The sequence below is a fragment of the Geotrypetes seraphini genome, chromosome 3 (assembly GCF_902459505.1).
Source record: "Geotrypetes seraphini chromosome 3, aGeoSer1.1, whole genome shotgun sequence".
In the NCBI taxonomy this organism is placed as follows: domain Eukaryota; kingdom Metazoa; phylum Chordata; class Amphibia; order Gymnophiona; family Dermophiidae; genus Geotrypetes; species Geotrypetes seraphini.
In genome coordinates, this window is record NC_047086.1 from 296,337,570 (window position 1) to 296,625,927 (window position 288,358).

A 288,358-nucleotide genomic window follows, 5' to 3' on the forward strand; every position below is an offset into this window, starting at 1 on the left:
GGTCCTCCCTGACTCTGACCCCCGACTACCCCAGCACTAAGCTGATTGTGGTATATTCAGGAAATGTTGTCTAAAGTTAGATGCTGGTGTAACCATGGGTTACAAAATAAATATGTTATAGTTGACCCAGGGCAGGAGAGACCCGACAGAGGTTTTTTTTTCCTCTAATATTTTAAAGTTAAAAGTTTTTGTTGTTGTTGTTGTCCAGCAAAGATAATGCTGTGTTTGCATGACTGATTGTTGGAATTCTAGACTGCTGATGTCTGCAATAGGTCTGATGACCTCATGTAGAAGTCAGTAGTGCTGGGGAGAATTCTAAAACTGCCCGGGAGAGCAGTTGGGTGGTTATCTGTCTGGAAGACAGGTTGGTCTGGGTTGCCTGAGAATAGAAAAATATTTTTTTAAAAAAATTTATAGTGGATTTTTGGCTAATGTTAATTAAGTTCAAGTCTGGCCTATTTTTGTGACAAGGGCTGTGTTTGGTTATTTCATACAGTGATTTTCTGTCACTTTTGTGTTGAGGTGCAGAGCTCTTGTATTTAAATGGAATGTAATAACAGTTAAATTAATTTTGTCCTGGTTAACATTAAGAAAACAGGATAGAAAGTATCTTTTTGACGTTGTAAGAAGTAGTGCTGAGGAAACATTTATTGACGAGTTCTGGTTATTTATAAAAACCGGTTGTGAACTGGAATGAATTCTGTCACTAAAATATTTTGGTTTAGATAACCATTTGATTTATAACCTTGGAGATAAGCCTATAGATTAAGATACATTGTGGGTGGGAAAAAGTTTAGGGAAATTTTAATTATCCATTTTTTTCTCTGGGTAGCTAGTCAAAAGTAAAGAAACAAATATAAATTTCAGGGTGTCATAGGGTTTTGCTTCCTTTGTTTTTGTTTTTAGTTAGGGAGTAGGTATTCCATTTTATTGAAGCTGAATCTCCTGAAAAGAAGAAGCGCTGGTACCCAATGTCTCTGCAGAAAAAAGTACACCTGGACCCTGTGAGGAAAAAAATTATTTCAAAGAACTAAATTCTTTGAGAAAGATTTTATATGGAAACTTGTCCTAAAGTTATATAGATATATACATTTTGTTAGATTTGTAAAAATAAACTAACAAAAACTTTTAGAACCAGTATTTGTTTAAAAGATTTCATTTATTGTTCACCCATTATCTTTTAATTAGGGTAGATTTTATATTTTATGCTAACTTTTCCCTCTTTTTAGAAACATTCTCACTTTGACTTATAAGGTAATCTGACTACTAAAGGTAAAGAGAGTGAGAATTGATAATCAAAGATGGAGGGGTTACACTGGGATACAGGGCATTAAGTGTGATTTCTATAAAGGTAAGGGCTGTGAAAGCAGGAGTGATATACCCTGACAGCCGTCTGAAGATCCAAAGAAAGAAAAAAAAGTCACTGGTAATTAAATAGATTGACTGGTTCTGATGGTATTATTGCACACCTAAGTGATGGCATTTAACCACATAAATGCAAGCATTCTATAAAACCACTCCTAAATATTGAGCATGCTCCTGACTCACCTATGGCCCTCCCCGGCCACACCCCTTTGGAGTTGCTCACTATAAAAATTAGGGGCACTCTTTATAGAACAGGGTGTAAATCAGTTATGTGTGTACCTGCTAATTTGCACCAATTATTGATAGTTATGGCAATTAAGCCAATTAGTTTATGCATATTACTGGCCCTATTCTATAACTATGCACCCAATTCTGAGCCTATCTTTGGCACCAATTATAGCATTATAACTCTGAATTCAAGAAAGCCTGGGATAGGCACGTGGATCTCTTAGAGAGGAAGAGATAATGGTTACTGTGGATGGACAGACTGGATGGGCCATTTGGCCTATATCTGCCATCATGTTTCTATGTAACTCTAATGATATTTATTGTCTTGTTTATGCTCATTTGATTTCCAGATTACAAATTATTCAAAAGTCTGCTGCTAAGATGATTTAGGGATAAAAAAGATTGGACCATGTTACATTTACCTTGATAAGGTTTCATTGGTTGCCAGTCAAGGCTCAAGTTAATTTTAAGTTGTCATGATGGAGTCGTAAGATGTTTTCAGGAATTTGCCAAGAATATCTAATTTTTGTATGTTCACTTCCTCAGTCTCCATTGACTTCACAAGCTAATGATTCTTGTTTGGTGCATTTTCAATTTTTCACTAGGGCTAAGCATAAAAATCTATGATTACATCATTTCCATATCAGACAGTTACAGCTTGGTGTTCTTTGTCAATCGAGTTGAGAACGATTTCATCTTATCTATTTTGTAAGTCTTTGAAAACTTACTTGTTTGAAACATTTTTCCACTAAATTTCTTTTTTACATATATTGTAATTATATGCTATCCACTTTGAACCTGGTCAGAGAGAGCTGGCAGAGTAAAAGCATCATTGTCATGACCATTACCAAGTAATAACAAACTGAATGCAAAAACTAATGGGTAACCAATGCTCATATCTGACATGATCAAATGCAGTGGCAGTTGAGAGACAGAAATGTGGGTCTAGGGGCATGAGAAAGAAACAGTGAGGAAGAGATGATGGACCAGGATTTTGATGTTCTTCATCACTGGCCAGACAGAGGGGAAACAGTGGTTTATGAGCCAGGATGGGAGTGGAGGGAGAGATACCAGATCACAGTTGGGGAAGGGGGCACCAATACAGGGGGGAGGCATGGGAAAGGAACTGTCAGCAAAAGTCAGCCCTGATCCCTCCAAATGTAAGTCTAGCAGCTTTGGTGCTTATTTCCCACTCTACACTCTAGATCAGGGGTGTCAAAGTCCCTCCTCGAGGGCCGGAATCCAGTCGGGTTTTCTGGATTTCCCCAATGAATATGCATTGAAAGCAGTGCATGCAAATAGATCTCATGCAGATTCATTGGGGAAATCCTGAAAACCCGACTGGATTCTGGCCCTCGAGGACCGACTTTGACACCTGTGCTCTAGATGTATTGATAGTAGGAAGAATAAAACTAGGCCTTGTGCCCTTGCAATAGTGGTATAATGGCTAGGGAGCTGGAGCCAAAGACAAGGCTACTCCCACTGTGCTTTGTTTTCATACCAACACACTTTCCCTCCAAAGGGTGTCTCCTCCCACCACTATCAATTACAGGTGGGAGGTCTAAGGTTCCAGAAGCTATGAACGTCAAAAGATCACATATCAAATAGAGTCACTAGAGGCCTCTGCTGAGCTGTTTTCAGCAAGCACAGCCTGAGTGCCCTCTACACATTGTGGAAAGAGATCAGTATTTGAAATAGGTTTTGCTGTCAAATATATTTTAAGAAAGTAAATGTGACCCGCTAAGCAAAAAGGTACTAAAAGTTGGATTACAACTAGAAGAGATAAAGGCTATAAAAATTTGGAGGGACATAAGAACTGTCGGGTCAGACTGGAGGTCCATCGTGCCTGGCAGTCCGCTCACGCGGCGGCCCCTCAGGTCCAGGACCTGATAGTGCTCCTACCCTAAAACTCACGCTTTTCCCTTATGTCCTGTAGAGTAACCTTCTATCTATACCCTGCAATCCCCTTCGCTTCCAGGAAGTCATCCAGTCCCTTTTTGAAACCCAGTATTGTACTCTGTCCTATTACCTCCTTTGGAAGTGTGTTCCAGGTGTCCACCACCCTCTGAGTGAAGAAAAACTTCCTTGCATTCGTTTTGAATCTGTCCCCTCTCAGTTTTTCTGAATGACCTCTTGTTTTTGTTGTCCCCGCTAGTCTGAAGAATCTGTCCCTCTCCACTCTCTCTATGCCTTTCATGATTTTATACGTCTGTATCATGTCTCCTCTCAGTCTCCGCTTTTCCAGGGTAAAGAGCCCCAGTTTGTCTAACCTTTCGGCATATGAAAGGTTCTCCATTCCTTTTATCATCCTAGTTTCTCTCCTCTGGACCCTCTCAAGTATCGCCATGTCTTTCTTAAGGTACGGTGACCAGTATTGGACACAGTATTCCAGATTTGGTCGCACCATTGCTCGATACAATGGCAGGATAACCTCCTTCGTTCTGGTAGTGATACCTTTTCTGATAATGCCCAGCATTCTGTTCGCTTTCTTTGAGGCCGCTGGCTTCATTGTTGTATCCACCAATACCCCTAGGTCTTTTTCTAGGGTGCCTTTCCCCATCACCCTTCCTCCCATCGTATAGCTGTACATGGGGTTCCCTTTCCCCATGTGCAAGACCTTACATTTCTCCACATTGAAGCTCATCTGCCATCTTTTTGCCAACTCACACAGTTTGTTCAGGTCGCTCTGCAGTTCTTTGCATTCCTCAACAGTTTTGACCCTGTTGGAGAGTTTTGTATCATCCGCGAACTTGATAACTTCGCACTTCGTGCCCGTTTCCAGATCGTTAATGAATATATTGAACAGCAGCGGCCCCAGCAACTTTCATTTTTGAAAGTTTTCTATACTTACAGGGTCAGTAGATTGGGACTATGCAATTTTTTCATAACTTTGATGTTTTCCATGTTCTACAGCCTAAAAACTGCAGGTACCTAAATGGGTTCTATGAATTTGGGGATTAATTACTTTTTTATTGATAAATGTTTCTTGTTTTTGTAGAAGATGTAATTAGTCTCTACCTGAGGCTGAAATTTTGCAGTATTATGCAGTGGATATCCCTCTATCTTCTGGTATTAATAAGTTGCTTACCCCACTTTTGGTACCTTTTCACTCAGTGGCTCACAAATGATGAATGTGTTACTTTAGGCACAAAATTTGCCTTTCCAATAACTGCTGTGAAGATGTCTGAAAAAAATGACAGATGATGCTCCCAAAGCCACATTATAATAGCAACTATATCCAATGCCTTGCATTTATTAAAAAATTGGTATTATTGCCTAAGAAATATGCACAGTGATTCATGTGGAGAAAGGAAAAAGGGATTTGGACTTGTATACTGTCTTTTTGTAATTTTTATAACCACACTCAATGTGGTTTGCATACAGGTACTTCAAGCATTTTCCCTATCTGTCCTGGTGGGCTCACAATCTATCTAATGTACCTGAGGTAGTGGAGGATTAAAGGGCAAATTCTATAAGAAGTGCCCAAAAGTTAGGGCCGAATTAGGCACTGTTCACGATTCAAGTAAAATTGGGCACTGTTTAATGAATCACGCTGAGCGGCACCTATTTTGGAGGTGCCCAATAAATAGGCCAGCTCTAGGCACAACTAAAAGCTAGGCGCCTATCTGAGCGCTTACGCACACTTAAGAGCAGAGATTCTGCAACAAGGCGCCTAACATGGAGCCACACCCACACCTAATATGCGTGGAGGGGCATAATAAAAAAAAAAGTCTAACTCCCCTTTTGGCCTAAGGCCTTAAACATTGAAAGCAGAAGCAGGGAAAATGTCCATAGCCAAAAAAAACGTCCAAAAGGAGGTTTGTTTTGATAATGGCCTGCCTCTACATTCAGCTGTTTAAACACCCAGACCACCACTACGTCTACACTTATCCCCCCACGATGTCTACACTTATACCCCATAATGAACCAAAAAAACGCCTAAGCCTCAAACGTCCAACACAAGGGCTTTTAGTTGAAGGAGGAGCCAGTCCTTCGCCTAAAAGCTGGATTCTGTAACTGCTGTCTGTCAAAAACAACACCAGTTACAGAATCCCCCCCAACTTAAAACGATCCAGGCAGGAGGGAGCCCAAACCCTCCTGGCCCATGGCACCCCATACCCCTGACTATGTTCAGGGCAAGAGGTAGCCCAAGTCCTCTTGCCCCGGCGGCACCCCGAACCCTCGACAGCATCGGGGCAAGAGGGAGCCCAAGCCCTCTTGCCCCGCTGACTCCCCGACTTCCCGACAGCATCGGGGCAAGAGGGAGCCCAAGCCCTCTTGCCCCGCGGCACCTGTGGTACCCCCCGATTACGATCAAGCCAGAAGGGAGCCCAAGCCCTCATGGCCTCTCACCCTCCACCCCTCTACACGATCGGACAGGAGGGAGCCCAACCACTCCTGCCCAGGCGGACCCCCTACCCCCCACCCCCCACTACAATATGGGCAGGAGACATCCCAGGCCCTCCTGCCCTCGCCACAACCCCCCCAACGACCGCCCCCCGAACCCTCGATCGCCCTCCCCCCACTGACCCGTGACTCCCCGCCAACCCCACAACCCCCCCACCCCCAATCCCAACCCCCATATCTGTAAAATGTTGGCTGGACAGACGGGTGCCAAACCCGCCCGTCCGGCAGGCCAGCCGGCTGCAGAATGGGGCCGGATTGGCCCAGGCATCTGAAACTCTGCCCACAGGTGGGGCCTAAGGCACCTGGACCAACCAGAATAGGCCCAGGAGTCTTAGGCCCCTCCTGTGGGCAGGGCCTTAGGCACATGTGCCGGGTTGGATATTCAATCCCTGTGCCAGAAACGACCCAGCATTGAACATTTGGGTCAGATTCAGCCCATTGTGGCTAATACCCTTACGTTTCCTGACCCTGTGGGTTGAACATTGATGAGGTGGTGACCTTTGTGGACAAGATGATGACTATAGAATTTGTGTGACTAAAAACAAGCTTGTAATGCTTTTGTTTCAACTATATACATTATAAGAGAGTTATGTGGTTATATTTTCAGCATGATATAGCATAATAGAGGAACTGTCAACAAGATGTAGTGAAGGCCTTTCTAATTATTCACTGCCTGAAGAAGGCTTTAGCTTTATCTGAACAGATAAATTTAAGGTATCATGCATCCAAGTTATGGGCGATTCAAGTATACTATTGTAATCTATCTTTAGCATAATTTCTACTTCATAGTGGAGAAAGAAGCAATAATCTATTATGACAGACCCCTATCCCAGTGAAGAAATCATTGATTTTTAATGTCCTTGTATTCTATACAAGCAATTTAGATCATGAAAAAAGTAAGGAATATTCCTTTTGAAATTATTTACGTAATTTTTGCACACTGATGTGAAAATATCATAGCTCTTAGTATTTTCATAAATAGATTTATGTTAGTATATCCTAGATGGATAATTTATGTAGAAGAACAACTAATGCATATAACACATATGTGCATGCATAAGTATCTGCTTTACATAAGTACTTATGTACATAAGATGAGCTTTACTAGGTCAGACCAAAGGTCTATCAAGCCCAGTAGCCCATTCTCACGGTGGCCAATCCAGGTCACTAGTACCTGGCCAAAACCAAAAGAGTAGTACAATTCCATGCTACCGATCCATGGCATGTAGTGGCTAGCCCCATGTCTTTCTCAATAACAGACTATGGACTTTTCCTCCAGGAAGTTGCCCAAACCCTTCTTAAAACCAGCTATGCTATCCACTCTTATCATAACCTCTGACAATGTCTCACCACCATCTAAAACTGAACATGCCTAAAACGGAGCTACTCATCTTCCCACCTAAACCCTCCTCCCCGCTTCCCCCGTTCTCTATCTCTGTGGACAACACTCTAATCCTCCCTGTTTTGTCTGCTCACAATCTCGGCGTCATTTTTGACTCTTCTTGCTCCTTCACCATCCAGATACAACATATCGCTAAAACCTGCTGCTTCTTCCTCTACAACAGGGATCTCAAAGTCCCTCCTTGAGGGCCGCAATCCAGTCGGGTTTTCAGGATTTCCCCAATGAATATGCATGAGATCTATGTGCATGCACTGCTTTCAATGCATATTCATTGGGGAAATCCTGAAAACCCGACTGGATTGCGGCCCTCAAGGAGGGACTTTGGGACCCTTGCTCTACAATATCCCACCCAAAATACGACTCTTCCTTTCTAAGCTCACTCCCAAAACCCTCGTACACGCCCTCAATACTTCACACTTGACTACTGCAACTTGCTATTATCAGGCCTTCCACTTATATATCTCATTCCCCTTCAATCCATCCAAATTTCAGCTGCATGACTCATATTCTATGAGAGTTGCTATACTCACGCTACCCTTCTCCTTAAGTCACTTCACTGGCTTTCCATCCGTTTCCAAAAACAATTCAAACGCCTCTTACTGACCTATAATGTAATGTAATTTATTTCTTATATACCGCTACATCCGTTAGGTTCTAAGCGGTTTGAAGAAAATATACATTAAGATTATAAATGAGAAGCAAGAAGGTACTTAAAAAATTCCCTTACTGTCCCGAAGGCTCACAATCTAACTAAAGTACCTGGAAATTAATAAAGAAAAGAAAATAAAGATGGTTGAAAAAAGAAAAATTCTATAAATGCACTCACTCGGCTGCCCCTCACTATCTCTCTTCACTTATCTCCCCCTATGTTGCCCCCCCCCCCCACCGGAGCTCTGCTCAGCTGATAAGTCCCTCATGTCTGTGCCTTTCTCTTCCTCCGCCAACTCCAGACTCCATCCCTTCTACCTTTGTTGCGCCATATGCTTGGAACAAGCTGCCCGAATCCCTATGGTGGGGTTCAGCTCTGGCAGTGATCAAGGCCCAGTTAAAAGCCCACCTCTTTGAGACTGCCTTCAACTCCTAACTCCTCTCACCTTGGATTCTGCATCTTTAACCCTATATGTCTTGTCTGTCTCTCCAAGTTAGATTGTAAGCTCTTCCGAGCAGGGACCATCTATTAAATGTCAAAATGTGCAGTGTTGTGTACGCCTTTCAGTGCTATATAAGTGATAAATAGTAGTAGTAATAGTACAATGCAGCCACAAATCAACAAAATAATAAAAAAAATCATTCACAGTCATGAGAAACCTGAGGCAGAAAATTCTTCGATAGAAAACAATTCCAACTCTTGGTACAATCCCTAATCCTAGGTCTAATAGACTACTGCAGCATATTATATCTCCCATGCACAGCAACCATGATAAAACAACTACAAACAATACAAAACACAGCCCTAAGACTGGTCTACTCACTGAAGAAATTCACCACATCACAGAGACATACCACAACTCACATTGGCTCTCAATACAAGCGAGAATACACTTCAAATTTTACTGGCTACTATTTAAAGCAATAAACGGAGATAGACCAGCGTATTGGAACAATTGACTAGTTCAATCCAGCTCAAGCAGACATAGGAGAACCCACACACCATTCACACACCCTCCAACCAAAAACGTCAAAAGAAAAAAACTGTACAACAACCTCCTAGCCACTCGAGCTGCAAAACTCGACTCACAACTCTACAACCTATTGACCACGACCATAGACTACAAAACCTTCAAAAAAGAAATAAAAATCCTTCTATTATAAAACACATAAAACCAAACTAACACAATCAGAAATGTCCCAAGCATCACCTGCAACTACATATGAACTTCCAATATCATGACAACTCAGATGTAATCCTTAACAACTCATTGAAATGTAGAAACTACTCCCTAAATACTTCTAATCTCCAGACAATCCATTTGTAATCCGCCTTGAACCGCAAGGTAATGGCGGAATAGAAATCCCTAACGTAATGTAAATTAAAGTAGTAGTAGTTAAAGCTCATAGCTGAATCTATTAAAGTGGTTAGGGTAATTACGGTAGGCTATAAATCAGTGCCTAAATTTAAGTACCTCTAAAAGAATCAGGACCCTAAGGGGCTCATGATCGAAACAGAAATACATCTAAAAACTGACCTAAATCGGCATTTGGACGATCAGTAACACAAGTCGTCCAAGTGCCTATAATCGAAGCGGGTTTTAGATGTATTTAAAAATGACCTAGGCCTTCACAGTGCTGCTGAACGACCAGAGCTAAAAGGGGCGTTTCAGGAGGAGTGTCAAGGGCAGGATTTGGGCGGGATGTGGGCCGTCCTAGACTTAGTCTTACTGCATGTATAACCGAAAGTTTACAACACTGCCTAGACGGAACGTGGACGTTGTGACTTAGGCCATCTAAAACCAGGTCTAAGTCTACAGAAGGTATCCAAAGTGACCAGATAAGCATTGCAGACACAAAGTACAGACCCCCACACACTGCCCCAGTGATCACTGACCCCCCCACCCCCATAAAAATCGTAATAACAACTTTACATATCTGTCTCCAGAACATCAACACCTGGCAGCCTGGCATAGGAAAGCCTAGTATAGCTGCACAGAGGTGGCTTAAGTGGTCTTGGGGGTAGGTTAATGAACCGTGGAGAGGAGGACCCAGGCCCATAAGCCTCACTAATCACTGCATTCATGGTGAAACATGTGCACTCCCCCCAAAAAAATCTAACCTTTTTGTACTGCCATGTAAGTGGCTACTGCAGCCATAAGGGCTATTGGGGTGGTAGATAGATAGGTCTAGTAGGTTCTGGGGGTGTTTTGAGGGGTTTACCATGACCTATAAGGGAGCTGTAGTGAGATGCTTATGTGGCACCCTTTTTGCAAAGATCACAGCAGTGCCCTGTAAGGTACCCTACTACTCTGGTGCCATGTCTGGGTGTCCAGTCTATCACTTTTCTGGCCCCTCCTGCACCCAAAAGGCCTTTTTCTAGGCGTTTGTGACGTGGATGAATTTTTGGACGAAAATGGGGTGTAAAGATGGATGACTTCGCGGTCTGGATGATCAGATGGCTGGACGTACAGTTGGACGATTTTCAAAAAAAAAAAAATGTTGGACATATTTTTCAAAAATGGACCTTTTCAAGTGTTCGACTTTGGGCGACTTGCTACTTAAGCCCAAAATGGACTTAGACATTTCTTTTGATTATGCCCCATCACATGTATAAATATGGCTGTTGCTCTCATCTCTATATTATTTTTTAAGAATTCAGCACTGAAAAAGAGGCACAATGGGCATTGTATAGCCACATGTAACTCAGACTGTCATTAAAACTGACTTATTTTTCATCTTGGAATTTTTGCATTTTTAGGCAACAAACTTGGGAATTCATATCTGTGTCAATTACATTTTATCCTGTATCATACAAGAAATAAATATTAAAACTAAACAATACAGCAAGACTGAACATTGCTGACATTCAGCCCTTTGTTACATGACAGAGCTTGTTATGCTATTTTAAGTCATAGTCATACATTACAAATTACTGACATTACATTAAAATAATTGATATTAAAACTAACATTCACCTAAGTTATTTTATGACATTTCACATTTTGCATAAAGAATGCAAACATTTTAAAGAGAGAAAACAAGACCGTGATGCATGCCAGCTGATTTGTTGATATGCCATTTCCTGCCATCCCTAAAATCTGATACATGCAGTAATGAGTATTCCATTTTACGTTTTTGGAGAATGGTAACATAAATGATCGTCTCAGTGCTTCATTACAGCAGCAGGGCATTTATCATTGTCTAAATGGCATGTTAAGTCATTGTTTAGAAGTTCCCGTGATGGCACAGAGAATGGGTTCAATGAGTCAATTAAGTCAGTATCCTGCTCATAGTCGCTCTATCAGCGCTGTAATAACCTCTGCTAATGCGACCTGTAAAATGTGTCGCCATTATCTACGCAACACTAAGAACAGGCACACCACTGAAGTAGGTCTGATGAGGTAGGAATAAATTATTCTTTGTATCAATATTTGAAATGATATCATACACCTCATACCAGATGAGAGTTCTTCATAGAAAAATCTTTGAAACTTAGCCATCCTGAACCATAAATAATTAGTATATTTCTACTTATTACATTTCACTTATTTGATAAAATGAGAAAAGAAGTCATTTAGGAAAACAAATTATTATCTTCTCTTTAGATAGCATGAATGGCCCTAGAGACCAGGGTAATGTGCTGTATACAGTTTTATTATTAAAGCATTTGAAGAATGAGAAGTTACAGTGATCAGACAATAACCATCTGGCTCAGTATTTCAACTAAAGAGGCCCTCTGTCTTAGACGGAGGGGAAGATGGCAGAGCCTCCCCATATAGCTAACGGGGGAGGGAGTATAATAGTTATAGACTGAGGGGCAGGGGAGGGGATGAGGAAGCAAAGAGAGGAGGAAGGGGTGCTGAAAGTAAAGAAAGGGTAGGGGGGAGACATGTAGATGGAGTGAGATGGACTAGTAGTTGAATAGTAGGCAAGACAGAAAGGATGATTGGTAGAAGGGTGTTCAGGGCATGATGAGCAGGGAGAGGCAGATTAAGCCTTGCTGGTGTTGGTGAGAAGGAGTTTTGTTTTGTTTTATGAGGGGGTGGAGGGTAGAGGGTGGAAGGTGGTTGCGGGCAAGGTAGTTTATATGGTGGAAGTACCTGTAACTTGGTATTGGGGAAGTTCATGGTGTCCATTGGGTACAGTCTGGGAACAAAGGAGCACAGCTTTGGAATTTGCCGGATATCTGTGAGAAGTGCCCAGATGGTGATCCTATCAGTACAGCTTGAAGGTTAGTGAAACTGGAGCACGAGGCTGCTGGGCTGTCCTTTCTTTATTAGCATTGGCCTGCTGGGATGGGACACAGTAGTTCATTATTTAGCCAATTTTATGCTCTGTGGGCTGGCAGGGAGTACCCAGTATGTGGATTTGGTGGAGGCATCACACTGTGTAGCTATTACTACCACTGTACTATTAATTATTTCTAGAGGGCTACCAGATGTACGTAGCACTGTACAGAGTCATGAAGGAGACAGTCCCTGCTCGAAAGAGCTTATAATCTAAACAGACAAGACAAGCAGGATGCCAGCGTGGGCTAGGACATGAGGGATCTCTGTCTCCTGTCCCAGCCAAACTCGCAGCAGCCAATCAGCCAGTGGCCTCAAATGGAGCAGGAGGGCAGGAAGATCGCTCCTGATCTGTGCTACCAGAGCCCCGAAAGGTACATGGGGGTGGTAGGATGGAGGTGTGGTGGTCAATTTTGGCATGCACAGGAGGCAAAAGGGATTCCTACTGCTCCGCCCACCACAAGGCCACCGAGGAGTCATGGGTGCATGGGGGTATTTTTTTTTATTCGGTTGGGACGGGAGATGGGGAATCCCCATCAAGACATCGGGAGGGAGGGAGGTGGTATAGGGCAGTGAGGGGGGGGGACAGGGTGCAGAGCTTGGCAGGGGATGAGAGAGGGTGGGTGCAGAGTCCGGAAAGGCAGGGAGGGAGTGTTGGAGGGGGCACTGGGTACTACAGAACCTGTCAGGGGAGGGCACTTGAATATTAAGCCCCCATCTTATATTCAAATCAACCATTTTTCCTTCTTTTTGGGAGGAAAAATGGGGGTCTCAACTTATATTCGGATTGATTTATATTTGAGTATATACGGTATATTGGGCTCAGCAAAGGAGTCACATTGGGGATTCAATTTGGATCTGGCAGCTCTGAGAATCTGAATTCATTGGCTTAGCATCCGAGGCATGTTGAGAGAGCAGTTCTCTTCCCCTCAGTTGGTAGTGGTGCACTTGAGGGGTAATAATCCAACTGATAAGAATGATTAAAAGGGCTTTTTTGATACAGCATGTTATTTCCCATTTACTTAGTTTGTTTGGTCTGCCATTATTCCTCAGTTAGTATGGAAGGGTGCCCAGAAAGTCAAGGCAGTAGAGCACTTTAAAAAACGGGTGAATGCTGAGGTAGCTCGTTCATCAAAGCACTGAGTGGGATGGTTCTATCCCATGACTTGCTCACAAGAGACTGTCCTGAACTGTTTCATCTGGATTGGGGGCATTTGTTTGACATTGGATTAGTTTCTTGAATGATCTCTAGGACTTATTAGAGGCTTACTATGGAGGCAGACAGGTTGCAGCTGGCAATGTGGGGTAGCAGTGACTAGCAATGTGGGGTAGCTGGGCAATGTGGGGTAGCAGTCACCACTTTTGGCAGGGTAAAAGTGTATAAGATTGGGAAGGTTTATGGTTTATTTGAGATATGTGCGTTCAGTGAGGCCTATTTAAGAAGTTGATTATTTGCATCACCGCCATGAGAAGGCAAATGACCCAGAGCCACCTCAGGTTGTGCATTGAAAATTGTTGGTAGATAAATTGTTTGGACTGACTGCATGGGCTGGGGGAGGAGTTAATTAATATTAATGTTAAAAATTAGCTGCATTAAAATTCATGATATGATAAAGCTGCAATTAATGTCTGCCAAATTAATTAATAATGTTTTTTAAGTTTGTGTTTCAGAGGTGTTTTGTTAGAGTGATTTAAGAGATTGGAGATTTGCAAGTGACAATGTTAAAAGGCCTTCATTTTTATAGGGAAGATAACATTGTCAGAGTCTTCCCATATAGCTTGTGGGGGAGGGGTTATAACAATTATAGGCTGAAGGGCAGGGGAGGGGATGGTGAAGGAGAGGAGGACAGGAGTGAAGGTAAAGAAAGGGTGGTAGAAAGGAATACGTGGAGTGAGAGTCGCTGGTTGTAGAATGGTAGTCAGAAAAGGAAGGATGATTGGTAGAAGGGTGTTGGGGTGAGCAGGAAGAGACAGATTATGAGTCGGTGGTGTTGCCAGGGAAGAGTTTTATTTGGGGAGGGGGTGAGGTTGGAGGGTGATTGCAGGTGAGATAGTTTTTGTCCCGCTCTGCCCTCTCCAGTTTTGGGGTTGGATGCTATAGAACTGGAGGTGTATTTTGTGGGGTGATTTGGGATGGATTTATGGAGTGTGGGATAGCAGGGTCATGGCTGCAGCTTCAGGGTAGGGGAAAAGTATATAAAATTGGGAGGATTTATGGGTTATTCTGTGATATGTGGGCTCACGAATACTTATTTACAGTAAATGGTGGCTCATGTATGTCACTGCCATGAAAAGGAGCACAACTCAGCACCACCGCAGATTGTGAGAGAGGAATTGGTTGATAAATTGTTTGGGCAATTAACGGAGAAGTTTGTTACCGATTGGCTGCAAGAATTGGGGGCCGGAGTTAATTAATGTTGATGCTGAGAATTAGCTATGTTAAAATTTATAATGTATTAAAGCTGTGACCAATGTCTGCCAATTCAATTAATGGTGTTTTTGAAGTTTGTGTTTCAGAAGTGTTTTGTTAAAGCGATTGGTGATGTGTGAGTGCCAATATTAGATTTGTTGCAGTCGTAGTATGAAAAGAACCAAGAGCAATTTCTTAGTTAATGGGCAGCTTAGGAGATCCTTCTACTAAAGTATATTTTGAGCATAATGTACTATAACACAGGATTTTAATGGTCCCATCATTTGTTATTGCAGGTCATGCATTTACATTTGAATTAACCTGTTCCCAGATAAAATAGAAGCATTTCCCAGCTGCTGGTAAACATTTTGGCAACACTAAGAACTGCCTTCAAAGACTACAATTGATTCAGAATACCGCTGCGAAGTTGATCTATGTGACTCCTTTGCTTTTCTCTCTCCATTGGCTCCCAGTTTATTTTAGAATTCAGTTTAAGTGTTTATGTATTGTTTTTAAGATTTTACATGGTATCTTTGCTCCTCTTGTTCTTCTGCTATGGAATGTTTATAGATTTTCATATGCGAGAGGCATTAATCGATTTAAACTTTGTCTTCCTTCTAGGAAAGGAATTCAAGGAGTTAAGAATTTTAGCAGCTTTCTGGCGTTTAAATTTCCCCAACTATGGAATAAATTTCCCCCTAATTTTGAGGTGTCCCAGTTCCTTCCAACTCTTCCATAAACTTCTAAAAACTTTTTTATTCACTAAACATTTTGAAAACTAAGTCTTGTATTTCAGTTTTTTTTCTTTTTTAAATTTAGTGTTAACCATGTTGAGCTTCCTTTGGTTGAAGACCCGGTATATAAGTTTAAATTTTAGTTTAGTTTAATTTAGTTCTTTTGAAGACTGACCCATAAGTTATCTTTTTAGGTATCGTTCAGGATCTCCGGGCATGAATCTAGAGCCAGATAGAGAATGATGAGGGAGAGAAAGATCACAAACAGCACAGGGCAAAGAGGTACAGGCAGGCAATTATTGTTTCTTTTTATAGGTAATGAAAAACACTTTTTTCTTAAAAAACCAAACTTAATTTTAAGCATTCTGGGTATGGGTCAACAGCCAGATAGAGAACACTGAAGGAGAAAAAGAACCTAAACAAGACAGGGCACACCTTTTAGGAGGAAGGAGGGGCAGACTGAATGCCGGTAGGCACCTAGCAGCAAATTAATTTTTTTAAAATTGTTTTTAATGGTGCTTTCAATTATCAGCACTGATTTTGCCAATTAAAAATTTTAATGTAGGCACCAATCTGGTCACCTAACTGTAGGCGGCTTTTATAGAATCAGTGCCTATGTGCTCTAGGCCCACCAAACCTTTGGGCTAGATTCACAAAGCAAAACGATCGTGTAACGATTGGTTTGTGACCCCTTAGCGACCCTGGCCCAATTCACTTACCTGTCTTCCGACCATCCTCCGATCCACGTATGCAAATGAGGGCAAGGCCTTGCAAATGTAGGCAGGGACGCAATTCACTAAAATTTTTTCCTATCCGACTGTGCTCGCAAAAAGTGACTGCTCAGGACCAGTTGCTGAAGCCCTTTGCAATTGCCCTGCCTTCTGCAGCCCTGCTCTCTGCCCTGTCAGCCCCGATCTCTTGCTGCCCCGAATTCCTCCTGCAGCCCCGAACGTACCTACCTGCCTGCCCCGAACCCACCTGCCTTCCAGCCCTGAACCCGAACACGCCTGCCTGCCTGCCCCAACTCTCCCACCCTTCCCTGCACTGCAAGCCCGTGGTTTTAACCTGCGGGCTTAAGCGGGTTAAAACCACAGGCTCCCAAAAGTTCCTTGTTTGCCAAAATGACCTTGAGGTCCAGCAATAGTATTGTTGTAGTCTTTCTTGTGGCTCTGGATGCGCTAAGAAGAAGAAGAAGAAAATAAAAAACACAACTCCGACGGCATGGAGGTCCCGCACATACACGGGGATCACTAAAGCGCAATCCGTGCCTGCAGATGGGGGCGTTCCTCTGACCGCCCTCATCTGCATGTTAAAGTTTACTGAATTAGTCGGACCTGCCCAAATCAGGCCCGACCTAGCATGTTAGTGAATCCTGTGCCTAACTTTCAATTATATGCAATTAAAATAAATTAACAAGTGTCGATTGCCAGTTATCAGTGCTGATTAACCCCCTCTTTTACTAAGGTGCGCTAACTGATTAGCACGCTAATCAAATTAGCGCACGCTAAATGCTAACACATCCATAGACTAACATGCACGCGTTAGCGTTTAGCGTGTGCTAAATTGATTAACGCGCGCTAATTGATTAGCGCACCTTAGAAAAAGAGGGCCTAAGTCTATTATGTAATTAAGTTATGTGCATACATCAGCTAAGTGCGCTGAGGTAAGTGCATAACTTTAGGCACCATATATAGAATTGGGGGGGGGGGTTTACTGTGGAAATTACCCACCTTTGCTAAAACACAGTGAATGAATGGCAGGTCTAAATATATGGTATCTATGTTTTAGGTCATCTTAATTTAGGAAATTTCGGCTGAAAATATAAGCACCTAAGTAAAGTGCTGAGTGTGTGCATGTGTATATAAACTGACTCCTATACTTCCCGGCTATTGGCAATGAGATACACTGATTATGCATTTGTAAAGAAGTTAGTCTATACATCTGAGATATTAGCTAATAAATTAGGGTGATATGTTTCTCAGTATTCTATGAAAAATAATAAAACTTGATAACATGGTATCACAGTTATCATAGTCAAAAAAAATTCCGGAAAAAGGGGCACAACATTAAATTTATAGGAGCAACACCCCTTTTAACTAGAGCAAATATCCCTTCTGCAAAATGAGAACAAATAAGCCACTAGCCAAGATCACCAGGCACGTGAAAATACATTTTTCATCCAGTGATGCTGCTTGTTTAATCATGATCCAAGTCAGTTGAATCATGAACAGTCCATGATCTCTAACCACAGATCAAAGGGATATTTTGTGTTTAAATTATGAGTATCTCTTATATAAATGCTGACAACTGAGTTCCATGAAAATATTTATTCCAATGTGTTTAAATGTTACTGGATGCTTTCAAGTCACCACTGTTACGAAATATTCTAAATTGGATGCACTGCATATATTAGACCTAAATGACTCATTTGTTAGTTGTCTTGATAATGATGTGGTCTAGTTTCCATATTCCTTACCCATTCCACATGCCACAGTCACTAAATAACTAAATAAAAAAAAACCAATGACTATGATTACTGAAATGTTACATTTTGAGGTGCTGATACTTACATGGGTAATATATTGTAATAGTTTAGTTTTGTGCATATCATAACAGTAATAATCCCCACTCCTAATTCAGGGCATGCAGAGTAAGATCTCCATTATCCCCTCTACTCTTCAACGTCTATATATCATCACTAGGCATGCAGCTGGCCCAGCGAGGTATAAAAGTATTCAGTTACGCGGATGACTTTACAATCATTATCCCGTTTACTACGTCTCCCTCCGAAATCACCCCCACAGCAACAGAAGCACTAAACCTGATGGAACAATGGACCACAGAATTCAAACTCAAGCTCAATTCAGATAAAACTAAATTCTTTATAGCCTCGCCACACCCACATAACACGACAGAATCACTACGCATTAACAAACTCAATCACCCTATTCAACCAACAACGAAGGTTTTAGGGGTAATACTGGACCAAGGTCTAACTATGAAAGACCATGTAGCCTCCCTAGTCAGAAAAGGATTTTTTACCCTCTGGAAACTTAGGTCCATTAGAGCATACTTCGACACCTCAGCATTCAGAATTCTGGTACAATCCCTAATACTAAGCCACCTTGATTATTGCAACATTACCCATCTGGCAATCTCTCGGAAGCAAATGCAGAGACTACAACTTATACAAAATGCAGCAGTCAGGTTGATCTTCGGGTTGAAGAAGTCCGATCACATAACCCCTTCCTACCGACTCCTGCACTGGCTGCCAATGGAGGCTTGCACGAAGTTCAAGCTAGGATGTCTCTGCTTTAAGGTATTATCAGGTCTAGCCCCTAAATATATAATAGACCTCTTCTCATTCCCAACTAACAGACATGAGAGAAGCACACACCTGAAATTTGTTTCCCCACCGGCTAGAGGATGCAGATATAAGAGACATCATCAACAACTTTTATCGTACCAAGCAGCCTTATGGGGCAAAGACCTAGGAAAACTAATCACACACTCAAACAACTATAGCGAATTTAGGAGACACCTAAAAACATACCTGTTCTTGAATTACATAGGTAACGAAAAAGGACAATAGCCCCCTTCGTAATTCCACCCATATCAGATCTTGCAAACTGTTAACCTCTAATCTCTAAACTATGAATGTCCCAATCAATTAATGAAACTTTTCTAACTCATTGTAAATAGCACGGAACTTCCCGGTCCGGCAGTATATAAACTGTTGTTATTATTAATGTTGTTAATATCAGATGGTCACTGTTATACTCTGTAATTCACCGACTGTACAGTTTCACCTCACTGTAAACCGCCTAGAAGTCGCAAGATTGTTGGCGGTATATAAGAATAAAGTTATTATTATTATTATTATTTTCTCTGATTCACTGCTAGCATTTGTTATAGTACATGTATAAGATAATTTTTTAATTTATCTCTTACTGTGTAGAGTATCATTACATAAGAACATAAGAACTGCCATCTCCGGATCAGACCTTCGGTCCATCAAGTCCAGCGATACGCCCACCTGGCGTAATTTTAGTCACCCATATCCCTCTATGCCTCTCGTAAGGAGATGTGCATCTAGTTTGCTTTTAAATCCTAGAACGGTGGATTCCGCAATAATCTCCTCTGGGAGAGCATTCCAGGTGTCCACCACTCGTTGCATGAAGCAGAACTTCCTAATATTTGTCCTGGACTTTCCCCCCCTTAGCTTCAGTCCATGTCCTCTTGTCCGTGTCACACTGGACATTGTAAATAATTTTTTTTCCTGCTCTATTTTGTCGATTCCTTTCAGTATTTTGAAAGTCTCGATCATATCCCCTCGCAGTCTCCCTTTCTCAAGGGAGAACAATCCCAGTCTCTTAAGTCGTTCCTCGTATTCCAAGTTCAAGATATCTTTTATTTGCTTCGTTGCTCATCTCTGCACCCTCTCCAGCATTTTTATATCCTTCTTTAGGTTGGGAGACCAATGTTGGACACAGTATTCCAAGTGTGGTCTGACCATTGCTCTATAAAGCGGCATTATAACTTTCTCCGATCTACTCGTGATTCCTTTCTTCATCATGCCTAACATTCTATTTGCTTTCTTTGCTGCTGCCGCGCATTGTGCCGATGGTTTCAGGGTCCTATCTATCAGTACACCCAGGTCCTTTTCTTGTTCGCTCTTACCCAGAGTTGCATCTGACATTCTATACTCGTGTTCCTTGTTCTTTCTGCCTAAATGCATTACTTTGCACTTTTCCACATTAAACTTCATCTGCCATTTCTCCGCCCATTTCTCTAACTGACACAAGCCACTCTGGAGTTCCTTGCTATCCTTCTGCGATCTGATTGCCCGGCATAGCTTTGTTTTGTCTGTAAACTTGATGATCTCACTGGATGTTCCTTCTTCTAGGTCATTGATGAAAATATTAAATAAGATGGGCCCAAGTACCGAGCCCTGGGGCACACCGCTAGTCACTTTCTCCCAGTCTGAGAACTTTCCATTTATGCCCACTCTCTGCTTTCTGTTCTCTAGCCATTTGCCTATCCATCTCCCTCTATTCCATGGCTTTGTAGTTTCCTGAGAAGTCTTTCATGTGGAACCTTATCGAACGTTTCTGGAAGTCCAAGTTTATTATGTCCACTATCAATTTGTTTGTTCATGGTCTCAAAAAATTGAAGTAAATTCATCAAACATGATTTCCCTTTCCGGAAGCCATGTTGACTGGCTCTCATCAGGTCGTGTGTATCCAAGTGCCGCCTATGCTATCTTTAATCAGTGCTTCAACCATCTTTACAGGGACAGACGTAAGACTCACAGGTCTGTAGTTGATGGTTCTCCTCTTGATCCTTTTTTGAAAATTGGCATGACGTTCGCTATCTTCCAATCATCCAGTATCAGTCCAGTTCTAATTGACAGATTGGCAAGTTTTTGCAATAGCTCTCCGATTTCAACCTTCAGTTCTTTTAAGACTCTCGGGTGAATTCCATCAGGTCCAGGGGATTTGTTGCTTTTAAGATTGTCGATCCGGTAGTATACCTGGTCCAAGTCCACTTCTACTGTGGTGAGGCTGTCCTCTATTACTCCTTTGAACACTTTCACTGCTTCTGGCATTGCTGCGGTGTCCTCCTTTGTAAAGACAGACGCAAAGAAGGAATTTATTCTGTCTGCAATTTGTTTGTCTTCCTTGATGTACTCTTTCTTCCCTGGTCATCCAGCGGTCCCACTGCCTCTTTTGCAGGTTTTTTTCCTTTTACGTATCTAAAGAAGGGCTTGAAATTTTTGGTCTCTTATGTTATTTTCTCCTCATAGTCCTTTTTGGCATCCCTCACCGCCTTGTGACATTTCTTCTAATCATCTTTGTGTTTGTTCCAAGCTTCTGTTGTTTTCGTGCGTTTCCATTTTTTAAAGGAGTCCTTCTTTTCTTTTATGGCTTCCTTCACCTCTCTAGTAAGCCATGCTGGTTCTCCTTTGCCTTTAGTTTTCCTTTCTTTGGAAATCCGTGGAATGTAGAGATTTTGTGCTTCCGTGATAGTATTTTTCAGTAGGGACCATGCCTAATCTACCGTTTTAACTTTGTCCATCTTTTTCTTGAACCGTTGTTTCACCATGGCTCTCATGCTATCGTATCTTCCCCTTTTAAAGTTTAAGGTCATGGTTAAGATTTTGGTACGTTTCCCTTTCCCGATGTCAAGTTTAAAGTTGATCATGTTGTGATCGCTCGTCCCCAGCGGGACCGTGACTTCTACTTCTTTTGTCGGTCCTGTAATGTCATTTAGGACCAAGTCCAAGGTGGCGTTTCCTCTCGTCGGCTCTCCCACCATTTGTTCCAGGAAGCAGTCCCCTAGCGCTTCCAGGAACTTGGCCTCCTTGCCACAATTCGAGGTTTCAAGTTTCAAGTTTCAAGTTTATCCCCGGGAAATTGAAGTCTCCCATGATTATTACATTACCTGTCTTACATTCTTTTTCAATTTCCTCTATCATTTCTGAGTCTGTCTCCTCCGTCTGTCTTGGGGGTCGATAGTAAAGGCCAATTTTTGTGTCTGCACCATTGTGTCTAGGAATCTTGATCCAGAGGGACTCCAGCTTCTCTGTCCTTTCAGTCGTAGCCTCTCTAACAGTTTCTACTCCATCCTGAACATATAGGGCAATACCTCCACCTTTTTGCCCTACTCTATCTCTTCTGTATAGTTTGTATCCCTGTAGTACAGTGTCCCATTTGTTTTCATCATTCCAACATGTTTCTGTTATGCCAATGATTTCCAGTTCATTGTGTCTTGCTATTGTCTCTAATTCTCCAATTTTGTTTCTCAGACTTCTAGCATTCGTATACATACATTTGAGTTCCCTTTGTGTTACCTTCTTGGACTTTCTAAGCTTAGCAGTCTCTACTGTTTCTTTCACGGTATCCTTTTCTGCTCCTGTTCCTTATTTGCTTTGTGGTCGTCCCCTCTCGTGTCTGAGTAGTTGTCCGTAGTTTCTTCTTCGGGGCATCCTGTCACCCAGGCCATTGACTGGTGGTCGACTGTTGGCTTTCCCTTGTCCTTTAGTTTAAAGCCTTCTCAATGGCCCTCTTCATGTTGCCTGCCAATACTCTTGCTCCTTCCTTGTTAAGGTGTAGTCTGTCCTTTCAGTAGTACTTGCTTTTTCCCCAGAACGCTGTCCAGTTGCACATGAAGTCAAAGCCTTCCTCTTCGCACCATCGTCTCATCCAGGCGTTGATCGCTTGCAATTCCCCTTGTCTCTTTCCATCCTCTCTTGGTACCAAGAGAATCTCAGAGAAAGCCACCTTCACCTCCCTGATCTTCAGTTTTCTTCCGAATGAGTGGAGCTGGCCCTTCATCTCTTCCCTGTCATACTTCCGTCCGCTCACATCGTTGGTTCCCACGTGGATAAGCACAGCAGTGTCCTCTCCCCCTGTGCTGTCTATGATCCTGGAGATCCTGTTGGCCACATTCTTCACTCTTGCTCCAGGCAGGCAGGTGACAATTCTATCCTCTCTCCCTCCTGCGGTGTGGCTGTCCACGTGACGTATAGTGGAGTCTCCTATGATGATCCCCATCTTCTTTATTTGGAGGTTCCTTGGGGGTCGTAAATCCACGGTCCATGGTGTAGGGCCAATCTTCTTCCTCCTGCGATACACTTGAAGTTGTTTTCAGCTCTTTGTGTGGGGGGACGTCTTCATGCATTCTCTCTCTTTCTCCTGATGTGTGGTCATCCCCTATCTCAGCTTCAGTCACTTCTGAATTTGTAGGGGTGTCTTCTCTCCTCTCGCCCAAGCCATCTTCCTGGGTTGCTCGAGTGCAGTTCTCCAGGCCTGGGATCTCCACATGTTGCTGGTGAGCTTCCTCGATGAATCTTTCAAGCTCCTTGACCTCTTCGTTTGCACTGAACTCCACTAGAATCTTCTCCTGTTCGCAGATTCTATCTTCAAAAGTGAGGAGTTCTTTTAGTTCCATCACTGTCTCCTTTAGTAGCCGGAATTGTCATTTCAAGCTATCCAGCTCCATGCACCGACTGTAAATGTATGTTTGAATCCCTGAAGGGAAGTAGTCATACATATTGCAGCCGGTACAGAAGACTAGAAAGCTCATCTTCTGACTTCCTTGGGCTTCCATTTCTTGCTTCCCTTCTGAGTTGTCTGAGTGATTTGTTGTGAACCTTCTGTTTCTTTCGACTGGATGATTTCTGACTTCCTGTCTGCTGTCTTCCTGTTTGTTGTGAGTCTTCTGGTGTTGCTTTGTTGGTACCTGTGAGTGCTTGTTTCCCCTCTAGGTGTTTAGTATGTGAGAATGTGTGCCCTGCTGTGTAGCTAGCTAAAACTAAGACTTGTAGCTTGTTGTTCTAAGTCACTCTGCTGGGTGACCGAATTTCCCGGCTCTTTCTTAAGGCTCCTTCGCAAAAGCGAGCTTGTGTGTGTGTGTTCTTCTGTGCTTGCTGCTTGCTACTTCCCTATTAGCTGCTTGCTACTTCCTTATTAGTAGTTTGACCAGTGTTGACTAATGTTGTCGTGTTCTGTGTTGGTTAGTGCTGGTGTCCGCTGTGTCCTCCTTCTACTCTCCTTTAGTGGCGCGTGGTTGTGTGCTCTCTGTACCCTCTGTGTATGCCTGGTTGTGTGTTGTACCTGCTTTGTCCTCTGCGCCTGCTGTGGTCCCCTTCTTACACTCCTTTAAACTTTTGAACTGAAAAAAAAGTGGCTCGTCCCTTCTCAAGGCCCTTCGCAAAGGCACTCTCGCTAAGGCGAGCGTCTTTGATGCTCGCCTTCGACGCATGCCGAACAGCTGAGCACCATTGGCCCCTCCACTTTTAAGGGGGAGCTTTAATGTCTGATGTCAGAGGTGGGCGGAGCTAACTTTCACCAATTCCCCTAGTCTCCTGCCTCTTCTCTTCCCTATTCTCCCCTTCTCAAGCTCTGAATTGCCTTCCTTTCCTTTTGCTTTCTAATTTCTCCCTCTATGCTGCTCTCTCCTGCTTGCCTTGCCAAGCTTCAATATGCTCCGGTCGTTGGACCCTCCCATTTTAAGGGGGAGCTTCGATGTCTGATGTCAGGGGTGGGCGAAGCTAACTCTCACTGATTCCCCTAGTCTCCTGCCTTTTCTCTTTCCTTCTCTCCCCTTCTCAAGCTCTGAATTGCCTCCCTTTCCTTTTGCCTTCTAATTTCTCCCTCTGTGCTGCTCTCTCCTGTTTGCCTTGCCAAGAGGGACCTTCATCTATATTTTACAGAATTCATCCAGTCACTCAGTTTTATTTAATTTTCTATACTGTTACCATTCTCCCAGAGGATCTCAAAATGGTTTACATGAATTTATTCAGGTACTCAAGCATTTTTTCCTGTTTGTCCTGGTGGGCTCACAATCAATCCTGGGGTAATGGGGGTGGATTAAATGACTTTCCCAGGGTTACAAGGAGCAGCGTGAGTTTGAACCCACAACCTGAGGCTGTAGCTTTAACCACTGAATCACACTCTCCCCTTTTAATGTTAGATTTTCCAAAATACTGAATCATAGATGAGAAACAACGACTCAGAATAAACATAAAGATTGCCAAATTCTGGGGCACAGTAGATCCCAATATTCTCAATTTTGGCAATTTGTGAACCAGCCCAGACTATAATAGTTTGGTGATAGTTCATCATGCAGTCCTTCAGTAAGCAACAGTGCATCACTGAGCCATATTATCACATGACCCTTCACCATATATTTAAATTATATGTGTGAAAAAATTTGTGGCAAATGGGAGGGAACAGACCAGCACACATTAGCGCCTGTTTTTTTGTACCAAAGTATAAGCCTCACTAAAATGTCTTGCACCAAAAATTATGCCATAAATACAAGGGGGTCATGTAAAAATGCATGCCTTCTAGTCACCATGCTCAGATTTATTCATGTAACTTCCAGGGTAATTTTTGAGGGCTTTTGTGTTAAAAAAAAAAATGGGTTACACATGAAATTTTTAAAATAAAATTACCCCCTTGCCCCTAAATTCTGTATATGGTGCCTATATTTGTGCATAGAGCCGATGTACATTCACAATTTGAATTGTCTAATTAGCCTAATTGATGCTGAAAATTGGCATAATTGATGCAAATTGGGACTAAATAAAAGATACGCACACAACACAGAATGCTCGATTCTATAAAATGTAGGTGCCGGTTGCAATGTGCAAATTTGAAAAGGGGGCATAGCCAAGGATGGATCGGAGGCATTCCTAAAAGTTATGCGCATTGTTATAGAATATGCGCACAACATAGGCAAAGGCATTTAGGCTATTCTTCTGTGTCTAAATTTTAGTGAGGTTCATATTTAGGCACAAAAGAACTGACACTTCTGGTTTCCATTGGGCATACACACAAAGAAGCTGAAATTGCTAGCACATTTCTTTCCTCCCCCTCCCCCTCCCCTCCCCCCATTTGTCACACGTTTTCCACACATATCATTTGAACACATGTTTAACCTGCATGTGACATTAATGATTGTGTAGTATTATAATCTAAATCTTCAGGAACCTGCAAGCTAGAGACATGAAAGTTACTTGAGGGTGAGTGTACACACCTTATTTTGGAATTGGCACCAACCATCTGTCACCATAGTATCCTTTGACCCCCACCACTATGTATGTGACTAGGAGGCCAAGTAGCAGGATTGCTGTAGGGCAGGTTGTCATGTGTTGTCACAGACACACCAATGCAGGGAAGCCTGCAACTCAAACTGCCTATGGGAAGGGCCTTAGGCGCCTGGGCCAATCAGGGCCACTGTTAGCACATCATCTGGCAATAAATTCCAGAGCTTAACTATTCATTGAGTGAAAAAATATTTCTTCATATTTGTTTTGAAAGTATTCCCATGTAACTTCATGCTAGTGTCCCTAGTCTTTGTACTTTTTGAAACAGTAAAAAATCAATTCACAATTATCTGTTCTACATCACCCATGAGGAAGATATCTGAGGGACCCAAGAGACTTGGCAGGTACTGCTGGGATGCCTAAGACTGCTCTGATGGACAGAGGCCCCAACACCATCTTAAAAGGCTTCTTTTACCCCGTGGTTCCAGGAGACATCTGAGGGACCCATGATAATTGGCAGGCACTACTGAGATCCCTAAGGCTGCTCTTACATCAGAAGAAGGCGCCAGCACCATCTTAACAGACATACTTTACGAGTGCATGGCCATGATCATGTGCCTGAAGGGGAATAACTAAAGGGGCAGAACCAGCCCCTTCAGAGATGATGAGAAGTGTGGAACATGGCATTCTGCTTTACCTGAATGGGAAAATGCAAAGGTGTAAGGAAGAGTCCTGGGACTGTTATGGATTTGCATTTTTTTTTTACCAACTAGACCATTCGGATCTTCTTCTATAGTGAGTATCCCTTCTTCTCCAGAGGTTTCCCTTTCATCAGAGGGGGGGGGGGAGAAGCATCTCCACCCCCATAAACTGTGATATCAAATATGTTGTAGAACATAGCCACAGAGATGAGTGGCCTTGTAGATAGACTATTACCAGTACCATTTGTATACCCAGTAGCTTTATCTCAAGAGAAAATAGACTCCTCAGCTAGGAAGATGCCAGGAAAAATTAATTTTCTTTATGCTGAGTATTCTAATATTTCCTAAAATACATTTATGAAGCAATAGTAAGGATAGATAAAAAATTTACAGGAAAATTTGTCTCAGATTAATAAATTCTTAGAGAAAGTTGTGGAAACACTTACAGAACATGATAATAATAGATTACTTAAACTTGAAAAAGACTTGGAGGTGGTAACTAATTATTATGCCAGAATGCTGTTTTGGCAACATTAAAATACAGTTTAATGATCCACCTCCAGATTGAGAACCTGGAGAATGCAAATAGAGTGTGCAATTCATGTTTGCTTAATTTTCCAATGACTCATTATTTTTCTCCTTTAGATATGTTTAAATTGTATACTAAAGACATTCTGTAAATTAATATTGATCACGATGATCTTAAATCTGTCTGTTATTTACCTAAGAGAATAAAGCAAATCACTCAAGAAGGAGAGCTTGATGTTATAAGCTCTCCAGGCAGTTTAGATCTGTCAACATATTTAAGAAACTTCTCAAGAGAATACATCTAAGATATCCCTTCTATTGATAGTTCTTGGTTCTGTTGGAAAAGAAATTTAGCTTTGAAGATTTAATTCTCAAAGAGAAGTATTCTTTTCTTTGGTCAAACAGTAATGATCAACCCCGATGTATCTAGGTCAACTCAATTTCATAAGAAAGCCTTCCTGCAACTTGTGGCTGCAGATGGCACTTTTGTTTTGAAGTTTCCCTGTAAATGCCTAGTCACATATGAAGATCTTTCTTATTTGCTTTTGCAGCTTACTCATCTTGAGAATTTTGGCCCGGATTCTATAAATGGTACCATTGTTGGCGGCCGCCTTAAAATAGCCCTCCGATCATGTAAATCACACGACGGTGCCATTTATAGAATCATGCCTTCAGGAAAGGTAGGCACTGGAAATGTAGGCCAGGGTTTTCAAGGCCTACATTTCCAGGTGTCTACTTTTGATGTGAATCACACTTCTGGAAGCACTTTATGGCTAGGGTTACCAGATTTTCGGGAATGAAAATCTGGGCCTATGGTCCCCCCCTCCCCCCTCCACTCCCCCCCCCCACTCAACCTGGTTGCTTGTCGGGAAGGCATCTGTGCATGCGCTGGCGTGATGCAATGACATTGCATGCAAATGCGTGATAGCACCGTGTTGCATGCGCAGATGCCGTCCCAAAGTCACTACTAGCTGGAAAGCTTTTCAAAACCCAAAGTGCCATGTTTTGAAAAGCCGTCCGAACTTCCGAAATCCGGACATCTGGTAACCCTATTTATGGCACCTAACACTACTTCTGGCATCATCCATGCCTACAGTGGCGCTAGGCATCATAAATCACCTCCGTAGGCAAGATTCCAGCACTACTGTTTTTAGTTGCCGGTAGGCGTCTTGAAATTCGTTTTTAAAAGTTCTTGGTGTTTTGCACTTAACTTAGGCGCTACTAGGGCACCTACTGACAGTTAAGACACCGTTTTTAGAATATGGGCCTCTTTGTCTAATAAGGAAATTAAGATAACTTAGGTTGTTATAAAGATAAATCAGGGTATTATTCTTAGTAGGTTACTTATTCCATTTTCTGTTATGTTGTCCATCAGGTTTCCCCTAAAAGATGACTAGACACTTATGAATGATGTCTTATATTTCTTGGTTAGGATATTACTTATGTCTATTGTTGTTATTATGATGCTCAGAAATATTTTGAAAATTTTAATTAAAAATAACACAACATTTTAATTTAGGCCTACAGGTTGGCAATTATAACCAGCCATATTGTGACTGAATATCGCCAATATCTGAAAAATTCCCTCCTACCATCCTTCATCCCCCCACAGTCATATACCAAACCTGACTCCATATCATACAGATATTATCTGACTGATTAGCCCAATACAATTTGTATCTCAGTTTATTTTCGAGTCAACCTTTTCCCCTCCTTTGTGGGGAGATAAAAGGTTACCTCAGTTTATATTCGAATCGGGTTATATTTGAGTGTATACGGTAACTAGCTACAGAAGCTCCCCAACCCATGCCAATGTGTATTTCTAAGGGATAAGACATTCTAACAGATAAAGTGTACAATAACTAATTCTGTGTAATGTAGCAATTAGGGAATTCTTCCTTTCAAACAAACCTCTAATCTTCACTCACACATACGCACACACACGCGCGCGCGCACACACACACACACACACACACACACCACACACAGACAAACACACCACACACAAACACCACACACCACACCACACACACACATTCATGCACACACATTGGGGGAGAGTGTGGTGCAGTGGTTAAAGCTACAGCCTCAGTAACCTGAGGTTGCGGTTTCAAACCCATGCTGCTCCCTGTGATGCTGGGCAAGTCACTTAATCCACCCTTTGACCCAGGTACATTAGACAAAATAGAGTTATTCCACACTGTTCATTTCAATATGAATGTCTGCTCATACCAGCAGCTCTTCCTCTGATATCACTTCCTGGACCCATCCCTAGGAAGTGACATCAGAGGAAGAGCTGATACTAGCACGAGCAGCAGGTTGGGATTGCTGTTGGTGCCTGGAACATTAAAGAGGTATGGGGAAAGAGGAATGCTGCAGAAGGGGGCAAGGAAGGAGTGGATGGGATGGGGGCAGGGAAGAAAGCAGGGGAGGTAAGCCACCACCCCAGGCACTTCTCAATATGCCAATGCACATAAACATAGATGCATACACAAAGGAATGGGAAATAATTTGATAAGCAGTGTTCTACGAGGGCCCGCTGAAATCTTTATGATTTTCACTTCCTGTACGGTTGTGGCACGACGGCGTATTGATACAAACGGCATTTCAAGTGGTTTACCTTATTGTTCATAAACCCGAAGATCTTCAAGACTCCTGACGCAGGCCTTAGGGCCGAAACATGTACATGTCGGGCCGAGTTACATTGGATGAATAAAAGATCAATCAGATGAGTTGAAAGACACTTTTATTTGTGCACCTTTCTGATTGGACAATTCCACCCATTTTTTTGCTACTTTGTATTTTGTGGTTTTGTTTCCCCTGTTATCTGCGCATAAATAAAACCCTAACACAGCTTGATAAAAGTAGGCCTATGTTTTTATTGTATTCATAAATATTGCGCCTGAATTAGTTAGTTTTGTGTGCACATTGTGATGTTTTATGTGTTTTCTTGGTCACTTGTCCATTATTTTTTTCTTCCAGGGAATCTTTCTTGTGAAGAAATGGCAGGCATGATGATATATGTCCTCTCTAGGCAAGTACAAGGGGCTGCTGAAAAGTTCTCAGCCCAACCAAGAAGAGAATGATGTGGAATCACGAAACTTACAAGTTATTTCACATTTTTCATATCAAGAAAAGTGTGGAATAACTTGTAAGTTTCATGCCTCCACATCATTTTCTTCTTGGTTGGGCTGAAAACATTTCAGCAGCCCCTCATATCTGCTGTCTAACCCAACCAACAATTATTTTATCTTGTAGTATAAATTTTGTCACTATCACTCTCTCAACCATACTACTACTACTATTAATTATTTCTATAGTGCTACCAGACATACGCAGTGCTGTATATAGTCACAAATAAGACGGTCCCTTCTCGAAAGAGCTTACAATCTAAACAGACAAACATGATGTAAGAACATAAGAAGTTGCCTCCCCTGAGACAGAACAGAGGTTCATCTTGCCCAGCGGTCCGCTCCCGAGGCAGCCCATCAGGCCTATTGCCTGAACAGTGGTCTCTGACTAATTTTATAAATTACCTCTAATCCTATCCCTATAACCTACCTCTACTCCTATCTGTACCCCTCAATCCCTTTGTCCTCCAGGTACCTGTCCAGACCGTCTTTGAAGCCCTGTAGCGTGCTTCTGCTTATCACATCCTCCTGTAGCGCATTCCATGTATCCACCACCCTCTGGGTGAAAAAGAACTTCCTGGCGTTTGTTCTAAACCTTTCCCCTTTCAATTTCTCTGAGTGCCCCCTTGTACTTGTGGTTCCCCATAATTTGAAAAATTTGTCCCTGTCCACTTTTTCTATGCCCTTCATGATCTTGAAGGTTTCTATCATGTCTCCTCTAAGTCGCCGCTTTTCCAGGGAGAAAAGCCCTAGCTTTTTCAGTCTGTCAGTATATGAGAGGTCTCCCATACCCTTTATTAGCTTAGTTGCTCTTCTCTGGACTCTCTCAAGTACCGCCAAGTCCTTCTTGAGGTACGGCGACCAGTACTGGACACAGTACTCCAGGTGCGGGCGCACCATTGCACGATACAGTGGCAGGATGACTTCCTTTGTCCTGGTCGTGATACCTTTCTTAATGATAATCAACATTTTGTTCGCTTTCCTTAAGGCTGTGGCGTACTGCGCCGACGCCTTCAATGTTGTGTCTACCATCACTCCCAGGTCTCTTTCAAGGTTGCTCACCCCTAGCGGTGATCACCCCATCGTGTAAGTGAACATCGGGTTCATGGATAAAGTTAAGGGAAACGGTTAATCTGCTGGCTAGGTTGGTGGGCAGCAATTCAGGCTTAAGATAAATAGTTAAGTAATTTCTCACCAGCACAACTACTCTTTTCTAAAATTTTGTCTTGCTTGCTTTTGTTAGTAAAAGCTGACAATTCTGGACTTTATAACATTATTTCTCTTGCATAACTCAAATTGCGCTGCAGTATAGAATTGGAAATTCTTTTTTTTTATTTTTAATTTGCTTTTAAATTAGAATTATGTCACTCTTAAAATGAATGACAGCTGCTTTCCTCTGTGAGGTATAATAATAGAACTTTCAGCTGTCACTTTTTCAGGGGCTTAAAACCCTGCTCAGTTTCTTTCTCACTTTTCTCAAATTACAGTTTTCTTTAATAAAAAATAGATAGATATGAGTGGGTGCTGATAAGTCTTTGGCTTTTCTTATTTTACCTATTTTTAGACAAAAAATACTTTCATCACATCAAAGTTTTTTTGTTTCATATGTGTCTAACCTAAATTTCATTTTCATAATTGGTGCCTAATTAGTTTTGGGTTTTTTTTTTGGGGGGGGGAGGGGTTTGCAGATCTGAAGTGAAAGGGCACAAAACAATGGAGATTTCACTTCAAAAGAGTGCTGAGTGGTGATGAAGGGAGCTCAGCCAAACAAATTTAAAATGAGTAAAATATGGAGTGTTATAGTGATGAAGCCCAGGGGAAAGTACAGGGTTTCTGTGAAGAAGTTTGTGTTGGCTTTGTGCTGCTCAGTGGGGTTTTGATTAAGTTTTCAGTGCAGCACAGGCCTTGGAAGAAGAAGTCTACAGCATGGCAGGCTTGTGCTGCCATGAAATGGAGCAATTTCTTTTGAAATAGCCTGTCTTATAGACTTATAGAAGCTTAAAAATCAGTTCTCTATAGGGGGAATCATTGAACTGCTGACAAGTCCTTGGCTTTGTAAAGAAAACAAGTAAACAAATTTAAAAAAATGTATTTACACTACATATTCGCCTCTGAGTATCCACGTTTTCTGGAGTTGGTCTCCCAGAAAGTTCTTCATCTTCTGTACTCCAATGTCCTATTCTAAACACAGCAACCCAGATCTTGCTTGTGGAGTGGGAAAGGGATAAGGGGATTGTGAGTTACATTAGGGAATAAGTTTCAAGTTTTTATTAATATTTGATGAATCGCTTATTCAATTTGCTAAGCGATGTACAACTTTGAAAAAACATAATTGTGGGAACAGACAAAATAGCATCAAACTTACAAATTTTAAACAGACATGAGTCGTGGAGGGTAGGGGGAGAAGTTACAATTCTTTGCTAGAGAGAATAAACAAAAGGGAAAAAGACGAGAGGGAGGGTAAAAAGTTAAAGACCTAAAGCATCTGGTCGTAGGTCTAAAGTTCAAATGTTGAAAACGTCTTTAAAAAGATAAGTTTTTAAAGATTTTTTTAAATGAGGTAAGATCTTTTTCTTCTCTAATATACTGTGGTAGTGAGTTCCACAGTTGAGGGGCCATTACCGAAAACATATCGTGTCTTCTAGTGCCTACAATTTTCAGTGAAGGGATGGCTAGGAGGTTTTGAGATGTTGATCGAAGAGACCGGGAGGTATTATGAGGGATGAGCATTCTAGTTATAAGTGCTCTTCCTACTCCACAATCGAGATCTGAATTCACCAGGAATCAGGAATAGTTCTAGCACAGCTACTGCTCCTTTCCCAACCCTCATTGATAGGGAGCTTTGCCTCCAAACATTCTCCTGCCTTTTTCTGGGCTCTGTCTCAAGTGTTCCCATGTGCGTGCTTCCACCTCTGGGGCTTCAAACTAGCTAGCCCTAAATACATGGCTGACATGCTCCTGGATCTCTCTTCCATTCCAGCTCTTCTCAGGTACTATAAAATATATTTTTCTACTTTCAATACTACTAATAAACATTTATAAAGCACTCCTGGATGTACATTGTGCTCTACCTATTACTGAATATGCAGGTACTTTCTCTGTCCCTACTGAGCACACAACTTAAGTATTTTGTACCTGGGGTAATGGAAGGTTAGGTGATCATGACACGGTACTGACCTATCTGGCCTCCAAACTTCCGCCCTATGTCCCGAATCAGCCGCTTCACTCACAAGAAGAAAGCCAATTACACACACTCTCAGGAAATGCCCTCCACCTTGAAACCACCTGGAAAAGATCTTACACTACCTACTGCACCTCTGAAACAAACTACCTACCCACATAAGATCATTAGAAGGTCGACTGAACTTCAGGAAGGCAATAAAAACTCACCCTCTATAAGAGTGCACCAACCCAAATTTCTAACCATGCCATGTTTTGTCATACTATCACAATTTCTCTCACACTGTCATATCTTCCACACTATATTTGCCATACTATGTCTACCATGCTACGATTAAATCATTTTGAATATCAGGTCTGTTGAGCACCAATAATGGGCTCAGACAGCCCCTCTTTACTCCCAGTCTCCTGTGAAGGAAAACACTAGTGCTGGCTTTTCAGACCCTTTATATTTCTCTCCAAAATGTGAAGGTGACTCTTCCTGTCTCTTGACTGGATGAAGTCATCCCTTATTACAACACACTATACAGAGAGCAGAGATTCCAGAATGTTCCTCATTTGTGATATAGAGAGCACACAATGAGGTCCTGCTACATACGAGGGGCTGCTGAACAGTTCTCAGCCCAACCAAGAAGAGAATGAGAACTTTTCAGTGCCCCCTCATATTGGCTAAATACGGTAGAATAAGCAAAGCAATTATCAAGGGTGCACTAAGGTGAGAATTTATGCCAGATTCAATTAAGTAGAACCTGTACAGACTGCCAGATCCAACTCTGGCTACCTTGTTGGACAGACTGTAGGTCGATATCTGCTGACATTTACTAAGTTACTATGTAACACTGGTATTTAAAATGACTATGGAACTGTGTTTCAGGGTAGTGTTTGAGTGTTGTATTTCAGCCTCAAATTATTTTCTTGCTGGCAGATCATGCCATTGATATGCAATAATTACTGTATAATGTGCATACAACCTAAACAGCCTAATTAATAGTGTATGTAGGTGGTAATTAGTTTTTAGTTCACAGCAATATACTGTATATCCCGGGATGTGAATTTACAAATTATGGATATTGTTCAAAGATGAGAAATACAAAATTTACCCTCTTCTCCACCCCTTTTTTTTTTACAAAGCGGCAGTAGTAACTGCCGTGCAACAAACACTCCAACACCCATTAAATCCCTATGGGCGTTGGAGCGATTACCACAGTAGCAGCCACTATTGCTGCTTTGTAAAAAGGGTGGGAGGGGGGGATATTGAGGGAAAGGATTCCAGCAAAGAGTAAATCCCATGATTGTGATATTCATTAAAGGCTCTATTCAGATTAAATATATATATATTTCGCACATATAAAACTGGATTTGTTGATGCATAATGAGAGAAAATATCTTCCTGAATAAGGCTCAGTGTTCTTTTGTGCATATGAATAAATGACTTTATTAAAGAATTACTACCTGTTAGTCAAATGCTGAAAACCACAATGGGGCAACATAGTAAAACAAAAACGGAAAAAAAAGTGTTCAGTAGCCAATGCCACATATTAAAAACCTATGACTTCAGTCAAAATAAAAATTAATGTCAGTTGCTGGATTTATCCATATTACTTAAATAATTTTTATCTATTAGAATTTTAACAATTGCATTATTGTACTTTTAAGTCTTATTCTGATGGAAAACATATGTTTTTATTATAACCCGCTGAGATTTGCACGATAAAGTGGGATATAAAGTTGATAGATAATTAAAATGAAGAAATACTTATATTAAAGAGAAATAAAGTATATTTTTAATTTAAGCCCTCATTATTGGGAAGGACAAAAGCAGAAGAAATAAAGTTAAAAAATGAAAGAGAAACAAAGGCCCCAATTTTATAAATGGCACCTATTGAGTTAGACACCTAACTTAATTTTTTTTAAATTGGTTAATTGGCACTGAAAGTGCCATTAAAAAAGACAATTAAAAAATAATTTTCCAATAGGTGCCTGACTCAGTAGGCATGATATAGGTGTCTACACTAAAGCACCTAGCAGTGTCTACCCAAAAGTAGGCTTGGTTAGGGGACGGAGTATGGGCATGGCATTTTAGGTCAAGAAAACCCTAGCCTAATATACTAGCACCTAAGTTGTAGACGCTGACTGACACCTAACTTGAGTTAGGCACTGCTTGGTACAATTCTATACCTGGCAATTAACTCTGGATGGCATGCAATAGGTGTCATTTCCCATAAGCGCCATTTATAGAATCAGGCCTAAAATATCTCTTCCAGAACCATTACTTAGACCTGCCAAGTTTTAAGCTTTATTAAAAATTTGATACGCTTATAAAATTACTAAGCGAGTTCCAAAATAAAAAATGGGGGAGAAAAAAACCATATAAAAACAGACATCGGCTTTTACTTACTTGATGCTTAGGGAAAGAGGGGTAGAACTACATATTATTATAGGAAAGAGGAAAAAGCAGGGTTAAAACAATAGGGCATGGGGTTAAAAGCTGCCAGATTAAAGTCTGAGTTGTGAGTTGCCATACAGTGATTTGTGTGGCATGAAGATTGAGAGTCATATCTAAGTATATTAGTTCTTGAAGGCATCTCTGAAAAGAAAACTCTTCAGAGAGCTTTTGAATCTTTCGAATGTTTCTTTGATATGGGCTGGTAAATGATTCCATATTTGGGGGGGGGGGGGGGCAGTAACCGAGAAGATATCTGTAAGTCTTGTATTCCTCAAACTTACTGTTGCTCATAGAACATTATCAACAGTTTCAGACTAAATAAATGTCTCCAAATGCATCTGATCAAGAAAAGCATATAGAAAATTGTTTAAGGAAATTAATCAATTACAGGAAAACTAAAAAAATAAATAAATAAAAAGACAGCCACTAAGGCCAACATTTCAACTAAAGATACATGTTCCTTCATTCTTGGATGGTCCTAGCTACATTTGGAAACCATATATTCATAAAATGAAACAACACCCTTCTTAAAATAAACTTTGAAGGCAGCAGATATATCAAGATCAGTATAAATTGTTACCAGGAAAGTGACCCAGGTTTCTATTATATCCTGAGTAATTTTAAGAAATTTAGCCCAATTGAAAAAAAAATGCTTATAGAGCATCCATACCTCCTCCTGTTCATTTTGCTGAATTATCACAGTAAAAAGGTAATCCCGATAAGCAACAATAGTCAAATCTGAAATGGGCAACAGCAAGACCTCCTTAAGGAATTTCCTAAACAAAACCTCTGACGTCAAAGTCTGCAAGTGGGGAAATTCCATAATCACAAATTTCTAGATCTAGATTGATTTTCAGGAGCCCCAACTTCTTATGGATAGATGATTTATCTTGTATAGAAGAAAATCTTGTCCCCTGTATGAGGGGCCACTGAAAAATACTCAGCCCAACTAACAAAGTGGGGACAGTCTCCATTGAGGGCTATACAGTACACTTGGTCCAGCAATTTTCGTTCCATATTTTTCAACAGAATGAAAAAGTAGAAAATCAGTGGACTAAGTATAAAGCCCTTGATGGAGACTGCCCCAACATTATTGGTTGACCTTTCAGATGATTTAAATGTCCATCTCCAGAAATAAATCTAGAATCAATTTATCTGAGATGTGCTTAGAAAGGTTCATTAGTTGATTAGCCATTGACTACACTACAGTATCTGTTTAGATTGAACACCCACTATCCAAATATCAACTAAGAACGTATCTTGTTTATGTTCAAGTGCTGGAGACAAAACCAATCTAATAACATCAACTGGAGCTGGAACTTTAATCAATGTAATCAGGCTAGAATTAGCTATATTTGGTGTGCTGAAAGTAAGAGATCCGATCTTCGGAGCATGAATTCCTATACCCTGTAGGGGTGTTTCCTTATTTGCACCTGAAGATTAGGCCTCTCTGACATCATCAAGCCTGAGCCATTGTCTGCAAGAAATCATTCCAGCCTGAACCTAGCAAGAAGAGAAAGAAGAAAACATCTTTGCTGTTTCTGCCTGATGCATTCTGGGTATGTACCAGAATTGTATTCTAGTCAAGGACATCCATCTATGCCTTCATGCTTAGACTGTGTGAATCTTGGGGGAGTTATACTCCAATGCTGAGCTTATCTATCGAAAGGTGCCTGTGTCTCCTAGCCTGTATGAGACTTTATACAGAAAGGCTATTCATCTAAGTTCTGTTTCTGGATTGGTCCGAGGAAGTCATCTGACGAGATCCAAGTGAAAAGGTGCTAATTATAATTTAGTCTGTGTTTTGGATGTGGGTGAACTCGCATCTCATCACAGGTATTCTCCACGCACCTCTTTTATAATAATTAAGACCTGAACAGTTACCTCGTGTGACTCTCTGTCTGAGAGAGTGAATCAGACTTTAAACAGATCTGAATTCCATCACATCAAGGAAACCTTTGCTGCCAACCTAAATTATAGCTGCACCAGTAGCTGATGAACTCTTGTTCCTGTAACAGAAGGATTTCTATATCTGCTAAGCTGAGAAGAGACATCTTCCATTTCACCTGATTTTGTGCCAAGGCCTAATTGGATGGTGAGATAAGGAACTTATTATCTTTCAGCTGGGGTTAGATAAGTGCATCCGATTGTGATATAGGATAAGGCTTGTAAAGCTACTTTTGGTGATAACTGTAATAGATTGCTGCTAATCAGGAATTGTTATTATAAGGAATTATTTAGTGTGTGTAAGAATTAGTTTTACTTAGTTATCTAGCAAGTGTGTTGTGATAATTATGTACTGAGTTTCATATATGTAATCGGATATTTTGTGAACAATATTTAGATATTGCTTGCTGGCTTGTTTTTCTATTTTCATAATAAAAGTATTTCTCATTAGCCTTGGTCTGGTCGTGTAAATAGGCAAGAAAGCTGAACCTGGATGAGATATTATGGTCTTCCCTAGAAACTAATAGGCACGTATTTATTTATGTAACGGATTAGTGGACCGTAAATCTTTCTACAACCCAATGAGGTTAACAGAAGGTTTGGGATTGAATAGGTTGTCCCCTGGATCTTAAAGACACTTCCACAGCAATTGAAACACCCAATTCACCAAGGAAAATCACTGGAGTGCCATTTGCAGTAATTATGTGTTTTTCCATTGGCTCAGTAACAACTAACTGGAAGAGAGAGCTCTTAACCTAAGATTTATATTTCACCATTGAAAAATGGAATAGAAAATAATACCTGCTAGCTGAAGAAAATTTCTAACTTCCATTGTGCTCCATTGTAATCTGAAGTGGTGTGCCAAAAGATAAGTGTGTGTCCATGCCTATTAGCCATGAAGCACACTCTTCTTTAAGCAATTCCTTGTAGATGATGTCACAATGGGGCTACCTTAGGCAAGGCATACTAAGGGTCAGGCACCTGGATGTTGTAAATTCAAGCAGTTGTAGCAGTGTTGGATCACCTCTTCTCCTCCCCAAGGAATTGTATTATTTCATGGAAAGAGGGAGTATTGGGTTTCAAGGTCTAAATATCTTCACTGTTTTGGGGCCAAGATATCTTTATTTCTTACTTCAAGGAAAGAGGACAAAGAATGAGAGAGAAACACTAACAAATAACTGTCAGCACCAACCAATAATCCGCATACCTGGGTATGATCATAAACTCAGATTTAAATTTTCACCAGTATATTTCTTATAATTGTTAAAAAGTTTCTACAAGTGGCAACATTCTTGTTCCATCTATAATTTTCTGGAGCCCAAATCCCTGTATGTTCTGATATATTCTTTGGTTATCTCTAAGATTAAATATTGCAATGTGCTGTTCAAAGGTTTACAAAAAAAGAACTTAAATGCCTTCAACTTATGCAAAATATTGCAGTAAAGCCTATCATTGATGGATGGAAATTCAACCACGTCACCCCACTTCTGCAAACAACATATTGGCTACCGGTTGAGTCTCGCATCACCTATAAAATTTGACCTTGGTTTATAAAATCTATCATTCTTTTTCTTTCCCATTACTTAATTCCATACTCAAATTCACATATACTTTGCTCCTTACAACAGGTTCTCCTTGTAGTCCCCTCTTTCCATCAACTCTCCCTGAATACCTTTAAAGACACAACTGATTCTGTAGAATATCCCATACTACCAGATGAATATTGTCCGTGACCTGGCTGCCCAAAATTATCCAGGGGTATTCAGTGCCTGTGCCCAGTCATGGCCCAGCACTAAATATCACTGGATAATTTAACCAGCAATGATCAGCATGTAAAAACACGTTGACCGCCACCAGCTGAATACTGGGGGGAACCTAAATTTAGTCATGGTTCCTGGGCATAAGCTCTATTCTATAAACCGCACCTAACTTTAAGCATGGCTTAGAGCAGGGGTGTCGAAGTCGGTCCTCGAGGGCCGCAATCCAGTCGGGTTTTCAAGATTTCCCCAATGAATATGCATGAGATCTATGTGCATGCACTGCTTTCAATGCATATTCATTGGGGAAATTCTGAAAACCCGACTGGATTGCGGCCCTCGAGGACCGACTTCGACACCTGTGGCTTAGAGAATAGCACTTTGTTGGCGCCAAGTTTTTGGGGACCATATATAGGATTTAACCCTATGTGCATATCTCTGATGCTGCATAGTTTACTGGTGGACTTTCACATGGGCAGAGTCATACTTACAATATATGCATAACATAGAAATCTATAGGTTATGAGCACATTTCCTGAATCTTGTTGCAAGCATTTACACCAGATCTATGGCTAGCATAAATGTTCACATCTAAACACATAAGCACATACAGTATATACCCAGTTAGCTCGTATCTAGTCACCTACTTTCCATTATAGAACAGGCTCCAGATAAACATCCTTCAGGCACCTGTTATAGAATTGACCACCCAGTCTGAACCAGTGATGCTCAATATTGGAGCTTTTCTTCTCTTTCTTAAATAATTATGATAGAACTTTCATTGAATCTTTTAGCAAATAGAGCTTATTATAAAAAAAACTGTGATGCTTTGTTGAAATAATATACTCTAGATATAGCATCACAAGAAGGGACTCTGTTCTGTCAGAAACTCATGTACTTGGTTTGTGTCCTTTAAAAGGTATCATAGCTTAGAAAATTCCATCAGCAGCAATTCAGAATGGCTTGGCATGTCTAAGGTAGCAGATAAAACCTGTAGTTATCCCTTAGATGTACTGCAGATGGTCATGGCAACTTGATGACATTCCATTAAAGTAAATGGACACAATTGCAGGTTGCCATAGATTGTCGGTAGTTCTACTTTTTATAGACACAAATCTGTTTTTCAGTCAGTTTTCTAACTTGGGGGTCTGATTTACTAAAGCCTATTCCCCATTCTTTGTCTTTCGGAGAAAAGCTTAGCAAAATCAGACTGATAGATAGATCTGTTTATCAGGTTCATTCATTATTAAAACTAGCTAGGGGTGTGCATAACCAAGAAATTTCCAGTTCATTTGGGGATTTTTCTAAAAATGTCCTTGATTTTTGGATGTTTTTATTTGTTTCACATGCTTGCTTTAATAACTGTTTTGGTATACATGCTTTAAAATGATTTTGACATATGAAATTCAATTTTGAACACTGTAATTCCTATGAGTACACATGTACAATCAAGTTTGCAGGCAATAAAAGTTTTAAGATGCTCAGAGAAGGAAATGCGCTGAGAAGCAAATTCTCTGAGACTAATTATTGAATCAGTGAATAATGTTTGTACATGAAAACATGGTCTACAGCTGTTTCTGTAACTGGTCCTCAGTTGTTAGACCGATTAGAGTAGAAAGCCCTTTCTTGAAGCCCTTCTTGAGGCCCTTCGCAAAGGCGCTCTCGCTAAGTTAGGGAATGCTCTTCCAGGCTCTTTGAGGTTATGTAGAAATGTGATATCATTTAGGCCCCCTTTTGTCAAGCCACATTAGGGTTTTTATTGCCAGCTGCTGCGGTAAAAGCTCCAACACTCATAGAATTCCTATGAGCATTGGCGCTCTTACCGCAGTAGACGGCGATAAAAAAACCCTAACGCGGCTTGATAAAAGGGGATCTTAAAAAGTTGTTGAAAACGCTTATTTGTCAAAGCATTTTATTAGAATGAACATTTTGGGTAAGAATCCTCCTCTGAATTTTAGATCTGTCCTGGCAGCTCATATACTGGCAGTTATTAGTTTGTAATGCTTTTTTTCAGACTTGTTTATATAAAATGTGTATGTTTGTTGTAATTTGTTTAGGATTAAGTGGAATAAAAATTTATAAAATAAATAAATGCACATCCCATTGCTAACTGCAAAGATACATTGAGCCTTTTAAACACACAAAACATAGCGCTCCTTTTACGAAGGCGCATTAGCGGTTTAACGTATGTAATAGCGTGCACTAAACCACCGACCATGCTAGCCGCTACTGACTCCTCTTCAGCAGGCAGTAGTTTTCCGAATAGCACGGGGTTAGCGCGTGATGAAAAGTCGCACGCGTTAAAGCCACTAATGCGGCTTCATAAAAGGAGCCCATAATTTCAAAAATAAAATTGTGCCTGAATATAGAAAGCTCCTAATTTTAAAGAGGATTTAGAAGAGAGTTGAGTTACCTTTAATTTACTAGCAGGTCAATATTCCAAAGTATTTAACCAGAATGAAGAATATGCTATCCTACTGAAATTTCATTTAGATGTACCCATGTATGCCTATTATTGGCATAAGTGGGCATGCCTGTATGTAGGTGCATTGATGCTGATTTACACTAGCAGTCTATAATGGAATCTTGGCACCAAGATTATTTAGTAGAACTGGCTTAGGCAGCGCTCAGTATCCTAACATTTAGGCCTAAAGTTAAGTGTCAATATCAGAGCCTAACAGCACCTAATTCACAAAGAGGTACCTAACTGGAAAACACACCCATGATCCGCTTTCATCTAAACCAGGGGTGTCCAACCTGCAGCCTGAGGGCCGCATGCGGCCCAGTGAAGTATTTTGTGCGGCCCTGGTCGAGGGCGATGCAGTGTTTTCCTCTGCTGCCCTTGGGTGTATACCACCTTACCAGCTTCTTCCTCTGTCTTGCTGCAGTGTTTGCGCGTTTGTATGGCCCCAGAAATATTTTTTTCGGCCAATGCGGCCCAGGGAAGCCAAAAGGTTGGACACCCCTGATCTAAATAAGCTAAGTCTGAGTTTATTGTGGGAGTTGGCTGGGGCAGAGCCTGGGAGGAAGGGAAGGTACAGATTGTGATGGGGGTGGGAAGGAAGGGTGCTGGGTGCAGAGTCTGACAGGGGAGGAAGCGAAGGAAGGAAGGGGACTGGGTGCAATGCCTGACAGGAAAGGGAGGGAAGGGTGCTGGGTGCAGTACCTGGCAGAAAGGGAGCTGGGTGCAGTTCCTGACAGGTGAGGGAGGGAAGGAAGGAAGGGGGCTAGATGCAATACCTGACAGGGGAGGGAGGGGTTCTGGGTACAGTGCCTGGCATGAAGGGAGCTGGGTGCAGAGCTTGACAGGGCAGGGCACTTGAATATTAAGCCACCCAACCAGTGGCGTACCTAGGGTATGTGGCACCCGGGGCCCATCATTTTTTGACACCCCCCCCCCCCTCATGTAAAATTTTTTTTTTTTTTTTTTTTTTTTGCAATAACCATGAAATGGAATAAATGGTCAGAATAGAAACAGGCAGTGAAAATTTTCTTTTTTTTTTTTCCAAAGTATTTTTATTGAGAATGGCAAAAGGTCCAGACAAGCAACCATGGTCTGTACAGAAACTTATACATTATCAAAAAGAACACAGAATGAGAGTAACAGCAACAACAAGCATGAACAAGCCTCTCCCAAGAGAAAATTGCCAATGAGAGGCATAGCAATACACAACAAAAGGCCAAAACTTGGGGCAAGCAAACAAATCCCACCCCAGAACCCACAAGAATAATAAGCCGGACTAGACCCTCAGCCATATTTTATAATGAAAAAAACCCCCACAAGCAACAACACCCAGACCGCTCACCAGACACACCAATCCGCACAACAAGCACCCAAGAAACACCCAGCCACCACCCAGACAAAACTACCAGACACACCTACCCCACCAAGCCCAGACCCAACCCCCCCTCCCCAGAGAGTGCAAGCGCAAAGTGGACCGTGAAAAGGGCAGCTGCAGAAGTGGAAAGCCCCAGATAAGTAGGTTAGCTAAAGAAAGCCCACAGATAGAAGAAATCAGGATAACAGAAGTTCCAACAAATGCTCCCACAGAAAATTTTCTTTTATTGAACCTCATTTATGTAACCATTATTCCAAACATAACATAACATAAATTATGTCTGAATTGTCATGACATCAGAAGTACATATGGAGTAGTTGCAGGTGATGCTTGGGACAGTTCTGATTATGTTAGTTTGGTTTTATGTGTTTTTTTAATAGAAGGGTTTTTATTTCTTTTTTTAAGGTTTTGTAGTTTGTGGTCGAGGTCAATAGGTTGTAGAGTTGGGGGTCAAGTGTTGCAGCTCGAATGGCTAGGAGGTTGTCGAACAGTTTTTTTCTTTTGACGTTTTTGGTTGGAGGGTGTGTGAATGGTGCGTGAGTTCTCCTATGTCTGTTTGAAGTGGATTGAATTATTTAGCTGAAGAAATTAGTTACCCCCCCCCCATTCCACACACATTAATTCTCTTCCATTTTTGTTCCCATTATAAAAAAACACTGATAAGTTCCCAGGAAAAAAATACATTAAAATAAGAAGTGAAAACAAAGGCCCCTACAGATGAGAACATAACATAAGAATAGCCTAACTGGGTCACACCAATGGTCCATCATGCCCAGTAGCCCATTCTCATGGTAGCCAATAGTGCTGCCCGATTCAGAGAAAAATATTTCATTCGATCCGATTCACCCTGTTGAATCGATTTTTCGATTAGATTCACTGTTAATGACACCGCTTTTTAAGTTTAAACAAAGTATAACAATAAATTTCACAACAACAATAAATTTCACAAAGTACTTAAAAAAAAAAAAATCACATTTTTCCATTAAAGCAGTTCTGGAGACATTTGCTTGAACAGTCTTTTTTCCCAGTCCATAAGCAAGCAATATGAAAAAGATTTCCTTAATTATCTACTCAAACATTTTTGCTATTTACTTTCATTGTACCTATACTATTATTCAGTAGAAAAAATGGACTTAACTGTGCAGGAAATGAATCTCCTCATACACCCACCATATAGTGCAAAAATGTGCAAAGGTCTGTTTTTTTCTTTCGATCACTACATAGCCTAATGCCACACAAGCAGCGCTGTTACAAACATATTCTGAAGGTCAATGCTAAGGTTGACAAAGTTTCCTTCCTTGGACCAGAAGGAGATACTGACAAACCACTGGAAGAGATTCTAAAACAACTACCCAGAAATAACACCCAAAGACCCACTCAGTGTGTGAACCAGTTGAGTGGAGTGGACTAACTGGGGGTGGAAATGGGCCCAGAGTTTGCTCAGCAGAATTTCCCAGACTACCTCTTCCTCTCAACACACTGACATGCTACCACCACCACCAACACTAGGAACACCTCACCGAGTATGCCAGCAATGCTTATAAACTTTATAAAACACATTATTATATTTTCTTATAAAGCATATATTTTAACTGAACTCAGCCTTGCCATTCACAAAAATAGAAAAGTTCCCATTTCAAGCTGTCTCATGTACACTTTTCAAATCTAACATATTGTAATCACAAAACAGAAAATAAAATTATTTTTTCTACCTTTTGTTCTCTGATCAATATTCAAATCTTGTTGGTCCCAGGCTCTTGTTGTCTTGCTTGCCAGGGTCTCCTTTCTCCGTGCTAACCATCCGTCTGCCATCTCTGTTCTCCCCTTCCGTTTCCCTTCCCTCTCCCGGAGATCTGGCATCTTTCCTTTTTTTTTGTCTCCATCCACAGATTCACCTTTTCTCAACTCCCCACCACCCCAGGATCCACCATCTCTCCCTTTCTGTTCCCAACTATCCTCCTATCCAGTATCTCTATCCCCCCTCCACACCATCCCCTGTTTCCAAGTTCTCTCCCTTTCTGTTCCTTCCCTCCCTAAATCCCATTATGCACCATCTCTCTCCCACTCCTCTGTTTTTAGACCCATTATTTCTAACCCCCAAAGTCTGGCATATGCATGTATCTTTGAACCCCCCCTTCCCTCTCTCCCTCTGTGTACTTTTACACCAGGACCCCCCTCCCCCGAAGGTCTGTCCCCCCTCCGAAGGGCTACACCCCACCCCTGAAGACCTGCACCCCCCGAAGGACTTTACCTCCCACCCGAAGGTCTGTCCCCCTCTGAAGGCCTAAACCCCACCCCTGAAGGACTGCACCCCCCCCCGAAGGCCTGCACTCCCTTGAAGGTCTGCACCCCCCCGAAGGCCTGTCCCCCCCTTGAAGGCCTGTCCCACCACCTTGTAGGCCTGTCCCCCCTTTAAGGCCTGCCTGCCTGCCTTTCCCCCCCTTGAAGGCCTGTCTCCCCCTTGAAGGCCTGCACCCCCCTTGAAGGCCTGCACTCCCCCTTGAAGGCCTGCACCACCCCTTGAAGGCCTGTCCCCCCCCCTTGTAGGCCTGTCCCCCCCCCCTTGTAGGCCTGTCCCCCCCCCTTGTAGGCCTGTCCCCCCCTTGAAGGCCTGCCTGCCTTTCCCCCCTTGAAGGCCTGCCCCCCCCTTGAAGGCCTGCCCCCCCCCTTGAAGGCCTGCACCCCCCCTTGAAGGCCTGTCCCCCCCCTTGTAGGCCTGTCCCCCCCCTTGTAGGCCTGTCCCCCCCCCCTTGTAGGCCTGTCCCCCCCCTTGAAGGCCTGCCTGCCTTTCCCCCCTTGAAGGCCTGCACCCCCTTGAAGGTCTGCACCCCCCCAAAGGCCTACACCCCCCCCGAAGGTCTGCACCCCCCTGAAGGCCTGCCTGCCCCCCTTGAAGGCCTGCACCCCTTGAATGTCTGCACCCCCCCCCGAAGGCCTGTCCCCCCTTGAAGGCCTGCCTGCCTGCCTGTCACCCCCTCCCCCTTGAAAGCCTGCTTGCCTGCCCGCCCGCCCCACCCTGAAGGCCTGATGCCCCGACCCACCCCGAAGGACCGCTCGCCCCCCTGGCCTCCCCGCACCACCTATGAACAGCCGCAGCAGGATCGCGAAGTCAGCGTCGGGTACCAGCCCTAAGGGGGTGTTCCCGGCCTTGCCGTTCAGTCCCCCGCCACCCCCGAAGGACCGCTCGCCCCCCTGGCCTCCCCGCACCACCTATGAACAGCCGCAGCAGGATCGCGAAGTCAGCGTCAGCGATCCCTGCTGCTTCCTGCGCCACGGTCCCGCCCCTCCTCTGACGTCAGAGGAGGGGCGGGATCGCGTCGTAGGAAGCAGCGCAGGGATGCTGACGCTGACTTCGCGATCCTGCTGCGGCTGTTCATAGGTGGTGCGGGGAGGCCAGGGGGGCGAGCGGTCCTTCGGGGGTGGCGGGGGACTGAACGGCAAGGCCGGGAACACCCCCTTAGGGCTGGTACCTGGGGCGGCCCGCCCCCCCCCCCCCCCCCCCCCCCCTAGGTACGCCACTGCACCCAACTTATGTTTGAGTCAACCATTTTTCCTCCTTTTGTAGGATAAGGGGGTTCTCGACTTATATTAGGATTGACTTATATTTCAGTATAAATGGTATATAAAGTTTAGTTGTGTGAATGTGAACTAATGAGGCCCACTTGAGATTGTCAAAGTTTGCAGTTGCAAGCCCTCTGCTAAACCCAGAGGAAATTATTACCTCCCAGTCCCAGGAACTGCAAACACAGGTTAATAACTGGGAGAGCCATTTTAACAAGACTTCTCAACTAATCTGGCATATGTGGTGGGGCATTTTCGATATGACATCTGAGTTTGGACATTTTGGGAAATATATACAAAAATCCAATAAAGAAAATGACCATTTCTTTTTTTTTTTTTAAGTTCAATGAGTTTTTATTAAGGTTTTACAACAAAACAGAAAATAATACAGATGTGTAACATCAAAACATTGCATTAAGACGTATATTGAATCATAGCAGATCCGTAATGTAATGCCCCAAACCAGGGGAACAATAATACAAAGGATTAGTATTTCCAGGAAGAGGGAAAAAGAAAAAGGGAGGAAAGAACAGATCAGGATATCTTGTACTTAAACACTGATGTAAAGTCTGTACACAATCAAATGATAAACATGTACCAACATAATAATCAATAACATTAAGATAATGAGGCATAGAGGAATTATGATTTCTATTATAATGTCAAATATAGTCAAAGGGCATAATAATGTAAGAGTGTCATGAATAATAAGGGTTAATCTGGAGAATGACCATTTCAAAACAGCAAAATAGGAGTAACATAATTTTATATTTTTGAATTGATTTCAATAAATTCTCCTTATCCCCAAGCAATATATCTCACTCTTCATCTTTCATTTCTCAAATCATACTCAAAATAAATTACTTAACACATAAAAATATCATGTGAGAAATTATTTAGTACTCAGAAAATGGCTGCTATATAATTTCACCAATGAAAACAAAAACAAAAACTGTGGATACAGATGTTCTGGAGAGAATTTATTAAACACTGACATATAAAACCCTGAAAATTCAATTAAAAAAGTACAATGATAAAAAATACTGTGATAAAAATCCAACCGGACCCTACACGGTCCGTGTTTCGGCAAACACGCCTTCCTCAGGGGTCCGAAACACGGACCGTGTAGGATTTTTATCACAGTATTTTTTATCATTGTACTTTTTTAATTGAATTTTCAGGGTTTTATATGTCAGTGTTTAATAAATTCTCTCCAGAACATCTGTATCCACAGTTTTTGTTTTCATAGGTGGATTGTTTTCACTGTGGATCATTGGGTCTCCCCATTTTTCTTTGTTGTGCTATATAATTTCACACATAATATTTTTTATGTGTTAAACAAGTAATTTATTTTTGAGTATGATTTAGGAAATGAAAGATGAAGAGTGACATAAACCCCCTCTTTTACAAATGCACAGTGCGGGTTTAGCGCCAGCAGCATGGTAACTGCTCTGATGCTCATAGGAATTATATGAACGTTGGAGCAGTTACTGCCGCTGTCGGCGCTAAAACCTGCACTATGCATTCATAAAAGAGGGGAAAAGTGCCTATATTTATACCAGGTAAGTGGTATAAATCTTGGTACCAAGATGTCATTGTAGAATTGGCGCACAGCACACTGCATCAAGTGACCTAACTGGAGGCGCCAACATATAAAATTAGCCCCATAATATTTACCTTATTGAAGAGATTCTGAAACATAAAATTTTCAGAAAGAATCATATTTGTTGGAAATGAATTCACATAGACTGTTTAAAAAACATTAAAAATATAGATTCTCTTTTACTAAGCCTTGATAAAAGTTTCTACCGTAGCTCGGGGTGCTAAATGCTCCGACACTCATAGGAATTCTATGAGCATTGGAGCATTTAGTTCTCCAGGCCGTGGTAGAAACCTCTATCGAAGCTTAGTAAAACTAGGTGGGGGGGGGGGGCAGGATAGTGAAATTACAAACATATATCTGAGGATACTGCTGTTAAACCAACAATGCCTGAATGTAACTCATCTGGAGCTACTACTGAAAAAAAATATGAATTAAATCCAAATTAGATAAAGCACTGAGTGACAGCTAAGTCTAAGTAATGTAGCTGGGGCACACGTGCACTAAGCTTATTACAGACAAGAAGTGCAATACTCAGAGATTAACAAAGGCTGTCTATAAAATATATTAATAACTAAGGTTTCAGGTCCAGCAGGGTTTTCATGTCTATATTTGCTTATGGTGCAATAAAGCTTTATTAAACATGATCATCCTAGCACGTTTCCAAGGAGACAGGCTTTTCAAAATGACAAGTAATCAACAAGAGACTATACCACACAGTATTTACGAATGGTCTAGGCACAACTGACTTCAGAAAACAGAGTTTAACTTTCTTCATAATGAAGGTGTTTAAAAACCAAGGAATCTAACTATAAGACCAGCTGAATACATGGAAAAATATGAACTAGAATATACAGTACTATAGGAAAATAGTAACTATATAGCTTTTCTTAATTCAAAACTAATGAATTCTGCAATTATAGTATGTTGAGCAGAGAAAAATGCATGGAGGCCTCTAGTAAAGTGTGATAATTAGGGGCATTTTCAAAACATAAAAAACTTCCCAACAAAACCTGTCTAAACTGTCACTTGGATGTTTTTCTCAGCAAAACATTGAAGCGCCAATTTTTGAAACAAATATTTAAGATGTCTTGTGGGACAGGTTTAGACTTGGACGTCTTGCAGCGATAATCCTTTCGCAAAATGTCCTGGACAGAACTTAAAGGGGTGAAAACACTGCTTGCTACCATACCTGGGTACTATAGTTAACCGTGATAAAGTTCATTTAATTTAAGTTTAATTTAAATTTTGTAAATAACGGGGTGTCCTCAGTGTGTAAGACAGCTTGGCTTGTCCATTCACTGCTAATCCTTACTATGTGGATTTTTCTCCCTGCCTCAGCGTGGTTCTAGGTTCCTGAAGAAGGGATTTTCTGTCTCTGAAAACCTGGCCTGGTTGAACCCACTGAAAGTATCTACCGTTGGCAACTCAGGATGTCTTCTGACTCTTGTTTCCTGTGGGATTATGGACGATTGAATTTACCATCAAGCTAAGTTCTGTTATCATTTTTTAGCGGGCTGGGGAGTTCTTGCAGCGGGTTCTCCCGCTTGCTGTAACACTTGTGTGTGGTAGAAAGTTTCACATTATTTTGTGTTATTGCACTTTAATTTGAGTTAAGCATACGTGAGGTGTCCAGTGATGGTGTGCGGGCAGGGGTTATATTACCCTTGTCTCTCTGGTAAGCGCTGGAGGTTTCCTCCTATCGCTGTCTTTATACACTGAGGACACCCCGTTATTTACAAAATTTAAATTAAATGAGCTTTATCACGGTTAACTATAGTACCCAGGTATGGTAGCAAGCGATGTTTTCACCCCTTTAAGAACTCATTGTGACCATTACTGCTTATTGGATTTTCTTTCAAGTAGCGCAGCAGTTTTGGGGGGATTTTTGCATTGTCTGGACAGAACTTAGACATTCTGACCTAGACTTATTTTAGAAGCGTCTAAGTGCCAAAAAGGTACCCAGACTTTCCAGATGACCACTGCATGCATGAAGGTATGCCCCCCCAACACTCCCTCATTGGTCACTGACCCCCTCCCTCCACTCAAATACCTGAATGAAACAGTACATTCTTGTGTCTAGAACAGCAGAACCTGGTATTGGAAAGGCTAATAGAATTCCACACAGGTGTCTTAAGTAGTCAGGTGGGTGGGACAGTGAACCATAGAGAGGAGGAGCCATACCCATAAGCCACTCTAGCTACAACATTTATGGTGGAAAGTATGAACCCGCCAAAAGTCTACTATACTGGCATATAGGTGCCATCTGTAGCCATAAGGGCTACTGGAGTGGTAGACAGGTGGGTATAGTAGATTTGGGGGAGTTTTGGAGGGCTCTGCGTAAATTATAAGGGATATATAGTGAGATGTATATCTGGAACCATTTATATGAAGTTTACAGCAGTGCCCTCTAAAGTGCCCCACTTCTCTGTTGGGATGTCTACGCTTCATTGATTATCCCCCCTCTTCTACAAAGCTGCGTGGTAACGGCCCCAAAGCCCATAGAAATTTAAAGGGCTTCGGGGCTGTTACACGCGGCATCCACTAGCGTGGCTTTGTAGAAGAGGGAGTATGTGTATTATATTTGGACTGGACCTGAAATTTTGTTACAACCTTTTTTGGAATGGATTAATTAACAAGATAAACATCTCAAATTTACTATCATCAGATCACTTTTAGATTGCTTTTATGAATGTCTTAATACGAAAAAAAAGCTCTTATTTTAGAAACAACAGTCTACAGGAAACCTGTAGACATTAACAACTATCTGAGGTATAATAGTTGTCACCCTACTCATTTGAAGCAATCCTTTCCTATAAGCTAGCTTCTTAGGATTAGAAGATTGTGCTCAACTACCAAGGAGTACAAGACTCAAGCATGGATCATATATGACCACTTTATAAAACGAGGATACCCCCACAGGGTTCTTCAACAAGCCTTAGAGCATTTTATGTCAATAGAGAACTTTTACTTCAAACTAACAGCATTTCAAGTGAAGACAAAACGGTTTGGGGCTCATAATCGAAACAGAAAACCTGCCTAAGTTGGCACTTGGACGAACATTTCCCAAATACGTCCAAGTGCCGATAATAAAACCGGGTTTTGGACGTATTTCTAAATGACCTAGGCCTACATAGTGCCGCTGAACGACCAAAGGTAAATGGGGCATTTCGGGAGGAGTATCGAGGGCGAGAGTTGAACGGAACATGGGCCGGCTTAGACTTAGTCGTACAGCATGTATAACCAAAAGTTCTACAGCCCACGATCGACGGAACTTGGATGTTGTGACTTAGACCATGTAAAACATGGTCTAAGTCACAAAAAACTACCTAAAGTCACCTGATAAGCACTGCAAACACATAAAACAGACCCCCACACACTACCCCAGTGATCACCAACCCCCCCACCCCCATAAAAATATTAGTCACACCTTTAAAATTCAGCCTCCAGACCATCATCACCTGGCCGCCTGGCATAGGAAAGCCTAGTCGTCCAGCACAGAGACGGCTTAAGTCGTCTTGGAGAGTGGGTTAGGGACCCATAGAGAGGAGGACCCATGCCCATAAGCCCTTGTAATCACTGCATTGATACTTAAACATGTGCACCCCCAAAACCCTTTTATACTGGCATATAAGTGGCTCCTGCAGCCATAAGGGCTATTAGGGTGGTAGATAAGTGGGTCTAGGGGATTCTGGAGGTGGTTTGGTCACCGTGACCTATAAGGAAGCTGTAGTGAGGAGAAAACATGGCACCCTTTTTGTAAAGTTCACAGCAGTGCCCTGTAAGGTACCCCACTATTTAGGTGGCATGTCTGGGTGTTCAGTCCATCACTTTGCAGACCCCTCCCACATCCAACAGGGCTTTTTCTAGGTGTTTTGGACTTGGACAAAAAGTTGGACGAAAATGTGGTATAAAGATGGATGCTTTAGCGACTTGGACGATCAGATCGGCAGGACGTATAGTTAGACGATTTTCAAAACAAAAAAACTTTGGACATATTTTGGACGTATTTTTCGAAAATTTTTCGAAAAGGCTGTTTTTTTATTTTGGACGACTTTTCACTTAGATGAAAACGGACTTAGACGTTCCTTTCAATTATGCCCCTCCACGTGTATTAACTTTCACTGATCGATCTGCTGATATAGCCACAAGAATCAGATGGCATTAGCATATTTTACAATTGCATGAGACATTCTGGTTTTTCATCTACTCCTCGTACCTCAAGAAAGACATGGCGATACTTGAGAAGGTCCAGAGAAGAGCTACGAAAATGATAAATGGTATGGAGGACTGTTCATACGCTGACAGGCTGGACAAGCTGGGGCTCTGCTCCCTGGAAAAGAGGAGGCTTAGGAGGGACATGATTGAAACTTTCAAGATCATGAAGGGCATGGAGAAGGTAGACAAGGATAGATTCTTCAAACTACGGGGAACCACAGGCACAAGAGGGCACTCAGAGAAACTGGAAGGGGAGAAGTTTAGAACAAATGCCAGGAGGTTCTTCTTCACACAGAGGGTTGTGGACACATGGAACGCGCTCCCGGAGGAAGTGGTCGGGCAGAGTACGCTACGGGGATTCAAAGAGGGATTGGATGGATTCCTGAAGGATAGGGGGATTGAGGGATACAGATAAGGGTATATAAGAGTATGGAAAGAGTATAGATGAAAACAAGGGGGCTATAGGGCTAAATCAAGATAACATGACAGGTCATGGACCTGATGGGCCGCCGCGGGTGCGGACTGCTGGGCGCGATGGACCTCTGGTCTGACCCAGTGGAGTCAAATTCTTATGTTCTTATGTTAAATTAGATGGGAGAACATAGGTCATGTGGACATTGTGACATTTGTTTGACCACTATTTCCTGTACATCTTGGACCCATCCTCGTACTCACAAAATCTATTCATTCAAAGCTGTCGCCAATTGTAAATCTACTTGGGTGACATATGTTATTGTATGTCCCTGTGACTTGATCTACATTGGGTGTACTCAGCAAACTATACACACCAGCCTCATAGAGTATAAGAGTAGAATTAATACACAATCTTTATCATCTCCAATGGTTCCTCACTGTTTGGATCATAACCATACATTTTCTGATTTAAAGTGGTTTATCATTAAAAAATACCTGACAATTTTAGCAGTCATAAGCCAACACAATTACAACTCTGGGAACAGTATTGTATCTTTGATCTCCAGACTGTTTATCCCCAGAGTTTAAATTATTATATTGAATGGAACAATGTCATTTAAACCATTCTGCCTTTCTTTGACGTTGACGTCCTTTTCTCTGTCAGTGACATTATCACATTGAGTTACGTCTTGCAGTTAAACCTTTGCAGGCGTTCTCACTCTTTAGAGTCATTTCTAAATCTGCCTATATTCACATTATTTGCAAAATTATTTTAAGGTGCTTCTGAAAATATATGAGTCAGAAAAGGCCTTGCAGTAAACAAGACTTTTTCTGATATTGTATGTTTAGGGAAAAGCACCCTCAATAAAACCATTGTGTTCTGATAAGGCATTTGTCATGTATTAAAACCTTTATTGTGTAATAAATGTTTCAGAATATATGGCTAACATTTACTTAATCTGTTACAGCATGGGTACTTCTGTTTACTAAGGCTTTCCTCAGTTATATATCTATAGGAAAAACACTTCGAGTTACTGCCGCTAGAGGTTGCAGTAGCCATTTTGAGGAACTCCAGCATGGGCAGGAACTCCTGGCTAGAAGAGCTGCTAAACCTCCTAAGTGAAGACAAAACGGCACGCGTATTAAATTTTTTAAATCCAAAGACACAATTTCTCTAAACCAGTGTTTCCCAAACCAGTCCTGGAGGACCACCAGCCAGTTGTGCTTTTGGGATAACCCTAATGAATATGCATGAGAGAGATTTGCATATAATGGAGGTGATAGGCATGCAAATCTGCTCCATGCATATTCATTAGGGCTATCCTGAAAGCCTGATTGGCTGGTGGTCCTCCAGGACAGGGTTGGGAACCACTGCTCTAAACAATGCCTTTGTTGGTGGCTGCCTTAAAAGTGGCTGCTTATCGTGTTTGAAACACGTTATAGCGCCTTTTAGAGAATCACATCTCTGGCAAAGGTAGGCACCGGAAATGTAGGCCAGGGTTTTCCAAGGTCTACATTTATGGTGCCTTTGATGTGAATTGCACCTCCAGAGGCCTAATGCCACTTTTGGCCTAAGCAAGACCTACAGTGGCGGTAGGCACCTTGAAATTTCTTTTAAGTGCCAACTTCATTAGTGTAAGTGGTTGGGATTCTTTTTTATTTATTTATTAAGTTTCAAATTTTCCAAGCATAAAATCTTGTACAGATAGTGAGTTAATAAATAAAAATAATAATGGGAATCACAACTTATACGAGATATTAAAAACAAGAAATAATCTATATAACTATTTAAGTACAAGTTAATACAAATTAATCTCACTCAAGTCCTCAAAATTGGATCCAAGAATTATTGAGTAATATTTAAACTAAGATTATGTTAATAAAGAAAAGATAATTGTCCTTTGCTAGATGAGGAGCAAACATATCTAAATCTGAGTTGGTGTTCCTTCATTTTCCAGTCGCTTTTGAGATAAAAATTCTGTCAGCTGACTCGGATCAAAAGATACATATTTTAATAATTGATACCTAACAATACATTTGCATGGATAACGGAGGAAAAAAACTCCTCCAATCTGTATCACCCCAGGTTTCAGCAACAGAAACTGGCATCGTTTTTTTTGTTTGTTTGTTTCCTTCGAAACATCTGGAAAAATTTGAATATGGAGACCAAGAATGTCCTTCATTCTATTTTTAAAAAAATAACTTCAATATCCAATCTTTATCCGGAGATAATGCCACTGTAATTAAGAGAGTAGCTGGTTTAGCTCCCTCATGATCAGAAGTTTCTAACATTGCGTCTCGAGATATCTACAGGAGTCTTTCGTTGGTCTTCTTGTAGGAGTGGTTGAGATTCTTATTAGATTGTCCATGTTTGGTTTAGTGATGTGATTGTGGCATGGTGTTCAGTGTCTGGGTAGTCCAAACAGTGTTGGGAATACCCATTGCATGTGGTCGGCACAGTTTATCATAGGGTTACTCCATGATGGAATTGTGTGTTCTGAGGGATTATCTGATCTACTGTTGGGAGGAGCGGAGTAGGCTTTAGTTCAACTGGTGCTGATCAGTAGGCAGAGAATTGTTATGAGATACCAGCTCATTTTGGTTAGTTTACTGTAGAAGATAGTTTGGGTGGATGTTGTAGATGTATTTGAGTGAACTCACATTCAGAGAGTAGTGCCCTATAGCTGGAAAGTTTGGTGAGGTGCTGTAATTATATCTGAGTTGACTCAAGCTCAGAGGTTGATTCACTTTAGCCTGTAGGTGTGGTTTATTGCTATAACTGTGTCTGAATGGGCACCGTGAGTGACAACAGCATGGGGGGAGGGGGATGTTCTGATGTCCTCCCAGCTTCCTGGTGCTGTGGAGGCTGGTTTTCACAGGCATATGTTTGACATCAATGTCAGGGGCAGAGTGATTCTCCCATGCCAGTTCGACTCTCTCTGCACCTCTGATGCATTTTGAGCTGCTGCAGTGGTGTGGGGGCTTCAATGGGCGGTGGATGTGAAAGTATTGTAGCTCTTGTTCTTAGTTTGGATTTCAGTTGCTTTTGTGAACTGTGCAAATAAGCTTACTAAGAAGTACACCTTTGGCTTATGCCTTAGGCAAGAAGCAGGAGTTTTGGGGGGGCGGAGTGACTCTCCCATGCCAGCCCAATTCATTCCCTTCCTCTGCTGATACTGGATCCCATTGGGGTAGCTCCATTGTCACCAGGAGCTGCCCCACTGGGTTTGGTGTCTTCGGGCTCCCATTAATGGAGGCATATAGCAGGAGCATCAAGGGAACATAGTGACTCTCCCACTTCTGCCCCACTCACTCCCCTCCTCTATCAATACTGGATTCAGGTGAACAGTTCCTTGTGACAATGGCAAGAGAGGGGAGATATGATAGAGATATTTAAATACCTACATGGCATAAATGTGTATAAGTCGAGTCTCTTTCAATTGAAAGGAAGCTCTGTAATGAGAGGGCTTAGGATGAAGGTGAGAGCTGATAGGCTCCAGAGTAATCTAAGGAAATCTAAGGCAAGGATGGTAGATGCACGAAACAGTCTCCTGGTAGAGGTAGTAGACACAGATACTGTGTCTCATTTCAAGAAAATCTGGGATAGGTATGTGGGATCTCTCAGAGAGAGAAAGAGATAATGGTTCCTGCGGATGGGTGGGCCATTTGGTCTTTATCTGCCATCATGTTTCTATGTGTGGCAATGGAGCAACAAAATCCAGTTGAAAGGTTGCAAGCATTAATTCCAAGGAGGCTAGACTATTGCAATGCACTTCTGCAAGTATTGCCAGTGTATTATTATCAACAATCTGCAAAAAGTGCAAACTTCAGCTGCAAGAATAGTCATAGACTGCAATATTCAGCAGCAACTGGCTCCAGTTTGGGCTGCCTTAGCTTCTGCTGTTTTAGATTTTAAGCGTTGCAGCCTGCTAGGATGGATTATCAGAAGCAGTTTTCATTCCAGTATTCTCCAACTGGAGTTCTGTTCTCCTCCCAGGGTTGTCAAAAACTTAAGCAGAATGTGCAATCCAGCTTCGTAATCGAAAGGAACTGGTGGAAAAACAAACAAACAGCCCTTTACCAGAGTATGGTGATCTCAAATGTAGATAATGAGGGTCTTTTACTAAAGATTTGTGCATGTTATCTGCAACAGGGCCCATAAGAATAAAATGTATTTATTGTGATTCATTAGCCATCTTTATGAAGAGATTCACCCAAGGAAGTGTTCAGCAGGTGCGGTTTAACATAAAACTTACAATTTTTTTAAACAGTAAAATGACCAAATATTAACAGAAATACAATAAATAAGGTAACCTTGGAAATGGCAAACTGAAACCTAATAATAGGACTAACATGATACAGTATCGGAAATACACTTACCCCTCAATATTCGTGGGGGTTAGGGGCAGAGCCAGCCCGCAAATATTAAAAAGCCACAAATAACTTTTAGTGCCAGCTCTGACCCATCCACGCCTCCCTCCTGCATCCCAGACCTTCCCCAGACCTTACCTGGTGGTCTAGCAGCGACATGGGGCAAGATCAATCTTCCTACGCTTCTGCCCCGTGCAGAGCTATCATCAAAATGGCTGCCGTGAGTTCCCGTTGTAGTCTCGAGACTTAATCTAAGGTGCCTTTCAGAAAGTAGGTATGACTAAGGGGTAGATCATGGGTCTGTTTTGCATGTAGGTGCCTGTTTTGGACTTAGGCACCAATGGTGCCTAACTTAGGCACAAGCATTTAGGCCAAGAAAGCTCTGCCCACTGAATTTTTAAGCACCATATTTAGAATCAGGCCCAGTATTTGTAGCAAGCTATGTCAAGTGCAAAATGAGTGTACCCTATGTATTAAAAGGGTCCTGTGGCAGATAATACGCACTTTAATATTTAGTAAAAGACCCCCAATGATTCTAACAATGACAAATGAAAGCAATGCCTAAATGTTGGCGAATAATTCAGGAATATGAACAATTAAAATAATGATAAATGAAACTGTAAATCTAAGACATGCCATAGATCATCACTGGACTCAATATCACTAGTCTTATGTGAACATTAAGACAAAACGTGATTGCAGAAAAATGTGTGCCATATAATAATAATAATAAAAAGCAGCAATATTCAGGCACTGCTTTCATCTATTGTAGATTAACAAAACCGAAAAAATTTGTGCTGACAGAATCATTTATCATGAGGTTAATTGCTTAGTTGGTTAAATATCTTTCACAAAAAGCAAGCTCCATGTTTTCTATATTTCAGAAAATTAATCCTCTCCGGGCTTCTCAGTGTACTTCTTTTGAAACAAAACACAATTTCTTTCTTAAAAGAAAAGGTGACAGCTGCTTATCTGGGTTCCATTTTCAGAACTGTATCTTTGCATTTATAATGCTAAACCATATTAATTTTCATGGATGAACATTTCCGGCATGTTTGTTTCCAAGAATACATTAAGGGCTCCTTTTACTAAGCTGCGCTAGCGGTTTTAGCGTGCGCGGTAGACGCTAATGCCTCCATTGAGCTGGCGTTAGTTTTTCACATAGCGCGGGGGTTAGTGCGCACTAAAAACGCTACCGCAGCTTAGTAAAAGGAGCCCTAACCACTAATGCATACTGAGAAGTGTGCTAAGGCATTCCTTGATGTTTTTAACATGTGCGCGTGATACTAGCACGCTAAAAAATAAAATTGATATTTATGCTAAAGGTATATGTTTGGGAGCAGAGAGTGGATGTGTCTGTGCTATTCAATTAGACAGCCAGATAGCCATGAGCTAACTGATTAGAAGAGGACAAGCGTGTGAACCCTTTTTACCTATGAAACAGGTGGTGGTAAGGACTCGTACGCTAATAAGAACATAAGAACTAGAGAATGACACGGTGGCGGTTTACCCGTGGCCACCGCATTTTAGCCGCGGGTCACCCGCCGAAAACGGGGAAGAAAACTAGCAGTTGCTGCGGCGACGGGGACAAGGCCATTCACCGCCCGCGGGGCGGTGAATGGTCTTGTCCCCGCAGTGAGGCATGAAGGATCGCGCGGTCCCCGCAGCTCACACCCGCCTGCCCAATCGATTCTAGTGTTTAGCCAGCTCTCTCCCTTCTCCTCACCTTAGTTTGTAGATTTTCTTTTTCGGCGACCCGCACGCTATCAGAGAGCCACGCACCCACTGCTGCTCAGTTTCGATCTTCTGCTCTGACGCAACCGGAAACAGGAAGTTGCAGCAGAGCAGAAGATTGAACACTGAGCAGCCGCGCGTGCGCGGCTCTTTGGGAAAGCGTGCAGGTCGCCGAAAAAGAAAACCTATAAACTAAGGTGAGGAGAAGGGAGAGAGCTGGCTAAACACTAGGATCGATTGGGCAGGCAGGTAGTGGCTGCGGGGACCGTGCGATCGCTAGTGTTCCCTGCTCAAATTGGAAGGAGGGAGTGAAAGGGAAAAGGATTCTGGGCCAAGGGGATGAAGTCGGAAAGAAAAACCCACAGCAGGAAAGAAAGGGAAGGACTGGCAGGTGAACCAGATGCTAGAAGCAGAGGGGGGGGGGGGAAGAAAGAGGGAAAAAAGCTAGATGGGGTTGAAAAGAAGAGACACACTGGTATGGAAGAGGAAGATAGGGAAATCTGGACACAGGAAGGTAACAGAAAGAGGGGAAATTATGTGCATGGGGCATAGGGACAGAGACATAAAGGGGACATGCCATGGGGATGGTATATGGACACAGGGGGGGCAATGACAGATACATAGATGAGATATTAGAAATGGAGAAAATAGGAGCACAGAAGCGAGATGGTTTGTGGGGATGGGACAGGGACCGAGCTTGCAGGCTCCAGTGGCTTGCACAAATTACATTGTAACGTGCCATGAAAATAAGAGGAAGGAAGGTAGATAGGCCACGCGAGAGGAGCTGAAGGGTAGTAGAAATGAACAGATGGTAAAGGAGGGAGGGAAGGGTGGTGGTGGAAAGGAATAGAACAGACATTGAAGGAGGGTGGAGAGGAACAGACCTCCAAGGGAAATGTGGAAGACAGAGTGGGAAGAAGACAAATGCCAGACTATGCGGGAGCTGAGGGAAGAAGATGGGTGCTAGACCAATTGGGGGGGGGGGGTTAAGGGAGAGGCACAGTAACAGCAAATGGAAGACGCAGAGAGAAGACACACAGTGGATGGAAGGAATTCAATGAGAAGATGTGGAAAGCAGAAACCAGACAACAAAGGTAGAAAAAAAAATTATATTTATTTATTTATTTTTTGCTTTAGGATAAAATAGTATATTAGTTGTGTTGATAAAAATTTATAAACAAAGCCCTGCCAGCTGAACATCTCTTTCTCTAGTTCAGCAGCAGGAACTTTGATTTATAAGAAAGGAATAAGCTAAATATTACAGTACTAAGGCTTATATGGATGCAGCGGGGACGGTGACGGGGCGGTGAATGGGATGGCAGTGGCGGTGACGGGGCGGTGAAAGGGATGGCGGTGACGGTGACGGGGCGGTGAAGGGAACGGCGGTGACGGGGCGGTGCAGAGGATGGTGGGCCGGTGACGGGGCGGTGACGGGGACAGATTTTTTCCCCGTGTCATTCTCTAATAAGAACTTAAGCAGTGCCTCGGGTCAGACCATAGGTCCATCCTGCCCAGCAGTCCGCTCCCGCGGCGGCCCAAACAGGTCACGACCTGTCTGAATCACCAAAAAGGGCCCCCTTGCCACCTTGGTTTCCCATTGAAGTCCTATCTTCCCATCGAAGTCCTAACCCTCCGGTCTTGCACATGCACGACCTGGTTGGGTTTCTATACTTATTACCTGGTTAGCTTTCTATACTTGTGTTACATCCCAGCACCTCTCTCAGTATCCCACGATCCCTTTATCCCTCAGGAATCCGTCCAATCCCTGTTTGAATCCCTGTACCGTACTCTGCCTGATCACTTCCTCCGGTAGCGCATTCCAAGTGTCCACGACCCTTTGGGTGAAAAAAACTTCCTTGCATTTGTTTTGAACCTATCTCCCTTCAGTTTCTCCGAATGCCCCCTCGTACTTGTTGTCCCCTTCAGTCTGAAGAATCTGTCCATATCCACCCTCTCTATGCCCCTCATGATCTTGAAGGTCTCTATCATATCTCCCCTGAGCCTCCTTTTTTCCAGAGAGAAGAGCCCCAGCCTATCCAACCTCTCGGCGTATGGGCAGTGTTCCAGCCCTCTTACCAGTTTCGTGGCTCTCCTTTGGACTCTCTCAAGTACCGCCATGTCCTTCTTGAGTATTCCAGTATTCCAGTATTCCAGTATTCCAGATGTGGACGCACCATCGCTCGATACAATGGCATGATGACTTCCCGCGTCCTGGTTTAATGATCACACCCTAATGGCAGAATTAGCATGTGGCCATTAAAAGAAAACATAGGAATTAACCATCTTACTGCAGCAGTAAAAGTGGCTTTAGTGCACAGGAAAGACTCACACAAGGCACGTTAAGACCACTTTTTATCACAGCTTGGTAAAAGGGCCCCTAAACCTGCCAAATCTGATTAACATATCACATTATTTGCAAAATTATTTTAAGGGGCTTCTGAAAATACGTGAGTCAGAAAAGGCCTTGCAGTAAGCAAGACTTTTTCTGATTTTGTATGTATAGGGAAAAGCACCTTCAATAAAACCATTGTGTTCTGATAAGGCATTTGTCATGTATTAAAGCCTTTATTGTATAATAAATGTTTCAGAATACATGGCAAACATTTACTTAATCTGTTACAGCATGGGTACATCTGTTTACTAAGGCTTTCCCCATTTATATGTCTATGGAAAAAACACAGTTGCTGTTGCTAGAGGTTGCAATAGCCATTTTGTACACAGAGTCAGCACGGCAGGAGCTCCTGCCCAGAAGAGCTGCTAAACCTCCCAGGGAATATTCCTTTAGGCCCAGGGGATTCTACAATGGATTTTGTATTGAGGAGTGCTTCCAGAAAGGATACTTCTCTGGGGGGGGGGGGGGGGGGTAGTAGGAAGGAATCATTGCTTTGGGGGAAAATTGGCTAGACGTGAGTGCAGCTAAAGGAGAGAGGCTTCAGGAAGGGGTCACCACTTTGAGAAAGAGTGAGCAGAGTGCTCAAAGAGCCAGTTCAGATTCAGGGGGATTTCTTTATTAGGAATGAGTTGGAGTAGGGTTGCCAGATTTCTTTTTCCAGTCGGAATATCTGGACCCCTAGACCTGCCCCTAGGCCCCCCCCCGGCCCCCCCTAATACCGCCCCCCACTGCCTGCTCTTTTCAGGCAGAGAAGAAGTCTGCGCATGTGTGGATTTGCCACCCGCCCGATGCGATTTGCGGAGGCTTCTCAAAACCTGAGCAAAGTACTGGGTTTTGAAAAGCCGCCCGAACCCCCGGACATGTCCTCAAAAGGAAGACATGTCTGTGGAAATCCGGACGTCTGGTAACCCTAAATTGCAGGAGATGCCTTGTCATGGTGTAAGTGGACTATAAAGCCTGATTGAGAGGCCCAATTATTAGTTACATATCATAGAAGCTTAAAGAGGCTATCAAGAGCCTTTTGCTATTTGTGTTTTGGGTGTTGCTAAGTGATGTCCAACAATAAAAATGATTTACACTAGAATGAGAAACCACAATCTCAGAAGTAGAATAGCGAAGGAGGTTGGCGCCTGGGGCATTGGTGCCCGGCATCGCTGTGCCGAGCACCCTTTCACCCTTCCCCTCCGCTGCTTGGGCACCCCCCAACTCTTCCCCACTGCTTGGGCAGCCCGCGCCCCCCACTTACCTCTTGAAATGTTCGCTGGCACCAGTAGCATATTTCACCTGCTGCTCATGCTGTGTCAGCTTCCTTCTGATGTCACATCCTGGTCCCACGAACAGAAAGTGGCGTCAGAGGGGAACCGACGCTGGCATGAGCTGGAAATAAAGGATGCTGCTCTAGCCAGCGAACATTTAAAGAGGCATGCAGGGAGGCAGAGAGAAGGAGAAGCACTAGCATCCCCCGTGAATACGGCACCTGGGTCGGACTGCCCCCTCCCCCTCCCCCCCTTACTGTGCCACTGGGTCAACACATTCTTATGTTCTTATGTTCAAACCCAAACCAACTAAGAGGGCTTATTAGATTGATATATAATTGTTAGCCAGTTAGAAAGCTCAGTGGGATATTTTTGTTAGTAAATCAGGTTACTATGCTTGTGGCAACCAGGCAAGTAAGCTCTTCGCTATTTAATTTAAATTGCACAAGGGACATGTAAGAAGGCATAAAAAAGAAACATCAGCACTGAATTCAGCTCCTGCAAAAATGGCAGCCAGACTAATTAGTGGGCTAAAATGATTTGACAGATTAGCTCCTGCATTTCATGATCTGCACTGGTTACCAGTACAATATAGGATCACATTCAAGTTTGCTAGTATCATTTTTAAGGCACTGGCTGGCCAAAGTTCACCATTATTAAGTGCAAGCCGTATTCTACTTCATAATATAGGCACCATGAGACTTCATAAGAGCAAAATCATACTATACCCATTGTTAAAATCCGTCAAATATAAAAGACATCATGAATGCACCTTTCAGTACCTGGGTGCTAAAATCTGGAATGATCTTCCAATGGTAATTAGAACTGTACCTATCTACTACATATTTCATAAATTAGAGCAAACCTATCTCTTTGAACAATGGGCTATGCTATTTATAGCTTTCAATATTTTTGTTCTTAATTCCCCTTTGCAGTCTTTTGTAAACCGCTTTGAATCTGAAAACCCCGGCAGAGATCTACTCTGTCCTAGTTGACCACAACAGGTTTTCTCTCTCTTTAGTTCTGTTGGAAGGGATATTTTCTCCCATTTTCATATTTTTTCTGGGGATTATTGCTGATCCCTGTTCTGCTGCCAGATTCCACTTGCCGTTCAGCTGAAGTATTATAATAGTTTCCTCTTTTTCTTCTCTCATTAGAGAGAAAATTTTCCCAAGGACAGAGCACACTTCTACCCAAATGCACTGCAGACGTCTCCCGGAAGAGTGTGGACCACAGCAGAACAGGTAGTGAGAACTATCATCAACTGTTATTTTGTAGTTTAATATCCCTGCAACTTACAATGTCCATAAACCACTTAGAAAGATGCAATGTTGTAAATAATTAGGCCCAGTAACGATCGTCGCAAAACCGGTTTGACTGGTTTTGCGATCGTTCTTGTTCCCCGACCCAATTCACAAAACTGCTGTCTGATGTGCTTCTCCGAGCACTCACCCAATCTCCGATCCAAGCATGCTAATGAGGGAAAATGCCATGCAAAAGTAGACAGCGATCGATTCACAAAGCAGAAGAAGAGATCCTGACTGGGTTTGCCATTCTGAAAAAGAGCAACTGCTTAGAACCAGTCGTTGACTATACTTGTTGACTCATCTGCCCTGAAATATCAGTACCAAGGTTACAACCCCACATAAAACAACCAGATAACCACTGTACAAACAAAGTAAAGACCTACACACACTTCCCCCTCCCCCATGTTCACTGACCCCGTAGCAACACCACAAAGTTCAGAATAAAAATGTACATACCTGCCTCCAGTATCAAACTGAATTGAAGAATGGAAAACAAAATAGTGTCCAAATACTAATATAATGCAACAAAGTTGATGAAACACTAATAGTGTATATAATGTGATTTTAATCAAGGGAAAAAAGACCTCAAAATACCCCTATATTGTGTTCAATGAAGTCACAACTATTTTGGGGTTAGGTATCATCACAGGTCAAAAACCCTTGAATTTTTATATTTTTCTAATTTTAATTGATTTTAATCTTTAAAACATTTTTTCTTTCATTGTAGATATAGTGTATATCAATTTCCTATTTGAATTTTCCTTCTTGACAAATGAGCATTCAAGTGACCAGCAACTATTGGTTTAATACCAAATAATCATTTTGCTTGTATTTAGAAAATAATTAGCACTTATCTTAAATAACCCAACGGAGGCCCGGTCCATTTCGCACTTATGGGCTTCTTCAGGGGTAATGAAAAGGCTTATTAATTTGCCAGTTGAACTTTCATTTTGCTCAAAGATCTGCAGTGATGTATACCGCCATTCATTTCTTTGCTCAATTGAAAAAGGCCTTTTTCAATTGAGCAAAATGATTATTTGGTATTAAACCAATAGTTGCTGGTCACTTGAATGCTCATTTGTCAAGAAGGAAAATTCAAATAGGAAATTGATATACACTATATCTACAATGAAAGAAAAAATGTTTTAAAGATTAAAATCAATTAAAATTAGAAAAATATAAAAATTCAAGGGTTTTTGACCTGTGATGATACCTAACCCCAAAATAGTTGTGACTTCATTGAACACAATATAGGGGTATTTTGAGGTCTTTTTTCCCTTGATTAAAATCACATTATATACACTATTAGTGTTTCATCAACTTTGTTGCATACCTGCCTCCAGAACATCAGCACCTGTGCAGGGCAGGATTAATTCTTCGAGGGCCCCTAGGCATACAAATACACTGGGCCCCCCTGGGCCTGCCCTACCCATGCCCCGCCAACGCCCCCGCCCCCGTTTATCTGTTTTCTTATTTACTTCTTTATTTCCACTTATATTTTTTATAAATTCAAAACCTACTTACCCAGGACATTAATTCTGAACCCTCTCAATACGTATATAAAAGCATTCAAATATATTGTAAAGCAGTAATACTATCTGAAATATAAGTCTATATTAATAACCAAGTTTACATCGCCTAACTACCTCACTCTAAATCAGGGGTATCAAACTCAATCACATAAGGGGCCGAAATCTGAAAAAAAGGCTAAGTCGCAAGCCAAATTTTTAATAAAGATATTTAGAGGTTCTTTTATTAAGGTACGCTAACTGATTTTGTGCATGCTAAATGTGCACCTTAATAAAAGGACCCCTAAGTGACTAAGGCTTAGTCTTAGCAGACATATAGGGTTACAACATCTCCAACCCCATACCAGTTCTGTGGTGTAAACATAATAAATATTGTAATCACAAAACAGAAAATAAAATTATTTTTTCTACCTTTTGTTGGTCCCAGGCTCTTGTTGTTTTCTGATAACTCGCTTGCCAGGGTCTCCTGCCCATTTGTCATTTTCTTCTTTCTCCATGCTAACCATCCATCTTCCATCTCTGTCCTCCCCTTCCATTTCCCTTTCCTCCCTCGGAGGTCTGGCATATTTCCTTTTTTTCATATCCATATCCACAGCTGCGGCAATGGACCCCACCATCCCCAGATCCACCATCTATCATTTTCTCAACTACCCTTTCATCCAGCATCTCTCCCTCCTTCCCCACCACCCCAGGGTCCATCATCTCTCCGTTTCTCTTCCCAAATACCCTGTCCTATGCCACTTCCAGAAACGGTATGCCTCCCCCTTCCATCTTTTCCTTCACCCCCATTGGTCTGGCATCCATCTTCTTCCATTCCCTCCTCCAATGATCTGGCATCTCTCTCCTCTTCTTCCCTTCCTTCTTCCATACCCACACCCACACCCCCCATGGTCTGGCATTTCACTCTCTACTCTCTCTTCCCCCCACTTCCATCAGTATCTGCCCCCTTTCTTTCCCTCCAACCTAAATCCACCCAGTATCCTTCCCCCTTGTTTTCCCCCTTTCCCTGCATACCAATTCCATCAGCATTAGCCCCCTTTCTTTCCCTCCAACCTAAAGCCATCCAGTATCCTTTCTCCTTGTTTTCCCCCTCTCCCTGCACATCAATTCCATCAGCATATGCCCCCTTTCTCTCCCTTCACCATTCAGCAACAGCAACGCACCCCCCCTACGGCAATGGGCCTCCACCCAGCATCAATGATGACAACACCGCTCCCACCCCACGGCATTGACGGACAGCAATGCAGCTAATTGCCGGCATCAAGAGCAACGCGGCCAACGCAGCTCCAAGAAGATCTCGCGATGACTGCGTCTGCCGGTCCATCACCCTCTGACGTCACTTACTTCTTCCGGCAGTCATCGCGGGACCTTCTTGGAGCTGCATTGCCATTGATGCCGGCAGTTGGCTGCATTGCTGTCCGTCGATGGGGGGGCGGCATCGGGTGGGGGCCCGTTGCCGTGCAGAGAGGGAAGAGGTGGGGCCCATTGTTTCCTGAAAAAAAATTGTATGGTAAGTCGTCCTTCAGCGGGCCCCCCTGACTATTTTGGGCCCTAGGCACATGCCTACTGGGCCTATTGGTTAATCTAGCCCTGCATCTGCTATAGGAAAGCTTAGTAGAGCTGCACAGAGGTGGCTTATGTAGTCTTGGGGGGCTGGGCTAGTGAACCATAGAAAGGAGGACCCAGGCTCATAAACCACTCTAACTACTACATTCATGGTGGAAAATGTGAGCCCCCAAAACCCCCAAACCCATATTCTACTGCCCTATCGGTGGCACCTGCAGCCATAAGGGCTATTGAGGTTGTATACAGGTGGGTATAGTGGGTTTTAGGGGTGTTTTTTTGGGAGGGGAATCACCAAAACCTATAAAGGAGTTATGGTGAGATGTTTATATGGCATCCTTATTGTGAAGTTCACATCAGTGCCCTATAAGGTGCCCCACTGCTCTGTTGCCAAGTCTTGGTAGCCTGTCCATCACAATACTGGCCCCTTCCACATCCAAAAGATCTTGTTCTGGGTGTTTTGGACTTGGACAAATTTTTGGTCAAGATTGTGGTATAAAGATAGATGTAGTGGCAGTCTGGATGATCAAACGTCAGAATGTTCATATAGACAATTTTCGGGGAAAAAACATTTTGGATATATTTTTCAAGAATGGACATTTTGCACTGCTGACTTTGGGTGACTAGCACCCTACATCCAAATCGGACTTAGATGTATCTTTTGATTTTGCCCCTTCACTTGCTTAGTTTTGCAAAATGTTTTGTCTCTTGTTTTTTTCCACGCTTCCAAAAGGCTCCTTTTATGTCTACGTGGGGAAAAAAAGTCAGGGCGCTCTTAGAATGAGAAAGAAAGGGCCCTTATCATTAGGACTGCTGGGCGGGTTTCTTTTTCAGTTCCTTTGTTGGTGGTCAGTTATAAACTGGTGTATCGTACTTACTTAACCCCACAGAAGTGCAGATGCTGTGGAGAGCCGTTGCTGGATTCATTTAGGAACTTTGTAGGGTACCTACTCAGTTGGATTCAGTGATGCCTTTTTTTTTTTTTTTAACAGCTTTTGCCTGAGGGTTGGGAGGGGAGGCTTAGCTCTCTGATTTTGGCTATTTTTGCAGTGGTGAAATTGGAAAAAGCAAAGCATTGGAATAATAAGATTGTTCCATCAGTGAGTAAAGTTATTCCTCAGCTGGATGTCCTTTACCGTATGAGTGAAATTGCTACTTTTAAGGATCATAAGATTGTTAAATTCCATGCCCAGTGGGATAGCTATCAAACTTGAAGGGAGAAGCATTTTGCGTTACAAGAGTGCTTTTTGAGTTCTTTGGCAGTTTAGAGAAAGGGCTTCTTTAGAAAGGTGGGCAGTAGTGGTTATTTATTTCTGTGTAGATATTTTTTTAAATCAGTTTGAACAATGTGGGTCCTCTGAATGTTAGTCTATTCTACTGTTATGTGCTCTGAAGAAACAAGAGCCATAGACTGCTAGAACTTTTTTTTTTTTTTCATTTTCTTGTTACAGTTGAAAGTTCATGTTTGTTATTGTTTGCTTATATTGCTTAATAATAAATAATAAATTAAAACCAAAGGCTGTCAGCTAAACATGATTCAATGGGTCAGAGTCAACATAGGTTCAGTCAAGGGAGGTCTTGCCATATCAATTTACTGTATTTTGTTGAAGGTGTGAACAAAAATGCAGATAAAGGTAACATGGTTGATATAGTTTATCTAGATTTTCAGAAAGTTTTTACAAAATTCCACATGAGAGGCTCCTGAGAAAATTAAAAAGGCATGGGATAAGGGGCAATGTTTAGCTGTGGATTAGGAATTGGTTATCAGACAAAAAAATAGAAGGTAGGGTTAAATGGTCATTTTTCTCAATGGAGGAGGGTAAATAGTGGAGTGCCACAGGGATCTGTACTAGGATCAGTGCTATTTAAGTTATTTATAAATGATCTGGAAATAGGAATGACAAGTGAGGTGATTAAATTTGCAGATGACACTAAACTGTTCAAAGTTGTTAAAATGCATGCAGGCTGTGAAAAATTGCAGACAGACCTTAGGCAATTGGAAGAGACTAGGGGGTTCAGATGGCAGATGAAATTTAATGTGGACAAATGCAGAGTGATGCATATTTGGAAGAATAAATCATAGTCACCAGATGCTAGGGTCCACCTTGGAGGTCAGTATCCAAGAAAAGAGCTGGGCGTCATTGTAGACAATACACTGTAACCTTCTGCTCAATGTGTGGCAGTGGCCAAAAAGCAAACAAGATGCAAGGAATTATTAGAAAAGGAATGGTAAACAAGACTAAAAATGTTATAATGCCTCTGTATCACACAATGGTGTGACCCCACCATGCATTCAGTTCTGGTTGCATTATCTCAAAAAAGATATAGCGGCAGTGGTGTACCAAGGGGGGTGGGGGGACGGTCCACCCCGGGTGCACGCTCCAAGGGGGTGCACAGCCAGCCGGGTCTGGAACCTCCCGCGCTGCTCTAAACTGCACCTCAAAACTACCAGGCTCAGATATTTCAGACCTCCTTTTCCTTAAAGCAATAAATAACTATAAGGGGTCTTCAAGCATTTAGCACTTAATAGTTGTTCAGGCTAACAGACCTCAGCAGTACCATTCTGTATGCCACTAAACTTTTAGATCATACAGACTCAATTGGCACCCATGGTCGTCATAGGCCTCTGTAATACTTTTCTAAATAATTTTTTATATGTATAAATACTTTAAATATTTTGGTATAAATATATATCAAAAGATACTCATCTTCATCTACGCGGGTGGGGGTAGGCACTCCGACATAGACTATGTTTCGCCCCGAACGGGCTGTATCAAGGAAAATCCCCCTTAGATCCAACGGCTCATGCTCCCCGCATTAGAAATTTAATCCAGCTGGGGCGAAACATAGCCTATGTCGGAGTGCCTACCCCCACCCGGGTAGATGAAGATGAGTATCTTTTGATATATATTTATACCAAAATATTTAAAGTATTTATACATATAAAAAATTATTTAAAAAAGTATTACAGAGGCCTATGACGACCATGGGTGCCAATTGAGTCTGTATGATCTAAAAGCTTAGTGGCATACAGAATGGTACTGCTGAGGTCTGTTAGCCTGAACAACTATTAAGTACTAAATGCTTGAAGACCCCTTATAGTTATTTATTGCTAAACTGCACCTCGGCATGGCTGCTGTACTTATTCCAGAGCAGAGTCGGCAGCCGCGCTGAAGTGCAGGAAGGTCCCGTGATGACTGCGTCTGCCGCCTTTGCTCCGGAAGAGGTAAGTGACATTGGAGGGGGGTGGACCGGCAGCCGCAGTCATCACGGGACCTTGCAGCAACGCCCTGTGTCTGCCAGCCCACCCCCTCCGACGTCACTTACCTTTTGCGGAACAGAGGCAGCAGAAGCAGTCATCGCAGGACCTTGCTGATTTGGATGGAAAGAGAAAGGAGCATAGTAGGGTGGTGGAAGGAGAGAAAGGGGGTCGGCATGGTATGGAAGGGTGGTGAAGGGAGAGAAAGGGGGTCAGGGTGGTATGGAATCGTGGTGAAGGGTGAGAAAGGGGGTCAGGATGGTGGAGGGTGAGAAAGGGCATCAGTGTGGTATGGAATGGTGGTCAAGGGTGAGAAAGTTGTCAGGATGGTATGGAAGGGTAGTGGAGGGTGAGAAAGGGGGTCAGGGTGGTATAGAAGGGTAGTGGAGGGTGAGAAAGGGGGCAGATTCTGATGGAATTGGTGTGCAGAGAAAGGGGAAAGAGACAAAAGAGGGAAGGATACTACATGGAATTGGGTTGGAGGAAAAGAAAGGGGGCAGATGCTGATGGAAGTGGGGGGGGGGGGAAGGGAGAGGGAAGAAGAGGAGAGGAGAGAGATGCCAGACCATTGGAGGAGGGAAGGGAAGAAGATGGATGCCAGACCAATGAGGGTGAAGGGAGAGATGGAAGTGGGAGGCATAAAGTTTCTGGAAAGGGAATAGAAGGAGTGAAGATGCCATATAGAAGGGGCAGAGAGAGAGAGGGTAGACAGTGGATGAAAGGAAGAGAGTGACAAGAAGATGAGGAAAGCAGAAACCAGAGAAGACAAGGTAGAAAAAAATATTATATATATATTTTTTTTTTTTTTGCTTTAGGTGAGATGCATCGCTGTTTCTGTGGTGTTGCATTGTATGCAGAGTCCAGCTTCTTGCAGTTTAACCTTTGTCTATGTATTTCTATTTTGTCTCCCCTTTTAAAAAACTGTAGTGTTTTTTAGCATTGGCCATGGTGGTAACAGCTCTGATGCTCAGAATTCTATGAGCATCTGAGCTGTTACCACCATGACTAAAAACCACACTACAGTTTTGTAAAAGGGGGAGGGGTTAGTTTGTGATTACATATTCCATACTAGGCGAAGGTGTTTTCTGTGTTCGAAAAGACATGGTTTTCTGTTAGGATTGACTGTGTAGGATTGATCTGTACTAGTCTGGCTTGTTTAGTTTTACAATGGGTTTATTGATGTACTGCTCACTGCAGTATGTAAGATTCTGTTTTTTCCTAGGTACACTCTTGTGTGCCGTGTAGATTGTTACTAAAAATCATGTTTTTCCTACAGATGGAGGGGTGTAAAAAAATGATGGGCCCCGGGTGTCACATATGCTAGGTACGCCACTGTATAGCGGAACTAGAAAAGTTTAAGGAAGAGCAACCAAGATGATAAAGGGGATGGGACTCCTTTTGTATGAGGAAAGACTAAAGAGGTTAGGGCTCCTCAGCTTGAAAAAGCGATAGCTGAGGGGAGATATGATTAAAGTCTACAAAATCCTGAGTGGTGTACAATGGATACAAGTGGATCAATGTTTTACTCTATCAAAAATTACAAAGACTAGGGAACACTTGATGAAATTACAGGGAAATGCTTTCAAAACCAATAGGAGTAAATATTTTTTCACTCAGAGAATAGTTAAGCTCTTCAATGCATTGCCAGAGGATGTGGTAAGTGTGGATAATGTAGCTGGTTTTAAAAAAGGTTTGGACTGTCTGAATCAAGAAACATACATAGATATAAACTTTCTTTTCCATCTTTTAAGGGTGTTAAATCTGTTGGAAAATTGAGTCAATCTTTTTCATTCAGACTAACTTTAATTTGGAATGGTATTCCTTTCTCTATTAGAACAATACAATCTTTTCAACTATTTCGCAAATCTATGAAAACATTACTATTCCAACAATATTGGGCCTCCAATCTAGGCTATCAAAATACAGTGTAACCTTGGTTTATGAGCATAATTCATAGAAACATAGAAAATGACTGCAGAAAAGGGCCTCGGCACATCAAGTCTGCCCACTCTAATGACCCACCCCCCCAACTTCACCCCCCCAAGAGATCCCACATGCCTATCCCATTTTTTCTTAAAATCTGGCATACTGCTGGCCTCAATCAGAAGCATGCTCGTAAACCACATTGCTTGTACAGTGGCACCTCGGTTTATGAGTGCACCGGTTTGCGAGTGTTTTGCAGAACGAGCAAAACATTTGCAAACTTGGTGACTCGTAAACCGAGCTTGCCTCGCTGTACGAGCACCCCCCCCACCCCCGCGATCTGGCATCTCCCCCCGCTCGCGTTGCCCCCCCTCCACTGCGATCCTACTTCCCCCCCCCCCGAGCACATCAATGACACTAACTTTACCCCCTCTTGGCACCAGTGCCAGTGCCAGAAGATCCTCCCTCTTCTGGCACGGCCTGGGCTGGGCAGTGCGTTGGAGATCCTCCCTCTTCTGGTCTGGGCTGGGCTGGACTGGCTTTGAGCATTTGTGCATGCTCAAAGCCTTCTGGTCTCGCTCTCAATCTCAGAGAGAGCGAGATCAGAAGGCTTTGAGCATGCGCAAATGCTCAAAGCCAGTCCAGCCCAGACCAGACCAGAAGAGGGAGGATCTCCAACGCACCGCCCAGCCCAGGCCGCGCCAGAAGAGGGAGGATCTTCGGGCACCGGCACTGGTGCCAAGTCGGGTAAAGGAAGTGTCATTGACGTGCTTGGGGGGGGGGGGGAGTAGGATCGCGGTGGAGGGGGGGGCAATGTGAGTGGGGGGAGGATGCCGGTTCGCAGGGGGGGAAGCCGGATTGCGGGGAGGGGTTTGGAACAGCGTCGGATTCCTCAAAGGGGGGGAGAATGGAGCAGCGCCGGTAGCCTCGGGGGGTGGGGGGAGGAGGTGGAACCAATCAAAGCAGTTTCCCTTACTTCCTATGAGGAAACTTGCTTTGATATACGAGCAATTTGGTTTACGAGCATGCTTCTGGAACGAATTATGCTCGTAAACCAAGGTTCCACTGTATATCAAAGCGAGTTTCCCCATAGGAAGTAAGGGAAACTCGCTTTGATTTGTTCCACCTCCTCCTCCCCCTCCACCCCAAGGCTACCGGCGCTGCTCCATCACCCTCCCCTCTCCCCGCTCAAACCGGCATCGCACCCCCACCCGCAAACACCCCCGTACTGGAAGCGGCATCCGCCCGCCCGCCCACCCAAACAAGCTCCTTACCCCATCTGCTGCGTGTCGGTGCCAGTTAAGGAAAGACCCCGCCTCTTGCCTGGGCTGGGCCTTGAGCATCTGCGCATGCTCAAGGCCTTCTGGCTCTCGTTCTCTCTGAGATCTTGGAGATACAGTTAAGGGGAACGGTTAATCAACTGGCTGGGTTGGAGGGCAGAGGAATAGGGTTAAGGATTGAAGGCTATATCAAAAAGGTGAGTTTTCAGTCTGCTTTTAAAAAAGGGAAGGGGCTTGATGGACAAACTCGAGTAATTTATTCCAGGCATAGGGGGCAGCTAGATGAAAGGGACAAAGTCTGGACAAAAACAATATACGTGGTAGGATATTCATTTTTGTAATTGCAATTCATCCTAACCAGGAGAAGCTCTTAGAACCCCAAATATCCAAATCTCTGGATAGAGCTTGACACAAAAGACCAAAATTATATGGCCACAGATTATTTGGATCTTCACACAACTGTACCCCCAGATCCTGAATAAAACTCTTCATTTTTTTCCTCCAAAGAAGAGGGAACAAAAATTCAAAGCTCTTCAGACTTAAATTTAATTTATAGCCAGACACCTGACTATACTCTGCAATTTCCTTCAACAACACTGGTAGGGAGATAAATGGATTAGCTAGCATAAAAATAATATCATCTGCAAACAAAGTAATTTTGTGATCACTCTCTCCCACTTTAATACCCTTCACATCTGCATTATACGTCACCTGCTCTGCAAATGGTTCAATAACCGTAGCTAGACAAAAAAAAAAAGGGCAAGCAAGATATACAATCAACCCAAATGCAGGATTAATCTACCATAATATTCAATGGGATCAGCAGACTGAGCAAGGAAAATAAAGATTTGCATCTGGAATGTAAAAGACCTTTCCTGCTCAGTCTGCTGTTCCCATTGGATATTATGGTAGATTAGTCTTGCATTTGAGTTGATTTTACATCTCACTTGCTCTTTTTTGTGTGGCTTGTATTTGAGGGCCTTATTTCTTCCTTTCTATTTCCTCAATAACCATACCGAAATGTAGGGGAATAGAGGACAGCCTCAACGCATACCTCAAGACTTCAAAATACTCACCATTTATCCTTAAGTGAGCCTGTTGACTAAGAAACAATGCCCATATCCAAGCAAGAATGTTATCTCCCAGACCCATTCTGTGCAAATCACAAAACATAAAAGCCCTTTCAAAGTGGTCAAAGACTTTCACTGCATCTACCACCATAAAAGCAATGTGATACAGTCCCTGTGAGCCCACCACTGTAAATTCAAAAGACAAATATTATTGTGCTCCTCATTACCTGGGATGAACCCAGATTGATCATCCTTAATAAACCAAGGTAGAAAGGCTTCTAATCTGGTGGCAAGAATTTTAGCCAACAATTTTGCTTCAAGATTAATAAGTGAAACAAGCCTATAGGACCCACACGCTCCTGCAACTTTGCTTTGAATTAAGAATAAGGGTGATACTGTGGTATTCATACAGTCAGGCAAATCCTCACCATGCAGTATTGCACTAATCTAGGATCCAGGATATGACAATATGCCTTATAAAAATGAAAAGACAGAACATCCAAGCCTGTGGCCTTGCCGATTTTAAGAGTTTTGATAGCTGTCAAAACCTCTGAAGCTGTAATCTCATCAAGAATAAGAGATTCTATTTCAGAAAGATGGAGACCTTCACAGGCATTAAGAGAATTTCCTACTGAACATGAACCTTACCTTACTAGCATATAGCTGTTGATAAAAAAAAGTCAGAATATTTCTTGAATCTCCTCCGTCTTACAGGCCCACACTCCTGCTCCTGTTCTAATTTTGACTTTATGATGTAGCTGTCCTTTAGCTTTCAGTCCCTCAGCAAGAATATTTCCAGCTCTATTCTCTCCCTCCATATAAAAATTTTTAGATCTATCTCACATATGGACAATATCCTTAGCTTCAAGCCTGGTAAGCTCATTGTGAAGGCCTTCTGCTTCCTATCCTGTTAGTTAAATTACAGCTTATGCTGAGTTTTTAAGCTCAAGATTTTTTCCTGTATAAGAGTTTCATGCTTCAAACTAACCTTCTTAAAATGGGAACTGCAGAGATTAAATAGTCAACATACTGTCCATTACAACAATATTGGAAGCAGAAGCCTCATTAAACAAAAAAATGTTCTCCCAAACATTTATAAAGACCTTTATAAATTTCTAGCTTATTCAACAAAGATTCATTCAGTTTCCAAAAGTAGAGGTCTCCACATGTTCCCCCCAGTTAAATGGAAGCAAAAGTGCCCAGTGATCAGACCATGTGGTAGCTAGAATGTCACAAGTCAAAATGATAGATACTAATTTCTTCTCTAACAAAAACATCTATCTGTTTATAGACATCATGAGGAATAGAGTAAAATAGATAATTTGTCTTACCAATAGTGCATTCCATCCACAACTGGCATTGCCCCAGCATCAGTTTCAATTTTTTTTTGCAATGCCCAGCAGAATCCTGTCCCACCTGGCTAGAAGAGTCCATATGAAGATTTAAAACAGTGTTAGTCTCCTCCCAAAATAAGAAGACTATCACTAAAATCCTGACCCTGCTTACTCAAATCCTCACAAAAGACCCCCTGCCCAATACAAGGCCTATATATACTGTACAACCATCCACCAGGTTTTTTTTGTATTTTTTTTACTGGAAATTATACAGTGTAGCAGAAGAAATCTGACTGCAGAATCCCACTTAATATCAAAAATGAAAATCCAGTGTTTTAGAAATCAATACACCCACACTTCCCTTTTTAGGGTGCTGAGCATCAGAAGCCAAAAATACAGAAGGATAGTCCGTGCTTCTTAACAAATATTCTTTTCATTAAGTGGGTTTCCTGTAAGCATACAGAATCAGCTTTTAACCTCCTCCCTTCTTTAAATAAATTATTTATTTTATACCCAGAATTCAACCCTTTAACATTCAGTGAAACCCAATCGATCACATCCTTAGACATTAGAGAAGCCAATCAGAAACTGCAATCAAATGGTGAAAAAAAGCACATTTTATCATAAACTACCCCTAAACTAACCCCTATCACTCTCCAGTTCCCACACCGCATAAAGAACCTCTTACCGTTTCCTTATGTTGAGTACACAGAAGGGTAATTCACCCACCAGACCCAAACCAAGCAAGAAAAATAACCCCAAGAAACAGATCCAGACTCCTACGAATATGATACAAATGCAGACAACCACACCCACCCACTAAACCCCCCTACTCACCCCCACACCAACACCATTCGAACATCCCCCAATCAGCCAGTCTCCAGACAAAAACAAGCATGCTCACCCTTAGAGAACCTCTCCACACACTCCACTCACAGATTTAAATAGAACTCCATAATAAGGCACAACAAGCAACATATTCATGGATCCTCACACACAGACTGCCAAAAGACACGCATTCAAAACAAACCACCTAAACCCCCTCATTCTAAAGAATCACCAACAATAGAGAGGAACAGGTTCCCGCACCTCTTCGCAGTGGCGTAGCGAGGGTAGATGATGCCCCCCCCCCGGTGTCCTCCTCTCCACTCTCCCTTTCCTTCCATGCCCCATGCATCATATCCTCCCTTCTACTCCTGCACTTCTGCAAAATCTTCACCAGCACGAGCAGCTTCTCCAGCTCGCTGCTCACGCTGGCATTGGCTTTCCCTCTGATGTTACTTCCTGGCCCTGTAACCCGGAAGTGATTTCAGAGGGAGCCAGGCCGGCATGAGCAGCAGGCCAGAGTAGTTGCTCATGCTGGGAAGATTTAAAGAGGTACACGGGGTGAGTATGGAGGAGGGCGTGAGCATGGCATGGGGGGTGTGAAGAGGTGCTGGCATCCTCACCAAGACGGTGCCAGGGGTGGTCTGCCCCCCCTCCTTACTGCGCCACTTCATCTTCATATGAGCAGTTAGGCTAATCAATGCTAGTACTCTATAACCTGTTCACACAACTGTTTGATTCGTCCCCAACCTGCTCATGTTTCTCCCAGGTGCACGCCTCCTTGAAGTTAACTCAATCTGGAATTTGAGCGTGCAACTTATAAAATACTGACAGAGAGCAGTTACATGCATAGCTGCTAATTGTTGTCAATTCGTACTAATTAAGGAAAATTATAGCCTATTATTGCTCATTAACATCAATTATTCTATAGCCTGTGTTTCATTTTCTTGTTTGTGTATAACAGATTACATTGTCTATATGTATAAATTAGTATTAAGCTGTGTATAATGAACTATCTGGAGAATGCAGTCCTTAGGTGATTAGCCTTTCTGAGCCTGAGTACCTATTCCCTTCTGGTTTGGCATTAATTGCATAGGCTTTCCATTTACCATTGTGCTATGATTTGTAATTAACACAGGGTAAGCACAAACAGTTACTGACCTCCTGGGCTTCCCAGGTAGCTGGTCTAACTCCCAACATCTATCTTTTTTGATATGGATATTCTTCATCTGAAGGGGATTTTCAATGGGATTTCTGTTTTAGGAGTAGAAATAGTTATTGTTGAATATCTCTAAAATAGAACTTTTGTTGATTACTCATGATCAGACTTTTAATATACCTTTGCAAGTTTATTTGTTTGGCATCTTAATCAAGATCTCTCACCAGGTGTGTAACTTTTAAGTATTGCTGGATTCACAACTAACATTTAAACTGAAATTCAAGCAGTGATCAAGAAGTCTTATTTTAAACGACGTCTGTTGAGTAGTTTTTATCCAAGTCAGACTTTAGATCTGTTCTCCAATCCATGATTTTGAATGGTTTTGATTACTGGAACATCATCATCCTGTAGACAGTCATTACGGGTTGTGCAAAATTGAGCTGCACATCTGCTCTCTAAATTTGAACATTAAGATGTACTGGCTTGCTGAGCAGCAATCCAGAGGAACCTTGGGAGACAGACAGGCACCTCCATGGACCTATCAACTAACAGCTAACTTGGTGAAAGACCCGTCTGGGTCTTTAAAAGAACTTCCCACCGCGGAGCGTGGGCTGAGCAGCAATCCAGAGGAGCCTTGGGAGAGCAGACAGGCACATCCATGGACCTATCAGCTACCAGCTGACCTGGTGAAAGACCCGTCTGGGTCTTTAAAAGAACTTCCCGCCGCGGAGCATGGGCTGAGCAGCAATCCAGAGGAGCCTTGGGAGAGCAGACAGGCACATCCATGGACCTATCAGCTACCAGCTGACCTGGTGAAAGACCCGTCCAGGTCTTTAAAAGTCTTCGGAGCCCAGAGGAGACCAGAGGACTGGGGAACAGGTTTTTTTTTTTTTCTTTCTTAATATTGCTTACTTTATTAAGGTATTCTAAAAATATGGGGAAAAGAAAGGTTAAGGTATTTCCTTCAGCAGTAGGGCCTATTGATACATTTTTACAATCTTCCCTGGAGAATTTTAGTTTAGAGAAAGTTGATGTATCACAACCAGTTTCCCTATCACCTGGTGAACCTACACCACCTCTTCAACCAAATTTGAGATTGGAGGGAAGTCTAGATTCAGCCTCCTTTCAAGAGACTGAGTCACCTTCTCAACAATTAATGGTAGGTTACTTGATTATTGATACTCCTAGTCAAGGAATGATGTTACCAAATACTCAATGCTTATTCCCTGTCCAGATGGATAAGGGCCTTAGCACTGAGGCTTCTCCTAAGGAAAATATCATTATATTACAAGAAGTTTGGCTTGTGGTAAACGGAATTGAAACCTCACTTCAAAATACTTTTTCAAAGCTCTGTCAATTTTCTTCAGATACAACAATAAAAGTAACTGAATACGAGACCCAGTTGAAAGAAATAGAGAAGAAATGATGTACCTGTGAATACTTTACGATCAGTGGTAAAATCTAATACTAAAGACAGTATATCGTTACATTTTCAAACTGAAAATTTGGCTAGAAGTAGAAATCTCAGATTCCTAAATTTCCCAATCTCTCATTATTTGGCTCCGTTGGAGGTTCTGAGAATTTATCTAAGGGATAATCTTCAATATTCTAGGATATTCTAGTATGTATATCTTTTTAATAATATGGAGATACAATATTTGATGAATGTTTATTTTGTAGATTACTGTGCCCTGAAGCAGTTTGTATATACATGCAAATGAGACATGCATGTCGGCGGCGGACTTGACTAAATAAGAACAGCTGGTATAAATTTGGCGATACGCCTTACCAGAGTTACGGATCAGTTCAAATTTAACTTATTATATATAATTTGAGAATATTAAAATAAGTGTTGATTGAAAAAGGAAAAATGAACAAAATTATTCATAAATTAAACTATTGTTAAAAATATGAATGAAGAGCCTATGAGGAAGTACAGCGGTTATTAAAACTATAGTTTTTGTGTTTCATACACAATAGACTGCCGCTTCTGATGGCTCCTTCGTTATAAGAAAAAGTACTTGGATTGAATAAGGAATGAGATGAGTTTTATCTTTATATATATTTCCATGACAAGATCTATTGGGAAAATGGAATGACTGGTCTACTGCTACATTTAAAGAAATATTGTACCAAGCATTTCAATATCAAGCACAAAGAATATACAAGTAGGGCCATACTACCGTCCCCCAGGACAGAATGAGCAGACAGATGAAGAAATATTTACAGAGATTACGAAAGCTGGCACATTGAGTAACGGTATAATCATGGGTGATTTCAATTGCCTAGACATTCCTATATTCCATCAACATGCAATGCAATGAAGAGAAATCCAACATGACACAGAAAAGACTTAATAAAGAGTGTAGAAAAAAGTCCTCAGTTCAAAAGGAGCTTTACCAACTTTGCCAATGGCTATTGTATAAGCAAGCTCATAATAATCATAGGTTAAAAAAAAAAAGACTCCACAATAAGTAAGAAAAATCTTAACTTAGCTCCCCCCACACTTTTTTTTTACAAAATCATAGCAAGGTTTTTAGTACAAGCCATGGTTGTAACAGCTCCAGTGCTCATAGGAATTCTATGAGCTTTGGAGCTGTTACCGCCATGGCCAGCGCTACAAACCGTGCTATGGTTTTGTAAAAGGGGAGGGGGTTAATGCATCCTTAAATATGCTTAGATTCTCAGAAACATTGCATTGCTAACAAAATACTTGACTGTGTTAATGAGTCCCTATATGTGCAATTATATTTCATAAACAGTTTGATGAGATTGATGAGGGAGGATATGATTGAGTTCTACAAAATTCTGAGTGGTATAGCATGGGTAAAAATGAATCAATTTTTCACCCTTTCAAAAAGTATAAAAACCAGGGGACTCTCAATGAAATTGCATGGGAATATTTTTAAAACAAATAAAGGAAATATTTTTTTCACTCAAAGACTAGTTGTGCTCTGGAACTCATTGCCAAAGGATATGGTAACACAGTTAGCATAGCTGGGTTTAAGAAAGGTTTAGATAAGTCCCTAGAGCAGGGGTGTCAAAGTCCCTCCTTGAGGGCCGCAATCCAGTTGGGTTTTCAGGATTTCCCCAATGATTATGCATGAGATCTATTTGCATGCACTGCTTTCATTGTATGCTAATAGATCTCATGCATATTCATTGGGGAAATCCTGAAAACCCGACTAGATTGTGGCCCTCAAGGAGGGACTTTGACACCCCTGCTCTAGAGGAAAAGTCGATAGTCTGCTATTGAGACAGACATGGGAGAAACCTCTGCTTGCCCTGGGATCAATAGCATGGAATATTTCTTCCTTTGGGGTTTCTATCAGTTACTGTGGAAAAGGATACTGAGCTAGATGGACCATTGGTCTGACCCAGTATCGGTATTCTTATATTCTTATGTTCTTAAACTGGTGCTAATTAACATCAATAATTGATTTTCAGTGCCCCATTATTAAAGTTAATTAGTTTGTTACCCAATTTGGTTGCACAAGTATCAAAAGATCCGCACCTTATGAATCATTGTACAAAATTGCAGTAAGCAAAATAAATATAATAAATTAACTTATTGATCTTTGCCCTGTGATTAATCAATCCATAATGCTGTTGAAATAGAATTGTTTTAAGTAACTGTTCTCCTCTTTTTTACAGTGTCTAGTCTCCTTACAAAAACAAACAAACCATGAATAACAGATAAAATGGGGTTCCAGCAGCAGTGTCTCATACAAGCCCATTTGGCATGCTTTTATGTGGCACCTTACCAAAACAACAGCAGTAACTGATCTCCATCAGTGCCCTGCATTCAGAGAAACAGGGAAAATAAAGTCATTATCTTGGCTCATGCCATCAGATACAGTACTTCTGTGAATATGGGATCTATTCATTTAATATGTTTTCATTAAAAAAGTCATTTTCATCTGAAATAAATAATTGTCGTATTTATTAAAGCATTGATGCAAGAAGAGATTATATCAAAAGGCACATTTTACTATTCTGACTGATCTAGCATTCAAAGCTGTTTGTAAATTTCTATGTACATGCGGGTCATCACACAATTAAGTTTTCTGTTTTCATCAAATGTTATGTGATAAGTGAAATGATATGATCCTGAGAAAATCACAAAATTTGATATTCAGATGGCATTTATTAAGCTGCTTTAGACTGTGAAAGTTATTTTTTTTAAAAAGAAAGTAAATGAGTAAAAATATAATTCTAGTAGTGTGCTAATATTATATGCTCATTAAGTTACAGACAAAACAACCTCAAGGCGAGGAGGAGAGTATTAAGGTCTCATGTTTTTGCATCTAATAGAACCTACCACAGCTTTCAGATAAGGATGTTTTATTCAGAGAGAGATTGAGCAAAAATTCTCCAATGGCCTTGCAGGAAGAATTGAGAGGACATCAGAACACGGGTCATGTTGTGTCTTATCTTGTCCAAATGTTAAGGTCAAAGCATTGCATTGCATTGCACTAAGGGACTTTTACTATGCTGTGGCTATAGCATGCAAAACATCTCTTTCAGGAGATTCCCTGAGAAATAAAACAAACCTAGGTACCTGAAACTGCTCCACTTCCCTTCCTGATTCTTTCCTAACCATTCAACCCCCACTCCCCACTCCCCATCCCAAAACCACAAGCAACGTAGGGATCCTTTTACTAAGGTGCATTAACTGATTTAGTGCACGCTAAATGTTAAGGCGCCCGTAGAATATAATGGATGCCTTAGCATTTAGCGCACACTAAATCGGTTAGCATGCACAAAATCGGCTAGCGCGCCTTAGGGCTTCTTTTACAAAGGTGCGCTAGTGTTTTTAGCATACGTACAAGACTAGCGCACGCTATAGCGTGCGCTAGCTGAAAAATTACCTCCTGCTTAAAAGGAGGCGGTAGCAGCTAGTGCGCACCTTTGTAAAAGGCGCCCTTAGTAAAAGGACCCCATAGTTTGGTCCAAATTTGGCTGCAGCTTCATTTATATAACACATAACGAGAGTTTCCAATAACATCACCCAAGTCCTTCTAACATAGTACCACAGTAAATGAAGACAGATAAAGACCTGGTGGTTGATGCCTGGAATATTCTCCTGGTGGAAATGGTAGAGACAAATAAAGTCAAACCTCGGTTTACGAGTGCACCGGTTTGCGAGTGTTTTGCAAGACGAGCAAAACATTCGCAAAATCGGCGCCTCAGAAACCAAGCTTGACTCGATTTACGAGTGCCCCCCCCCACACACACAATCTGGCATCCCCCCGCTCGCGTCGTCCTCCCCTGCAATCCTACATCCCCCACCGAGCACCCAAATAACATCCCTTACCCTGATTTGGCACCGGCACCAGCACCAACGCACAGGACATGCTGGTGCCGGTGCCCGAAGATCCTCCCTCTGGGCTGGGCTGGACTGAGAATCGAAGATCCTCCCTCTGGGCTGGGCTGGACAGGGCCTTGAGCATTTGTGCATGCTCAAGGCCTTCTGGTCTCACTCTTTCCGAGGGAGGATCTCCGATGCTCAGTCCAGCCCAGCCCAGCCTAGAAGGAGGATCTTCGTACACCAGCATGTCTTGTACGTTGGTGCTGGTGTCAAATCAGGGTAAGGGATGTAATTTGGGTGCTCGGTGGTGGATGTAGGATCGTAGGGGGGGAAACGTGAGCGGGGAGGATGCTGGATTGCAGGGGGGGGTATGGAGCAGCACCTGTGACCTCTAGGGGGGGAACGGAGCAGCGCCGGTGGCCTGGGGGGGGAATGTATCAAGCGAGTTTCCATTCATTCCTATGGGGAAATTTGCTTTGATATATGAGCAATTTTTGTTTACGAGCATACTTCTGGTTCGAACTATGCTCGTAAACCAAGGTTCCACTGTACAGTGATGGAATTAAAAAAAAAAAAAAGCATGGAATACACCCAGAGGATTCCTATAGAGAAAGAGGATGGAATCAAAACAAATATGATCTCATGGCAGTTGATGTGTTACGATGGGCAGGAATGGTGTTTAAAAAGGCTATGGCAGTGGTTAATATGACAAAGCCAATCCAGTATGCTCAACAAGGTGGAATAAAATACACACATATGGCCCTGATCTGTCTTTTTGAGATTTCCCAGCTAGTGCAGTTGTCATCTAAGCACCAGTCCTGCCCATAACCATTTATTGCTAAGAGGTCACTTTGTTCTGATTCCATCCTCTTTCTGCTGCTTTTTTCTGTTTCTATGTTTCTATGTTTCATCTGTCTTCATCCCATGTATTTCTGAATTCCATCACTATATTTGTCTTCATCATCTGATTTCAAATAACAGCAGCTTCCTCCCCTAATCTTCTTGTGTGCCCCTTCCCTCCCCTTCCCCATCTTTATCTTTTGTTGTCATTTGATATACCACCAAATGGCCTAATTACCCTTCAGAGTGATTTATAATTGAAAAAAGAACAAAAAAAAAAAAACAACAACATATAACCAATGGCTTGCGGTGACATTTATAGCAGGGGATTCAGTAGATGTGTTAAACTAGTTGACCAACCTCAGTCCTCGTTGGTCAGATTATGTGGGCCATTGTAGGAGATGTTGGCCACAGCAGGAGATTTGGGTCCCCATCTGGGTCCAGCTGGGCAACATACTACCTTACCTGTCCAGGGACAACTGTACTGGGACGATGGCTCCAGTCTCCAGCATGGTATTTGACAAGGGGAGAAGCAGGCCAGCTGTGTGCCCTTGTTGCTGTCACACACCATGCAGCTCCACCACTGTCACCTTTCCCTTGGCCCACATGTCTGTTTCCTGCCTGGCCAATGTCTCTGGTCCTTCGTGTGCTCCCCCAGCAGCCTGATGGCTACAGAGTTGAATGTTGCTACTATTTGGGTTTATGGCTGGTATTTGTGACCTGGATTGGCCACCGTGAAGATGAGATACTGGGCTAGATGGACCATTGATCTAACCCAGTAAGTCCATTCTTATGTTCTTACTGTTCAGATAGGTATGTGGGTTACCCTCCACCCTTGGCCACACGGATGTTTCAGTGACCTGCTCTGTAGTCCCAGGTCCATGTCAGTGGAACAACATCAGTGGATACTGTCTGCTACAAGGTTTACCTACACACCTTCCCATATTCCTGTGAGGCAGGCTGGGGGAGAACTGACTAGTTGGAGATGGGAGAATGTCCTTTCCTGTATGGTTGGGGGGGGGGGGGGCAAGGGCTATCCGTTTGCCTTGCATATTAGGATGTCTAGACATTTGTTACAAAATGGAGACATACACATTGCTATGCAAAACGGTGAAACAAATATATTTACCCTAGAACCCCCATGGTAACAGCATATAAACATGTACATCAACTCTGGCATTCATTGCCAGGGAATGTGGTGACATCAGTTAGCATAGCAGGCATTAAAAGATGGATCTGAATAATGTCCTACAAGATATATCCATTAGTAAGATGGATTTGGGGAAACCACCAATTGTGCCTGGAATAAGCAGCATAATATCTGTTATACCCATTTGATTCTTAACAGATACCTGCGATCTGGATTGGTCACTGTTGGGAACAGGATACTGGTCTGGATGGACCCTACAGCTGCCCCAATATGATCACTCTTCTGTCTGTGTATATATGGCTATCAGTGTGGGAGTCAACACCGTTCAAGAAGACTCAATAGCAAGCCTACCATTTGGACCATGATCTGGCATTGTGCACTGAGCTCCTGCAGCATGTCTCTGCTCGTGAGGGAGAATTACTGCAGGAGTAAATCAATGTGGTTGGGTTCAGCTGTAGGGGCTGCTAGAGCATCTGATCCTTGAGCCGCCACTGGGTGGCTGTGATGCTCCTCCTCTTTCTCCTCCCCCTCTTCTTTACCCTCTAGGGGAGTTTGCTCCAGGGGTCCTCATCCTACTAGGTGTCTGCACTTGGCCCGTGGAATGGTGTCTACCAGATTCTGGGGTCTACCTCACCTCCTCCTCCTGGTTCCTGTCTTGTCCTTCCTGGGCCTCTTCTGGGGAAGCAGGCCGCTCCTCAGGATGCCAGGGAGGTAGTAGGTTGCTCCTGGTGTGCCTGCTCTTCAAGTTGGCCTGTGTGTAAAAGATTTACAATTAGGGTCCAAATATCATACATTGGTTGCATAGTGATGCAGATTAGGGTCAAGAGGCAGGGATGGGGACAAGTGTGTGGCCTGGTTTGGGGACCAGGGAGATAGGTAGGAAGGTTGACAGCTATGAGATGACATAACAAGGAACTCTGGAGAGTGGCCTGTCAATAGACCTACAGCAGGGGTGTCAAACTCAATCACATAAGGGGCCAAAATCTAAAATATAGGCTAAGTCGTGGGCCAAATTTTTAATTAAGATACTTAAGGGTCCTTTTAAGGTATGCTAACCCATTTAGAACTCGCTAAATGTGCACCTTAATAAAAGGACCCCTTAGTCTTAGTAGAAGTTAAAGGTTACAACCTCTCCAACTCTACGCAGGCTCTGTGATGTAAACAAAATAAATAAAAAAGACTTTTCCTCTCTCTTTTAGGTCCAAGTTCATGTCTGCTGTCTAACACCAGCTCTGGCGGGATACACATTTCAAATCTGACATATTGTAATCACAAAACAGAAAATAAAATTATTTTTTCTATCTTTTGTTATCTGATCATTATTCAACTCATGTTATGGTCCCAGGCTCTGGGTTGTCTTCTGATAACTTGCTTACCAGGATCTCCTTTCTTCTTCCCTTCCCTCCCCCGGAGGTCTGGCATCTTTCCTTAGTGATGCCATTTTGAAAGTTTTCCTGTTCTGCCTTCCTGCAAACTTATACCTAACTATTTTGCTGTTGGTATCATTTCTAGGCTTCCCGGTCTCACATTAAAGCAGCCTGCAGAGGATCGCCGGTCAGCTGTAGCGATCCTAGCAGGCTGCTGTCGGCCTCCAAAGCATGTTCCCTCTGCTGCAGTCCCGCCCCTCCTCTGACATACGGGACCAAGGCAGAGGGAACATGCTGCTGATCCCTGCTAGGATCGCTACAGCCAACTAGCAATCCTCTGAAGGCTACGTTAATGTGAGATCGGGAAGCCATGTGAACCTACAGCTGATACAGCGCTTGTACCTGTCTGCGGGTGGGCCAGCTTAAGTGAAATTTTTTAATTGTCTTGTGGGCCAAATTTTATTACACCGCGGTCCAGATTTGGCTCACGGGCCAGAGTTTGACATGTCTGGTTTAGAGCAACAATATCATAACAATCTGACTGGTAATAACAGCTCATTACTTTCTCTTCAAAAGTTGAAATTTCAATTAAATCAACTGCTGAGCAAGAATGCTGGTATTGCATTAATGTCAGAACAAGCTGTTTATTATTCCGGTATGAATACGGCTGGTAAATTACTTGCCAACTCTTTCAAAGCTCTAAAAAGAGCCACTCAAATTACTACGATCAAAAATGACAGTTATGTTAACTAAATTGGAGGACTTTGCTTCCCTTTTTTCTAAGTACTAGGCTGATATATATCAATCTAAGAAATCCTCCTCTCAAGTTCAGATTAATGATTTCTTGGCTAATATTAACTGCCTTACCCTTTTTGACTCACAGATGGAAAGTCTCAACACTCCCATATCTCTTGAGGAAATTAAGAAGGCTATTTCCACCAGGAGGTAATTGACTTTCTATAGAGTTTTATCAACATACAGCCACATGCCTCTCTTTAAAACTTCTACAGTCTTTTATTTACAGTAAGCTCAGTAAAGATTCTTTTACTGAGGCTACTATCATTGTTCTCCTTAAACCTGGTCACGATCTTCTATTTACTATTTACAATCTAAACAGGCAAGACAGACAAACAGTTAAGGGGAACGGTTAATCAGCAGGCTGGGTTACCAAATTTTCGACCAAAATTTCATCCAAGAACCAAATGCCCAGAACAAGACCATTTAGACATGGGAGAGGACAATCTTGTAATGGACTGGCCACCCAGACATGGCAACAGAGCAGTGGGGTACCTTACAGGGCACTGCTGTGAACTTCACAAAAAGGGTGCCACATAAACATCTTATCAGAACTCCCTTATAGGTTTTGGTGAGCCCCCCAAAACCCACTATACTCACCTATCTACAACCTCAATAGCCCTTATAATAATAATAATAATAATTTTAATCTTGTATACAGCCAAAGCCATAATAGTTTGAGGTGGTTTACAATAAGAAGTACTGGACAATCGGGTAAAAAAAATACAATATAAATCATTAGAAATACATACAAGATAAAAAGATAAAAAATTATAACAGTGAATCATTTGGGTACAAATCGATCAAACAGCTGTGTTTTTACTAATTTTCTAAAAATAAAATAAGATGAAACAGGCATAATACTATTACCCAGCCAGTCATTCATTTTTCCTGCCTGAAATGCAAGAGTTCTATCCAGAAATCTTTTAAAATGGAAAGCATTTAGGACTCCTGTTACAAAGCCGCGTTAGTGGTTTTAACACACGTATCTTTTTAGCATGCACTAAACCCGCACTACACGGCTAGAACTAACGCCAGTTCAATGCTGGCATTAGCGTCTAGTGCAGCCAGCAGTTTAACGCGCGCTATTACGTGCGTTAAACCGCTAATGTGGCTTTGTAAAAGGAGCCCTTACTGTTGGGTAAGCAAATATATGGATTCTGCATGTAGGCCTATTAAAACAGTCTAGAAAAAAAGTGAGAGACCAGGTATGCAGGAGCCATACCAAATATTGATTTAAAACAAATACAGGAAAATTTAAACAAAACTCTTGCCTCCATTGGTAACCAATGTAGTTTTTGATAATAGGGAGTAATATGTTCCCATTTTTTCACACCAAAAATCAGCCGAACTGCTGAAATTTGAATAACTCAAAGTCTTTTCAGGGTTTTCTTGTATGTCCCCAAATAAATAATATTGCAATAGTCAAGCATACTTAAGATAGAAGACTGAACTAGCAGACAAAATGATACTACATCAAAATATTTTTTAATGGTTCGAAGTTTCCATAAGACCGAGAAACATTTTCTGACTAACAAATTTGTATGTTCTTCTAAGGTGAGATGCAGATCCAATGTCACTCCCAAAATTTTGGGTCCTGTATCCCTAGTCCTTTAAGGCTCTTATGTGGATGATTTATTTTTATGTGGATGGAATTATTTTATGTGGATGATTTCAGTGTACCTTTGGAACTTTGACACTTTCAAATAAAGTCCATTTAGGAACATCGTCACTCCACAGAGTTTTTTTTTGGTTTTCAGAGGATACAAGTCAAACATGGCTCTCACTATCATAATAGCACCTTCTGGAGAATCAAATTGCTCTGAAATCAGAATGTTCATATCACAGTGCCAGGGAAAGGTGGAAGACTGTGAGCACACACCACAAAGCCAAAGATCCAACTATCTTTTTTCTAATAAAAAAAACAACAACACTTAAATGTTTCATCTGCTTTTGATTATTGTATTTCCATCCCATATCCCATACTGGTCCTGTCTGTCCTGTAAGTCATGTATTTGTTATATGAATTTTTGTTTCCCTGTATACTGTCATAAATTGTTTTTAGAATTATGCATCGCCTTGAATACATGATTAGGTGATCAATCAAATTTTAAATAAACTTGAAAATAAAGAAGGCCGCCCCACTGGGCTAGCCAAGCGTTTGGTCACCTGCTTCAACATGGATATTGGGCTTGATGGACCTTCGGTCTATTGCAGTATAGCAATTCTAATGTTCTTATCTGGAATTAGTTTCCTAAAAGAGAAGTCCATAGGCCATTATTGAGATGGCTTGGGGAAATCCACTGTTTATTCATAGGATAAGCAACATAGAATCTATTTTGCTACTTGGGATCTAGCTAGGTACTTGGGACCCAGGTTGGCCACTGTTGGAAACATGATACTGGGCTTGATGGACCTTTGGTCTGTCCCTGTATGGCAATTCTTGTGTTCTAAGCTGGACACTGTCACCTCTCCTGGATGTGCCACGTGGGACAAGATCACTCTGGAGGTACTAAATTTGCACAATCCTGGCAAGAATTCACCAGGAGAACCCAAGGACTCCATCCCAATAAGTCTCGAGGCAAAAAGTGCAGTTTTGAAGATACAGGGAGCTTTTGAAAAAAAGATTGCTAAAAATCCAAGATGGTTTCCATTAAGAAAATTGCACCAAAAATGCAATATTTTTTCACAATAAATAAACTTCAAAAATGGCAATTTTATGATTTTTCAGGAGGGGGAACATAGTGAGACATCCAGAAACCCTCAAAACTTCAAATTTCTTTTTTTTTTTTTTTTTAATTTTTATTTTCATTTTATGGTATTGACATAATATTAGGTCAAAACAAGAAAATAATACACCAGTTCAAAAAAGTAAAATAAGACAATAGGTAATAACGAACATTTACAAGTAAAATACAAGAACAAAGCAAAATTTTCTTTCTCATACGGTAAAAACATTAAACCCAAAATAAATTTTACTGGTTTGTATCATTAGACCTCAATCCTTGGGGGAGAAAGCTTTAACTTTGCTGAAATCTTTATCAAATAATTACCAAGAAAAATGAAGATGGTAGCGGGAGAGAACATAACCAAAAAAAAACTTTATACTTGAGCAGGTTGAGACAGAAATTTTCTCAAGAATTTAAGTTTGCTCTTTAGCAGAAATAAATTTTGTCAACTGCTGAAGTTCAAAGAAAATATATCTATTCCCTTGATAGGTCATTACACATTTACAGGGGAATCTGAGCACAAACGTCGCACCTAACTGCAGAACCCTTGGTCTCAAAATAAGAAATTGTTTTCTTCTCTTTTGGGTCATTCGTGACACGTCTGGATACATTCTCACTATTTTAGTCATAAATGGTACATCTTTAAACTTAAAAAACAATTTAAGCATCCATTCCCTGTCAGCATCTATAGCAAATTGTACAAGCAGCGTGGCAGTTGCCGGTATCTCTTCACCTGACCTCTTCAGGAAATTTGTCAAATCCAAACTATCAGCAGACAAATTCTGCTGGTTTGGTTTTTGAACAGATACTCTAGTTGGTAAATAATATATTTTAGTGAGAGGCGGATAGGAGGTTTCGGGAACTTTCAAAACTTCTTTCAAGTACTTTTTAAATGTATCCAGCGCTGAAATAAGTGGTAATTTTGGAAAGTTGATAATCCGAAGATTACTTCTTCTAGTCATATTTTCCAACATTTCCACCTTAAAATTAAGGTTTCCACTGTCTTTTACCCAGACCGAAGCCTGGGACTCCACTGTTTTTATTCTAGTTTCATGTCCATCCACTTTATTTTCAACGCTAGATATCCTATTCTTCATTTCCAAATTTTCGGACACAACAGAGGTATAACGTGTGGCAAGTTGCTGCATTTGAGTTCCCAAAGAGATTTGCAAACTGGATATTGCTTCCCAGATTGTCTCCATATTGAAAACCTTGGGCCTCTGCATTGGTATCAGTTCAGCACCCAGAACCTCTGAAGAAAAAGTACCTGGAACTTCAGCAGGCGATGAAGTCAGTGTCAGGAAATCCTGAGGCAGTTTCTGTCCCATCTCCTCCGAATGCACAGATGATAATAATTTTGGCTTCACCCCTCCTCCTACTGAGCCGACTCCCGATCTCAGCATGTCTGGAGAGCAAACACCCTGGGGCATTTCCTCCACCGCCGACTGGCCAAACGCCCCCGAACAACTCGGAGGACTTAGCTCTTCCGTCGGTAGGTCAAACGCCCCCGGGCGACTCGGAGGACTCCGCCCTTCCGGGGTCAGTGATGTTGCCTTGAGGGAGAGCTGCAACGCTTCAGCCAGCGTGTCTCTCCCAGCTGAGAAAGCCTCCGGCTGCGTTGGCGTCCCTCGCTGAAGGAAGGCGTCCATCGGGCCCGTTGCTGCTGGTAAGGATTCATCGGGGAAAACCCGAAGCTTAGACTTTCGTTTCACCATAGAGGAAACAGCAGTCCTGGGGCGTCCGTGGCGTCTAGCTCCAGACACCCGCGACCATCTTCCTTAGGCCACTCCCTCAGTCGAGCATCAAAACTTCAAATTTCAAGCCTCCCCTGCTTCACCTCACAGGCTGTTACAGCCCTTTCTCACTGTGAATGTGCTGGAAAAGTGCTGCAACCTACCTCAGCTCTCTTTCAGTAGCTGGAATCAAAATATCACTACCTCATACTAGGAATGCCTCTGCAATGCTGACCTTCGGGCTGCCAGTCAGGCTTGAAGCCTAACTATACCTTCTCCATCCCTGTGGACCAATGGATGCACTCTGGGACAGGTGGATGTGAAAAGATGCAGCCAGCAACCTGTAAGACACCACCAAATTTCCAACGGATGTCAAACAGCCTACGCTTGAACTCTCATTTGGCAGAAGGAGAGAGAAGGGGACAGCTTCAAGCTCCTATGAAGTAAATGCAGGCTGGCTAACACATACTACCAGGGATTAGTCTGTCAGCTGCAAACTGAAGTATGTGATAGCATAATGTAGGCAGAGATAAATAATCGCTCCAAGCAGCAGAAACCGCTAAAAAGGGACAAAAAAAAGATATTGAATCAAATACATTGTGGAGAGCAAACACTCCTGCAGGCATGTGTGCAGAAAGGGAAAAAAAACTGTAGGTGGAACTAGAGAGCACAATGAATACAGCAGAGGCACAGAGAAAAAAATCCAGAGTGGATTCCTTCTGCAGATGGCACGTGGCCATGGGGACATTACCCATCTGTCTAGAATGTCTCACCTTTTACACTGGAATAAACAATTGTGGAACAACCTGGCTCCCATGATTTTCCGCTGGAGTACAATAAAATAAATGATACATATATGTACTTGTATGGCAATTACTGAGAGTTATGCAGCTGGAAAGGAGGCACATTGAACTTACTCTTCACCTAAGCAAAAATACATCTATTTAGGGCAATGACCTGGGGGAGACTAATAAAACCCATGTAGCTATGGTGGTGATTTTTTTTTTTTTTTTAATCCAACTAAGGGCTCCTTTTACTAAGCTGCGATAGCATTTTTAGCGCACGCAGAATTGTAGTGCACGCTAAACCCGTGCTACGTGGCTAGAACTAATGTCAGCTCAATGCTGGGGTTAGCATCTAGCACACATGGCAATTTAGCGCACGCTAAAACCGCTAGCGCAGCTTTGTAAAAGGAGCCCTAAGTGTTTGAGAAGAATTGATATATCATTTTGACCCAAAGCAGCTAAAAATTTTCCTTAAGGAAAAGTTTTCTACATAGTCAACTTTAGGATTTCTTTTTAATTTATTAGAGGTCTCTTACCATACTAATATGGTATATAATTTTATGTTAATTTAGTTGGTCTAGAAAAAAGCATGCATCGTGTGGTTTTTTTCCTTTCATTTATTCCCATTAATTTTTTCCTTGTATTTCTTGTGGGCTTATTAAGGAGTTTAACATGCTGTAACTGTAGCTGATGTTTTATTTTTCATGTACTTTCTGTTGTACAATTGCCCTAATTGCTATGCAAGATGTGTTTCTTGTAATTAGTTTATTGCAAGGGAGAAATTTAAATCTAACTTTCCTGTTCCAAGATGCTTATGACTTCTAATGTTACTCCTCCATCCACTATTCATAAACCATTGCAGAATCCTGCTTTCAAGGTCTCTTTTCTTTTTATCTTCTTCTTTTCTTACCTTCCTCTCTCTCCCCTATGCTATAATCATTGTACACAACATTGACATTTTCATTGAAATGCAGTATATCATACCAAAATAAAACTTGGAAACTTAGTAAATATTCAACTGGTGAGTGATTTCTGGCTACCACCAGTGTTATGCCAAGATATTCAGTGCTGGATCATTTGACTATCCAGGTTTCTGCAGCCGGCTTTCTCTTATGTGGTTATGTGTGATACTCTGCATTTAACCACCTATGCAAGAGCGGATACAGATAGGCTTACATTTTTTGCTGTCCCTTTTGTCTAGTTAACCTAGAAGGTAAATATGGGCGCTAAAGTGCATTAGTGTCGACTTTGCCCCTGGTTCATCCACAAAATAGCCAGGGTTGCTGAATATCAGTGGATAAGAATGCCAGGTGATTTCACCAGTTAGGAGCCTCTTCCTGCCAGTTAAATTGCTTTGAATAGGAAAAAAACAAAAAACAAAAAACACACAGCTGCAATAGATGGTTGATTAAACAATTGTGGCAAGGATGAGACATTAATAATGGAAGGGGCATTATTCAACATGCAGTGGTCAGCATTAAAAAAAAAAATCCTGGCTGTCATGGGCTTCTTATACCTGGATATTTAATACTGGACTGTACCCACATACTGAATGACTGGATATAATGTAACCACCAGCAGGGTTCCACATTAGGAGTCACTGCTTGGGAAAGGATCTAGGTGTCATTGTTGAGGATACAATGAAACCCTCAGCTGAGTGTGTGGCGGTGGTTAAGAAAGCAAATAGAATGTTAGGAATTATCAGGAAGGGAATGGAAAACAATGAAGAAAATATTATAATGCCTTTATATCGCTCCATGGTGTGGCCACACCTCAAATACTGTGTGTAATTCTGGTTACCGCATCTCAAAAAAGATTTAGCAGAATTAGAAAAGGTACAGAGAAGGATGATGAAAATTATCAAAGGGATGGGACAACTTCCCTATGAGGAAAGACTAAAGTGGCTAGAGTTTTTCAGCCTGAAGAAGAGACGGTTCAGGGGAGATATGATGGAGCAATGTTCTTCAAATACTGATCTGCGGACTGGTGCCGGTCTGCAAAAAATTCCTGCTGGTCCGCACAGGGCCGGCGAGATCGATGCGGTTAAATTTCCTACCCCGATGGTGTTGGCGGAAGGCTGCTGTTCCACCCAGCCTCGGGCGATCAAGACAGACTGCCGACGTCGGGGCATTCCCTCTGTGAGTCTCACCTATGCAGAAACAGGAAGTTGAAACAAAATAGGCGGGACTCAGAGAGGGAAGGTCCCGATGTCAGCAGCCTGTCTTGATCGCCGCCTCTGCCGAGTCACTGAAGAGGACCGCAGGGAAGGTGCAGGTGGCTGCCATCGGGTTGTTGACAGCGTCCACGGGTGAGCGAGTGGTGCGGCGCTGGCCCTGAGGTTTCCTGTATGCGGGCCACTCACTCATGGAGACTCGATGGCAGGGCGGCGGGTAGGGGCCTCCGGCTCATCTTGAGCGGCCAGGCCTGAGGTGCAACGCTGTTTGTGCCAGCTTTGGGGGGGCCACTAATGTGCAATGCACGTGGGAGCAAGATCATGGGGAGCCTTCGACAGTGGCTGTCTCTCCTCCCAGCAGCCCTTGTACTTGCCAGGACAGTGATTCACTTCGGCAACTTCCTCTTTCCTCAGAGGTGGCAATGGACCCAAGGCTGCCTAGGTAAATCACTGCTGCAGGCAAGTACTGAGAGCTGCTGGAAGGGGAGGAGGGAAAGGGATGGGAAAAGAGTTAATGTTGGATAGGGGGAGGAGGGAAGGGAGAAGGAAAAAAGGAAGGAAACAGCTGGCAGGGAGATTACAGGAGGGGAAGGGGGTCAGGGTGGAATGGAGAGATCAGATGAGGGAAAGGGGAGAGACAGAGGAATGAGAAAGTGGAGAGAGATTGATGCTGGAAAGGGGGTCAGCAGAGAACTGAAAGAGGGATAAAGATGCTAGATCTGGTGTAGAAGAGATAAAAATGAAGAAAGCAGTGAAGCTGGAATGAATCATGTAAAAAGGAGAGAGGAGGCACTGGATGGAAAGGGGATAGGGGCATAGAAAGAAGTCAGATACATATGGAAGGGGGAGAGGGCAGACAGTGGATGGAAAGGCAGATGTTGGATTGAAGAGACAGGGAAGACACTGGAAGGAAAAGAGTGAAAAGAAGATGAAAGCAGAAACCAGAGACAACAAAAGGTAGAAAAAAATAATTTTATTTCTATTTTGTCAGAATATATCAGATTTGAAATATATATTCTGCTAGAGACATAACTGGGGACTGCAAAGCCCAGGCAGTGCTTCTTTAGCTTCCAGCTGGCTTAGGGCTCTCTCTGACCAGGGGGCACTCCCCTAACACTATTCCTGTCATGTGTGACTGCAGTATTCTGTTAGCATGATATTTCTGTGTAGCATTCTGTAATAACTTGGCTTGTTCAGTTTTCTTGATAGTAGAGGGGATATATGTGAAGGGGAGGGGAAGGGAGACAGGGGTTTTGTTGGTCCTTGCTCTGTATATTTGTATTTATAAAATGACAATTGTACAGAATATTATTTCTTTTTATACTTTAATAAAATACGTTCAATATAAAATCATAACTGAGGCTTGTGCGGATGGGATCAGATGGTTTGCGGGGACCGAGCTTGCGGAGATGGGGCAGAAATGGGTTTTTAAAATTTCAGTCTTAATAGTTTGCCGGTTCACAAAATGATCCTTTTATTTCTGCCGGTCCACAAGTGTAAAAAGGTTGAAGAACACTGTGATAGAGGTCTATAAAATACTGAGTGGAGTGGACTAGGTAGATATGAGTTGCTAGTTTACTCTTTCCAAAAATACTAGGAATAGGGAGCATGTAATGAAGCTATTAAGTAGTAGATTTAAAACAAATGAGAGGAAAAATTACTTCATTAAAGCTTTAATTAAACTTTGGAATTCATTACCAGAGAATGTGGTGAAAGCAGTTAGCTTAGCAGGGTTTAAAAAAGGTTTGTATAACTTCCTAAAACAGAAGTCCATAAGCCATTATTAAGATGGATGTGGGAAATCCACTGCTTATTTTAACCAGCATAGATTTGTTTTACTGTTTGGAATCTTGCCAGGTATTTGTGACCTGGTTGGCCACTGTTGGAAACAGGATACTGGGCTTGATGGACCTTCGATCTGTCCCAGTATGGCAGCTCTTATGTTGTTATATTTTTATGTTCTTATTTATCCAGGTACTACCGATATTAAGCCTGGCACCTGGATAACTAACTGGATAAAGTTAGTTGTTTTGCTAGCCTAACTTTATCTGAAGAGGTACCCAGTTAGAGGATAATTCTGTAATCTGACACTAAGATGTAGGTGCTGATTTTATATAAGAGCTTCAGGGTATGCTTAAGTCATCGTAAAACACTAGCATAAAGCTGTGTTGGCATCTATGGGCATGCCCACTTAGGACAGATCTGTGGCTGGTGTAAATTGATGTGCTTGAGTGCACCATGCAATGTACATAATTGACAGTATTATTATAAGTTGTGCATATCACTTGGCAACATGTTCATGACCTTTCCATGTGTATGCTGTCCTGTAATTATGTGCTAAGTAACTTTGACATATATGTTATAGAATAGCAGAGAAAAAAAAGAAGAGGCAGGTAACACAGTGAACATAAAATTTGAAAGAAAACATTTTATATTCATGTTATTACACCAGTATGATATTTACATTTATTTATTCATTTAGCAACATTGATTTATTTTATACAATTATGTTGAAACATATTCATTTTGTATGTATAATTGTTGCAGATTTGTCATTCCCCTGGTGCATGCATTTGCCGAAACGTAGTCACATCGGGTTTTTATACAAGAGGTTTTGTCTATAAAGCTGCTTTTACTGTATTGGGGTACTTCTCTGTTCCCAGTTAGGACCTGTTCCCTCTGATTCACTTTACTGTTATAAAATAGCTCCTAGAACTTATATGTAATTGCCAATTACTGTCGCCTCTGATATACATAAGTGCTAGCATTCTAGAACTTAGATCTAGACTTCTACATCTACCCATCCCTTGTGATACTGCCGTGTCTGGATGCTGCTTCACATTGCCTTGCATTTTTGAATTGGCATGCTGCTCCGAGCTTGGGAAGCTGATTTTAAGGTATATATATGTATATAAGGTATATATGTGTATATATATATATGTTGTGACAGGGAAGCTCCTCTCACAGTCCAGAGGACGGCTGGACCAGCCCATGGTGAAGCCCACAGACCTGCAGGCACAAGATTAAAGCAGGAACCCCCTGTTGACAGCCTTAAGCCAGCACAGGGAGAAAGAAAGGAAAAGAGGCAGCTTGTGTCCCAGTCCCGAATTCAGGCAGGGAGGGCACTGAAAGCAGATAATTTCCCCTAGCACTCCTTTCCTCAAGTCAGGGAGAAACCTTAGACCAATTTGGAGAGGGGTGGAGTCAGACCCCATAGTTTGAAGGCTGGGAAGCCTCAAATGAGAAACAAGCAGAGGCAGCATGAGAGAGGTTCAGCTGGCTTTGATTGGGAAAGCCAAACAACCCACACATTGCCTAAGCCCCAGCAGGGACATTTTGCAGGAGGCCAGCCCACAAGGAGAGGCAGTGTAACCCACAGGAGGTATAGTGACTTGCCTATTAAACCTCAGAAGGAAGGGCTGGAAGTTTACCCTAAGGGAAATGCTGCAGGAGAGCTGGCAGACATGCAGAGAGGGGGATGGGAGGTAAAGCCTGAAATGAATGTGACAGTGGAAAACCCGGGTTACCCAGAGTCTGAGTGGGAAATGTGTAGTGACCCCGGGGAAAGTGTGTGTGATGAGGACATGGACCTAGGAGAGTACAGTGTATGAGGATTGTGTCCTATCCTATAAAGGAAGCCAGCTGTTTGTTTAAACCTGAGCTAGAGAATGGCTGGGAGCCTTGCTAAGGCAGCTCTGCCGAATTAAGGGAACTGCTTGTGTAAATAACACGTTGGTAAGACTCCCTGAGAGCAAGAGATAAGGAAGATAAAGGGGCATAATTGGGAGGTCCTGTAGACCTTAAACTAAGGGATGCTTGCCCCACACAGCCTGGTAGGCAGGGCTGTGAATGTTCTCCAGGGAGGACAGTGTGATAAAGGGAGAAAAGGAAAAAAAAAGAAAGTTAATTTTGATTTTGCTCTTGCTGAGAGGAGGTGTAACTAGGAGAGAGCTGACATTGGCCGTGCTCAGCTGTGATTCCAGGAGCTGAGGCTCAGAGAAGCCAACGAGCCCCAACAGGGGATAGGAGGCAGTAAAGTCACTGAGTTACGGGGTGAAAGTATTTTGGGGATTTTTGTTTTTGTAAATAAAGAATCAACCCATTCCAAAGTTAAAGCCCGTGGGACTCTGAAAATGACATGAACAGGATATGGGAGCCATAGGCACTGAGTGAGAATGTTTTCTATTGTGATACTAATAAACCTGGGAAAGTTTTACCGAAATCCAGTATCCGGGTTTTCCTTCACCTGACCACATAAAGGGCGCAACAAAATTCTTACTTGTGGTCCAAGCCGGGCTTTCCCATGTACTCAGAGACTGGCCCGGCCACAATGTATACATATAGATATATATAAGGTATATACATATAGTATGTTTATCCATCTCATTGTAAAACATATATCCCCCCCTCCCTCCCCAGCATGCCAAAACATGTTAGGCCAATGAATATTTGTTAATAAAAAGCCTGGACACATCTACCACTAAAGACCACATTTTAATAAATGTATTTCCAATAAAATTTGACTGAGCTAGCTGTCTTTCCTGCTACTTTATTTTCTGCTTGTGCATGGTGCTGCAATAAGATACCCTTTGTTAACATAAAATTGTTTAATAAGGAACTCTGAAAGTACTTCTTCCTTCTCCTTCTTCCCCTACACCTAAGGAACATCTCTAGAATATCACTGGCCTGTATGGTGTAGAAACAAAGAATTCTGCTATTTGAACTGTCAAGTGTAATTTGCAGCACCTGGAAAACAGCTTCGCTCAGGAAAGTGGGATTGTTGTTTAGGTTATCTTGTATAGCTGTTCAACTACAGTGTTGTAGTTTTATATGTGGTTGGGGTAACTGACAGTGGTTTGTTTATAATTGACCAATGGCCGGCAGGGGCAGGTGGGAGCAGTAGCTACAGACACACAGTCTTGCTTTCACTTCAGCTCAGTTCTCCCTTTTACATTCCACTATGTTTTCCCTCAGCCTTTCTTACCCTCTCAACTGCTTATCTACACTGCAGCTCTTGTGTAATCTGCAGTTGGTCCTGCTTTTCCCTGCAGCCTATTCTCTGGCTAAACTACTTTACAAATGTCTGACAAATGGACTGAAGTCAGGAAGGAACAGTAGCCACCTTACTTACACTGCAGCTCTTCTGTGTTGTGTGCTGTTGGTCCTGCTTTTCCCCGCAGTCTATTGTCTGGCTAAGCTTCTTTACGAATGTCTGAACAATGGGCTACAAACAACCGCCTAATCCAAACACAGGAGAACCCACAAACCCTTTACGCATCCCCCCAATCAGAGACATCAAACGAAAAAAAACTGTACGATGGCCTTCTAGCCACAGAAGCAGCAAAACTAGACTACCAACTCTCCAATTTACTGATAACGGCCCCAGACTACAAATCGTTTAGAAAAGAAATAAAAACCATGCTATTCAAGAAATCCTTGAAGACAAACTGACACCGCAAGACTCATCCTAATTCTCTGAAACAACTCGCTCTTCTCTTCAATTCCTCTGGAAATGGCCAGATAACTTCTTTTGTAATTCGCTTTGAACCGCAAGGTATTGGCGGAATAGAAATCACTAATGTAATGTATCCACTTTACCTGCACTGCAGCTTTTCTGTGTTGTCTGCTGTTAGTCCTGCTTTCCCCTGCAGCCTATTGGCTGGCTAAACTTCTTTACAAATGTCTTTAGTCTTAAGTGGGAACAGTAGCCACAGAGTCACTGCCTTAGCAACCTTCAGTCCTACTTTTCCTTGCAGCCCATGAGTTAAGCTTGCTTAGGAATTTCTGACCAATGGGCCATGGGGGGAGGCAGGAACAGCAGCTATATACACAGTGCCTTAGCAACCTTGAGTCCTGCTTTTCCCTGAATGTGTTATCTCTCAGCCTCTCGTACTCGAACAGCCCCTTACCTACACTACAGCTCTTCTGTTAGTTCTGCTTTTCCCTGCAGCCTATTGTTTGGCTAAGTTTCTTTACAAATGGCTAACCAATGGGCTGCAGATGGAGGCAGGAACGGTAGTCCTCAGAGAAACTGACAGCAATTTTCAGTCCTGATTTTCCCTTCAGCCTATTGGCTGCTTAAGCTTTCTTAGGAATGTGCTTCTGGGGGAGGCAGGAATAGTAGCTACATCACAAAAATCTCCCATTTGACCCCCTAAATGAGTTTTGCCTAACTCTTGACCTAGCTAAATTGCTTTCTCACACTTGAGAAATGTAGATTCACCCCCATTTCATCAAAATCTTTAGGGCCGTTTTCAACATCTAATTCAGGAATATACATTGCTCCATTTATATAATAGGATTATGAGTAGCAATTTTAAGAACCTATAGAAAACTGCTGTCAGATCTTGTACCTTCGAGTTAGACTGATGTCTTGGCAGTCTAAAACAATATACTGTACAGTAAAATCTTGGATTGCAAGCAACTTGGTATGCAAGTGTTTTGCAAAACATTTTACTAAATTTTAACTTGATATACAAGCAAGGTCTTGCAATACAAGTACATACAGTATACACGCGTCACATCATCACAACTAGCTGATGGTTATTTTCTCTCTGATGCTGCGGAAGTGTAGTGACTGTTCTAAATTAGCGAGGTCTTGCAATACGAGTACATACTGTATTTTGTATTAAGGTTTTTGGGTTGTGGAACGAATTGTCTGAGTTTCCATGATTTCTTATGGGGAAATTTGCTTTGATATACGAGTGCTTTGGATTACAAGCATGTTTTCAGAATGCATTATACTCATAAACCAAGGTTTTACTGTACTTTAAATTCCACTAACACAAGATGCTTTATATATATTTGAATCTACCTTCCACGAAAAATCTCCATTACAGGCGTTTGTTCAACTCCATGCTTCCATTCATAGGAGTAAAAACATGGAATAACAAGAAACTATACATACAACGTTCTGGAAAAAAATGAAAACCTTCCTCTTTGACAGCTGAACCTACTTGACTTTTCAGAAACAAATATTTCCACCTCTTTCGCTAGATGAGCTCCTAGACAACTATGATTTCTTGCCCCCCCTCTTACCCTCCCCCCTTTCAAGGCCCCTCTTAGTCCCCCCTCCTGATCCCTTTTCAACCCCTCTCTGAATGTTGCCTAGAGCCTGAATAGGTATGTGCGACACACAAATAGAAGATTAGACTAGATTAGATATATTTCAAGATTCTGCAGTAAAGAATGCAAAGATATATTTCCACTCACTGGCAAAATATATGAAATGATAAGCTTTGTGTGAATTCCCTCTTGTTTAATACCAATTTCGTTCAAGGTTATCTTGGGCATCCCCACTGGCATTACTCATGAACAATGCAACCCAAGAAATATCTGCCAATCTGAGAGATAGTTAGGGTTGCTACTGCCCAGCCCCCACCTCCAACAATTTTTTTGAGCTGATAGCCTTGCCTCATAATCAGTGTCATGTTAAGCATCCCTTCTTAGTGGTCTAGGTACAGGTATACACTTAAATGAAATAGTTTTTTGCTTTTTGTGAAAATGTAATTCCTTCCTATTTCTCCTACTGTAAACCGCGTCGAACGTGGAGATGATACGGTATACAAACCTAAGGATTAGATTAGATTAGATTAGATGTACTACAGGAATGATATACACTCTCAAGACATAAAAATTCTAAAGATATTTTTATGGCTAGTTTTAATATGGAATTTTATGAATTAGAAATATTCTACTCGATATTCAAAATGATTTAACTTGGCAGGATAGGCTGGTGCTTCGGTTCACAGAGGAGACGAGATGAGCAGGAGAAAGTAGGCATCACCCCTGCCTGATGAACCCCACTAGACCCAGGACCTTTCAAGGTAGGCCAGGGGGCATGCACCCTCAAATGATCTGCCTTGTATTAGCCTCTCTGGCCTCAACTACTTACTTTTCACTTTGGTATGCTGCTTCTCGATGTTACACCTTCCTTGCTAAGTCTGCAGTGACCAGGATGAACCATGAGCTTCCCTTCCTACCCTCACTTGTTGTTCCCTTTCCTGCTGCCACCCTGCGACTGCAAACAAAACAAAAATGTGACCAATGCCAATGAGCCAAACATGGGCTTTGGCCCCTTCCACTGCATCCCAAGATGCATTAGGAGGAGGCAGGCCCGTCATTTGCAGCACATGGCCCTATAGGTAGGAGGGAGTGGGCTTCCCTCCTGCTGATTTTGCAGCGCAAGGTGCGGCAATGACAGGTGATGTGGGGGGGGGGGGTGTTACCATTGCTGTCAGGAATGACAGATGATGTGGGGGAGGTGTTGCCAGTGCTGTCAGGAGTGATGGATGATGTGGGGGGAGGTGTTGCCAGTGCTGTTGGGTTGTCAGGTGGTGTGGGGGGCTGTTGCTACTGCTGTCGGGGTGTCAAGGGATGTTGGGGGAAGGGTTGTAGTGTGGGAGCTCTCTGTAGAGGGTGCTGGAGGATCAGTGTCCGTGGAGGAGGGAGGAAGAGAGGAATCTCCTTGTCAATTCAACTGATCCTGGCAGAGAGAAAAACCCCATCAGCTGATCCAGCAGGAAACCTGAAACTGGCTCAGCTGATGGATCAGACAAGGTAGATGGGTGCATCTACAAAACTTGCTTTTGTGCGTTTTTCAGGTGGCCGTTTTTATTTTTGAAAATGGCCAAAAAAGATAGACATCCTAAGGACCAAAACTTATGCATAAGTCATTTTCAAAAATAAAAGAAAGACACCTGGCAATTTTGAAAATAGACATTTTTTTCTACTGGTTTTGTGGACGTCTTGCCCAAAATGTCCAACCTCAGACGACCTATCAAAAATGCCGCTCCATATAACTACAGGCCAGTCAGCATTTCCAGTAGCTGCAGCAAAATTGTGGAATCAGTTGCTTAAAATCCATTTATTTATATAGACTTATTTTGATTAATAATTAACCTCCCCTCCTTTACAAAACCACTTTAGGCTTTTTTATTGCCGGTCATAACGTTATTAGCTCCGACACTCATAGAATGCCTTTGAATGTTGGGACTAATACCACCATGGCCGGCGATAAAAAGGCCTAATGCGGCTTCTTAAAGGGGGGGAGTAAGACATTTTTACAAAGTATTCCCTGAATTTTACTATTTGACATTTATTTATTTGTGTAGGTTAATTTTAATTGCTGAATACACACTTACCCCTTGTTTTACTAAGGTGTGCTATGCATTTTAGCGCACGCTAAATATACCCGCACGCTAACCACTAATGCGTCCATAGACTAACATGCATGCATTAACATTTGCTGCACCTTTGTAAAAGGAGCCCTTAGTCCAGTGAGTTTCCAGTTTTTTTCAAATTGTCGGAAAAATAGCTTACAAATACCCTGCAACCTCGCTTGGCTAAGGGCTTCTTTGACTAAGGTGTGCTAGCGTTTTTAGCGCACACAGGATTTTAGCGTGCGTTAAACCCGCGCTACGCTTCTATGCCAGTTCAATGCTGGCGTTAAGGTCTAGCGTGCGTGGCAATTTAGCGTGCGCTATTTCACGCGTTAATGCCCTAACACACCTTAGCACCTTAGTAAAAGGAGCCCTAAGTGTATAGTCCTCAATGGAGACTACATTGTTTAACTTGCTTTTTTTTTTTTTTTTACCAAACTTTTCAAACCACTCTCGTATTTTCCACCTAGGAATTTGTGACAGTCCATCTTGTTCTGTTTTCCCTGTAGGAGGTATATTAATGTTCTGGGGAAATGTTTTCCAGTTAGTGATCATGGTAAACTCGTGTTCTGTTAATGCTCGTCTCGGCCCTTTCATTGTGTCAAAAACAGCTTTCTTTAGAAATTTGTAAGGTGTAACATCGAGAAGCAACATACCAAAATGAAAAGCCAAAACACAGTAACTGTTAGGAATGTAAATAAGAGAAATTTTGTCCAAAACTAATTTTATCTTTTACTAGTACATACTGGTAGGTGTGATATTTATTTTATACTGCAATTAATTTCTCACTTTAAGTAAATTTTTAGAAATATGAGACGTTTGAATCATGCTGTGTTTTGGTGACTTAACTTAACTTTGACTAAATTTGAGTTACTGTGCTCAGGCTTTTCAGAGCAGTATGTGTTGCTTATCATCAATGTTACACCCTACAAACTTCTGAAGGAGGGTGTTCTTGACGCATTGAAAGGATTGAAATGAGCATTAACAGTACATCTAAGAATCTGAAACAATCTTTGAGCAGCGTACCCTGACTTACGAGTGATGTTCATTCCTGTAACTGTTATGGAATGAAAATGTAATTATAGAAGATAAGAAACTGCTTGATATTGTTGTCAGCCATTGGCCTCCCAAATACATGCATTTCTACATCTAGAGGAGGGAGGAATGAAGAAAGAGCAGGGCTTTGAAGAGGGAGAAAGAAAGAGCAGCTGTCTGCAGTAATGTGGGGAAGGGGAGAGTGACAGTATGCATTTCCCTTGCTAATGATGAGACAAACGTCTCTTGTGCTAGCTCATTTCACTGGAAAAAAAAAACAGCAACCCTTCACTATCCAATGAATTGGGTTCCTACTTGGTCTATTTTTTTTAGATAACCATAATTAATTTGTTTGAGATTTATATATGTAAATTGATATGTTAATATATCACAATCTACCTTTTCCTGCCCAAATGAAACAAACTATTCTTATGTTGAGGGGTCTATGGAGGGAAGTGGGGTAGGGTAGGAGGAAGGGGGGTTCACAATCGGGGAGAGCATATATCCTAACTCTGCTAAAGCTATACCCCAGGGGAATGCCTAGGCGTATTTGGCTTTAAAGCTGGCAAAAGTAGGCTCTCTGCACACAAACTGCGATGTGTTATAGATGACCATTCTGTGAGTAAAACACCATTTTACCAGAAGATGTCGCTTGTAAACCTACCCCCTAAATTAGAAAAACATTCAGTACATATGATCTGGTATGACTTCCAAGATATTCTGAGCCCATAAGGTCATTGAGTTTGTTGAGTTTATTAGGAAGTGGGTTTGTTTGGGTTTTTTCACCCTACAAAAAAATTATTTATGGACCTTTTTATTTTTGCTCTTTTATAAAGACAGCATAGATACCTATAGTATATGTCTTTACAAAAATTGACTCCTAGATTCAGCCCTGATAGTGCACAAATGCTGAAGCACAAAGTTATACTTTCCCCAATGAAGGTGGTAATACACTTCTCCATCCATAATTTGTGGGTTTAGAAATTGTGACCAGTTATTCATGAATTTCTAAACCCTGACCCATCTCCGCCTCCCGGACCTCTCCACACTGTATCTGGTGGCCTAGCAGTGAAGCAAGGCAGGAGCGATCTTCCTATGCTCCAGCCTTGAGAAGAGACATCAACAAAAATGGCTGCTGTGAGTTCCTGCTGTAGTCTCGTGAGATCACGCAAACTCACGGCAGCCATTTTTGTTGACAACTCTGCACGGGGCAACAGCATAGGAAGATCGCTTCTGCCCCGCTTCACTGTTAGGCCACCAGATACAGAGGGAATCAAGTCTACTGGAGAGAACATGGCAGGAACGAAAAATAAGGTAGAGTCTCTATGGGCCAAAATTCCGGGAATAAATGGAATGGAAACGAAGATCGGCATCTACTACCGACCCCCAGGGCAGTCTGAAAAAACTGATGGATAAATGACGGACGAGATTAAACACAACTGCAAGGAAGGCAACACAGTTATTATGGGCGACTTCAATTATCCAGGGATAGACAGGAACATAGGCACCTCCAGCTGCAGTAGGGAGACCAAGTTCCTGGATGCTGTAGGCGATTGCTTCCTGGAACAACTTGTCAAGGAAAATGCGAGAGGAAATGCAATTCTGGACTTAATTCTAAATGGACTACGAGGACCTGCATAAAGTGTAGAAGTAGAAGGGATGCTGGGAAGCAGCAATCACAATATGATCCACTTCAACCTGGACACAAGGGCAAAACATCGATCAAGAACGACGGCCACGGCACTGAACTTCCAAAAAGGAAATTACGTAGGGATGAGATTCATGGTGGAGAAGAAGATTAAGAAGAGAATAAGCACTGTAAAAAAACTAGAGCAAGCATGGTCCCTTTTTAAGGACACAGTTGCCATGGCGCAAAATCTATATATACTAAGTATCAACGAGCGAGGTGATTAAATTTGCAGATGATACAGCTTCTTTGACTGGGTAACAAGAAAGTTGGACTTGGGAGAGTCTTTGGACGTCGTGTACCTGGACTTCAGTAAAGCTTTTGACAGTGTCCCACACCGCAGGCTGCTAAGCAAGATGGAATCGATGGGGTTAGGAGAGACACTAACTGCATGGGTCAATGATTGGCTGAGTGGCAGACTTCAGAGGGTGATGGTTAATGGTACCCTCTCTAAAACATCGGAGGTGACCAGTGGAGTGCCGCAGGGCTCGGTCCTGGGTCCACTCCTTTTCAACATATTCATAGGGGATCTGACTCAAGGGCTTCAAGGTAAAATAACACTATTCGCCGATGACGCCAAACTATGTAATATAGTAAGTGAATGCATTTTACAGAATTATATGGCGCAGGACCTGCTTACATTGGAAAGTTGGTCCTCAACCTGGCAGCTAGGCTTCAATGCTAAGAAATGTAAGGTCATGCACCTCGGAAGCGGAAATCCATGCAGGACGTACTTCTTGAACGGAGAAACTTTAACTAGGACTTCAGCAGAAAGAGATTTAGGAGTAATCATCAGTGCAGACATGAAAACTGCCAATCAAGTGGAGAAGGCTTCATCTAAGGCAAGGCAGATATTGGGTTGTATCAATAGAAGTTTCGTCAGCCGAAAGCCTGAAGTCATAATGCCGTTGTACAGGTCCATGGTGAGACCTCATCTGGAGTACTGTGTGCAATTCTGGAGGCCACATTACAGTAAAGATGTGCGCAGAATTGAATCGGTTCAACGGACAGCCACCAGGATGATCTCGGGGCTCAAGGGTCTCTCGTACGAAGAGATACTGAACAAATTGCAGCTCTACACTCTTGAGGAACGTAGGGAGAGGGGAGACATGATCGAAACATTTAAGTACCTCATGGGATGTGTCGAAGTGGAAGATGATATTTTCTTTCTCAAGGGACCCTCGGCCACAAGAGGGCACCCGCTCAAACTCAGGGGCGGAAAATTTCATGGCGACACCAGAAAGTATTTCTTCACAGAGAGAGTGGTTGATCATTGGAACAAGCTTCCAGTGCAGGTGATCAAGGCAGACAGCGTGCCAGACTTTAAGAATAAATGGGATACCCATGTGGGATCCCTACGAGGGTCAAGATAAGGAAATTGGGTCATTAGGGCATAGACAGGGGGTGGGTAAGCAGAGTGGGCAGACTTGATGGGCTGTAACCCTTTTCTGCCGTCATCTTCTATGTTTCTATGTTCGAGTGGTATGTCAAGCCTGATTATTCAGAATAGTGAAGACACAGAAGGATTGCGAAGACCTGCAACGTGACATAAGCACACTCGAGAAATTGGCCGCAACATGTCAAATGAGGTTTAATGTGGATAAGTGTAAGGTGATGCATGTCGGTAACAAAAATCTTATACATGAATAGAGGATGTCTGGTGCGGCACTCATAGAGACCCCCCAGGAAAGAGACTTTGGAGTATTGGTAGACAAGTCGATGAAGCCCTCCACGCAATGCGTGTTGGCGGCAAAAAGGGCGAACAGAATGCTAGGAATGATTAAGAAGGGGATCACAAACAGATCGGAGAAGGTTATCATGCTGCTGTACCGGGCCATGATATGCCCCCACCTGTCCAGCACAGGTCACTGTACATGAAGAAGGACATCCGACATAGTACTACTCAAAAGGGTCCAGAGAAGAGCAACTAAAATGGTTAAGGAACTGGAGGAGTTGTCATACAGTGAGAGATTAGAGAAACTGCGCCTCTTCTCCCTTGAAAAGAGGAGACTGAGAGGTGACATGATTAAAATGTTCAATATAATGAAGGGAATAGACTTAGTAGATAAAGACAGGTTGTTCACCCTCTCCAAGGTAGAGAGAACGAGAGGGCACTCTCTAAAGTTAAAAGGGGATAGATTCCGCACAAATGTAAGGTAGTTCTTCTTCACCCAGACAGTGGTAGAAAACTGGAACGCTCTTCCGGAGGCTGTTATAGGGGAAAACACCCTCCAGGGATTCAAGACAAAGTTAGACAAGTTCCTGCTGAACCAGAACATACACAGGTAAGGCTAGACTCAAACAGGACACTGGTCTTTGACCTAAGGGCCACTGCGGGAGCAGACTGCTGGGCACGATGGACCACTGGTCTGACCCAGCAGGGGCAATTCTTATGTTCTTATGTTTTAAGAAAGAATTTTGCTTTATTCTTACAACAGTGTCTGGCTAAAGAGCTGGTGTAAATTGTGTGTGTCTAAATGACAAACATATGTGAGTAACTTACAGCAGTAGTGAAGCCAGACCTTCAATTTGGGGGGCACAAAAGTTTGCCCTTTCTCCCACCCCACTTACTGTCCCCACCCTGATCTCAGTGCCACCATCCCCCACCAAGAGCTCTGACTCAAGTTTTAAATAACTGATCTGGCAGAGATCAATTTTGATCTCCTAAGCCCCACCAGCTGAAAAGGTTTTCCTCTGGCATCCAGAAAGTCCCCAAAGCTGGCAGTCAGCAGCACTTTGCATGGGCCAAAGTAGTGTTGACTTCCCCTGCCTCCTTCCCCCATGCACGTTCAATCTTTTTTTATATTCTGAGGTTACTCATAGTACCACCTAGGTGCCCCCTGCCCCTTTTTAAAGCACAAACCCCCTCCAGATACCCCAATCCCAAATTTGTCCCCCAACCTGAATCATCCCATTGTGAATCACAAAGCTCCCCATGATTCACCCTCTAACTTGAAAACCCCACACAATTATGGAAAACACTCCTGCTAGGCCCCTAATCGTCTCGATCAGTGGTTCCCCACCCTTTCCTGGAGGACCACCATCCAGTCAGGTTTTTGGGATAAAGCTAATGAATATGCAAGAGGGAGATTAGCATATAATGGAAGGTTTAGGCATGTAAATCTTCCCAATGCATATTCATTAAGGCTATCCTGAAAACCTGACTGGCTGGTGGTCCTCAAGTACAGGGTTGGGAACTAATGATCTAGATTACTCTTTTGGACCTACCTTAAATCCCTGGTCCCCAGTGATATCTAGTTGTTCCTGTCCTTGCCAGTGTTGAGTTCAGAATGACACCAACAAGTCCTAGCAGTTGTCTTAAAGTACTACCATAGGACTAATGTTTCCATATAAAGACTTCCAGTCACAGGAAGAGTTTTGTGCTTGGAGGGGGCAGAGGGGGTACCTCACGGGTACTATGAATGGCCCCTTTGTTGCTCAGTGCTTCTGGGATGGTAAAAATACTCCAGCTGGCATGGCTTGCAGTGTCCACCACATATTGCATTATAGAAGTTAAATAGTAATTTGGTGTTTTGAATGCATTTGCATTCTTTGCAACTTTTCAACATGCGATAAGGAGTAATTCATGCAAGTTAGTTTACTACCACTGCTTGATAACTATCCCCTATGTGATCGCATGGTTCAATACATGGTTGCCTGAAATTCTAACAGGTCTAGATCCATTTTTTAAATGTCAAAATGGAAGAAGGCCTTGCTCAGACAAGACACGGCTTGTTTTTAGAATGAAAGGACTTCACTAGCAAACATTTTTTAATGTTCCAAAACTGAACTATTTTGGACTAGAAATCCAAATGATTCAAAACCTCTAATAAAGGGGGGCGCTGTGGAGCCCATTTCGTATGGCAGCTTGAGACTCGTGCTTGTGCAGAACGACAAGAATTAAGCAACTAACAACCTGAATCTGCCGATATTTTTGAAATAAACAGGCAAGATCTGCTGTGGGAACACCAACTACATAGCTTGCTGACTTCGGATATTCAGGATGTCGGCCAACAAAAGTCGGAAAATGACATAAACCGGAGCCTGCCTCTCCCTCGAAGACTCTGATCCCGACTTCGGATGATAATAACCCCAGCTCTAAGGCCCTAATGGATGAGCTAAAATCACTAAAGGAACTACTACTGGATTCAAAATCTGAACTCAAAGAAGACATCGAAACTTTAACTTCAGAGGTTATTTCTTTTAAAACGCACGTCTCTGATCTTGAAACCAAGATGGAGGTCACAACTAACAACGTGGCTAATCTCAGGAAGCAGGTTAAATGCATCAGCGAATTAGAGAAAGAAATGGAAGATGCTAACAACAGGTCTCGCTGCTGCAACCTTTGAATACTTGGCTTACCTGAAGGGAACAATGATAATGATTTAATAACTTACCTTACAAATTTCATACCTAAAGTCCTGGATATCAATTTCGCCAAGGATTTTGAGATTGAAAGGGCTCATTGCATGTCCTCCCACGGATGCAGCGGGGACAAATACCCTATGCCTGTGGTCCTTAAGTTGTTAAGATACCAACAAGTGGGGGCGCTGCTGAGCCCGCGAAAAATGGCAGCCTGAATACGGAGCTCCTGCCCCAGATTTAAGAATCCCAACCACTGCAGGTGAATCGATCGCAAATTCCATAACTTTTACGAACGAGCAGGCTGCTGAACTCAGCGCACACCAGTAACTGAGTTCTCTTGAGCAATAGTCACATCGGACGATATGGCAGATAAAAAAGTAGGTAAACGGCATAAACCTGAGCCGGTGTCACCTTCCAAAGCCCCGTTGCCTAGCGCGGAGGGCGATTCTAATCAGAAAGAAATCCTGGTAGAATTGCGGGCGTTAAAAGAATTAGTGACAGACACGAAGGTTAACACAGATGAAATTAATGATAAATTAACCAGCCTTTCTGCCGATTTCTCGCTGCTCCAGACACGTGTCTCCACACTAGAAGACAAGATGGCCGCGACCTCTGTCTCCGTGTCTGAACTGAGAAAACAAACAGCTAGAATCACTAAACTAGAGAGCGATCTGGAAGACAGTTGTAATCGCTCACGGAGATGCAATCTACGTCTCCTAGGATTCCCGGAAGGGACACATGATCGAGATTTGGCTAAGCACCTGGAAGAATTAATACCTAAATTGCTTGACATCACATTTCACCGTGACTTCGAAATTGAGCGGGCACATCGCATCCCCTCTCATCGCTCTGCTAATGACCGCTATCCAAGACCTATAGTATTCAAATCGTTGTGGTACCAACACGTTATTGACATCATGCAACGCGCAAAAATAAGGGCGCCAGTGAAGCACGAAGGAGCAACTATCATGTTTGTCCCTGATTTAAACAAGACAACAGTGCTTCGTCGTAAGCATCTACTTTCCTACCGGCCGCAACTTAAACAACTCTTCGCGAAATTTGGCATGATGTATCCCGCTCGCATGCGTGTCACGCTGAATAATCAGACCAAAGATTTCACTTCTCCAGAAGATTTAGCTGCATTCATTGAACAGCACTCGCCTACTCCAATACACCAGGTTTGAGTTCAGACACTGAACTGGGTACGCCTTTTACCTGCCATGCCTTAACTCTCTTATGGCTCACTGGACTCTGCATGTTTGTTCTCCTTTACTCACTGGTCAATGTAGTATTCAAATATGTTGTATCCTGCAATGGTTGTATTAAGTTGGACAGTTGTCCACCTTTGATGTTGGAAGTTATTGGGGCTCTGTTTTCTCTCTTTCTGCTGTTTTAGCCTCTCTGCTGCACTCACAGGTTTTCTTGTGGCACATGCCGCTATGTTCTTTTAGAGATATACATGGGTTTTCCTATATCATTATTGTGAAACTGCTACTTCACATGCATTTTAGATATTACCTGTTAAGTTCAAGTGTGGGTTTATCTTTAACATTCATATTATGGATGATTAGGATTGCATTATGTGTACATGTACATCACAATGTCTCTTAACATTATATCACTTAATGTGAAGGGTCTCAACAATCAGATAAAAATGAAAAAGATACTAACATACTTAGATCAAGCTACTCTGGACGTCCTTATGATTCAGGAAACTCATCTTGATAAGTCTGCCTCCAGCAAAATCAACATGCCCTGGTCTATGCCAGCATATTTCTCCTCTGCACAGGACAAAAAAGGATAGGTACTAACGCTGATCAGAAAGAAACCTGGTCTGAAAATACTCTCCTCCTCTTCGGATCTTAACAGAAGATGGGTCAGAGTCACTTTGAGCTATGCCGGTCAGAAAATCTCTATTTTCAACATTTATGGTCCCAACACTGATGACCCAGGTTTTTTTCGATCACTCATTGCCACAATACTATCAGAAGCCAACTCACAAATCATAATGGGGGGTGACTTTAATATAGTACTGGACCCTAAGTTGGACAGAAAATCCCAACATGCTTATAAAAATTCCAGATCTTGGTTTGCCCTACAAGACCTTTTACACACTCTCCATCTCACAGATATCTGGAGAAGTATGCATAGCTCGGAAGAAGAATTTACTTTTTTTTCTAGTCCCCATCTATCTTACTCACGGATAGATTTCTTTCTTCTTAGCAACACTCTAAGCACATCAGTTACTGAATCATCCATCGCACCAATTGTAGTTTCTGATCATGCCTCTATTGCAATAAAACTCACTTTCTCGAGACTACCATCTCAACAGAAACAATGGTGTTTCAACTCCTGCCTGCTACAGGATTCTGCTTTTAAAGATACAGTCAGCGTTGCAATAAAGGACTACTTCATGGTAAATAAGCCGGAACAAACATCTTATACAAACTGCTGGGACGCCTTCAAAGCTTTTATCAGAGGTAAGATAATTACCTATACAGCTCACCTTCACAAAAAGCAAAGAGAACTGCAACGTCAATTTGAGGATGAGATTAAAGAGCTAGAGAAGAAACATCAAAATGATCCTACAAATGTTGCTGTCTTAATCCAGCTTAATAAAACCAGATTTCTATACAACTCGTCACTCAGCAAACAAGCCTCTCAGGCAATATTTCAACAATCCTCAACTTATTTCTCGGAAAACAATAAGTTTGGCCACCTCCTCGCTACCTACTTAAAAAAACGTGCAGACAAAACAACCATCACTAATATCATAATGGAAAATGGTAAATCAATAACCGATACTGTGGAAATTTCTCTAGCCTTTAAAGACTTCTACCAATCCTTGTACACTTTAGACCAGTTACATCATCAGCAATCATCCACATTTTTGGAGAATCTTCCACACCCCAGCCTGAGTGAGGAAGACAATCAGGTGCTAGATCTTCCTCTTTCACCCAGTGAGCTGTCCAAGATCATTAACTCTATGCCCCTCAGGAAAGCTCCAGGACCAGATGGTTTAACTGCTGACTTTTACCAGGAATTCCAAGATGTCCTCATTCCTCCATATATGCAGCTCCTCAATCATCTCATCTCTACCGGTCAAGCATCGGGTACCTTTACCGAAGCTCACATCATTGTCCTACCTAAACCGGACAAAGATCCCAGGTATATCTCCAACTATAGACCACTCTTATTGATTAATGCAGATGAGAAAATAATGCTAAGCTTCTTTCAAGCAGGCTGCAGTCTGTGATATCCAAGTTGATTGATCCAGATCAATGTGGATTCATAACAGGAAGATACTCCACTGATAATGCACGAACCTTCTCCCACATTATAGATCAGGCTCAAACGAGCAATCAAGAGCTAATTGCGGTGGGCCTAAATGCAGAGAAGGCCTTTGATCGTGTGGAGTGGTCCTTCATGTTTGAGGTATTGCAATGGTTCGGCTTCTCCATGAACTTTATCAACAAAATTTGTATTCTTTACTCCTCGCCGACGACCAGGACTCTCATCAACGGCTCCTTGTCATCTCCCTTTAGACCATCCAGGGGCACTAGACAGGGATGCCCGTTGTCACCCCTACTATTCAACCTAGCTCTGGAACCCCTGCTGATATCTATTCGCAATAACAATACAATCTCAGGGTTCAAGCTGCGAAATTTGGAAATCAAACTATCTGCGTACGCAGACGACATACTTCTATATACGACCCCAACCTCGCTACCATCCCTCTTCCAGCTGATTCAAAAATACTCAGAAGAGTCTGGATATAAGCTTAATACCAGCAAAACGGAAGTTATGCCTCTTAATTGTCCAGCAGCAGAAATTGAGGTCAAATCACTTGGAGTTACTTGGTCTAGCACGAAAATGAAGTATTTGGGGGTACTGTTTGGCCCTACTGTGGATGAGACGATAAAACTTAATTTGGACTATCTCCTCAACATTGCAAAATATTCAACGAGTAAATGGTCCCCGCTTCAACTATCCTGGTGGGGTCGCTTGGAAACCATACGGATAATGATAGCTCCTAAACTTAATTATGTATTGAACATGCTTCCATTTTTTTTACCAACTGCTTTTTACAAGAACATTGACTCCATATTATCCAGCTTTTTATGGAACAAAAGACAGCCTCGCATAGCTTTGGTCAAGTTGAAGGAGGGCAGATCTTGTGGAGGTGTTAACTTTCCGGACTTCCGTCAATATCACATTGCTTTTATTGTCAGGCAGTGGGCTCAATACCATTCTGGCATAATGAACACTGGATTACCAGCCTGGCACTCTATTGTACAACTTAAATACGGAACATCACGGATGCAATACCTGGCAGGCTCCACACTTTCGCACAAGGACAAAAGTGATAAAATCCTCTCCTCTTACAAAACTGCACTGATGGAGGTTGATTCACATCTGGATGTGCATTGGGATCAATCTAAACTCATCCCCATTTGGAACAACGCACGAATCCGTATACAAAACTCACCTGTCTCATGGCAAATATGGCAACAAAGTGGCATACACACGATTCAAGATCTGATTCATGACGGCAAATGGTTGTCATTTCAAGATATCACCCGCACATGGAACCTCCCGATTAGTCAATATTTTCAATGGGTTCAACTAACTCACTGTATCAAGAAGTCTATTCCCGACGCTTTGGCTCTTTCATCCCCACCTAGCATGCAATCTCTTCTGGGCAAGTTTTTTGTCTTAAATAATAAAGCCTCGCTTTGGTATAGGTGGTTGCAAAAGGCTAAATCACATCTCCCTATAATTACAACGCTCAAATGGTGCAAGGAGTTGAACTTGCCCTCAGATGCTATTGATTGGTCTTCTATATGGATTCAGCTATTTAAGTCTGTTAAATCTGCGTCTTTACTGCAATCGATTTACTATTTATTACACAGAGCTGTTTGGACGCCGATGCTGGCTAATAAGATTGACCCGACTTCCTCCTCTCTCTGCTGGTCTTGTCACACGACCAAAGGTACTTTAGAGCATCTACTCTTCTCCTGCAAGCACTTGACAGAGTACTGGGAGAATGTATGGCAAATCATTTGCTCTGTGCTAAATATTTCGGAACCACTCACATATCAGATTGTGGTCCTGATGGCATATGGCCTTAGATCTGAATTGGATATGAATGAGAAAATACTTCTAACTATCATGATTTCCCTAGCTGATCAAAATGTGTTATACTGCTGGAAAGACCTTTCAAAGATAAATTACCATGCCTGGTGGAATAATTTATGCTTGGTCAGTAAATATGAAAAAGTGCTGGCTGAAAGATCAGCTACTCTTCACAAATATAATATTTGGTCTCCCTTACATAGATATTGCTCTGACTCTTGAGCTGACTCGACATGTAAATGATGACATGCACTCCCTTTTAGCTTATTCTTACACCCACTCACTCAGATTATAATTCTGCTAACCACACTGCTTATTATGCTCTAGTAAGTGTGTATCGAACCAATCTTACGTATCACTGGCAATGCATATGAATGTTGTATCACCCATGTATATTTTGTCAAAATAATCTTTTCTTTCTGTTTTTTTTCATATATACCTTGCCTTTGTTAACCCTTGTTTTTGTAAAACCTAATAAAAACATTTTGAACTTAAAAAAAAAAAAAGATACCAACAAGTGCTCGAAGTGATGCAAAAAGCCAAAGTCAAAGCACCAATTCAACATGAAGGCCACTCTCTGCTGTTTGTTCCTGACCTCAGCAAAACCATGGCGTGACGTCACAAGCAACTCCTCGCATATCAACCCCAACTCAAAGCTATGAATTCAAGATTTGGTCTACTTTTCCCTGCAAGAATGAGGGTCATACTTAATAATCAAACCAAAGATTTCTTGGAGCCGGAATACCTTGCAAACTTTATCGAACAAACAAGCCTCACTCATATTAACAAGGTCTGACTTACACCCTCGCTCCCTGCTGGCTTGTTTGCAACTCTGCATTAATGTACTCTAATATTCTGTTGCTTGTGCTCAGCGTTCCAGGCTTCTTCATCTGCCATTCTCCTCTAACCATCGTGATGTGGTCATCCAGGTTGCCATTTTGCCTGCCTGCTATCATGCTCAGCCCAGTGCTGCTAGACTGTGAACTTTCATGAGCTTTTGATAACTACTGCTGGTTAATGGGTATAAGTGCCATATGGTCTTTATTTGTTATACTGATTTTTGCTTTGTCTTATTTCCTCTGGCTTTGTGTCATGGTTTTATTTTAATCCTATTCTTAGTAGGGTCGGGTGGTGGTTTCTGGTGCGGGGGTGCTGTGATGGGCCACCTGTGCTATCCTTGGGGCTCATAGGCGCTAGGGGCGGTACGGGCCGCTCTGTGCAGTTTTCCCGTGCTGGGAGTCGGCGGCGCGACCCTGCCTGAAGTGGCCCCAAACCTGTTTGAAGCCTTTTTAACATGATGTCCTACAGTAAGGTTTAATCTAGTTTTTTTTTTTTTTTCTTTTTTATCTTTTTATTTCATATTTATGTTCTCACTGCTGGGTCATGTTGATTATGTATACATCTTGAACGGCCCTTTCGGGCTGTATTGTTGTATAGGTGTATCTGTGTATCTGTGAGTTGTCAAAACTCAAGGTTAACAAAGCAATGGGGCCAGACAACCTACACCCCAGGGTCCTCAGGGAGTTAAGGGACGTCCTGGCGGAACCACTATCCGTGCTCTTCAATCTCTCCCTTAGTACAAGTAGAGTCCCGTTGGACTGGAAAACGGCTAACGTCATTCCTCTCCACAAAAAAGGTTGCAGGACAGAGGCTGAGAACTACAGACCAGTGAGTCTCACATCAATAGTGAGCAAACTAATGGAAACTCTAATCAAACATCAATTAGATATGATCCTGGACGAGGAGAATCTGCGGGATCCCCGTCAGCATGGATTTACCAAGGGGAAATCCTGCCAATCCAACTTGATCAGCTTCTTTGACTGGGTGACGGGGAAGCTCGATGTTGGAGAGTCCTTGGACATTGTATACTTGGACTTCAGCAAAGCATTTGATAGTGTCCCCCACCGCAGGTTATTGTGCAAAATGAGTTCAATAGGATTAGGTGACACTTTGACTAAATGGGTTGGGGACTGGCTTGGTGGTAGGTTCCAGAGGGTTGTGGTAAATGGCACCCCCTCTGTAACGACGGCAGTGATCAGCGGAGTGCCGCAGGGCTCGGTCTTGGGCCCAATCCTTTTCAATATCTTTATAAGAGACTTGACTGAGGGGCTTCGCGGCAAAATAACGTTATTCGCCGATGACGCCAAACTGTGTAACATAACAAGCAAGAGCACAACGGACAATATGAAACACGACCTACTCCTATTGGAGCAATGGTCTAGGACCTGGCAACTGAGCTTCAATGCCAAGAAATGCAAAGTCATGCACCTTGGCAGTCAAAATCCATGCGAGACTTACACCCTAAATGGTGAGATCCTAGCAAGGACTGTTGCAGAACGGGACTTGGGGGTAATCATCAGTGAAGACATGAAGGCTGCCAATCAGGTGGAGCGGGCTTCATCTAAGGCTAGGCAGATCATGGGATGTATACGTAGGAGTTTCGTCAGCCGCAAGCCTGAAGTCATTATGCCATTGTATAGATCCATGGTGAGGCCTCATCTGGAATACTGTGTACAATTCTGGAGGCCTCATTACCGCAAGGATGCACTGAGGCTTGAGTCGGTCCAGCGAATGGCCACCCGGATGGTCTCGGGACTCAAGGATCTCCCGTACGAGGAACGGCTGGATAAATTACGGCTATACTCACTCGAGGAATGCAGAGAGAGGGGAGACATGATCGAGACGTTCAAATACCTCACGGGCCGTATCGAGGTAGAAGAAGATATCTTCTTTTTCAAAGGTCCGACGGCGACAAGAGGACATACATGGAAAATCAGGGGCGGGAAATTGCACGGTGACACCAGGAAATACTTTTTCACCGAAAGAGTGGTTGATCGCTGGAATAGACTTCCACTTCAGGTGATCGAGGCGAGCAACGTGCCTGATTTTAAGAAGAAATGGGATCGTCACGTGGGATCTCTGCACAGAGATAAATAGGGGAGGGTCAGTGGGGTGGGCAGACTAGATGGGCCGCGGCCCTTATCTGCCGTCTTTTTCTATGTTTCTATGTTTCTATCTTGGTATATCTCTCACTCATGTAAGCCTTGTAATATTGTGTGTATTTTCTCCAGTTTATGATAGTTACAGGCCATAATTCTATTTTTCCTTCTTACCTATCTGTATTACTTCCCACCTACCATATTTTTGCCACTCTGCCTCACCTCTTTAATAACTCAGTGTTTATTGTTTTCTTAACCAATCTGAGCCCTTTACTCTATAAGATAATCGTATGTCTGCCTTTCAACTCTCATTATATGTTTGCTGCTACACGCGGGGCTGTCATTCTTTTTGTTTCACTCTTAATATGGCACTTTGCAATACTACAGTTTGTGGTCAAGCATTGGGTAGTAGGCAAATCCTACTTCTGCATTTCCTTCGCCTGTCCTTTTCTTTGAAAGTTGTTTGTGTTTCTCTCTATCTCTTATCTGCAAACTATTTGAATTCGTTCTATCTAATGGGCTATTACTTGTTATTGCCTTAATTCAGGAATCTCAAAGTCCCTCCTTGAGGGCCCCAATCCAGTTGGGTTTTCAGGATTTCCCCAATGAATATGCATGAGATCTATGTGCATGTACTACTTTCAATGCATATTCATTGGGGAAATCCTGAAAACCCAATTGGATTGGGGCCCTCAAGGAGGGACTTTGAGATCCCTGCCTTAACTTAAGCCTTTATATGCCTACACCAATCATTGCTTACCATACGTGATGTCGACACTTTTGCTGGTAAGACCCATGAAAGTTAGCACTAGATCTTATTTCTATTAAGGTCTTGTTTTGCTCCTTTACAGGTTTGCTCTGACTGGCTTGCCTAGGTATTGTCATTACCATCATGCTCCTAATTAATGTGTTTATTTGTTCGCCTTTTTAATCTTGCTTGGTATCATTAGCCTTCTGTCACATTATGTAATCGTGTGGTCCTGTGTATTCAGACACCCTTTTATATCTTATGACTTTTTTTATGTGTATGGCTCTGGTTCTCATGTCCAGGCAGTGTCTATACCTCTGATAACTCTTATTTTGGTTGACTATGAAGTTTGGCCTGCTGAGTCAAATTCCCATTGGAGATACTGGTTTACGTTGATTTAGTTACATTAAGTTTTTGCTAGTTATCACACTATGATGGTAGGCTTTTAGCAATACCTGTCAGGCCAGGTTTCCTTACTTCCTAGGTAACTAAGTAGGCTCTTATCAGAGAGTTTTCCAGGCCATTCACACAGTACTGCCCAAGTGGGCTTAGTGCCCCATCTCAGCCTCCCCTCTTAGAGGAGTAACATACCCTCTCCTAACATACAAGCTAAGCCGTTCCTTTGTAACTTTCTCCAATGATCTCCACAGTGTACAACTCTCACTGCTATTGTTGTTTAATTATTTAATCTATCTGCATCTTGTTTGTAATATCAGACCCTCTGGCTCATTAACTTGTTACTTGGAATATTCCTTTACTATGAAATAAGTTTCTCTCTTTTTTGCATCATTCACCGAAGCCACGATCATCGTCTTGACTAAACCTGGGAAAGACCCACAATATGTGCAGAATTATAGACCCCTTTCTCTAATTAACACTGATGTGAAAATTTATGCCAAACTTCTAGCCTCCCGTTTACAAACTGTTATCAAGAAATTAATCACTTCTGAGCAATCTGGTTTTATTAATGGAAGGTTGTCATATAACAACACTCAGTTTCTCTTTAATGTTATTAACCATCTCCAAACATCTGATCAAAAGCTTGCTGTCATTGGCCTGGATACCGAAAACGCCTTTAATCGGGTGGAATGGCCTTTTTTATTTTATGCATTGAGTTGGTTCAGACTCCCCTCTAGTTTTATACAAATGGTTAAGGTTCTTTACACCTCTCCCTCCACTAGAATTAACATCAACGGCATCATGTCTAACAACTTTCATCCCACCAGGGGCACCAGACAGGGCTGCCCCCTCTCCCCATTACTGATTGACCTCGCCTTGGAACCCTTGCTCCTGGCTATATGCAATAATTCACTCATTTCAGGCTTTAAGTATGGCTCCACAGAATCAAAACTTTCAGCCTATGCTGATGGCATTCTCTTATTCATCACCCCTGACTCCATATTGCCTCTTCTTATCATCCATAGCTCAATACTCCTGCTGTTCAAGATACAAGTTGAATACCAATAAAACTGAAGTCATGGCCCTTAATTGTCCTGAATTGCAATATGAGGTGGCTGATTTGGGTTTTCAATGGATAGGTAACAAACTCAAATACCTAGGTGTTTTCTTTGGTCCTACACTGGAAGAAACTATAGCTCACAATAGTGAGTACATTACCTCTATTGTTAAAGACCTGGTAGGTTGCTGGTCCCCTCTTAATTTAACATGGTGGGGGTACTTGGAATCAATAAAGATGATGATATCCCCCAAAATCAATTACATTCTCAATATGCTTCCTTTTCTTCTACCTAAATCCTTCTATGCTTCTCTTGACTCCATACTATTGCGATTCCTCTGGAATAAGAAGCAATCATGTATTGGTCTTCGCAAGCTCAAAGCCAATAAAAATTCAGGGGGGGGGTCAACTTCCCTTGTTTTTATCACTATCACATTTCATTCTTGTTATGTCAAAACTCACTATGGTTGATCGCTCTTGATACTGATGATGTACCCTGCTGGCTTTCACTGGAACAGGCCAAATATGGTGAACATCTCCTACAAGCTATTGTTGCCTCGGATATCCCTGTACCTTTTAAGACAGATGCCATCTTAACCTCTGCTAAAACAGCTCTCTCTTATGTGGACAATTTCATGGATGTTACCTGGGCTACAACCCTTCAAGCTATGGAGGAACCCACTGATCAAAATACTGAATGCTACAATTGCCTGGCCCATCTGGCAGAAATGCAGCATATGGTCACTTCAGCACATAATTAATTTCCGTAGATGGATGAGCTTCTCAGAAATAACTTCAAAGTATAATCTACCTCCTAGCCAACAATTCAGATGGCTACAATGTACTCATTGTCTGTGTAAGACATTTCCAGATTTATCTTCTCTATGGAATTCTTCTGACTTATTGAATTGTATGTGCAAGTTCTCTCCTTTATTAGTAAGGGGCGTCGCATCAATATGGTATAAACTGATACAAGTGAAGAATTTTTTGACTCAATTTGTCAACTCCTTCAAGTGGTTAAATGACTTACATTATACTGTTGATGATGACCAATAGCCTAAGATCTGGACACATTTCTTTCGATCCATTAAATCTACCTCTTTACTCCAATCTCTTTATTTTTTAATGCATAGAGCTACCTGGACCCCAGTTTTATCCAATAAGGTCGATGCCTCCCTTTCCTCTTTATGCTGGTCGTGTAATTCTAGTTCAGACACCCTGATTCATTTGCTCTTCCAGTGTCCCTTACTCCAGAACTACTGAAGTAGAGTGTAGCACACATTATCAGAAATTTTTTCCATCAATACAGATATTGATTTTTCCCCACTACTTCTTGGTGATTATGGATCTTCCTATAAATGTGATTATTCTGAGGCGCAGCTCTTTCGTATTCTGACCGCATTGGCACTTCAAAATGTTCTACACGGTTGGAAAAATTTGGATAATGTTGAATATAATATTTGGTGGAACTCTGCTTGTCTGCTAAATATGAAAAACTCAATGCTGAAAAACATAATATCTACAAAAACTATTGTTGTGTCTGGTTCCCTATACTAACTTATTGTAACACTGATTCTGTTAAATGACCTTGGTATGTTCTTATAATTGCAGCTATGTTTTTTCCACGCTACTGCTGCTTCTTGTTCTGCATTAACACTGATAGATGTTTCCAAGCTTAGGTGTATAGCTTTTTGAGAGCTCTAATCTGCATATCACTTTAGCTATGCTTATAATGCTCTGATGTGACATGTTTGATATTCAATGTTCTTTTGTCTCTATACTAAAAACAATAAAACGTATTGAACATTTAAAAAAAAAAAAAAAAAACCCTCTAATAAATGTTGGAAGGGGTCAAAATTATCTAAGACCACAAAAGACCTGCTCCCAAATCTCAGTATTGCTCACAGCACGTCACATTGACAATCAATAAACTCAATAATAGATGAAGGTGAATTATCAGTTTCTAGGGAATAACCTTTTGAATTTCTCAAAGGTTTCCCCTCGGGTATGACCCACAGACAATGGGCACCCTGAAGTGCACTGTGGGCATTACCCAAAAATATCATGTATTTTCACCATTTTTCTTTTTTAGGTGTATCTAAACATATAGGGCTCCTTTTACAAAGCCGCGTTAGCGGCTTTCTCACACGCACCTTTTTCGTGCACGTTAACCCCCGCGCTAGCCAAAAAACTACTGCCTGCTCAAGAGGAGGTGGTAGCGGCTAGAACGGCCAGCAAATTAGCGTGCGCTATTACAAGCGTTAAACCACTAATGCGGCTTCATTAAAGGAACCCATAGTTATTCATAAGTGCTCTGTGCAATACAAAAACTTTTAAAACATTTAATATGAGTGTCACTGTGATTCCTCAGTAGGAAAAATTAATATAAAAAAACAGCAGCCGTCATCAAAGGGTGCTTTAACTTAACTGGAGATGATCGCAACTGTCCATATGATATAGGGTGCTTTAACTGGACATCGGGACATAGGGAGGGACTGCCATGTGTTATGTACCTAGTCTCTGCATCTGTGTATTTATATTAAACTTCACTACATATTATGCAAGCCTGTTCAGGTTATCTACTTCTTGTTTACATGGTATCTCATTGACTATGTATTCTATCAAAAGTTATATACACCTGATACAGAATTAAACAGTGTTCCGCACGTGGCACTGTAGCTGTGCTAATTCTTTGAAGTTTGATAAACCTTTGAGATAAGCTGTGGTCAAGGTTTTAAATGAAAGCAGATGTTCTCTACGATGTTACCAAACAGCGAGAAAGAAAGTGGTCCATATGGTTACCCTTATCATCACCTGCAATATTCTAAGCAACAGATTGAACTCACCAAGGAATCTGCCCAAGTTAAAGATATGGGTAATATTGAGGGGCATTAAACAGTGCATAGAGGAAATGAACAATTCAAGGCAGTAAGTTTACATAAAAACGTGATTACATAGTAACACAGTAACATAGTAGATGACGGCAGATAAAGACCCGAATAGTCCATCCAGTCTGCCCAACCTGATTCAATTTAATTTTTTTTATTTTTTCTTCTTAGCTATTTCTGGGCAAGAATCCAAAGCTCTACCCGGTTCTGTGCTTGGGTTCCTACTGCCGAAATCTCCATTAAAACCTATTCCAGCCCATCTACACCCTCCCAGCCATTGAAGCCCTCCACAGCCCATCCTCTACCAAATGGCCATATACACTTTGAAGATCAATCAACCTCAGCTACAAAGGACATGCTTACTTTTATAAACACCGTAAACCTGTTTCCAATTATTCACCAACCAACTCATATAGCTAAACATACTCTTGACATGATGCTTATACCTAAATCCCCTCCTTTCAAATATTCAGAACCCTCAGTTCATCCTGTACCCTGGTCAGATCATCACCTTATATCTTATAGTTTTACATTCCAACAAATCATACCAAACCTTTTACCTGCAAATTATAAAACAATTTCTTATAGAGACTTCTCAAAAATTGAATTAACTGATGTAACAACTATTTTTAATTCCATCAGTACAACTTTCAACTCCTCTTCCTTTGATGAACAGCTTCTAATTTGGGGATCCACAGTAAGGGATCTCGTAGATACTAAGGCTCCTTTAATATCCAAAACAATTTCAAGCCGCAAATCTTTAAACCCTTGGCATACAGAAGAACTTACACCCCTGAAAAAACAGCAGAGATCACTAGAAAGAAAATGGAGAAACGACAAATCTTTCAAAATTTACAACAATACAAGGAACACGCATCATTTTACAAACAAAAATCAATCAAGCCAAAAATAAATATTATAATAAAAAAATTATAGAAGCTAAAAATCCAGCAGCCTTATACTCACTGATGAAATCAGTATCTCCTTTAGTAAAAAAGAATACTACCCAAACATGCACTCTTACAGCAGAAGACATTGCAGATTACTTTTCAACCAAACTAAATAACATTCGAAATACATTTCAATTAGGCATGTCCAGTCAACCTACAGATAATAATATTTTTCAATTCATTTCGACGTCCAAATGCTCCAAATCTAAAATCCCAACAATAAATGATATAGAACTCAGTTTGCGTAAAATTAATCTAAAGGGCACTCGTGACGAAGCAATACCACCATTCTACCTTAAAAAATTTTTTTCCTGCTTGGGTCCCTTTATCCTCTCTTTAGTACAAAATAGTCTTCTCACGGCTTTGCTTCCTCAGACTTGGAAACAATCCATAATTACCCCTATTCTGAAAGATCATAAAATTACTCCAGATGAAATCTCTAATTATCGCCCTATTGCAAGTATCCCTTTTATGGCAAAACTTACTGAGAGACTTGTGTTCGAACAACTTTCAGACTTCGTTGAATCAACCAACTTTCTCCATCCCCACCAAACTGGGTTTCGAAAATTCCATAGCACTGAATATACCATGATAGGCTTGACCAATAATATTCATTACTTTCTTGACCACCATAAATCCGTAGTTCTAATCTCCCTAGATCTAACGGCCGCTTTTGATACCATAGACCATGACTTATTAATCGATCGATTAGAATCAATTGGAATTAAAGACCAAGTATTAGCACGGTTCATCTCCTATCTGTCAAGTCGTTCATCTTTCATCAGATTTAATGATAGCACATCCAAAATTTACTCTTCAAAATACAGTATCCCGCAAAGTTCAATATTATTCCCTCTTCTCTTCAATATATTCCTCTCACCACTTCTAAATATAACACAATCCTTAGGTTTTACAACATTCGCTTACGCCGATGACATTCAACTCATCCATCCATTAAATCCGGAAAATAAAGATGATATTGCAGCTATTAACAACAAACTTGTAATAATAAAAAACTGGCTTAACACAACTAAATTGGCATTAAATCTCAATAAAACAAAGTCGATGCTCTTTTCTTGGAAAAAAGATACAACATTAAGCTCTCCAATTTCCATCAACAATACTGAATTAGAATTGGTTACCACTATAAAAATCTTGGGCGTTTTGATAGATGATAAACTCACATACCATGATTATATTAGCAATACTGTTAAATCATGTTTTTATAAACTACGTTTAATTCGTTCACTAGCCAAATTTTTACAGCCTGAATCCATTAATATTTTAATCCACTCTTTAATAATATCTAAAATAGATTACTGTAATTCTCTTCTCCTTAACGTTACGCAAAAAGAAAAAAGAAGGCTGCAATTAATACAAAGTACTGCCGTGAAATTGATCTACAACGCAAAAAAATATGACCATGTTACCCCTCTGTTGATTAAATCCCACTGGCTTCCGGTAAGCCATCGTATTACTTTTAAAATACTTCTTTTAGTTTTTAAAGCCTTAAGTTTTAATGAACCCCAATTCATCAACAGATGGCTAATCCCTCATAGCACAACACGATCTCTTCGCTCAACCTCTTACAGTCTTCTCTCCGTTTCCTCATTGAAAGTTATAGGAATCAGACGGCACGATATGTTCTCAGTTATGGCCCCTCATTCATGGAATCTCTTACCCCAATATATAAGAGATCTAAAAGATTTAACTTTATTTAAAAAAACGTTAAAAACATTTCTTTTTAAGGATGCTTACAACTCCTAGTATATTAAATATCGATTTTTTTAAAGCAGCTAACATTACCCTCCTTTTTGTTCTTCCCTTTTATGTTTTTTCTTCTCATCTATCCAAACATTGTAACTTTTTCCCCTCTTACCCTCACAATTCTTGTTAGTCTTAACCCATAAACATTATTTTAAATGTACGTGTTTAGTATGTTAAGTTTTATCTCATAACAAAAGTTATTTTATATGTTAATACTAACATTTTTCACTTGTATTTTTTACTTGTATATGTTTTTATGTTGTACATCGCCTAGCAATTTAAATAGGCGATTCATCAAGAACAAATAAACTTGAACTTGAACTTGAACTACAGACACAGACCGTGCGAGTCTGCCCAGTACTGATTAAATTGAAATGTCTCAGTTTGCCCTGTTGTAAAAGACAATAGGATATTATGATCTGCCCATTAAATCAATAAAAGGGAGGAAAAGAACATATTTGTATGCAAGCCGGTTATGCTAAAATTAAACAGAAATGTAACTAGATTTGACTTGCATTTCAAGAGAATTTCAGATTTGCATATTGCTTACAGATGGTAGGTAAAAAAAAAAAAAAGAGATACTTGGCACCAACAAGTTGTTTGTATAATATAAAGCAAATTTAAAAATATTGAAAAGGTTGTATAATTATACAATAATTATATGAGAAAAGATTTTATTTCAGTTTCCAAAACACAGGGTTGAAAATAGAGCACTTACATTTTAACACTAGAATGAAAAAAGAAAATGTGTTTATAATTTCCTATTAAGCATACCTTATCATTCATTTAGGATTCAGCAATTCAACCCATGGAAACACAGATATAAACCAAATGGTCACAAGAGTTGCCATGCTGGGACAGTCTGAAGATCAGTCAAGCTCAGTGTCATGTTTCCAACAATTGCCAACCCAGGTCACAAGTACCTGGCAAAATCCCAAAAAGAGTAAAACAGATTTTATGCCGTTTATCCTAGGAATAAGCAGTGGATTTTCCCAAGTCCATTGTAATGATGGATTATAGACTTTTCTTTCAGGAAATTATCCAAACTTTTATTAAACCCTTTTAAGTTAACTGCTTTCATCACATTCTCTGGCAATGAATTCCAGAGTATAATTGAGTGAAGAAATACTTTTTCCGGTTTGTTTTAAATCTAATACTTAGTAGCTTGATTGTACCCTCTCCCCCCTACTCCTAGCAGTTTTAGAAAGAGTAAACAAGCAATTCACATCCACCCGTTCCTTTCCACTGAGTATTTTATAGATCTCTATCATATCACCCCTGAGCCATCTCTTCTCTAGAATAAAGAACCCTAGTTAAGTGTAGACTGTAGAGGGAATTCTCAATAGGATATCTAAGTCCAGCTTTAGATATTTCCCAAAGTCGGGGGCGGAGAAATGGCCAATTTGGAAACTGGCAAAACTGCTAGACACCCAATTTTTTAAATTGTCTCTTTAGACATCTTGGCCACCAGGACATCCAACCTTGGGATGCCTAACTTTGTTCATCATTTTTGACTACAAAAATAGCCAAGTTCAAAATGTCCAAATCCAGACCATTTGGACGTGGGAGGAGCCAGCATTGTAATCGACTGGCCACATAGACACCAACAGAGCCGTGGGACAACTTAGAGGGTACTGCTGTGAACTTCACAAAAAGGCTGCCAGATGTACATCTCACCATAACTCTATTATACTGAACCCTCCAAAACTTGATGATGAGACATAAGCCACTCTAACCACTATATTTATGGTGGAAAGTTTGAAACCAAGAAAACTGATCAAAATCCTACTATTCTGCTATTTAGGTGCCATCTGCAGCCATAAGGGCTATAGGGATGGTAGAGAGGTGGGTATAGTAGGGTTTGGGGGGGGAAGGGGGAGCTTGGTAGGGCTCAACATAAAATGTAAGGGGTATATGCACTTCTGACACTCTTTATGAGAAGTTCTCATCTGTGCCCTCTAAGGTATCCCACTGCTCTGTTGGCCTTCTCTCGTCGGGGAATTCCCTCTGCCACATCACTGATGATTTCATCAGTAACGCGACACACGGAAGGCCCCGATGAGAGAAGGCCATGAAGCAGCATGTTTAGAGTGCTGCCAGCCCGACGCTGCTCTGGAGGGAGGTATGTAGGGCTCGTGGTTGGTGGGGTTCAGATAGGAGCGAAGGATGGAGGATCAGAAGGGGTTTGGCCGGGCAGTGGTGGTGGGTGCTCAAGGGTTCTGCTGCAAAAGGGATGGGAGGGAGGGAAGGATGGAAGCTGGGCAAGGGTTCTGCTGTATGAGGGATGGGAGGGAGGGAAGGATAGAAGCCATAGAAGCCATAGCCCCAGGTACGTTAGATAGATTGTGAGCCCGGCGGGACAGACAGGGAAAATGCTTGAGTACCTGATTGTAAAACCGCTTAGATAACCTTGATAGGCGGTATATAAAATCCTAATAAAACTTAAACTTAAACTTGATAAGCTGGGCAAGGGTTCTGCTGCACAGGGGGATGGGAGGAATAGAAAGATGCTGCAGAGGGAAGGCACAAGGGGATGGGTGAGAGGGGAGGAAAGATGCTGCACATGTGGGGGAGAGAAAGAATTGGGGTGAAGGAGAGGAAGGGAGAGATGATCATGTACACTCTTTATGTACAATAAGCCTTACGTTTTCATGCTATCTTTTAAAGACCAAAACCTTTTATGTTATGACGTTTACATTTAATTTATATTAGTTCACACAAACACTCCATCCATCTGCTCTTGGTCTAGTCTCTCTGTTAAATTTAAGAATCCATTGTGGCCCACAAGTCAAAAAGTTTTCCCACCCCTGATTTAGACACTCCAAGGATGCATGATGAGATCCTATTCAATCATGCCCAGATTATGTTATAGAATGCAAATGTAAACTGGTATTAAGCATGCCTTACATTCAAGTGCCTGCAGTTATACTAGCTAGAGAGATGGTGGTAGCGATACATATAATCATAAATTTCATTATTCTGTACACCAATATGTATACCCTCTTGCATATACATGCTTTACCATGCATGTACATCTTTAGAGAATAGCACTTACTTGTGAAAGTGCTAGTATTCTATCACATTTATGTGTGTAAGGGGAAGGCAAATTCAAGTGCCCTTCACATGGGTTGATATGCCATATGTGTATTTTACTCAGTATGTCTACACACATATATTATTTGCATGTCTAAATGCTTCTAAAATGGCCTCCCATATGTTATGTGGAATAGAAAGTGCGGGACAGGCACATGGGATCTCTTAGGGATTGGAAGAGATGGTGGATGCTCCTTATGGGTAGACTAGAGGGGTCATTTGGCCTCCATTTGGCCTCTATCTGCCATTGTGTTTCTATGGTAACAGAAAATGGTTCTTTATTCTTTTAAATGATACTAGAATTATGGGATAACAGGAAATGGCTCTTTATTCTTTTCAATAATACTAGGATTATGGGATAATCCATAAATTTGCTGGTAGCAGATTTTAAACTATTTATGAATTTATTTTTCAATAACTCACTAGTAAGCTATAAAATTTGTTGCTGGAGAACACTGAGTTTGAGAAAGATTTATTTATTTAGTCATTTAGTCATTTATTTAGCCCGTCCTCCCAAAGGATCCCAGAATGGGTTACAGAAGTACATTCATATTATGGGTAGGACAAATTTAGTGAGACATAGACTTTACAGCATTTACAGCACAGACAAGGGTTTAGATTATAGCAATTACAGTACAGATATAACATTTAGACTTACAAATACAGACTTAGTGGACATAGGGTGATTTAAATTGCAGCATTTTCAGTGTAGATATACTAGGAAGTGAAATAGCTTTTCTTTGCAGGTGGGTACATCTTTGTTGTCAGAGAATGTGGTAGTAATTCAGGTTATATTTGTGGTGGCATGCGAATTTTAGCGAGATTCCGTTTGATATATTAGGTGGTGTCTTTGGGATTCCATCCATTTGGGATGTAGATGTGGGTCTTCAAGGAGCTGGGTTTGTAAAGAGGAAGTTTTTTCACAGCTTTTCTGAAGTTCCAAAGACTGTCTAGTGATTTTATGGATGGGGGGATAATGTGCCATATTCTGGGTTTGTAGTGAGAATATGAGCATCTTCGGGCTGTCACAGATGTGAGTGAGCGGCCTGGTGGCAGGACCAGCCATTTTTCTGTTTGGGATCTCAATGATCGGTTGGGGACATAATTTAGAAGTTTTGATGCTATGTAGTTTGGTGTCATTTTGTGGAAAGTCTTGAAAGCTAGCTCTAAGGCTTTAAAGGCGCATCATTTTTGGATAGGTAGCCAGTGCATGGATGTTAGTGCAGGGGTGACATGGTTGCGGAAGCCCAAATTTTTTAGGAGTCAGATTACGGCGTTTTGCACACCTTGTAGACGGGAGAGTGTTTTTGCTGGTAAGTCCACTAATAGAGCGTTGCAGTAATCTAAGCGGGATAATACAAACGCATATAGTAGCCAGGCAAAATCGTTTTCTGAAAAGTAAGCATTTTAGTTAATAGAAGGATGAAAATACTGAAAATACTAAATTTGATACATGGTCTGAGAGCAACAGGTTTGAGTCAAGAGTCACTCCTAGTCTGCAGACTTTGTCTGGCTGTAAGGGTGTCAATTTCCCCAGGAAAGAGATGGGCAAGGGTATACGCTGGTGCTGCCCAATTTAGGAAAAAAAATTTGATTTGATTCAACTCGATTCGATTTTCCTGCCCAATTGGGTGTTTTTTTCAAATATCCTGGTGGGTTTATTTTATAATCGCAAAAAATAGTGTAAAATACCACTTATATGGAACAATACACATCAGTATTGTTAAGTCCTTATCATTTAGGATATACTATACGGCCTCAGAAATGGAGCCTACGCACAGCAATGTAATCACAAGCTGAGACAATCTGCGTAGTTAAAATGCTCCTGCTCCAATCATTGGCCACTATATTCGTGCTGAGCTCCATGGGGCAACTCTGTTGGAATACTGTAAAAAGGAATATATTCCCAGAGGGTTTAGGGTGCAAAAAGAACCAAGAATGTTTGTCGATGATATTGAATTCAATCAGAAGTGGATAGCGATCCTAAATAAATGTGCACTGGACCTTATGGTACTGATTATTGACCGCACTAAAAAATCTATGACGAACATTAAAGAAGAAATAGAAGAGGAATTGAAAATCCTAAAACAGAATTCGAGTGAGAATGATTTAAAACAACATCAGGATGACTTAAAACTTAAAGTGGACGTATTTAGAGCTGATATTCAGAGAGACAAGTTTAAAAAGTTCAAACGTGACGAACAAGATTATCTTCAACATAAAGTCTATGCTTGGGTGAAACCATTGGATTCGTCTGGGCATTCAACTGGTAAAAAAGTTACGTTTGACCATACCTCTGAATCCTCGAGTTTCAGCTCCAACTCAGATGATGATTTTTTAGATCAAAATCCACGATATTCGCGACGAGGAAGATGGCGGAAAGGGACTGGCCGAGGTCGAGGTCAAGCTCAGTACCCTTATCAAAATCAAAACCAAAGTCAATATCAACGTCCGCTAACGCGATCCCAAAGAGGACAATGATATCCGTGAATGGAACCCAGACGCTGTCATCAGAGTCTAGGGAAATCCAAATAATTAATCTTTCTCAGCATCAAGTTACTCCTGATGAATATAGTTTGTTATCAAAAGGTTTATCTTTTGTTCCCACTACCCCTGTGGATGTCTTCCAAAATAGGATTGATCTAGAGAAATTCTACCGGACACTGAGGATAAAAGCATTCTTCTCGAGTGAGGAAGTGACTGGACAGTTGGATAAAGACTCTATTGTTACCCCTAAATCCACTTGGGTCCCACAGGTCCGGTGGATCCTTTAATTACTGCATTTCATAAGTTGGTTGAAATGGATATCTTGAAGAACACAACAAATAATAAGGAGAGGACTTATTATAACATCAGTAAGGCTGAGAAAAATGCTATTAGGTCCTTGACTACTGATGATAACCTTATTATAAGAAAAGCAGATAAAGGAGGTTCAATAGTGCTGTTAAGTAAAGAGGCTTATATTAGTGAGGCTCATAGACAACTGTTTAGTCCGGACTATGATGTTCTTTCTGTCGACCCTACTGAACATCTTCAACAAAAAATTAATTCCTTAACTAAAAAGGCTTTAGATGCAGGTTACCTGACCAAGAAAGAATTTCGGTTTTTGAATGTTTTACATCCCAAGACCCCAATTTTTTATCTACTCCCGAAGATTCATAAGTCCTCTAGTTCCCCTCCGGGTAGACCAATTGTCTCCAATCGAGGCGCCCTGTTGGAAGCTTCATCTATATATATCGACAAATTCCTACAACAATTTGTTTGTCAGACTACTGCTTTCACCCAAGATACTACTCAATTTTTAAAAAAATTGGATACTGTTAAGCCTGAACCTCACTCTCTCCTGGTAACCATTGATGTTTGCTCGTTGTATACAATCATCCCTCAGGTTGAAGCACTACAAATCATTCATGATACCCTAGAGAAGAGATCGAATCCCAAAGTTCCAACTGAGTTTATTTGCTCTCTAGCTAGTATAGTCTTACGTGACAGCTTTTTTATGTTTGAGGAACATTTATTTCACCAGAAGTCAGGCATTGCGATGGGGATCACGATGGCCCCTTCAGCTGCTAACCTTTTTATGGACAGGTTTGAATGTGATTGGGTTTATGGATGTGAACTTTTTAAGTTTGTTACTTTCTGGACTAGGTACATTGATGATATTTTTTTGATTTGGGTTGGTGGTCAGGAAAAATTGGAAGAATTTTTTATATATTTGAACGCTTGTCATCCTAAAGTTCAATTTACCCATACCTCCAGTACTTATCAGATTTCATTTTTGGATGTATCTGTGGAAATCCGGAATGGTGAATTCCACACTGTAGTATATACAAAACCTACTGATTGTAATTCTACTCTCCACTATTCCAGTGCCCACCCTAGTTCTTTGAAAAAAAGTTTACCTTACTCCCAATTTATACGTATGCGGCGAATTTGTTCCACAATAGGTGACTTCAAAAAACAAGCTGTTGTCCTCAAAGAAAAATTCTTGGCTCGGGGTTATCCCCATAAGGTTGTTTCTGCAGCCTATAAAAGAGCATGTTATAGTCATAGGGATTCTCTGTTTGTCCCTAAAAAATCTGGGCCCCAGAAATTAGGAGAACAATACATTACGTGTGTTGTGACATATTCTAGTCAATGTCACCAGGTGGTACGTTCTCTTAAGAGACATTGGGGGATTCTGCAAACTTCAGGAATTTTTAAAGCATGCCAATTAAGAATAGCTTTTCGGCGCACTCGGAACCTCAAAGAGATTTTGTGCCCTTCTCAGTTACCTAGCGGTAGATCGAGTGATGTTGGCATTCAGTTGGGTCATAGAATGTGTGGGGCTTGCCAAATGTGTAAGCTTATGGTATGTACTGACAGATTTTGCAATCCGAAGGATAAGTGTGAATATATTTTGAGGCATACTTCTGATTGCAAAACCTGTGGGGTTGTATACATCATAAAATGTCCCTGTGATTTAATCTATGTAGGGCAGACCTCGAGGAAATTTACTATAAGGCTTACCGAACATAAAAGTAACATCAAAAATAAAGTAATTGGGGCACCTTTGGCCAAACATTGTATCGAAAATAACCATGAGTTTTGGTCCTTAAAAGCTCTGATTTTGGAAGTGGTTATTCCGGGAAGCAGAGAGGGTGACTTTAGGCGTTATCTTGCACAACGAGAACAGCGCTGGATCAATAGATTAGATACTCTTTGGCCTAAGGGTCTGAATAGGTCCTTTGAATGGCAACATTTTTATTAATTGCCATTCTTTGAGTTGTGAAACGTCCATGTGTCACGTGTTGGTTACGTCAGCACACTGTTTACGTTACTTAGGTTATAAAAAGATGTAGTTGCCATCTTGGCACTGTTTGAAAAGCTGTGACCGAATGCACTGATGTGAGTGGTGAACTATTTAATTTTTAAAAAAAAAATTTTGTGCTATTCAGTTTTTGAGTGTGAATGCATTAATTTCTGTATTTATTTTCAGTGTGGGTGTGTGTGTTAATGTCCTGGTGGCCCTGACGCAGCGGATGTATGTAATTCCCGCGAAACGCTGGCCGCGTTGGCAAATGGACATGTATTGAGGTTTTATTATAAAGACTCCACCAGTGAAGACTACTAAACAAAGCAGATAAGTTTTTGTGGTCTAGTTTTTCAAATCTGGATAATACACACAGTATTTGAGGAAGATTTTGTGAAAAAGTATCACAGTTATAGTATTGTGTCTTAAGTTAAACACTAAATTTATCAAAATAAGCTAAAAAGCAGCACTTTAAATAAGTATATAGTGGCCAATGATTGGAGCAGGAGCATTTTAACTACGCGGATTGTCTCAGCTTGTGATTACATTGCTGTGCGTAGGCTCCATTTCTGAGGCCGTATAGTATGTCCTAAATGATAAGGACTTAACAATACTGATGTGTATTGTTCCATATAAGTGGTATTTTACACTATTTTTTGCGATTGTGATATATACCGCTGGGTTGTATGATTTTGGGTTTATTTTATAGCCTCTTCACCCCTTTTATAGCCTCTTCTCCCCCTTTGCCTTCTCCTAACCACACTGGTGCTGTGGAGTAAACAAAATAAAAAAACAAAAAAGAGTTTTCTTCTCTCTGTTAAATCCTAGCTTACGTTTGCGGTCTAACACCAGCTCTGGCAGAATACACATTTCAAATCTGACATATTGTAATCACAAAACAGAAAATAAAATTATTTTTTCTACCTTTTGTTGTCTTGTTATTATTCAAATCTTGTTGATCCCAGGCTCTGGTTGTCTTCTGATAACTTGCTTGCCAGGGTCTCCTTCTTTCTTCTTTCTCCATGCTACCCATCCATATTCTATCTCTGTCCTCCTCTTCCATTTCCCTTCCCTTCCCTGGAGGTCTGGCAGCTTTCCTTTTTTTCATCTCCATCCACAGAACCACCTTTTCTCAACTATTCTTTCATCCAGTATCTCTCCTTCCTTCTCCACCACCCCAGGGTCCACCTTATCCCCTTTCTTTTCTCAACTACCCTCCTATCCAGTATCTCTATACCCCCTCCACACCATCCCTTGTGTCCAACTTCTCTCCGTTTCTGTTCCTTCCCTCCCTAAATCCCATTGTCCACCATCTCTCTCCCTCTCCTCTGTTTTTAGACCCATTATTTTTCCCCCTCCAAAAGTCCAGCATATGCATGTGTCATTGAATCCCCCCTTCTCTCCCTCCCTCCATGTACTTCTTTACCAGCGCCCCCCTCCCCTGAAGGTCTGTCCCCTGAAGCCCTGCATTCCACCCCCGAACACCAGCCTGTCCCCCCTGAATGCCTGTACCCCCCCTGAAGGCCTGTACCTCCCCCTGAAGGCCTGCACTCCACCCCCGAAGGCCTGCCTGTCCCCCCTGGTCTGTGCCACCATCCCTGAAGGCCTGTGCCACCACCCCTGAAGGCCTGTCCCTCCTTTGAAGGCCTGCACTCCCCCCCCGAAGGCCTGTCCCCCCTGAAGGCCTGCATCCCACCCCTGAAGGCCTGCCTATACTCCCTGAAGGCATGTACCCCCCCAAGGACTGCACCCCCTGAAGGTATGCACCCCCCCCCCTCCCAGAAGGCCTGTGTGTTCCCCCTGGCCTCCCGCGCACCATTTACCTAATATCAGCAGCCTGCAGAGAAGATTGCTTCGGAGCTGTTTCCTCTGCCATGATCCTGCTTCTGACGTTTCCTCTGCCACTCCTGCTTTAGGGGGCGAGGGGGGGAGGGTCAGTTACCGAATCGGGAGGCCAATTTTTTTTTGTTTTAAATCGATTCGAATCGATTCACCTGAAGTAAATCGGTGAACCGATTCGAATTGTGAATCGGGCAACACTAGTATGCGCAGGAGTCTATGTATCCAGAGAAATTCTGTTTTTGACGCGTTGAGCTGTAATTTATTTGTAGTCATCCAGTTTTTTATTTCTGTTAGGCAGCAGTGCAGTTTTTCCATTTGTACATCTCGGTGTAGACCTAGCGGAAGGTAGAGCAGTATGTCATCTGCGTATGAGTGTATTTTGATTTGTTGTTTTTCTGCGATGTCGAGTACTGGTTTGACATATATGTTAAAGAGGAGAGAGGATGGTAGTGTACCCTGAGGCACTCCGTAGTTGAGAGGTTTTGGCTCCAATAAGGAGAGTTCCAATAATACTTTCTGAGACCTTTCATGTAAGAAGGAGGAGAGCCATGCCAGTGCGACATCATGGATTTCAATGGAATGTAGTCTGGATTGGAGGAGTGTGTGATCGATGGTATCGAAGGCAGCGCTCAGGTCTAATTGGACCAGCAGAGCATCTTTCCCCTCATCAAGGATTTTCCAACAGTCATCTATGATATCTAGAAGTACCATTTCTATGCTGTGGTGTTTCCTGAATCCTGATTGGAAGTTGGAGAGGGTGGTGTCTTTTTTCCATGAAGTCTCATAGTTGTGTGAGTACAATCTTTTCTAGTATTTTTGAGATGAATGGGAGATTTGAGACTGGCCTAAAGCTGCTTGGATTGTCTGGGTCCATGGTGGGTTTTGTTAGGAGTGATCTTACTACAGCAGATTTCCAGCTCTGTGGTAACATGTCAGATTGTAGGGACTTGTTAATTAGAAGTAAGATGGAGTTCAGGAAGGATTCATAGTAGCTAGAAGTGTGGTGGATGGGCAAGGGTCTAGGATTGATGTTGTGGGGTGTAGGGAGACTATTGTGCTTTTTAGGTCGTCAATGGAAAGATGTGGATGTGTTTATGAGACTTGGGCATATCCATCTCTTTCTGGGAGTCAGTTACAGGGAATAGAAATTCCAGGTGACATGGACTGGCACCTATAGGAGAGAAGATGTTGTTGTTCAACTGACCATTAGTCTGACCCAGTACTTTTTTAATGTTTTGATAGAAAGATGGAAAGGGTGTGCCTTGGCAGGACCCCAGATTGAGGGCTGGATCTAGTTCTGTAATGTACTAAATGATAGTCACAGCAGAGAGGAATGAGAGGAGTATGTATGAAACCTCTTCTCCTGCTGTAATAGGCAAATTCAAGAGCTTAGCTCAAGTTGAAGAGAGCATAAGTCTACAAAATGACACCTTACTGATATAAGACTTTAGAACAAGGCTGTCCAACTTACGTCCTTGAGGGCTGCAACCCAGTCGGGTTTTCAGGATTTCTTCAATTAATATTCATGATAGATATTTGCATGCACTGCCTCCGTTGTATGCAGCTGGATCTCAGGTATGTTCTTTGTGAAAATCCTGTAAACCCTACTGGAAGAGGGCTGAGGTTGGACACCCCTGCTTTAGAAGCTGGGCCTGGGAGGTGACTAGAACAAATGTAAGGCAAATACTCAAAGATGGAAATTTTACTTTCTTTTTATTCACTAGTCTGGTTTAAGGGCTAAAATATTTACTCTAGTATTATTAGGGACTGGATAATAAAAGCATTGTGAGAGTGCATACTGTCATCAATATTGTATTCTTCTGTTGACTCCAATCTTGCATTCTCATGGAACAAAATAATTAAATTTATTATAAAGTGAAATGATGTGGTGGCCGTTTTAGTCTACTTTTCAAGCTAATATGTAGAAATAAAGCAAAAACATAAAGGAAAAAAAAATAATACCTTTTTTATTGAACTAACTTAATGTAGTTTATGATTAGCTCTCGTAGATAACCCCTTCTTCCTCAGATCAGAAATCAGCAAATTTTGGCAAAGTCATAAATCCTAGTTTATACCTAACAAAGCCAGGCCTATCTACTGTATTTGGTGCATCATATCAAGATCCCTGAATTCTACATTTCAGAAAGTCCTGTTTTAGCTAAGCATTAATGCCATCATTAAGCAAAATCGATCTCCCTGTGTTAAAATGATTGCCATAGGAATGTCTTAGAATAAAAGTTGAACTGTGGAAAGTAATTCCAAAATAATTGCAAAGATATATTAGTTGTACTTTCTGGAACATACATTATTGCAGCTTAAATTGACAGCACTTTGCCTTTGAATCACAGAGAAATAGGAGACAAAAAATGTCAAGTGGAGCTGTAAGCACATACTGTCACTGTGCCAACTGACATGTATAGCTGGACCAAGCAACATAAGGGCTTCTATAGTCAATGTCAAGTATACTTTTCATTGAGTTGTGTAGGTCAGGGAAGGGTGCAATTTAAAAAAAAACTGGATTCCAGTTAATGAAACTAATCTAAGTAGTTAAGAAAGGTTTAAAATGTTTATTTTGTCCTGAAATGAGGTAGAGATAGACAAACCAAAGGGCCAATGCAATAAAGTGTAGGGATAGCACAGCATTAGACCACAATTTTGCAGGCACAGAGATAGGGTTACCATATTTGTGAAGCCCAAAAAGAGAACACGTGGCCCCGCCTCTCACCTAGGTGGTTGCCTGCTGTGTGCAGTCAGGATTGTAGCAAGCTATAATTGCATTCCATGCGACTTGCCCTCCATGGCGCCCCCATTCTTTCTTGTGCTGCACCCATGATATATCGGACTATTTCAGTTGTGAGTCTATAAAATAATGAGTGGAGTGGACCAACCCTTGAATTGATAACCATGTGGAAACAACATTAAACAGTTCTCCAGCTGTAACAGATCTGAAGCATCAAGGGCAATTGAAAACACCACCAAACACCAAAATAGCAGGCTCTGTGGGCTTTATTTTAAAGCCTAGCCAGGGAAACAATCTCTTTTTCCTGACCATAGCCAGGCTCAATATTTCTCCCTCTCAACTTTTTTTAAAACATTCAGCAAATGGTCACATTTAGCAAACAGTCCCAGAAGTCTCAACATCACATGCAGAGTACAAGTTAAAGATTGTCACCCCCCCCCCCCTCCCCTACATCCCCCCCAACACACACACACACAAAAAATAATCCTCTATTTGTCTTAAATCAATAGTATCCATTCTATTGGAGTTAATTTCTTGAGGACCTGACAACCAATCCATACCTTTTTCTCTTTCTCTTTCTCTTTCCCAGAGATCAGGCAAATTGGAGGTATTTCCTGATACAGCTTCCTTTCAGTTGCCCCTAATCTTAGGACAGAGAGCTTTATTTTATTCTGTCCCAACTTCAGGCTAGCTTAGGCAGCAGAACACTAGTGCACCTGCACTGTCCATGCAGTAAGTCCCTCCTGTATCCCGGCTGGCCTCTTGAATCTTTCCTTCTCTCCTCGGGCCTTGGTGGCTGCTGGCTATGTGCAGTGTAAAAGATTGAATGAGAAAGGAGGCTCTTTTTGTTTGCCACACAGCATGCACCAGATGATAAGGTGATTGGTGTGACCTGAGCTGACCTCTACAAGTGCAAGCTGTGCATCTGTGATAACCGTCAGTGCTGACTGCTGCAGCATAGGATCTGGAACTCCTAGTCTCCATAAGTGGCATATGTAGCATATTTGACACCCAGGGCCAATCATTTTTAAACACTGTCACCTACCATGGCATGGACAGACAAGTTACTGTGCCTCTGAGGGTGGCTTTGACGATTCTGGCATGCTCCTCAAAAAGGAGGAAGCCCCACAGGGTGGCAAGTGGTAGCAAGTGTTCACTTCCAACTCAGAGTATTTCTCTCTGTACAAATTCATGTACAATTCTCTGTACACAATGCATGTCTTCACTGAAAATATAACTTTTGTCTTTATTTTAAACACAAGCAGGGAAAACAAGTACTCAGGCAACTGCCTAGAATATAGGAGTCAATGGCGCCTTTTAAGCATAGCTCCAAATCACACTGACCTATTAGGTGCAAAACCAGAAGAAAAAAACAGGCAAAAACAAACCCCTATATCGCAGGGTATTCTCAGAGTCAAAAAATAAAATCTTTATCAAACAGTTTTTGTACAGTTCCACACGGCAAACCGACTGCCATGCCCCAATAGGACACCTGGACTTAACAGTTCCAGTCCTGTCCTCTTCACCGGGCCCTTTCTTTTTCTTTTTCTTCTCTGCATAGCAGCAAGATTAAGGTGACCATACGTCTCATTTTGAACCGGACCGTCCCTTTTTCACATCCCCTGTCCCATTGTCCCCACGCACAGCTTCGGGACGCTGAAATGTCCCGTTTTCAGAGACGGCGTCCCGAAGCTGTGTGTGGGGACAACGGGACAAGTGATCGCGAAGAATGGACTCTCTCCCTGCTTCCCTGCCTGCCGCACCAACAACTGCAAGAAAGGAAGGTCCAGGTGCTGGCCCAGAAGACTTCTCCCCGACGTCAATTCTGACGTCAGAGAGGAAGTTCCGGTCCAGCCAACTGCTGCCTGGCTGGCCTGGAATTTCTTCTCCGACATCAGAATTGACGTCAGGGAGAAGGCTTCTTGGCCAGTGCCTGGACCTTCCTTTCTTGCAGTTGTTGCGGCGGCGGGGGGCGGGAAGCAGCAGTGGGCGGTGGCGGCAGCTTACCGGGTGGGGAAGCAGAAGAATCAGTGGTAGGCCAGGCTTCAGATGGAGAGAGCCAGACACACAGGCAGGCTGGCTGGCTTCGGCGCAGCAGGGAGGGAGGGAGGTAGGCTGGCTGGCTGGCTTCAGGGGAGGGGGTGGGACAAAGGCTGGAAGGCAGTGAGGGGGACATAGGAAGGAGGGAGGGAGGAAGGAAGGAGAGAAAGAGGCAGAGAAAGGGGAGGGGGGTTTGTAATATTAGAAAGACTAGAGAGAGAAAGGCCTGGACCAAAGGGGAAAGACACGAGGCAGATGCAGGACTATGGGAGGTTCAGACAGAGGGGGAGAGACCCTGAGGAAGAACAGGGAGAAGCAAGATCATAACAGAGGATGGAGAGACCTGGAACAAAAGTACAAAGGAAAACTGACACTGGATCTGGGGTGGGTAACAGAGGGAAAAGAGAGAGAGAGAGTCCTGGACCCAAAGGGGATGGGGCTGGGTTGTGAAAGAAATGTTGGAAAAGAAAGAAAGAAAAGAAAGACTGGATGCAGTCAGAAGGAAGTGCAACCAGAGACTCATGAAATCACAGACAACAAAGGTAGGAAAAATGATTTTATTTTCAATTTAGTGATCAAAATTTGTCCGTTTTGAGAATTTATATCTGCTGTCTATATTTTGCACTGTATTTGTCTATTTTTCTATAGTTGCTGAGGTGACGTTGCATATTTTAAAGTCATCTGCCTTGACATCTTTGAAAAAAGCCAAGCCTCTTAAATGATAATTAACATTTTCTCTGCGTACAGTGTATAAAATTTTTTAAAATTTTATATATACCATTATGAATTAATAAGATATTGTGTGTATATGAAAATTGAATGGAAGAAATTGGGGGCAGAGATGGAACAGGGCTAGGGCGGGATTGGGGGCGGGACTGAAAATTAATAGATGTCCTGTTTTGAAGTAAAAAAATTAATGATCACGTTAAACAAGGAGCACAAACCAACATTCGCAAAAGCATCAGCACAATAAAGTTCACAGGACCTGCCTTAACTGGCAGCTTCTATCTCCAAAGAGCTGACTGGGGAAGGATTGCTTAATTCACTATCCAAAACTTGCTTCTCAAAAAGCAAGCCACAAGAAAAATCCCTACCTGAAATATTTTCTGAATTCCCTCCATACAATTCCAAACCTCTCTCACTGTGACTTCTGCTGACAGTTACTGCATCAAGGGAAAAAAACACTGAAACAGTCCCAAACAGTTGGGGTGTGGTGAACCCGCTCAGTCTTTCTTCAGGTACACAAGCCCGAGAACTTTTTCTGTACCACACAAAACAAACCCTTTCAAAAGAATTGGTCATTTAAGCAAGCCCTTTTCCAAAACAGGAAAAACAAAACAAGTAAGGAAATAATCACTGGCAGGACATGGTTAAATTCACATCCATATGTTCCAGTACCTCCAGTTCTGGTGTAGAAGCCTCCATGGCTTCCTCCATGTGGCAGGGCTCTGCTAACCTTTTGCCACTCCATCGATTCCTCCTCCTGCCTTTGCTTGGCCTGGAGAGCCTCCAAAGAAGTTCTTCCTGGGCTGCTCTCTGTATGTCATCAGTCCCTCTCCTGCCTTTGGATGAGCCTATTGCTCTGGGATTACAGGTGACAAATCAGAGTTTAGGGCCTGAATGGCCACAACACCCTCTCCTCTATATGAAAAAACCCCCACAAAATCTTTCTGTAGTAATCTACAAGTCACAACTAGGAGAAGACAGCATTTTAACCTTTGCAGTGAGTACTAGAACATCAATACACCCATTGTAAAACTAAACAAGCCAGATTAATACAGATCAATTGTGCATAGTCAATGCCAAAAGGAAAACATGTCTTTTTTTGCACGCAAAGAACACAGATATACTCTTCCCCAGTATAGAATAAGTAACCACAAACTAAAAATAGAATATGTATACAGCAATGAAACTGCACCCTAAGTATGGTTACCAGACATCTAGATATCCCCGGACATGTCCTCCTTTTCGAGGACATGTCTGGGGGTCCAGACGGCTTGCACCATCTTGACGCTGCAGCTGCCATTTCGCTGAAGAGGACAACCGGGAACGGGGTGCAGATGCGAGGGGGAGGAAGGAGCTCCGAAGCACAAAGCTGAACTGGGCTGGCAAGATTTCTTTTTTAGTGCTGCTGCCGCCACACCCTCCAAAAAGATGAAAATTGGACTAAAGAATAATAATTTATTTCTTATATACCGCTATACCAGAAGTTCGAAGTGGTTTTCAACAAAAGTACTTTCTTTCAATTTAAAATACAAACTGAAGAGAAGTTTACAATCTTTAAGTGTAATAAAGTCTATAAAAATACATCTTTTAAAATCAAAAGTTAAGATAATAACATAGTTTAAATGAAACAGTGGTAATTAAGGAAGGGCCACTGATATAATCGTAGTAAATTAAGGCCGTAGAAATTCAAGTAAGTTATGGCCATAGACATGATTTAGGATTGAAACTTGTCAAACAGATGTGTCTTCAATTGTTTTCTGAAATCAGCATAAGAGGCAGCTTGAACTATGAGTTTACCAAACAATATATTTAGTTTGCTGTCTGGAATGTTACAGTTCTATCAAGAAACTTCTTATATTGGCATGATTTCAGGGAGGGATAGTTAAAGTTTTCTACGAGTGCTTGTGTTGGAACAGTTCAGGAGGAACTGGGAGGCGAGGTAGACTGGTAACATCCCTAAGACTGTTTTATAACTAATACAGGCAAATTTAAAAAGAATTCTAGATTCCATAGACAACCAGTGGAGTTTTTGGTAATATGAGGTAATTGTTCCCATTTTTTTAAGCCAAAGATCAAACGAACAGCGGTATTCTGGATTAGTCTTAACTTTTAAAGAATTTTTTTATAGGCCTCCAAGTAAATGACATTACAGTAATCCAAAGTACTCAGTACAGATGTTTGCACCAGTAAACGGAAAGATAATTCATCAAAGAATTTTTTGATGGTGCGAAGCTTCCATTAGATCGATATACATTTCTTAAACAGTAGGTCTGTGTGTTTTTCCAAAGTGAGGTGCTTGTCAAGAGTTATGCCTAATATTTTTATAGTAGGTTCAATTTTATATTCTCGTCCACACGCATGAATCAAATTTTCTTTTATCTTTTCATTGGGAGTTGCCAGAAAAAATTTAGTTTTTTCAGTATTTAATTTTAATTTAAAAGCAATCATCCAAAGCTCAATTTGATATAAGGTGTTAGCTAAAAGGTTAATAAAATCTGATGTCAAGCAGGTTAGAGGAATCACAACCGTAATGTCGTCTGCGTAAATGTAGAAATTGAGCTTTAGGCTTTGCAGTAAATTTCCCAGTGAAATAAGATAGATATTAAACAGGGTTGGGGATAGAGGGGAACCCTGAGGCACCCCACAGATGTTATTCCAACTGTGAGGTAAATTAAAAAAGTCTCCCGGATGCCCGAAGGAGTCCTCAAAAAGAGGACATGACCGGGGAAACCTGGACATCCGGCACAGAGATGCAGAAAGTGGTTTTGCAAAGTCTTGAGTTAGATACCAGCGTGCAATGTATTTAAAACCATGGTAATGAGGCTAATTAACTATTCTGTGCAGAGAAGAGGGCAGAAGACTGAAAGGATGATCACAATGGCTTTAATGCCAATTGAATGGCCATATTAAGGATTATCTTGTTATGAGCATGGGCAAATGGAACAGAGAGTGATATGAAGTATGGCACTCCATCTTAGATCACTCATCCCCACCGAAAGTTCCAGAAGCTCCTAGACCCCCCCACTCTCCAGACCCCCAAACATCTCAAATTCTACATGCCTTCCCCCCCCTGCCAGGCTCCCATTCCCTGACCTCACAGATGACCCTTCAGGCCATTTAGACCTTGCCACCTAACCCTAAATGTATTCCTATACCCCAAAATGACCCCCATCTAAGCACCCCCCCCCCCCCCACACACACACACAGATCACTCCCAGGGTGTTCCCATCCCCTGACATCAAAAGCCTGACTTCTCAAATAGTTTCCTCAACCCATGCACTTTACTTATTGGGAAATGGGATGGAATTTAATATACAATATTTCTGTGGTTACAATCAAAGCACTTTACATATTATATACAGGTACTTATTTTATATCTAAGAACATAAGAATTGCCGCCACTGGGTCAGACCAGTGGTCCATTGTGCCCAGCAGTCCACTCACGCGGCGGCCCTCTGGTCAAAGATCAGTGTCCTGAGACTAGCCCTATCTGATCACGTTCCGGTTCAGCAGGAACTTGTCTAACTTTGTCTTGAATCCCTGGAGGGTGCAATGCAGGGTTAGTGACTTGCCCAGAGTCAGAAGAAGTTATAGTGGGAATTGAATCCAATTTCCCTGGTTCTCAGGTCACTTGACTAACCATTAGGATACTTCTCCACTCTTGCGTCCTTGGAGAACTAACATTTTGTGTTCATCTTGCATCTAGTTAACCTCTGGCTAAGCCATCTGACTCCATTCCAAAAGCGAATATTAACAAAGATGAAATAATTCACACAATAAAACCTCATCACTTAGTCCTCACTAAATTGAAATGATTTTCCTAATTGTTTCAAATCCTACTGATATGGGGGGAGGGGGGCATTTTCGATATGATGCCCAAATCTGAGGTTGGATGTTTTGTGAAAGATGCACAAAAATCCAGTATCAAACATGTCCATTTTCAAAACTGTAAAACATCTATCTTTTGAAAATGGTCATTTTTCAGATGTGCTCTATCTTTTTGAACCATTTTCGAAAACAAAATGTCCAAAAGAAAAATGCACAGAACTAGTTATTGTGATGTAGGAAGGTCAACATTGTAAGTAGACTGGCCAAACAGATATCCCAAACAGAGCAGTAGGGCACTTTAGGGTAGGAATTTTAGCTTGATGTAGGTTGAAGTGGATAGAGTGTGTAGTTTTTTTTTTAGTCTACAGAATCTATAATAATAATACCTTAGTTAGCACATGCGCACTACGATTGAAACTCTGTGCCTTCATGCCTCTGTGCTTTCGTGCCACATTAAAACACATGCACAGTACAATAGAATCACCAAGCAGGGAAGCGTCTCAGTACAAGATAAGCTGTCGGTATTCCAGTGCAAATGGGAACTGATTTCATTGGACCAGGGCAAAAGGAGAAAATAGAAGGGAACTAGGGGCTGAAAAACGGGAGAAGGGGGCTGGAGCTGGAGTCGGTATTGTAAAAAGGGAACATGTTAGAGAAAGGAGCAGTGAGCTGACAATGGGGATGTGTAAGACAAGGGGACTGGAGGCAGAAAAGGGGATATGTATGAGAAAGAGGCTGCAAAAGGGACATGTGAGAAAAGGGAGCTGGGGCTGGAGGCTGAAAGGGGAAAGATAGGAGAAGGGGGCTGGGGGGAGGGCTAAAAAGGGGTTTGGAGCTGGGGCTGAAAAAAGGGGACATGTGAGGGAAGGAGGCTTTAATGGGGGTTCTTGGGAAAAGAGACCTGATGTAGGAGGCTGTTAAAAGAAGACAGTTCAGAGAAGAAGGCTGGAGCTTGGGACTGCAAAAGGTGAGTTGTGAAAGAAGGGGTCTGGGTCTGGATGTGGGGGCTGACAAGGAAGTCAGGTGTGATAAGGAGACTGGGGCTAGAACTGAGGGCTGGAAGAGCAGGTATGAGAAGGGGGTTAGAGTTGGGGGCTATAAAAAGGGAATGTGTGAAAGAAGGGAGCTGGGGATGAAAAAGGGGGAGGTGGGAGAAGGGGGCTACAAATGGGGACATGCGAGATAAAAGGACTGGGAGTTAAAAAGGGGACATGTGAGAGAAAGTGGCTGATGACAGGAGCTGGAAGAATAAGTGAAGATGCAGAAGCAAAGGTTGATGGGGAAAGGGGGAATGGAGAGGGAGTTCTATGGAGGTGAAGGACAGAGGAAGGGGACAGATTTTTAAGTTGGTGGAAATAGGGAAGGTAAAAGGGAAAATGGGAGCCTAAATATGGGGGTAAGACATAAGAAGAATAGCCATATTGGATCAGACTAATCTATTCTAGCACCTGTTAATGTAAAACACTAGTTTCCTTATAATTGTAATAGATCTGCACAGTCATAAAAGTAACTCATATAAACGTCACTATCCAACAGGGGCAAGGAAATGAGAATCCGTATTTTATTTCTTTTCCTCTTCAGAATATTTAGGAAACAGACAATTCTTTTGAGCCACTAAAGACTTTCTCCCATTCTGAGTCTAACAGGGGAAAAAAAACCCTTAATAAATCAGTCCATATACAGTATATCTCTTACAGTGTTTAATATAATACACACTATGAATACCTTCTGCTTAAGGGGTCCTTTTGCTAAGGTGTGCTAATGGATCTAACGCATGATAATGAATTAGTGTACTTTGTGGGGTTTTTACGTTGATGGTTACCAGCTAAATTAGTCCCCAATACTCAGTGCCAGCCATGTCCAGGCACTGGCACTGAATACTGAGTGCTAAATATGGGCAGGTTAGGTATTGGAGATTATGTGATCCCAGCCAATATTCAAATGGGACCGCATAAGAGTTATCAAGCCACATAGCTATATGGATGCTGGCACTGAATATTGATGGCAAGTACATAACTTTGGACTCCTCCCTAGTGCCACCCCCAGCACTACCTGTGACCTGCCCATTTTTTAGTTGGGTGGTCTGTGAAGATATTTAGCAGCACTCTCCAGTTAAGTGCCACTGAATATCCCCATTTAGGTGGTAGAAAGTGATTTAAGTGGGCGGGAGAGGCCTTATAGGCCTGATTCTAAAAACAGCATTTCGATTGTAGGCAGCGGAAGGTGAACTACCGCCATCTAATGGACCAATTGGGATGCATGGTTTTAAAAAAAAAAAAATCAATGTGATGCATCGGGGGACGAAGGACAACAACCATCAAGGGTGCAAAATGCCAAGTCCAGGAACAGAGGACAGGGCCAAGCCCGAGGCAGAGGAGAAAAATTGAAACAACATCCTTAGTCACTAATTTATCGCCGTCTGTGGTGTTAACATTGGACCAAATGGAAGTTTTGCAATTTAGACTGTGGTATGTTATCCAAGAAAGACCGGACTTTTTCCAACTTAAAATAGCATTCCATAGATTCATCAGAAAATTAAATATTAAGTTATTCTTCCAATCCAAAACGGAGATTCCTAGTTATGAGGACTTATCCGTCATTAAGAAAGATTCTAAATGGGTCCCCCCAGGATTGATGGACCCGATACTTACCACTTTTAAGGACCTAGTGCTTGATGGGTTAACCAAATATGAAAGATCTGTTAAATCCTCCAATATCCAATACAACTTGTCTTATCGACATCATCAGGCGTTACGTCAACTTAGGGACATGGATCACATTAATATTACCAAAGCAGACAAGGGTGGTGCTATTGTCATTCAGGATATACAACAATACCAAGAGGAAGCAGAACGACAACTTAGTGACACAATAGCATACAAAGTGTTACCTGAGAATCCTACGGGCCCATTGATGAAGGATATTTTTAGTTTTATTACTCAACATTATGAACTGGGCCAGATAACCGTTAAGGAATATCAATTCCTGTTGGAAAGATACCCTAGGACCCCTAGAATCCGCTTTGTTCCTAAAATTCATAAAAGTCTCATTAAGCCTCCTGGCAGACCCATAGTTAATACCAGGGATAGCCTGTAGAACCACTGTCCAAATTTTTGGATATTTTTCTGAGAGATGAAGCTGCTAAGGTAAAATCGTATCTTAAGGACTCTTCTCACCTCCTTAGGACGCTCCAGGATCTAATTGTCCCCCATAGAGATGTATTTTTAGTCACTCTTGATGTGGTATCGCTCTACACTAAGATACCCCAAAATGAGGCACTTTCTATTATTGAAGAGGTGATGAATAATAGGGAGGAACATCTAAGAATATCCACTCCTTTTCTGTTAAAGCTGGCCGAATGGGTCCTAAAAAATAGCTTTTTTGAATATAATGGGACTTTTTACCAACAAATAGAGGGTGTGACTATGGGTGCCACTTTGGCACCCTCAATAGCCACGCTATATATGGGTAAATTTGAGATGGAGATAGTTTATCCCTCTGAATTTTTTCAATCCATTTTTCATCTGGATTAATACTATAAATCCTAATTTACAGTTTGTCCCTCATTTTAGTAAAAATGAGATTGAATTTCTAGATATACTTATAAGAAAGGAATACACAAAAATTGATACGACTTTATACAGGAAACCGGTAGCTCGTAACACTCTACTCCATTTCGATAGTTTCCACCCTTACCATTTAAAACATAGCCTCCCCATAAGCCAATATTTGAGAGCATGGAGGGTTTGTTCCACGCTAGATGAATTTAAAAAGGTGGCGAAGGATTTGGAAGGGCGGTTCAAAGAAAGAGGGTACCCCAAAAGTTCCACCAGGCAGGCCTATTTACGGGCGCGGTATGCCCATAGGGAGTTGCTATTGACCGATAAGCCTCGAGTCCAGGAAGAAGGCTGGTTGATATGTGTCTTGCCTTACTCTAAAGCCTCAGGGGTTTTGATTTCCCTGATGAAACAACACTGGCACATATTAAGCATGAGGGTTTTTCAGAGCTTCCCTTATTTTCATTTCGTAGGGGTAAGACAATTGGACAGGCTCTAAGAAAACCGGATAGTAAAGTGGAGAAAGATATATCTATTAGTCATGCTAAATGCCACCAATGTCAGTGGTGTAGCCTAGCACTGGAGGGCCCCCAATGGACTGACCCACAATCAAGTTATACGGTGAGGGCTAGGGCAGACACTACCTGTAAGACAGCTAGGGTTGTGTACATAATAGTCTGCCCATGTGATCTTGTGTATGTGGGACGAACTAAGAGGGCTATTAACATATGCGTAAATGAGCACAAGTCACGAATTAACACCGGGGCTGTACAAGCCCCCATAGTCCAACATTGGATAGATAAGGGTCATGGCATTCAACATCTTAAATGGAGAGTTATTGATTGTATAAATGAAAAAGAATTAGAAGGTGATTGGGAGGGCAGACTTAATGTATCAGAGCAACGTTGGATTTATTGTTTGAATACGGTGATCCCGAATGGATTGAATAATGAGCTCGAGTGGGCTTCACTACTATAGAAGTTGGCTCCGGGGGCCAACCATCCTTATCATCCTTGAAATTAAAATAAAATATATTCATATATATAATAAGTTTCTGTCATTCGTTCTGACGTCAGGCATTGACATCCCTGTATGTTTGGGACGTTGAAGTCTGGAGAACGTATAAATCAACTGATTAAGAGCGTGACCGCCATTTCATTTCTGACGCAATGGTTGGAGTTAGCAGTTTGAATGGTAAGAGCAAACTAGAGCATTACTGCAGAAATGTTTAAAGTATGTTAATATAATATATGTTAGATAATGATATTATGGAGACTTAGATGTGCTTTATATTTATTTAGGGAGTGGGAGCCTTGATAAAGCCCTTTGAATTATACGGGCGAAACATGTTGGTGAATGGTGTTTCTACCCTCCCGATTAGCGTCAAATTTACAAGCTAAGTACTTTTAGCATATATTTAAAAATATTTCAACCTGCATAGCCAGCGTTCACCTCTCACATCAATGGCTCATGCTGCCCAACAGTTACCACATCGGGTCATCAAAAAGGTTCCATTTGTCCACTCACAGTACACTTTAACTACAGCAGCCCGGAAACAATTCAAAAATTCTGTCATTTCCAAAATGCTGCGACCCTTGTCCCAGTGGCCGATGATCATGCCTTTTTCAATGTCTGATAAACTGCACTTTTTTCCCAATGACAGCCACAGTTGTTATATTGTCATCTTGCTGACATTCCACCTTATATACCCACAATGTCTGCGCGAAACACCTGCATTCGTTCATTGGCTGTGGGTCCCTGACGTCAGAAGTAGACGGTGGTCATAATAAAGTGATTCAACTGTGTAATATGTGAATTTAAACAAACTGAAAAGCAAAGCACAATAATATATTGTAGCATCAAATGTTATCCTTTATGGACAGGTGTTCCCCAGAAATGCCAGATTCAGTCAGCATATTAAGTAAGAGCGCTGCTAAAAGTCTACTTTGGAAAATGTCAGATGCAAAATATGGAATCCCTAAAGTAAAATCCACCAGAAAACTGTCAGCATGTCACAGAACATAATTAGAAGGCTGACACTTCCATTTCTCTTTATTTCTTGCAAGGTTAGTAACTGAAATATTCCACATTCTTAGGAAACTGTGCCCCAGAGAATTGATAAGACATGGCTTTCTCATGCAAGTTTTATTCACTCTTTCTTGTGTGCCATATTTTTTGTCTTTGCATTTATAGAGTTCACTTTTCAGTATAATTATGGCATCAACTTCTCAAGAAGACTGATATTAACAACTCAGGCAATTAATAACACAGTAAATAAATATGACAGCTCACAGGAACATTCATTTTTATTTCTCAAAATAATATTTTGGTTTACCCAACCTTTCAATTTGCTTAAAAAGTAATTATCTGGTTACATGCCGATACAATTAATTGAAAATCAGAATTTGAAAGTATTTTAAATTATATTATAGCTCCATAGAATTCTCACATGAACAAGAGATGTGTATGTACCATACTTTCCCAGGAGCGTAGCCATGGGTGAGACTGAAAGGGCCTGGCCTCTTCCACTTTTCCCTTAGGCCTCCCCAGCAGTTGTGCTCACCATTGCTCTAGCTGACTGGGTTCCTCAAGTCTTTCCTGCTGAAGAAATCCAAAACCTGAGTCAGATGAGACATAGTAGTCAGTAGCAGAACTTCAAGCCGCTGGTGCCAGCATGAAATTGGCATCAGGTGATGTTAACCCATTGATACTAGTGGTGCTGGTCATTATGGTTTGAAGTGCTGCCACTGAGTATTTCACTTTTTTTTATTTTTCATGTGGCTCAGTTGATGAATTTCTTCAGATGGAAGGACCTGAGGATTCCTGACCCTTGCAGTATTTTTCCAAAATTGAATTTGGAGGAGTTTGGGAAAAGCAAATGACAGGTGCCGAGGGAAGAAGAAAGAAACGAGTGGGCATATCTCTGTAACTGTCTCTTTACATTTTTTTTGCATGCCCTGCACATTGACATGTTACTTGAATTTGCTGATATATGTTGACAATGGCATTGGCACACAATCCATGGCACCCCCTCCCCCCCAAAACAACCTCAGCATGCCTTGTCATTTTCTCTGCATAGATATTTTACTCCAGGGTGTTAAATAGCACTTTATACAGTTTAGACATGTAGCACTTCTAAAATGGCTGCCATAGTGGACTTGGAAACTGAACAGAGAAGAGCAACATGATGGAACTCCTCCTATGTGAGGAAAGGCTAAAGATATTTGGACTCCAGGTTGGAAAAGAGATGGCTGAGGGGAAATACGGTAAAGGTCTATTAAATCCTGAGTGAATTGTTTACTCTTTGAAAGAGTGCACTTCCCCCTCTGTATTCGCGGTTTCAGCAATTGCGATTTCGATTATTCGTGATTTTTAGCGAGCTGACTCCTCCCCCCAAATTACATCATCCATGAGCACAGTACAGTACGGTACCGATTAAAATTTAGGCGCATGTTTCCAAGCATTTCATTCAGAGAAAATCACTGCTTGCCAGCTTTCACAGAGCACCAGGTTTCAAGGCTTTTTTAGCATTTTCAATTTTGCACCCTCACCTCCCACTTAACTCCCCAACTCCCTCCCCAGGTTGCTTCCATCCCTGGTGACAGAGCAGCAGTTTCCTGGGCAATGACCTGCTCCTGCACATGTCAGTGGTTTGCGAATGATGTCAGTTGCCTGCCCGGAGTGGTTACCGGCATGGCGTAAGGTAGGGTGTCGGGGAGGTGATGGTGAAGGTGTTGGGAGACTGAGGTGAAACATGCAGCTGATGGAGGACACGATGGATGGGCGGAGGAGCAGAAGTAGGGCGGCCGCGGAGACCATTTCAGCCTGAGGCTCTGCACCAGGAGTCAGGCAGTGGCTGCTACTTATTCTCTTCACTGCCGCGAGTGGCCTGGGGCAACCCTTAACCCTATGCAAATAAGTGAACCCTCATCTCGCGCGGGTTAACCCGTTTTGTGCACCACTTTTCTGCCCAGTGCCTGAGTCTTTCCGCCCTCTGGAGCCTGCTAGCATAAAATATATATACGTTGCTGTCATTCGCGGTTTTTCCGTATTCGCGGGTTAGTCAATCCCCAACCACCGCGAATACGGAGGGAGAAGTGTACAAAGACTAGGGGGACATGCCATGAAGTTACACAGTGCAATACACAAAATCCCCTGATATAAACCCAGAGAGGTGGATAGCACTGTAAATGAACTATTGACGTCCTCAAAAGGGAAAACAATTATATATCAATAAATTTAAGATAAATATTATGAGGCCTCAGTGCAATTGTACAAGCTATTGTGCGCTGATTACCAGTGCTCCTGGCTTACCATATTTGGAGCATGGCTATCTCTCAAGCCTTGCCGTGCACTACCACAGGCCCCACAGTGCACAATTAATAATGAGTAATGTTAAACTGCAAATGCCAAAAATTTAAATTTAGTCAGTTGCTAAATGGTTCTTCTGCCTATTTTCACCCCAACGCTTGAATGATCTAAGTCTAGATTCCTTGATTACTTCTGCATAGAGGTTGAAATGAAAAGGAGAGAGGATGCATCCTTATCTTGTAGCCTTTTTGATCTTCAACCATTCTGTATCTCCATGCCTGGTTTGCACTGTAGCTTCTTGATCATAATAGAGCAGGGGTAGGGAACTCCGGTCCTCAAGAGCCGTATTCCAGTCAGGTTTTCAGGATTTCCCCAATGAATATGCATTGAAAGCAGTGCATACAAATAGATCTCCTGCATATTCATTGGGGAAATCCTGAAAACCCGACTGAAATACGGCTCTCGAGGACCGGAGTTCCCTACCCCTGTTAAGTTGAGCAATCTGATTAATCTGATCAGGTGCGTTGGCACTCCTACCTCACTCAATGCTTTCCAAAGCTTGTCATGCTCAACACAATCAAAAGCCTTGGAATAAGCAATGAAGCACAGGTAGAGAGCTTCTTCTGGTACTCCCTCACCTTTTCTCCAGAATAACTTTTTTTTTTTTTCGATGAGGATCCGGTGCCTTTATAAGTTGCTTCTTTTAGAGGTCTTTTTACCACGCTGCAGTAAGCATTAACCCATGCTTAAAATGGAATACCATGAGGAGTGCTGAGGCATCCTGCAGTAAATTGCAAATATGCTTGCACTATGCACGTGCTAACAAGAAGGGTTTAGAAATATTTAACTGAGGAGGCATAGCTGGGGGTCAGAGAGTGGGCACTTCTTTGCTAATCAGCACAGCCACATTACCATACGCTAAGGGCCAGAGCCTACAGTATAAAAGGCACCCTAGTAGACACTGCTAGGTGCCCTGATTGAGGCTGCCTAGTGATGCCTACCTAAAATCCTTGCCTAACCTAAATTACTTCAATTAGCTTAAATGGCATGGTAATTGACCACGCCACTGAACTGAATAATTCATTTAGTTCAATAAATTTTATTGATACTATATAATAAAATACAGAACAAAAGAATTTAGGCACAGAACTTCGCACAGTGCCTAACAACGCCTAATAAAGCTTACCTGAAAATTAGGCTTAGTTAGGGATGAAGAATAGGAGTGGTTGACTTAGACATCACTAGGTATTACTAGATAGGCGCCAGTAACTTAGGCCCAGTAATATATGGCCTAATATACCAGCACCTACCTCCAGGACGCCTAAGGACACCTAAGTACGCCTAGGCAGGATTGTATAAATGGCACCTAGCGACTGATTGACATCCACACCAAGCGGCACCTACAATGTAAGTGCTGCTAGGCACCTTTTATAGAATCCGGCCCTAAATGTTAAGTGCAGCATTAACGCATGAGCCCTTTCTACAAACAAAATAGGTGGTATTAAATGCTCATGTGCTAATTTTTGTTAAGGGCCGCACACTAATGTCAAATCTTCCATTTTACGGCTGCAGTAGAAATGGCCTTAACGCATGGGGGAAATATTCATGGAAGGGAGCGCTAAGGCCACGTTTTGTTGCAGCTTTATAAAAGGGCCATTTAATAAATGTTTGGGCTAACAGCCAGCTTGCTAGAAAGAGGAATCACTGTTCATCTAAGTATAGACACAGTTTAAACGGCTGAAAATGCTGAAACAGTGCCCCTTCTACGAGGGACTGTTGAAAAGTTCTCAATCCATCCAAGAAGAGAATGATGTGGAGCCATTAAGCTTACAAGTTATTCCACACTTTTCGTTTCAATGAGGCAAATGCATCTAGTAAATGGGCAGAAGTATAGGGAAACCAAGCCATTGTGACATCATGGATGAAGTCGGCTCTTAGATATTAGTGGAATGAGGCATTATGACATCATAATATGAGGGGCCGCTGAAAAGTTCTCAGCCCAACCAAGAAGAGAATGACATGGAGCCATGAAATTTACAAGTTATTCCACACTTTTCTTGACACTTTTCATTTCATTTCATATCATCGAAACAAAATGTGTCAAGAAAAGTGTGGAATAACTTTTAAGTTCCATGGCTCTACATCTTTCTCTTCTTGGTTGGGCTGAACACTTTTCAGTGGCCCCTCATATTTCTGTGTCATGTGGAATGGTTTATGTGCAGCATTTTCCATTTTATATTTATTGATAATTAGCAAATGGAATTTTGCTTTATTATGCAGTTTTAGTTAACAGGTGTGTAGGTCTAGTAGATTGAAAGATGTAAAATATATCAGGCACAACTCCTGAAAATGAAAGTGGACAGATTAAATTATTGGAGCTATAAAAGAGAATGAAAGCAATCATCTTTGTGTCCCTGTAGACAGAGATGAGTCATACAAAATTAAACGAAAACACAGGAAGAGGAACTGTGTGTAGTAATATATTTCCATTTCTATATTGACATTTACATTTTAATTGCTAAGCAACCTCTTTTTATAAGGATTATATCAATGTTTTTACCCATATTTTATATTTTTTGTTCTCCTCTCTCCAGATCCACCACAATGAAGTCTTTACTGGTAAGAATATGAAACATCCCAAATACAGTAAGAGCTAAACAGTGGTAAGCATATAATTATATCCCTATATTGTAAAATTTGAACAGTAGCTCTTTCAAGGGAACTTGATATCCTTCTGCTGGTAATGAAGGCTGAAAGCTGACTGAGTTCAAAGAAAGCATACTTAATTGATTTTAGTTTTACAATACGTTGGCGTGGATGTTTTAGAAAAAAAAAGAGCACCTTCAATTGGAGAATGCTCAATTTTAGCAAAAGGAAAATTCCTTTTTGGGACGCTGGTCAGGCCAGGAAAAGGGACATCTCTTGTTTTAAAAAAAATAACAATCTCAACAACCAGTCTCAAAGTTTCTGAGACACTATGATAATTTGCCGTGGCTAAAACTGTTTTCCCGCTGATTTTCATTTGTACTGTGTCCAGTGCATCTCTTTGCAATGGCCAAGAACAGTCAGCCAGCATTGATGGATTCCAGTTGCCCTGATATCTTTTTTCCCATAGTGGCAGTGGCCTGGTAAAACCTTTTGCCATGTTCGTCGCTGACTGCACCAAGATTTGCGGGGAAGAAGTCCAAATGTGAATGCAGAAAGTGCATCTTCAGTGAAATGTTGAACTTCATGGTTTTGCATGCTCTAAGAAGTTTATCAACCAGTTGAATATAGTTTTGTGCTCTGTAACTGCCAAGAAAATTCTCAACAACATCCTTGAATGCTTTCCAGGCGATTTTCTCTGGCCCGACTAACAGATCTTCAAATCTCTTGTCATTGATGATGTATTTGATCTGTGGACCAACAAAAATGCCTTCCTTAATCTTGGTGTCAGTTATACTTGGAAACATCTCTTAGATAAAGAAAACCTATGCCTTCTTTGTTCATTGCTTTCTTTGTTCATTGCAAAATTTTTATCAGTCCAAGTTTTATGTGAAGAGGAGGCAAAAATATCTTTGTCGGGTCAACAAGTAGTTCATGTACCCTATTTTTCTGTCCTGGAACCAAATTCTTACAGAGTGGCCAGTTCTTTTGAATTTAATGCAACGCCTTAGCACCGCTCAGAGCTAATACTTTAAGATCACCATTGATATTCCAGTTGTACTTTGTGTACTGGATATGCTTTAACAGCAGTTCTATATTTTCATATACTTTTATATAGCCTTTTCAGGCAACATCCATCAAACCCATGTAAAAACATGCCCAGGCTGCATCATTTCCATGGACATTATGCAACCTTCCCTAAATGTACACCTGGATATGCCTACACTATATTAAGAATTAGGCTAAGAATTAATTACATTAGCCTGAAAGGATAACAATAAATTGTAAAAATGTACTTTTTTGTTAAAATGGTATGTGATACATAATTGTAAATATGATTTTCGTGATCAGCAGCCCAAAATCTGTAAGATACACCAGAAAGTGTAAGAAGCACCCCAACATCCCCCTGACACTACCTGACTCCACCCCAACACCCCTAAGATCCCCTTGACACTCTCCAACTCTACCCAGACAACTCCTCAATACCCTTAGATCCCCCTGCCACCCCCCTGCACCAGGCTTTAGGTATCTGGCCAATTGGAGTCTTAGACCACTCCCAGTGCATGCCAGGACGTACTGGGAAGGAGTTCTAAGACTTTGGTTGGCCCAGGTACCTAAGGCCCCTCCTATGGGAGGAGCCTTAAGCATCTGAGCCAATCAGGGCCTTAGGCCCCTCCTCGGTGCATCCCAGAATGCACCAGCAAGGAGAAGGCCCACCATTTAGTAGTTGTGGGTCTGCCAGCAGGAGGGAGTGGGTATCCCTCTTGCCAGCCTTCGGATTAAGGTACAGGGGGGCTTTCGGGGTTGCAGGGGGATTTTGGGGGTCTCCAGGGGGTGTCAAGGTGAAGTCGGGGAGTGTCAGGGGGATGTTGGGGGTCTCCAGGGGGTGTCAGGGTGGAGTCGTGGAGTGTCAGGGTGAAGGGATGTCTGGGAGTTGATCGGGTGGAGTTGGGGAGCGTCAGGGGGATGTTGGGATGTCCGGGATTGTCAGGGTTAGAGTTTGGGAGTGTTTGGTGGGGTTCAGGGAATGATAGGGCCAGTGGCAGTAGGGATTGGGCATCCCTACTGCCATGGACTGTGTTGGGAGGGTTCACCGGTGTGGCCGGAGGAATTGGGAGCACCCCCCTATCAATCTTCTACTGTACAGATCATCTCTATTTTGTCATGTTAATTTGAATATACTATATAACAGCAGCACCAACTTTATCTCAGATATCTCCTATAATAACATACTGTGGCAGGGACCCCTATGCTGTGCTTCCCAGACCCTGAGATAATGGACTTTGATCCCGAACCAGCCCATGTTAGTCCTATCCCTGTGCTCAGAATCAGAGCTAGGACAGCACAGCCCAGAAAGGAGAAATATTTTTGTGCTGCTCCTTTTAAGTCTGGCCCTTTAAGAAAAGGCAAGAATGTGCTCTGGCTAGGAATCAACCAGCTTAGCAAACCCCACTTGAAGTAATCAAGGGGGAGGGGTGTAGAATGAGCAGTCCTTTTCCAGTAGCAGAGCTCAGGCAGAAGAGGAGGAGCTAGGTGAGAACACAGAGCTGAGAGCAGCTGGGATTCTACAGACAGTCCAGGAGACATCTGCATGGAGGAACTGAATCCAGCTGAGAGTGAAGGGTGTGTTCCTCAAATGGACTGGGAGTGTATTCCAAACGCAGAGCAGTGCCCTGAATCTTTGGAGTTTTAGTGGAGCAGTCTGGAACAGGTCAGAGTTTTTTTTCCTCTGAAAGTTTGCAAAGCCTGTTGCCTTGCTGAGTTTTGTTTCCCTCTAGCTGCAGCAGCATGAGCCCAGGGCTAAATGTTATGCCTGTTTGGGAGTGGCTGTTTAACAGAGAGAGAGGACCATAGCAGAAGCTGTTTGGCTTTTTGTACTGGGACAATTATTCTAGGTTGTTTTTTTTTTTCTTTCTCTCTCTGAAAATCCTTTAAGGGGTTTTTTTTTTCCAGTGAAGAAAGCATAAGGCAGTGTTATCTGACCTTGTTGCCCTGAAACCCTAGCTTGGGGGAGAAGACCGGGAAACGGCTGGGCTGAACTAAATGAAATCCCAGCTTTGCAGTTTGGCGGGTGGGTTAGAAAAAGTGAATTGGAACAGCCGACCCAGCCAGGCTAGTGGTGCACAGGACCGGGTGCCACTTAGCAGTGCAAGGGCCAAGTGTTTGTTAAAGAAAGAACGGTAAAAGTTGGCTGGGGTTCTTTTGTGTGTGTGTGCTTAAAAGAAGTAAAGAAACCTATTGAAAACCTAAGAGAAGCTTTTGCCACCGGTGTGATGGGGGAAGGGATAAGAAGCCTTCCAAATCCTAATCCTTCAGTGGGGTCAGTCCGGTTCATGTGGATTACAAAAGGTGTTTTTTGTTTTTTTTTTCTTAAACTGTTTTAAACTTTTGGACATTATCCTGAGAATTGTAATTGTAATTTTGAGGGTGAATGAAACCCAGAAAAATAAAGCAGGAGTTTTCATTAAAATACTGAGTCATTGAAACATATAAGCACAATGAGGACTACAATTTTCTCTTTTAGCGCCCCCTCTCTTTGGAATAATATTCCAAATTACTTATGTGAAAAATCAACTCTGGCCAACTTCAAGACATTTCTCTTTCACGATGCTTTTGTAACATAAACTGTCCTTTTAAGGGTGGCTTAGATTCAAGAAAGGTTTTTACCTTCAAGCGCCCCTTCCCTTTTGTTATTCTTCCCCTTGCATGTTCTCTTTCTCTCTATCAATTGTAGTTCTAACCCTTCCTTCCCTTTTGTTCCCATTTGTCAATGTCTATAACAATTGTTACTCTTGGTCTGTTTATGTTTAAAATGTATTTTATTAAGCACATTGTTTTAGTGTTTTTGTACACTGCCTAGAAGGCTTGATTGGGCGGTATAAGAAATTTTAAATAAACTTGAAACTTAAACTTGAAGTTTTCTTTTGCTATGAAAGTTTGCTGTTAAAACATAGTCCAGCAATGTGCATGGGAGGCACTGGAAGGGACAGATATCATAGTCACACGTTGAACTGCTCAGTCAGACGGAGACACAGTGAGCCCAAAAGGGGTCAGCTGGGATTCCCTGCCACATAAGTGGTATCACTTCATGGGATCTACTGCCTCAATGTGACTGTGTGCATGATCCTGTTAAAGATATGGGCTTGTGCTTGAACAGCAGTGGATTTAATTTTGGGGGGCTTTCCTAAATGTGGCTGCAATCAGAAAATTCAAGGGAGCATTTGCTGAGTGAGCGGCGGTAGACTCAGACGGTGACGGAGTGGCAGTGGACCAGCGCAGAAGGCAGACAGCGAGTCGTGGATAGAAACCTACTTTCCAAAGGCGCAAACTCACTACGTATCTCTGGTAAGAGTACTCTTGGAGCGGGTTGAGAATACCAGATTGGGAAGAGTGGAGTGGACAAGTGTGTGTGTATGGGGGGGGGGGTTGTTAAGGTGCCACATTTGGTTCGGATTTTTGTTTGTTGCCTTCTAGGAAGCAGATGGATCCAGCCCAGAGACCTACCGCCATGGACGTGGGACGACAGCAGCTTGCAGCAAATCTGAAAGCAGTAGTAATTAGCTAATGTCGTTCCTCTGCATAAAAAGGGTTGCAGGGCAGAGGCTGCGAATTATAGACCGGTGAGTCTCACATCAATAGTGTGCAAACTCATGGAAACACTAATTAAAAGCAAATTGGACACGATCTTGAATGAAGGGAATCTTCGGGATCCCAGTCAGCATGGATTCACCAAGGGTAGGTCCTGCCAATCCAATCTCATCAGCTTCTTTGACTGGGTAACAAGAAAGTTGGACTTGGGAGAGTCTTTGGACATCGTGTACCTGGACTTCAGTAAAGCTTTTGACAATGTCCCACACCGCAGGCTGCTAAGCAAGATAGAATCGATGGGGTTAGGAGAGACACTAATTGCATGGGTCAATGATTGGCTGAGTGGCAGACTTCAGAGGGTGGTGGTTAATGGTACCCTCTCTAAAACATCGGAGGTGACCAGTGGAGTGCCGCAGGGCTCGGTCCTGGGTCCACTCCTTTTCAACATATTCATAGGGGATCTGACTCATGGGCTTCAAGGTAAAATAACACTATTCGCCGATGACGCCAAACTATGTAATATAGTAAGTGAATGCAGTTTACAGAATTATATGGCGCAGGACCTGCTTACATTGGAAAGTTGGTCCTCAACCTGGCAACTAGGCTTCAATGCTAAGAAATGTAAGGTCATGCACCTCGGAAGCGGAAATCCATGCAGGACGTACTTCTTGAACGGAGAAACTTTAACTAGGACTTCAGCAGAACAAGATTTAGGAGTAATCATCAGTGCAGACATGAAAACTGCCAATCAAGTGGAGAAGGCTTCATCTAAGGCAAGGCAGATATTGGGTTGTATCAATAGAAGTTTCGTCAGCCAAAAGCCTGAAGTCATAATGCCGTTGTACAGGGCCATGGTGAGATCTCATATGGAGTACTGTGTGCAATTCTGGAGGCCACATTACAATAAAGATGTGCACAGAATTGAATCAGTTCAGCGGACGGCCACCAGGATGATCTCGGGGCTCAAGGGTCTCTCGTACGAAGAGAGACTGAACAAATTGCAGCTCTACACTCTCGAGGAACGTGGGGAGACATGATCGAAACATTTAAGTACCTCATGGGATGTGTCGAAGTGGAAGATGATATTTTCTTTCTCAAGGGACCCTCGGCCACAAGAGGGCACCCGCTCAAACTCAGGGGCGGAAAATTTCATGGCGACACCAGAAAGTATTTCTTCACAGAGAGAGTGGTTGATCATTGGAACAAACTTCCAGTGCAGGTGATCGAGGCAGACAGCGTGACAGACTTTAAGAATAAATGGGATACCCATGTGGGATCCCTACAAGGGTCAAGATAAGGAAATTGGGTCATTAAGGCATAGACAGGGGGTGGGTAAGCAGAGTGGGCAGACTTGATGGGCTGTAGCCCTTTTCTGCCATCATCTTCTATGTTTCTCTGTTTCTATGTAGTCGGAGCCCAGCAAGATTTTAATTACACATTGTGTAAAAAAATATTTTCTCCAGTTTGCTTTAAATCTGCAACTTAGTAGCTTCATAACATGCCCCCTAGTCCTAGTATTTTTTGGAAAGAGTGAACAAGCGATTCACATCTACCTTTTCCACTCAACTCAGTATCTATCATATCACCCCTGAGCTGTCTCTTCTCCAAGCTGAAGAGCCCTAGCCACTTTAGCCTTTCCTCATAGGGAAGTAATCCCATTTTTATCATTTTCATCACCCTTATCTGAACCTTTTCTAATTCTGCCATATCTTTTTTGAGATACAGCGACCTGAATGCGGTGCGGCCGTACCATAGAGTAATACAAGGGCATTATAACATTTTCAGCTATGTTTTCCATTCCTTTCCTGATAATTCCTAACATTCTATTTGCTTTCTTAGCTGCTGCCGCACATTGAGCTGAGGCCCACCCAGTCTACTGGCCCATGAAGCCACTAAAATGCCTTGGTGGTAGTACCTTACTTTTCTCTGTCTTTCTTCACTTACAGCCTGGCATCTGCTTGTCTCACTCTGAACCCTCCTGTCTACCTTAGAGCCGTTGTAAGCAGTGATTCCTGTAGGCAACCTGGAATGGTTCCTGTAGGCATCTTTCCCTGGATGATGTTACTTCCTGTTTCTTCACTGGTGGGAACATGGTTGAGCTAAGCCTGCAGAGTTGGGTCAGGTTGGCTATAGAAATCACCATTGACGAGAACTCATGAGGTAGACTGGAGGGGATCTAGGCCAATTCAGTGCAGCTGTTTCAGCGCGGCCAGTTCAGCATGGCTGTATTGGCCACGATGAGTCTTCCTATACCCGACTGTCAACTCAAGGGCATCATAGCAGCACCTGACCTCATTTGGTGGGGGTGATGAAACAATGGATGGCCCCTTACTCTTCCCTGATGCTGTAGCGCACCCTCCAGACACTACCACTTCTACATACTTGTTGAAAAGTTTGCCAACACCTAGCAGAATCTCCCACCTCCTGCTCGCACCAGCCTTGGCTACCCTCTGACATGATATCCTGATCCCGCAACTAGGAAGTGACGTTAGAAGGGAGCCAAGGCCAGCACGAGCAAGGGGTGGGAGATGCTGCTCGCTCCGGTTAACTTTTCAAGAGGTATGTGAGGGGGACGCAGAAAGGAGGAAAGGCACTGACACTCCCTACAGGATGGCACTTCGGGAGGTGGTCCACCCTCCACTCCCTCTTAGGCACTGACAGTGATATAGAGAGCTGGAGAGGATGTTTCAGTGTGGCTATTTCAACACGGCAGTAAAGAAACATCCAGTACTGAAATGGCTGCAATGAATCATTCCATTGCAGACTGGAGGCAGGGGTAGAAGGGGTTCAGAGAGACAGACAAGCAGATTCTATGCTGCAAACAGAGCAGGGAGGGGGAGAGAAGCAGATGCCAAATCTGGGGTGGAGGAGAGGGAGAAATATGATGAGGAGATAGAAGGAAAGAGAGAGGCAGAAATGAATGCAGGGGTGGAGTAGAAGATTAAACAACTGTATTGTATGTATGTACGAGAGTGGGGGTGGGAAGGGAAGGGGCCATCCACTCAAGTTAGCTCTGGACTCATACAAAATGGTAGGTCTGGCTATGCCCCTGCACCCATGCACTGTCCCCACAATAGACAGTTTTCAGTTCAGTGCTAACTGGTTATTTCCAGCAGCAGTAACCAATTAAGTACTGCTGAAAATTAGCGGTTAACCCAAACAGGTGATTTTAACCCTCTAGATGCCATTTCTAGCCATTTAAACTCTTTGAATATTGACTGCCTTCAAAGGTAATACTTTCTTTTTCAGGTCAGAAATGAGCACAAGATGACAAATTTGTCATATTTTGCTCATTTTTGACTAAAAGAATGTACTGCCTATGAAAGTTAGTCATTCTATCTTTTTTTTTTTTACTTTTTGTACTTCTGAGACAATATTTACTCTATAACCAACATTACTTTTTAAATCATCTGCCCTGGCATTTAAACATATATCCAAACATTCAGTGCAAGCCAATATCCAGATATTGGGGCTGAATATCCAGGTATGGCAGCTTTATAAAGCTGTCCTAAGTTATCCATGATCAGTGTGTGTGTGGGGGGGAGGGGGGGTATTAATGCAATGTTCATTCAATATTTACATCAAACATGCACACTTTGAATAGAAAATAGAGTTTATAAATTCCACCCACCTAGACGCTCCTTCCTATACCTTTATCCGCAAGACCGGCCAGAGGGGATGCCTTCTTCCTCTGACTGGCAGGCCTGCCTCTTCACATTGGCAGGCTTTCCCCGGGGGAGGGGCCTAAGGCCCTATTGGCCCAAACACTTAAGGCCCCTCACATAGGAGAGACTTTAGACACCCGGGACAACTGGAGTCTTAGGTCTCCTTCCCAATGCATTCTGGGAAGCACTGGGAGTAGCCTAAGACTCCAATTGGTCAAATCCCTAAGGTTTAGGTATCTGGCTATTCAGAGTCTTAGGCCACTTCCAGTGCATCCCTGAATGGGTGGGTTTCGGGGGGGGGGAGGGGTTGGGGGTGCTGGTAGAATGGAGTAGGCATCCCACCTGCCGGGGATGTTGTGGGGGATGCCGGCAGGAGGGAGTGCAACAACTTCTACAATCATAAACTTCCAGCTTTGTTTATAACAAAAAAGATTTTTTACCAAACCTTAAATTGATTAGGGATGGTAAAGATCCTCAGAGGGTTACACTACCCCTGTGGTTCACTGAACCCAATTTTCATTGGATCAAATCTTAATTAATTATTTTGTTTAAATCTACTATTTCATTAGTATAAATATAGTTTTTTATTTTGTAGTATATCTTTTTCTTAAAGTACTTAGCTTAAATGGCTTTAAACATGCCCATGTTTCAGATTACTTTCGTCAGGGTTGAGACTCCTGATTTAAATCAACTTAGTTGAATGCACATCTTGGAGCTGTGCCTACATTTCAGCACCATATATCGAATTTGGGGTTAATTTTGTAGCTGGGGAGAGCAATGTATCACTGCTGAGTTTGTTGCTTTCTGGTTCTCAGTTGCTCTGGGTTGTTGGAACTGTGTAATATTATGAGGATATATAGCCTCCATGCAGAAAGATACAAAGGGTTCCAAATTTTGTAGTTTTGCGAGATAGTATTTATAATCTCAGCCAGATGATACTCGTATTGTGCAATACGGCTAAGACGATTCCACCAATGATGGATTGAAAAAAAACAATAGAAACCTTCCGATGACTAACCACAAGCTTAACAGCAACTGTTTGTAGGATAACTAAAAATTCCATTGAAAAAAGTATCCAAAAACAAGGCAGATCTGAGAGGGACCCTGGTATTTTAGAAGGTATTAAGTATGGCCCAAATATTAGACCAAAATTGAGATAGCAGAGGACAGTAAAATCATATGCTGAAAAGTTCCATTATGGTGAACAGGGGTGTGGAAGAGCATTTTAGAAAAGTTGTCCAACTTCGAATAGGGACATCCAAGTCTGTACGTTATATATAGATATCCATTTCTCCTGCATTTTAGAACAGGATCTGCTGCCATACATCCTATTCTAAAATAGATAAGAAATGCATGTCTAAGTGCTGGCTAAGTCTAGCTAAGTCTAAGACGGCTCAAGCGGAGGAGCGGAGGAGCCATCGTGCAGCAGCTGTTGCTGCTTGGGGACAACCCACCCTCTCAGCCCCGGACCAACCCGACGGGACGTCTCCCGCAGCGACTGCCTGCCCTGCTTTGACCAGCCCAGCCGACGCTGCTCTTGCTGCTGGGCCGGGCGTGCGAGCGAGCTTGCTTGCTCCGCCCCCCAGCCCGTGCCGGGAACCTTTAAACTTTAAATTCAACGGCTCAAGCGGAGGAGCGGAGGAGCCATCGTGCAGCAGCTGTTGCTGCTTGGGGACAACCCACCCTCTCAGCCCCGGACCAACCCGACGGGACGTCTCCCGCAGCGACTGCCTGCCCTGCTTTGACCAGCCCAGCCGACGCTGCTCTTGCTGCTGGGCCGGGCGTGCGAGCGAGCTTGCTTGCTCCGCCCCCCAGCCCGTGCCGGGAACCTTTAAACTTTAAATTCAACGGCTCAAGCGGAGGAGCGGAGGAGCCATCGTGCAGCAGCTGTTGCTGCTTGGGGACAACCCACCCTCTCAGCCCCGGACCAACCCGACGAGACGTCTCCCGCAGCGACTGCCTGCCCTGCTTTGACCAGCCCAGCCGACGCTGCTCTTGCTGCTGGGCCGGGCGTGCGAGCGAGCTTGCTTGCTCCGCCCCCCAGCCCGTGCCGGGAACCTTTAAACTTTAAATTCAACGGCTCAACGGCGCAGCCGTTCGGCGCGCCGGCTAAGGCGCACGGCAAAGGCGCGTGCGCCTTAGCTCGCGCCTTTGCGAAGCGACTGAGCGAAGCACAAACAATCCAACTTATAATTCAACCGCAATAACTGTTTCTTTCTTTAAGACTTCATAACAAACTTCAAACTTCAAATAACAAATTAACCGCCTCAATCTAAATTAACATCATTAAGAGGCGTGGCTTGACCACCGCGAGGACCACAAACATGAAATAATTACTCCTCCTCACCCACACTCAAAACTGATTAAAAAGTGCTTATTTTTGAAAAAGTCCCTATGTCGCCTACAAAATCGACAAAAAACGAAACTGCTCCATCTACATCGATCGGAGGGAAGAAGCTGAAATCTGATCTGAACACACCAGAGATAACGGCGCCGAAGAATGATGAGGCCTCACTTGACTTGCTCTTGAAAGAAATAAGATCAAATCGGAGCATAATTCAGGAACAGGTTGATGAAATCAAACTTTTAAGAAGTGAGATTGAGGCAATTAATTCCCAATTTGTAGATGCCCGACATCGTTTAGACGTCCTAGAGGAAAAAACATCTGTCATATCTTCACTACAAGAAACGGTATCTAAACATGATAAACTGATCACTACTTTACAAAGAGACTATGAAGATCTTTCTAATCGCAGCAGAAGATCCAACTTAAGAATTATTGGGATACCTGAATCATCAGAGGGCTCTGATATGGTTGCCTTTCTGTCTGCTTTCCTGCCTGCTACCCTGGGTCTTGTCTTCTCACCTCCATTGGAAATAGAGCGTGCTCACCGCGTGCCGTCTCACCTCTCTACACATGCATCTTCTCCCAGGCCTATTGTGGCTAAACTCCTCAGATTTCAACACACATTACAGATCCTCACAACAGCAAAATCTAAACCTCAGCTACTACATCAAGGCAGGAAATTTTTCATTGTTCCAGATCTGGCTAAAACCACAGCCTTGAAGAGAAAGGCTTTTCTCTCTCACCGGCAAGAGCTCAAAGACATTGGAGCCAAATACGGTCTTATGTATCCTGCCAGGATGAAAGTTACCTACAATAACCGCACTACTTCGTACACTGATCCTGATGAGCTGACTGCATTCCTGGACTCTCTGAAAATGCGCTGACATGCTGAGCTACTGATGTCTATGCTTGCATCTGGTTTCTGCTGTTAATGTTCTCTGCTGTTAAGGTTTTCTGCTGTTATAGCTTGCTAATATAAGACTATACAATTTATTGCTTTGTGTGAAAAAGCACACCACTTTCATGTTTCTCAAATTGAGTGAGTGTGAAATAATGTTAGATGTTCCGTATGTGTTATCTCTCCGTGCGCACAGGAGCACCCTTAAACTGCTTTCTTCCATGCATGATAGTTTGGTCTTTCTTTTTTCTGACCTTGTATTATGCTGTCACTGCTAGTCTATTTGCTCTTTATCTTATGCTTTCTTTATTTCTACCTTCTGGCAGAAGTGTCTGTTTGATATTTTGGTTATGTCATTTTGCTTTTTTCTTATAAAGGTGATATCTGCTATGTTCTAACACCACATATAATAGATTATGGCTGACTTACATATCCTTTCTTTTAATGTGAATGGTTTGAACCATCCTATTAAAAGAAAAAAGATAGCCAACTATGTGTCTAATAAACATCCTGATGTGATATACTTACAGGAGACCCACCTCCCGCCCGCTGCCTCCTTGAAATTTAAGTTGAAGGGATATTCCACTCATTTATATTCTCCTGCAACTCAGAGGAAGAAAAATGGGATATCAATACTTCTCAGTGACAAATTATCCCCTGTTGTTCACTCTGTTAAAACGGATTCTGACGGTAGATGGTGTCTAGTGCATGCTGCGTTGCACTCTGTAGATTTTGTGTTCCTTAACATTTACGCTCCTGTCTTGGACCACCCAGACTTTTTCAAAGACCTTCAGCTGGCGTTAGTTGAAAACGATTCTCGTTCTCTGATACTGGGCGGGGATTTCAATCAAATTCAAGATATTTACATAGACAGATCATCCTCTTGCAAACCCTCCAAATCCAGATCTTTTGCAGCTCTACATGCTTTAAAAGAAGCCTTCTCCCTTGTAGATCCATGGCGCTTACTAAATCCAAAAGGTAGGGAATATTCCCATTTTTCACCGCCACATAACACCTACTTGAGGATTGATTTCTTTCTTCTTTCCTCTTCTCTCATTCAAGATGTGACAAACACTATCATACACCCAATATCTCTTACAGACCATGCAGCTATTTCTTTGCATTTATCTGTTTCTGCTCCGCACAAAGAATCTCCCTCTTGGCGACTTAACAATACTTTACTCTTAGATGAGATAATAGTGGACAAAATCAAATCCTTTACTACAGAATTCTTCGAACTCAATACAAAAGATCCAGAAATTTGTCCTTCTATCGTCTGGGAAGCCTACAAAGCTTCTCTCAGAGGTGAATTGATTAAGCTTGCTTCCTGGAAAAAGAAACAATCCATGCAAAAAGAAAAAGAATTGGAAATTTCTATCAAAAACCTAGAATTACAACATATGTCTACTCATTTACATGATCCATCCTTATTCCAACGTATTCAAAACCTTAAATATGAATATAATACTTTGGTCTCTTGCACGGCCCGACGAGATATCTTTATTTCAACTTCTGGTCACTATATGGGAGATAATCTTATGGGTCGCCCTTTAGCAAGATATCTCAAAACCAAATCAAAACGTTTACACATTTCAGCTATTCAAGACCCATCAGGATAATTAGTAAGAACCAGATCGTTGATTTCCTCCCAATTTGAAAAATTTTATACTGCCCTATATCATTCTGAGTCTTCGGCCCCTGATTCGGACATAGATTCTTTTCTTGCTTCTTTAAATCATCCGACTATATCGGAATCTATTAAAGCAAAACTAGATGCTCCTATAACTACAAATGAGATTGAGACTGCTATATCCTCCTTACCCGCTGGGAAAGCCCCTGGACCAGATGGGTTTACTGGTGAGTTTTTTAAAAATTTCTGAGCTCTCTTGGCACCTCAACTTCTAACATATTATGATTTCCTCCACTCCACTCCGGACAAACAATTTAACTTCACCGAGGCCACCATTGTAGTTATTCCCAAACCAGATAGGGATGCTACTTTGGTTAAAAATTTTCGTCCTATCTCTCTCCTCAATTTGGATTACAAAATCATGGCGAAAATTCTATCACTAAGACTTAATACAGTGATCCCAACCCTCGTACATAAAGATCAAACGGGATTCATCAAACAAAGATATATAGGAGATAATTTACGTTTATTTCACCATATAAATGCTCACGCCAAAACAATGTCAGAGCCTGTGATTGGCCTGGCCATCGATGCTGAAAAGGCCTTTGACCGAGTGGAGTGGCCTTTCTTATTCCGAGTACTGAAATGGTACAACTTTGGTTCCTTTTTCACAAATTGGATAGAAACATTATATCGTCAACCCACGGCCCGTATCCTGATTAATAACTCTCTCTCTAATAGATTTTCCCTTCACAGAGGTACCCGTCAAGGCTGTCCCCTTTCACCATTATTATTTGATTTAGCATTGGAACCTTTATTATCTGCTATCCGACAGTGTTCCCTAATAAAAGGTATTCCCTCATCAAATCGAGACATTAAATTGGCAGCTTATGCCGATGACGTTCTCCTCTTTCTCAGAGATCCTCTTGTCTCTCTACCCCATCTCATTTACATAGTTTCCCAATATTCTCGTCTCTCGGGATACTCTGTCAATTGGGAGAAGTCGGAGATCTTTCCTCTCAATGACCATATTTCCTTCTCAGATCTAGCTCATTTCTCTTTTCCATGGTCACAAGGAGCTGTGAAATATTTGGGAATCCTAATTCATAAAGATCCAGATCATGCTCAGGATCTTAACATATCCAAAATCAAAAATTTAATTTTAAATACTACAACGCGTTGGTCTCCGCTTTATCTGTCCTGGTGGGGTAGAATAGCCTCCATTAAAATGACTCTGGCTCCACAAATTAATTACATTCTTTCTATGCTTCCCCTATTATGCCGGAAAAAATTCATTCATTGGCTTAATATGAAAATTTCTGAATTTATTTGGAACAAGAAAAAACCTCGTATTGCTCTCGCCAAGCTGAAGGCCTCTAAGATTAATGGCGGCCTAAATCTACCAGATTTTTACTACTATTATATTGCATCATTAGCCAAATATGGAGCTCAATGGATAGTTGATTCGAACCCTCAAGACCAACCAGCATGGTTTGAAATGGAACGCTTTTTATGTACACCACTGCACGTCTCGTGCTTTCTTACAGTGTCAATACCTAGACACTTGAGAAGGTATTCTTTATTATGTGCAACGCAGCATGCTTTACGCCTATTAGATGCAGCGGCTGAAATTCACGCTGATGAAGGCCCACTCATGTCCCTTTGGAATAACTCTAAAATTCAGATCAGTGGAAGATCCCTCTCATGGAAGAGGTGGCAGCGGGCGGGTGTGTGGTTTGTTCATCAATTGGTCTCCTCTAATTCTTTTGTCCCCTTTGATATTTTCCGTTCCGCATACTCACTCCCATCCTCTGTACGATCACAATGGCTTATGCTTACTGGAATATTAGCTAATATACATACACGCCCTGACTTTATGACCTCTATTCATACTGTTCGTCATTGGTCCACTCTGGCTTTACTGAAGGGTAAGGCAATATCTCTTTTTTATGGTATACTAAGAGATCACTTCTTCACCTTTTCATCTCAATCTATGAACCATTGGGACTCTATTTTGAAAACCACGCTTTCTGAAATAGATTGGGAGCTCTTCTGGTCTTCCACAAATCGTCCTCTTTTATCATCCAGAGTTTCGCAATCAATGTACTTTGTTATGTGGAATGCAGTATGGACTCCATATCGTAAATGGAAAGCGAATCTACAACAAGACTCTACCTGTTGGAACTGTCTGAAAGCACCCGGAACTCTCGATCACATGCTTTTCCACTGCAATATGGTTCATTCCTTTTGGCTTCGTATTTGGGATACCATAAAATCTATCACTAAATGTTCAGAAGTGATCTCCATGGACATTATAATTCTTCGTTCTCAACACCCATGTTTTGCACAATCAAATTGCCCGCCTAAACTCATAGACACCATGTTTGTGATAGCTCTAATGCATATTCTGAAAAACTGGAAATCATCCTCATTACTAGACTACACCTTCTGGTGGAACTCTTTAAGTATGTACCACAAATTTGAATCTTATGCTTATGAGAAGAAATTGTTTTCTCGATCCTCTACAAACTTGACACGAAACAAATCACCTTGGGCATTCTTAGATTCATATGTTCGTTCTGCTTTATAGACACTTCTGCCTCTCTCTCTATCTCTCTCTATTTCTCTTTCTCTCTCTCTTCCTTTATCTTTCTCTCTCTTTCTCTTATCCCTCCTGCTTCTCTGTCTTTTTCTGTTCCTTTTCTAAGCAGTTCCAGATACTCGATCCTTTTCATTAATCTAGTTCTATTCAAACGATTGTAGATACGAATATTTGATACATGATTTTTATTATGATTCTATGTGTTTGAACTGCTTTCTGTTTATAATTCTTATAATATTCAATAAAATTATTGAACTAAAAAAAAAAAAGTCTAGCAAGAACATCCATTTTACAAACTGAAACATCTAAACTACCGTGTTTCCCCAAAAATAAGACCTACCCCGAAAATAAGCCCTAGCAGGATTTTTGGGGTAGGTCTTAAAATAAGCTGTACCTCAAAAATAAGCCCTAGTCCCGGGATTCACCAGCAGCAGCGTTTCCCCTGCCGCCATGCAGCCAAACCCCCATTCTTCCCTCCCTAATCAGTAAAACGGCAGAGTGAATTCACAGGCGGACAAGGCCAAAGCAGCCTGTTTAGAGTGCTGTCGGTCCAACGCTGTTTAGGGAGGTATGTAGGGCTTGCATGCGGTTGGCGGGAGGTTCGGATGGGGGTTTGGCTGCACAGCGGGGGGGGGGATACTCGCTCAAGGGTTCTGCTGCACAAAGGATAGGAGGGAGGGAAGGGAAGCTGGGCAAGGGTCCTGCTGCACGAGGGATGGGGGAGGGAAGGAGAGAAGCTGGGCAAGGGTTCTGCTGCACATATGGGGGAGAGAAAGGAGAGAGGAAGAATTGGGGTGAAGGAGAAGGGAGATGATCATGTACATACCCCGAAAATAAGACCTAGTGCGCTTTATGGGCCCAAAATTAATATAAGACACTGTCTTATTTTCTGGGAAACACGGTATGAATGGGCCAAAACAGGGGACATGGGCATATTTGTGGCAGCATAGGAATGTCCCTATTATAAAATGGCAAACTTCAAATCATACTTCAGTAGTATAACCAAATACAAATCTTCAATAAAGCAAACTCCTTTTTATATATGGGACTTTTTTTTTGCCAGATGCAATGAAACCAATTAATTGTCATGTTAATAGGTAGAGCAGCTCAGTAAATGGGTCCCACAATAGTTTATAATGTCATAAGATTGTTCTGTAACCATAAGAATATTAAAAGGTCTTACATTTGTTTATAATATAGATATCGATATATACTTCCCCCCCTAAATCCCTAATTTATGCTATAAATATTCTGCAGGATATTCATACATACAGTATGTAGAAAAAAGTTACTCAAAACAAATTTGTGAATTAAGAACAGATGGGTTTCTTTGCTATAAATTCTCAAATCAAAAACTAATTTATATGGCAAACGTAGAAAGGCTGGAAAAATATATTTATCACTGGTGGTTTTCTAATTAAGGGGGTCAGTGTCCTGACTTGTGTTAACAATACAAGCATTAGCACATGTTAAATGGGTTATACTGTTGATGTACATAAAATAGGTTGCATTATTGGTGATTCAAATTCTGTGCTACTGAAGTAATGAGTTGCAACATTATGCAAAATGGCCCATTCCCTATTAGGTCAGTGGAAACTAATGAGCTCGATTTACTACAAGGCACTACTGGGGCAGTGAATGCTAACATACATTAACACACATATTGACACACATTATTTACTACAGCTCCCATTTTCTACAAGATATCTACTAATGTGCTTTTTTATTTATACCTCATTTATCATTACATGCAACAAAGCAAATTAAGGAAAATGAAAGAAACATTTACTGCATAATCGATCAATGCAATATAACAATGCATAGCTAAAAAGAAGAAAAATCATGTAGTTCACATTGTAGGAGTGACCAACTCAAATGCTTATACTGCTAACAGGCAATGGCATTACACTATACTCTAATATCACAACCTATTAATAAAATAAAATAATTAATTCATTAAAGTATAGGTTTATCTAATAAAAAGACTCTAAGCTATGGTAGAGTTTTCTACAGTGGCCCAGAGCACTAAATGCTCCAACGTTCATAGGAATTCTATGAGCATCGGAGCAACATCAGAGCATTTAGAAACCTCTACCGTGGCTTAGTAAAACCCAGCGTAAATAAGAAGGGTCCTGAAATATATATCTATTGTTCCCATAATTGGCCAGGCATTTGCAAGGAAAAATGTTGCTCCCACCGCCAAGACCTTAGTCTTTAGCTGTAGGAACTGCTTCCTATGTAGCTGAGTATGCCTGGCCACATCTGGAAACACATTGGTTGACCACAAAACAGAGCCAGCTACTTGGAAAAATATAATTTCAAAATCAAAATTTTGTCTGCTTCTGAGAGAAAGGTTACTAACAAGGTGGCACGCTTAGTAATTACTTCATGAGAATACTCAAGAAATTGAAACAAGTCTAAACTATCAGAAGCTACTGCTTCTTTTGTTAAGGCCAATACTTTGTTACTTAATCAATTGGAAGCTATTGAAAATCGATTTCATAGTAGGAATTTGAGATTTTTGAATTTCTCTATGACTCATTATCTGGCTCCTTTGGAACTATTGAAAATGTATTTGAAAGATATTTTACAATATTCTAAAGCTGACTCTTTGTCAGTGGAAAATATTTATTATGTGTTAAAGAGTTCTAAGGATACTAATATGTTTTAGCATTAGCACATACTAGCCCAAAATGCAAAAAAAAACAACAACAAAAAACCCACTGAAATCTTAGCACAAAATTTAGGTGCATATAAACACCCAGATTCTATATATGGTGCTCAAAATTGCACATGGAAATTTGGGAGCACATCTCCTTTGCACAAGTAATTTAATTGAGTATGAGCCAATTAGTGCCAGTAATTGGGCACTATGAATTATTGGTATAAATTGGATTTAAGCACCTATCTTGCTTAGTGCTATTCTATAAAGATACATACATAAATCTTTTAGCCCACAACTGAAAAGGAGGCATGGTCACGGAAGGATTATGGGTGGATCAGGGTTGTTCAGAAAAGATGCACACATTATAGAATTTGTGGGATCCATGACTAATTTACACATAAGGATTTAATACCAGGTTTCACTCATTCCCTCTTCTATTAAACTGCGATAGCAGTTTTTAGCGCAGAGAGTCACGCTGCTCCCGACACTCATAGGAACTCTATGAACGTCGGGAGCAGCGCGTGCCATTCAGCATGACTTACCGCGCTAAAAACTGCTATCGCAGTTTCGTAGAATAGGGGGTTGGTGTAAATCCTTACTCCCAAAGTTGGGTGTGGATCCCAGCATTTCATGCTATTCTATAAACAGCACCCAGCTAAGTAGTAGATTTAAAACAAACCAGAGAAAATATTTCTTCACACAACATGTAATTAAACTCTGGAAATCGTTGTCGGAGAATGTGGTAAAATCAGTTAGCTTAGTGAAGTGGTCTCAAACTCAAACCCTTTGCAGGGCTACATTTTGGATTTGTAGATACTTGGGGGGCCTAAGAAAAAAATAGTTAATGTCATTAAAGAAATGACAATTTTACATGATGTAAAACTCTTTATAGTTTATAAAAAACTTTCCTTTTGGCTAAGTCTTAATAATAATATTGTAATTTATAGCTAAAGAGACATATGATCAAGAAATTGTTTTATTTTTCTTTTGTGATTATGATAAAAATATTGAGGGCTTCAAAATAGTACCTGGCGGGCCCCATGTGGCTCCCTAGCCTTGAGTTTGAGACCACTGGCTTAGTGGGTTAAAAAAAGGCATGGATAATTTCCTGAAAGAGAAATCCATAGGCCATTATTGAGATGGCTTGGGGAAATAAACAACATAAAATCTGTTTTCCTACTTGGGATCTAGCTAGGTATTTGAGACCTGGGTTGGCCACTGTTGGAAATAGGATACTGGGCTTGATGGACCTTCGGTTTGTCCCAGTATGACAATTCTTATGTTCTTAACTTGGAACGCTATTTATAGAACAGCAGTCAGTGCTCATTTATTTCATTTACTAAATCTAGTCCTATAGACACACTTTTACACATAAATTTCAATATCTGCATTACTGCATTCTTGTTTAGCACCTTTTCAAATGGATACCTTGTTCTGAACCCTTCACTTCCCATCTGCCTTCCCCAGGAGCCTGTGGCATAAGAAAATAAGAACATAAGAATAGCCTTACTGGGTCAGACCAATGGTCCTTCAAGCCCAGTAGCACTTGTTCTCATGGTGGCCAATCCAGGTCACTAGTACCTGACTAAAACCCAAGGAATAGCAACATTCCATGCTACCGATCCAGGGCAAGCAGTGGCTTCATCCATGTCTTTCTCAATAACAAACTATGGACTTTTCCTCCAGGAAATTGTCCAAACCTTTCTTAAAACCAGCTACGCTATCTGCTCTTACCACAACCTCTGGCAATGCGTTCCAGAGTTTAACTATTCTGAGTGAAAAAACATTCCTCCTATTGGTTTTAAAAATATTTCCATGTAACTTCATTGAGTGTCCCCTAGTCTCTGTAATTTTTGACGGAGTGAAAAATTGATCCACTCATACCCATTCTACTCCACTCAGGATTTTGTAATCATATCTCCCCTCAGCCATCTCTTTTCCAAGCTGAAGAGCCCTAACCTCTTTAGTCTTTCCTCATATGAGAGGAGTCCCATCCCCTTTATCATCTTGGTCACTCTTCTTTGAACCATTTCTAGCGCCTCTATATCTTTCTTAGGAGTGCTCCTGCCTTTCTCTGAAGCCTATGGGCTCCTCTGCCCTGCAGATACAAGGACTAGAGCAGTGTTTCTCAACTTGTTCCTGGACTACTCCTTTGCCAGTCAGGTTTTCAGGATATCCACAATAAATATGCATGACATAAATTTGCATATAATGGATACATTGTAGGCAAATCAAGTTTATGCATATTCATTGTAGATATCCTAAAAACTGAGCAGAGAAACACTGGGCTAAAGCACATAACCAACTTTATTAATCTGGGGTGTCATGTGTGACATTTCTGTATAAACAATGAAACAGAAACTGAAGGGCTGTTTTCAAAGTTGCCTTTTTATGTGTGACTTGCAAATATTCTACAAATTGTAATCAAACCCCCTTCATTTTTTAAAATGTCTCCGATAACTACAAATATTTATAAGTTGCAGATGAGTAGAGGTTCCCAAGGGTGGAGGTTGAGCTGAGTTCAGGTAATGTTGCAAATATCCATAGTCACTTGGCAGTCTATTTCTACATCGTTGAAACAGATTTAAATGTTTTTGTCTACTTTCTGGTGGGTTAGTTTTTATATAAGCACACAGATGCATGTGTTGCTTTATTAGATAGGTGCTTTGTGAAATAGATGCAACATTTGTACCTATGTGCTTCAAAGCCAAGGCAACTAATTATAAAATTACCTTCCACTTCCATAAGCAGTCAGCTCTGCAGGTGCGTAGCACCCCCAATATTGAGCAAGCTCCTTCATTGTGTCAAGAACGGGCAGGTTGTAAGTATTTGGCATCCCCAATCATTTTGAAATGTTGGTGCCTCTGCCCACATGAATGTCTAAGTTCAGTCCAATTGATATAAACGATATTGTCCCGGTGGGCTCACAATCTATCTAACGCACCTGGTGCAATGGAGGATTAAGTGACTTGTCCAGGGTCACAAGGAACAGCACAGGGCTTGATCTTACAACCTCAGGGTGCTGAGGCTGTAGCTTTAACAACTAGGCCACTCCACCATCACACTAGGCCATGCCTCCCTCATATACTTTTTCTCTTATTGTTATACTGAATTGTTTCTTCAGGAGGAGTGTGTGGCGCAGTGGTTGGATCTACAGCCTCAGCACCCTGGGGTTGTGGGTTCAAACCCCGCGCTGCTCCTTGTGACCCTGGGCAAGTCACTTAATCCTCCATAGCCCCAGGTACGTTAGCTAGATTGTGAGCCCACCGGGACAGAGAGGGAAAATGCTTGAGTACCTGATTGTAAAACCGCTTAGATAACCTTGATAGGCGGTATATAAAATCCTAATAAACTTGAAACTTGAAACTTATTTTTTGGCCTTCTCTTATTTTGCCACTAGTTCTTGTATTAGTTCCATATCATTTACAGATCAATTGAAACTCTTCATTTGCAGTATATTACAGGTTTGACACCATCATTTCTGTAATTAATAGATTCATATTGCTGCATGGAATATAATTAATGAATAATTAAAAGTTTTTAATTAGCCATTGCACAGAGCTAGTTTTCTATTTTGAAAAAAAAAAAGTCAGACTTCTTTGCTTGTTACCAAAGAAAAGTTTCCATTAGATAATTTACACTATTTATATATATATAAATAGTGTAAATATTTATTATTATTATTTTTTTTAATCCCATCAATTTTACTTCATTTCTGAGTACATACATTTTGGGAGGGAGGGGAGTTATCAATGTGGGGTACCAAGCCCGTTAAGATGTGCTATTTTACTGGTAACCCCAGTTATTAGTAACTAGTACTCATTGAATAAAATGAGGCCTGTGCCAAAATAGCATAAGTTTATGGCAAAATAAGGCATCATAACATTAGCCCACGTTGATAAATACACCTCATGATGTTAACACTATCTTTAGCTGTTTTAACATAGGTTCCATGTTATGTAGCTTTGAATTATTTTAAACCCCTTTGATTGTTTCGAAAGGCGGTATATCAAATGGCTTATAACTAAACAAGACTTAGGCCTCCTTTTATTAAACTGCGCTAGCAGTTTTTATCGCCGGGAGCCACGCTGAATGCCTCGTGCTGCTCCCAACACTCAAAAGAACTCTATGAGTGTTGGGAGCAGCGCAGAGCATTCAACGTGGCTCCCGCAGAAAAACTGCTATCGTAGTTTAATAAAAGAGGGTACCAGTTATTAATAACTAAGTGTAACAGTGCAAATGGGGTTGGGTTTTGGACCTGTCAACACACAGTCAGACACAACTAACAATAATGCAGAAAAGTTATTTATTGACTCAAACAAACTTTCCTGAATCCTGTTACTTTACAGATTAGGGCAGTGGTCTCAAACTTGCGGCCCACCAGGTACTATTTTGAGGCTCTCAGTATGTTTATCATAATCACAAAAGTAAAAGAAAACAGTTTCTTGATCATATGTCTCTTTAGCTATAAATTACAATATTATTATTAAGACTTAGTCAAAAGGAAAGATTTAAAAACTATACAGAGTTTTACCTCATGCAAAATTGTCATTTCTTTAATAAGACATTAACTATTTTTTTCCGAGGTCCTCCAAATACCTACAAATTCAAAATGTGGCCCTGCAAAGTGTTTGAGTTTGAGACCACTGGGTTAGGGCATATAGGAAAACAGTCTTTTTGTTTGATAAACAAAAGTCCTGAGATGAGCCAAACACAGACTGTAAAAAGTCTTCTACAAAACAGGTAGCAAGGTCTGGTCCTAGCTAAACCTTAGAACAAGGCTCACATGTAGTTAGCAAAAGAAATTGGTTTACCTCAGCCAAGCAGAATGCAAGGAGTATGCTGGGGCCATTTCTTCCTCCTACTCTCCTGGGACTCATAAGAACATAAGAATTGCCAGTGCTGGGTCAGACCAGTGGTCCATCGCACCCAGCAGTCCGCTCCCATGGCGGCCCCCAGGTCAAAGAGCAGTGTCCTAACTGAGACCAGCCCTACCTGCATACGCTCCGGTTCAGCAGGAACTTGTCTAACTTTGTCTTGAATCCCTGGAGGGTATTTTCCCCTATAACAGCCTCCGGAAGAGCGTTCCAGTTTTCTACCACTCTCTGGGTGAAGAAGAACTTCCTTATGTTTGTACGGAATCTATCCCCTTTTAACTTTAGAGAGTGCCCTCTCGTTCTCCCTACCTTGGAGCGGGTGAACAACCTGTCTTTATCTACTAAGTCTATTCCCTTCAGTATCTTAAATGTTTCAATCATGTCCCCTCTCAGTCTCCTCTTTTCAAGGGAGAAGAGGCCCAGTTTCTCTAATCTCTCGCTGTATGGCAACTCCTCCAGCCCCTTAACCATTTTAGTCTCTCTTCTCTGGACTCTTTAGAGTAGTACCATGTCCTTCTTCATGTACAGCGACCAGTGCTGGATGCAGCACTCCAGGTGAGGGCGAACCATGGCCCGGTACAGCGGCATGATAACCTTCTCCGATCTGTTCGTGATCCAGTGGCGTACCAAGAGGAGGGCGGAGGGGGCCATCCGCCCCAGGTGCCAGCCCTGAGGGGGTGCTCCCGGCCTTGCTGTTCAGTCCCCCCCCACCCCCAAAGAACCGCTCGCCCCACTAACCTTCCTGCACCACCAGTGAAGCAGCCCGCAGCAGGATCGCGACGTCAGCAATCCCTGAGCTGCTTGGGCGCTGCTTCCTGCGCCGTGGTCCCGCCCCTCCTCTGACGTCAGAGGAGGGGCGGGACCGCGGCGCAGGAAGCAGCGCCTAAGCAGCACAGGGATCGCTGACGTCGCGATCCTGCTGCGGCTGCTTCATAGGTGGTGCGGGGAGGCCAGGGGGGCGAGCGGTCCTTCGGGGTGGGTTGGGGCATCAGGCCTTCAGGGTGGGGCGGGCGGGCAGGCAGGCAGGCTTTCAAGGGGGAGGGAGGTGACAGGCAGGCAGGCAGGCCTTCAAGGGGGGACAGGCAGGCCTTCAAGGGGGGGACAGGCCTACAAGGGGGTGGGACAGGCCTACAAGGGGGTGGGACAGGCCTTCAAGGGGGGGAAAGGCCTTCGGGGGGGGTGCAGGCCTTTGAGGGGGGGTGCAGGCCTTGTGGGGGGTGCAGGCCTTCAGGGGGGGTGCAGGCCTTCAAGGGGGGGACAGGCAGGCCTTCAAGGGGGGGACAGGCCTAAAAGGGGGGGGACAGGCCTACAAGGGGGTGGGACAGGCCTTCAAGGGGGGGAAAGGCCTTCGGGGGGGGTGCAGGCCTTTGAGGGGGGGTGCAGGCCTTGTGGGGGGTGCAGGCCTTCAGGGGGGGTGCAGGCCTTCAAGGGGGGGACAGGCAGGCCTTCAAGGGGGGGACAGGCCTACAAGGGGGTGGGACAGGCCTTCAAGGGGGGGACAGGCCTTCGGGGGGGTGCAGGCCTTCGGGGGGGTGCAGGCCTTCGGGGGGGTGCAGACCTTCAAGGGGGGGACAGGCCTTCAAGGGGGGGACAGGCAGGCAGGCCTTTAAGGGGGGACAGGCCTACAAGGGGGGACAAGCCTACAAGGGGGTGGGACAGGCCTTCAAGGGGGGGGCAGGCCTTCGGGGGGTGCAGACCTTCAAGGGGGTGCAGGCCTTCAAGGGGGGGACAGGCAGGCCTTCAAGGGGGGACAGGCCTACAAGGGGGGGGCAGGCCTTCAAGGGGGGGACAGGCCTACAAGGGGGTGGGACAGGCCTTCGGGGGTGTGCAGGCCTTCGGGGGGGTGCAGGCCTTCGGGGGGGTGCAGACCTTCAAGGGGGGACAGACCTTCAAGGGGGGGACAGGCAGGCAGGCCTTTAAGGGGGGACAGGCCTACAAGGGGGGACAAGCCTACAAAGGGGTGGGACAGGCCTTCAAGGGGGGGGCAGGCCTTCGCGGGGTGCAGACCTTCAAGGGGGTGCAGGCCTTCAAGGGGGGGACAGGCAGGCCTTCAAGGGGGGACAGGCCTACAAGGGGGGGACAGGCCTTCAAGGGGGGGACAGGCCTACAAGGGGGTGGGACAGGCCTTCAAGGGGGGTGCAGGCCTTCAAGGGGGGACAGGGAGACCTTTAAGGGGGGACAGGCCTTTGGGGGGGGACCCTGGTTTAGAAGTACATGGAGGGAAGGGGGTGTTCAAAGAGACGTGCATATGCCAAACTTTGGGGGGGGGAAGAAATAATGGATCTGAAAATAGAGGAGAGGGATAGAGATGATGGACCATGGGATTTAGGGAGGGTAGGAACAGAAAGGGAGAGAAATTGGACACAAGGGATGGTGTGGAGGAGGGATAGAGATACTAGATAGGAGGGTAATTGGGAAAAGAAAGGGAGAGATGGTGGACTCTGGGGTGGTGGGGAAGGAGGGAGAGATGCTGGATGAAAGGGTAGTTAAGAAAAGGTGGATCTGTGGAGGAAGATGAAAAAAAGGAAAGATACCAGACTTCCTGGGGAGGGAAGGGAAATGGAAAGGGAGGACACAGTTGGCAGATGGATGGTTAGCATGCAGAAAGAAAAAAGAAGGAGACCCTGGCAAGCAAGTTATCAGAAGAAAACCAGAGCCTTGGACCAACAAGATTTGAAATATAACCAGACAACAAAAGGTAGAAAAAATAATTTTATTTTCTGTTTTGTGATTATAATATGTCAGATTTGAAATGTGTATCCTGCCATAGTTGGTGTTGGACTGCAAACGTGAGCTAGGATTTAACAGAGAGAGGAAAAGTTCTTTTTGTTTTATTTTATTTACACCACAGCACCAGTGTGGTTAGGAGAAGCCAAAGGGGATGAAAAAGCTATAAAACCCACCAGGAGTTTTGAAAAAAATCACCCAACTGGGCAGGAAAATCGAATTGAAAAACCAATTCAATAGGCTGAAACAAATCGAAATTTTTTTTCCTGAATCTGGCAGCATTAGTTTGCACTACTGTCTTAGAGTTTAGGACCTGGGATTGGGGAGAGATGGCATCCTCAGTACTTTATAATGCAAGTGAAATGAGGATTTGGTCAGACTTTTGAAGGGTTTGCAGAAAAAAAATATTGTATAGGCCGGTGACCTGAGACAGCAGGAAATGGGAACTTTTCTTCCTTCTATTTTTGTGAATGGAAAGACTGAGGATGTCAGAGAGTTCAGTTAAAATATGTGCTTTATAAGAAAATATAATAATGTGTTTTATAAAGTTTATAGCATAGCTGGCCTACCCAGTGAGGTGTTCCTAGTGGTGGTGGTGGCAGCGTGTCAATGTGTTGAGAGGAAGAGGTGGTCTGGGAAATTCTGCTGAGCAAACTCCGGGCCCATTTCCACCCCCCAGTTAGTCCAGTGGGTCTTTGGGTGTTGTTTTGGGATCTCTTCCAGTGGTTTATCAGTACCTCCTTCTGGTCCAAGGAAGGAAACTTTGTTATTCTTAGCATTGACCTACAGAATATGTTTGTAACAGCGCTGCTTGTGTGACATTAGGCTATGTAGTGATCGAAAGAAAAGAACAGACCTTTGCACATTTTTGCACTATATGGTGGGTGTATGAGGAGATTCACATTTCTTGCACAGCTAAGTCCATGTGAAGTTACCTTGTGCTGTATTTGACATCTAGCAAGGTCTCTGTTTGAAAGGAAAGATCTAAACTTAAAAATGAAGTGGCCAGAAGTTATGGTAAAAGCAGATAGTGTAGCTGGTTTTAAGAAAGATTTGGACAAATTCCTGAAGGAAAAGTCCATAATCTGTTATTAAGACATGGGGGAAGTGTCTGCTTGCCCTGGATCGGTAGCATGGAATGTTGTTACTCTTTGGGTTTTGACCAGGTATTAGTGTCCTGGATTGGCTACCATGAGAATGGGCTACTGGGCATGATGGACCAGTTAGGCTATTCTTATGTTATGTTCTCATCTGTAGGGGCCTTTGTTTTCACTTCTTATTTTAATGTATTTTTTTTCTGGGAACTTATCAGTGTTTTTTATAATGGGAACAAAAATGGAAGAAAATTAATGTGTGTGGGATGAGGGGGTAACTAATTTCTTTAGCTAAATAATTCAATCCACTTCAAACAGACATAGGAGAACTCACGCACCATTCACACACCCTCCAACCAAAAACATCAAAAGAAAAAAACTTTTCAACAACCTCCTAGCCATTCGAGCTGCAACACTCGACCCCCAACTCTACAACCAATTGACATCAACCACAGACTGCAAAACCTTCAAAAAGAAATAAAAAAACCCTTCTATTCAAAAAACACATAAAACCGAACTAACACAATCAGAACTGTCCCAAGCATCACCTGCAACTACTCCATATGTACTTCTGATGTCATGACAATTCAGACATAATTTATGTTATGTTATGTTTGGAATATAAGAAAATTTTCACTGCCTGTTTCTATTCTGACCATTTATTCCATTTCATGGTCATTACAAAAAATATTTTTACATGGGGGGGGGGTGTCAAAAAATGATGGGCCCCGGGTGCCACATACCCTAGGTACGCCACTGTCATGATCCCCTTCTTAATCTTTCCTAGCATTCTGTTCACCCTTTTCACTGCTGTCTCTTGCTGCAGGAACTCTCTGAATCGTTCTACTCTAGGATATATGAACTCTTTACTGCTTGAGTCCCTATGACTCAGCAGGGTTGTCCCACCTTCCCTAAGGTGGCCTTCTCTTCCACCCTGTGATCTAGCACCACCTACTGTACTGTACAGTGGTATAATTGCAGCACCAGTGAGCTAGTGCCCCCTTCTGTATGATGGTACAGTTGTAATATCAGTAAGGGAGTACCCCTCAGTCCTTCACACTGGGTTTAACAGTAACTCATTGATAGCTTTTTACTGTATAAAAAAACATAACCCTTAGTAGTATTACCCTAAGACTGTAGCTAGAGGTGACATTTTTTAAGAGATGGCACTGGCAAGAGCAAGAACAACTGGTCTCAAAGACCCAGTAAATCATCAAGTAGGGTCTGATAGGTTCCTGGGGTGGAGTGGGGATCTTGTCATGGGGAGAGGGTTTTGGTTGGTACAGCAGGGATGCGATCCAGGGGGATTTTGATAGGTGGGTAGGGTTGCAATCCAAAGGGGGGAGGATTTTGATAGTGGGCTTATGATTGGAGGGTTGTGATCGAGTGTGCAGGTTGGGAAGACAGTAAGTATTGCAGGCTCTTTAAGATGTTTTTTTTTTTTTGCTGGGGTTATTTTTCCTGCTTTAATGAAATTTGAAGTGTTCACAGCAAGTCACATTTTAGAATTTACATAGTAATGAGAGACTTTATGTGCATTGGTATATTTTGCATCTCATTACTATGTTGCCCATGATGACTTTGTTATCATTAAGTTATGATAATTTAAGTCATGTTATTGCCCTTTAACATGTATTAAGGGGCAAATAACACAACTTCGAGCCCTTATGCAGCTTGATAACTCCCCACCCCCACACCAATGAGACGCTACATTGCAGTTCATACTCATATTTATCAATATAAATGTGGGGGAGGTTTGGCTATTATTTTACAATCGTTTATTGATTTAAAAAATTTTACATTGGTTCATGCTTTGTATGTTCCATGTTCCTGTGTTAAGAATATCTTTACAGCTTCTGATCTCCCTTTTCTGAACAGCAACATCAGCATCAGGATGTCCTGGCAGCTTTGATCCATCAGCATACTCTGGGTGATGATCAGTTCCTCCCTAGTAGCATGGAGAGTGCTTTCCAACCTAGGGGACCATTTTACAGCACTATATGTCAGCTCTTTATGTCTCAACATCATCAGGTTTTCTTGGCAGAATACAGAAGTAGATTGCTGGGCCTTTCTTCTGTGAACTATAAATTCGATGTTGTCACCGTTGTATCAAATGCAATCCTCCGCCTTCAACACTGCTCATCTGCTGCTGCCCAAATGGGTGATACAGCGTTAGTCTGGCGTCTCCACTGAAACCTAACCCCCTTGCGAGACTCTGCTGGTAGTGAAACTACCGACGGCATAGCTTTCAACTTCTCAGATGTGTGCAAGCTCTAATGGCACGACAAGCACACATACCATGACGGGTGCTTGAACAATACTGAACTTAAAAGTGGGAATGAGAGGGCATATAGTGGTTCTTTTACTAAACTACGGCAAGTGCTAATGCGTGTTTACCCCAGCTTAAAATGGATTACTGCAGGACACACTCAGGCATCCTGTGGAAAATTCCAATCGGCACTTGCTAACCATAAGCAAAAAATTAAAAAATTGTGTTTTTTTTTTGTTGGGGGCAGAGAGTGGGCCTTCTTGTGCTGTTAGTGTGTCCGCATTACAATGCACAGTGGCGTAGCAAGGGAGGTTGGCACCCGGGGCGGTGGTACCCGGCAATGTCATGTCGTGCACCCCTCCCACTCTTCCCTGCCCACTTGAGCACCACCCTGACTCTTCCCCACCACTTGGGCACCCACCCCCTGCTACCTCTTGAATTGTTTGCAGGCGTGAGCAACATCTTTCACCTGCTGCTCACGCCGGCATCAGCTCCCTTCTGACTTTGCACCCTGGGCTTGCAGCCAGGAAGTTCCGTAAGATGAGAGCCGATGCCAATGCACGCAGTGGGTAGAAGATACTTCTCGCACCGGTAAATATTTAAAGAAGTATGCGGAGGGCGGACAGGAGGAGAGATGCTGGCATTCCCTGCGGAGATGGTGTCCAGGGTGGTCTGCCACCCCGCCACCCTTCCTTAGTATGCTACTGACCATACTGGTTATCACATACTGGTTATCACATACTGGTTATCACATAAGCATACTTAGTATGCTACTGGCTAACTGGTTATCACAGGATTACTTTACTGCCTACATAACAGGTGCCAGTAAGTGCTCATAGTAATTCTTTTTAATCTGACACACTAATGGCAGCATTAGTGCAGGGCCATGAAGCTGCTACTGGATGTACCTACTTTTAAACAAATTAGACTACCTAGCGCAAGAGCTAAGATGTTTTGTATAGAAGGAGCAAGATGGTGCATGCAGAATTATTTACAATTTTGAAAAATATTAAAGGCGCATTTACTCCAACAAGCTCTTTTGATGGCGTCGCCACACTCATGTATTAATTGCCGCTAGCAGCAGAGTGATTTATGGAGAAGACTGAAGCATATTTTAATGTTTTATTGCTATGATTTGTCTGACTTGGTTTGTTATGTGTTCCTATTGTGAATTTTTTTTGTACACCGCCTAGACTATAAGATAAGAGTGGAAAAAAATAGTGAATGACACGAGAACAAAGTTTGTTCCCCGTCCTGTAGGCTCTGTCCCTGCCCTATCCCCATGGGCTCTATCCTTATCCCCACCCATCACTGTGGGTTCCGTCTCAACCCCATCCCTGCCCTGTCCTGCAAGCTCCGTCCCCATCCCAGCCATGTCCCTGCGGGCTCCGTCCTCACCTCATTCCCACAAGTTTTGTTCACTTCCCTTTCCCCATCCCCACAGACTCTGTCCTCATTTGCACAAGCCTCAAACACTTATGATTTTATATTTATTCTTTTTATTAAAGTATATTAAAGGGTAATATTCTGTACAACTCTTAATAAATCACAAATAGAGTCTTCCATTTCAATCTGGTTTTGGTGTAACCTTCCCAAAGATTTAGTTGCCTATGTTTTTACCTCATCTGGGAAGGTAATTGGATTGTCTTTCAGATATGGGCGTAGAAGAGAACCTAAACTGTGTAGTGGATAAACAGAATAATAAGTGTCTATTAAATGTTAGAAATATTCCTTGATGCCAGCAACAATGGATGAATCTGTTTCAGTAACAGATGCTTGAGCAGCTGGACATTTGATAGAAGGATGTTGCAGTTGGTAGGAGTCTGATCAACAGAAAAGACCCTTGTTGCCGCATCAAAGGCAAACAAGACACAAATGATGTCATTTAATGGTAGTTCATTTAAATTCCAAAGCAGATTCTGCAGTTGTTGTTTTTTTCAATCATTAAATTTAAGTTGCCAATTGTCTAAGATGTGTTAAGTTTTTACATATTGATACTAGTCCCAGGTTTATAGAGAATGACATGGGGACAAAGTTTGTCCCTGTCCCACTGGGCTCTGTCCCTCTCCCTGCCCCACATTTAACTGCGGGTACCTATCCTCATGTCATTTTCTATGGTATATATGCTGTGTGATTGATAAATAAAAGAAAATTGACCATTTTCCAAGTGCAGTAGAAATGGCTTTAGAGCATGGGAAAAATCCACATAAGTCCAGTGAAGTTGGAGGAATGTACTGTGTAGTTCCAACTTTCCAAGTTTTATTTAAAATTTGATAATCTGCTTATCATTTTTCTAAGCGGCGTGCATTGTTAAAATAATTAAGGATACATTAAACAAAACAGAATACGGATGTACCAAAAAAGTAGGGTGGAAGGGAAGAACTACATCATTGATAGGAAAGGAAGACAAAAAGAGTAAAACACATTAGGGGTGGGGTCCTTCTGCTTTAAAAATTAGAAACAAATCTATAAAAAAATGCATCATTAAATAAAAATTAGAAACAAATCTATAAAAAGGCATCGTTAAATAAAAAGGTTTTTAGATTTGATTTAAATCATTCTAGTATAGTTTCCTCATGCAGTTCTATAAGCATAGCTTTCCAGAGCATAGGAGCGGTAACCGAAAAGATGGTAGAACGTGTCATACTAAATTGTCTCAATAAAGGAATAGTTAACAGATGTTGATTATTAGAGTGTAGGGTTCTAGTATGGGTATATGGAATAAGAAGTCTGTTGATAAATTCAGGAAGATTTGTTGTATGAGCTTTAAAGGTTAGTAACGGGATCTTGTAAGTGATTCGATGAGAAATTGGAAGCCAACGGGCCTTCTTCAAGAGTGGCGTAACATGATCATATTTCCAGGCGTTAGAAATCAATTTTATGGCAGTGTTTTGCATTATTTGAAGATGTCTGTCGGAAGGAATAATAATAATAACAACAATAGTTTATGTACTGCAGGACCGTGAAGTTCTATGTGGTTTACAATGATTAAAAGATATTACAGATTGAGTAGAATTAACAAAGTTAAGGGTTAGTGATTAACAGTTCTGGAGATCAGTTGTGGACTAAGATTGTATAGGTCAGTTACCTAAATACTTCAAGAACAGATATGTTTTTAGGTGTTTCCTAAATTCCCCATAAGTAGTATGCATAAGTAGTTGTTCCAGATCTTTACCCCATAATGCTGCTGCTGTTGATGATGTTGATGATGACTTTTAAATTTACATCCTCTAACCCAGTGGTTCCCAACCCTGTCCTGGAGGACCACCAGGCCAATCGAGTTTTCAGGCTAGCCCTAATGAATATGCATGAGAGAAATTTGCATATAATGGATGTGACAGGCATGCAAATCTGCTCCATGCATATTCATTAGGGCTAGCCTGAAAACCCGGTTGGCCTGGTCGTCCTCCACGACAGGGTTGGGAACAACTGCTTTAACCGGTGGGGAAACAAAATTCAGATGTGAGCTTCACTTATGTCTGTTGGTTGTGAAAGAGAAAAGGGGCTAAACCGTATAGTACCTTAAAGCAAAAACATCCAAACTTGAACTTCACATGCGCCTCCATCAGCAGCCAGTGTAGAAGTCAGTAGGAAGGTGTTACATGATTGAACTTCTTCAACCCACAAAGTAGCCTGACTGCCGTATTTTGTACCAGTTGCAATCGCCACATATTCGTCTGGGAAATTGCCTAATAGGCGATGTTACAGTAATCAAGTTGGTTCAGTATAAGGGATTGTACCAGAATTCTATATGATGAAACATCAAAGTATGCTCTAATGGACTGAAGCTTCCAGAGGGTGTGAAAACTCTTTCTATCCAAGGAGTCCACCTGGTCTTTCATGGTCAGGCTCTGGTCCAATGTTACTCCCAATACCTTCATAGTAGATTAAATAGGATAGCTAAGATTATTGATGTTTTAGTGTCAAACGGGTGTGGCGAAGCTACAAGAAATTTTGTTTTTTCTGAATTAAGCTTTAGTCTGAATTCAATCTTCCATTCCTCCATCAAATTTAGTACTTCTGTTGCTTTACGGGTAGCTTCCGAGAGAGAGGTAGTGAATGGGATAATGATCGTAAAGTCATCTATTTAGCTAAATTTTATCCCCAACTGGGACAATTGCACATCTAATAAAGACATGTACACATTGAAAAGCAATGGGGATAGTGGTGACCCCTGCGGCACACCAGATGGATTGCTCCATGTTTCAGACAGATCGTGATTAAAATGTACTTGATAGGTGCAGGATATAAGGAAACCTCAAAACCAGTTTAACACCTCTCCTCTGATTCCAATTGCGTCTAAGCATAGTAACAGTTTCCCATGGTCCACCAAGTCGAAGGCAGAACTCATGTCAAATTGCATGATCAGGGTGTTAAAGCCTTTACTAAACAAGAAACGCAAATTATCCAAGATAGCCGCCAGGAGGGAGAGGGTTGGCACCACATTTAGCCATGACACAAAAGTTAATCAAACACTGGTCAAATGCTTGGTGCTCAGTTGACTCAGCCTTTTTTCGATCCTAACTTTATGCAGTTGCTCAGCTGGTTAGCAGACTGAAAATTGCTGCAAACTGGCTAAGCTTCTACTCTGCCCTGACTCTGCCACTGGACCACCCATAAACTAGCCAGTTTTGACATGGACGGTTAAACAGGATAGTCAGTGGCACTATCAGTTTTTATACCACTGAATATCTCCAGATAGCCCTAGACAAGTGAATTAAACAGCCGGGAGCATCCTAGCTTATTTAAATCACTTTTAATATCTACCTCCAAGAAATGTGCAAATCAGACACAGGAGGAAGATTGGCATCAATAGGTCAAAAGGCACTGATTGTAGATTATGTAAACTGATGGCATGGATGGTAGGTTCAGAATGGCGGACCATTTTGGTCATTTGTAAGCAATCTTAGGAAGAAACAGTGATGTCAGAGAATGAAGGAGGGCTGGCAGAAGCTTTCTATTAGGAATCTCCCCAATAACATCAACATGAGGCAGTATAAGTATCTGTTCCCGGAGTGAAAGCCAAAGTATATAGGTTTGGTTCTTTAGCAACAACCGTTAATTTTAATGCTCAGTGTATAACATTAATTTCAACCCACTTTTTAAAACTTCTTGTACAACATTAACAGGAATACAAATCAACGCACGTTGTTTGCATGGATAAAGAATTCTGTCTTTGAGTATTTAAGACACAAAAACAGAAGAACAAAATCCACCGCAAACAAAATCCAACACAAAGCAACAGCGATGGAGACAGACAAACTGGATGGCGAGAGTCATGTTTAAATGTGAGCACTAAGGAGCTTTTGCTGCGTATGTGTCGGCATTTGGATTTATTACGAATCCACAACATTTCCAGTTCTTAAGGATTTAATTTATTGTTTCAGACACAACATAGGTTTGTGAAATCAGCATAGCATTTGGACTCCTGATGCAGGCTTTAGTGGCTAAAATGTGAATCGTGCTGAGTCTTTTTTAATGTCTTCCACTGGTTTCTATAATAAAGGCATTTATGTTCAAATCTTTTTTTATTGCGAATGCCAAACAGACACCAATGAATAGAACAAAATCAAAAGAACCAGCATCCAACAATACAACATTTATGATTAGGTGATAAAACAAAAGCAATCCCCCCCCATCTCCCCAACCCTACCCAACCAGCAAAGACCCCAAACACGAGCTCCACTCCCCCCCCTCCGATAAACACACAGAAGATGATCAATAGGTCGCTTAGATCCTAAAGCCCATGACTCTCACCATCCAGTTTGTCTATCTCCATTGCTGTTGCTTTGTGTGAGCATTTAAGAACATAAGAACTTAAGAATAGCCTTACCAATGGTCCATCCAGCCCAGTATTCCGTCTTCACGGAGGCCGATCCAAGTCACAAGTACCTGGCAAAAACCCAAATAGTAGCAGTATGTTTTCTAAAGTTGTGTATCACAGCCCATCTTGAGAATACTTAGCTAAAACAAGCCAGTCTGTTATACTAAAAGTCAGCCAATGTTTATAGCATTAACCTTTTTAGTAGGGCCAGTGGAAAAGTATTTGTCACCCTAGGTTAGCCTTCAGCTTTGTGGCTCCTTTATTTTAACAATCACTCTATCATCCCTCCCATAATGAACAGCACACTCTAGTGGAAATATTCTTTATTTAATAATTTATATTCTGCATATCCTACAATTATATGCAGATTACAAATTATTCAGGTGCTCAAGCATTGCTCCCTAACTGTCCCAGTGGGCTCCCACTCTATCTAATGTACCTGGGGCAACGGGGATTAAGGGCTCCTTTTATGAAGCCGCGTTAGCGACTTTAGCGCATGCACATTTTTAGCATGCGCTAACCCCCGCGCTAGCTGAAAAACTACCGCCTGCTCAAGAGGAGGCGGTAGCAGCTAGTGCGGCTGGCAAATTAGCGCACGCTATTACGCGTGTTAAACCGCTAACACAGCTTCGTAAAAGGAGCCCTAAGTGACTTGCCCAGGGTCACAAGGAACAGTGTGGGATTTGAACCCAGAATGTTAGGGTGCTAAGGCTGTAACTCTAACCACCGCACCACACACTCCCACAAATCAAAATTTAAAATGTTTATGTTCAAAGATGCTTTTGAAACATAACTCTTTCTCTTTTTGGTGGCTCTCCCAAAACAGACATTTTTACCCCTTTCCTATGTGCCCTTCACCATTTTCTTTTCTCTTTTTTTTTTCTCTCTTAATGATCATAATGTACCTTTCGACCCTTTTCCTTGTGTGTCATTTACCACTATTGATTGTCTGTTTTTGTCTTTCTTCTTCTTTTACTTATATTTTTTTATTGTATTGTATGTTTTTGACATTTGTAAATTGCTTAGACACTCGTGATAGGCAGTATATCAAATTGAAATAAACTTGAAAGTGACATGGCAGATGATCATGGGCAGCAGCAACTAGAGAGACATGAATTGGCCAAAGCACCAATGGGGGAATTCTATATTTATTTATTCAATTTTCTATACCATTCTCCCAGGGGAGCTCAGAATGGTTTACATGCATTTATTCAGGTACTCAAGCAGTTTTCCCTCTCTGTCCCAGTGGGCTCACAATCTATCTAACAGAATGGTTTACATGCATTTATTCAGGTACTCAAGCAGTTTTCCCTCTCTGTCCCAGTGGGCTCACAATCTATCTAACATACCTGGGGCAATTGGGGGGATTAAGTGACTTGCCCAGGGTCACAAAGAGCAGCATGGGTGTGAACCCACAACCTCAGGGTGCTGAGGCTGTAGCTTTAACCACTGCGCCACACTCTCCTGGTATCAAACATTAGGTGTTACTTCCACACCAAAGTTTCAACTCCGAAAAGCTGCAGCAGAGGAGTAGTCTAACGTGCAACAGCTTGAAATCCAGTACCTCCCCTTGACATATCTTAAATGCCATACAGAAAAACTTAAATGGAATCCTAGCTTCAACAGGGAGCTAGTGCAGCTTTAACAAGTATGGTGGAATTTTGCCATGACCTGGAAAAGCCAGGCGGTATATAAAATCATAATAAACATAAACATAACCAAAGAGGTTCACAGAGGAAGACCTCTCAATGGTTGAGGGCCATGAAGAAATCTGAGTTTTAGGGTAACCAGGATATGCAAATTAATCTGGTCCTCAGCCTAAATGTATGCTAATATACTTCAAGAATATTCATTAAAGATCCCCTTAAAGCCAGGGTCAATGCAGTGTAGTTACAAGCAATGTCCTTGGATATCAAAATGCTCTCAACCTTGATGTGGTTGCCAAGAAGAATGATGAAGATCAACTTATCAGGTCTTTGGCAACGCAAACTGGCCTTTACTGGGCTTGTCTTTTTCAGCACAATTTAGTGTACGGCACGAGCCAAAAGCAAAATGATCCATCATCTCAGACAATGTTTGGCAATTGTGATCCTGCTTTTAGATACATTCTTAACACATAACAAAACCCTGCACGTCCCAAGATTTACCTTGGTTAAAACTGCTCTACTTCACCCACATTATGACCTTGTTAACTTTGCCAAGACTGGTGCCACATATATAATAATAGTTATTTTATCTGTCAGTGACCACGGTCAATATTTATAAATCCGCAAATATATGGTGGGTGGGGGGAGATAGGGGGAATGATCTTGGAATCTTGTCTGTTGCTATTGTTTTTGTTGAAATGTGTTAATAAGAATGATTTTCACATAAACACACAAATATCCCTTTTACAGATAATCTGATTTTTTCACATTGTGGTTACTCTGTCATCATACTAATTGCAGCAGGACTCTCCAGACACTCAAAATCTTGTAAATTGTGCATTTTCAATGAGACTCACTCTACTGTATGGCACTGAGGGAAGAGTGTATCAAGACTGACTACTGTTAAGCTGTGCTATTTCCCTGCTCACCTTTACATATGGCCTATTATGTTTTACTGTACCTCTATCCTGCTTCCCTTTAATTGTATCTTCATTCGCTGATTGTATATTGTACCTATCTCCTGTCCCAATATGTGCTGATTGTCCAACCCTCTTAATTGCATCTTCTTTCGCTGATTGTACCAATTTTCGCTGTTTGTCTAGCCCTTCTTTATTGTAAACCGCCTCGAACTACTACGGCTTTGGCAGTATATAAGAAATAAATTATTATTATTATTATTATTAACCCCAGTTATTAGGAACTAGAACTCACTGAGTAAAATGGGTCCTGTGCAAAAAAAATAGCATGAATTTGTGATCAAATAAAATGTCTTTAGCAGTAGCCCACAATGATAGCTATTCCCCCGAATCTGTATACTTTCACTTAACCAGATGGCAGATCTTACCTTTGGCAATTCAACCCCCACTTTTTTTAGGTTGCTTTTAACTTCTAACCCCAACTCGTTTGTAAAGTGCCCATGCCTGAGAAACTTCCTAACCCCTTACTTGTCCTGTTTATCTGTTTGATTAGATTATAAGCTCTACTGAGGGATTGTCTCTTGAATGATTTAATATACAGTGCTGCTTATGTCTAGCAGTGACGTGGTGGTTGGAGCTATAGCCTCAGCAACCTGAGATTGTGGGATCAAATCCCATGTTGCTCCTTGTGACCCTGGGCAAGTCACTTAATCTTCCACTGCCCCAGGTACATTAGATAGACTGTGAGCCCACCGGAACAGATAGGGAAAATGCTTGAGTACCTGATATGTAACCTGTTCTGAGCTCCTTTGCAAGGAAGGGCTATAAAAATATAATAAATAAATAGTAGTAATACTTTGGCATCTCTTTCTTCTGGAAATGTGATAATTGATCTTTCACACTTGCCATTTTGACCATCAGTGATTCAGTACCTGGTCATAGTGAATCCAGTTTAAAAGCCCTCTGATTACACAATGGTTGTTTGTGACTATTGGGACAAACTAGATGGACCATGCAGGTCTTTTTCCGCTGTCATTTACCTAAATTATTCTATTGTGTTTCTATATTACTAGGAAGGAGTGGCTTAGTGGTTAGAGCTACAGCCTTAGCACCCTGAGATTGTGGGTTCAAATCCCGTGCTGCTCCTTGTGACCCTAGGCAAGTCCTTCAATCCTCAAATGCCCCAGGTATGTTAGATTAATTGTCAGCCCACCAGGACAGTTTGGGAAAATGCTTGAGTACCTGATTGTAAACTGCTTAGATAACTTTGATAGGCAGTATATAAATAAATAAAATAATTCTACTCCAGCTCCTAAACTGCTAGAACACTCTTAAAATCTGTAAAAATTATAGTCAATTATCATAAGGTAGGTGCTAGAGGTCATGGCATCTACTTTGTTGAGGCAACTAATAGGGTCAGGAGCGAGGGGAATTTGTTTCTGTCAATTCCCAAAACCACAAAAAAGTGAGCAAATTGTTTTTGATGTATTTGAGTTTGTTTCTGTCCCCATCATCTCCAATGAACCACCAGAGGCTGAGAGTAGGCCCAAATGGGCCTTCTTAGTCTCAGGGTGGGAGGAGAACCAGAGCTCTATGAGGGGATAGGAGGGGAATTGGAGGGGGGATTAAACTGTTATAGAATATGTGGAGGACAATAAAAAGTACCAAGGGCCTTCAAGTATGGGGAAAGCACAGCATATCAAATGGTTATCAGCAACCCAAACTGCACCAAAATGAAACCTCACAAGTGATGATGACCATTTGATATGCTGTGCTTTCCAGTCAATGTGAAGGCTAAAAAAGCCCTTTACATTATGATGTGGTGAGTGTGTGGTGCAGTGGTTAGTGCTACAACCTCAGCACCCTGAGGTTGTAGGTTCAAATCCCATGCTGCTCCATTGCCCCAGGTATACTAGGGGAAAAATGCTTGAGTACCTGAATTTATCTGCAGGACAGATAGGGAAAAATGCTTGGCTATAAGTGCTATATAAATTCTAAAAAAAATTATTGGTTTTAATTTTTTGGGTGTTTTCTTTTGGATTGTATTCCATATATAAAAGGAATTCAATTGACCCTGATGCACCAAAACACAGCCTGTGTCAAATCCATCAATATAAAGAAATTTGATTGCCTTATTCTTGAAGGCCCTTGGTGCTTTTACTTCATTTCTTTGTGGCCAGTACTTTGACCCTCTTCTCCTCAATGACTGAAGATAGGATGTGTGGAGGAAATTTTTGAGGGTCCCAGCCAATATAGAAAAATAGAAACATGATGGCAGATAAAGGCCAAATGGCCCATTCAGGTTGCCCATCCGCAGCATCCACTATCTCCTTCTCTTATTAAGAGATCCCTTGTACCTGTCCCATACTTTCTTGAATTCAGACACAGTCTTTGTCTCCACCACCTCTACCAGGAGACTATTCCATGCATCTATCACCCTTTTTGTAAAAATGTATTTCCTTAGATTACTTCTGATCCTATTACCTCATAACTTCATCCCGTACCCTCTCACTCAGGAGTTTCCTTTCAGTTGAAAGAGACTTGCATCATGTGTAATTTATGCCATATAGATAATCACCCAGAATCTGTATAAGTTTCATATGTGAATCCCCATTGAATATCAGCCAGGACCCACATAAGCTCTGGTGATTAGCACCTAATGAATTGGCTCCGGATATTCAATACTGTGAGCTGAATACTGACCTTTAACCTCTTAAATTTAAAAGCATAAAAAGTGGATAGCAATAGGGACTGATGTAGGATGGGGAAAACATGGGGAAATGTTAAGAGCATAGGTTCATAAGAACACAAGAATAGCCTTACTGGAACAGACCAATAGTCCATGAAGTCCAGTAGCCCATTCTTACGGTGGCCAATCCAGGTCACTAATACCTGGCCAAAACCCAAAGAGTAGTAACATTCCATGCTACCGATCCAGAGCAAGCAGTGGCTTGCCCTATATCTTTCTCAATAACAGACTATGGACTTTTCCTCCAGGAAATTATCCAAACCTTTCTTAAAACCTGCAACGCTATCCGCTCTTACCACAACCTCTAGCAATGCATTCAAGAGCTTAACTATTCTCTGAGTGAAAAAAATATTTCCTCCTATTGATTTAGGCTCATAAATCTAGGTAAATGAATGGTAGCCTTAAATTTATGAGCATAACTTTTAAGTTCCTAAATTAAGATTCATTTTCAGCTGCTAAGTTATCTCCAAGATGAAATAAGACATAAATTTAGGAGGCTAATTTAAGAGCATATATTAAGGAGCTCAGCATTTTCAGAATACTGGGCTCTTTCAAGTTATATCTGTATTCAGCAGTGCTGCCCATGCTTGTATAACTAGATACATCTAAGTTAGACAATTCAAATAGTACTTGCTATTAACCTGGGCAGCCCACTTTGTCTGTCTAATATGTATGTTTAGCAGATGAATATTGCTACTTATATGTATAATCTAGACATTTAAATACACATCTCCCTCGGTATTCGTGGGGATAGGGGCAGAGCCAGAACGCGAATGGAGAAAAACTGCGAATATCTTCTTGTCTGGCTCTGACCCACCCCGCCTCCCTCCCACCTTCCCCCCAGCATTCCGGCCTTACCTGGAATGGAAATGGTTGCCGTGGAAATGGTTGCTGTGAGTTCCCGTAGTTTCTCGAGACTATGGCGGGAGCTCAAGGCAGCCATTTCCTATTGGCGATCTACACGGGGCAGGAGCGTAGGAAGATCGTTTCTGCCCCAAAAGCCTGCTAGACCACCAGGTAAGGCCGGGATGCCGGGGGGAAGGTGGGAGAGAGGCGGGAACGTGATAATATATGGTTTCCCCCCTCAAAAAAAAAAAAAAAATTGCGAATTTGTGAAACTGCAAATGTGGAAACTGTGAATGGGGAGAGGGAAGTGTAGTGTTGATCTGAAAACACCTCAATTCTTACCAACTTTTCAACAGATGATATGGCCATATAGGCTCAAATTCTGTACACGATGTACTGAAGTTACCGCCTAATTGACCAATCAGGGGGCATATTTTTTAAAACAATTGAAGGTGCCATTCTAAGGCACTGGTCTCGTGCCTACAGAGGTATATAGGGATGCTTACGAATGCCTAAGGCCAGTGGGGTCATGGTTTGCGCTGGAAGTGGCCTCAGGCATCCATAGATGTCCCTATACGCCTCCGTAGGTGCAAGGCCGGTGCCTTAAATGAAGGCCTTTAAAATGCTGGCCTACATTAAAGGCACCTGTTTTACAAAACAGTTGCAATTCTACAAACTCAAGTGTGAGATAGCAGCTGTCATCCCGAATTTGGATGCCACTTGTGGTTTGTTTTTATCTTTTAGCATTCGGATTTGATTTTGGTTTTATCATTTGGGACACCATAGGCGAAACACGGATCTTGTCAAGTCCATGATATGAATCTATCATTTGCCATATGTTTATGTGACTGTTTTAGTTTATTTGCTTATATAATTTATTTACTATTAATAAAGAGGGGTTTGAAGACCTGGCACACTCTGCTCTTTTGCTAAAATAAAATAACAACAATAAGCAGATAAATAATAAGCCTGACTCTTACAGCCTAAGAACATTTGTCAAGGCTTTAAACAGGGAACATTTTGACAGACTTCAAAGATCTTTCCCAGTGACCTCAATATTCTAAAAATCAGTATGTCAGTGTCAAGTTACAGCTGAATTGTAGGGACTATGATGTCCCCTTTGAACATTGGTCAAAATATCTTGGGGTGATCTTGGGTCATTTCTTGACTTACAAGATGTAAGTAGAATGCAGGCATATAACAGTTATCTTTATGGAGTACCAAAATGAAGGGGAAATAGCAATCCATAACCACTTAAAATTTTAATAACATAAATTAAATAATCCTGGCATGACTATGCTTCTGCCGAACCTGCATCAGGGGTATAAAAAAACTGTAAATAAATAAGCAGGTAATTAGGAAACAGCCCACACCTGTTTCTCATTCTGTAAACCGTTTTGAACTGAAAGTCTAATGCGGTATATAAATAATGATTCAATATTCTTTTTTTATATAAATCTTTATTCATTGTTAAAACTCACAATAAGTGTAACATAAAATACAATCATTTTATACTTTAACATCACTTAATACATCATCAAATTCGAACTCTCATCAAATATTTCCCCTCCCTTATACCCAACAATTATTCATAAGCAAAAGAAATCATGAAATATCCCCCCCCCCCACCCCACCGTGGACGTGTATGAACAAAAGGGAAAAATTAATATTTGTTCTATGCAGTAATTTCAATCTTTACAATATATATATTCAATGCTATGTAACCAGCCAGAAATGGACCCTACTGGTTAAATTGCTTTTTCTTTTTTGAGGCTAACCAATCATTTTCAACAGTACTTAACTGAAAATGACTGGTTAGCACATAAAGCAAAACTGGTTATTTGGGGGGTCTTCCTGGTGTGGGGTTGGCACTTGGCTGATTAAGTGATGATATTTAGCATTTTAACCAGCCAAGGTCACTACAGAAATATATCTACATAAAATTAGTCCTATCTTTATGCAGTACCCTACAGGTGGTTATCTGCTGAATATCATACTTAATTGGCTATGTTGTGGCCAGCTCCAGAAGAAACCCAGAAATTCGATGCTGGAGCCTGAACATGGTCAATTAATTTACAGGTATAATACCAGTGGCAGTCAGCAAAATACTGGGAACTAGATTCCCTATATGGCGCCGATATCAGCGGACGCCTAAAAAGTGGCCACTGATCATGTGTCAATCACACAACAGCGTCATAAACAGAATTGCGCCATCAGGAAAGATAGGCACCGAAAATGTAGGCCAGGGTTTTCCAGGCCTACATTTCTGGTGCCTATCTTTGTGGTGAATCGGGCCTATACTTTATGGCACTTAATGCCTCTTTTGGCATTAGCCACACCCATAGTGGCATTAAACACCGTAAAGCACCAACATAGGCGCTAGTTCGGCATCTTTTATTTAGGTGCCGGTAGGCACTTTAACTTTTTTTTTTTTTTTGCCGTTTTAAATGGTGTTTGTCAATTAACTTAGGTGCCGGTAAAGCGCCTACCTGTGCCTAAGTTTAGGCAAAATTTGTACAATTTTCCCCTGAGTGCCACTAGCTGAATATTGGCCCCATAAAACATACAAAGAACAAGTCAGTATTCCTAGATAATTAGCATTTCAAGATGTAATAAAATAAATTATTGAGGAAAGAGAAACAAGATGGTTACGAGAGCGGACGCCTGAGAAGGAGGCTCCCTCTTTTTTAATCGGCCGGCGTTTTTTCTACAGGATTTCTCTTACCTAAACCATGGGTAAGAGGAAAGGAGCCCTTCACGGCAACCCTCTGGCGGTGATAGCGGCACTGTGCCTGGTGCAGATCATGATTGAGGGAGCATTTGCCCGACGGGGTGAATCTGCAGAGACTACTTCAGGGGCAAGCCCGAATTCGTCGGGTGAACTCAGCCAGCAGATTCGGGCGTTGTTAAGCCCGGAACAAAGGCAGCCACTACCGCAACCCGGAAGCAGTTCAGTGTTGGGAGTGACTGAGGAATCGATGTCCCGAGAGGAGATTTTGTGCCCCAGTGAAGGAGGACTGGTAGCTCTAACACCATCAGGAGCTGGAGAGGCTGGAGAACAGCAACAGCTACCCCACACTGCAGCAGAGGTGAGAGGAGCTTCGGGTGGAATTAACATCACATTTGGGGTGCTGGAGAAGCCGGAAAAAATAGATATGGAGAATTTATGGCAGGCCATTTCAGTTATGGACGCAAACCTCAAATTGTCTTTTTCTACTTTAAATACTGACTATGGGACTATCTACTCTAAAGTGGAACAACAAGGCTTGGCCCTTAAAGATTTGAGTGAAAAGATAGAAAAACAGGAGACAAAAATTTGTGAAATGAAAACTTTGGATGTGGAATTAGTAAAAGAAAGAACATTTATTGCTAGGAAAATGGAAAGCTTCAAAAACCAATTAAGGAAAAACAATCTGAGACTCCTAAATTTTCCTAAATGTCCCTTAATTTTACCAATGGAGATGGCAAGGAAGTACTTTAAGGAAATTTTGCTTATTCCAACAGAAAGTTTGCCACCTATCGTTAGAGCTACTGATCTGTTTGTTAATTGATTAATCGTTAGAGCTACTGATCTGTCTGTTAATTGGCAACATCAAAGACGTTAACTCACTCCACCCATAATTACAATCAATCAACTACCCAGATCTATCAATTTTACACATCACTAATCCACAAGAAAACATAACAAATCACATTAATGCTATCTCAAATAAAAGAAGACATCAACGAACCCTTAAAAAAAGAATAAGGCAAGTAAAACCCATCAAAAACACTACCGCTACCGAACCTATCGCACCCACATCTGTCCCCTGTGCATACCTTAATACTAGATCTGTCAGGAATAAAGCCTTCCTAATTAATGATTGGATCATCAACAAGCAAATAGCCTGCCTTTTACTAACCGAAACATGGCTACTATCAGAAGATGATCCAATAATAATTGATCTCCTACCAGACAATTTCAAAATCCTTACGCTAAACCGTGCAGGAAAAAAAGGAGGAGGATTAGCAATTATTCTTAAAGAAGGATTTGAGTTCGAACTACTGGATTCTAAAATGACTGACCAACTGGAAATTTTAGCCTGTAAAATTAGCAACTGTCAACTAGAAGAATCCCTATCCTGCATATTATTCTATGTCCCATCAAAAAGCTGGCCAAAAGCCAAAGAAGACTTCTGTGCATTTGTCCTACACAATTCAATCGGTCCTTCTTACAATATCATCGCAGGAGACATAAACATACACCTAGATGAAGAGGACAACACAAACGCAAAAGAGTTTAAAAACTTTCTATCCCTATTCAATTACAACCTCCCTCTACCCACACAAACACATGAAAAAGTCCATCAGTTAGATGTGGTAGCCATATCCACAAAGGACATCCCAGACCCTGCCATCTCTCTACTTAAAGGCACCTGGTGTCATGATATCTGGTCTGACCATTTTACTTATTATTTCAAGCTAATCTGGTCTTATCATAAATCTAAAACATGCCCAATGATAAAAAGAGAACACCACACAAGAGGCTATATTAATCCAAAAGAATACAGGTCACAATATGAATTGCAAACAGAGATAGAAGAAGGAATCAATTTCTGGGATCACTGGATGACAATCAGCACATCCATTTTAGATAAAATCGCCCCTATATGTAATAGCAAAAGCAATGCAAATAAATATAACAAATGGTTCGACACCGAACTTCTAAAAATGAAACAACTAGCTAGACGACTTGAAAGAACTTGGAAAAAAACAGGAGAACTAGCAGACCGTAACAAATGGAGAGCTAACATAAAAATCTACAAACAAATCATAAAAGACAAGCGTAAAGCATTCTACTCCACTAAAATCAACTCATCTTGCAATGGTACACAAGGAATCAATACAAAAGAGCTATTCAACCTGATCACAAATCTATTTGACACCACTCGCTACACCACACCCACACACAACATTAAGCTACCTCTGCAAATGACTTAGCACTGCACTTCGATTCAAAAATTAAAAACCTTAGAATCCACTGTTCAACAAATGACCCTAGTGATCATCAAATAGCTAACACCCATGGAAATGATATACCGGCAGACATGATCTGGAGCTCCTTTCAAGATTTAGAATGGAATAATTACACCAGACTATATAACAAATACTCTAGATCTCATTGCGTTCTGGACTCATGCCCCCCAGAAATCATGAAAGCGGCACCATTAGAATTTAAACTATTGTTGATGCAATACTTGGCTCACAACCTAAAAAATGGGAAGTTCCTCTGTAATAATGGTCACATAATAATAACCCCAATTCTAAAAAATCGTAAAGAATCCTCAGCCCTAATATCCAACTACAGACCGGTAGCATCCATTCCATTTATTGTAAAAATCATGGAGGGATTGGTACACACCCAACTGATGGACTATCTTAATCAATTTTCTCTCCTACATGAAACTCAATCCGGTTTTAGACCGTTATTCAGTACGGAGACAGTAATTGCGGCTGTCTTAGACAATCTGCGCCTACTGTTTAGTAAGGGACTCAATGCCCTGGTTATGCAATTTGATATGAGTTCAGCCTTTGATCTAGTAGACCACGGGAAACTGCTACAATGCCTAGATGCCATTAGTATCAGGGATGAGGTGCTGAACTGGTTCTGGGGCTTCCTTATATCCCGCACCTATCAGGTACGTTTTAATTATGAGCTTTCCGACACCTGGAGCAATCCATCCGGTGTGCCACAAGGGTCTCCACTATCCCCATTGCTTTTCAATGTCTACATGTCCTCACTGGGCACACAGCTAACCCAGCTGGGGATAAAACTTTTTAGTTATGCAAATGACTTTACGATTATCATCCCATTCGCTAATTCTGTCTCTGAAACTATTCCCAAAGCTTCAGAAGCCATAAACGTGATGGAGCAATGGATGACAAACTTTAGGCTCAAACTTAATTCAGAAAAAACGACTTTCTTCGATGCTTCACCCCATCTGCTTGACACCAAAACACCACTATGTATCAATAAACTTAGTTACCCTATCCAGCCCACCATAAAGATACTAGGTGTAACTCTGGATCAATGCCTAACCATGAAATCCAGGTGGACTCCTAAATCAGAAAGGGATTCTTTACTCTCTGGAAACTCAGATCCATTAAAGCTTATTTCGATACATCGGCATTCAGAACCCTGGTCCAATCCCTCGTACTAAGTCTACTTGACTATTGTAACATTGCCTATTTAGCAATTTCCCAAAAGAATATGCGACGTTTACACTTGATGCAAAATGCAGCAGTCAGACTGATCTTTGGGCTAAAGAAATTTGACCACATGACACCCTACTACCGATAGCTGCATTGGCTGCAGATGGCAGCACACGTAAAGTTTAAATTCGCCTGCTTCTGCTTTAAAGCACTACACGGACTTGCCCCTAAATACATAACTGACCTTTTCTCCTTCTCAGCCAACAGACACAAGAGAAGCTCACATTCCAACTTCGTTTCCCCCCCCAGTGAGAGGTTGCAAACTGAAAAAACACCATGAACACCTTCTCTCACACCAAGCAGCATCATGGGGTAAGGACCTAGAACAATTGCTTTCGCCCACTACTTATGAGGGATTTAGGAAACGTCTAAAAACACACCTGTTCCTAAAGCATCTAGACAACTGATCTACTCATCTCTCTCCCCTCAATAACGATTAACTTGTCCTATTGATCACTTTCTCCTCAACAATGGATTTCCTGTCCTATTAATTCTCTTTCTTCCACCCCTCTTAAAGTCAATCAATTTGTACCTTTGCTTAATCTTTTGTAAACCGCATAGAACTTCACGGTACTGCGGTATATAGGGGAGGGTCATTAGGGTGGGCAGACTGGATGGGCCGTGGCCCTTATCTGCCATCTATTTCTATGTTTTTATGTTTCTATATATAAACTGTTATTATTATTATTCAAATAAAGAAACCTGTGGAAATGGCTACTCCAAATGAGATTCAAGGGGCAAACAAAGAGGATATTAATTTAACAACTTTTCTGGAAAACTCTTTAGAGGTTATAATGGAAAGGAAAACCTTGTTAATAACTCTTTCTATTAAAAACCATCGTGAATATGGCGAAACCGCTAATAACATGGTGGGAGACTTGGCCTGTTCCTGAAGGAGAGACAAAACACGATGAAGAAAGTGCTGGGAATCAGCGATTTTCTCTGTAAACGCTTGGAATCGGCAATTTCTCTATGCAAGCTATTGTAATTTGGGGGGAGGAGCCAGCATGCTAAAAACCATGAATAATCAAAACCGCGAATGTTCAAACTGCAAATACGGTGCATAAGTATTCTACATAGAAATCAAAAATGAATACACCAGTGAACAAATTTCTCATACAGATCTAATAATTATCTTTTCTTCTGTGCTTAGAGGCCCTTTTGTAAGTGAGACCACTGAGTGAGCAAACCTGCCCGCATTTAAATGGTTCCTTCCCCAATCATTGCACAGTTTTCATATGTAATCACTGTAAGTTAAGACAATAACTGCCCTTAGCTTTTAGTAGATGTGTTGAAGTGAACATTCATTATACCTCCATATGAGCTCAGGGTCCTGACGCATTTCAAATTTGGTCGCTTCAGAGAACCCTATTTGAGCTATATCAAATTCAGTGTATTTCTACTTGCATACAAAAAAATCAAAACAACATTTCTGTCACTTCTTCACACCTTTTAGCCAAAAACTTTTATTCCAGAACTTTGCAGAACCAGTTTGAACAGTATCTATTTTCTTTGTTCGTTAACATTTCCCGGATGCCGACCACTTGACTCCTCTTCTCTAATACATCACTAAGTGTGGTCACATAAACTTGAATAGACAAACACCCCAATTGGTTGATCTCAGATTTGAAGATTTAGGGCTCCTTTTATGAAGGTGCACTAGCGTTTTTAGCGCACGTACCGGATTAGTACACGTTAGCCAAAAAACAACCACCTGTTCAAGAGGAGGCGGTAGCAGCTAGCGCGCACTATTCCGTGCATTAAGGCCCTAACACGCCTTCGTAAAAGGAGCCCTTAAAGATCAAAGTACTTAAATGTAGAAATGACCACCTTTCGACCTCACGGTTAAGGCCGGAGGGGGGGGGGAGGCAACTGTTTCCCACTGAAATATCTATTCTTGTTCCTTCTGCCACAGCTGGACTGTTAAATTACCCCCTCTTGGGAAGGTGATCAATTCCAATACTAAATAATGTAAATCTGCTATTTCGTGTTTTAAAGTTATCCAGTGCTGGACAAGTGGCGCTTCTACCTCCCCCCGTCAAATCTTACTTAAATGTTATTTAATTCTTGTATGTATGGGGTCATTGCAGAGCCTGTCTCAAGAAATAGTGAATGGCAAACAGTGATCGGTGCAATTTCAGAGAAGTACAGACAATGTTTTGTCATTGACTCCTGAATGGTGGTTTGGCAGCATTTCATAGAGCTGATGAGGCTACCATTAACCTGCCTAATTACAAACGTCACTGTTAATGTACAAGTCTACTATTCATAGATTTTCAAAGTCTTACAGGTATTGCTGGAATGAAAATACTTCTTACTGGCCCTGCACTACCTATATAGTGAAAATGCAAGGGGGAGTTGTGACAAACGGACGTCTTTCCCAAGGTTTGCCACAGGGAAATTAAGGAAAGTATATAAACCCCAGTGCAGAAGGGCTGACCAGGTCAGTGCCCAGGACAATAAATTAGCTGACTACCTGGTGAGTGACAATGAAATGGAAATAGAACAGGAAGGCTTAGACTTACCTGAAGCAGTCCCAAAGCCAGGCAGGAAGAAGCTGCCTTGCTATTGGCCATTGCCTGTAAGGCAGAAAGCTCACAAGCAGTTTCCCCTCAGAGAAACGGCATGGGCTGAGGAAGGAATTCCCTTCCCCCATCCAAAGCCAAGGGGGAGTGGTTCTTCCCCTCAGCTTAAAGCCAGGCTCGTTAGAGAGCAGAGGGAGGAAGGAGGAGGAGCAGAACGAGGCTTGGCAGTAGAGCAGAGGCAGGACGGGGCTGAGCAGTTCCTCAGTACTGACTGGGAAATGACTGAGGAACAGGCTGGTAATTTGGACACTGAATTCCTTCCCCCAGAACCCATGGTGTTGGAGGAAAGTGGGGCTATACAGGAAAGCTGGCCAGAGGAGATGGAGAGCTGAATATCCTGAAAAGGTCTGTGAACAGAGGTCTTGTTTAGGCTGTATTTTGCTGTTTGCTCTTTGAGCTAATGACTGTGGGAGTTACTAGGGAAATAATCCTGTACTGCAATTTCACATGCTGTTTTGCTGAAGTGTGGAAAGGATACAGTAATGTCCTCTGCAGGTTATGTGCACAGCTGAACCAAACGCCAGGCTGTAATGCTGGCTAGTTTTAAAGCCCAGAATTTCCACACTCGTGAAAGTGCCTAGCTGTAAAGAAATTGCCATAGCAACTAACTAATTCAATTAGTCTGCCTGCCTCATAGGAAGAGTGAAATTAACCCTTTCAGGGAAAAGCCTGCTCGGGACTAGGGAGAAAGTCCAGCCCAGCTGGAGAGATTAAGAGCACTGTAGGACAGCACAGAATATTTCTCAATCATGAACAAGAATGTCTCTCCTGTAAAGCTACAATGGAGAGTTATTGGTGCTAACTGTTTCACCTCCTAGCCTCATGGAATATTAATGACTGTATGTGATTTACCAACCCAGTCCAGAGTTGATTACTGGGTGACTAAGAGTGAAATGAACTTTTTCTGTTGGTTTTTGTATGAGGTACATGCTCCCAGGAAAACCCGGAGCGGCACAGTAATTCCACGGCCGGTGGCCGAATAAAAGCTTATGTTTTCACCAAGGCCATTCTGACAAAGTGTGATTTTTTCCAAAACCCTTGGAGAATAAGCTTAGTGGGGCATTTGCCAGCGACTACCAACTTGAAAGGTGACCCTAATTCTAAAGGGACCACGCCAGTAGCAAGCTTCATGTCACTACCCGATGGCTCATGGTGTTCTCAGAGAGCGTGGGTGTGACATAGTGAGGGAAATTATCCATATTTGCCATTTTTGGGCCACTATTCAAAGCATTTATATATGCTGGAGAGGATCCTACCCTCTTAAATTGTCTCAACAGGCCATCCACTGGTATTCAGCAGCACTTAACTGGCCAATGCCATTGCCTATCGGCACTAACCTGCCAACCTGAAATTAGGCTGGAGAGGGGATTTTAATGGACACAGGGAGGAACTGGCAGTTAAGTGGGTACCAGCAATATTCATAATCTAATGGTTAATGCAGTGGGCTAAAAAAACCTAGGGAATTGGGTTTGATTTCTACTGCAGCTGCTTGTGACATTAAGCATGTCGCTTAATCCTCCATTGCCCCAGGTTGCGTCATGTTGATGAGGAGTTTGGAAATGAGGGGAGGGAGAAAAGAATGATTCCCTTATGCAGATCCTAGCTGTTATTCAGATGGGATCCTCATAAATAAGTGTCTTATGCAGGTCCTGGCTGAATTTTGGCCTGGAGCCACATAAGCTTAGGTTGCCAAAATGTCTTGTCAAACCTGGATGTTCAATGCCAGTGCCTGCACATGGCCCCATATTGAGTATCAAGGCTTAATTCAGCCTATGACTCTCGGCATTGAAAAAATGCTGACCTTTGCCAGCTGAATATTGGCCAGTTAATGGATAAGCTATGCATTTAGTTTAGGCCTGCTTCATACCAGGCCTAAACTAAAGGATCAGTTCTACAACTGGATGCTTTAGACACCCCAAGGATGAGAACCTATTCTATATTAGCATCTGGTGCTGAGATCCCATTATAGAATACTAGAGTAGCCTGAAATCAGTGCACTTAAATTTATGTATCTATAGTTACAGCCATAGACTTCAGCAGCTTACTAGACATAATAAAGAGGTATTAAAGAAAGCAAAAACCACAGTGGGATTTGTAAATAGGATAAAGGTTGCCAAGGAAAGAAACATTGAATCATTATAAATACACAAACACACCTACGAAGTAAGGTTACTTACTGAGGCAGGATAAATCCTTTCTAGTATGAAAAATAAGATCTAAGGAGTTTGGTTAACACTTTACGTCTGTCATGCTTGTCCATGTAGGGCACAGAATTGAAGGTGAGTCTAGCAAGGTCAGCCTGCTTGGCAGCTAAGCCAATTCAGTCAATGGCTGGGAATAAATCAACAGTTCAGCAGGCTGTAGCCAACACAGCGGCAAGTCTTCTTAATGCTCCCCCCCCTTCCCAATTGAGAACAAGTAGTTAAAACATCAGAACTAAATGGATGCATCTTCTTTATAGAATTGATTAAAAAGAAACAACAAAAAAATCCTACAGTCTTTTACAAAGTCATTACTTCAGGACAGATAAAATTAACCAAGCTTTTTCTCTTAATATAACTGAGCAAAAATGAATATTCTCCCAATATTGGCAAAAAAGCTGTTTTCTGTATATCGAGCTACCTATTGCATTAAATTAGTAATGGCTTGTGGAAATACTAAGTGCTTCCAAGCATGTTGAACAGCTCAGATACCATCAGTGAGGTTCACTTCATATGACATCTTTCAAGAAGCCTGATTACTTTCAGTTTGTTTCTTACTCCCAAGAGTTTTAAATATAGCATTCCTGCCTCCTGCATAAAATAGGTTCTGCTAGAGCGAAGTCAGGGGAAGCTCGGAAGAATTCTTTCCTTAAGCTTGCAGAAATTGCACTTATACTGATGAGGTCTGTGAATTTAAGATTCCAATTTCTAATGAAAGAGGTTGCTGAAAGGTCTCTTAAAGATTTTGTTCTGGAGTCTTTTAAACACAATTAATATATTGATAATTCTGGGTTATTAAGGCATTAATTTCTAGTGTGCAGTCATGAAAAGAAAAAGTAATCAGCACCTGACTCTGCTTCTCTTCTCTCTCATAGGCAGTTATGCCAGGAGCACTGCAGAAGATTTGCTTGCACTTTAATAAACTAAAGTCATTTTCCTTTGTGTCTGAAGTTGTGTTTCAAAGCTTTGCGGATGATACCAAAATCTGCAATAGAGTAGACATGCCGAATGGTTTCAATAACATGAAGAAAGACCTGGCGAAGCTTGAAGAATGGTCTACAATTTGGCAGCTAAAATTTAATGCTAAGAAATGCAAGGTCATGCAGAGGGAACAGTACAGTTTAAGGGGTGAAGAACTTATGTGCACAACAGAAGAGCGGGACTTGGGTATGACTGTATGTGATGATCTTAAGATGGCCAAAGAGGTTGAAAAGGTGACAGCGAAAGCTAGAAGGATGCTAAGGTGCACAGGGAGAGGTATGGCCAGTAGGAAAAAGGAGGTATAAGACATTGGTGAGACCTCATTTAGAATATTGTGTACAATTCTGGAGGCCACACCTTCAAAAAGATATAAAAAAAGATGGCATCGGTCCAGAAGAAGGCTACTAAAATGGTGCATGGTCTTCGTCATAAGGCTTATGGGGACAAATTTAAAGATCTCATTCTATATACTTTGGAGGAAAGGCGGAAGAGGGGGGATATGATAGAGATATTTAAATATCTACATGATATAAATGCGCATGAGTCGAGTCTCTTTAATTTGAAAGGAAACTCTGCAATGAGAGGGCATAGGATGAAGTTAAGAGGTGATAGGCTCCGGAGTAATCTAAGGAAATACTTTTTTTTATAGAAAGGGTGGTAATGCGTGGAACAGTCTCCCAGAAGAGGTGGTGGAGACATAGACAGTGTCTGAATTCAAAAGGGCCTGGGATAGGCATGTGGGATCTCCCGGCAAAGATAGGCACTGGAAATGTAGGCCTGAAAAATCCTGATCTATATTTCTGGTGCCTATCTTTCCTGGAGGTGTGATTCTCTATACGGTGACACACACTCACTCAGTGTCAACGACAAACTTCCCTAATCCAAAAATGATAAAATGGAGAGATGCTTTTTCTTTTTATGTATATATAAATTTCTTCTTCAATTCGATCTTCTTCTTTCTGGGGATAAAAAACCTCAAGTGCTCGCGGCAGTCTGATTTTTAGAATGGTCTTCATCAAATCTGCCTTTTGCGGGCTATTACTGGTTTCAACAGTTTTAGTTTATATAAATATTTTACTGTACTTAGCTTGTATAAGCGTTAGTACTTCTTTTTTTTCAGTTGATGTGGCTAGGAATCTACTATCCCAAATGATTTGGTGGTCATAGCATGTTTGACATACATTGGCAGCCGCTTTTTAGGAGGCCACTTGTAGCGGAGCCGGTACCTGTGGATCAAGGGGGTCCGGCCCGCGCTCACAGTTACGCCGCTCTGACGTGCCTCCCCAACTGAGAGAGGTCCTGCTGGTTACTATTCACTGGCTTATCAATAAAGCACAACGACAGAAAAAAGTCAATTCTTCATTAATCCTCAGTAATACACTTTATTCAGAGAAAAGTGTGATATGTTCTGTCCAATAGTTTGTTCTCAAACAAAAGTCATAAAGCAAATACTTAAATCAGGCACTCACGATGAGGCGGTCTCCAAAAAGCAAAAGGGACCAACTCAGCCCTTTGTTCAGGTAAGGAACATAAACAAAAAACAAAAACTATTTTCAGGAAATCAGGAGAACCAAAAACCAACAGTTCTCCTCACTAGCAAACAAAGTTCATTGTCACAGCACAGCTAAATAGTTCAGGTGCTTCAAGCCTTCAGGTATTCTGGCTTCTTCCCCAGCCAACTATACAAGAGCTGGCAGGGGGGAGGGGAGCAAGTGAATTCACCAATTAAGTAATCTGTGAAACAGACTTGCCACTAATGGCCCCACTATCCCAACCTGGATGGATAGTGAATTCTCCCCTACTTTACTTCCCTCAGGCTTTCACTCAATCCCTGTCAAAATACAGTCAGCTTAACTCCAGCTGACTGAATCACATTCCAAAAAAAAAACGTTTTTTTGTTTTTTTTCTTGCTTAATTCAAGCAGTGCTGGAACTGTCAGCACAAGTCCAGCAAAGGGTTTTCCCTTAACAAACCCCCTTTGCTCCAAAGCAGTGCAAACCCCAGCCCCAGTAGGGAAATAAACCACACATTCTCCAGCCCTGCCACTTAGCTGATTTCCATAAGGACTTCTTCAGGCAGACTGGAGCTTTCACCAAACTCCATAGGTTCTATCCCGGGTAGCTGGTTGTCCAAAGGGTCTGTGTCAGGCTCCTGCATTTCCCAATCCCCAGCCTCTGGGGTGCCTTCAGGAGGGGAGCTCCTTCCCTCAGCTGGTTCAGGACAGACTGCCCTTCTCCCTCTCAAAGCAGCCTCAAAAGTACTCCAGGGAAACTGCCCTGCCCTTTGAGGGGGAGGAGTTTTCTGCCTATTTTTCCTGGCTGGCTTTGGGAGCCTAATCATTCCCTGCAGCTGATGATCCCCAGGGAAAGAAAGGTTTCTCTGGGGCTGTTGTGGGCTGTCCCAACTCTCCTCTTCTCCTCCCTGGAGATCAGACCTGTCTGTTACAAAGGGAAACCTGGGCTTTTCCCTAGGCTTGGTCACAATCCTATCCCCCTGATTTGCCCTCCGGATCACCGGGCCAGGTTTAACAATAGCCTGCCCTGGCGAAAGCTGCACTTCAGGGATAGGATTGTGACATACCCTCACCTTTAAGGGCTGCCCATCCTGGGATCCTAAATCCCTTTCAAAAGCGTTTCCGGGGTTTATTACCCCTTCTTTCCTGACTTAGGGGAGGTGGGTCTGGGTCTTCAAAATCTTCCGGCCATCGTAATAGGGCAACCTCCCGCTGCCCTCCTGCCGCTCCACTACTATGATCTTTAGGACCCTCTAGCCCCTCCACCCTTTGGGCTAAAGCGGCGATAACCTGTGTTATCCCCCCCAAGTCCTCCTTTCCTAGCTGGGCAATTTGTTCCCTCAATTCATTCATATCCTGGTCCATACCTTTAAATGTAGCCAAGACTTTTTGGAAATGCTGGGCATGTTCTTCCAGTTGTTCCTCTTGTGCCTGCTGTTTCACCACCCAGCTTTCTGCCTTCCCCGTTCTATTAGTTAGTTCCCCGCACGTGTTTTTTATTTCTTTAACGCTGTGCTGCACAGCTTGTTGCTGGGCTTGCCCTTCTTTTACCTGCCCCTGAACTACCTTGAGCTGTGAGGAGACTTGTTCCATTAAACGGGTCAGTTTCTCGGACTCTTGTTGGCACTGGGTAAGCACCTGTTCCCTAGACCTTTTCTGTTCTGGGTCTATAGGAACTTTCCAGGACTGGAAACTGGCCTCTGTACATGACTTCAATCCTGTCTCCCAATCCTGGCGAGCAGAGGCTAGCTCTTCTTTTATCTTATGTACCTCCGCTTTAAGTTCGGCCAAGGAAGTGGCCTTCCTATCCCCCCTTGGATTATTAAGGGCTTCTATCTGGGGACTGCTTTCTGGTACCCCTACCCCTGTAGAGCCAAACCCCCGTTCTCCTCTATCTGTCTCCGGGAGACGGGACCACTGCATTATGTCTGGGTGCCAAATTCTCTCACATAACAACTGAGCTATTCGATCACCCATCTGTACCCGGTACTCTGAATTTCCCTGGTTTACGAGGAGAACCGCTACGTTTCCCCTGAAATCCGGGTCTATCACCCCAGCAGCTACATCAATCGATTGGTGAAGAGCTAACCCTGACCTCGGAGCCACCCGTAGATAAGCCCCTGGGGGGGGGTGATACCTGGATATCGGTCTTTATTAATGCTCGCCCCCTTACAGGTATGACCTGATCTTGTGCTGCATACAAATCATATCCTGCGGCCTTACTGTAAGCCCGAGTGGGTGCCCTCGCCTTATCAGAGAGTGGAGCCCACCGAATAGTTGGCCTCCAACTCTTGGGTCTGGTAGCCCAGGATCCTCGTCTCCCCTCCGGTGAGGCGAGAGCCTTCCTACCTATGTGGCTCCCAAACACCCACTTTCCCGGGTACTGATTCCCTTTAGGCCTCTCTGCCTGAGCTAAAGCAAGCCAGTCCCTTCCTAAAATTAAGGGATATGGGGTGGAATTCAGCACGGCCACCTTCATGTGGATTTTCTTCCTACCGTGCTCTATGACCAGAGAACATACCGGGTATTCTTGGGCCTTCCCATGAATACAGGTGATGGGTACTTTGCTCAACCCAGCCTCCTGGTCATCACCTACATCCTTCCACAACTGTCTAGACATTACAGACATCTCAGCCCCTGTATCTACCAGGGCTGTGATCTTTTCCCCTCTTACCGATACCCTTAACTGATATTCTTTCGGAACCTTGGCCCCGGGGTCCTGGGCTATTACCAGGTCCCTGGTAACCCTACAATAACGCTGGGTATGTCCAGCTTTTCCACAGCGATAGCATCGGACAGCCTCCTTGTGTAAGGACCTTTCCTGCTTGGACCACCCTATCCTGGGGATCTGCCCCTGGGATCCCATACTCTTATCCCCCCGGGCCTGTTCCCCCCTTTCTTCAGGGTACTGTACGGAGATATCCTTCCCTGATCCGGCAAGGTCCAAATATGTTCCCCCTACTGGTCCCGGTGGCCCACCAGCGGTGCTTGTAGCTGAGCACTGTAGTAGCTGAGTTAGCAGCTTGGTCTGCTCACCCATCGCCCTGACCAGTTCGTCATGCTGTTGTTTGGCCTGTTTCTGGCTGCGGTCCCACAAGTCCCGGTTTGCTTTTAGAACCGCCTGCAGGTTCTCGCCTTGCTTCTGCCGCTCCTCCGCGAGGAACCTCAATAGCTGCTCCTGGTTCATCGTCCCGGAGACTGGAACAAAGTAAACACAAAAGACAAACCCAAGTGCGGCACCAAAATAACTGGGTAGCCAATCCCCTCACCCCCCCTGGTTTAGTAGCTTACCAGAGAGCAAGGTGAGTCTCCGCCTTTGGTTTGTAGGCCTCCTTGGCCCCCAGTCGCTTACTGCGTTTCTGTCCTCTTATTCTTTTCTCCAGTTCTCCCGATCCTTCTCGGCCTCCGATTCTCCACGGTCAGACAGGATCACTCTGGTCACTCCAACAGAAACGTCTGGACACCGGATCCTCCAGGACAGGAACTCAGCTCCTCGCAAACAGGAACCAACACAACAAACTAAAAAAACAAGCTAAAGAAATAAATCAGTCAAAAGTCCCAAACTTTTTTTTTTTTTTTTTTTTTTTTTTTTCAACTATATCCAAAAAATTTTTTTTTTTTTCCAAAAAAAAAATTTCACCGTATGTCCAGCAGGAGGCGCACTATCCCACTCCTGATACCATTTGTAGCGGAGCCGGTACCTGTGGATCAAGGGGGTCCGGCCCGCGCTCACAGTTACGCTGCTCTGACGTGCCTCCCCAACTGAGAGAGGTCCTGCTGGTTACTATTCACTGGCTTATCAATAAAGCACAACGACAGAAAAAAGTCAATTCTTCATTAATCCTCAGTAATACACTTTATTCAGAGAAAAGTGTGATATGTTCTGTCCAATAGTTTGTTCTCAAACAAAAGTCATAAAGCAAATACTTAAATCAGGCACTCACGATGAGGCGGTCTCCAAAAAGCAAAAGGGACCAACTCAGCCCTTTGTTCAGGTAAGGAACATAAACAAAAAACAAAAACTATTTTCAGGAAATCAGGAGAACCAAAAACCAACAGTTCTCCTCACTAGCAAACAAAGTTCATTGTCACAGCACAGCTAAATAGTTCAGGTGCTTCAAGCCTTCAGGTATTCTGGCTTCTTCCCCAGCCAACTATACAAGAGCTGGCAGGGGGGAGGGGAGCAAGTGAATTCACCAATTAAGTAATCTGTGAAACAGACTTGCCACTAATGGCCCCACTATCCCAACCTGGATGGATAGTGAATTCTCCCCTACTTTACTTCCCTCAGGCTTTCACTCAATCCCTGTCAAAATACAGTCAGCTTAACTCCAGCTGACTGAATCACATTCCAAAAAAAAAACGTTTTTTTGTTTTTTTTCTTGCTTAATTCAAGCAGTGCTGGAACTGTCAGCACAAGTCCAGCAAAGGGTTTTCCCTTAACAAACCCCCTTTGCTCCAAAGCAGTGCAAACCCCAGCCCCAGTAGGGAAATAAACCACACATTCTCCAGCCCTGCCACTTAGCTGATTTCCATAAGGACTTCTTCAGGCAGACTGGAGCTTTCACCAAACTCCATAGGTTCTATCCCGGGTAGCTGGTTGTCCAAAGGGTCTGTGTCAGGCTCCTGCATTTCCCAATCCCCAGCCTCTGGGGTGCCTTCAGGAGGGGAGCTCCTTCCCTCAGCTGGTTCAGGACAGACTGCCCTTCTCCCTCTCAAAGCAGCCTCAAAAGTACTCCAGGGAAACTGCCCTGCCCTTTGAGGGGGAGGAGTTTTCTGCCTATTTTTCCTGGCTGGCTTTGGGAGCCTAATCATTCCCTGCAGCTGATGATCCCCAGGGAAAGAAAGGTTTCTCTGGGGCTGTTGTGGGCTGTCCCAACTCTCCTCTTCTCCTCCCTGGAGATCAGACCTGTCTGTTACAAAGGGAAACCTGGGCTTTTCCCTAGGCTTGGTCACAATCCTATCCCCCTGATTTGCCCTCCGGATCACCGGGCCAGGTTTAACAATAGCCTGCCCTGGCGAAAGCTGCACTTCAGGGATAGGATTGTGACACACTGAAATCAATACCATATAGAGAATCTGGACCTTAATGTACCTGTGTTTAGAAAATTTTTGGAGAAGTTTATATAGGAAAAGTCCTTTGCTTGCTATTGGTCTAGTGGTGACATAGGGCAAGAACAATCTTCCTAAGCTCCTGCACCGTGCAAAGCCATCATCAAAATGGTTGCCGTGAGTTCCCGTTGTAGGCTCGAGACTGGGGTAGGAGCATAGGAAGATCGCTGCTACCCCGCGTCACCGCTAGACCACCAGGCAGTGGCGTACCTAGGGTATGTGGCACCCGGGGCCCATCATTTTTTGACACCCCCCCCCCCATGTAAAATTTTTTTTTTATTATTTTGCAATAACCATGAAATGGAATAAATGGTCAGAATAGAAACGGCACCAAAAAAAAAAAAAGAAACAGGCAGTGAAAATTTTCTTTTATTGAACCTCATTTATGTAACCATTATTCCAAACATAACATAACATAAATTATGTCGGAATTGTCATGACATCAGAAGTACATATGGAGTAGTTGCAGGTGATGCTTGGGACAGTTCTGATTATGTTAGTTTGGTTTTATGTGTTTTTTGAATAGAAGGGTTTTTATTTCTTTTTTTAAGGTTTTGTAGTTTGTGGTCGAGGTCAATAGGTTGTAGAGTTGGGGGTCAAGTGTTGCAGCTCGAATGGCTAGGAGGTTGTCGAACAGTTTTTTTCTTTTGACGTTTTTGGTTGGAGGGTGTGTGAATGGTGCGTGAGTTCTCCTATGTCTGTTTGAAGTGGATTGAATTATTTAGCTGAAGAAATTAGTTACCCCCCCATTCCACACACATTAATTCTCTTCCATTTTTGTTCCCATTATAAAAAAACACTGATAAGTTCCCAGGAAAAAAATACATTAAAATAAGAAGTGAAAACAAAGGCCCCTACAGATGAGAACATAACATAAGAATAGCCTAACTGGGTCACACCAATGGTCCATCATGCCCAGTAGCCCATTCTCATGGTAGCCAATAGTGCTGCCCGATTCAGAGAAAAATATTTCATTCGATTCGATTCACCCTGTTTTCGATTAGATTCACTGTTAATGACACCGCTTTTTAAGTTTAAACAAAGTATAACAATAAATTTCACAACAACAATAAATTTCACAAAGTACTTAAAAAAAAAAAATCACATTTTTCCATTAAAGCAGTTCTGGAGACATTTGCTTGAACAGTCTTTTTTCCCAGTCCATAAGCAAGCAATATGAAAAAGATTTCCTTAATTATCTACTCAAACATTTTTGCTATTTACTTTCATTGTACCTAGACTATTATTCAGTAGAAAAAATTGTTGCTGCTGAGTGCACCAATCCAGGGCAAGCAGACGCTTCCCCCATGTCTTAATAACAGACAATGGACTTTTCCTCCAGGAATTTGTCCAAACCTTTCTTAAAACCAGCTACGCTATCTACTTTTAACATAACTTCTGGCCACTTCATTTTTAAGCTTAGATCTTTCCTTCCAAACAGAGACCTTGCTAGATGTCAAATACAGCACAAGGTAACTTCACATGGACTTAACTGTGCAGGAAATGAATCTCCTCATACACCCACCATATAGTGCAAAAATGTGCAAAGGTCTGTTTTTTTCTATCGATCACTACATAGCCTAATGCCACAAAAGCAGCGCTGTTACAAACATATTCTGAAGGTCAATGCTAAGGTTGACAAAGTTTCCTTCCTTGGACCAGAAGGAGATACTGACAAACCACTGGAAGAGATTCTAAAACAACTACCCAGAAATAACACCCAAAGACCCACTCAGTGTGTGAACCAGTTGAGTGGAGTGGACTAACTGGGGGTGGAAATGGGCCCAGAGTTTGCTCAGCAGAATTTCCCAGACTACCTCTTCCTCTCAACACACTGACATGCTACCACCACCACCAACACTAGGAACACCTCACCGAGTATGCCAGCAATGCTTATAAACTTTATAAAACACATTATTATATTTTCTTATAAAGCATATATTTTAACTGAACTCAGCCTTGCCATTCACAAAAATAGAAAAGTTCCCATTTCAAGCTGTCTCATGTACACTTTTCAAATCTAACATATTGTAATCACAAAACAGAAAATAAAATTATTTTTTCTACCTTTTGTTCTCTGATCAATATTCAAATCTTGTTGGTCCCAGGCTCTTGTTGTCTTGCTTGCCAGGGTCTCCTTTCTCCGTGCTAACCATCCGTCTGCCATCTCTGTTCTCCCCTTCCGTTTCCCTTCCCTCCCCCGGAGATCTGGCATCTTTCCTTTTTTTTGTCTCCATCCACAGATTCACCTTTTCTCAACTCCCCACCACCCCAGGATCCACCATCTCTCCCTTTCTGTTCCCAACTATCCTCCTATCCAGTATCTCTATCCCCCCTCCACACCATCCCCTGTTTCCAAGTTCTCTCCCTTTCTGTTCCTTCCCTCCCTAAATCCCATTATGCACCATCTCTCTCCCACTCCTCTGTTTTTAGACCCATTATTTCTAACCCCCAAAGTCTGGCATATGCACGTATCTTTGAACCCCCCCCTTCCCTCTCTCCCTCTGTGTACTTTTACACCAGGACCCCCCTCCCCCGAAGGTCTGTCCCCCCTCAGAAGGGCTACACCCCACCCCTGAAGACCTGCACCCCCCGAAGGACTTTACCTCCCACCCGAAGGTCTGTCCCCCTCTGAACGCCTAAACCCCACCCCTGAAGGCCTGCACCCTCCCCGAAGGATTGTACCCCCCACCCGAAGGTCTGTCCCCCCCTGAAGGCCTGCACCCATCCCGAAGGCCTGCACCCACCCCGAATGCCTGCACCCACCCCGAAGGCCTGCACCCACCCCGAAGGCCTGCACCCCCGAAGGCCTGTCCCCCCCCCTTGAAGACCTGACCCCCCTTGAAGGCCTGCCTGCTTGTCCCCCCTTGAAGGCCTATCCCCCCTTAAAGGTCTGCCTGTCCCACCCCCTTGTAGGCCTGTCCCCCCTTAAAGGTCTGCCTGTCCCACCCCCTTGTAGGCCTGTCCCCCCCTTGAAGGCCTGACCCCCCCTTGAAGGCCTGCCTGCTTGTCCCCCCTTGAAGGCCTGTCCCCCCCTTGAAGGTTGGCACCCCCCCAAAGGCCTGCACCCCCTTGAAGGCCTGTCCCACCCCCTTGTAGGCCTGTCCCCCCCTTGAAGGCCTGCCTGCTTGTCCCCCCTTGAAGGCCTGTCCCCCCCCTTGAAGGCCTGCACCCCCCCTTGAAGGATGGCACCCCCCCAAAGGCCTGCACCCCCTTGAAGGCCTGTCCCACCCCCTTGTAGGCCTGTCCCCCCCTTGAAGGCCTGTCCCCCCCTTGAAGGTTGGCACCCCCCCAAAGGCCTGCACCCCCTTGAAGGCCTGTCCCACCCCCTTGTAGGCCTGTCCCCCCCTTGAAGGCCTGCCTGCTTGTCCCCCCTTGAAGGCCTGTCCCCCCCCTTGAAGGCCTGCACCCCCCCTTGAAGGATGGCACCCCCCCAAAGGCCTGCACCCCCTTGAAGGCCTGTCCCACCCCCTTGTAGGCCTGTCCCCCCATTGAAGGCCTGCCTGCCTGTCCCCCCCTTGAAGGCCTGCACCCCCTTGAAGGTCTGCACCCCCCCCCGAAGGCCTGCACCCCCCCGAAGGCCTGTCCCCCCACTTGAAGGCCTGCCTGCCTGTCCCCCCTTGAAGGCCTGCACCCCCTTGAAGGTCGGCACCCCCCCTGAAGGCATGCACCACCCCTGAAGGCCTGTCCCCCCTTGAAGGTCTGCACCCCCCCCCCCCCGAAGACCTGCACCCCCCCTTGAAGGCCTGCCTGCCTGCCTGTCACCCCCCTCCCCCTGAAAGTCTGCCTGCCCGCCCGCCCGCCCCACCCTGAAGGCCTGATGCCCCGACCCACCCCGAAGGACCATTCGCCCCCCTGGCCTCCCCGCACTACCTATGAAGCAGCCGCAGCAGGATCGCGACGTCAGCTATCTTTGCGCTGCTTAGGAGCTGCTTCCTGCGCCGGGCTACCTTAAGCTACTGCCCCCCCCCACGCCCGAAGGACCGCTCGCCCCACTGACCTTCCAGCACACCTATGAAGCAGCCCGCAGCAGGATCGCGACGTCAGCAATCCCTCAGCTGCTTGGGCGCTGCTTCCTGCGCCGCGGTCCCGCCCCCTCCTCTGACGTCAGAGGAGGGACGGGACCGCGGCGCAGGAAGCAGCGCCCAAGCAGCTGAGGGATTGCTGACGTCGCGATCCTGCTGCGGGCTGCTTCATAGGTGTGCTGGAAGGTCAGTGGGGCGAGCGGTCCTTCGGGCGTGGGGGGGGACTGAGCGGCAAGGCCGGGAACACCCCCTCAGGGCTGGTACCCGGGGCGGCCCGCCCCCCCGCCCCCCCCCTAGGTACGCCACTGCCACCAGGTGAGGTTGGGGAGCAGGAGGGAGGCTCTGCACCTAACCCCTGTGAATATGGAGGGAGAAGTGTATACTACAATGGCACCAAATTGTTGTTATAAAATTGATACTGAAGCCTGGATTCTGTAACCAACATCATTGTTGGCAGCCACCTTAAAAGTGGCTGCTGATCACATGTTAATCACGTGACAGCGCCAAGAACAGAATCACGCTTCTGGCAAAGGTAGGTTTTGGAAATATAGCCAGGGTTTACCTTTGATGTGAATCACGCCTCCGTAGGTGCTTTAGGCTGCCTAACGACACTTCCGGTGTTAGCCATGCCCACAATGGCGTTAGGTAGCCTAAAGTGCCTATGGAGGTGTGATTCTGGTGCCTTGAAACTCAATTAAAAATGTTGTTTAAATTTCATTTTTTACAGAGCTTGGGCACCGATTAGAGAATCCAAGTCTAAGGACTCCTTTTTCTAAGGTGTGTTAGGGCATTAACGCGCGGAATAGTGCGCGCTGAATTGCCACGCATGCTAGATCTTAATGCCAGCATTGAGCTGGCATTAGTTCTAGCCATGTAGCGTGTGGTAATATCCTGTGTGCGCTAAAAACGCTAGCGCACCTTAGTAAAAGGAGCCCTAAGTTCATACCATTGCAGAGCCTACATATTGGTACCAACATAGAGAATTTCCACCACAATCATTGTAACAAAACTTATACTACTTAAGCTATTATTTTTGGCAAATGTAACACATCAACATCTTTAAAGGCAAATTGACATAAACCAGGCATATCAAGGGGAAGGGGGTGAAATTTTTTTAAAGTTATTATACCATAAACCAATGATATTCACCTCCAGTCCTCAAGGACACCCCTGATGAATTTGCAGGAGATAGATATAAGAGGAGGTCAGAAAAAAAACAAAAACAAAGCAGACCAACATGGTAAAACATGTATAAAATGTATTGAAGATATGTTAAGAACATAAAACATTTTCTAAAAGCCATGTTTCGCCCCCCTTCAGGGCTGCATCAGGGAGGTCATACAAATGCCAATCTCAAGCAAATTCATTAGGGGTGTCCAAAAAACCTGATTGTGGCACTCAGTGCCAGATTCTCTAATATTGCCAGTAAAATCCAACGGGTCACTGTAGCGGCCATTTGAAAAAGATGAATCATTCTTGAAGAACTGCACATTCACATGTAGTTTGCGGTGGCTCACGGAGGTTCGCCAAATTTACGAGATCAGTTGCTGGTAAATGCGATTGGCACAGGCACAGAATAATCCATGGAAAGAGGCATGGGTGAATAGAGGGGCGGAGAGCGACCAGCAATGCTACTTTGTTGTGCCAATCATAGGCATGCCACTGCTATTCAATGGAGGGGAAGGGAGGTGCAATCATCGGCTTTCAACAAGTATGTGTAAGACACATGTGTAAGACGCATGTGTAAACGCGCTCAAGATGTGTGCTTTTGATATTTTTCCTAGCACTATATTGCTATAATTTATGTGAATAGTATTTTTTTATCATGTGCCATAACCTGAAATAAATGCCTGAGATGTGCTTTTTACAATACCACTCCCACCCGCCCTCGGATCAACTGCTGCTCATTAAAAGCCGGAGCTTCGCTTGGAGAATCACCCGGTGATGATAGAGAATCACCCAGAGAGCTCATTTAAATATTAATGAGCCCATTTTACCACCATTTTAATAGTAATGATCTTGTTGCACTACATTTGCATAGCAGAGTCGGAGGCTGCTAGGAAGCTCAGAAAAAGACCAAGGAGAGCTTTTCTGATAATAGGGAGGTTAAATACTGGCACACTAAACCGGCTGGAACTAGTTTTGCGATCATCGTTAAAGCTTTGAGAATCCAACCCTCAAAGACCATCAATGATGATTACTGGCCTCTTTTCATCATCTGTTTCGCCTGAATAAATTCCATACCTACATATGCTTCTCTAGGTGCAAAATCTGGTACGTGCTGATGGTGCTAATTGTAATATGCAGAATAAGTGTGGGGGGGGCGCATAACTAATATGTATTAGATACAATTTTACTTAAGATTTTAGACACAAATATTACATGAAAGATATAGCTGAATAATAGAAATCCTTCAGAAACTTGCATCACAGCAAAGACAGCACCCAAAGTACATATATTTCCTTAATAGACTAAAATATTTTGGTTTAATGTCTGGAACAAGATGGAACCATAACATAACAGGGCCTCTTCTAGTGCTGACATAGGGGAACCTATAGCAAGTGATAAATGCATCATCATTGTTTCTAGGGAAACAGACTAAAACATAGTCTGGAGGGACCAGGCTAGCCTAGAATATCATTAGTTGTTTAGATGGTTTAGAGAGAAAACATATCTGTTTATAAGAACATATTTTTCTTCCATTTAGAAGGATCTGGTCCTCACAAAAGGAGAGAGTATATCTAATGTGCGAGTAGGTGCTCATGATTTGGTTTGATATAACAGCTAAAGTGGAGGGCGGCCGCACAATACTAAAAGTCCTAGATTTCAAACATACAGACTTTAATAAAATGGGAGAGTACCTGAAGAAAGAGCTGTTAGGATGAAAGGACATAAGAGAAGTTGAAAAACAGTGGTCTAAGCTAAAAGGAGCTATAAAAATGGCTGCAGAACTTTATGTGAAGAAAATAAATAAAAATAAGAGAAAAAGGAAACCGACATGGTTCTCCAAACTAGTGGCGGAAAAAATAAAGAGAAAAGAGTTGGCGTTCCTGAAAGAAGAGTACAGAAAGGACTACCAGGTGAAAGTGAAAGAAGCCAAGAGGAGATATGTCTGGCGAAAACGCAGGTGGAAGAGCAAATTGCTAAAAATGTAATAAAGGGAGACAATATTTTTTCAGATATATCTGTGAAAGGAGGAAGATGGAATTGCTAAACTAAAAGATGCTAGGAACCAATATGTGGAGAGTGATGAGTTAAAAACAAACTTGCTAAACAAATACTTCAGCTCTGTGTTCATGGAAGAAAATCCTGGAAAAGGACCAAGATTGTCTGGCAAAGTTACACGGGAAAATTGAGTAGATTCTGTGCTGTTCACGGAGAAAAGTGTTTATGAACAACTTGAAAAACTGAAGGTGGACAAAGCGATTGGACTGGACAGAATCCATCCCAGGATACTGAGGGAGCTCAGAGAAGTTCTGGTAGGTCCTATTAAAGACTTTTTCAACAAATCTCTGGAGACGGGAGTGGTTCCTGGGGATTGGAGAAGAGTGGATGTGGTCCCCATTCACAAAAGTAGTCACAGGGATGAAGTGTGAAACTACAGGCCAGTAAGCCTCACTTTGGTTGTTGGAAAAATAATGGAAGTGTTGCTGAAAGAAAGGATAGTGAACTTCCTAGAATGTAATGGGTTACAGGATCTGAGGCAACATGGCTTTACTAAAGGTGAATCTTGTCAAATGAACCTGATTGAATTTTTTGATTGGGTGACCAGAGAGCTGGGTCGAGGACATATGCTAGATGTAATTTACTTAGATTTCAGCAAAGCCGTTGGTCCTCATAGGAGGTTCTTGAACAAACTTGAAGGGCTGAAGTTAGGACACACAGTGAAGAACTATGTACTATGTTACTAACTATGTTACTATGTTACTATATTGATGAGATTGTAGTTATAGAAAATCATGTGATTGTTTCTGTAAACGAGATATTTGCAATAGAATAGAACATGTTTGCAAGGTCAGTGTGACCTCAGTAAGCATGTTGTCCACTTCATTCTGTTGCTGACAGAGGTGATGAGTTAAATCATTGTTGCTAAGGAAAATTACTAGCGAAGTAAAATTAACAGAATATCATGTGACTTCAATAGAACCAATAGATTATTGTTGAAGTATGCAATTTGTAAATGGATTGTAATTGGAAGATGTACCCACTATGTATGTTAATAATGAATTAATTAATGATGTCATGATCCCAATAAAATGACCAGTCGCTGATAATATGATGATACTTTGACTGTGAGCATACTAATTTCAGTAAGCAGTCAAATACTCCTCAAAGCTTTGACTATCAACCACACTTTTTGTGTCAGATTTCTTTCTTGATTTCCTCTGAGACAGAATTAAGAACTAAGGAATATATTTAGGAACTGAGGGGCATGTATGTAGCCTGTCCACTGTCACACCTGTGTCCCCAAAGAGCATAACAGGCAGTCAAGTAGTGACACATTGCTCCAATCTGGCGTGGTCCCCCTGGAATTAGGGGAGCCTTTCAGGATTTTTACCCCTAGGCAACAACCTAGAATTGCTCTTTCAATGGTATTTTAAAGAATACTATTCAGTAAGAATGGCCTTAATGAAAAATATAAACTTTATTTGGCCACTGGCCTTAAAATCATAGTCCATCACAGGTTTCAATGTGAGAATGAAAATATAACCAAAAGAAAAGGTTCCATAAAACAAACTTGACTCTGCTGCCAGCTCTGGACTTTAGCAAGAAGATTATACACAGTACTCTTCACCAGAGTCTTAAGGCTAGCATACTTGATGCAGGAAAAAGAATACAATTATTTTGTTTAAATGCCTCATTATTTTACAACAGTTAGAATAAGCAGCTCTCTGTTCCTGAGCTGCAGGATGGGAGTTTATGGCAGTGATTAAAGACCAGCACTACTGGGTTGCTGTCACAGGTAACCATGAGGATGAGACAGAACAATTTACCCTTCTGGGCAGCAAGTTCTTTAGCAAGGCATGCAGACAGCTTTGTCACATTTAGGCAGGAGACAGCAAATACTGGTTCTCAAAGATGAACTCAATCAAAAACTGAGATGGTTTTTAACAGAGAAAACATAGCAGTTTTACACTCAGAGATTTTCAATCTGTTTCTGAGAAGCATGCAGGCTAAATGCAATTAACAGGCTGCTATGGTAACAGTTAACAGCTGGTGTTCCTCACATGGAGTTCTGATAACAATGAATCAGAGAAACAAACAGGCTGAATTTCCTACTCAGCGTTTGGCTTAATATAGTCACTGTTTTATATAGGGAAGGATACTGTCCCTTTGCTTAAAGCACAGGAGAAAATGCAGCAAACTTTACAGTCCAAAAATCCCTTCTCTTGCAGCACACACAGTCTGCCTATCAGGAAAAAACAGCCAAGGAAAATATCCAATAAACTCATGTTTGTTTCAAGCCACTTCCATTTGTTCTGGCTAAATCTCAGTTGCAGCACTGTTGTCATCCACTACCATTACCTTTCCTGGCTCTGAAGACAGGTTTTCTTCAGCCTGCTCTTCTCTCATTTCCCAGTCAGGGCTGCCTGCCTGGTCAGGGGTAAGCTCAGTCCCGTTCTGAGGAAAAAAAAACACACCCCTTTGGCTTCAGTAGGGGGAAGGGCTTTCCTTCCTCAGCCTGGGATGTTTCTCTGAGAGAAAACTGTCTGTCTGTTTTCTGCCTTACAGGAACTGGATAATAGTAGGGCAGAGAATTCCTGGTTTGCTTTGGCATTGCCTTGGGTAAGGCAAAGCTTTCCTGTTCTGTCTAAGTCTCATCTTCACTGCTCATAGAGTAGTCAGCTAAATTACTGCCATGGGCTCTGCTCTGGTCTGCCCTTCTGCACCGGGGTTTGTATGATTTTCTATATTTTCTTGTGATATTTTCTTCAGGTTTGTCACACTACATAGTTATTTCAACCAAACAGTTATAATTGTAAAGGCTGTGCAGAAACTGTCGGGGGCATGTCCAGCATTCCCCCTGCATTCTACAGAGAAGTTTCCTACCATGCATTAATATCAAGCACAATTAGCACAAATACACCCAATCCCACCTCTTGAGATGGTCTGAAGTGCATCCACAATACCTCACCTTTCACAGTAAAAGCTAATTATCATTCACTGATTGTATGATGCAGTCCATGTCCAATCCACCCATGCCCTGTCTCATCACAATTACCACACTGGCTTATGATTAGCATATGGTAGCAGTTAGTGCAGGCAAACAGAAGAGCCCCTTGCCTTGGGATACAAGCAAAAACAACAAGGAAAGACAAGGGGATATTTTTACAACTAAAACAAGTCTTTATTAAAACTAGTAGGTCCCAACAAGGATCCAAGTTTCGGTGTATATAGAACGCTTTCTTCAGGGGACATTTTGGCAGTGGCAAAAAATGTGTTCAGCATAGCACTTTTTTGCCACTGTCAAAGTGTCCCCTGAAGAAGGCGTTCTATATATAGCGAAACTGGGATCCTTGTTGGGGCCTACTAGTTTTAATAAAGACTTGTTTTGGTTGTAAAGACATCCCCCTTGTCTTTCAATGTTGTTTTTAGCAATTAATGCAGCCATGCACTAACACCACATTTTAGTAAAAGGGCCCCTAAATTTGAATAGTTTATTTAGCATTCATTTCTTTCAGTCATCTGTGATTTTGCTAAACGACCAATGGCCTATTCAGATGAGGGCAAATGAGTAATATACTATACTTACAATCAATTACTTATGGACTTTGTCAGACTGAATCACTTTTTACTAGAGAATCAATTAGATAAAATTAAGCTGTGAAGACAGACAATTATCTTTGGCAGCAATTCCAACTTGTCTTATTTAAGAGAATGAAAGCTCATTTGTTTTTCATAAGAAGGTGCTATAGAAGTCAACATTATCAAATTGTCATCAATGTTGTAGTAAGGGGGGGTAGGGGCGGAAAGCCCTGGGTGCCGTCTTGGTGGGGGCATTGACATCCGTCTTCCTTTTCTTCCCCTCCTGCTCCTTCCCCATCACCTCACTACCACATGCATGTGTGCGCCATTTCTCTTCTTCCATACCTCTTTAAAATTCCCAGCATGAGCAGAAACCCCAAGCTGCTGCTCGTGTCAGTGTCTGCTCTTCCTCTGACATCACTTCCTGGACCCACTCGTAGGAAGTGACATCAAAGGAACAGTCGATGCTGGAGTGAGCATCAGGTTGGTGTTGCTGCTCATGCCAGGAACATTAAAGAGGTATGGGGGAGGGTGTCACACCCCTAGCCTTAGAGCTCGGTTTGTGCCAGGCTGGGGTTTGCCTAAAACCAACCCAGCCATCAGAAGGGCTAACCAATGTGACAAGCCTGAGGTAAAGGATAGGGAAAATGATATATTCCCCTTTAAGTCTCAGGTAGCTGATCTCCAGGAAGGAGAGGAATGTGAGGAGAATAGCCTGGAACAGCCTCAGATCTCTTCCACCTTCCCTGCTGACTCTCAGCTGCAGAAGCTGATTGCAGCTCCTAAGAAAGGTAGGCAAAAGTTGCAGGCTGCTCCTCCCCCGCAGAGTACTGGGCGTGCCCGACTCAATGGATTAGAGGCTGCTCTGAGGAGAAGGCAGGCAGTCTGCCCTGAGCCAGCTCAGGAAGGAGGTGTTCAGCACGGGGCTCCTGACCCTCACTGCTCTACAGATATAGAGATGGTGGGTTTTGACACTGACTCTGTGGCTAACCAGCCAGCAGAAGTAGAACCCATGGATTGCCAGGAAACTGCTTACATTCCTGAAGGTATGCCTATGGAGGACAATTAAGTTACTTGACTGAAGGTTGTGTTTTGCTCTTCATGCTCAGTATAGCAATTGTTTACACTGCTTCTCAGCAGCTGTGTGCATTTGAATGAAGAAGGATAGTAGTGCTGAACTTTTCTTTCTGTGAAGCCTGAAAGAAAAACGTTTTTTTTTTAAGCTGAATTGAACTGCACTGCTTAAGTTTATATTTTGTGTTTTTGTTTGAACGCTGTGGAGTGAGGAAGTAGTGTGGGGAAGAATCCACTTGTCATCTTTGGTAGGGATTGCGGGGCCATTTGTGGCATTCTGTGACAACAGAAGTAATTGGTGGATTCGGCTACTCCCCTTCCCCCACCAGCTTCTTGCAAGTTGGCTGGGGCCAAGCCTGCCATAACCTAGGCTTGGACACCACGCTGATTAGGAGCTGGAAAAGCAGTGGACTTATGTTAGCTGCCTATTTTCAAAGGCAGAACTTGGAAATTAATTTACTTATACTTACCTGCATAAAGGTGGGAGCTGTGGGACACTGTTCTCAGCTCATCTTGTTTTGTTCCAATTTTTCTGTTTATTGTTTTGTATGACAAAGAAGACTGTTTCAGAGGTATTTACCAATAAACCAAGATTTTGAGCTATTTTGGGAATTAACTCTTTTGAATCCTGTTTCAATTTATGGAACTTTGAGACCAGCAGGACTTCCAACTTTATGGAAGCATGTCGGAGGTGAGCTATCTTGTGCGCTAGCCGGAGCCAAACTTATCCACGGGTGCCGGCTACGCCACAAGGGGGAAGAGGTGCGTGCATGTGGCAGGGGTAGGCGGGGAAGGAGAGGATAAGGGAGGGGCAGGGGAGGAGCTCCACCACCCCAGCGCCTCACCCTCGCTATGCCACTGTCATTAAGAACTGAGTTCATAATCTCAGTAAATCAGCTGGAGGGTGACTGTTTGTGTCTTCATGGTGCTACTATGTTAAGGTACATTAAAATGAGAATAATGGAAATGATTAATCATAAATTCTATTGGTTGTAGAAATGGATTTGTAAAGAAACATTAAAAGAGAAGGTTTAGTGAGCACATGGTTTCTCAAGCACTGACTAAAAAAGCCACATATATGAAATAAGTGCTTCTATGTAATGGAAATTTTTATTTGCAAATAATGAAATAGCGAAGGTGACCAGATGTGCTAGGATATTTTAATTCTTCAATCAGACTCCACACAAACATGTTTCGGTCCTATGGCCTGCATCAGGAGTCTCTATGGCAATAGATAATTAAGTTAGCCACTGTTCTATGCAATCTGGATGGTAAAAGGCCTATGTAAATGTCTGTCATTATCTGCAATGTTCAAAGATTCATTAGAACATGTCTGCTCATGAACCTACCCTGGAGGTAACAGGAAGTTACATTAGGGCATGACGCAATGACCAGAAGACTCCGGGGCTTGCAGCAGGGCAGCGTTTGTAAATTGCTGCTGACACCAGCCATGTTTGGAAGGAAAGTGAAGGTAGAATCTGGCCTGGGGCATTGGTGGGGAGGGGGGAGGATTGGAGGGAGGGAGAGAATATGGGGATATGCAGGAACTAGTTGGCAGGATATGGGAATTTGCTGTACCTGGTCTGATGCTGTATAGGCTTCTGGTGTATGATTAAATGATTCCCCTATAGATCTGATTTTGTTCTGGAAGTAGTGTGCGATGTCATCTTCACCTGGACATTGCGTGAATGGGTTTGTGGTTAGTTCTTGGGTGGAGATCAGGGTGTTGATGATTTTGTAAAGACTTTTGGTTGAATTTTCAGATTGGCTGATTAGTGTGTCATAGTATGTTCTTTTGGCTTCAGCATCGCTAGCTTGTATTGCTTTATCTCCTTTCACCAACTGATGTAATGTTCTTTCTCTTGCTTCTATATACTGGAATATACTAGAGAGATCACATTTACCATTTATTATTATTATTTGAGTGTGAGTTTGCAACTTCTGAACACAATGAACACAATTATTACACTTAAGGTCCAGGGATGTTTTCATGCTTAAAACCCTTTTGTGTGCATACATTTCAACTTTACCATACAGGCTTGACCTGGGAGGTGAGTTGTGTCAATAATAATTTTTTAACCATTTTGGTTAATATCTGGTAAGATCTCCCAGAATATTCCTTAAGGTTGTAGGGATTTTTTCTATTTGTTAGCTATTTTGACATTCTTCCTTATTGGGTTTATTGGTTTTGCAAGTATTGAACTGGGATATGAACATGTTTCTGACGAATGGAGACTATTCATTGATTCAAGCAAAGCAAGTCTTAAAGTGGTACTTTTACATAATGGAAACCTGAAGCCATCGATGGAGACAGTTTTAAAACTCACACGCTATGAAGATCACCAGTGGAACTTCTGTGGTGATCTCAAAGTTGTGTCACTCCTTCTGGGTCTGCAACTGGGGTACACCAAATACATGTGCTTCTTGTGTCTTTGGAACAGTCGTGATGATGCCAACCACTACAGGCAGAAACAATGACCAAACCGAGATGAATCTGTACCTGGCAGATACTCTACAATGTGAAGCACCTGCCATTAGTACATCGTGAGAAGATCTATCTTCCAGCACTTCACATAAAACTGGGTCTGCTGAAAAATTTTGTCAAGGCGATGGACAGAAATGGTGATGTGTTTCAGCACCTAAGAAGTATGTTTGGTTTCGAAAAAAGTGAAGCCAAAATCAATGAAGGTGTTTTGTTAGACCTGAAATCCATGAACTGATCCTTGATTATGCATTCAAACAGAAGCTGAACCCAGCTGAATTAGCAGCATGGGAAGCATTCATGCTGGTTGTTCAGAATTTTCTTAGTAATCACAGATCAGAGAATTATGCTGAGCTTGTGGAGAACATGTTGACAGCATATCAGCTAATGCGTGCCAGAATGTCACTTAAAATGCACTTCTTACATTCTCACCTCAACTTCTTCCCACCCAATCTTGGTGATGTCAGTGATGAGAATGGGGAAATATTTCATCAAGATATCAAGGTGATGGAAAGCAGATATCAGGGAAAGTTGATGGGAGACTATTCATGGTTCTTGCAAAGAGATACAAATGTACACCACAAGTGTAAAAGCAAGTGTCTCAAACATTTCTGAACAAACTGACATCATTTTTGTGTGAGTTAAGAGAGGCATAAATATATGCTGTAACATGTCTCCTTATTGTCTTCGTGTTTGTTTTCAGAGCAACCTCCTTAAGACAAGTTTGGTGGGACACAGTTCATACTCCCAATATTGTGCCGATATGGTAAACTGTCTAAAAAATCAGTAACGTGTACCTCAGAAACCTGATGTGCTAGCTGAATTTCAATTACAGATCTGAAATCAGCGTCATTAAATTAAGTAAGGACACTTCTTAAGTTCTTAGTAGCAAAGAAAAACCTTTTTTGTTGTTGACCGATGTAATTGTTTACTTGTTCCTTTTCATTGGTACTATAGTTAGATTGTGAGCCCATTGGGACAGAAAGGGAAATTACTCAAAGTACCTGATGACTTTTCACCTTTGTATAAATCAAATGGCACTTAGTGGCACCTAACACCTAAGTGGGTATTTACATGGACGGAGCATGGCTTAGATGCCGCTAAGTGTGATTCTTAGGTGCCTGAAACTTAGGTGCCTGAAATGTAGGCCCTTAAAACCCTGGCCTATGTTTCAGGCACCTAAGTTCTTATATAGGCACTGCTAGCCACTACACTGTAAATGGCACCTAAGTGTGATTGACACATTTTTCTAGGCGCCATCTGTAGAATTAGCACCTTAATGCTTTAGAGCATTCAAAGCTTGGCAATATTCCAGATGTCGATATTCAAATAGAGAGGCTCCTTATATTTAAATCACTTGTCTGGGGCTAACCAGGCATATTCAGTGGTGCTTAACCGGATAATGTCACTGAATACACCCAGTTAGTTCCTAAGCCGAAACCAGATATTTTGTGGGTGGTCTGGGGATGGAGTCAATGCTTAACTGCATAAGGTAACTGCATAAACAGGATGGCATAAAACACAGTCCTATCTTTATGTGGTTCACTTTATGTGATTAAATGCTGACTAATGCCCTAAACCACATATTTCTCAATGCTGGTGCCAGACATGGCCCGGCATTGATTATCCAGGGATTAAAAAAAAAAAAAGATGACCGCCTGACTGCCACCAGCTGAATATCTATCTCCACCCACACTCCGAAACAAGCTAAACGGAAGATCCTGATTGAAGTTAGCACAGCAATTCTGAGGAAACTCACTGGATGGGAGAGGGGAATGAGTGAATTACCATAATAGCCTGATATTAGCAGTAGGAGATGAATGCTGAGAGCTGTGTTGAACAGATGTGTGCCATGAAAGCTCTGTAAAAACTGCAGATATCTGACATAAAATATTGGACCAGAAGGAAAATAAGGTGTGAAAGATTGTGGTAATAGTCATGTTTGAGCACTCTGTGTAATTTTATTTCTCCGTTGTTACATGAGTTGCGTTTGTGTAAGGACCCTGAGGAGAGATATTTAGGAAAAAAATAATATTTCAATTATCTGATTCAGCAAAGACATTTTCCTGAGGGTAGGAAAGTCCTTTCAAAAGAACAATTGTTTTCCTTCAAGGAAAATATTGGCCTTAAGCTGTGACTCAAAAGGTCTGCTTGGGTTTTGTTTTTTCAAATAAACAAATTTGCTTTTTTCTTTTGAGATATTTTGAAGACTCTAGAAGGAAAAGTTTTATAAACTTAGAGGTCCTTTTACTGATCCACAGTACGCACTGAGGCCCCATTTTTATAAACAGCGCCTTAAGATAGTAGTCACCTTACCGGCACCTAACGTAAGTTGAAAATGCCATTTAAAATGCCTCCATAGGCACAATTCAGGCACCATTTTTTTAGGCTCCAGAATCGTACCTACAGAGGCGTTTTATGAGGCCTAATGTCAATATAGGCATGGCTAAAACCAGAAGTGGCATTAGGTGTTGTAAAACATCTCCGGAGGCATGATTCACATGAAAAGTAGGCGATGGAAATGTAGGCCTTGAAAACCCTGGCCTACATTTCCAGTGCCTACCTTTCCCAAAGGTGTGATTCTATATATGGTGCTGTTGCAAGATTGATACATGATTGGCGGCACCTTAAATAGAATCCGGGCCTAAATGTGGATTTTACTATACAGCAACCACTATCACACAGTGATAAGGTGCTCTGTGGCATTTTCACAGTTAGCATATAGCAAATGTGCGTTAACTACTTAATTCTATGCTTTATATAGTGCTCAAAATTGCATGTACAATTTGTGGCAAATTCTATAAATGGCATCCTAGATGCATGGCGGTAAGCATCCTAGATGCACGTTAAAAAAAAACAAAACAACCCATCCCAAGGCAGGCTGCCTACAATGTAGGCATCCTCACAAACGTAGAGGCACCTAGGGCCACCTAAGCTTGCCCAAGGATAGGCGTGGTTTTGCCTGGAAGTGGCCTTAAGCGAGATTAGGTGGCCCTAGGCGTCTCCCTAGGGCTGGAATAGGCACCTGAAATGAAGACCAGCAAAATGCTGTCTACATTTCAAATAGATGTGGCTACTGAGCTGATCGCAGCAAGGGAATCTCCCTACTGCAACTAGTTTAATGGCCGTTGCAGGGACCCCGTCCATCTCACCCGTGAAGACGACCAGCAGGAAGGATGCCTACTCCCTCCTGCCAGAACCCCCAAAAACCTCCACCTCCGAATGTCTACGGTAGGAAAAGTGCCAAATTCGTCCTGCTGCTACCACCTCGATCCATGCCCTGACAGGAGGGATGTCCATTCTCTCTTTCCGGAAACCCCCCAACCCCGCAAAATCCCCCAGCAGGAGGGTTGCCCAGCCCCTCTTGCTGGAAACCCTTCCCCTCCCCGAAGATCACTAGCAGGAGGGATGTCTAGTCTCTCCTGCCAGAACACCTCCCCCCGCCGATGTATACCCCTACCATGAACCCCCCCACGCCCATTCGGACCCCACCAGTATCTATTTTCATTGTCTAGCCGGAAGGATGTTTACTTCTTCTGGCCGGTGAGCCTGCTTCCAAAGAATGGCAAGCCTTCCCCTTCCCGATGCATCGTGGCCTCTCTCCCAGTGCAATCTGGGATGTACTGTGAGTGGCCTAAGATTCTGATTGGTCAGATCCCTTAGACCACCTGCGCCCTCTATTTCTTCCACCACCTACTCATGCCAGCCTTGGCTCCCTTCTGACACTGTTGCTTGTGCAGATCAGTAAGTTGTTTGGGAACCCATCATGACTAGATGTTCCTGAATCCAAAGTCGTCATGCATCATGGCAAATGCAGATCCATAGCTGATATCCAAATTTGTAGCCAATTGAGACACTGTTATCAGTCCTCTCTAATTAAGACATCATCAATGTGCTCATGTGCATGATGTTGATGGGTGACCACAATGACCTTCATCGTTTATACCTGCTCTTCCTGCTTTAAATCTTTTTAACCACTCATAAACCATTTGTTGATTCATGGTGCTATGTCCATACTGAGTCAATATCCAACAGTGAATTTCCACAAGTTTCACTCCCTCTGCTCAAAGAAAGCACACTATTGCATGTTGTTCTTTGATGGTGCAATCTTGCAATGGAGCGTCCATGTTTCTGACCTCCTGGATGAACTATCCAACAGGCAATGTATGAGTACATATTAGAGAATGACACTGGGAAAAAAATCTGTCCCTGTCACTGCCCCATCACCAGACCACTGTCCCCTTCACCGCCCCGTCCCCGCCGTCCCCTTCACCGCCCTGTCCCCATCCCTACTGTCCCCTTCACAACCTCGTCCCCGCTGTCCCCTTCACCGCTCCGTCCCCGTCCCCTCAGCATCCACCCTTCCCTCTCGCCACTTCACTGCCCTTTGGCACCCCTCGCGCGGTCTGTGCATCTCCCTCCCTCCCCCTTACCTTGTCGGTGCATTTTAAGCTTTCAGACTTGTTAAAAGCCGCTGGAGTATTTGTGCAGTCGTGTGCGTGTGTGGGTGGAAGCTTCTCCTCCGATGCAACCAGAAGTTGCATCAGAGGAGAAGCTTCTGCCCACACACGCACGCGACTGCATGTACGCTCCAGCAGCTTTCAATAAGTCTGAAACCTTAAAACATGCTGAGAAGGTAAGGGGGAGGGAGGGAGATAGATAGATTTGGGTGGGTAGGTAGGAAGGAGGTAGGTGACCGCGCGCGTTCCTTCCCATAACTGTGGGAACAAGGCCATTCACTGCTTCACAGGGCAGTGGATGGCCTTGTCCCCGTACCTGCAGTGAGCACCTTTCTCCCCTTCACCGTTTTGGCGGGTTACCCGTGGCTACTCGTGGCTAGCCACGGATAACATCCACCATGTCATTCTCTAGTACATATGTTGCATTTCATTACCTTTGTTCCAGTTGTTGTGTAATTTAACAATTGTTTTTAATTTTTGATTTGCCCTCGTAAGTACAGTATTTCCTGCATTAAACCAAAGGCAAGACCACTGAAGCAACATGTAGCAAGCTATACCATTTAAAACTATATTTGCCTCAAACTGGCTGCAGAATGTCACTTGATAATTTAGTGACCAAATGTCTGTATTTATCAGATATCATGTAGTTCTCTACTGTATTACAAAGCTTAAATTCAATTATAAGATATGAATGCATTTTGAATTTGATTCAGAGAACATTAAAAAAAAAAAGAAGAAAACAAATGCAAAATAAAAATAATCAAATATAGGCAGGTTTGCTAAGGTAGATATATATTTTCCCCTTAGTGTTCCTGTTACATTGAAATTATCTACTGTTTGGAAACCAAGCAGTATCACTGACTGCTGTCAAAACCATCTAAGCACAAACTGGACTGCTTGCTATATCACGGTAAGTATGTTGGTTCCTGACAGTAGTTTGAAAAAATAGTATTTCCTAGCTCCATATTAAAAAGTGAATGTTTGATAAAGTTAAATCTATTTGGCATGAAGAGAACTACCTGAAGTGGCCTAAGTCAGAAGGTAAATTAAAGGTCTGGGATGGAGCAGAAATAAATTGGAGACTAAAGAGTGGCACCATTTGCTCTTAGGAGTAGCTGACAGCTAATGGATCAAAGGTCATGGATTTAATATACTGCCTTTTTATGGTACAGTCAAAGTGGTTTGCATATATTATATGCAGGTACTCTGTCTGTCCCTAGTGGGCGCTCAATCTAAGTTCTATATCTATAGCAATGGAGGGTTAAGTGACTTGCCCACAGTCACAAGGATTTGCAATGGGAATCAAAGCCAGTTTCCCAGGTTCTCAGCTCACTGCACTAACCATTAGGTTACTCCTCCACTAAACCTGTAACTGCATTTATCTCATTGCTACTCAGAAACATAATATGGGACTCACTTCCGAAAAAGAAAAACATTCTAATAGGGGCATATGGATGATTTTCTTACCATAGTAGAGTGATTGTTTGCAGCACATCTAAATTTGAAAGCAGCATATTGGAGGCATGGTTTGAGTGAGACTAGGGCAAACTTATAATTTAAGTTCTGCAATAATCAAACATTTTAGAAAATGTTCAGGGCACAATTAGAATACAATCTTACAATCTGGTTCCAAGATCCATAAATCTTAATCTTCTTTCACCTTCTTCCAGTTATCATTATACCAACAAATAATGCCACAGACCTCAGAAATACCCCTCCTCCGTCCCGTTGTAGATACAAGTTTCAGGGGAGGATCATATGTTACCTCCTTACTGGTCCAGGCTCAATTTTCTAATTTCTATTTATACTGCTAAATTTGCATGCTTTTATACTTTCATTAAACTTTTTAACTTCTATTGTGTTGTACTTATCTTAATTGGTGATTAAGCGGTTGGACCCGATATGTTTCGCTTCCGCTTCGTCAGGGATCCACACAATACCGCTATCATCCATTCCGCATACCAACTGTTTTGAACGGTAGTTTGACAAAGATTGATGTTTTGAACAGGGCACATTTAGGGCATTTGAGGTTAGATCTGTTTTAACAACTGGGAGAGAAAGGGAAAAATGCTCGAGTACCTGAATAAATTCATGTAAATTGTTCTGAGCTCACCTGGAAGAACGGTATAGAAAATTGAATAAATAAATAAGTGTAAAAAAAAGTGCCCAAACTGACCAAAAGATCACTGGAGGAATGAAGGCATAAACCCCACACACACTCCCCCAATGGTCACACTTTCCACCATAAATGTAGTGATTAGAGTGGCTTATGGGTCTTGCTACTCCTCTCTATGGTTCAATAGCCCAACCACTGGGCAACTTAAGACACCTGTGTGTACGTCTACTAGGCTTTCCTATACCAGCCCTTTTCAAAACAAAAAAATAGATGTTTTTCTGTTTCAAAAATGGTCTTCTTGGCTATTGGGTTTTTTTTGCATGTTCCACAAAATGTCCAAACTGAGATTAGGACATCACATCAAAAATGCCCATCCATATGTCCATAATAAAATATATTCTCAAAACCTAGAGATGTGAGAAGATATATATAGTGAAAGTAATTTTATAAGAAAAAAAAGTATCTATAGAGGGAGGAAAGTGGAAGCATGGGAAAAAGAGAGAGATACTGGCTCTTGGACTCATAATCAAAACATCTAGACATCCAAAAACCCACCTATATTGGCACTTGGACGTCCTAATCAACAAGACATCCAAGTGCCGATAATCAAAACCTTTTCCTGGACGTCTAGCAAAACATTTCTCCCACTGTGCATCCAGAGCTCAAAGGGGCTTGTTGGTAGGATTGTTATGGGTGGCATTTGGGCAGGCTTAGACTTAGACATCCTGCAGGGATGATCAAATATTTTGGCAGATGTCCTGGATGGAACTTATAAGTTTTGAGTTAGACCTGTTTTTGAAGGGTATAAGTGTTAAAAAGGTACCCAAAGTGACCAGATAACCACTGCAGAGATAAAGACCCACACCCACTTCTCCAATACTCACTGACCCCTCACAATCCACAAAGATCAGAATACAAAAGTACACACCTGTCTCCAGAACATCAGCCCCTGGTATAGGAAGGCCTAGTAGATGTACACACAGGTGTCTTAAGTTGCCCAGTGGGTGGGCTATTGAACCATAGAGAGGAGTAGCAAGTCCCATAAGCCACTCTAATCACTACATTTATGGTAGAAAGTGTGAGCCCATCAAAACCCACCCCAAATCTACTGTTCTGCCATATAGGTACCACCTGCAGCTATAAGGATTATTGGGGTGGTAGACAGGTGGATACTGAAGGCTTTGGGGCCCAATTATACACTAAAAGGGGGTTCTGGTGAAATATGTTCCTGGCACCCTTTAAGTGAAGTTCACAGCAGTGCCTTATAAGGTGTCTCACTGCCCTGTTGGGATGTCTGCGTGGCCAGTCCATTAAGATGATGGCCCATCCCATGTTCAAATGAGCTTGATTTGGATGTTTTGAACATGGACCTTTTTGTATTTGAAAATGGCCAAAAAAGTTAGACATGCTAAGGGAAAAGACCAAAGAGGTCATTTAAAAAAAATTGAATGTCTTGAGAGATATATCCAAAGTCGGACTTGGATGCACTATTGAAAATGCCCCTTTCTGTGTTGGCAGTTGCAAAAGGAGGGGCTACACTGGCAGGGACACAGAGAAAGATGCTGGGCATGGAGAGAGCAGAGGTCATAGATGCAGGGATGCAGAGGGGTGATGCTGGACACAAGGGGGGGTTAGGGACACCAAGAAGGAAGGTGAACATGAGGGAAGAATAAAGAGAGAGAGACATGAGAGGCTGGACAAATGGATGAGGGATGCAGAGGGAAGATAGATGGTGGACTTGGAAAGTGAAGAAATGTCAAATGGATAAGCAACTGGCAAGAGAATCAAGGGAAAATATAGAAAAAGAAAAAAGAAACACTAGGACTAAGGCAGGTGGAAAAATAAAATACTCACACAAAAAAATTAAAAAAAAAAAAAAATGTTCCCCCCTTTTACAAAATCATAGCAGTTTTTAGTGCCGGCTGTGGCGGTAACAACTCCTACACTCATAGGAATTCTATGAGTGTCTACAGTTACTGGCACTAAAAACTGAGCTACAGTGTTATAAAATGAGTGTGTGTGGTATTCTTAATGTGTTAATTAGAATATGTCAGCTTTGGAAAGTGAATTATAATAAAGCACCAGCTTCTGTGAATCCCGCTTAGAATAATAATAATAATAATTTTATTTTTATATACTGCCAAAGCCAAGGTGGTTTACAATAAGAAGAGCTGGACAGTCAGCAAAAAAAATAACAATGAAGACTTTGGTTACATAAAGTCACAATGTAGGGAAATCAAGTACATGTAATAACAGTACAGGGGAAGGTTTAAGAGTTCTTGGTTACAAATCGGTTAAACAGGTTGGTTTTAATTAGTTTTCTGAAGTTAAGATAGGAAGAGGAGTGTTTGATGATGTTGCCTAGCCAGCCGTTCTGTTGACTTGCTTAGAAGGCTAGCGTTCTGTCAAGGAATCTTTTGTATTGGCAGGTTTTTATTGAAGGATGGCTGAACATATGTAGTCTACGTGTAGGCCTGGTGGAACAATCCAATTTAAAATGGGAGTCCAGGTATAGGGGGGCCATGCCAAGAATGGATTTGAAACAAAGGCAGGCAAATTTGAACAGCACTCTTGCTTCCAGTGGCAGCCAATGGAGTTTTTGATAGTAGGGGGTTATGTGATCCCATTTTTTTATGCCAAAAATCAGTCGCACTGCTGAATTTTGTATGATACGGAGTCTTTGAATGGTTTTCTTGAGGGACCCCAGATAGATGATATTATAGTAGTCAAGCAGGCTTAAGATGGAGGATTTTACCAGTAGGTGAAAGGATGCTGCGTCAAAGTACTTTCTGATGGTTCTAAGTTTCCATAGTGTCGAGAAGCCTTTTTTGATCAGTGACTCTGTGTGAATATCTAGAGTGAGGTAACGGTCTAGCGTCACTCCCAGGATTTTTATGGAATCGACGATAGGGAAGGTCTGTCCGTTCAGGGAAATTGAAATGTTTTTGATTTTGTCATTCGGGCTCACCAGGAAGAATTTGGTTTTTTCAGAATTCAGTTTCAGTTTGAACTCGGTCATCCATGACTCAATATGCTTTAATGTTGATGCTAGATGGTTCTTCGTTTCGGGAATCAGGTTTGTTAGAAGATGGACTATGGTGATGTCATCAGCATAGATGTAAAATTTGATTTTTAATTTTTGTAGTAGGGTCGCCAATGAGGTTAGGTAGATGTTGAACAGGGTGGGGGATAGGGGGGAGCCCTGTGGGACTCCACATGGGTTTACCCAGCAGGAGGATTGATTGTTATCACTATGGACTCGGTACGATCGTTTAGTCAGGAAACCTTGGAACCATCTGAATACATTACCGGTGAGTCTGATTGACTCCAGGCAGTCAGTTAAGATGGCATGATCGACTAAATCGAAGGCACTACTCAAGTCTAGCTGAAGGATTAGTGCACTAGAGCCTTGGCTGAATAGATTATGGAGGGAGTCCAGCAATGAAGCAATGACTGTTTCCGTGCTGAACCCAGAATGAAAACTTGATTGGTTGTCATGAAGTATGCTGAATTTGTCCAGGTACGATACTAAATCCTGGTTTACCAAGTCTTCCATCAGCTTTACAAAAAAGGGAATGTTTGCAATGGGCCTGTAATTCGAAGTCAACTTAATAGATTCCTTGGGATTTTTTTATAATTGGTGTGATTAGTATCTGACCTAACTCCTTGGGAAATGTACCAGATATCAATAGAGAGGAGAGCCAATCATGTAGCTTGGCTTTGAAGGCGACTGGAGTGGCTTTCATGACGTTAGGTGGGCAACTGTCTAATCTGCAGTGTGAATCGGCCTATTTCGAGTAGAATTTGCAGAATTGATTCCAGGTGAGGATAGAGAAATTGCTCCAGAGCATGTCTACTCTGGGTTCGTCAATGTGTTGGGCGACTGGGTAATTCAAGTGGTTGATTGTGGAGGTCGGAAGGTTGGATCTTAGGTTATTGATTTTGTAGTTGAAGAATTCAGCCAAAGCATTGGCCGATGGTGGGGAGTCTGTTATGGTGCGGGAAAAGGCCTGTATATCGTAAAGATTATTGACTAGTTTAAATAGATTCTTAGAGTTGGTGTTGGGAAAGTTTATTTTTTGTGCGTAAAAATTTGTGCGTTTTGTAGTTATAAGTTTTTTGTATTCTTTTAATTTTAGTCTCCTAGTTGTTCTTCCTTTGTTATCTCCTGATTTTAGCCATTGTTTTTCCAGTTTTTGTAATTCTCGTTTCGCTGTTCCTAGCTCAGCGTCATACCAGCCGTCTAGGTTTTTATTTCTCATTTTTCTTAATTTGATGGGTGCCATCTTGTTTAGAATTTGCGTGCTCGTTTTGGTCCAGGAGTCTACAGAGAAGGAGTCTGAGTCCGTCAAGACCTCGTAATGTGACCAGAATTCTACTGGGTTTACCAAGCCTCTGGAAGCTGTCATTGTCCTAGACCTTTTTGCCCCTTTGGGCTTGGTTGGGGAACGTTTGGCTTGCCAATTGAATTGGAAATTGTTTAGGTTGTGGTCCGACCATAGAGTATCAGACTAGGTGGTTTGGTGCCAGAGCATTTTTGGGTAGTCTAGGTCTTTGGAAGAAAAGGTAACTAGGTTTAGTTGGTGTCCTTTTTGGCGGGTTCTTTCTGGGGGTGGCACAAGGAAGTCTAGGGAAGCGATAAAGGATAGTAATTCTTTGGTGTCGCCTTGTTCACCCTGCATTCAATATAGTCTATTTGTGGGACAAACACTTAATGTTCCACATTTAGTTCTCATTCAACCAGTGGTTTAATCAAATGTTCATTTAAATGATCCTCAGAAACACCACCTGAGACTCCTATAATTCATTGTCTTAGGCTTTAAGGGCCTTGAGGACCATTTAAGGACTATTTCAGGAGAAATATCTACATATCCTTTTCCATGCTTTAATAATCTCAAAATTAGATTATTGCAATATTGTATATTTGGGGGCCTCAAATAGGAATCTGAAAAGATTACAAACCTGGCTTACAGAATACTGCAATAAAAGTTTTAGGCTTTAAGAAAAAAATTGATAGGGTAATATCTCTTTATTTGCAATATCGCTGGCTACCCATTCGCTATTGAATCCAATTTAAAGCTCTATTTCTTACGCACAGTTTTTTATTCTCTTCTGCCTGCTTATCTACATTCGTATTTGATTCCTTATTCACCATCAAGAAACTTAAGATCTATCCAGGATAATAGAATGGTAATACCCTCTGTTCATAGAGCTAGATGGGAGTCTACTCGAAATAAAGTGTTCTACTTTGCAGTTCCAAATTTATGGAACCATATGCCTCGAGAGTTGAGATTAGAGGCAAATTTAATTTTTTTCAAAATTATGTTAAAAACATTTTTTTTTAAAGAAGCATTCGGGCAAAATTTAAATCAATCCGATATTATTCATATATTCTGAAATGTTCCTGATCTTCAGTTAGCAGTCTGATGGATTTTACTTAGGAGTGAATGTTTTTTGTAAGAGTGAATGTTCCTTAGCATGTTTGCTGTTTATATGGGCTAGGTCTATACTAGGGGTGGGCAACTCTGGTCCTCGAGGGCCGGAATCCAGTCGGGTTTTCAGGATTGCCCCAATGAATATGCATGAGATCTATTTGCATGCACTGCTATCAATGCATACTCATTGGGGAAATCCTGAAAACCCGACTGGATTCCGGCCCTCGAGGACCAGAGTTGCCTGCCCCTGGTCTCTAATAATGGGGTTCTTTTTTATATTTATTTTATTTTACTTTTATTATATTCTGTAAACCGCTTGGACCAGTAAAATAAACGAACGGTATAACAAGATTAATAAACTAATAATAAACCAATATTGGGTTTTCCACAAAAGGACCAGCGGTGGGATAACTGTATGATCTCTGATTGCTGCTGTTATCTCTGAAGATAAGATAGGCAAAGAAAAATGAATAAATACATTTAAAAATTTTGGGTGGACAAAAAATTGCCAATAAATACCAATTATCAATAAAATCTACCAACCAGGATCATGCTTGCAGGAGTGGTACTTTACAGTAACATTATAAGCCATACAAGACATTATGAAATATGCACTATAGATCTTAAAAATAATAATAGAAATTAATGAAATGCAGGGGCCCTTTTGTTGCAGTACAGTAACAAAACACATCACCACTGCTTATAGCAGCTAAGACAAACCACCTAGGGTGCTGCATCCATATTATGTGTCATCTCCTTTTCCCAGGCTTCAAGTCAGAACTATGATCCACATCACTCACTTATGATATCATGACCACATCTGGAATAAGCAGCTATACAAGGAATGTCAGCATCACACAGCAACCCTGTACTACTATATGGCAAAACATGCCACCTATGTGGCATACACATAGCACAAAGCCAGCTCACGTGTGATATCCACTTCCATATCCAAGTATACATTATAAATGTTCACGCTCCATACCTAGCAGGCTGAGATTTTATTCACATGCAATGGGGGGGGGGAGCGGGAAAAGAGATAAATCATGCACATGAGCCCTATGTAGGAAACACCCGCTCATACATTTGGAATCAAATTGCAACTGTTGGAAGTGCACAATTGGCCTCTTTTACTAATTACTGGGACAAAAGCAGCCTATCAGTGGGGTCTGATCTAAGTAGACTCAAATGTGTCAGATGAATTTGCACATCCTCTAATCAAATGTGAGTGTTACACTTCCAAATAGAGACAATGTGAGTATTCTCAAATCTGCAGTGGTGAAGTCTGTAGGCAGCATTAACTGAGAGCAAAACAGGCAGTAGTGGAATCCCTGCAGAAACACAAGTCTGATCCCTATGGGTGTTGAAGTGGGAAGAAAAGATGCACAGGAACGTAAGAATAGTCTTACTGTGTCAGACCGAAGGTCCATCAAGCCCAGTAGCCTGTTCTCACGGTGGCCAATCCAGATCACTAGTACCTGGCAAAAACCAAAGAGTAGCAACCGATCTAGGGTAAGCAGTGGCTTTCAATACTCCAAACACCTAAGGGATATATTCACTTGTTCCCTTATTAAAAGATATTAACTTTCAATATAGGATGATGCTATCATAATGTATAAAGGAGGAAAGAGCCTCAGACTCCTAGCCTGCCATTGCTCATTAGCTTTCAAGCAGGCTGTATTCATAAGCTACATCATTGGCTCAAAAACCTCCTCCTCCTCCCTATGTTTCTTTATTAATTTTATAACTCCCTATCAATTTTATAATTTCATAATCAAATAATCAAATAATTAATTTTATAATTTTTAATTTATAATTTAGTAATAAATTATTTTATAATTTTTAAATAAGTTTTTATATTAAAAAAAACTTCCTCAGAGCTATACACTACATTCCAGCCTTACTTTCTTAAGCTCCAGTGTTTAGCTCTGAGGAAGTTTCTATATAGCTGAGGAAGTGAATATATCCCCTAGGTGTTTGGAGTATTGAATTGTTGGTTTCCTTGGGGTTGTGTGATTGTGGAGTGTTTCACTTGGAAGCAATGGCTTTCCCCATCTTCAAAGCATGGCTATGAAATGTGCCATGCATTCTTTCAAAAATATTACCTAAATTGCTTTACCCAGACACAGCATGAGGAGGAAGAGGACCATACCAGTTTATCACAGCAGAGGAATTGGAGAAAGATGATGAAAAGGAAGAGAGGGAGAGTCAGGGAGTAACAGTAATCACACCAAGAAACCTAGCCCCAAAAGGAGGTCATGAGGGTTGTCACTTCTACTTCCTCCACCCCCTGCACCTCTAGAGCCTATGAGGGAGAAGTAAGAAGACAAGGGGGGAGAAGCTTGGGTCCTGTGTCTCTAAGCATATACCACCGCCCCTAGGGCAGACTGTGAAGCCTGGGGACATCAGCAAGAGGGGCTGAACACAAGACAAACTGTCCAATGTTTGTCCCTGCTGCTGCTGACCCAACAAGAGCAGGTTTTGAAAAGCTTCCCATCAAAATTGCATTGGGAAGGGGCATCCGCGCATGCGAGGGGGGGGGGCTGGGGACGGAACGGGGGTCTGGGGTCTGAACGGGGCGTGATACAGGCAGAATGGGGCAGAGCTAGGCGGGCCTGGGGGTGTGGCCATGGATCTAAATTTTCTTTCAGGAAAATCTGGTAACCCTACCCTTGACATCACATCCTAAGCATGGTTGTACACATTGCAGATCAGTACAGCAGAGAGAGAAGGTGGCCAAGAAAAAAGGCCATGCTTTTTATCTGTGAGCAGTAATGGACTCCTGTTAGCAGGGCCTAGCATGACTGCTCTTTTTTGCCCCTAGGTAAAAGCGGCCTTGGAATTTCTGTAGAGTGATGGCTGGATGTCTTTTTGCAGGCTTTGATTAACTTTTCTGCAGCAACATTCTAAATTATGTTCCACATTCTTTATTTTTGCTTACTCAGTTTTTTTTAAATCCCTGTGAATTTTCAGATAAACACTTATTTGTCTTTATTGAAAGTATGAAAAATATGCATTCGGAAGGTTTGTACCTATCAATTTGAAGTACAGTGTACAAAACCATACCACAGTGTCAAAACAAAAGAAATCCTGGAGGAAAATAAGGGATAGGAAATGATCTCAGTTTGTGTTTACTTATATTGGTGCCATTAAAAATTCTTTACAGAGCCTAAATGATAATCTGTATTCTGCTTGCCTCAGCTGAACAAATAACACTTCTAAAAACCTAATGGATTTTAAATATAATCTCTGAAGCAATTTCATCCATCTCTTTCTGTTATTAATTCTGGTGTCTCAGAATACTAGTTAACTATGTTAAAATGGCATCTGTGTCCCATTGAAATAAAGCTGTGTAATGTGTGTGTATGGCTTGTTATTTCAGAGCAAAGCCCAGAAAACCATAATACCAATAAATCACTTATTTGAAATTCTTTAAGCAGCATCAGAAGTCCTGTGACCAGTATGTTCAGAACAATATCACAAATTGACTCCCATGGAAAATGGTTTGGATTTAATTCTTGTTCTATAGCTACTATAGACCAATCAGATTCAGTGAGTATGAAATAATTCATGACTCTTCTGCTAGCACAAATTCCCTCATGGTTGACCTAAATTCTTTAACCAATAATTCAAGTAATAATGGAATAGTAAATTTTTCAAATGATATCAGAGAAATTATTTATTATCAATGGCTTTCTCCTTATTTATAGAATAGATAAGGTACTCATTAGAACACCTACAAGGCAATTCTAAAAACTGGTGCCTAGAGGTACACACTTCTTACATGCATCAAAGCCACCATTAATTGACAATTACAGTATTTGCCAAAGTATTTTAGGAGCTTTTCTAAAGCCTAATTGCCAGACAAGCTTACTGGGGCGGAGCATAGGTTGGCCATGGGCATGTCTTCCAGTTACGTGGGCCTTGATTCTATAAATAGTGCTTAACTTTTAGGAGCTGAGGAACGCAATTGTGAATCATCTGCTAGGCACTGTTTATAGAATTATGCCTAGTAGCGCCTACGAGATCTTAGGCGCCTCAAGTTTCAAGTTTATTTAGTTGTGATATACCGCTTTCAATGCCAAAGCAGTTTACAGTTGTGCAAAATTTTTATATATACAGTACTCCCCTGATATATAGATCAGCTGGGCGCACCAATCTAGGCACTTAACTTAAGGCACCATTTTTAGAATCCGGGCCGTAGTTTATAGATACTGTAAATTACTTACATGACTTGGCCGACAGGTACACCAGCTTATACTTGCTACTGACATAGCATAAGAGGGCACACCAATGCCAACATATACTAGAATTCAATAAATGGAATCTTGGTACCAAGATTCCAATATAGAACTGGTGCTAAGCGCATGGCATTGGAGCACCTATACTGAAAAACCAGTTTATACTGTAGAACCTCCCTAATAGATTTCTCTTCAAACCAAGTAGGGAAATAGCTATGTAAGCCTTAGCTATGTTGCAATGACTCAGTTCAGAGAGGGAAACTTTTATCTATGTATTTATTTCAATTTCCAACCCAATGCACTGTGGTGTATGAATCATTTGAAATTGATTTTGCAGGTATTGTACTCATATATTAGGATGGGATTTCAGCATTTCTGGCTAGTCTATAATCTCCCTGCTTAAACTGTGTTACATGGAATCCCTGTATTATTCAAGCTGCCCAATATTCTTCACTATTTAGCCAGGAATTTAGCCACTATTTAGCCAGGAATAGCTCATGGCCAGTAAAATAATGGTTAGCTGGCTAACTGCAAATATTCAGCATGAGATTGCCCGCTATGTTTGCTCAATATTTGCAGTTAGCAGCTAAAACTTAGGGCTCCTTTTACAAAGGTGCGTTAGGGCCTTAACACGCAGAATAGCACACGCTAAAATGCTCCGCTTGCTAGCCGCTACCGCCTCCTCTTGAGCAGGCGGTAGTTTTTCGGGTAGCACCTGCTATAGCCCTTAGCTGGCTATACTGTATGATAACCGCCAACATTGAATGCTGACCAGTCAAGTTTAGTGGCCAAATCAGGTCACATAAATAGCAAGCCTATCTTTGGCAGCTACAAACTTAACCAACCGGTACCCAATATTGACTTAGCAAGTTAAGTTACAGCTGCTAAAAAAACAAAAATAAACCATCCAGATATTCAAATGCCAGTCATTAGAAACAGCCTGGCATTGAATATCTGAGTTCAGTGTCGACCACAAGAGTTACCTGGTCTGCCACCTGCATCTGAATATTATCCACCACCCCCACCCCACCATGTCTCCCATAAGGGTCCTTTAACTAAGCCGCAGTAAGCACTAACATGTCCTTACTTCAGCTTACTATTACTTATTATTTCTATGGTGCTGCTAGACATACGCAGAGCTGTACATTAAACATATAAGAGAAAATCCCTGCTCAATAGAGCTTACAATCTTTATATATATATATTGTGGTCCACTGAGGCTCCAAACAGTGCTCAATAGCACCCTCAGTGGCTGGCCACAAAATAGCACCCTGACGTGTGGCCCGGCCTGGAGCCACCCTGCAGGACTGGATTCCAAACAGGAACCAAAAAGCACAAGAGAAAAAAAAACCAAATAACCAAGGTCAACACGATTATTCTTCAAAGTCAAAATAATCTCAGATTTTATTTCTCATTTGTCCCAAGGTAAGTATGCTTTCCAAAACAGCGGACAAGCTTGTCAGAATGTTCTTCTTACAGTAACACAAAAAGTAGAAAAACAAAACCAGCAAATAACAGTCCCAATCAAGGCATTAATCTGCTTTCAGCAATGTTTCTATTCTAGTTGTGGCAGAGGGTTTAATTGCCCCCAGCCTTAGGGTTGTCTGCTTCCAAAGCAGGCAGCTTCCAAAACACAAACAAATATAGTTCAGTGCAGACATTCAGCACAAGTATCTCAAAAGTCCACACAAGCCTCTGGCCAGTTCCAGTCACTGCCAGGTCAGGAGAGTGATAGGTTTTGCAAATTCAAAGCCTCTAGACCGGCTTTCGAAAATTCCCTCCCAGGGTGTTAGCAAAACCTCTCCCAAATACAATCCCCCCTTTAGCTTGCATTCAAAAGAAAAAATTGTTTCTTTAAACAGTCCAGAAACACCAACCTCATTCACTGCTTGAGAGTGGAAGTGAAGTTCACCTGCATGGGCTCAACAAACTCAGGAGCACACTCTGTTAGGCATTCTTCCACATCCATATCCTGACTTTCCAGAAAGTTTAATTCTTCAGCCTGACCAGACTCTATCACCTCCATAGGCATAGGTTTGTTGCACCTGCTGGGCTCCAGGGACTCTCTAGGGAGAAAGGGCTTAAAACCTCTCCCTAGCTGGCTTCCCTTCCTGTTCTCAGTTACAGGTTTAAGTACCTTGGGGCAACGCCCTGCTGTGTCAGCCCTGGCAGTGTTCCAAGGGCCTCTTGGGCTCCCCCGGTGGTCAATGTAATTATCTTTGTCAGGAACTGCCTGTACCTTCCCGATTCCACCCCGGGATTTCTTTTTTTCTTCTTTTCTCTCAGCCCTGACTGGGACCTGAACAGGGAGAATACCTGGCATGTCACAATATATAAATCTTTATTAATTTTCCATATGAAAACAGTGCATTGAATTATACATACAATTGACTTCAAGACAGCACTTACAATCGTTCAAAGAAATACTACAAACCATTTCCCCCCCTGACCCTATTCAAGAACCCAAACTCTTTCGTTTGGTCAATTAATACAACAAAATATAATAACCCCCTCCCTGATGTGCAAATCAGCTAATCAGTGTTAACAAAATTTGTCAATGGACCCCATGTTAATTTAAATATCTTATTATTACACAAAGTTTCTGCATTCATTTTTTCATATTTATATCATAAACATAAAGAATTCCACCAAAAGGAGAAATTAAGTCTATCCCAGTTTTTCCATTTTTTAGTAAACAGTAGAGCTTATAATCTAATTAAAGTAAACAAATGGGACAAATAGGGGTTAGGGAATTTCTCACAGAGAGTTTGATAAAACAGACATGGGTATTTTACAAGTGAGTGGGAGTCAGGAGTTAAAAGCAGCTTTTTTAAAAAAAGTGGGTTCTTTTAGCCTAGATTACTGCTAAAGATGGAACTTGATGTACTGACTCGGGCAGTCTGTTCCAGGCATACAGTGCAGCAAGCTAGTAGGGACAGAGTCTGGAGTTGGCAGTAGAGAAGAAGGGTACAGATATGAGAGACTTGCCCAATGAATGGAGTTCCTAGGGAGGATTATAAGAAGTGGTAAGAGAACAGAGATACTGAAGAGCAGCAGAGTGAATGTACTTGTAAGTCAACAAGATGATAAAGGGGATGGAACTCCTGTCATATGAGGAAAGACTAAAACAGTTAGGGCTCTTCAGCTTGGAAAAGAGATGGCTGAGAGGAGATATGATTTAAGTCTACAAAATCCTGAGTGGAGTAAAGCGGGTACCAGTGGATCGATGTTTCACTCCATCAAAAATTACGAAGACTTGGGGACACTTGATGATGTTACAGGGAAATACTTTTAAAACCAATAGGAGGAAATTTTTTTCACTCAGAGAATAGTTAAACTCTGGAATACAGTGCCAGGTGTTGTGGTAAGAGCGGATAGTGTAGCTGGTTTTATGAATGGTTTGGACAATTTCCTGGAGGAAAAGTCCATAGGCTGTTAGTGAGAAAGACATGGGGGGAAGCCACTGCTTGCCCTGAATAGGTAGCAATGGAATGTTGCTACTTCTTAGATTTTGGCCAGGTACTAGGGACCTGGATTGGCCACCGTGGGAACAGGGTACTGGGCTTGATGGACCTTTGGTCTGACCCAGTAAGGCTATTCTTATGTTCTTAAGAGGAGTTTGAACTGTATGTGGAAATGGATAGGAAGTAAATGAAGTGACTTGGGGAGAGGAATGATGCGGGCATGGCGACTCTAGCAGAATATAAGTTGTGGATCAGAATTTTGAGCCAATTGAAGGGGGAGGGATAGTTATGTGGAAGATTTGTTAGAAGCATGTTGCAGTAGTCTAGGTGAGAGGTGATAAGGGTGTAGATAAGGGTTTTTGTACTGTGCTCTGAAAGGAAAGGTCAGATTTTGGTGATATTATAGAGAAAGAAACAACTTGCTTCAATGGTCTGTTGGATTTGTGCTGAGAGGAATCAAAGATGCCTCTGAGGTTGCGGGCTGATGAGACAGGGAGGATGGGAGTATTATCCACAGAAGCAGAGAATAGGGTAAGAGGAGAGGTGGGTTTAGGTGGAAAGATATGAAGCTCAGTCTTGGCCATGCTCAGTTTTAAGTGGCAGACTCAGTCAAATAAACGTTAAGGGCAAAATTTTCTCAAAAAATTGAGAGTAGAGTGATCAAATGGCAGTGGCACACATTAAACAGGAACACTCTTGTAAGTCAATTAAAGTTGAACAAAACTTATACAACTGATAGTGAATCAAAAGTGCTCAGAGGTATGGAGGTGATAACAGGGCGAACCCAACACTGCTACCTCACTGCCCAATCATCGCTTAATTCAAAGCACCAGTTGTAAACAGATGTTGAATATATATAAATACTTCGGGTACACTCAGCTACCAAACTTTATAAAAAATAACACAATCAACAGTCCGAAACAGCAAACTCGAGATAAGTTTGCTGTTTCAGGCTGTTGATTGTGTTATTTTTTACAATGTTTGGTAGCTGAGTGCACCCGAAGTATTTATATATATTCAACATCTATTTACAACTGGTGCTTTGAATTAAGCGATGATTGGGCAGTGAGGTGGTAGTGTTCAGATTTAAGTGGCGGCAGCAATGTTTAAGAGGCAGGCTGAGACTTGTGCTTGGATTCCTGTAGAAATTTCTGGTGTAGAGAGTAAGGCTTAAAATGCCTTACTGTGGGGCACGTTTAGAAATCTTATAGTAATTCTGGCATCCGCCCACATTGAAAAATAGATTTTATTTTTAGTGCTGGGGCGGAGAGTAGGCATGCTCTTTTATAATCGGTTAGCACAGCTATATTGCTGCAAGCTAACCTATTTGTATATGGTTAGCACGAGCCCTTGCTGCCTACAAAATAGGTGGAGGTAAGAGCTCATGTGCTAATGGCTATGCACTAATGAGAAAATTAGCAAATGAATTTTTAAAAATATAAAATTTGGCCATTTTATCCATGCAGTTTATGCCCTTAGTACTTGAGAATTACTACTACTATTAATTATTTCTATAGCACTAGCAGATGTACGCAGCACTGTATAGAGTCACAAAGAAGACAGTCCCTGCTCAAAAGAGCTTACAATCTAAACAGACAAGTCAGACCAGCAGGATGTCATGGATACAGTTAAGGGGAACGGTTAATCTGCTGGCTGGATTGGTGGGCAGTGGGGAGTAGGGGGTATGGATTGAAAGCTATATCAAAAAGGTGGGGTTTCAGTCTGCTGCTGTAGCCATTAGGTACAGTTAATACAGCTACTACCTAATGTTCAATAATTCAACAGAAAATTAAAGGCTAGCAGAATTGAAACCTGGTAACCATTTGGCAACTTACCTAAAACATTGATAGGTAAATTATGTTATGGTTGCCAATAACCTCAGAATTTCTGTTACAGTACGTGAGCTGAACATGGCCAACAATAAAATGCTGACTAACATGCTGGCTAGGGCTGACTAACAGCCAAATGTTAAAAGGCCTGCTTATATTTCCAGAATACTGTATATACTATTCTGTTTGATATTACATTACATTAAATTAGAGATTTTGATTCCGCCATTACCTTGCTGTTCAAGGCGGATTACAAAAGAGTTATGGAAGGAGGGTTACAAGAGACAATCACTGGTCATTTCTAGTGAAGGTAAAGAGTAGAAACATAGAAAAATGAAGGCAGAAAAGGGCCATAGCCCATCTAGTCTGCCCACACTAAAGATCCCCTTCCCTAAATTTATTCTCCCAGATATCCTATATCTCGAGTCTGCCTATTCCGATGACTCTCCCCCCACTATTACCCTCTTAGAGTAGATCAGGTAGTATTGGTAAGTCAGGAAGAAAATGTTGAATTATTTTGCTGTGCATTATTTTATGTGTGTGATATGGCGAGGGTTGTTCTTGATATATTTTGTGCATGAATAATTTGAACTCTGAACTAAAATATCACTAATATTGAGCTGATGTTTGACTTTCTGTGTGCAATGCAGAATCCAGCATGCCTCACAAGTTGAACTTTTATTGATGATCTGTCAAGCAAAATACCACCCCCGACTATAGGCTTAAAATGTTTATTTGCAATGTCTTGGGCCAGTGGTTCTTAAACCTGTCCTGAGGGACCCCCAGCCAGTCAGATTTTCAAGATATCCCTAATGACAGAGATTTACATATAATGGAGGTGGGAGGCATGCAAATCTCGCTCATGCCTATTCATTAGGGATATCCTGAAAACTTGACTGGCTGGGAGTCTCCTAGGACAGGTTTAAGAACCACAGCTTTAGTCCAATAAAATTATCTTTCTGCTTTGAGTGAGGAGATGCGGTGAAGAAAATTAAGACTGCAGGGATGGTGAGGGGAGAGGGATGTAAAATGTGCTTCACTACAGGTACAGAGTAGGAACAGGAAAAAAAATTTTGGTTGTGAGGAGGGAATGGGGATGGGGATGAATGTTAGTCCACTTTCAAGACACAATCGCCACACTCATTTCACAGTTTCTCGTATCAAAGAGTCCAACTGAGACCAAGGTGCAATTGATAACTGAAACTTTACTTGAAACTTACACTGTAATTACAGATTTAAATCACAGCTATTTACAGTTCATTGTTTCAGAATACTGAAACTGTTTTCAAAACTGTTTGTAATAAAGTCAGATCAAAAAAACTCTTTCATTACGTTTCCCAGTCTCGTCATACAGCTCCCTTTGTACATATGGTGAGCCGCTCCGGGTCTCACCCTCTTCCCTCAGCTCGGGACCACTCTATCTTTTCTGCCAAGTTGAAACACTACATGAAGGCCCTGCCATATGCAGGGTCTCTCACTCTCACAGTTACCCCTTGAGATGGGTCTCCACACAAACCTTGCTCTGTTCTCTCCTAATGATATCCTCGGGAGGGTAAAGTCCCAGTTTATTCTCTTAGTGAGCCTCTCTGGGTCCCACCCTCGCTCCTCTTTCCAGGGATGCTTATCTTCTCGCCAAGCTGAAACACACTGCTGTCTGCTGTTTTAGCAAATCCACATGATCTTTCTCTCTACAAGCCTCCCTCAGTAACTAGGGCTCTGATAGGAGAAACAGGATGACCAAAAGCCCCAATTTCTCTCCTTTTCTCCCTTCATACTACTCACCCCTCCTACTCTGGTTAATGTTTTTCTATACCACACACACAGACTACTCCCCCCCCCCAAACAAAAATATCCCGTACCTCCTGCATTCTTTGGGAGGGGGAGTTCACATGTTCTTATATTTTCCTTTAGTATGTTAACCATACTAGTCATTTCCAGATTTCACCCCCCCCCTTAATTTTCGATGAGCTGATTCTAAGGTTGGGGTATCTTTTTATTTCCTGTATTGATGCCAGAGATAGTAATTATTGTACATCACTAGTAATATACCCTTCTCTAAATTTCTATACAATAATTTTTCTTGGGTGTATTCTACAATGCTTAATAATGATAAAATAAAACAGAGTAAAGCATACTAAAAAAACAGGGAAGGAGTGACAGAGTACTGGAGAAAGTGGCGTTTTTCCAGTGTTTGTCCAGTATTCCAGACACCTATCTTATTTTATATTTATTCATTTGTTTCATTAGGGCTCATTTTACTAAGGTGCACTAGCGTTTTTAGTGTGCGCGCTAACCCCATGCTACACGCCAAGAACTAACGCCAGCTCAATGCTGGTGTTAGCATCTAGCACACGCAGCAATGCAGCGTGCACTAAAACTGCTAGAGCAGCTTAGTAAAAGGAGACTTTAGAGTTGTTTTATAGATGCTTATATTTAACTATTTGAACTGTTATTCCAATATACAAATCAGAGTGGTTTATATAGAAAAAAAAAAAAAAATCTAAATTACAAAACTATTATTCCAGACTATCCAAAACATCCATCCACCTTTGAGGTTAAAAAGTTATATCAGAAGCTCTATTTATGTTAAAATAGGTGGTATATATTCAAGTTCATTATGATTTAGAGAGAAAAAAGTTTTACATGATAGAACCTGATAGGGATTCTATTGAATTATTGCTTCTTTTCTAAAAATAATGGCATTGTCATAATTTCACAGCCTAAAGAATTTTATACAATAATTTCATATTCAGTACAGTTGTGGTATGAACTGATGAATTTAAATAAAAGTGAACACAAGAATTAAAATTAGCATACAAAAACATTTTGATAAAGGTTGGCAGATTCATTTTATTTTCACATGACCTGTTTCAAGAATCAGATTAATAAACTGATCTAGACACAAAGCTGAGAATTTACAGTTTTAAAGAATGAGGTGATGAAAGTAAAAATGACTCATATTTGCTTAATTGTTTCCTGCTAGAGGCAGAAACAATGGCACAGGGTCAGTCTATGACATTTTGGATTTTAGTGCCAGCGGGCTGAAAGGGCTTATGACTTCCTACTTCCCCTCCACCTTCGCCACGGGTCACACTCTGCAGAGTTGCTAAGAGGAACAGAGAGTAAGGGTGGTAACGTAACTACATGGGTGACCCAGGTTGGGGGTGGCCTCTGCTAGGGGTAGAATTACTCTGCTGAGGCCATGAGACATTCTTACCAGGGCTTGTGAAAGAGCTCCAAGGAAGCCCATAAAATGTATTGACTTTTAATAAATCAGACATTTTGGACCTCTTCTATCAAGCTACGCTAGCAGTTTTTAGTGCAGAGAGCCGTGCTGAATGGCCCGCGCTGCTCCTGATGCTCATTGGAACCCTATGAGCGTCGGGAGCAGCGCGGGCCATTCAGTGCGGCTCACCGCGCTATAAACTGCTAGGGCAATTTGATAGAAGAGGGTCTTGGGTCTAGATTCTATAAATGATGCCTAAACTTAGGCATCTAGATCAGCATTCCTAGCTGATCTAGGTGTCTAGCCTAACTTACCCCCTCCTTTACTAACATGTGGCGCAGGTTTTAGCACCAGCAGCAGCAGTCACTGCTCCGATGCTCATAGGAATTCTATGAGATTTGGAGCAGTTACCGCTGCTGCCGGCACTAAAACCCGCGCTACGCGTTAGTAAAGGAGGGGGTTAATTTTCTCAATTGCCTTCATTTGTGCGGATAATTGAAAGCATCAGTAAAAACAATAAAACATTTTTAGGGATTCTTTTATCAAACAGCGGTAGAGCCTTTTACCGTGAGATAAATGCTCCAAACCTCATAGGAATTGAACAAGCATCGGAGCATTTACCAAACCAGCTCACGGTAAAAGGCTCTACCGCTGCTTGATAAAAGGAGCCCTTAATTAGCTGTAGGTGCCAAACTCAGTAGGGACCTACCACTTTGAGATAGGCATCTGCACTGAGACACCTACCGGCAAGGAGACGTAGTTATGGGTGGATTCAGGGCAGATTTGGGGCGCGGTTTGACGTAGGTCCACTCATTTAGTCCAAGAAAGCCCTGGCCTAAATGGGAGTGCGCCTAAGGAGTCAATGCCTACCGGTGCATAAGGACTGCATAGGCACTGCTAGGTACAATTTTATAAACGGCGCCTAGTGGATGATTGACAATTGTGCTCAATGGCGCCTATGAGTTTGGCCCCTTTATAGATCCCCTCTTGTTAACTGAAGATGGAAAAAACTGTTTGCTCTTAAAGACCAAATTGTAAGCTAAACTTGACTCTGTATATCTAACATTACTGTGCAAATGTAAATTCATAATTTGTTTGTCTATGATTTATGTATGTCAACCTTGTTACCCGTTCTGAGCTTGATAGGGAGGACCGGATATAAAACTAACCAAATAAATAAATAGTATCAGGGTAGTGGAGGGTAAAGCCCAATTTACATGCTGATAGGAGCTTCTATAAAAGTGTGCCACCTCATACACCTGTAAAAAGTATATGTACAGAATGGAGCTAACTCTCTAAAGAGGTGTTAACATTTAGGTGTCAGATATGCACATAAATGATCAGAATGCCAACATATGTGCATATATGTGTGTGCATACTAATATTCTGGTTATGTGCTATTCTATGAAAAGGAAAGGTAGGCGTCTATTCAACCAATGAGAAGATCTTTATTCATAAATATAGGCCTCCTTTTACGAAACTGCAATAGCAGTTTCTAGCGTGGGGAGCTGCGCACCTCCCGACGCTCATTGAGTTCCTATGAGCGTCGGGAGCTGCGGGGGCGATCATGGCTGCCCGTGCTAGAAACTGCTATCGCAGTTTTGTAAAAGAGGGGGATAGTTTTTATTCCTAATTTTAGGGACTATAATTAGGAACAAAGACTATTTTTATGTATAAAGATCCTCTCATGGTTGAATAGATACCTACCTTGCCTTTTATTGGATTGTCTGGTTTTAAGGCAAGGTGCTCTTCTTCTCTTTGCTCGCCTATTCTATGAAAAGGCACCTAAATTCAATGGTCTCAGTTAGAAGGCGGGAGTATAAATGGGCAGAGATTGGGAAGAGCTCTATAGCTGGTGCAAGTAGACATGCCTAAATTATATGCATATATATGTACTATTAACTGATATTCTATAAAGCAGTATCTATCAAACTGTGTGCCATGGCACAGTTGTGTGCTATGAAGAGATTCAGGGTATGCCATGAGAGATTCCAGAATTTTACTTTAAAAATTCCCTTCATAAGTGTTAACTAGAATAGAGGACATGTACGTTACTTACGCAAGAGTCTGTCAATGTTATGAGCCTCTGTGTGAGTACGGATACAACCGCCCAGACAAGCATCGTTCTTTGACGTGATTGGTCCTTGAAAACTAACGGCAAGTAATTTTATTTGTATTTTTTTATGCAGTAGTTATTCTAACTTGAGCAACAAAGCAATTAAGACTGTGTTACCGTTTTGGATCTTCTTATCTTTGCGAACTTGGATTTTCAGCTATGACAGAAATTAAATCGATAAAAAGAGAATGACTTCAGATGATGGCTGATGAAATACATGTTTGCTTGTTGACTGTCGAGCTACGTTTTGAGTTTATTTGCACTCAAAAACAAGCACTTCCATCACATTGATCATCAATTCTATCTACTTTAGTTTCACCATTGTTACAATTACCTATAAATAGCTTAAAGAACTTTAAATAAATAACTCTCAAATTTAATTTTTTGTTGGTTTTGCAATTTTATAATTTCAGTTATAATGTGCCACAAAAAACCATTTAGTGTGCCAGAGCTAAAAAGTTTGAGAGACACTGCTATAAAGGAAAGTAGGTGCTGCCTTTCCTTTATAGAATAGGCTCCAACTGGATGCCATCTTGGAATCTAAAAATAGGTGCCTTTTTATAGAATTACCCTCCAAGGGTCTGATTCTATAAACAGCACCTAACTTGTAGGCAATGCTCTGCATAGTTGTCAATCAACTACTAGGCGTCATTTATAGAATCATGCCTATTGGTACCAAAGTGAACTAAGGTGTCGCTAGGCATCATAGAGGTAAGCGCCAGTATATTAAGCCAGGTTTTACCTGGCTTAATTTACCAGTGCCTGACTCACACCCCTATCTTACCCCCTCCCCTTTTACAGTTTTTAGTGCCGTAAACAGCAGTAACAGCTCTGATTCTCATAGAATTCCTATGAGCGGAGCTGTTACTGCCGCAGCTAACTCTAATAACCGTGATAGTTTTGTAAAAAAAAAGGGGAGGGGGAAGGAAGGTTAAATCAACCATGCCCATTCTCTGCTCCTAACCATGTCTACTTCTAAGGTAGGCGTCATTAGGCATCTTAAGCCACCTTGACTTAGGCATCAATAGGCCACTGTAACCTTAATTGATATTTTTTAACTTTTTTGTGGGTTTTTAATGGAATGGTCAATTGTAAGGAGGTGATAAAATTATTCTGTGCAGCCATGCACTTGCATTGTACTTGCTGATCGCCCTGGTAACCAGGGTGTAAACATTCCAGCTGCTGCAGTTGCAGGTGAGAGTCAGTTGGGAGGGAGATATGATAGTGGGTGAAGTCTGTGTTAAGTTGTCCTGCTCTCATAGCTGAAATGTGGTTGATTCATTGAGCGTTCACCTTGAAACCTTTCCTCTAAAAGTTTAAGGGAGACTGTATGAGTATATGTAAGGTTTAAGGGGAAGGAATCAACCTGGTTAGAAAACTGACTGGTGAAAGACAGAAAGGAGTGGCTGAAAGAGCAAACGCAAGATGTTAGGCCTGCTCTTGGATGACTGTTTATAGAGGAAATAGAGATTTCTAAAATAGAATAAAATTTCAGAGAAGTGTATATTTGTGTAGGGAAGCTTTGATGGCTGGCAGCCTGGTAATGTTGTTATAAGTAATGAATAAGCTGCTAGTTAAGGCTTACCAGGGAAGGGTGCAAGAATCACCAGCTCTCAGTTCTCACAAGCAACTCTATAGAGTTGGTTCAGTCTCTGATGCACAGAGCAGGGCATTCAGTGCCTGTGAATTGTTTGGGGCTGACTGCAAGATATTGATGTTTATATTCCTTAATTGTATGTTTTTGTTAAATTTTATTTCTTGGGGCTAGCTAGTTATTCAGTTATGTTGAGGCAACACTCACATAGACATTCCAGAAAACACCAGGATACTCCGAATTACATATTGTTAGGAAAGTAGATTTTTCAAAAATTCATTTGGTACAGATAGGCTAGTAGGTGTGCTACTGAGATCAATGCTGGAGGTTCCTAACCGTAGTGACCAGAAAGGAAAGACAAAAGCGTCCAACTTCAAGAAAGCTCTGGAAAGAGGAGAAAGCTAAGTAACTGAGATCAATATTTTTTTTAAAAAAGTATGCACACTGACCCAGGTCACAGATTTAAAAAAAAAAAAAAATCTGGGTTTGAAGAAACTTAAAGTGAGAATAATTTCTGAATTGCTTCTTTGAAATCTGTTAGTATTCTCAGCTAATATGTAAAATGAGTTTCTGTTAGAGAAAAGCAAGCTTATTTTAATAGAAATTGTTTGTATGATAATTATTTTTGTGTGTGTGCTATTTTGAAATCCTAAGAACTAGTAAAAATAAATATATATTTTTTTGTGCAACACGCTGGCTGCTGAAATTTTAACTGGGAAACCCTAAAACTTGTGACAAAATTAATTTTAAATGCACCAACTGTAGTACCATCTTTCTCCACCAGGGGGTTGACATCAATCACCACATCATTTAACCCAGTGGTCTCAATCTCAAACCCTTTGCAGGGCCACATTTTGGATTTGTAGGTACTTGGAGGGCCTCAGAAAAAAATAGTTCATGTCTTATTAAAGAAATGACAATTTTGCATGAGGTAAAACTCTTTATAGTTTATAAATCCTTTCTATTGGCTAAGTCTTAATAACATTGTCATTTATAGCTAAAGAGACATATGATCAAGAAACTGTTTCATTTTACCTTTGTAATTATGATAAACAAACCAAGAGCCTCAAAATAGTAACTGGCGGGCCGCATGTGGCTCCCGGGCCGCAAGTTTGAGACCACTGATTTAACCTATTAACAAACAATTAAGTTGTGTGTGGATTTCAGTTAGGTATCACTAGGTGTCCGTGATTAGGGCGCCTAGCTGCTCCTAACCTAGGTACCATTTATAGAATCAGGCTCCAAATGACCATCTTTCAAGGGATTCATTGGTTTTATTAAGTCTGTGTTCTAAAAAGCAAATCAAGAAGCTATAAAATTAGTCCAATAGAAAAGAGTCATAAGAACATAAGAATAGCCTTACTGGGTCGGACCAATGGTCCATCAAGCTGTAGCAAGATTTATGGTATACTAATCAGTTACATAAACAAGTTACGTGTCTGTTAGTTTTGTCTAGGGAAAACCATAAACGCTGCCAGGTCCAAATTTCTTGGTCTATTTATACGACACAAGACCCAGGCTAATGATAAATATTTTTATTATGAAAATAGAAAAATAGAATTCACAAGCCAGCTGCAATATCTAAATATTGTTCACAAAATATCTGATTACATAAATGAAACTCAGTACATAATTATCACAATGCACTTGTTAGATAACTAAGTAAAACTACTTGTTACACACACTAAACAATTCCTTATAATAATAATAATCCCTGATTAGTAGCAAATGATTACAGTTATCACCAAGGTAGCTTTACAAATCTTGTCCTATATCACAATCGGATATACTTATCTAACCCCAGCTGATAAGATAGTAAGTTCCGTATGCTCACCCTCTGATTAGGCCTCTGGCAAAAATTAGGTGAAATGGAAAACTTTCTTGTTAGCTTCAGGAGACGTAAGAAATCCTTTGTTACAGGCACACGTGTTCGTCAACCACTGGTAAGGCTATAATTCACTGGCAGACAAGTTTCCTTGTAGTGCTGGAATTCAGAGCTGTTTAGAGTCCGATTCACTCTTTCTTAGGCAGAGAGTCACACGAGGTAACTGTTTAGGTCTTAATTATTTAAGAAAAGGTTGCGTGCAGGACACCTGTGGTAAGATGTGAGCTTCCTCGCATCCCAACACAGACTAATTATAACTAGCACCTTTTCACTTGGATCTCATCAGATGACTTCCTCGGACCAATCCAGAAACAGAACTTAGATGAATAGCCTTTCTGTGTAAGGTCTCATATAGGCTGGTAGACACAGGTGCCGTTAGACAGATAAGAACAGGATAGGAGTATAACTCCCCCAAGAATCACACAATCTAATTATGAAGACACAGATGGATGTCCTTGAGTAGAATATCATTCTGGTACATACCCAGAATGCATCAGGCAGAAACAGCAAAGATGTGTTCTTCTTTTTCTCTTCTTGCAAAGTTCATGCTGGAAAGATTTCTTGCAGACAATGGTTCAGGCTTGATGATGTCAGAGAGGCCTAACCTTCAGGTGCAAATACGGAAACACCCCTACAAAGCCCAGCAGCCCGTTCTCATGGTGGCCAATCCAGGTCACTAGTACCTGGCTAAAACCCAAGGAGTAGCAACATTCCATGCTACCGATCCAGGGCAAGCATTGGCTTCCCCCATATCTTTCTCAATAACAGACTATGGAGTTTTCCTCCAGGAACTTATCCAAACCTTTCTTAAAACTGCAGCTTAATTTTAGTTTCATGCCATTCATTATGGACATGTTGAAAAAATTCACATCTACTGTACGTTGTAGCCAGTGTTCTCTCTAAAGTGTTTGCAGGCATGAGTCTACATCATTTTTCCTTTCTGATGTACAACTTTTCTTCCCAGCTGTAGACTGTCTACCAAGCCTATTGGGACACACGTTTTCTAAAAAATTTTTTTAAAAATGAGGCAAGCCGCCTACACTAAAGACGTTTGTCGCAGGTGCAGGGAGGTGCCTAGGGATGGTTAAGTTCACCCAAGGCTGGGCATGGATGTGGTTTCATTCAGAAGGGGCCTTGGGTGAGCTTAAATGGCCCTAGGCATCTCTCTAAGGATGTGATAGACACCTGATATGTAGACAATTTAAATGCTGGCCTACATCTCAAACAGATGTGGCCGTTAAGTTGACTGCGGCAAGGAAATCTCCCTGCCGCGATCAGCTGAATGGCTGAAGCAGGGAACCCCTGAACCCCACCGTAAGTAGCTGGCAGGATGGATGCCCACTCCCTCCCACCACCAACCACAACCCCCTCTCCCCCAAAGTCCTCCAGTAGGAAGGATGCCCACTCTATCCCGCTGCCACCCCAGAACCCTCCAACACTGTTTGCAACAGAAGGGGTGCCCAATCCCTCCCACCACCACCCCAAATCTCCCATCAAAGACTACAGCAAGAGGGATACCCACTCCCTCCTTTTATTATTTTTCTTATTAAGAGTTTTAGTAACATACAAGCAATAACGCTTACAGAAATTTAAAGAAAAAATTCCCCAATCCATAAACAGATGGTATCTAATCAATACAAATGAAAATATTTCCTACTCCATATAGTCCACATATTGCTGGAAGGAGACAAGAACAATACCAGGATAGAGAATCATTATACAATCTCATAAAAAGGAAATAAAGCAGTATCCTTAATTATTTACTTATACTAAATTGAATTTACAATGAGCCGGCTTAGAATGCAACTGTAATTTCTTTCCCTTCAAGGAAAAAACGAAGCTGTTCTGACTCATAAAAAACATATTTGTTACCTTGATAACCAATAAAGCATTTACAAGGAAATCTTAATTGGAAGGTGGCCCCAGTGAGACCACTTTCTCATGGTATACTAGAAACTCTTTTCTTCTTACTTGAGTCCATTTAGACACATCCGGAAATATATATACTTTTTCACCTAAATATGAGACTTGTTTCATGGTATAATACAATTTCAATATATAATCTTTATCTTAATGAAATAAACATGAGGCAATCAATGTGGCTCTCCCAACTGTTTCAATCTCAGATGTTTCCAAAACCACAGACAAATCTTGCTTTTGAGGGGTCTCATTTATATCTTTTAACGTCTTAGCAGTAGCGTACCAAGGGGGAGGCGAGGGGGGGTGAGGTCTGCCCCGGGTGCAGCCTTAGGGGGGTGCATAGCCGTCCCGGTCCCTATCATGCTCCCACTCTCCTAGCGAGAGCAGCAAACCTCCCTACAGTAGCGTCGGCTGCATCGCGGCTTTCTCCCTCTGCCGCATCACTGATGATGTCATCAGTGACACTTCACCGGCAGGAGAAAGCCGCAAAGCAGCCAACGCTACTAGAGGGAGGTTTGCTGCTCTCGCTGGGAGGTTCGGAAAGGTTCACTTGGGGGGGGGAGAGATAGGAGGGTCAGCGGGGGTTCGGCTGGGAGGGGGGAGAAGCAGTCTACCTCGGTGCTCCAAGGCCTGGTGCTATTACCTTCTTCGGGCAGCAGCAGGTTTTACAATTCGCTGCTGTTGCTGGCTTCAGGCCTTCCTCTCTGCCGGATCCTGCCTACTTTCTATTTTCATGAAGACAGGACTCGACAGAGAGGAAGGCCTGAAGCCAGCAACAGCAGCGAATTGTGAATGCTGCTGCTGCCCGATGAAGTTCAGGACAGTAGCATACCTCGGGGGGACGGGGGGGGGAAGTCCACCCCGGGTGCACGCCCCAAGGGGGTGCACAGGAGAGAGCTGGACGGGGGACCCGCGGGGTTAAATATAACTCGAGCCGCGAGACTCGTCTTCTGCTCCTACTGCCCTGCCGCTCACATATAGCTGATCGGAAGTCTTCCCCGATGTCAGCGCTGATGTCAGAGGGAGGGCTTAAGCAAAGCCTGCCCTCTGACGTCAGCGCTAACATCGGGGAAGACTTCCGGTCGGCTTAGTGTGCGCGGCAGGACAGGCAGGAAATAGAAGACAAGCCTCGCGGCTCGAGTTTTATTTTGCTAAGTTGCGTATAAACCTGCTCTGTAATGGTTCAAAATCATATGTCCTAGCTCAGGGGTGGGCAACTCCGGTCCTCGAGGGCCAGAATCCAGTCAGGTTTTCATGATTTCCCCAATGAATATTGATGCTTTTTTGGAGTGTGTTTCTGTTTCTCTCTATGCTTATTTTTATCTCTATTTTGTTTACTTTATTATTTTAATTCTATGTTTAAATTATTTATTCATAACTTGTTAGAATATTTCATTTCTATCTCTATCTCTATCGCTGTATTTTTATTTTTATTTTTCATACTGTTTCTTCAGGTACTTTAGTTAGATTGTGAGCCTTTGGGACAGTTAGGGAATTTCCAAGTACCTATCTTATTTATTTAGTTTTTATTTATTGTATCTTTAAAGCATCATTTTTGTAAACCGCTTAGAAACCTCACGGTTATTAGCGGTATATAAGAATTAAATTAAATTAAAAATTAAATATGTATTGAAAGCTTTCAATGCATATTCATTGGGGAAATCATGAAAACCCGACTGGATTAAGGCCCTCGAGGACCGGAGTCCTCCACCCCTGTCCTAGCTAAGATTTAAAAAAAAAAAAAAGTTTTACTAAAAATCTCATATCAACTGCATCCCAAGGTCAGGCAGGCCACATTTGTCCCATGACCTGAATGTTGGATACACCTGAGTTAAGAAGTTAAGGGACTGGCTGGAGACATGTGAGATAGTATGATAGAGAGGAGATTGATATAAAGAATCTAAAAAATGTCCTCATAAGTGTTATGTACTTCATCGTGCAGACTTCCCAATCTCATCTATCTGTGTCTCACTGCAGGCCAGCCAGCTGAACATATCTTACGTTCTTTCTAAATGTCAATGAAAGATGTAGGAGGGAAGGCATAGTGCCATGTTCATTTTATTAGTATCACCTCTAGGTCATTTTATTTCTTAGAATAATATTAAAGTACAGAAAATCTGGATTTCATGGTACTTGAAGTACCTCCCATAGGAGACAGTTCCATGACTAGATTCACACACTAAGGTTTAGATGGGAAACTAGCAAATGTAATATTTTCAAGTTTTTAGTAAAATAATTACTATTTGGCATAGAAATAACAAATTAAACCATCCTGTCTTCTTAAACCGCTCCTCTGTTTATGGAATAGAGATGTGGAGGGGCATAATTGAAAGAAAAAAAATCTGTCCCCTTTTGGCCTAGGCCCTAAACGCTGAAAGTAGAAGCAGGGAAAATGTCCATTTTCAAAAAAAAAATGTCCAAAATGAGGGTTTTTTTTTATAATGGCCTGCCTCTATGTTCAGCTGTTTAAATGCCCAGACCACCACTACATCTACTTACAACATATAATGAACCCCAAAAAAGCCTAACTCCCAAACGCCCAAAACCAGACCTTTTAGACAAAGGAGGAGCCAGTCCTTCGCCTAAAAATTGGATTCTGTAACTGGTGTCTGTCAAAAACAACACCGTTTACAGAATCCACACACACACTCACACCTCCACCCCTCCCCCCAGCAACAATCGCAGCAGGAGAGATGGCTCATCTCTCCGGCCGTGATAGCGATCCGAAGTGCTGCAGTTGGTGGCACTTCAAGGTATCGTTATTGCAGCAGGGGAGATGATCCATCTCTCCTGCCGCGATCATTGCGGTGGGGGTAGGCAGGTTGCCTTGGTATTGCTCCATGGTGCATCCTCACCTTGAGTATTGCACACAGTTCTGGTTACCGTATCTCAAAAAAGGATATCCATCGCTAAAATACTGCCAAGACCCTCGTCCACGCTCTCGGCACCTTTCCCCTGGACTACTGCAACTTGCTTCTCGCAGGTCTTCTGCTTTGCCATTTCTCCCCCCTTCAATCTGTTCAGGGTTCTGCTGCATGCCTCATATTCCTCCAGTGTCATTATGCTCATGTTACCCTTTCCTCAAGTCACTTCATTGGCTTTCTGTCCACTTTTGCATACAGTTCAAACTCTGCCCCGGGAACTCTGTTCATAGGGTAAGTCTCTCTTGTCTGTACCCCTCTTCTCTTCTACCAACTTCCAACTCTATCCCTTCTGCCTTGCTGTGCCATATGCCTGAAACAACCTGCCTGGCTCTGTATGTTGAGCTCTTTCTCTGGTGGTATTCAAATCCAGGCTGAATACCCGCTTTTTTTGAAGCTGCGTTTAAGTCCTAACCCTACCAACTAGTAAAGCACTATATTTGTTTATTATTTCCTTTGTAGTTCTCTACCCCTTCATCCCTCTGTATTTCCCTGCATGAGCAGCTTATATTGATTCACCATTTTGCTCACTGTGTTTATCATAATTACTGTAGATTGTAAGCTCTTTTGAGGAGGGATTGTCTCTTGCATGTTTAATGTACAGCGCTGTGTGCGTCTGGTAGTGCTATAGAAATAATAAATAGTAGTAGTAGTAGTAGTAGAAAAGGTTCAAAGAAGAGAGACTATAATGATAAAGGAGATGGAGCTCCTCTTGTATGAGGAAAGACTAAAGAGACTGGGTCTCTTCAGCTTGTAAAAGAGATGATTGAGGGGAAGATATGGTCTACAAAATCCTGAGTGATGTAGAACAGGAGAGCATGAAAAAAAAGTACAAAACCCAGGGGACATTCAATGCAGTTACATGGGAATACTTTTAAAACTAATAGGAATAGAACAGTTTTTTACTCAGAACTCATTGCCAGAGGATGTGGTAACAGCGGTTAGGAACAAAGCCGCTGAACAGTGGCAAAAACACCCCCATGGCGTTGAGAGAGGGGCAAAGCAGTATGAACTGCAGTATGAATAGTCCAAGGTACTACGAAAGGGGTAAGAAAGGAGAAGGGCTTTTCTTTGGGGCCTTTGGGTTGTTGTTATTTTTATTTTCTCTCAGCCTATTTCTACTGTTGTGCAAAAATCATTCTTTACTCTAAAGCAGATTAGGGCTGCTTAAACCCTCAAGCCCAGATTCTAACGAACCCTAATGCCACCTAACATAATTTTTTAATTGGTTAAAATGGTGCAGTAATTGACTGTGCCGATTAAAAACCATTTTAAATGTCATTTTAAAAATGGAGGAGCCAAAAGGCGCCATTGTTCCAACTAAGAAGGCATCTATGGCCTCTGCATGGTTAATGCCGGAAGTGGCCTTAGGCACTTCTGTAGATGCGATTATCTTGAAAGTAGGTGCCATAAATGTAGGCCTTTAAAACCCTGGCCTACATTTTTGACACGTAACTTTCACATAGCTGCAAGTCTCTAAATGACGTCCTTGAGTGATTGAGACGTGATTGGCGCCATTTGTAAAATCTAGCCCTCATTGACTTGCAGTCCCTTCATTTTTTTTTGATTCATGCCTTAGTTAATTCTCATCTTGAGTAATGTAATTCTCTTTTTTATGGTCTTCCTTTCTATTAAATGCACTATCTGCAGTTAGTCCAAAATGTAGCAGGAAAAAATTATTCATAGAGGAAAAAATATAATTGCATTACTCCTCTTCTGAAATCTAAAAAACTGGTTCTCCATTCATTATCACATCTCCTTTAAAGTACTGATGTTGATACCCAAATCTGGGTGTCCTCAATTTCTATTTAGGCCACTTCTCCCCTATACTCCTCCACAACCTTTACTTTATTCTCAGCAGCACATACTCACTAGCCCTACGTAATTACAGATTCACTCTCATCGTGCCAGATTCACCTGCTTTCCTGTCATTACCCCTGCTTTTTGGAATTCAGTGTCCCTTAATACCTTTGAGTAGAACTTTCCTTCAAGAACTTCAAGATGGCCCTGAAAAAATATTTTTTACTAAGGCCTTTGCCACTGCTTAATGATGACTTCATAGGTTTTTATGATTATTTATTTGCTTATAATGCCCATGTTTGCACATCACTTAGGTGTTGCATTTTATTGCAATTCCCTTCCATCCTTTGTTTTTATTAGGGTTAATTATTTCCTCTTCCTGTTTCCCTTTTCCTTTAGTGAGAATATGCAGCTTATTTCCCCTAGGTGCCTTTCCTTTTTGTTTTCTTTTCTAGATGTTAGATTTTATTTAATTTTGTGAACCACTTAGATATGACTGATTTGTGGCATATTAAATAAAGTTGAACCTTGATTTTTGTCTTGTCATGTTTTACAAAGCTGCGATAGCGGTTTTAGCGTGCGCTGAATTGCCGCGCATGCTAGATGCTAATGCCAGCATTGAGCTGGCATTAGTTCTAGCCACGTAGCGTGGGTTTAGCGCGCGCTAAAATGCGTGCGCTAAAAACGCTATCGCAGCTTTGTAAAAGGAGCCCTTAGTTTTGGAGCCAAAACATCCCAGTAGAAACATGAGCGATGAGGGCAGAAGACCAGTCCAGACAGTTGCAAGAGCAGCACCAGCAAAAACACAACAGAACAATGACGGCAAAAAGTGAGAGCACTGGTTCAGTGGGAACAGAACCATTTTGGTCACAAAAGACTGTAAATTTGCAAAGATATAAAATGCAGCATCTGCTCTGTTTCTCTGCCACTCATGGAAAGTCATGAAAACTCAACAAAGGACTATTTTATTTTAGTACAGACCAAACTCCCCATCAGTTCTGGTACTTACCATGAATGATGTGGACTCTCAGGTCCAGATTCTAAAATTGGCACCATTAGGAAGGCGTTGATAGGCGCTCTACCAGTGCCTAAGTAAATTGTTTGAATTAGCTATTAATGATGTGGTAATAATAGACTGTGCCGTTAAAAAACAATTTTAAAAAATTGAAAAGAAAAGTACGCGTCATGAAGCACCTACTAAAAACGGGCGCTGGAATTGCATTTAGGCAGATGCCTAGTAGCTCCAAATGTCTAAAGAGGAGTGGTTATGGGCGGGCTTGACATTTGGTGCCACTAGGCGTGATTCTGCGTCAAAGGTAGGCACCAGAAATATAGGCCTTTAAAACCCTGGCCTACATTTCCAGTACCTACCATGAACACAGGCTGCAATTTTGAAAACAGCACCGTAATCTGAGTGACATGCGACTGGCACAGTTTTTTCAGGTGCCTAACGATTATGGCATCACTTTTAGAATTCAGACTTTGATGTTCCCCTCTATTGAGAATATCCATTCACTAAACTCCCCTTTTACAAAAGCGTACCGCAGTTTTTAGCGCCGGCCGTGGTAGTAACAGCTCCAACGCTTATAGAATTCCTGTGAGCGTCGGAGCTGTTACCGCTGCAGCCGGTGCTAAAAACCATGCTACACTATTGTAAAAGGGGAGGGGGAACTGTGGATAGCAGGAAAGGAATAGATGGGTGATCTTGGCCAGACCATGACCTTGTATATCTAGTTGCCCAAAAGGCCTAATTTTACCTGCATGCATATGCACAAATTACACCAGGTTTGGAGGAAGTATTGATGTGTGCAACTTTGTTCTTTGCAGTTATATTATAAAGACACATAACATCCCTGACTATATGTACATTTTTTAGGGGATTTTTTTATTTAGCTCATGCCTTTTTTAGTAGTAGCTCAATGAACAGGACAGTCAAGCATATGTGTGTGCGTGTGTATTTTATAAAATGCAAACAAAAAAAATCAAGGTTAGGGAATGGAGGGAAAATAGTTAAAAACACTTTTCTTGACACTTTTGTTGCATTTCATATCATTGAAACGAAAAGTGTCAAGAAAAATGTGGAATAACTTGTAACTTTCATGACTCCACATCATTCTCTTCATGGTTGGGCTGAGAACTTTTCAGCAGCCCCTTGTATGCATGCATTTTATAAAACAAAATGCTTCACTCCATTAATAGTACAACAACCAACACAGCTGTACACCCAATTAGTTTCACAAACAAAAGAAAAAGCCTCAAATAACTGGAGAGGTGAACCCACACTCTACCACCCATACATCACAGGCAGAAAAAACTTTCATTAGTGTGAAAGCAGAGAGGTGAAAAAACTAGTGAAAAAGTAATTATTCAAATGAAGACAGATATCGGGTCTTTTCCAGATAAGCCCTGCCACTAATGCAAAAAGTGCACAGGCGAAAACTTAAGCCACGCCACCTTATAAATTATTAAACTATTGAAGCCCTCCGAGGAAATTATTCACATGATTTGAATAATGACTCGAGGGGGTTCAAGGGGGGGCTCCGCCCCCCCTTGTATATCACTTTCCCCAAGTATTCACTTAGCATGGTGTTAGCTAAAACAGTGGCGGGGGTTAACTTTTTGGCGGGGCTTATCTGGAAAAGATCCCAGATGTCATTTCAAATGGATATTTAGTCCCAATAATAAAGTCCACCAGCCAACAATCGTTTCGTGGCAAATAGCCACTGCTTCAGGGCCTCAGTGTAGAAAACATACCCAGTACAATGGACAAATGATCTGTTTGGTGTGTTTCTCCTCTGCTAATGAACACAGCTTTATTCATTAGCTGTGAACACAGCTGTGAACATTAGCTGTGAACACAGCTGTGTTCATTAGCAGAGGAGAAACACACCAAACAGATAGTTTGTCCATTGTACTAGGTATTTTTTCTACACTGAGGCCCTGAAGCAGTGGCTGTTTGCCACGAAATGATCGTTGGCTGGTGGACTTTATTATTGGGACTAAATATCCATTTGAAATGATAACTGTCTTCATTTGAATAATTAGTATTTTACTAGTTTTTTTTACCTCTCTGCTTTCACACAAAAGTTTTTTCTGTCTTGATGTACGGGTGGTAGAGTGTGGGTTCACCTCTCTAGTTATTTGAGGCTTTTTCTTTTGTTTGTGAAACTAATTAGGTATACAGCTGTGTTGGTTGTTGTACTATTAATGGAGTGAAGCATTTTGTTTTATGAAATGCATGCATACAAGAGGCTGCTAAAAAGTTCTCAGCCCAACCAAGAAGAGAATGATGTAGAGTCATGAAACTTACATTTTTCTTTTTTTTTATTAATTTATTTATAAGTTTTCATTATTACATACCAAGTAAACAAAACTTGTACAGAAAGTGGATTAGTCAAAGTACAACTTCATAAAGTGTAAATCATATATCTTAATACAATTTACAAAAATAAATTTAAAAAAAAAAATTTGACTGTCACTCAAGTCCTCTTATTCCACATTTTTCTTGACACTTTTCATTTCAATGATTTGAAATGCAACAAAAGTGTTAAGAAAAGTGTGGAATAACTTGTAAGTTTCATGGCTCCACATCATTCTGTTCTAGGTTGGGCTGAGAACTTTTCAGCAGCCCCTCGAATGAGCTGACAACTCTCCCAATCAACTATGTGGGCTGATAAAAAGGCTAACGTAGTTTAAGATATAGCATCCCTATCTTGGGAGTCACCTGATTCTATCCTACTTGTTGATGGAAAAGGCAATGCTCTCAATGGCCACGAATTTGGTCTTGGAGGATGAAAAGTACGGTGTCAGCATCTATGAGACAAACTTTTTTTTTTTAAGTTCAATAAGATTTTTATTGAAATTTCAATACAAAACAAAGAAATAGAATACAATCGTACATGCATATCGAGCATCAGTGTGATAGCAGTGGAAGGACAAAGGGAACAAACAGATGGTGCTATACTTTATGTTTTACAACTCAAAATCAGAATTTTTCTATGAGACAAACTTGGTTTTTTCTGTTACATAGAGCGTTGTGGACCCCTGTTAGGTTACAAAAATTAGATACAGTCAAACCTCGGTTTGCGAGTAACCCTGTTTGCGAGTGTTTTGCAAGACGAGCAAAACACTCAGCAAACTTTTGACTCGCAAACCGAGTGTTGACTCAATTTCCGAGCCCTTCCCCCCCGATAACTGGCATCGCTTCCCCCCCCCCTGCTCACAAAGGCCCCCTCGCTCCAACCGGCACCCCCCCCCCCCACCATGTGAACCGGCCCCCCACCAATACAACTTAAATTTACCCACCTCCCCGTCTAGCACCAGCACCGGCACCGGCACGCAGGCACAGCTCGGGTGCCTAGAAGATCTTCTGGCTTCGGTTCCATAGACAAAGCGCGCCTTTGTCCCGGTGCGCTTTTGACCTGACACCTTCGGCTTCTGCCTGCCTTGAGCATGCATCTGCGCATGCTCAAGTACTTCTATTCTCCCTCTCTTTCCTATGGGGAAACTCGCTTTGATAAACGAGCATTTTGGATTACGAGCATGCTCCTGGAACGGATTATGCTCGTAATCCAAGGTACCACTGTAGTTCTTTGTCTAATAGATGTTGGCATTGTCATCTGGAAGCAGGAACTTTAGATCATTTTCTGTTTCATTGCCCATTTATTATGAATTTTTGGAAATCAATTTGGGACCAAATTAATAATTTATTAGATAACCCAGTGATATTTGGTATGGAAATGAGAGCAAAGAGTCAGATTTCTGTGAATAATAATAAATTACTACTTATAATGACTGGTGTTGCCATTCAGCAAATTACATATAATTGGAAGGACTGGAGGAGATTAAATTATAACTTCTGGTGGAACTCTTTATGCCATATTTATAAAATGGAAAGGTGTATTGCATTGCAACGGGGATACTTTAAGAAGTTTCAGGATGTGTGGAAACCATTAACAAAGTATTGTAAAGATTAATTTGAAATTGTTTCCCTTATTCTTATCGATTTAAGGGGTAGGGAAGGGGGAATTTTATTATTACATGTTTTATATGATAATGGAATATAAGGGTGGGTGGGGTGGGAAAAGGGATATAATAATAATAATAATAATAGTTTATTTTTATATACCGCCATACCCATGTGAGTTCAAGGCGGTTTACATTGAGTTACATTAGGATCTGCATAGACAGGCAGATTTACAATTATTTGTCAGAATTACAGAGTTGTTATTAGAATTACAGATTTGTTATTAGAATTACAGATTTGTTATTAGAATTACAGAGTAGCATAGTTTCAATTATTTATCAGCTTAATTTGAACTAGACAGAGGATGCGGAAAGAGGGGAAGAAAAAGGAGCAGGCCTCATGAGGGGGCCAGATTGGGGAGGGGGGGAGGTATTGTCAGGGGGGGGGAACCTTTCGGGTCTTGTTTGTGGAATAGGTAAGTTTTAAGTGATTTTCTGAACCCGAGGTAATTGGGGGCCTCTAGTATCATTTGTGCTAGCCATGGGTTCAGCTTGGCTGCTTGGAAGGCGAAAGTTCTGTCAAGGAATCTTTTGAAGAGACAATGTTTGGGTGAGGGGAAGGCGAACAGCTGAATACGACGGGATTTGTTGTTGGTGCGGTAGAGGTTGAAGTGAGGATTGATGTAACTTGGTGAGGACCCATTTACCGCCCTGTAACAGAAGCATGCGAATTTGTAAAGGACTCTAGACTCGAAAGGTAGCCAGTGGAGTTGGTGGTAGAATGGGGTGACATGTTCCCATTTCTTTAGGCCAAAGATGAGGCGCACGGCGGTATTCTGGATTATTTTTAGTCTCCTGGTTGTTTTCTTTGTGGCGTTAAGGTAAATGATGTTGCAATAATCTAGAATACTGAGGATGGAGGATTGTACAAGAAGGCGGAAGGAAGTGTCATTGAAGTATTTTTTTATGGTGCGAAGTTTCCAAAGTGCAGAGAAGCTTTTTCTGACGACGAGGTCGGTGTGCTTTTCTAAGGAAAGGTTTTTGTCCAGCGTGACTCCCAGGATTTTTAAGGTTGGTTCGAGGGGGAAGGTCGTACCTTTCAGTTGAATTGTGGTTTCTTTGATTTTGTCATTGGGGGTGGCTAGGAAGAATTTAGATTTATCGGGGTTTAATTTCAGTCTGAATGCTAGCATCCAGAGTTCGATTTGGTTGAGAATGTTTGTAGTGTGGTCGAGTATTTCATGTGACAAGTTAGTGAGTGGGATGGATATTGTGATGTCGTCTGCATAAATAAAGAATTTGAGCTTGAGGTTATGAAGAAGGTTGCCTAGGGAGGCCAGGTAGATGTTGAAAAGGGAGGGGGATAAGGGGGAGCCCTGCGGGACCCCGCAGGTGTTGTCCCAGCTGTAAGAGAAAGAGTTGTTCTTGCATACTTTGTAGGATCTATTTCTTAGGAACCCCTGAAACCAGTTAAGGACCTGGTCTGAGATGCCAATGTGTGCCAGGCATTCTAGGAGGATGGTGTGGTCTACCAGGTCAAAAGCGCTGCTCAGGTCAAGTTGTATGATTAAGGCACTTGAGCCCTGAGTGAAGAGCGTGTGGAGGTGGTCGAGAAGGGAAGCTAAGATGGTTTCCGTGCTGTGGTCAGTGCGAAAGCCTGATTGACAGTCGCTGAGTATGTTAAATTTGTCTAGGTATGTAGAGAGTTCCGCCTTTACCAGCCCCTCCGCAATTTTGGTGAATAAGGGGATACTGGCAATCGGTCTATAGTTAGATGGGGAATTGGGTGGTTCATTCGCGTTTTTTATAATAGGGGTGATCATAATGTGGCCTTGCTCAGACGGGAAGTTTCCTGAGGATAGTAGAAAGTTAACCCATGTCATCATTTTTGCTTTGAAGCAGGGGGGTGCCGTTTTCATGATATTTGGTGGGCATGTGTCTAATTTGCAATGGGAGTGCGTATATTTGTTGTAGTAAGAGTTAAAGGTTTGCCAGTCGATTACTGCGAATTGTTTCCAACTGAGGTCAGCTCTGGCTCCTAGGTCTGGGTTTGATAAGTAGTTGTCTGGGAGAATGGGGAACCGCTCGAGGGGGTTGGGGCTGGGGGGTAGTGTTAATCTTAGTTTTTGAATCTTAGTGTTGAAGAAGTCAGCGAGGGAGTCAGGAGTTAAGGTGGATTCTTCGTGTGTGTTTGTGTGGGTCTCTAAGTTATATAGGTCATTGACCAGTTTGAAGAGATTGCTGCTGTTGGTTTTTATGTTTCCGATCTTGATGGAGTAGAAGTTTTTTCTTTTTTCATTTGTGAGGGTTTTGTAATTTTTTACTTTTTGTCTCCAGGCCGATTTGTGTTCAGGGGATCCCGTTTTTTGCCATAATCTTTCCGCTTTCCTAAGGTCTTTCTTGTATAGCAGCAGATCATGGTCGAACCAGCCTTCTTGGTTGGGGGTTCTAATTTTGCGGGTTTTTGGGGGGGCAATCTCGTTTAGTATGTTGGTACTGGTCTGGATCCAGGATGTCATGAGTTGTTCCGTTTGTTCGGTAGGAATGGTGTTAATTTCGCAGTGGGACCAGAATTCTGTTGGGTCAATCTTTCCTCTAGTAGTGTGGGTTTTGATTGATCTTGTTTTGCCGCTTTTTTGGGGTTTGTTTTGGCATCCGATGGAGAAGGTACATAGGCGGTGGTCGGACCAGAGGGAGTCTGACCAGTTTCCTTGTTTCCAATAGAATGTGGGGTTGGATAGTTCCTTGGAGGAGAGAGTCACCAGATCTAACTGATGACCTCCTTGGTGGGTTGTGACAGGGGGATGTTTTTCGTATCCTAATTGGGAGAGCAGAGACCAAAAGTCTGCTATTTCTGGTTGGTCCGTTTTTTCAAGGTGTAGGTTGATGTCCCCGCATAGAAGGTTATAGGGGCTTGTTAAAGAGTTGGTTAGGAGGGATTCTGCGAAGTTCTCTTTGATCGTGGTCCATTTTTTTGGGGGTATGTAGAATAAAGTTATGGTTAGTGAGGAGGGCAGAGAATTTGAAGTTAGGGAGATGGTCAAGATTTCCGAGTTGGGCGAAGATATTGTGTTGAGTATGGTACCTTTTAGGTGGTCTCGGAAGATTATTGCAAGTCCTCCTCCTCTTCCCCATGTTCTGGCAAGAGAGAGAATCTTGTATCCCGGTGGTAGACAATCTTTTATGATAATATCTTTGTCTGATAATAACCAGGTTTCGGTGAGAAGGACGAGGTCAGGGTTAGTTTCAATCAGCCAATCTTTGATCAGGGGCGCTTTGTTTCGCATTGATCTAATGTTTAGGTAATAGCCAAGTAGGGACTGATGTGTGATTGGGGCAAGGTGGGAGTATGCAAGTTTTTTTAGTGTTCTTGGTTTTGTTGGGTGGAGCTTGGTTGGTTTGTGGGGATGTGAGGGGATTATGGGCGAATGGGTTTGGGTGTGGTCTTGTGTGGTGTGGTGGGTGTATATGGGGTTTTTGGGTTTTACTGCTCGGTGTAAAGTGAGGTGGATGGGGATGGGAGAGGCCTTGGTGTTGTCTGCCTTACAGAGCCTGGTGGTTAGCAGGTAGAGTATGAGTAAAGCTACACATTGGTGTGTGTTTAGCCAGGCCATTGTGGAGGGCTTGTCCGGCTATAGTAGAGTTTGTTCTTATCTTGTATGGTGCAGTGTACTATGGTATGACATGTACCCCTTATAATACAATACAGTACAATGCGGGTTATTACCATATATCATATATCCAGTAGAATACAATATAATACAATACAGTTTGCTAAATTAGAATAATCTGATACAATGCAATACACAACAGAATGCTCCAATACACGACTATCTGAGACTTCAGTTGGTTTGGGATGAAGGTGGTTTGTCTCAAGTCAGGTGGTCAGTGAAGATTTGTTTTGTTTGATTAGGGCATGCAAGTGTGGCATGCAGTTGGGGAGCTGGGCCATGCGGGGGGAGAGTGAATGATAAAGCGTGCAGATAAATGAGAGGGGGTGGTCATGCAAATACTTAGCTGTTGGGCTGGTCTGGAGTATTCTGGTCAGGTTGGAAGTTTGGCAGCTTGGAAGCAATCGTCGGCAGGAGGCTGTCTGGTGTGGTTTTGGGTAGTCAGATCTGGAGAGTTGGATGTGGATGGTATAGGGTGGAGAGGTAGCTTTGGGCTCCGCTTGGTCGCTTCGCGAAGGCGCGTGCTAAGGCGCAAGGCACGCGCCTTTGCCGTGCGCCTTCGCCGGCGCGCCGAACGGCTGCGCGCCGTTGAGAGGAAGTCTTTTGTTTAGATCTCCCGGCGAGTTGTCGGGGGGCGGAGCAAGCTCAAACGCCCAGCCCAGCAGTAAGAGAGTTGTTGGGAGAGGCAGGAGTAGACGCTGTCGGCGGGCCCAGCTCGGGAGCAGGGTATGTTTTTATGTAATATATCAATGATTGTTTGTAAGTGATATAGTTAATGTTAATGTTAATCTGAATGAATATATTTAACACTTAATGTAATTTTGAAAATGAATAAAGAATATTAAAAAAAAGGAAAAGGCAATGCTATTAAGCTATAAACAGGTGTTTTCCATAGACAATGAGATTTATAAGGCACACAGTCATTCCAACTTCCCCAAGAATTGTTTTTGGAACTATGGCTGGATTCTCAAAACCTGCATACCTCCGTTCGGAGGGTGCCAGTAGGCGCTAGAACAGTGCCTAAATTAAGTGTTTTAATTGGCCATTAACGGTACAGTAATTGACAGCACCATTTAAAAAAAATAATAAAACAATTACGAAAAAAATAGTATGCACCTGAATCACATCGACGTAGACGCTTACTGGTGCTGAACGTCAAAAGAGGCATGGTTGTGAATGGGGTTGACATTCGACGCCACTAAGCATGATTCTACATTGAAGATAGGCACCAGAAATGTAGGCCTGTTTGAGTGACATGCAAATAGTGTCGTTTTTTCAGGCACCTGCCAATTCCGGCGCTGTTGTGAAAATCTGGGCCTATGTCAAGAACTGCTCTGGTGCTGTCAAATGATGTCATTTATTTGTGTGCCATACCAATTCTTCTATCTATGGTAATACCCTAATAGAAGTGAACAACATTTGGCCCTATATTCAGACCATGAAAGGCAGCACAGCTATCTCCTGCAGTCTATAGTGAACCCGGATATTCAATACCGGGGCCATATCTGGCCACCAGCATTGAATTTCTGGGTTTAGTGCAGCCACATCTGACCTAGTCAGCCAAAGCCTAGCAGCCAAAGATAGACCTGCTTTTGTGGCCGCTAGACTTAGCCGGCAGCTTGATGAATATGGACAGTGACCAACTATATCGCACAACATAGTCGGTCACTGGCTAATCTTCTAGCTGGGATATTCAGTGGGAGAAAGCTAATTTAAAGGTATTTAACCAGCTGGGAGCCATTCCCGACTGGCTAAATACCACTGGATATTGGGCGGATTGTCTTTGACACATGGAAAAGCCTTTATATTATGCAAGCACAAGTGGCAAAAAATAAAATGTGAACGTTGTGGAAGCCTGTTTTTTTTTTTTTTTTAAATAAAACATTAACAAACGTATCATAACCTGTGCTTTCAATGCAGGCATGAACATTTATAGGATTCCATAATCTATACACCTAATTATGGCTTATGGTTTAATGTTATTTAATATGCCACCCTTCCTTAAACAATAACAAGATGGTTTACAAAGTATTAAAATTTGAAAACAGAAGAAAACTGCAAATTTAAATCAAAAACTCAGTAAAAATTTAAGAGAAAAAAAAATTTAATTCTCAGCAAACTGCATCTCTAGTAAATTCTTTCAACTTCAGAGATGTCTAACTGGATAGAAAAAACTTTTTTCAGAAAGAAATGTGTTTAGAACTATTCTAAATTTCAAACATATCGATTCAAGGTCAACTGTATTAGGAAGGGAATTTATATACTGATGATGGAAAACAGAAAAAAGCCCTCTCCCTAGTTAACTCATAATGAACTGAATGAGCAGGTAGGATATGGAGGTGTTGATCATTCAGCCTATTTACATGTACTGTATGTGTAACCCCATACATGGATAATTGGCTAAAATACTGGTATGCATATGCTTCTTAGAGCCTACAACTATTTTTCTAGCAAAAAGCTGCAGGTACTCAAATGCCAGACTATCCTTCAAAAGTGGGATGATGACAAAAGGATCCACTTCACAATAGCCAGGCCACGGGTCAATTTTAGAAGAGAATAGAACAGTAACCTCTAAGAAAGTCCTGCCATTCCTGATCGAAAATCACCTTAAGGCAAGATACAAAAATAACGCAAAACCAAATATGACAAAGCATTAGTAAATGGTCCATAAATAAAAGAGAAAATGGGTAAATTAATGTAATAAGGCATAAAATAAAATAAAAAAGTATTCAACACATGACTCCTGGGAAAGTTTCAGAATTCAGTTCATGTTCATTATTCAATCCGTATGCCAACCTTGTTATGGACAATAAAACTTCAGAGTACCGAGTGTTATATGCTTAAGAGCATTTTCCTTGAAAATGTCATTCAAATTCAGAGTGAGCAGGAAATCAATATGTCTAAAAGAGTTAGAGAACAAAAAACACTTTGTTAATATTTCCCCCGATTCTTCAGTATAAAAAAATCCAAAATATCATATTTGCTAGAAGTCTAGGAAACAACTTCTTTTTTTTTTTTTCAAAAGTATTATGAAAAGTATTTAACCAATTAAAGATCACTTTCATAAAAACTACCGAATTTGTAATGCTAACCAGAGCAAAATTATTGATGTACCTGTGTGATCATTTCTTCGCCTTTCTTTTTTTTTCATTACTCCCAGTAACTAAGGCCTACATTACAATTTCTGCCTACACAAGCATTAATAATGCAATTGCACGGTAAAATGTGCTAGACATGCAGAATGAGCATTGCCAGTTCTGTGAGCACTTAGGAAGCAGATTCAAAGGGAATTAATTACTAAACCATTTGTGCTGCTGAAAAATGTAGTTAGTCAATGGAATCTATTTATTAAGAGCTTTATCCCATTTTTGTACATAAAAGAAAATATCTTAAAATAAAATAGACATACACTGAGCAATACTCTACAATATAATTGGTGTCTCAGCTGTTAAAAGGTGAAAGGATATCTAAAGTTAAGCAGATCTAAGGTCCATCTAGCCCAGTATCATGTTTTTAACAATGGCCAGTTCAGGTCACAAGAACCTGGCAGAATCCCAAGAAGTAGCACGTTTCCCTGCTACCGGAATAAGCAGCAGCTCCAGATATTTGTCTAAACCTTTTTTAAACCTAGCTATGCAAACATCTTTGGGCTATTTTTGCCAAGTTTTGCTACGTTAACTTCATGGCATGTTCCTTAGTCCAGTATTTCTCAACTTGGTCCTGGAGTACTCCCTTGCCAGTCAGATTTTCTTAATTTCTTAATTAATTTATTCAATTTTCTATACCCAGGGGAGTTCAGAATGGTTTGCATTAATTTATTCAGGTACTCAAGCATTTTTCTCTGTCTGTCCCGGTGGGCTCACAATCTACCTAATGTACCTGGGGCAAAGGGGGATTAAGTGACTTGCCCAGGGTCACAAGGAGCAGCGAGGGTTGGAACCCACAAACCCAGGGTGCTGAGGCTGCAGCTTTAACCAGTACGCCACACTGAATTCACATAAACTTGATTTGCATACACTTCTCCCTCCAAATCCACGAGGGTTAGGAGCAGAGCCGGCCCACGAATATGAAAATCGCAGATAACTTTTAGGGCTGACTCTGACTCACCCCCGCCTCCCTCCTGCATCCCGGACCTTACCTGGTGATCTAGTGGTGACGCGGAGAAGGTGCGATGCTCCTATGCTCCTGCCCCGTGCAAAGCCGTCATAAAAAATGGCTGCCGTGAGTTCCCATTGTAGTCTCGTGAGACCACAAGAACTCACAGAAGCCATTTTTGATGACGGCTCTGCACGGGACAGGAGCATAGGACAATCACTCCTGCTCTGTGTCATCGCTAGACCATCAGGTAAGGTCTGGGGAGGTCCGGGATGCAGTGATTCAGCCTTTAAAAATTAGGGGGAGATCCGGGGCAAAAAATCACAAATAACCAAATTCACGGGTACTAAACCCGCGGATTCGGAGGGAGAAGTATACACTGTCTCCATTATGTGCAAATTTCTTTCATGCATATTCATTGTGGATATCTTGAAAACCTGACTGACAAGGGGGTACTCCAGGACCGAGTTGAGAAACACTGCCCTAGTCTGTGTAGTTTTTGAAAGAGTAAACAATTTGTGTTTATTCTACTCAGGATTTTGTAGACCCACTGGTGTAGTAAGGGGGGGGATTGTCCCAGGTTTAGACTTTGTAATGGGTACGGGCACCCGTCCTTCTCTCCGTCCCCCACCTTCCCAACCATCCCTGCTGTGCGTGTGCACCCCTTCCCCCCGTACCTCTTTAATTTTTCCTGTACAGGCAGAATTACAAACTTGCTGCCTGCGTCGGTGTTGCCTCTCTCTGATGTCACTTCCGGGCCCCGCACCTAGGAAGTGACATCAGAGAAAGAGCAGACACGACGCGGGCAGCAAGTTTGTGCTGTTGCTCTCCCCTGGAAAATTAAAACGGTACTGGGGGCGTACGCATGGCAGGGGGGGAGTGGGAAGGAGCGGAGGGGGCATAGAAGAGGGCAGGGGAGGGGTGTCACCACCCTGAGTGCCACTTACCCTCGCTATGCCATTGTGTAGACCTGTGTCATTTCCCTCCCCCCACCCCCCACCAACTGGGTCTCCTGAATCTAGGCAAAGTTCTATTCTTGATTCTTGTCAGTATGAGAAGCATCCACTGATGGAGCTACATTTCAAATGTGTTTTTAAGATGGGGCTGCTATTCATAGGTCAGGAGGTTTGTTTCTTTTTATCATGTTCCTTTTGTGTCAGCTGCAGCAACCTTCTAATACAAATAAAACTGAAGGCCAATGGCATCCTGAGAGGTTGGAACCATACATCTGTCTTTGGAGAGACAGATGCACAATATAATTGCTATTCTTTTGGATTTACCTGGAAGATATGGGTATATTCTATCTCCAGGACTAGTTTTAAAAGGGGTGGAGATAATGAACTGAAGAGCAATTGTGAAGAATTGAAAACAAAAATTAAAAATAACAAAGTATGACTAGAGAAGTCCACATGGATTTGGGGAGTCCAGCCATATTTACAAATTAATTCACAAAAATTACTTTCATTTACATAAGCCAGAAGGATATCTTTGACCGTCAGCTTCTCCCTAATTGACACTGAGGCCCATAGAGCAAGATTCTATAAATGGCACCTAACTGCTCGGCATAGTTGTCAATCAACCGCTAGGTGTCATTTATAGAATCATTTCTCAAAAAACTACGTTCTGCTGTGTGTTGCTGGGACCACCATGCAGACATACAAAACTGAAATAATAAAAACGTATAATAAAGTGCAAAGTGGAGAAAAACAGACCTCAATAAACTAGCTCATGAACTCACAATGTGCCCATTAGAACACATATCATCATGGGTCTGTAAAAAAACTCCACATACGTCAAAATCGAAAAATCATTCATACATAAACTTGTATATCTTCAATATGTGTCTTCTTAAGTGACAGTGCACACCACCAAAGTTATGAAATATAGTGGCAACAGTAATACATACATGAATGTATAAGTGTTGAATGTAAAAAATGGTTCATAGTCAGATGCGCGCAAGACAAAAGCGCGAGGACAAACGGGTGCAGACAAGTGAGCGAAAGGACAAGTGAGCACGAGACAAGCGAGCGCCAAGACAAGTGAGCGTAAGACATCCAATTCATCTCTCTTTGACAAAGACGCTAGCTAAAGACGCTAGCGAAGGGAAACCAATCACAAAGGCGCTAGCAAAGGGAGGGCGGGAGCAGTTATGTTGCTCTGTTATCTTTGCGCTCATTTGTCTGCTCTGATTTGTCTTTGCGCTCACTTGTCTTTGCGCTCATTTGTCCATGTAATTTTGTCTGCGCTCGTTTGTCTTGGCTCTGTTGTCTAGCGCTCATTTGTCTTTGCGCTCACTTGACTTTTCGCTCAATTGTCATGCACTGAGTTGTCTTTGCGCATTTGTCCGCATGCGTTTGTCTTGCGTGCATTAGATTTGCCACCGCAAAAAATAGTTTCAGCAGTTTCTCATAAACAATGTTCCAGAGTACATACAAGTAAAAGTTCTTTACTTTTCTCAATTGCTGTTTTCCACCTCCTTTAGGTAAATGAATAAAAACCACCAAAAACTATATCCCGACAGGGGTCCGCCTGTTTCACCCCTCAAACGGGCTACCTCAGGGGAATGATGATAATACTTCATCCACGCTACATCCAAGTACTGCATGGTTTTCCCAGCAACACTTACACAGTGGAACATAGATTTTTGAGTAGTAGTCATTTCAATTACGTCTGCATCCGTAGGATTAGTGTGGTCACAGTGTAAAATGTATAGAATCACGCCTAATGGCGCCTAAGTGGATTTAGGCATCGCTAGTGCTGTATTAGGCCAGCTTTTCACTAGCTTAATTTAGTAGCGCCTAAGTCAACCACACCTATTTTCTGCCCATAACCACACTTACTTTTTAACATAGGTGTAGTTAGGTTTTAGGTGTGGAAGGGCACCTCCACTTAGGCGTTGCTAGGCATCCTAAGAGTTTGGTGCCAAACTCTTAGATTAATTAATTTTTATTTTTTTTTTGATTGGCTGATAACTGCCAGGGTCAATTACCATGTCGAGTAAGCCAATTTAAAAAAAAAAATTAAGTTCACGCAGATCCCAAACTTAGATGTTACTATGCGACCGCAATTAGGGCACCTAGCAGCTTCTAATATGGGCACCATTTATAGAATATGGTCCCAATTTACTAACCCTTCCTTTTACCAAGCCAATTAGGACAGTTATCATGGTAATTACATTGAAGCCCATTGTGAATTAATGGGCTTCGTTGCCATTGCTGCAGGGCTTTGTAAAAGGGAAAGGGGTAAAGTATAGTAAGATTTTGCAGTTACCCTGCAGTAATTGCCAAAATTAACTTGCATTAACGTCAAAAGTTCTGTGCTGACCATTGACAGTGTTCACATCACACTCCTATCCAACAAAGAGAACAATGTTTTAATGCATTGACATAGTAGATGTGATATAGTTAGCAACTTTTCTTGATGTTAAGTGCTCTTTGCCTTATCTATTAACTTCTGAGTCAAAATACACCAACAGGGGAACTCTGTTTATCAAATAGATGAAAGGGACAAATAATATCAATAGTATCAATAAATTGGTCAGTATGAACCTGCTGAACCTCCTTTCAATACACAAAATTCAACTTCTCATACAGCGATTGTGAATTTATGAAAGTTATATGCTCAGAGACCTAGAGGCCCGGTTGGGGATAAATCCCCGATTTTAAGCCTCAACGTCCAGTCACTGCATGTAACAATTTTTCATTGCTCTGTGTAATTCAATAATTTAATCTTCAAATAAATATGTAAAAAAACTTATCTTAAAGCAGTTTCTAGGTTCCGACGTGGACTATGTTTTATTACTGCTGCAGGGAACCCAATTTCATACTTGAATATTTGCATTACTAAGGTCTCTGATAATTGAATGCTCTTCTGACTAAACGTTACCAATGGAAAATTAACGACATAGAGACCCAGAAATTGCTCTAAGATAAGTTTTTAACACATTTATTTGAAGATTAAATTCTAGAATAACACGGAGCAAAAAAAAATTGTTACATGCGATGACTGAATGTTGAGGCTTAAAACCGGGAATTTATCCCCAATCGACCTCTAGAACTCTGATTATATAACTTTCATAAATTCACAATCAATGTATGGGAAGTTAAACTTTGTGTATTGAAAGGGGGTTCAGCAGGTTCATGGTGACCAATTTACTGATATTATCTATTACCTTAACACAGTAACTATAATACCATGTCAACTATAAGGCATATTCTCTGCCCGTTCCATGTCCTCATCTACCCTAGCTGTTTAGTATAGAACTTACTGCATGCTAACTGTTAATGCACTGTGGCAATTCATAGCACAGAAGTAACTTTGAGTGCAAGCTCATGCTGTTATAGTATAATAATTTATATAGTAAATAGTTTGACACAGTTGATAAGCTTGTATTCAGCTATTTAAATAGAGGCCTGATTGATTTACAATCATCTAAACAAAAGGCAAAATCATTATACTTAGAAGGCAAGATTCATGCATCCAGAAAAGGAATAAAATTTTATTTCCAATCACAGAAACAAGCACATATTTGAAGTTAAGTTATCTTATACAATGTAAGTGTCTAAATAAGAAAGGAACATCAAGGACAGTATAATTAACAGCAATGGAAGGAAATTTCTCAAACTATGCAAAACTCTAGCACTGTTTAGCTTAAATAGCTGACTGAGGTGGGTCTTAGAAACATGATAGCAGATAAAGGTCAAATGGCCCATCCAGTCTGCCCATCCGCAGTAACCATTATCTCTTTCTCTCTCTAAGAGATCCCACATACCTATCCAAAGCTTTCATGAATTCAGACATAGTCTCTGCCTCCACCACCTCTTCCAGGAGACTGTTCCATCTTTCATCTACCATCCTTTCTGTAAAAAAGTATTTCCTTAAATTACTCCGGAACCTATCACCTCTTAACTCAGGGGTCCTTTTACAATGGCGCGGTAGCGGTTTAACGCGTGGAATACCATGCGTTAAACCACCTGCCGCGCTAGTACCTAATGCCTCCATTGACGAGGCGTTAGGATTTTAGGCTGCCGAGGGGGTTAGCGTGTGATGAAATGTCCGGCGCGCTAACCCCCGTAGCACACCTTGATAAAAGGAGCCCTCAGTGTCTCTTAAACTTTCTCGAGCCGGGGTACACTAAAGGTACTAGCCATGGCTCGAGGTACCCAGAAGTGCACAGACGTCATCGTGATGACATCACAAGCATACGTGACATCATCACGTTGACATCCACGCATGCACAGAGGCCCTCCAGACTGGCCCTAAAATGCCAGTACGGCGTGCCAGCAGGGAAGTCTAACAAATATCAACTGAGTTCCCCTAACCACAGACTTCCCGAACTGCACCCTAGACCCACCCAAGCTCTTCCCCAGATCCCACCCCCTTTACTAATTGTAATGCAATTTTTTCCATTCATTTTTCAAATACACACAGCAGAAATAAATTCTCAAAACTGACACATTTCAATCACTATATTGAAAATAAAATCATTTTCCCTACCTTTGTTGGTGACTTTATTTTTCTGTGCTTTTAACTATGTTTCCAGTGCCTTCTTATTCACTGACTATTTTTCTCTCAGTCTTCACTTTCTATCTTGCATCCATCTTTGGCATTAACTTAAGATTTAATTTTCTTCTCAAAATCTACTTTTCCATGTCTTACCTTACCTTCTTATCTCTCTCTCCTTCCCTTCCTATTTCCATGGTCTGACATCTCTCTCCTTCCCCCCAGTGGTCCGACATCTCTCTCCTTCCTTTCTTCCCTTCCCAGTCTGGCAGTTCTCTCCTCTCCTTCCCAAAATCTGGCATCTCTCTCTATTACTACTACTATTATTATTATTTCTATAGCATAACCAGACTCCCCTCCTTCCTTTCCATTCCCTGGTCTGATATCTCTCCCTTCCTTTAGTCATCTCTCCCCCCTCCAGTGTAACCTTTCTGTTTCCCTCCCTCCTTTCTGCCCCCTGCAGTCCATCTCCCTTCCTTTCCTCTTTCTGGCCCCCCTCCCAGTCCAACATTTCACCCTCTGTTCCACCAGTCCAACATTTTTTTCTCTCTTCCTCCTGCATGCTTCTCTTCTGGTCCTCCTTCCCTCCCCCAATCAACATCTCTCTCTCTCTCGCTCTCCATGAGTCCTTTTCACTCTCTATCCTCTCCTCCTTCCCCAGAGCGTAACCTTTCTCTTTCCCTCCTTTTTGTTCTCCCCATCCATCTCGCCCTCTCCATGATTCCAATACTTTCTGCCTCCTGCACACTTTCTCTCTGTCCTTGCCTTTTTATTCAAGTGGCATCCCTCCTTCCCTTCCCCCACCCAATATGCTCTCTCCCCATCTCACCCTCCCTTCCAGTGTGTAGCATCTTTCATTTCCCTCCCTTTCTGCCAGGTCCAGTAGCACCTCTTCTCCCTTCCTTTTACCTCCCCCCTGTCCAGCAGTACCCCTTCCCTCCTCCCCCAGTCCAGCATTACCCCTTCTCCCTTCCCTTCTCACCCCGTCCAGCAGTACCCCTACTCCCTGCCTCCCCCCATCCAGCAGTACCACTTCTCCCTTCCCTGTTCCCCATGTTCAGTGGTACCCCTTCTCCTCTCCTTCCCTGTCCAGCATACCTCTCTTCTCTCTAGGCTATCGGCAGCTCACTGTATGATTTTAACTTAGTCACACAGCTGCCACTAGGATTTGTTTAGCCGCTGTTTCATCAGGCAGCCTTGGGGCTTTTGCTAGGTCGGCCCACCTTGCATCATCAAAGTGGACCGGCTTTAGCAAAGGTCCCGCGGCTGCCTGAAGAAACCAAGTCTAAACTAATACTAGCAGCAGCTGAGTGACTAAGTGAAAATCACACTGAGCTGCCGCTGCTGGTCCAGAGGTAGGTAGAGAAGCTGCCGGAACTCCTGCTTGCCTCTTATTCTCTGATTTTAAGTGTGCTACGGCATAGGGGCAGGAAGACAGGTGCCATCATCAGCTAACTTGCAACTTCCTGCCTTCTGCTGCCGATATTCCTGCTTTTGTATTGGCAGCAAAAGGCAGGAAGTTGCAAGTTAGCTGATGACGACACCTCTCTTCCTGCTCCTGTATCCTGCGGCACACTTAAAAGCAGAGAAGAAGAGGCAAGCAGGAGTCTCGGTAGCATATCGGTAGCAGAAGGCAAGCAGTTCTAAGTTAGCTGATGCATCGCCTCTCTTCCTGCCTGTATGACATGGCACACTTCAAATGTCAGGAGGCATACTAGTGTGCTGCGGCACACAGTTTGCGATACACTGTCTTAACTTCATCCAATGCCCTCTCATTCCAGAGCTTCCTTTCAAATGTCATGTAGGTATTTAAACATCTCTATCATATTTCCCCTCTCCCGCTACAATACT

General features: G+C 42.1%; 1 protein-coding gene and 2 long non-coding RNA genes across 3 annotated transcripts; 1 reads left to right on the forward strand and 2 right to left on the reverse strand.

Annotated features, from left to right (window-relative positions):
* Positions 1 to 54,764: 54,764 nt before the first annotated feature.
* Positions 54,765 to 140,638, reverse strand: LOC117357947. The gene is made up of 4 exons (XR_004538908.1): positions 140,405 to 140,638; positions 86,298 to 86,414; positions 82,127 to 82,161; positions 54,765 to 57,410 (listed from the first exon to the last, which is right to left on the reverse strand). It is a non-coding gene; the product is annotated as an uncharacterized LOC117357947 (long non-coding RNA).
* Positions 98,501 to 187,832, forward strand: LOC117357946. The gene is made up of 4 exons (XR_004538907.1): positions 98,501 to 98,627; positions 102,972 to 103,071; positions 156,901 to 156,969; positions 185,923 to 187,832. It is a non-coding gene; the product is annotated as an uncharacterized LOC117357946 (long non-coding RNA).
* A 25,105-nt stretch (positions 187,833 to 212,937) lies between these two features.
* LOC117357278 lies at positions 212,938 to 215,014 on the reverse strand. The gene is given in 2 exon segments (XM_033937647.1): positions 212,938 to 213,957; positions 213,959 to 215,014. Coding segments are annotated over 2 exon segments (2,076 nt in total).
* Between the last annotated feature and the right edge of the window lie 73,344 nt (positions 215,015 to 288,358).